General features: G+C 38.3%; 1 protein-coding gene and 1 long non-coding RNA gene across 2 annotated transcripts; one reads left to right on the forward strand and one right to left on the reverse strand.

Annotated features, from left to right (window-relative positions):
* Positions 1 to 19,166: 19,166 nt before the first annotated feature.
* LOC126369302 (uncharacterized) lies at positions 19,167 to 22,589 on the forward strand. The gene is made up of 3 exons (XR_007566681.1): positions 19,167 to 19,384; positions 19,575 to 19,726; positions 22,197 to 22,589. It is a non-coding gene; the product is annotated as an uncharacterized LOC126369302 (long non-coding RNA).
* LOC126369290 (uncharacterized) lies at positions 22,574 to 161,023 on the reverse strand. Its single transcript, XM_050013647.1, has 12 exons — positions 160,835 to 161,023; positions 59,504 to 59,609; positions 57,283 to 57,394; positions 51,605 to 51,771; positions 46,373 to 46,456; positions 38,834 to 38,932; positions 37,007 to 37,125; positions 28,162 to 28,317; positions 27,169 to 27,403; positions 26,550 to 26,762; positions 25,479 to 25,731; positions 22,574 to 24,723 (listed from the first exon to the last, which is right to left on the reverse strand). Exons 1-12 carry the CDS (start codon positions 160,911 to 160,913, stop codon positions 23,503 to 23,505), a joined length of 2,844 nt encoding a protein of 947 aa, XP_049869604.1. The 5' UTR covers positions 160,914 to 161,023; the 3' UTR covers positions 22,574 to 23,502.
* Positions 161,024 to 288,358: the final 127,335 nt, after the last annotated feature.

Genomic DNA, 288,358 nt, shown 5'->3' on the forward strand with positions numbered 1-288,358 from the left:
AAGGAGCAGCGTGGTAGAGTATGCTCCAATACTACGTATAGAACGGTAATTTTCCGCCCCGCACCAATTCATATTCGCCGACTTCACCCCCTCTGGGTCTTATTTTAGTCTTAAAAAAAAATGCATTTATTTCAGGTAAGCACCCATATTGTAAGATATAATTATGTCCCATATATTAAAATTAATAATAATAATAATGAAATAAAGTTAAAAATTATTAAAAAAAAACTTAAAATTAAAATCATATTTATTAAAATGAAAAATTAATTAATATTGATTTAAAAACAAATATAATAATAAAATCCATTTAGAACCTCCTTTCCGGCACTGGCACAGAAAGGTGTCTCTCACAGCAATGCCGAAGAAAAGGGCAGTCCAGTCTGGATGCAATCAACATCAGGACGCTGCTGGAGCTGGCCCGCACCCTTCGCAGTGGCGCGCGCGCGCATCGTCGCGTGAAAGCAAGCAGTTCTTGCGTCCACGAACATCCCCGAAGCACTGCAATGCCGGGGCATACCCAACAACATCCTGAAGCTATTGTTATACAGGACTCGGAGGTTGCTGTACCGCTTCTTAGCATAATCAGCCCACAGGCTGCACGTGTGGAAAGACGTACAGTAAGCTCTTAATAGAGTTACTTTCACCCCAGCTGAGCAATATGCAAACCTGCGGGCTATCATAGTAGCTCTGACCGACAGCGACCTCCTTTCCCTGTCGATGTCATCGTTATCTTTGAGGTCGGAGGTAACAATATGCCCAAGATATTTAAATCGAACTATCCTTTCCAGAGGGACACCATTCAAAAGAACGGAACCTTTCCACCCGCACCAAAAACCATCCATTGGCTTTTCTTTACATTATACTGCAGACCATGGCCACACGCGTATTCCTCACAAAGTTTGATCAACCTTCTCAAGCCACAGACCGAGGCACTCAGCAGCACCATGTCATCAGCATAACTTAAATGTCCGTAAGCCACTGGGAGAGCGCGGACTGTCTGCTTTTGTGAATATAAAATTTGATATTTAGTATGTTTTTATCCGCTTAGATTTACATACATACATAAACTTACGACTATTGTATAAAACAATGTATTTCCCACTGGTGTAAGCAGAAAATATGGAATTCCATTTGCTTCAATCCTGACACACTTCTCTTGCTTCCTCTTCATCAATCGTTTCACGCCCGCCAGTTCAGAGTCGATCATACTGAACCTTGTCTAAGGACATCTCCAATTTAGTCAATGTACGTCCTTCTAGGTCTTCCTCTGCCAGCCCTACCACCAACCTTCGCTTTATATACTGCTTTCGTAATACTATTATCACCGCTACACACACTACATCACACCCAACACACTACTAAACACACTACTAAACACACTATACTACACATACACCACTACACTACACTACTACACTACTAAACTACTACACGCTACTACTACTACTTATACTATTATTTTTATTATTATTATCTGCTCACTACAGCAATATACGTATGTTCTGGTCAAATTGATTCTTAAGGTAAATTAATAACTCACTGGTACACCACAGTAATCCGTATAAACAAACTTATCTTTATACCAGTACACATCCAATTAATGCAGCCAATTGCAATATACTGGAGTGGTAGGAATTATTGTGAGTAATTTTATCGCTCGTTTGTCAACCGCTTCATATCCTGACCACATAATTCTGGGAATCGATTCATTTTAACTGTGATGAACCGGCACACGAACATCGCACAGAAATCGAATACTGAATATTTTATGTTATGATACGACAATATTTACTCTACCACATTCCTAACAACACCATAAAACATCATAGAAGGAAAGAGAGGAAGGGGAAGACCGAGAACGTCGACGATAAAGAACGAAAAAGTAACGAAAAAACGTCAATTAAAAAAAAAAGAAAGGTAAAGGGAACGTCGTGTATATAAGGAAGTCAAAGAATTGACCCTTGCTTGATAGATAAAAATGGAGAATGCTATACCGACAAGAGCGTGGCTCTTAAATTGATGATGATCAAATTCCTAACAAGAAAATGAGCGACTTTGCAATCAGCGTTCCCCAAAAACACGATAGATGGCGTTTTTAAGTTTTTTCTTCGTTTAAACTTTTAATTTCATGGATAACAGATACGAGTATGCATCTTTTATCTTTGTTTTTGGATATAAATGATGATTTATAACACCAATTATTTATTATATACAAAAATAAGCAGTCCCCGACCAAACAGCCACAGGATTAGCAGAACGTAGTGGGTAGCTCATTGGGACGGGCTAACCTATAAAATGCTACTTAGGTTCTACTATGACGAACTTGTGACGTAGCGAGTAGGCGCCGCTACTTCAGAAGCGCACTCCTGATGCCGGGCAGCAGCGGTATCAGTACTGGTTGGAGGCCGAGGAAATGGATTCTGGTAGGGCTCTAGCTAGAACATCACCGATTGAGAAATTGGTCGGTGTACTGCGGAACGGAAGGCGATTGGGGCAACCACCGTTCTACACGCCCTAACTATGGAGTAATGTAGGCGATTACTCCACCGGCAAGAGCGCAGCTCTTAAATAAAGAGAGAGAGAGTATACATACATAAACATACATGAGAAGTTCACATCTATTTCTCGCAGGGCAGGTGAATACCACGGGATTCCACTTACTAAGATCTGTGACGCATTATTTATTTGTACTAACCACTGAACTAATATTCCGAGGACCATAAACAAAGGAGGGTGGATGGAGAAAATAACAATCAGACATTAACAGTTTGTCGACATAGACGGGAAATGAAGGGCGGACACGAAAAGGCTTTTACGAAAAGCTTAGAAGCGCGACAATGAAGCAATTCAGTAAATTATTTATTTATCTATATTCCTTCAATGCTGGATTTGAGCGAATAATAAAATGCGAGAGGGGGTCAGCCGATTATTTTGTCGGAAATGTATGTATAGGTAGGTGCAGACATGAGCAATATAATGGAATATGGAATTGATGTACCCACTTTATGACCCTGTCGCACTAACATTATTTGATATTTAATGAGACTTACAGTGCTATTTGTCAAAAATCATCATGGGACATGGTACGAAAGTGTATGCATATTGATGCTCGTGATCGTACATACTTGTACGTATAGTGGTGCAAATTCCTGTAGATACCATCTGATTATATTTTAAGAGCCTAAAGGGGGCAGATGGGAATAAACCTTATTTTCTTATCGATCGAAAAGGGAAGGGACGGACGATTGACAAATGTTAATAATAATTTTAAAAGGAAGGAGTCAATGAGTGGATAACTCGGGCAAATTAAATAGTGAAGTGGCATTTAAACAACTACATTTTGGTAGTGTGTCACCATAGTGTCCTATTGAGATAGGGCCCTACTCTCAGTCCAGCAGATTAAAAAAATATATTTTGTTTAAAATGATAATTGTCTTCGAATTTTGATGAAAAGAGATTAACTAAATGTAAAACCGACTTTATGAAATGAGTTCAAACAAAGATAAATGAAACAACAAACTCGAAAGTTTAATACAGAATGAAAAAAGAATTAAAGAACCAAATTGCGTTTAATTTCGTCGGAAAACTTGCTTTTGTAGAAACGGATGAAACAAATGGGAACAAAGCGAATGGACTCCCAGTATGTACACAAAAAAAGAAAGTATTAAAAAGTAGAAACTGCCGGATTGAACTTGCACGGGAATCGAACGCGGAGCCCGTTGGTGGAATACAAATCGACCGTTTCCAGAGCAAATTACCATGATGTAGAAGCGCTAGAAGCACAAGAACATAATCAAAAAAATCTGCTTAATTGTGTTCAGATTGTGTTAGCAGCTGCAAAATCGAATAACTTAACTAGATACGAAGGTAAGGTACTTTCAAGGATGCAGACTAATAGATATAATCAAAAAATCTGTATAATTGTGTTCAGATTTTGTTAGCAGCTGAAAAATCGAATACCTTAACCAGAGACGAAGGTAAGGTACTTTCTAGGTTGCAGACTAATACACATAATCAAAAAATCTGCTTAATTGTGTTCAGATGGCGTTAGCAGCTGAAAAATCAAATAACTTAACCAGAGACGAAGGTAAGGTACTTTCTAGGATGCAGACAACTAGACATAATCAAAAAATCTGCTTAATTGTGTTCGGATTGCGTTAGCAGCTGAAAAGTCAAATAACTTAACCAAAGCCCAAGGTAAGGTACTTTCAAGGATGCAGACAAAAAATCTGCTTAATTGCGTTCAGATTTTGTTAGCAACTGAAAAATTGAATAACTTTACCAGAGACGATGGTAAGGTACTTTCAAGGATGCTTCCAGAGTGCTTCGAGTGCTTACTCCGATATAAATGAAGTCCACGGAACTATGCGTGCGCATAGCTAGTCAACTACTTTATAAACTTCACAAAATAATATTGAAAATATGCATTACAATAACATAAATACACAACAAGAATGGACAAAATGTAAATTTTGTTACACATTTTGTTTATTAGGTATATTAATACTCATAGAGTTTTAATTTAAATTAAAGTAAAAAAAAGATAGCCTCGGTGGTGGTTATAGCGTTAGGCTCACGATCTGGAGGTCCACGCTCGATTTCAGATGAGGGAACGTTGTCAAAATCACTTCGTGTGACATACAAGCTTGAATCACCTGTTTCTCCGAAAAAAGTAAGATGATTCCGAGCTTCGAAAGGCACATTAAGCCGTAGGCCCAGGCTATTAGCCATAAAAAACAAAACAAAAAAAAAATGCCTCTTAATATCTTGCTTTTACAACTCAACACGAATATTTGCATATCTTGGTTGTCTGTTAACTGTCAAGAAACTCTCACCAGTAACCTTACATATCACTTCCATGGTCTACTGTGAACATGGAACAGCAGATTTTTGTTTAAAATTTTCGTTAGCGCAGCTTTTGTGGATTAAGTTTGTTTCGTTGCGCTCCGCCAGTTGCGGGGGCGGCAGGTTTTGTGTGAATTCAAACAATGGGAATATTTATGCTGGCTTTATCAATACATGCTTTCTTAATAAAACATTTAAATGTTATATGAGCCATGTCAGGGGCCTTCGGCAGCTCAAATAGTAATCCTGACACCAGGATGATAAGGTTATCATTCACGTCACAACATTTAAGACTTTTGTTCCTGACCTTGGTTGTTTATCATTTCTTTTATAAGTACATTTGTGGCTCTGGCCACCCCATCCCATTAGTTGCCTCCATGGTCCAGTGGTTGAGCGTTGTGCTAACGATCCGGAGGTCCCGGGTTCGAATCCCGGTGGGGACATATCACAAAAAATCGCTTTGTGATCCCTAGTTCGGTTAGGACGTTACATGCTGATCACCTGTATGCCCAAAAGTAAGATGATCCATGCCTCAGAAGGCACATTAAGCCTGGTCCCGGTTACTACTGATGTAAGTACGTAGTCGTTACATGAGCCATGTCAGGGACCTTTGGCGGCTCAATAGTAACCCTGACACCAGGGTTGATGAGGTTGGTTCTCCACCTCACAACCCACACGATAGAAGACTGTACCTGTGAGTCACACACAATAAATGATTTGAATCTTTGAATCTTTACAGTTGGAAAAACCATCAAATAAAAAGTACCTTATGCCTTTTAAAGTGGCGTAATTATGAAGTATTAATGGGTGAAAGTTAACCCTGATGGGATACTGACGAGTGATTGGCATGTCTGTAATGGGGGAAGTCGGAAAACTATGGGTTATTATCATTATTTACGTGATCTACACATAGTTATATGCGCAAGGGGAGAAAATTTCTTTGAAACATAACTTTCGGTACATACATTACAACTGTTATTATGATTAACAACCTCCATGTTCAGTGACTAGAGCATTAGGCTTACGATCTGGAGGTCCGGGTTCGATTCCGACGAGGACACGGTTGAAATCACTTTGTGAGACTGTCGTTTTTTTGGTAATGATTTTGCAGACTGGAAGCTAATTGTCCGAAAAGGAAAGATGATTTTGTGCTTCGGAGGGCACGTTAAGCCGCTGGTCCCGGCTTAAGCCGTAATAACAGCTCTACCAATTAGCAGTGGAGAAAAAAATAAACTTGTAACTATCAAGATTTTTTTTTAATTTAATTTCGTGTTTAGTAAAAAGTAACTGATTTTACTAGTTGGAATCTACCCTATTATTACCTACTTAAAGAAATCTAAGGATATATTTTCATAGACTTTACAATTTTTTTATTTTATTTTTATTTTTTGGCCTGGTTACAAAGACTTTTAGGCCATACATAAAGAATTGATTACATGATGCAATGCATTTACGAATACAGTTATTGTAACATGTATTAGGCAAACAACAATTAATTTAACAAATATCTCAATTTAAGGGATTACTGCAGACGAAAACACATGTGCTCAAGAGCTTTTTAATGCTGTTGGTGCAAGTGTTAACATTGTAGCGGAAAATGCGCATTGTAACGGCCTCCGTGGTCCAGTGGTTGAGCGTTGGACTCACGATTCGGAGGTCGCGGGTTCGAATCCGTGGGGACATATCACAAAAATCCCTTTGCGGTCCCAAGTTTGGTTAGAACATTACAGGCTGATCACCTGATTGTCCAAAAAGTAATATGATCCGTGCTCCGGAAGGCACGTGAAGCCGTTGGTTCGGTAACTACTTACTGATATAAGTGAATAGTCGTTACATGAGCCATGTCAGGAGCCTTTGGCGGTTCAATATTAACCCTGGCACCAGGGTTGGTAAGGTTAGGAATTCACCTCACAACCCACATGATAGGAAAAGAAGAAGCGGAAAATAAACTTTATTGCTCAGTTGTTCTGGATCAGCGAGATCTTTACATAAATAGTTGACACTTGTAATTTCTAATATGTGACTTTCGTGGCTACGTTCTCCAATGACAAAATAGATGGTGCTATACAGATTTGCCTTCGTTTAACCTTCTAATTTCATGGATAACAGACATAATTATGTCTTTGTCTTTGATTTGGGTTTAAATGATAACCCTTGTTAATACATACCAGCTCAGCACAACACATCTTTTATCCATTGCTATTAATACGAAGTGGTGTATTGTGTTAAGTTATTTGGAAAACATTCGTGATAGTGTTATTATATTTGAATATTCAATAAACAAAGTGTACCTATCTATTTTCATTTCTTGCCAAGAAACCGCTGTGGAAATCCAAAACAAAAAAACATCTATGAGAGGAATCAAGCTTCAAGTCTTCGAAAAGCAAGATGCATTCTTACGTATAGTATAAGTCATTATATGAAAATAATATTATCTTGTCATTTTAGAGCCGTAGTAGCCTAGCTGGTAGAACTCTTGACTCACTGTAGCTGCCGCTGGTTCTAATATCGCTGTCGGCCCATTAGAGTCAATTAATTCTTTCAAATATTCTTCCTCTCAGACAACGCCCTGAGCCGAGGTTCGCGCCCAACTGTGCACCCTCAGACCTGTTGTCTTAAATTTTGTACCGGGTGAGAGCCTTTAGTGTTCCCCATTTGTCCGGCCAAGTAGTTAATGCCTTCCGCGGCAAATTTACAATAAGTCACGTCAAAAAAAAGGCTGGTTCCAATCCCATAACGGGCCTAAACCAATGATTCTTGAATTTGTTTTTTAATTCATTAATTTACATTATGACTGGTAACATCTGGGTAATAATGTTACAATACCGCTTACCGCTTTCTCCTTGTACCACGGCCTCAAGAGACGTTCTCGTGCAAACTCGTTAATTAAAATTTGTAACACAATTAATTGCCGGAATCCTTTCTAACTCTTAATTAGTACGTATTAGCGCCTCTAAAATTAGAAGGATTATAGAAATCTCAGCAATTGAACCTAGGCAGACTTAGAAGGGAAAGGTTGCAGGAAAGATTATGTATGTTAGATTAGGTAGTAAGTATGTGAAGGGTTTCTTAGTAAGCTACTTATAGCAAGAGAAATGGTTGTAGTAAGTAAAATGATCTTGGCAAAAAGCCATACTAAGTTTCACGAAAAGTAAGCAAGCAATGAAATAAGTAGGTATAGATAAAGTTTATCTACGATAAGCTGTAAAAGTACAATCAGTTTCTTGCAAGGTATTCACTACGTATTCTTGAAGTTCAATGAATTTAAGACCAAGTTGAGATGCCTTTTGCTTAATAAGCGCTATTATACGATTGATGAATATTTGAATGATAAATAAACGATGCATGCGATTTACGTCTTCTTGTTATAACTTTTAAATTTTAGGCACTTTTAGTCGCTTACTTTTCTATTTTCTTGTAGTTTTTAATCAGTGCTGCTGACATCATGTAGCTATAATGAAATTAGGTAATATTTTTTGTCATTAATTTTATTCACATAGTGACGCTTTCGTGACTTTATTAACTTTATTTGATTGTTTTTATTGTTTATTTTTTTACTGTTCTCGTACATCCTATTTTAAATTGACTATGTTTGGCTACTGATATAAGTATTGTTATTATTTTTATGTATAATTTTCGACACAATGTAAAAATTGTTTAGAAATAAATAAACTTGAAACTTATTAATAAATTAACTGGTTGCACTTAAGCCTTCCTTGTTACATGTCGTTTCTGCAATAGACCAAAAACACCTACAAAAATATAATTTGTATAATTATGACAACTAACTGTTCATTCACCACTGTTTACAAATAATTCACTGGGCTCAGTGACTGAACTGCTTACCCCAGATTGTTCTCGATATTTGTTGATAAAAACATATTTGATCCCCCTAGAAATGTTTCCCTCTCAAAATTGTACATTGGCCAATAACCTGACAGAATTTAATTGACAAGACACGTCGAACCGGTTATATATCAGCGAGATGCCTATTTGATTTGACCGGGTTAATCATTCATGCATTTTAAAATGAACAACTGTCAATCGTCCATCCCTTTCCATTTCGGTGGGTAAGAAAATGACAGTTATAACTTGATATGAAATTAAAATAAAATATTAAAATAATAAATTATTATTTTTTTGACGAAGCCTGTGGTGGATTTAATGATGTATTTTATTAAACCATATGGATGTAATTATTCTTAATTATAACATTAAATTTGAATTGTATTTTGAAATGTAAATTGGATTTATTATAAATTATAATAATATAAAATTATAATAAAAGCTGTTTCTTTACACAATAGCAATTTTGCTTTTTAGATGAATTGCTTCGACGTGGCCTTTTTAGCTCCCAGTTTAAAACGAAAACTTATCTAGACTAAGCACTTTACGACAAAGAGCGTACCTATTTAGTGCTTTTTTTTCCGCAGTAAACAAAGCAAGCTTAGAATTATAGTCTGTGGAACAAAGTTGTAAGCTCTACTATGTCTTTTACATCGCTCGTAAAGCGTGCTAAACAACATTCGATACCTACTAACTTTTCGAATAAACATCTGCGCAACCATAGCGACCCTCCTCACGGCGGTACGAGTATAATTCATGCGATATTGAAACAAGTGATTTTGCATATAATGTCGATAACAACCTAGATATACCTATCTACTTTCCAAAAATTGTCAAATTTTGTCGTTACTTATGTGGTAGCCGGGACTATGGAATACCATTTGCTTCGATCTTTATATACTTCTCTTGCTTAAACGTGGCAATGTGTATGAAATTAATAGTATGTTATGACGTAAAACGTGTAAAATATCGCGTAAAATGTTTGTTACATGTGTAATCTAAAATCGCACATCCAGCTCCAGTGGCATGTAGCACGCATATCGCGTGCGATACGATAAATGGTCCAGCTCTATTGGCTACGCGATAAAAACACTAACTATTAACTATTTTTTTTTTAATTATTTGAGGAGGAGAAGAAGAGATCGACGGTGGAACGAGCTCACCCAGAAAGACTCATTTCTGCGTCATACGCGTTCGCACAAGCTACAGTACCTTGTAGAACGTACATCGCGCGCGACGCATTAAATGAGCCGATATAATTAGTTTATTTATAGCGTCGCCAATAGGTTTCGACCATTTATCACATTGCGCGCGTTATGTGTGCTACATGCTACTGAAGCTGGATGTGCGAACGCGTGAGTAGGTATTAAGGTAGCCAATAGGCTACGCGATAAATACACTAATTCTATTGGCTCGTTTATCGTAACGCACGCGTTACGCGAGTTTGTATGCTGCGGGTGCAGGATACGATATCTGACTGCGCCTTGAGGAAGGTCCGTTACATGACCAATGGCGATTGGCGGTTTGAAAATTGCTGGTTTTACGTGATGCTAAAAGTGTGATGCATGTTGAAAGCAACAACCAATGGGGTCGGCAGAGCCGCAAGTAATCAGGAGACAACTCGAAGCCACTTTCGATACGTACATTTTGTGGTAGAAAGGATTGAAGTTTTTTGGAGTAGACACAATTTGTAAGTCGACTTTACATTTGAAAATAACTTTATTTTGATTCTGGCTTGTTAGCGCTATTACAAAGTGTATTTTTTTTCTAAACCAATTTGAAAATAACTAATAAGAGTTTCCTTGAAAAAGACACGTCAATAAAATACATAGCACATAACATAAACACTAAACAGCCTATATACGTTCCACTGCTGGGCACAGGCGTCCCCTCAATCAACCGGAAGGGGGTATAGAGCATACTCCAACACGCTGCTCCTCTGCGAGTTAGTGGAGTTGTTTAATACCTGACCTATTCGAAATTGATCCTTTGAAGGGTTTATTCGAGAGTTTTACGAGTACTTAGCCCGGTGTTTGTATGGTTGAATATTCATGAGCGTCGACTTTTTAGCGCTGGCAATAAAGAAGAAAAGCGGATTAAGGATTTCACATTTAAAATAGGGACACTAACGGAGTAATTTCGTTATATCAATCGATTATATAGCCGGATTAAAATTATCTTTTTTTTAAGGTTTGTTATAGTATCCTTTACGAAGTTCTATAATAACCTAGTACAGGCTTGGTGTTGGCTTCGGGTTCATATCCCGGTATCACAAAAATCACTTCGTGATACCTAGTTTGGTTAGGACATTACAGGCTGATCACCTGATTGTCCGAAAGTAAGATGATCCGTGCTTCGGAAGACACGTTAAGCCGTTGGTCCCGGTTACTATTTACTGATGTAAGTGAGTAATCGTTACATGAGTCATGTCAGAGCCTGTGGCGGCTCAACTATAACCCTGACACCAGGTTTGATGAGGTTGGTATTCTACCTCACAACCCACACAATAAGAAGAAGAAGTTGGAAAGAAAACAGTTCTTAAGCTCCAGTGTACTTAATACTTTATTATTTTTAAAACAAAAAATATGTATGACGTGTGGTCTCTAAGACAAATGGGACCTAGCGAATGACCCGTGGTGGGGGCCGACGTCGATCAACTTGCGTAGGGCGTGGACCCATGTCTACGGTGCGGTGCCGTTTGCCGCGCAACGGTACGGCACCGCCGCCGGCGGATGGCGCGACACCGTGCCGCACCACGGCGTCGTGTACCGGCACTTACACGCTTAGCACGTATACCAAAATTAGTTTTGGCTTGTTATGCACCGCGAAAGACGTATCCTGCTCCTGTTGCTGTTAAGACGACAACGACTATGCAACTGACAACACAATAGTGAGCACGTCGGTACACGACGCCGTGGCGTGGCACGGAGTCGCGCCATCTGCCGGCGGCGGTGCCGTACCGTTGCACGGCAAACGGCGCCGCACCGTAGACATGGGTCCACGCCCGTATTGCCCGCGCGCCTCTCCTTAGGCCCCTCATCGTCCACGCTTGGACATCTAAAACCTATATTGGACAACCTGTATTGGAAGATCGTTTACAATTATTTCTATCATGAATAATCAATAATATCGTTAAAATTATTTATTTCTTGCACTTATTGTAAGTGTAGGACGGCACTCATTTAAGAGCTGTCAAACTAAAATTGGGTTAAGTTTGTGTGCACCCGAATGGGCACTAAGTAATGTATTTTATTTCATGTATTTTATTTCATTTTTATTAGTAATATTAATTTTATTTTATTTATTAGGACATTGACAATTTTAATTTAATTTTATTTGATTTTATATACTTAATTTAATTTAATTTATCTTTTTTTTTTTTTTTTTTTTTATTTATTTGGGATAACAAACAGTTACATATTATAATGTTACAAATTGTAATAGCTTAAAACAAAATTTATCTTAACATGCAACCAACTACATTATCCACAGCTTATGTATACAGTTTACATTTTTAGGATCTCGTTAAGATGCGTGCTGACAACTGTACCCACATTTACGCATAACTATACGCAGTTATGTATAACTATACGTAAATGTAGGCATATGACAATAGGTACAGTTTCTATTTAAGTATATAATATTGAAATATTGAAATAAATTTCCTAGGTGGATGGCGCCAGTGTTAGTAGACTCAACGTTATTTATGTAATTATAGGTTTTATTCTTGGGTGTGTCGAATTGATAAACTGAAACAAATCACTGTAACAATGCGCCATCCCTACAGTCCGGTTTTTTTCTTTAACCTAACAGAAATCTTAAGTACCTACTGATTATGCGATTGGCCGGTTAAACTGCTGCCGCTCATAGCACCAATTTTATTTAGTACTGAGGTTCTAAATGTAGGCGCAGGCAGTGAGAAAATGTCAATATCCTGGAAATGAACATTATAGGATGTCATGAGCGCGTTGAGCGGCGCGCGCCTACCAGCGTTTGTGCGACTGCTAATAGGCGCGAACACCGGGCGGGTTCGTAATGATCGCTGTCGAGCAGCTCGTGGTACGTTAAAACGCACCATGTTATGAATGTCGATACAATCTAACTTATGATTGCAGATCTTATAGAGCAGCATGGCTCCTAAAAGTAATCGACGGTTTTTTGTAGTGTGAAGTTTATATTTGATAAGCGATTGTACATATGATAAACGACCTATTTTGCATTTGTAAATCATAGATTTTAAAAATTTTCTTTGAACGTTTTCTATTATGTTACTATACTTATCGTAATATGGGTTCCAAATTTGACAGGCGTATTCTAATTGTGTTCTAATTAATGTCTTGAACAGATACAGAAAAGTGTGGGGCGATTCAAAGTATTTAGATGATCTCATTACAAAACCATACATACTGAAAGCTTTATTAACGATCTTTTGGATATGAACATCAAAGTGTAGTTTTGAATCCAGATGTATGCCCAGGTCCCGCAGTGAGCGTACGTTCTTCAGTTGAATGTTGTTTAATTTATAGTTAAATTGAATTTCCTTTCTTTTTTTTGTGAATCTAATAAAATTGCATTTTGAAATACTAAGATATAGCTTATTTTCGAGACAGTAATTATCAAGGCGGTCCAGATCGTCTTGTATTAGATGGCAATCGTGAATAGACGTGATTGGTCGGAATATTTTCAAGTCATCTGCATATAACAGAAAATTGGAATGATGAAAACATTGGCCAATATCATTAATGTAAACGACAAACAATAGCGGTCCCAGTATGGATCCCTGCGGGACGCCAGAGGTCACGAGAATCGCTTCGGATTTATGCCCTGAGATGACTATTCTTTGACTTCGCCCCGATATATAAGAAGCAAACCATCGCAGTAAGTTACCTTTGATTCCGTTAAATGCAATCTTATCAAGCAGCATTTTGTGGTCCACCTTATCGAAAGCCTTCTGAAAGTCAGTGTATACCGCGTCGATTTGTATGTTTCTATCCATATTTTTGAAAAGGTTTTCAACAAACAGTAGCAGATTAGTGCAGGTAGATCGGTTTTTAACAAATCCGTGCTGCTCTTTAATAATAATTTTGTGAACAATGGGGTAAATTTGGCGATGGACCAGTCTCTCAAAGAGCTTGGACAAGGCGGGTAAAATTGAAATTGGGCGATAGTTTGCAATATTCTCTTTAGTCCCGCTTTTGTAAATGGGCGTAACATTTGCTTGCTTCCATATGTCCGGGAATACCCCTTCAGACAAGCATTTATTGAAAATAATGAATAGGGGTTTGCAGATATGACTCGCAGTGTTCTTGAGAAACAATGCTGGAACACCATCAGACCCAGGAGCTTTTGTATGATCTATTTTTTTCAGTTCAGACTGTATTTCACTGTCGTGAATGCGCATTTGACTAATGATTATGTCATTATTACTGTGATCTTGTGGTGGACAGTAATTTTCAATGTCTAATGCGGATATCTCGTAAACCGATTTAAAGAACATTGCAAATAAATTACATATTTCTAATGGTGTTCCAGCATTCTTGTTCTCGTATACCATCTTGGTTGGGATACCCGGCTTGTCTCTGAGACCTGAAACGAATTTCCAGAAATATTTTACGTTTGACCTGATACTTGTTTCCAGTGAACGTTTGTATTTTACATACGCATTGTGACACTCGTCTTTAAATCGCTTTCTGTACATGGAAAAAATATGATAGTCACTTTCGTTGCCATAGATTTTCCATTTTATCCAAGCTTTGTTTTTGTTTTTAAATATATGAATTAATGACGGGGAAAACCAGGGTGGGAAATTAGTACCCTTACGCACTGTTGTTGGAACGTGGGATTTGATAATACTATATAGCTGCTCGTAAAATGTTGCAACAGCAGCTTCTGCTGGTAAATCATCTAAGAGTGTATTCCAGTCTATCTTTGCAAATGACTTATTAATATCTTCGTAATTTGCTTTGTGGAAATTGGGCTTTATTATTGTATGTTTTGCTATATAAGAAGTGGTTATTCCAAAAGGTACTGATACTAAGAGAGGAGGGTGTAGAGGGTCAACTTTTGTCAAGGGTACGTTAGACAGTGAAACACTACATTCCACATTAGACATTACTAGATCTAAGATTCTGTTTAAGTTGTTCTCTATATGGTTATATTGTGTAGCATCCAATAGCGCCAAAAAATTGCTTAATTCACATTCTATGTTAGATGTGCCGCCACATGTTAGACCGCGTTTACCTATCGGACTTGGAGTCCATTTTATATGTGGTAAATTAAAATTTATAATAAATTATTTATCTAATCTAATGTACTTATAACTTATGGATATTAATCTGAAATAAATATTTGAATTGAATTGAATTTAAATAAATTGTCCGGTTAGTTAGCTCGCCCCCTGTTTTATGGGACTTAAAAATAGCTGACTATACACCTCGAGTGTATAAACTATACACCTCTGTCCACCCTTTCAGGGATACAGGCGTGATGTATCACGCCCAGCAGTGGGCGTCGTACGGCTGTTAATGATGAACCGGGACCAACGGCTTAACTTGTCTTCCGAAGCACGGATCGTCTTACTTTCGGACAATCATCACAAAGTGATTTTTGTGACATATCCGCACCGGGATTCGAACCCAGGAGCTCCGGATAGTGGGCCCGACGCTCAGCCACTGGGCCACAGAGGTCATCTCTCTCTAGGCATATCTTTCGCTATGTATTCGTTACTAGAATCGTGTTCCGGATTCGCTCGTGCTATTCACTGGCAGCAGCTATTTTCGGATGTCCCGGATTAAAGTTAAGCCGCACTAATTGGCCTGGCTGGGTCGACGCTTGTCCGTGGCCGGGCATAAGTCAGATTTTGCAACTACCCACCATATTTGCAACTAAAAACAACCTCCCTTGTTCATATAGTTTGGTAAAACGTGTTCGATAAAGTAACTCAGTGGATTAATGTAACGTAGTGGTGTTGATTCCAGTACACACTATCTAATTGGGTCGTGTACGGTCACGAGCATTAATATGTATACACTTTGGTACCATGTCACATTAACTTTTTTGACAAATTGAACTGTAAGTCTCACTAAATGACAAATATGTTAGTGCGACAGAGTCCTAAAGTGGTACATTATAGGTACATTATATTGTATCCACGTAATGTACCCACTAGAGGAGCTCGGTGGCGCAGCGGTAAACGCGCTCGGTCTGCGATTGTTGAAGTTAAGCAACTTTCGCAAAGGCCGGTCATAGGATGGGTGACCACCAAAAAAAAAAGTTTTCATCTCGAGCTCCTCCGTGCTTCGGAAGGCACGTTAAGCCGTTGGTCCCGGTTGCATTAGCAGTCGTTAATAACCATCAATCCGCACTAGGCTCGCGTGATGGTTTAAGGCCCGATCTCCCTATCCCTCCATAGGGAAGGCCCGTGCCCCAGCAGTGGGGACGTTAATGGGCTGATTATGAATGTACCCACTCCTGTCCTCATTCTACTCTAGGTGTGGTCGGCACAATTATGTATTCTTCTTCCTTTCCAATTTCAAACACATCCTTTTTTCCACAATCCATCCAAAAAACACTTTGGAACTTTTCTGATGTAACTTTTCTCGTTATATGCCTAAGGTGCTAAGTTTCTGATGAATATTTAAAATATTGCGAGTTACAAATCCGAGTCGCCCTTGGCGGGTTTTTTATAAAAGTTCCATCTTGATCCATGAGAGATCTTTGTTGGAGAGTTTTTCAAACATTTCAAGGAACTAATTTCACCATTCACCGGCTGGCTTTCTAGGAAATTGAAAAAGTGAATATTTCTATTGAAATTCAGACAATGGGCTGCTGCATACGAATGCTTTTTTTCGTTTGGCTTTTTCCACCCGGCCTGGTTTTACTAGTGCTTAGTCAGACACGATTCACGCCCGACATGACATTCGGGGTGAGCAGAACTACATGTCACAAAACAACTCGCCACCCTCGGGATCAGAGAACGTACATTCTGGTGTTTATTTACTAAAAGTTTCCTAGTTAATTAATAACGATACCTACCACTTACGGAGCAGTGGTAGCCCAGTTGGTAGAACGCTTGCCTCTCACTTTGAAGTTGCAGGTTCGAATCCAGCACAGGCCTAAGCTTTGGAATTTGTTTTCGAATTCATGTTTGGATCATAAATGATTATCACGTGCTCAGCGGCGAAGGAAAACATCGTGAGGACACCCACAGAGGTATGTAACCTTACCCGTATTGAGCTGGTTTTCCCTTCGCGGGTTGGAAGGTCAGACAGGCAGTCGCTTCTGTCAAAACCGGACCTGTCAAGTCGTCAGGTTAGGTAAGCGGACCCTGTGAAAAAGGGGATAATGCTTACACTACATGATCCTAATAGCCGTGCCCATGACCTTGATGTATCAGGCAGGATGGATTGGCAAATGTAATTAAAAAAAAGAATAAGAATAAAAATAAAGGTTTTATCTATCTATCATCGGTGGAGTAAGGTGAATCAAGCTCCTTGCTCGCTCCTAGCACGTTTGTACAGTCATGAGCAATATAATGTACCCACTTTACCCACTAACATATTTGACCTTTAGTGAGACTTACAGTTCAATTTGTCAAAAAAGTTAATGTAACATGGTACCAAAGTGTATACATATTAATGCTCGTGACCGTACGGGGTAGAAAGTGTGCCTTCTATAATGTAGTATCACTATACATGATGTTAGTGCCATCGTAACGAATATTTAGGGGAATGATTCTGAGTTAATATCAAGTGGAATTTTGCGACGGAAAATGATTTTTATTGTATTTTTTTTATTATTTTCACTTCTATAGTTTTGTGATAGAAAATTCCACTTGATATTAACTCAGAGTAATGAGCTGAATCATCCCTCTCAGTATTCGTTACGATGTCACTTACACCCCGTAACAAATGCTGACGGGATAATTCAGACCATGATTCTGAGTTGATATTACGCGGAATTTCCTGTCAGAAATGTGATAAAAAAATGTGTTTTGTTTAATTTATTTTCAGATCTATACTTTTGCGACGGAAAATTCCACTTGATATCAACTCAGAATCATAGGGTTGTATTAATAAACTAATCTCAGCTTCAAGATCATGTCAATGTGACAGTTCCTATATAAAAAAACATAGACTTGAGCATGGTCTTGAGGGCAGTCTCAGCTGAGATTAGTTTATTAATACCACCCTTAGCCTGAATCATCTCTTAAAGTTTTCTTTACGGTTTCACTTACACTCTGTATGGCTTAGTGTTGTGGCTACAGCATTGGTTCCCGAGCTCTTGTTGCGATTTTGTTGAATTATTCAGAGTAAGACCTGAATACGTACCTGATACTCACTTAAACAAGGTTAAGTCCGGATAGGGCTCAGGGTCCCTTCTTATCTGCTGAGTCTTGTATTGAGAATATGCCTGCCATCCTACTGTCATAGTGATGTGATGTAAATGGGTTGGATAACGGCCTCTGTGGTCCAATGGTTGAGCGTCGGGCTCACGATACGGAGGTCCCAGGTTCGAATCTCGGTGGGGACACAAAAATCACTTTGTGATCTCTAGTTTGGTTAGGACATTACAGGCTGATCACCTGATTGATCAAAAGTAAGAAGGTACGTTAATCCGTTAGTCCCGGTTACTACTTACTGATCGTTACATGAGCCATGCCAGGGGCCTTTGGCGGCTCAATAATAACTCTGACACCAGGGTTGCTGAGGTTGGTAATCCACCTCACAACTCACACGGTAGAAGAAGATGTTGGATAGTTAGTTTTTATAAAAATAATAATAATGAAATTCCATTTTCAAAATGCAAACTCACGCCTATTTCTCACCGGAGTAAGCAGAGACTATGGAATTCCATTTGCTTCGACATTTTCAAGTGTCAGTTTTATTAAGAGCTAAGAGAAAGTAGGTATCTTTTCTTCGGGGATACAGGCTACGTTTATCTAGATCTCATAACTTTTTGTTTATTAATTATTAGGAGCGAAAGTATATTTAATATTGTATTTATTGTATCATCACAAATATACGACAGTTCAGTAAATCCAATTGGGGGCAATTCGGCGCACCTGTTTTGGGAAGCGTTCCAAAACAAAAATATGCTTTCAAACTAACAGACCAACTTTTATCTCCTAATACAAAACAAGCGTCCAAATTCGATAATGCTCGGCCATTTTTCACCGAGAGTAAGCTGTGCATAACATATAGCTTAAAGGTTCAAGCACACAAAATGGAAAGCGGCAAAACAGCGAGAAGATATATTGTGAAATTGCAATATTTGTGATGCAGTCCACGTACGATCGCTTTTCGCTTCTGTGTAAACAAACGTGTGTGTTTTCCCACATAAGCAGTGAAATACTTATAGCGTTATGACCGTATCGCGCGATATATCGTATCTGTATGATGGAGGCTTAACTTGGTTGCGCTCTGTAAATATCCCCGCACCTGGCCAGCGAGAATTTATCCGTTTTATTTATTCGTCGAAGCCAGACGTTCCAAGTTTGAACGGAATATTTCAATTTTTGAACAGAGAAATATGTTTGCGAAGGTATTATGGCGCCAACTTTAGATTTTCGAATTTTGAACTATTACAATACATGTGAGGTGAATTACATTTTGTATTTGACGACATAAGTTTACGTGCGTTTTTATCTAAAGCCTGACAAAACATGTTCTAGAAAAGATGGAAAATAATTAAGGTAAGTAAGTAAATATATTATTATTTTTAGAATATCAAGAATGTAGAGATAATTATGTTACTTGGGTTTGTTTTAATCATTCGTTGAGCGTATTTTTATAAATAGGCACTTATTTAATAATTGTATCGTTGCTAGACATTAAATACTATCTATAATTTTATGTGACGTGTTATTTTTTTTATTCAATTAGTTGCACAAAGACGCGGTTGGCGGTGAAGCGGCCAGCATTGTTTACATAACATAACATAAACAGGCTATATACGTCCCACTGCTGCGCACAGGCCTCCCCTCAATCAACCGGAGGGGGTATGGAGCATACTCCACCACGCTGCTCCACTGCGGGTAAGTGGTGTTTATACTTACAAGCAAGTAATCTTTTTGTGCCCAGCACACGAACACCGCCTCGTCGCGCGGTGCAAAATCCGCGTCGTGTTATAATAATATATGATAATCGTCCAAGAGTTATACTCAATATTCGAGTATACGACCACAGCAGACTAGTTTCCAACTACTCAAATCAGTTACTTTTTACTAAACGTCAAAACACAGAATTACTAAGTATTGTAATTAAAAGTGTGAAACAGCATAGTGTGACGTCATAGAAAAACGTGATAAAATGTCGGACTTAGGCCCTGCGCAGACGACAGACTATCCGTGACGCACTTTTTAGCCTGTGAAATTATAACCTATGCAATTATATGCAGTAACGCACACGACGCGCAAAAAGTCCGGCGCGTTACTGCATATAATTGCATAGGTTATATTTTCACAGACTAAAAAAGTGCGTCACAGATAGTCTGTCGTCTGCGCAGGGCCTAATTATTACGTTTTTCTTGATTAAAATTCATAAACAAGTTACATCAGGGTAATCAGGGTTGATGAGGCTGGTAATTCACTTCACAACCTACACGATAGAAGATGAAGAAAACAAGTTAAATAGAAAAGAAAATGTTTCTCGTTAGTTCTAGACCTGTCTTTATTTAGTAATCAGAATTTCGTAACTTATCTTGAACCTAGTACAGGGTAATGTACTTAATTATACTTTACCCTGACCTTTTCTTTGTGTAGGAAGGAAAATCAAAGAAAATATACAATAAGTAAAAGGCGGTTATTTTGTCCAAAATATATTTTTAACATTTCCAGTAGGTAACTAATAATACAATGATTGCTTTTACAAATATAATAATCGGAGGCTAAATCGTGTAACTTTAGTTTCTATCCCAAAGAATCACAAATACTTGAAAATGACAACTCCTGTCATTTTATTGTTTTAACCAATCACAGGACAGGATTTCTATAAAGATAGAAATCGAGTTACACGAATATGGTTTACGAATTGAATTAAACATTTTTAAAACAAAACTGTATGATAATAATGTGCTTTTATTAAAAAATCACTTTAATAAACGTTTATAATATTATAAAGTGCATAATAATAAAAATATACGATACAGTTTCGCTTAAATAAAGAATATTATAAACTCTATGATCAACACCATAAGCCCGAGTATTTAAATGACTCGAGCCATATCTGACTCGGCCAGTTCAACCATTTTCACGAAGGCTTTCATGATTTATTTCCAAACCGATACATGAAATATTTTACAAGGAATTCCTCAATGAATCATAAATACAGTTATTTTATGTTAAATTCCGAATGAATATTGCCCGCAGTTATTATCAGCATTTTACTAAACCATGGTATAATAAAATAGTTTCATGGCATATTAATTAATGTTATGTTTCTTTTGTGTGCTAAAGAGATTTGTATTGTATTTTAATAGGTTAAATTATACTTTACAACAGTAATTATCTGTCTTAAGATACCGATTATTATTGTCGTTGCGTGAAAGGAAAATTTTAAATTACGCTTTGTGGATCTAAAAAGGCCAAAAACAATATTGCTATTCGACTTTTGAAATGACAATATTGCTTCTTTAGATGACTAAATTGCTTTCGTGTGACCTTTTTAGTCCCTTAGCTACTTATATTTGACGTTGGAGTCCTAAGAATGATATCGACGAACCGTATGGTGATAGATTACCAACCTTTATAAGTAGATAGTCCAGTTAGTTGCACATTTGCAACGCAAGAGTTTAAGCATCTTTTAACGACATTTTTGGGACAATAAAGCATTTATGTATTTTTCTCATTCCCTGTTGATTATGGGTACAAAATTAAAACTTTGTTTTATTTTACCATGCCATGAATAAAAAATAATTTGAGCTTCAAAAAACAACGGGCCTGAAATACCAAATATTTGTCTTCAATATTAAAGTGACGAAGTTTCGAGCTGGTGTAAAAGTTGATGGTTACATTAAAATTGAGCGAAATTCGGGATATATCGTTTAAATGAAATTGCATTTTTCATCTACGTGCAGTGTTGAACAAATTACCAAGTTCTATAATATTAATTGACAGATTAAAAGCTTTCTAACAGAAAATTAAATAAATATAAGTAATTAATAATATTTATCATAAAAATATTATTTCAATTGGATGTTAGGCGGTGAATATTTTACGAGTATTTCCTTCCGTGTTTGAGAGACTGAGAATATATTAAATATTATACTTATTTTTAAAGCACAATTTTGAAATACCTAAGGGCAGTGATTGTTGAAATAATCTAGTAACTAACAGTGCGATATAAAATATTAAAATTACAGCGAATACATAAATTTAATTGAACTTCGTAAGCGACAAAAGAATTCTCGATTTTCCATGTATGTATGTATGTTAATTGAAAACATAATATGACAGTGTTTTATTATTTTTTTAAATTTGAATACATAATGTTTTCTTTTTATTGCAGTAAATGTGTCGCGTCAATGACCCCTCGGGCGTGGTCCACTCTAATCAGCGCTTATCGCTATCGGTCTACCAGGGTCAATTCTTTCATCATCATTAATTCTTTCAAATATAATTTTCGCAGACCGAAGAGCCGAAATTCGCGCCCAACTGGACATCACTCTGTCTTAAAATTTGTACCGTATACTCTCACCCAGTACAAATTTTGTTCTCCATTTGTCCGGCCAAGTAGTTGACGCTACTGCTGCATACGTGCAGAAAATATACAATGAGTCATGTCAAAAAATATATTTTAATGAATAAAAAAGAAGACGATTCATTTGTCGCAAACATACTCAGCTAAATATCCTCCTTACGTGCTTATTACCATAATAAAATATTGAATAACAAAACCTTACACCTTCATGTATTTTATTTACCGAACGCGCCTTAAACTAGTAACATCTTATAACTAGTCGTAATATTTACATTGTAACGAGACGTTTACGATGGCAGCAGTCAGTTAAATTGAAAAGCGTGCTCATAAAAATGTGCCAAGTTCCGTGGGCAACTCGTTTGAATATTTTATAGCGACTGTATATTGCTGCTGTCACTATCTTAATCTAAATCTTACTTCGTTTTAAGAACTTGGCTCATTTTACACTCGTACTTTTATGTGTTTTTGGTCTCGCAGACTAAAGTGGGATCGGGTTATCTACCCTTAACAAGTGTGATTCTATCTGCCTCTATTGCTATCTCTCTCTTCCTATCTACCCATACAGAGTAATCAACAACTCCGTACAACAAATCAACAAACACTCCTTATCTGGGATTACAAAGATTGACTCACCGTGTATTTTTGGGATTGTGATAAAAAATTACATCGTTACAGATACCTAAATGATAGTTACTTAATATTTGGCTACTATCACCTTGTCCTAGCCTATGATCGTTCCAAGCTTCCTTTATCGTTAGGTTACACAGGTTATATACAATAATTACAATACTATTGAGCGCCTTAATGTTACAACCCTCTGGAAGATTTCCATTAATACTTTTTGGTTTGTTGCGTTTAAACACTCCGAAGTGATAATGTCCGTTCACATTTTTAAACACTTTGTATTGCTTTAGGACTTGAGGTTTGATAGGAAAACACCCAAAAGCTGGATAACGAAGATTGAAGAGTCGCCTGATGGTTAAAAGTCAACAAGTGAGGGTTCTGGCGCTCAGTAGAGCGTCTGTCAATGTGGACTCCAGTCTAGAGGTAGATCCCTCGACAGAGATCGCGAGTAGGTAGAAGGCGGCGCGTGCGGCGCGCCGCGGGCCGCATGTCAGTAATCCAGGGATTCTTCGTCAGGAGACCTCTTGCGGCAGCACAGGCGCCACGCGGCGGCCAGCGCACAAACCCCTAAAAGAACCGCCAACCCAGCCCCTAAGGCAGGGGCTGTCCAGTCCCCACTCCCCACACTCCGCGCCCTAGCACACAACTCTGACGACTCATCGTTCAACTTTCCAATCGCCACCCCGTCCAAGGCGTCCAAGTAACCCAAACGACGTAAACTGTCCTCCGAGTATGCCTCCCTCGCTCTCTTTTCTTCGGTTGTCCAGAACTTTCTCTCGCCACTCGTCACATTCGGACAGTTTACCACTCCATTGCATATCAGTCTAGCAGGTATACAGAGTGCTTCTTCTCCTGGACAAATAAAGTCACAGCCGTGACCGGAATCTGAGGGATGTGAGCTGCCGTCGGTAAGACGTGACGTCATGAGAGTTCCATCAGAATTCTTAGGTAGATGATATAGTCCAGTCCAAGCTATTTTGAATGCGGCGCCAGCAGGCGAGGCACTGCCAATGAAGACAATCCTAATCGACCTTGTCTTTTCTTTTTCAATAATTAATGGATCGTCTAAAGACTCAAATCCAAGTTCTCCAGCAGATAGTATCGGCAGTTCACGAGCTAAAGACACATTTTCACCGCAGACAGAATAGTAAGGATCTATCCTCCCTGGCAAGTAGATTTGAATATTGCCATCATCACAGTGTCGCGACGCGAATTTGATGCTGTCGAAATGCAGCCATAAGTCTCTCTTCTCCTCGATTTCCAAATCCCAGATGCATTGAATTCTTTTGGGTGGTTCAGTGTAGCCTAGAGCTTCGAGATGTGGGTAGACGATTTCTCCATCCGAAGCTGCGGCCAAGACAGCGGGGCCACAGAGTGGTCCGTGGACGAACTCGTAGCGTGCTTCGAAAAGTGGAGATGGGTTCTTGAAGTATGATGCTGCTGCGTGAGCGTTGTCTACTATCAGTTGAAGATTCAACGTTTCTCCTGAAGACACTACCCTGTAGGGCTTTGCACGGGATACAGTATTGGCATGTTTAGCACAGAGACAGGAACCGAGGGATCTTTGAACCGCCAGGTGGAGAGGTAGCGGCGTGGTGCTGACCCCAATAGTAGTGTTAAATGGTTTTCCCGGTGATGGCTCCCAGATGATCAGTTTATCAGCTCTATCTTCATAGCAGTTTTGGCATGATACTGGTGTGTAAGGGTGTTCCTGTGAAAAAAGACGCCAGGTGAGATTTGGTTACTTATAAATTGTCTGAAAATCTATCTGTCGAATGTCTGGTATGTGTCGAGTGTTGAGTGTCTGGTAGCAGTACTACTATCAGTTAAGTAAGGTCTGAATAAACTATTAGACACCTACCAGCAAGAAGTAAAACAAGCTCTCTAATTATGTTAACTTATTCATATCCCTAGCTTTATCTCGTTTTTCACAGGGTCCTGACCTAACCTAACCTGAAGATTTGACAGGTCTGTATTTTTACAGAAGCGACTGCCTGTCTGACTTTCCAACCCACGAACGTAAATCCAGCTTAATACAGGTTATGTCACATACTTCCGAAAATGAATTTCTCGGGAATGTGGGTTTCCTCACGTCTTCACCGCTGCGCACGTGATAATCATTTATGATCCAAACATGAATTCGAAAAAAAATGATAATCATTGGTTTAGGCCTGTACTGGATTCGAACCTGCTACCTCAATGTGAGAGGCAAGCGTCCAGGTCAGAGGATCCAACTGGGCTACCACGGCTCCAGTTATGTTAATTTCTATGTTATGTTGTTGTTGTTTTGTTATGTTATGTTCTAATGTTAATTTATTGATGGTCTTAATCAATTTTGTAAAACAATTTGAAGTTTCCCTTTAATCCCTCTAAACCTAAACTTACTTGAACAAAGTTTAACTATTTAACGATTAAGAAGTTACTGGTTAAATAGTCGCAGTTCGAAGATCGGATTAATAAGCTCACCTTGAAATTGACACTTAAGATTGTCAGGATGACTCTGGCGTAAATCCTTTTATCGGTGACAAATCTGTAAAGGCAGTGGACATCTTCGCCGGGCGGAGCTTGTTTGTAGACCAGGGTATTGAGGGGAGACCTAAGTCGACCAGCTCTCTGTTTCCAGGAAGCGATAACTTCGTCACAAGCGGTGCCAGGGACGGGCTCTCCAAATCGCGTGTTGTTGAAGAAGTCATAATGCGCCCAGTAGTACAGTGATGACCTACGAGAGAAATTATAAAGGTTCAGGTGAGACCAATGTTTCAGCAAATATTAACTGGTTAACTTATTTATTTGAAAGGTGTACCATTGATTATAATTTACTCCAATTATTTTAACTATAGACGCCGATACGGCTTACCACCTATAACGTTACAGAAAGCTCGATGAGATGTGTGTACTTAGTTCTTCTTGCCAAGGAAGTTCCTCTAACTATCCGAATTGGGATAGTCGTCAGATTATATTATAGTATGTTAATTAACCGAAATTGTCATTGGTAGTCGATGAAGTTCAAAAGTACTAATAAATTGCATTAGCGAATTTATCTTTCACTTGATCGTAAATAACAGTGTCACAACTTAATAAGTAAAATGTTAGTTCTCTGGAGTAAATTGCGAGAATGCGGTTATGACCATTTCATGAAATGATCGAGCAAATCATAAAATGATCAATTTTAAGATCTGGCTACGACATATACATACATAAGATGCCGCCTATTTACTACAGTTTACTCCTTCAGTTCTTCAGTCCTTCAGTCTTGATCTGGCCTTTTTAACACATCACGGATCTGATCGCGATATGTACTCCTAGGCTTTTCACCACAGTTTTCATATCGGACTCCTTTCCCAAAACAGCTTTTCTTATCTAGCCTATTCGATCTCACTGCTGGGCAAAGGCCTCCCTTGATTTTTCCACTCCTCTCGACTTTGCGTGATCTCCGGCCCACTGAAGAGGGACAGGGCCGGATGCATCCGGAGCGATAGGCACGAGTCGTTACCCACTGGACACCCAGAACAGCTTATTAAAAAAAATTGAACTTACCCACTATAGCTGCCAGTTTTGCTCTCAAATCTGACAAACATGGCATTGCCAGTGGAGACAAAGTCGTGTTTCTCCATCGGTCTGCTGAAGGTGTCGCAGAAGGTCTTGATGATACGCGCATCGTCAGGTCTTGGAGCGTCGTAGAGTGTGAGAGACTCCCCACAGTCACCCGGCCAGGGCACTATAGGGGACTCGATTCGGTTGATTCGGAAACTGGGGGAGATAAGGTGTTTTATAATAGTGACAATCTATGTGTAATGATGGGACATAACCCAGTAAGCTACAGAGGTTTTCATACTCTTTTAGAAATTAATTTGAACAGCATTGATATCATCGATGTGTAGTACACTGAAAGTGAGTTGCCTGCTGTTAAATATGACGTAGCCGTTTTTCAATCAATCGGAAATACAGAGTTTTATAATTTATTCTGCAAAGAATAATTGAGTGAGTTTCATGGGAGGTCGCATTTTTTTAGGATTTTGGAACATTAGGTAAGGATAAATAAATTTATTTGAAATGGGTTCATATTCGAATTGAATTTAATGGCTACATTCTAAAACAATCTGCATGCACAAAGATCGTCTTGAGAATTTTTTTTTTATTGTTATAAAAATCTTACCTTGGAAAATACAGACGAACAACTTGTCCAGGGAATCCTTGCATCAAATAAGTGCAAGATGTATGCGGTGGGTACCAGTGGGCTACTGACAGGAATATGCCTTCAGTATCACCGGACTTCTTCAGAGATTCAGCTGTGAGGACCCAGTCGCAAGTGCCGACTCTGGACCCTGGAGCTTCCACGTGACCAGGCCAGTTTCCCACGTTGAAGTGGAAGCCAGTATTCAGAAGTGGACCTGGTAATATATGGTGACGGTGGCTCAATCTGGTAAATTGTCGCTCCTCTTTTTGAAGATTTTGGTCAACAATGAATAATCACCAGACCAGGAATTGGAATTGACGAGCGGTCTAAAAAGGCCGCATTGTAACAATTCATCTACAAAAGCATTATTGAAATTTGACATTGCGCATATACTTAAAAGTAGGTTAACTCCATAGATTTAAGGATTACCGCGATTGATAATATGACTTTGCGGCTTAGCAAGGGATCCATCTACGTACGTAGTGAATTAGTGAGTGGCTTAGTTGAGAATAAGCATATTATTATTATCATATTATCAACCGTGGTAGTCCTTAAATCTATGGAGTTTACCTACTTTTAAGTATATGCGCAATTCATGAGTGAACTAATTCTGGCTTATCTACATACACTATCTGTAAGAAGTGTATTGTAATAACTGGCCTAATATTAAGTAGATGATTTAGCATTGTGTTGCAAAGAGAGTTCATTAGTTCGAGATATTTAGTCTTCCTTTTTAGTGCCATCGCATTTTTTATTAACCTCGTAAGGTTTCCCACACACAATAGTTAAACAGTGGGTTTTGGATTTTAAAAGGCATCTGAGCCTTACGACCTTAATAGAGACAAAAGGAAGGGTCTGCAAGGTCAATATCGTCGGAATGGCAAAAATTTTGGCGCCCGGCACTTTCGCGCGTACCATTTTTACAACCTTAACCTAAGAGGAAAATGCCAACAAGGTTGGGATTCCACATACCTGCTGGGGAGCTCACGAATTCCACAAACAGGTCCTGCGATGTGCCGATAATTGAGTAGGGGAACTTGCCCATCCCGCAAAATGTGCCGATCACCGAAGCCGACTCGTCTTTCCCGTCGTAGATTCGTATGTAGTCGTAAGGGCAGTTTTCCGAACCTGACGACAAAAATGGTTTTTGAATGCTTTTGGTAAAGGTTAATGCAGATTTGTGTATCCTATTTGAGGCATCTAAAGCGTTCAAGTAGTTCAAGATAGTGGTCCTATCAGTCCTTAAGATCCGTGACGTAATTTTATACCGGTATGATGATGAAAGCGCAAGCTTGACCGCGTACTTACCCTTAACCTTTCCAAGTCCTGATTTATAGTGAAATTATGAACTTGTAAAAGACCTCAGACCTTGTTGTAGACCAAACAGGTGGAGGATTTATTGGCTTAAGAATCTAAGTGAGTGTTAAGGATTGAGCACTAAATCCATGTTTCGTGCGGCAGTGGATAAAGTAAAGATATCGGTGTAATGATCACTATCCTCTAGTAAGCCATGTTAGCCCAGTTGGTAGAACGCTTGGCTGTCACTTTGAAGTCGCAGGTTCGAATCCAGCACAGGCCTAAACCAATGATTGTCGAATTTGTTTTCGAATTCATGTTTGGATCATAAATGATTATCACGTGCTCAGCGGTGAAGGAAAACATCGTGAGGAAACCCACATTCCCGAGAAGTGTGTTTTCGGAGGTATGTGACCTAACCTGTATTAGGCTGGTTTTCCATTCGCGGGTCGGAAGGTCAGACAGGCAGTTGCTTCTGTAAAAAACCTAGTCAAATCTTCAGGTTAGATAAGCGGACCTTGTGAAAACGGGTTAATGCTAGGGGGATGATGATCGCTATCCTTTGGTAAGAGACGGCATCGAAAGTAGTTGTTAATATCAAGAGTGAACCCCTACCTAATTTTACACTCCCCCTCCCGTTATTAATAAACATCATCATCAGCCGTATGACGCCCACTGCTGGGCATAGGCCTCCCCCAAGGATCTCCACGACGATCGGTCCTGCGCTGCCCGCATCCAGCGGCTTCCCGCGACCTTCACCAGATCGTCGGTCCACCTTGTAGCGGGCCTACCCACTGAGCGTCGTCCGCGTCCGACACGTGGTCGCCACTCCAGAACCTTTCCGCCCCATCGGCCATCGGTTCTCCTCGCTATGTGTCCTGCCCACTGCCACTTCAGCTTTTAATAAACATATTCATTGTTATTTGTACCCGTTTATGTACTATAGATTTTCCATTAAATTTTAGTGGAATATTCAATTTAAATTAAGCCCTTTGTTCGGTGTTCGATTAAATTGAAACGAGCTATTGGTGATAATGTTTTAGGCGTAATACTCGTAGGTACCTGCTGTAATATTAACAGCAGATTGGATCTCCATCTATGCTGAACTCAAGTAAATATAGTTTTTTTTTGTTTAGTAACTGTAGATTTGTCGAGCCGTGGTAGCCCAGTTAGTAGAACGTTTGCCTCTAACTTTGAGGTCACAGGTTCGAATCCACCACAGGCCTAAACCAATGATTGTCGTATTTGTATTAAAATTCATGGTTGGACCATAAATTATTATCACGTGCTCAGCGACGAAGGAAAACATCGTAAGGAAACCCGCATTCCCGAGAAATGCATTTTCGGAGGTATGTGACCTAACCTGTATTGGGCTGGTTTTCCCTTCGCGGGTTGGAAGGTCAGACAGGCAGTCGCATTTGTAAAAAAAGCGGACCTGTCAAGTCTTTAGGTTTAGTAAGCGGACCCTGTGAAAAGCGAGATAATGCTAGGCGGATGATGATCTCTGTACATGTGTCGCATAAGTATGGCATGAACTACTTGGGCAGAATAGCGGAACTGTCTCATATATAAAAATACCAATACGATAATATCGCTTCTGACTATTGCAAGGACTATCGATACTACCTATCTACAGGGTGTTAGTGACATCGTAACGAAAACTTTGATGGGTGATATAGACCATGATTCTGAGTTAATATCAAGTGGAATTTTCCGTCGCAAAAGTTATTTACTTTAGTAACTGAAAATAATTTAAAAAAAAAAACATGAATTTTCCCACAAAAAAATTCCCCTTGATATGAACTCAGATTCATACGTACTTGTATACCTGTACGTACTTGTAAGGGGTATAATTAATGAATACGTTACGATCTCACTTACACCCCGTACTGAAAGGGATGATTCAGCTTATAATTCTGAGTTAATATCAAGTGGAATATTCCATCGCAAAAGTATAGAACTGAAAATAATTAAAAAGAAAAACAAAAAGAATCTTGAATTTTGCGACGGAAAACTCCACTTGATATTAACGAATCATGGTCTGAACAGCCTCCAGCCTACAGTTTAGGCAAGAACTATTAATATTATAGATACACAGAAATTGATGATTTTCAAAGCAAACAATCGATATTCAAACTATCGATAATTCGGCAACAGTAGTTGTAGAGATTCAAAAATCAAAAAGTGTGGGTGGAGCTTCACTAAATATTGATTGAGAAACTTTTGTTAATACCAAGTAGATACCTATTTTCCTCAATTTCCAATAAGGAAGGAAGGGAATACCAATCGCTTCTGTGGTAAAAATGAGGTATTTTTCTTAGTAGGAATTAAAAAAAAAAGCTTTTCGCTGAAAGCTAAAAGAACATTATTTCCCCTCTTCGTTTTATCGAGTGAACATTCCAGAAAACTTTTTTATACACTATTACCAAAAGTGAAACTGTTTTTCTGCCCTTTCGTTTCCCAGCGCATGACGTAGTGTGAAAATCACCTTGTAGCTCAGTAATAATTTTATATGGGAGTTGTCAAGCGATTATGCATGATGATTTTGTTTTGGTATACGTTTAAGTATAGAATTTTTTTCGACGACGTCCTGTGCCGAGGTTCGCGCCTAACTGAGCTCCCTCAGGCCTGTGGTCTTAAAATTTGTACCGGGGGAGGGCCCTCAGCGTTCCCCGTTTGTCTGGCCAAGTAGTTAAAACCGTATCCGGTAAATCCACAAGTCACGTCAAAAAAGTTAATAAACAGACGTACGGTCACGATCATTAATATGTATACACTTTGGTACCATGTCACATTAATTTTTTTGACAAATTGAACTGTAAGTCTCACTAAATGTCAAATATGTTAGTGCGACAGAGTCTTAAATTGGGTACATTATATTGCTCATGACTATACTGTACGAGTGTTGCCTCAGCTCCAAAAAGTTACAGAAAAAGGTGGTAAAGCTAGCTGAAGGGAAATTCCATTTATAATTTCAATAATATAATACATGGCAATTGGCGGTCTTAAACCATTACCAATATTACCATTACTTACATTAAAACGGTCTTTCAAATTCGCTTTGACAGATTTCTCAAAGTGGATTCTTAAATGGTTATTTTGCAAATTGAAATTACTGGCCCGCTTTTATACCTGAGTACCTAATCTTAGGATTATCACTTTACGCTCACGTAAGCTCTTCAATATAGAGATAATTGGTTCGCTCGTATTCTTGGAAGAGTGTATTATGTTGGGATCTTTATGTGTATTTACATAAGGTATTAAGCTTGCTAAGAAAATAAAATAAAGACATTCGTGCGTTGGATCTTATGTGTAACATAACGAATTAAATAACAATAGAATGTTCTACGCTGCTTCAGAAATCAGAATCATTTATTCAACATAATTATGATGGATAAAAAAAATGGACAGATGAGGGGAGGCCTTTGTCCAGCAGTGGGATCTTGTAGGCTAGGTTAGATTAGACTAGAAGTATCATGGAAAGGAAGGAGAAAGATCATCTTACTTTCGGACAAAGAGCCAGTAATGTCCTAACCAAACTAGAAACCACAAAGTTATTTTTGTGATATGTCCTCACCCGGAATCGAACCCGGGACCTCCGAATCGTGAGCCCAACGCTCAACCACTAGACCACGGATGTTGTCGGCTTTATTGACTCTACTTGTTAGATCGACGTGAAATGTAGTGAGTTGTATCGCCGGCTATTGTGGTCGAGCCAACTGTGTTCGTGAAAACTGTGTACCAACATACCAACGTAGTTAGAAGCCTGTGTTGTAAAAAAAGCAGTTCATCATCAGACAGGTGATCGGCCCACAATTTTAGAAAGGATACAAAGCATGTGATTTATAATTAAGTAAACAAAAAACCCAAAAAAATAACAAACAATAAACTATTATCAAAACTACCAAGTTGAACTACAGATGCAGTATGGATGAAAATTCCAATGAAATGCATAAAGCAACATAAGTATGAAGTGAAATTTGCCATAAATGTTTCCCCTTAGCTTCCCACAGCTAACATAACACACCTAATAAAATTTTACTACGAAATTCAAATTCCCCCACATTCATTCACATCCCCTCTGTAGGGTTACAAACCGTCTTCTTCTATCGAGTGGGTTGTGAGGGGGATTACCAACCCCATCAACCCTGGTATCAGAGTTACTATTGAGCCGTCAAAGGCCCCTGTCATGACCACCACCTGATTGGCTGATCACCTGATTGTGCGTAAGACGATCCGTGCTTCGGTAGGCACATTAAGCCGTTGGGCCCGGTTACTACTTACTGATGTAAGTACGTAGTCGTTACATGAGCAATTTACTTGATTTTCAATAATAAAATTTGCGTTCTTGGAATGTTGGAGATACCAACTTAATGGTAACACAGTGGTAACACTTACATCATCAAAGGGGTAGCAATGGCGGCTTGTTGTAGGATTGAGCATACGGTTTTCTTATACCATGCGATAACTTAAGAGATGACGCTTAACGCGTATAAGTGCAAGCTATAGCGCGCTCCCCCTTACTCTTTAGCGGCTTATGGCTTATTTAGAATTAAAGTAAGACCCAGAGGGGGTGAAGTCGGCTTCCGATACTAATTGGTGCGGGCGGAGAGTTGCCATTCTATACGCAGTATTATTCTACAGCCTCCGTGGGCAAGTGGTTAGGCTCACGATCTGGAGGTCCGGGTTCGATTCCCGATGGGGACATTGTCGAAATCACTTTGTGAGACTGTCCTTTGTTTGTTAAGGACTTTTCAGGGTTGAATCACTTGATTGTCCGAAAAAGTAAGATGATTCCGTGCTTCGGAGGGCACGTTAAGCCGTTGGTCCCGGCTATTAGCCGTAAAAACACCTCCATCAACCCGCAGTGGAGCAGCGTGGTGGAGTATGCTCCGTACCCCCTCCGATTGATTGAGGGGAGGCATGTGCCCAACAGTGGGACGTATATAAGCTGTTAATGTATGTATTACTCTATACTCCAAGTCCAGAAGAGAAGTTAATGTTTACTTGCAGTAACGAGGGTAAAGTAACTTTTGACAGTTGCTAAGAATTTAATATCGGGCGAACGTTCCAGAATGTTCCAGAGCCTTCCACGGCCTTCCAGATTTAACAACCATTATTGGGTTCGCGTTATTTACGATGCCATAAATTTTGCGCGCCTTATTCTACGGAATTGCGAAGTAAAAATTGTAATAGGCACTTGCAGAAGCCTATAATGCTGTGACGGAGAGTTATAATTTTTCCAGTGAATACGTTGTAAAGGCAGGGTATATTTCAATATCACAGTCACTAAACATTGTATTAAAAGAATAAACAATATACCCACACCTCAACGAGTTTTCTGTTAGACTAACGTGATAGGTGGAGAGCTGTATGGCCGTCTGTTATGGTCGAGGCAACTGTGTTAGTGAAAACTTCGCTAGAGAAATTTAAACTTCGCTTAAAGATTATATCGCAAAAGGACTAGATATCATTTCACCCAGAACTTGATCGCAAAATGATTACACAGACCTCATACCCGGACCTATCTTCTTCTACCATGTGGATTGCGAGGTGAATTACCAACCTCAACAACCCTAGTGTCAGGGTTATTATTGAGCCGCCAAAGCCCCTGCATGACTCATGTAGGGACTACGTTCTTACATCAGTAAGTAGTAACCGGGACCAACGGCTTAACCCGCCTTCCGAAGCACGGATCATCTTACTTACGGTCAGTCAGGTGATCACCCTGTAATGTCCTAACCAAACTACGGATGAGCCATAGAGGCGGCCAATCAGCTCGCGACTATAAACACTTTTTTATTAATTCTTTCAAATATTATCCTATCAGACGACGCCTTGAACCGAGGTGGGCACCCTAAGGCCTGTCTTAAATGTTGTAATTTGTCCGGCCAAGTAGTTAATGCCATTTACGGCAAATCTACAATAAGTCACGTCATAAACACAACTTGGGTCACGAAGGGATTTTTGTGATATGGTTCAACCGGGATTCGAACCCGGGACCTCCTGATTGTGAGCCTAACGCTCAACCATCGGATCACAGAGGCCGTTAGGGCTTATAAATACATAGAATAAGTCTTCGAATGATTCACTGTAGAGCCTAAAATATACGAATCATATACCTGAATATTTCATTCTTCGACTACAACACGTATGTAACTTTGTTATATTTGATTGAAGGAATCGCTTTGAAACTCAAGACATGTTCTGATGTAAAGCATTACTTGGAACTTTTGATCTGTCAGCCAAAGGAATTTTCTGTGAAAAGCTCAGCCAATTTTACATAGAATGAGATTTTATATATTGTTTATGCAGGGTGTTAGTGACATCGTAACGAAAAGAAGATGGATGATTCAGACCATGATTCTGAGTTGATAAATTTTACGTGATAAAAACTGAAAATAATTTATTATTTATAATTTTTCCGATAGGATTTTCCACTTGATATCAACTTAGAATCATGGTTTAAATCATCCCGCAAAAAATCAAAAATTCAAAATTTCCGTCAAAATCAAAATTTTCGTTACGATGGCACTAACACCCTGTATACTGTTATGTAATATTTTTTAATTTACAAAAATATAAACAAGTTTTAAATGAAAGAAATCTCTTTACTTATTCTTACTTAAACAAAAACTTATTTTGACCGTGGCCGCGATCGCAGCTTCATTACAGAATATTGTTCACAAAATACTATATCCCCTCTATCTCCTAACACCGTCTAACATTTTCCGCCATCTTGCTTTTAAAAAAAGAAGTAAACTGTGCAACATCACGCTTAGCCTCAAGGGGGCCATCGGTTGAGAGAATTTCGGGCCAACTTCGCACCATCCATCTTAAACCACAAGATCTGTCTCAACTTATTGCTTAGAGCAGCTGAAGTTTAAAAGGAATTTTTAGTCTGTCGGGAGACGAGGAAATTCAGTGCGTTAAATATTATTTAGGGAAGATTTTTAAGTTCCATGCGAGGTCTTTTACGTAACAACAACGTAATGAATTTATTATTTTTTTTATTTATTGTTCAGATAATCAACAGCTTATACAGTATACACAGTAGTGATAGAAAGCCAATTAAAGATTACCCCGGGTTACAAATGAAACGTGTAACTGTCACTTAGTTTACAATTATACATAGAAAACCTTCGATATATGTATCATCATCATCATCATCATTATATGTATATGGTGATCGAAGTAGGAAACCAACAAAAATTGGGAAAAATATGCCTGGTGTTGGTCGCCATTCCTCATGAACAATCACATAAGACATGAATGAACAATCCTGTTACTACTACTGCTCGTACATGCACAAACAGAAAATAAACTTCAATATACTTATAGAAGTATAACAATATCAGTTAAATCTACATATTTATATTATGTCCTTTAACAAACTGTTCGTCATTAAAAAATTAACGGCCCCTGTCGTTCCCGTGGTGCAGTGGTCGATCGACGGTCCAGTTTCGAAGCCCGGTAGAGACATGTCACAAAATTAACTTTGAGATCCCTAGTTTAATACCAGGTTTTAAATATAGGTCGTAGCAATATTATTATAATAATTTATTAGGCTATTTTCTTTAGTTTTCGTTTTGTGATATGGCGGTAATGTAAACAGGGTATTAGTGACATCGTAACAAAATCTTTAAGGGATGATTCTGACCATGATTCTGAGTTGATATCGAGTGAAATTTTCCATCGCAAAAGTATAGAAGAAAATATTTTGCGACGTAAAATTCCACTTGATATCAACTCAGAATCGTGGTCTGAATCATCAATCGAAGTTTCCTTACTGACACCGTAACCAGCACCATGTATGTAATCATAATCGTAATCATTTATTGCAAGTCACATTTTTTTTTTTACTTATTGTAGATTTGCCGCCGATGGCATTAACTACTTGGCCGGACAAATGGGGAGCGCTGAAGGCTCTCACCCGGTACAACGTTTAAGACAACAGGCCTGAGGGTGCCCAGTTGGGCGCGAACCTTGCAAGTCACAGTTTTACCACGTTTTACATAGGTGGTATACAAGATATGGTAGGTACATTGTGACGCCCCGCTGGGGCACAGCAACTTAAGCATAACATTTGTTTGTTATGTATGTATGCAATATTGGTGCTAATTCCTGTAAATACCATCTAATTTTATTTTAAGTTATATCTGTCATTTTCTTATCCTCCAAAAAGGAAAGGGACAGGTAATCGAAAAGCATAAAATTTATGGAACACACGTCAATTTTAAGCACAAATCTAAACCAACCGTCTAAAAATTTTACATCAGTCAATAACCCGACACAGTTAAGTAGACAGCACGTCAAACGGATGGAATACCAGCGACGTACCTTTTTGATTCGCCCGGGTCATTCAGTCATTTACTCAGTCTTCCTAAAATTAAGAGCTGTGAATCATCCGTCCCTTTCCTTTTCGACGGATATGAAATTGACGGATATAACTTAAAATAAAATTAGGCGGTGTCTGCAGGAATCGGGGCCAGTGTGTGTGTAAAAGGCACACCAATCTTACCTGAGGTGATGGGTCTCATGGGGCAGGTCATGATGTTTTCGCATCGTTGTCCATCTATGTTGAACTCTTCGTTTTCTATGTACAGCTTTATGTATGGCAGTCTTGTGTTCAGGTGATACCTGGGGGCAGAATACCGAGCATTAGAGTGGTTGGTGTCCGTTGACATTGACTCCTTCCGCGAGGTCGACGTGTGTTCAAAAAAAATCAAAAAATCAAAATTCAAAACTATTTATTTGCTCATAAAACATGGTACAATAAAGGTTTTACAATAAATGTGAGAATCTGATGTGTCAATCAAACAATCAATAATACTTTATTGCACAACGATATAATATACAAAGGACATAAACATACGGATAAAAACATAAGCACAATAGGCGGCGTTCCTCTTTTGTTAAAAACACATTGCACCGAAGCATCTCCAGTTGAGTTTAGCCAAGTATTGTGACAATGTATTAAGGGAGACAATAAAGCCGAAGCGTAGAGCCGTGGTAGCCCAGTTGGTCCGCTTGCCTCTCACTTTGAGGTCGCAAGTTCGAATACAGCACAGGCAACAATGATTTTCGAATTCATTTTTGGATCATAAATGATTTATCACGTGCTCAGCGGTGAAGGAAATCGTCGTCGGAAACCCACATTCCCGAGAAATTTTCGGAGGTATGTGACCTAACCTGTATTGGGCTGGTTTTCTCTTCGCCGGTTGGAAGGTCAGACAGACAGTCGCTTCTATAAAAAAAACTGGACCTGGCAAGTCTTCAGGTTAGGTAAGCGGACCCTGTGAAAAAACTGGATAATGCTAGGGAGATGAATAAAGCCGGAGCTTTCTAACTCTTAATGTGCCAGAGACAGGTCCGATTTTGATGTTTTTTTTCTTCAGAACCATCTTGAGATGGGTAAACAAATATTTCGATCACATAAAAAAAATTAAGATTTTTTTTATTCCAACGAAAAATGGATTGAAAGTACTTTTCTGGTTCTGTACAGAGAAGGCTTCCAATTAGTACCCCTAAACCGTTTTTTCGTCTGTCCGTTTGTCTGTCAAAAGGTCGCAAGTTCAACGTTTGAAAGGCTGTGTCTTAGATAGATAGATAAAAACATTTATTTGGTCTACAGACACACATGCATACAAAAAGAAAAAGATTAGATACAGACAACCAATCAACAGAGACGAAGCTCTGTATTAAACACGCCAGGTATGTATGTTTGCTGATGCAGCGCAAATCGGTCATAGCTCAGCGCAAGTTTTTGCTCTCACGAACAAAACGCTGATTTTCAGCTACAACACACTTTTTGAACATTTTGTTTTTTTTTTATATATATAAAAATACTGTCCTGTGACATTTTATTTTTATTTATGTTTTTGTACTTTTGAATAGTTATGTACCCGAGCAATGAGTATTACAGCGCCCTCTATATTTACTTTTGGGCACGAGTGGTGAGGAAAGTCCCTCATTCCATATAAAACTGAAAATAGGCTAGTTTCCAACTAGTCAAATCAGTAACTTTTTACTAAACGTCAAAACACGAAATTACTATGGAATTTGTATGAAAAAGCACACTGTGACGTCATAGAAAAACGTGATAAAATGTTAGACTTATTATTACGTTTTTCTTATTTAAAATTCAAAAATAAGTTAAATAGAAAAAAGAAAATGTTTTTCGTTAGTTTTAGATGAGTCTTTATTTAGTAAACAGAACATCATAAATTTATCTTGAACCTAGTACACGACCCAATTCCAGCAGCTCTTATTGTGCGGAAGAATTTTTGTCTACGCCACTGTGTCTTGTCTTGGCTTTGAGTTTTAAATCTATAATTTGAAGACATACCTGCAATGCAAGTTCCGTGGATACACTCCAGGGTAGGCAGCCGATTGTACGTAGCAGGTTTGTAGGCGACAGTCTCGGAACACACGCTCGCAATACGATCTGTCGACAAAACAAAAGCACACATAGAATTGGATATTGTATTGTTACAACAGCAATCGTGACCATAGAAAAGATTTGAACTTTTCCACAGAAACACAAACCATTACAATAATCGCCACATAATAACATTTGATGATCTTTGTTCTAATATAGGCATTGTTTCAGACGCCGTGTTAGAGTGAGACGGCGCCAGAGTGGGACGGAGCGAGGCAGCGCTACTAAAGCGAGACGGCACTACAATTAGAATAGTACAACGAATATTGGTAATGAACGCACATCCCGCTAGTTGCGGATGCAAAAATAGTACCTAAGCAAGGCGAACGCGTTTAAAAATCACAGTTGAAATTCGATAAAAGTTCTTTAAATTGAAATCGACCCCGATCCTGATCATACAGTCCACAGCATGTTCACGATGATACAATGGATATAAATAGCATGAATTGGTATTCCAAACATCTGCCCAGAGCAAAATTTAATCAATCGAAAAAAAAAAGAAAACAAACAAAATTTTCAACCTATCTATTAAGCATAGGAAGTCTATATACTTATACTAGAAACTTTTCTAGTTACCTATTACTCAGCGTAAATCAGACAAAAACAACAGACATAGAAAGTCGCGTTTCGATCTGATAATTAATCGCAAGAAACCACAGAAAAATATCCAAAAAAAACTCAAAGGCAATAAAGTTGCGTGTCTAAATAAAATAACTGCTTTAATAGATAAGCATATATATACATAAGTATAATATTTTAAGGGTCCACTTACACCCTCAGCAATTTCTCTAATCGCTGAAGTTGATTACCGGTATCGCAAGAACAAGAGACACATTGAAAGATACATTTTGATCCCCTATATGGGCAGAGTAAACTACCGAAAAATAGCCAACAATAACTCAAGGGAACACAATTGATACGTTCCCGATAAAAATACGGCTTAAACCCGTACGTTAAGTACGTATAATATTTTAAGGGCCCAGTCCCTGAGCAGACCAGTCCCTCAGCAGTTTCCCTAATCGCAGTAGTTGATTACTCAGCGTAAATCAGTAGTGCAATAACAGCCGCCGATTCGTCGATTTATTTCGCATTTCGGTCACGTCCTTACCGAAGTGCTACCCATTTTGTGCCCGAGTGTTGGGTAACCTTATTGGAGTGAGGTTACTCTTTCATGAGAAATGGCGGTATAGAAATGAGGGATCTCGTTTTAGGTAGTCTTGGTAAGTGAATATTGGGAGTCTTGGGCTTCATAAAATAGTTGATGCTGATATTTTTTGTTATAGTTTTGAAGGTCAAGTTCGAAAAGACTGAACCATGTTGCTTTTCTTATTCGGTTTACTTTTTTTTGACGTGACTTATTGTAGATTTGCTGCAGATGGCGTTAACTACTGGGGCGGACACACGGGGAGCGCTAAGGGCTGTCACTCAGTACAAAATTTAAGACAACAGGTCTGAGGGTGCCTAGTGGAGCGCGAATTTCGGCTCAGGTATTTGACATAATTAATCTGTCCTAGTTGGTCGAATGAGGGAAAACGTCGACCACGCACGCGTGGTTAGTATCGGAGACCGGTTGACTGAAGAGATTATAATGCTTAGGTTAGTTCCTTGCTTATTATTAACCTGACCAATGTAGGTATGCCTCAGATAGCACTAATCGTATGTCCGGCTTGACCGGATGTCCGACTGGGCTCTTGTTTAGCCAACATATTGACTACTTATCTAAAATATGGTAACATACACAAGTATTATTTCGACGAAGAAATATTTCTATATAGCATGCCTTCGAGTAACTTTGATGTTATGCACCTAAAAACTACTAAAAACTAAAAACCTTTCGATGCAGCGTTGCTCATGTTGCCATCGATAAGACTAAAACTGGGTCCAGATTATATAACCAGACTAGCTTTTGCCCGCGACTTCGTCCGCGTGGCGTGTTATAAAAGAGAGGTCTTTTTGTGTGTGGGAGTGCATATCAAATAAAAATGCAGTTTAGATTTTTTCATACAAATTCACATTCCCGCTAACTCCCATTTTTCAAAATACAGCCGTAACGAAACTTTATATTTACTAAGGTATTCATGCATGCTAGATTGAAAACATATATCTTACGCGGTTTCGTTTTTTCATACAATTTTTTTTTCCCGCTAACTCCCGTTTCCGTGGAAATTTTGCAATATCCTGTTGCAACTAAGCTTTAAGTTAACTAAGGTACCTGCATGCCAAATTTCAAGCGTCTTACTTAAGCGGTTTAGATTTTTCATACAAAAGGATTTTCCCGCTAGTTCCCGTTCCCGTGGGAATTCCAGGAATTCGTTTCTTAGTGCACCTCTACGGTACCTAAGCTACGTCCCTTCCAAATTTCAAGTGCCTACGTTTAGCCGTTTAGGCTGTGCGTTGATATGTCAGTCAGTCAGTTTCTCCTTTTATATATTTAGATTATAAACCCATCGTCTATATAAATTCTCATTTCTCTACGCGCTCCTTTCCAAGTTTCTTGGTCCATGACAAAAATTATGAGGACTATTTCGGCGCCATTTTGCGACACCGGAGTAAGCCTTTTATGTAATTGGCAGGTTCTCACTTGATTTATTTCGAACGTTTATGTGATGACTTCCCGACTACAGTTCGGGATATTGATTAGTCGGTCGTTAAGCGGGTTTAATCTTCTTCTGATAGCTTGTCATATCCTTTCAAGTTCGATTTGTTATCCTGGAGAATGGATTTATTACGAATCTGTTGGATCAACTCGATAAACTGTGACATATCTATATGTACGGTCACGAACATCAATATGCATACATTATGGTACCATGTCACATGTTTTTTTTTGACAAATTGCTGTGTAAGTTTCACTAAATGTCAAATATATTAGCGCGACAAATTCAAATTCAAAAATATCTTTATTCAATAGGTAACATAGTTACACTTTGAATCGTCAATTTTTACATAACGAACGTCTCATCCGCCTAAAACTACTGCAGCTTCTCACAACCTGTATAGCCGGGGAAAAGAAGCTGCAAGAAAAACCTCGGCACAGGGCCCTAGACGTTCTTTAAAAAAATAAAAATAAGCATAAAATATTGGTATACAATTGAGTAATTTAGCTGCCTAATATCAGTTCTCAGACAGTTAATCCCATGCATTCATATCTTCTAAATAATGACTAACTTTATAATAACCTTTTTTGTAAAGTTTTTGTTTTACTACTGTTTTAAAACAGTTGAAAGGCAAATTCTGAATGTCAATGGGAATCTTATTGTAAAAACGTATACATTTTGTAAATTAAAAGATTTTGTAATCTTATGTAATCGACTGACTTGTAAAGCCAGTCGATTACATAAGATTTTTATTCCGGGTATTAACAATGTGCCGATCGCTATTTTTTGCAAATAATCCTATATGTTTTTTTACATATATTAAGTTTTCCAAGATATATTGTGATGCCAAAGTTAAAATACTAATTTCTTTAAATTTATTTCTAAGTGACAGAGTCCTCAAGTGGGTACATTTATTGGTCATGGACTGTACCCTAATCTACAAATAAATGGTTTCTGTTTCTGCGTGGGAGTGTACACGTGTTTTGTTTATTTTTTACTGTCCAATATAGTAGATTGGAAAGTATTGGATCTATAATTGCCTACAAGACAGTTTTCTGATAAGTATTTTAAAAATTACAAACGCTTTTTTTACGCTTTTTTTTTTTAATTTACACCTCTTAAAATAATTTATGTACTTACTCAAAAAAGCATAATGTAATACAAAAAAATATAATTTAAATTTGAGCGAATACGGTTGGTCCCGGCTGCATTGGCAGTCGTTAATAACCACCAATCCGCACTGGGCCCGCGTGGTGGTTTAAGGCCCGATCTCCCTATCCATCCATAGGGAAAGCAGTGGGGATTTTAATGGGCTGGTGATGACGGTTGGTCACATGACGTTTTGCCCAGTGACGTCACTTTTTTTTTTGTTTTTGTTTTCCCCGAAGGGTAAGGCAAAGGGAACTATGCCCATACAGCCATGTCTGACGTATTTTTTTTCTTGATGATTAATGAAATGATGAAAGGTGATGATGATGAAACCTAAGCCCCCACCCTCGGAGTAGACTCCTACTCCGAACCCCAAACGAATTAACTCAAAAGTCCGCATAAACTTTTGAGTTTATGCGGACGCACTTTGTTTATTGAATACCCAATATAATAACACTCGCGAATGTCTTCCGACTAACTTAATGCGATCATTAACCACAAAACACCACTTCGTATTAATTATTTAGATTACTCAATGAAGAAAGCAACTGTCCCGTTCCCGTTTCCCGCCAAAAAGCCCCAGTGACGTCACATTTCAATAAACAAAGAATCTGTTAAACAGTATAACTTGAAACCTAAAAGATAGATTTTGTTATTTTTTGTCATATATATATATATATGAAATCACACAAAGCTCATCGTAATACACAGACAAAAAAATCGCAACCTTATTTCGTAAAAATAAAATATTAAAAAATGATCTTAATAAAAACACTATTGGATAATTATCGTTAAATGATATACTACCATGTCCGACATATTTCATATTTTATGGTTACAACTGTCAATTGCCGAATTTCCTAATTCAAATTGAAACTATTATTTTTATAAATGACTTGTTCAATACGACTTTTAAAAAGATTTGACTTGATTTATTGGTTTTTAATACGATTGATGGCATAAATGAAGAGAAGTGTGTCGAAGCAAATGGAATTCTACAGTTTCTGCTTACCCCGGTGGGAAATAGCCGTGAATTTACATATGTATGTACCTACTTGTTCATTAAATATTCAAATTAAGCAATACCCCCTCCGGTTGATTGAGGAGAGTCCTGTGCCCAGCAGTGGGACGTATATAGGCTGTTTATGTGGATGTATATTTTCATAAGTGGATATTTTGTACTGAGCACTTGACGCGTCCTTTCCGTCGGAACATTCTTAGTCGAAATAACAGCCCCTGGCAGCTAGAGTTGTCTTTCTAGTATTGTGCAGTGTAATAGGTATCGGTCACAGCTGTAAGGATATAGAAAAACTTCTGAAAAAAGTTTATTTTCCTTGATTATTACCAGTCTCCCTTGACGAGTGCACGTCAATTCACTATCAAGGACTTTTCAATTTCAAAAAAGGCAAAACGGATGTTCGTCAAAATGATCATAAGGTGGTGGTGGACGTCCTGAGATAAAAGGGCCTCGATCAGCAGAAGCAACCACATCTCACCATTCTTCTGTGACATATACCAACGTGATAGATGGTGAGGCGTATCGTATATATTTCTGCTGATGTCACATCATCATCAGCCCATCAACGTCCCCACTGTTGGGGCACGGGCCTTACCTATGGATGGATAGGGAGATCGGGCCTTAAACCATCACGCGGGCCCACTGCGGATTGATGGTTAATTACGACTGCTAATGCAGCCGGGACCAACGGCTTCACGTGTCTTCCGAAGCACGGAGGAGCTCGAGATGAAAACTTTTTTTTTGTGGTCACCCATCCTATGACCGGCCTTTGCGAAAGTTGCTTAACTTCAACAATCGCAGACCGAGCGCGTTTACCGCTGCGCCAACGAGCTCCTCTCAGATGCCATACCTAAAACGTTAAATATGTTTACATAAAAATACCCCAAAATAATCACTTTTCCCCGAGTATTACCTTCGATACTAAGTACGAGTAGCTGTCCTAGTAGTATCGCAACCAGCGACTCTACCTGCTACTGGATAGACATAGACAATACGGAATAGCTTTTCCATGCGATTGGCTTCAAAATGTTCATCACGTTCACTCTTTGAAGTCGGCGCAGCAATTTGAAGTCATTTGAATAAGTCCCGATCCCTTTACTGAGCTTCAGATCGTGTTATATTGAATCTCAAATACGGTAAATGCTGAATGTATTGAACAAGGGTTGATGAAGAACTTTACGCTTGAAAACTATCAAAAACATTAGTGTCGTAAAGAGATTAAATATCCTTTATTCAAACGTGATTGAACATTTAGCATATTCAAATTCAAAATTATAATATCTTTATTAAGTAAGTAACACAGTTTCACTTTGAATCGTCATTTTTTACATAACGAAAGTCTCATCCGCCTAAAAGTACTGCAGCTTCTCACAACCTGTACAGCCGGGGAAAAAAAGCTGCAAGAATTACCTCGGCACAGGGCTCTAAACGTTCTTAAAAAAAATATAATAGTTGTACAATTTAGTCATTTGGCTGCCTAGTATCAGCTCACTACTACCAGTTGAGGTAGTCAGAGGTACATTCATAGCAAGATGAACTAAGTGCCCACACTTCACCTAGCTTTCTATTAGACCAACGTGATAGGTGGTGAGCCGTATCGTCGAGTCCACTGCGTTCTTGTTCACGCGGGAATCAAAACAAAACAACAATAAAGTACTTAGTTCTGAAGCTGCCAATTTGCATTGGATTGCGCAAATGGTTATTTATTTATTTATAATACGATCGGTTATGATCAAGATCTGTCGTTATTTAATAAGCAATAAGAATTCATAATTTATCTTTGACCTAAGATACCCAATCACACCTACAATAATAATTAAGATATATTTTCATATATTACAATCCATAGGTGTTAGTAATTACAATCTTATTGTATTGTTAGTAAACATACAACATTTTGAAATACAATTAAAAATTCAGCTGCCACTACCACCTGTGTGCAACCGCATCAAATTCAAATTCAAAAATATCTTTATTCAGTAGGTAACATAGTTACACTTTGAATCGTCAATTTTTACATAACGAACGTCTCATCCGCCTAAAACTACTGCAGCTTCTCACAACCTGAAAAGAAGCTGCAAGAAAAACCTCGGCACAGGGCCCTAGACGTTCTTTAAAAAAATAAAAATAAACAAAATATTGATATACAATTGAGTAATTTAGCTGCCTTATATCAGTTCTCAGACAGTTAATCCCATGCATTCATATCTTCTAAATAATCACTAACTTTATAATAACCTTTTTTGGAAAGTTTTTGTTTAACTACTGTCTTAAAGCAGTTGAAAGGCAAATTCTGAATGTCAATGGGAATCTTATTGTAAAAACGTATACATTGCCCCTTAAAAGATTTAGTAATCTTATGTAATCGACTGACTTGTAACACCAACACACAAACATCCAACGCGCAAACATAGGCGCATCCCACCTGCAGACCAGCACACTCAGGATACTGTTCGAACTTCCACGCGCGTTCACGCGGATGCATTTTCTGTGTGTGTTAGACCGTGCTTGTTTTCTATACAAACGGAGATACTTACAAGCAACGGAAGAACACGCATCCACGCGCTACGCTGCATCATGCGGGGCAGTGTGAGAACCGCCTTACCTTGCGATTGGTGGAAGGGTCAGTGACCACCAATGGCATGTTTACAGTATGATCATGTTTATGTTATGTTTACTCACCCAGCCACAACTTCTCCTCTTCTGTTTGGATAAAGTTCTGGATGTTGACCGTATCGAAGATACACTTCGAACTGTTGCTCCGCTCTGAAAAGAAAATAAAAACATTGTTACTTATTTTTAATTTTTACAAAACTACTTTTACCCGGTTTTACCCTTTGAGCGGTGGGCAAGGATACACGACGGGTACATGCGTTGTGGTAGACCTCGAAAGAGATGGGGTGACGATTTGGATGCTTGCCGGTGGGACTGGCCGGAGTACGCACATGACCGCGAAAAAAGGAAAGAGGAAGGGGAGGCCTTTGCCCAGTAAGCTAGATTATATTAGACTTTTACCCGACTACAGTGAAGCAAAAAAGAGGGTTATGTGTTTAACCTCTGTGTATGTATATTATGTATGTGTGTATGCACGTCTTTTCCAGCCTAACTTCGAAACCACCTGTCACAATTTAACAAATGAGGCGTCATTAGAACCGTCTTATTGGTCCAGTGGTTATAGTCTATGTGACGTCACGCTGAAATCAATGTGGATCGAATCTTTTTTTGACGTGACTTATTGTAGATTTGCCGCAGATGGTATTAACTACTTGGCCGGACAAATGGGGGGCGCTCACCCGGTACAACGTTTAAGACAACAGGCCTGAGGGACCCTAGTTGGGCGCGAACCTCGGCTCAGGGCGTCGTCTGAGAGGAAAAATATTTGAAAGAATTAATAGACCCTAGTGGTAATACCATCATGATATTAACCCTTTCACGGACAGAGATCATGGGTCATTGATGGTTCATAATAGGTAAAATATGACCCCTTGGAATCGAAACGTCATTAGATGTTCTGTCCTTGAAAGTGTTAATTGGATATCTATACATCTTAGGACGTATCAGGGATGGCTGCAAGTTGCCTTCTAATTACTTTATTGAACATCATAAATGATAACATCAAAATAATAATTAATTAAAACTAAATATCAGCTTTCGAAACTTAATTAAATTAACTTGTTTCAGCGTACCAATATCATTGCTTACGTACGTTGGCCTGTAATTAGTACAATTTTGTATTATATGCAAATGTTTTGAACAGCCTCCGTGGTCTAGTGGTTAGAGCGTTAGGCTCACGATCTGGAGGTCCGGGGTGTGCGTCAAGCTAGCGGCCTCAAAAAAAAAATGGGCACGAAAAAATAATTTGACCATACCAAAAAATAGTACTCTTATTGAAAAAAATAGTACCTGTTGTAAAAAAATTAGTACCATCACGGTTCTGGATTTATAGCCATGTTTTATTGCACTTGCTAGCTTGACGGTGAGCGAAATTTGGCGAGAGTTAACGACAAGGTCTTTCGCTTTGATTTAAACGCCAAAAAATAGTACCGAAATAGTACTCACCCCCTGCAAAATACCGAAATGAGTACTTCAATGGTTCCAAAGTTATAAAGGCAGTTCTTTGATCCCGCTGGCTTGACGTTTTGAAAATACCTATGATCTGGGGAACGCTTGCATACTTCAGTATGTAACTAATGTCAATAAACTCGTATGAAATAGTACTTCCTACCATCATAATTTTGATCCGATTCTCTTTGTAGAAATATGTTAAAAAATCATCATAACCTGTGCCATACATTTGTTGTTGATACAGTCACGTAGACAATTACATAACCTCACAATTTATTCGTAAGTATTGCCATCGCCAGTATTGCCATTTTGGAGGTCTACCCTACCATTTCTTTGCACTTCCGAGTGTTGCTATTACAAAAAATTGCTATTGCATACACCCATATGCCATAATTTTAATAAAAAATGGCTGCATGGGTCTAGTTCTTATTGAAAACAATCTGTGATTTTAATACATCATAATACATTTTTAATCTGCTGTTTTATTTTATAATTTATACCTTCATGTTCAATTTGTTACGGATCAAAGTGTTTGTTAATAAACAATTTGCAGTATTTGTAGAATAACTCAAAGAGTTTCAACAATGATATTACTTTCATCTGACAACCCTGGCACTTCACCAATTTTTACCCAAAAATGGGGAAAAAATACTAAAATCTGACAACATTCTTCTTGAGCATGTGTAATAATTTTGTTCGCGACTGTACCTGTCTTGATAAATGTATGACATAGGTTATAATGACTTTTTGACATATTTCTACAAAGAGAATCAGGTCCAAATTATGATGGTAGGAAGTACTATTTCATACGAATTTATTGACATTAGTTACAAACTGAAGTATGCAAGCGTTCCCTAGATAATAGGTATTTTCAAAACGTCAAGCCAGCGGGATCAAAGAACTGCCTTTATAACTTTGGAACCATTGAAGTACTCATTTCGGTATTTTGCAGGGGGTGAGTACTATTTCGGTACTATTTTTTGGCGTTTAAATCAAAGCGAAAGACCTTGTCGTTAACTCTCGCCAAATTTCGCTCACCGTCAAGCTAGCAAGTGCAATAAAACATGGCTATAAATCCAGAACCGTGATGGTACTAATTTTTTTTACAACAGGTACTATTTTTTTCAATAAGAGTACTATATTTGGTATGGTCAAATTATTTTTTCGTGCCCATTTTTTTTTTGAGGCCGCTAGCTTGACGCACACGGTCCGGGTTCGATTCCCGGTGGGGACATTGTCGAAATCACTTTGTGAGACTGTCCTTTGTTTGGTAAGGACTTTTCAGGCTTGAATCACCTGATTGTCCGAAAAAGTAAGATGATTCCGTGCTTCGGAGGGCACGTTAAGCCGTTGGTCCCGGCTATTAGCCGTAAAAAAAAACACCTCCATCAACCCGCATTGGAGCAGCGTGGTGGAGTATGCTCCATACCCCCTCCGGTTGATTGAGGGGAGGCCTGTGCCCAGCAGTGGGACGTATATAGGCAGTTTATGTTATGTTATGACTATTAAATAAAGACAGATCTAAAACCAACAAAAAACGTTTACCATTTTCTATTAAACTTATTTATGAATTTTAATAATTTGAAGGTTGCGTTTAGGGTATACAGGGCGGAACTAGCTTTTTCCTGTTCATAATTGATTGTATGATTATTAATTACTTTTGCCTTGAAAAAATTTGGCTGTCAGTTCGCTTTTGAATACTTATGTTCTGTTCATGGGGTATTATGGGTGCGAATTTATGTATATTTTAATACTGTATAGCTCTGAGTTCAGTAAAGAAACTTTAATAATCATAATAATAAATAAAATTTCTCGAGGCCCTGGGTTCGAATCCCGGCGGGAACATATCACAAAAATCACTTTGTGATCCCTAGTTTGGTTAGGACGACATTACAATTGTCCGAAAGTAGGATGATCTGTGCTTCGGAAGGCGTTAAGCCGTTGGTCCCGGCTATTACTTACTGATGTAACTACGTAGTCGTTACATGCGCCACGTCAGGTGCCTTTGGCGGCTCAATAATAACCTTGACACCAGGGTTGTAAAGGTTGGTAATTTACCTCACAACCCACACGATAAGAACACAACACGACACACACACACACACATAAATAAAAAATAATAAAATAATTAAAAATAAATAATAATAATAATTAATAATTTTGTATTTGAATTTGATAAGAAGTCAGGTTAAGTCATAGGTATCTCCGAAAACATATTTTGTTAGGTACTATGATGGGTTTCTTTGCGATGTTTAGCGCCTGATAGTCCCTATAATAATGAGAACAATTTTGTATGCAAATGTTTTGTAAGTTTCGTTTAGGGCAGAACTAGTTTTTTCCTGTTCAGACTTGTTTGGATGATTAATTGCTTTTGCCTCGGTGCCGCGCCCTGGTGGCACGTTAACAGGCTGTGAGGCACAACCCTCATTAGAACTGTCTGCGGTTTGAAATGTTAAGGGTTTTTGAAGTTTACTGCAGTAGCTCCAGTGGTGGTTACTGGAGCATAGAATAAGGAAATATTACGCATAGAACGGCAACTCTCCGCTCCCCGCAAGTGTATGAGCTAGGTTTACCTCACCCCCCGTCGAACATAGACTTGAATCGTATGACGTCAGACGTCACACACACAGATGCGCGTGTACGACATAATTAATGTGTGGTGTCTGTGTAAAACGAGGTTGTTGAATGAAGTGTCCGGGTGTGACCGGAGTAAAGAGTGACAATGGAATCCCATTTTTGTTTCGATCCTGACATACTTCTCGTGCATGCCAGTTGAGTCAATTTGGTCAAAGACCGTCCTTCTAGGTCTTTCGCTGTCAGCCCTACCAACAACCTTCGCCTTATATGGGTACCACTTTCGTAATCATATTATCCTTCATACGCATATACATAGACTCAGTGAGACACAAAAAGTTAAAAGCTACACCGGATAGATTTTATCATCTTAGACCAGCTTTTATTTTTAGATTAGCATTTTATAATTTACCTTAGAAGCAGTCAACCTTGTTATTTTTAGTCATACGAGTATTTATTTATTTAGGTACACATACAGCAATACATATTAAACTTTTACAGACAACATAACTAAATTCATTCTAAATCTAAATTGTGGACAGAGGATCTCTTAAGGGTCGTGGGTAACAGCTGGATACGGCATCAGAAGATTGTACATTGCGGCCAGTCTTGGGGAAGACCCACGGAATAGAACTTTTTTCGATTCCGTGGAAAGACCTAAGCGCTATGTCCAGCAGTGGACGATTTCTGCTTGGTAATGATGATAAACTCTATAATATATCAACTATACGCAAAGAATGGTACTATGACTTTGGTTTTATATCAATTCCGTTTCTCATTTCATTCTATGAGTAATTAATTTCGTGCCCTCTGAAACGCTAGGGGGATATACAAATAAATCTCCCCTTATTCAAACGTGTCGCTTGCTCCTGACGTTTCCTGATAGGTTTATATTTTATCTCACGTGATTTGAATGTGAATAAAAAAAGTCCGTGAAAGTGTTAAGAAACAAAGCTTTTTTGCACTTTCACGGATATAACGTCTACAGGCGATCAAATACGACTACTTTAGTGCTTTAATCCAATCTCATCAGTCATCCCGTGATCATGGCACTTGCAACAGTGTCGAAATATCGGGACTCTCATATGCCTGATTTAAACGCGGTAAGAACCAGTTATTATGTGTTTTAATTACTTTAGTGCTTAAGTATGGCGTCAGATATCACCCACACAAATGCGCGTGTGTAATGTGTAGTCAATGTGTAGTGGGTGTCTGTGTAAAAGGAGGTGTTTTGTATGAAGTGTCTGGACACCCTGGGGTGAGCTATAGGTGTACCTGGAATCGAAGCTGAAGTATGTTTGGTCCGTGAAATTGTCAGCATGGAAGACGATCTTGACGAAGTTGGTCTCCGAGATGAAGGTCTGGGGCTGCTCGATCTCGCCGCAGAAGAGGCCCGGCTCCTTCCTATTGGACACGTCCGTTTTCGCGTTACCATCCACGATCTGTCAAGAAGAAGAACATCAAATCAAATCAAATCATTTATTGCAAGCATCATGGTACTTGGAATATCGGAAGATTCATAGCCCTGATTTGCCCTCATTCATTTAATGCTTACCGCTATCGCCCCACTAGGGTCGATTAATTCTTTAAAATAATTTCCCCACAGACTACGCTCTGAGCCGCAGTTCGCGTCCAACTGGGCACGCTCAATTCTATTGGCTTAAATTTTGTTTAGGGTGAAAGCCCTTCTTCTATCGTGTGGGTTGTGAAGTGGATTACGAACCTCATCAAACCTGATGTCAGGGTTATTATTAAGGCCCTGACATGGTTTATCACGACTATTTACTGACAGTAAGTAGTAAGCAGGACCAACGCCTTAACGGGCCCTCACCGCTGCCCATTTGTCTGGCCAAGTAGTTAATGCCATTTGTTGCAAATCTACAATGACTCACGTCAACATTTTAGCGCAGTAAGAATATGTTACTATGTATTAAACCACAAATAGTGTATAAATGGAGGTATACTGGAGGAGCTCCAACTTTCGCAACTTTCGCAAAGGCCGGTCATAGGATGGGTGACCACAAAAAAAAAGTTTTCATCTCGAGCTCCTCCGTGCTTCGGAAGGCACGTTAAGCCGTTGGTCCCGGCTGCATTACCAGTCGTTAATAACCATCAATCCGCACTGGGCCCGCGTGATTGTTTAACGCCCGATCTCTCTATCCATCCATAGGGAAGGCCCGTGCCCCAGCAGTGGGGACGTTGATGGGCTGTATAAATATCTGTACCATACGTAGAGATTTGTAATGAGGGACATTCCAGCTACGTTCCCCAAAAAAAAAAAATATAGATGGAGTTGTCCAGATTTAACGTGATAAAAGTAGTACTTATTCTTTATTCCACGTTGTCAGTCACAAAATGGTCCATCAGGTTAAAAAGCACACAATCAGTTTGTCCGTTTTTACGACACTCAGAAATATCATCACCATCATCATCAGCCCATTAACGTCCCCACTGCTGGGGCACGGGCCTTCCCTATGGATGGATAGGGAGATCGGGCCTTAAACCATCACGCTGGCCCAGTGCGGACTGATGGTTATTAACGACTGCTAATGCAGCCGGGACCAACGGCTTAACGTGCCTTCCGAAGCACGGAGGAGCTCGAGATGAAAACTTTTTTTGTGGTCACCCATCCTATGTCCGGCCTTTGCGAAAGTTGCTTAACTTCAACAATCGCAGACCGTACGCGTTTACCGCTGCGCCACCGAGCTCCTCGATCAGGAATATAAGCGGCTGAAAACGTCCTATTATGTTTCTTCACGTCACAGAAACGGTACTTAACAGATTTCAATTATCTACCTAAATATTAATTATAATGATTTTCCACAGATGAAACAGCTTTCATCAATTTCGCCAGTTATCAGATTCCTCTTTACGGAGAAATTCGAAATAACATTACGAGATAAGTACGAGTTTGGGCCTATAAATACGTCATTAACATTAATACCGATGCAATAATATTAATGTAAAAGTAGGTATTTTGGAGCAGTAATTAATTCGAGACTTTGAAATCAAAAGGCTCTGTACAACCAGATAGTCGAGTGTCAGCGGTGAGCGAACAGCGATAAACATTAGTATCGGTTGTCGGGTCAATGGCCGACCTCAACAGTGGTAACCACCCGTGACCTTGACGCATCTAGCCAGTGGGACAGATAGGTGTAAGCCTTTTAGTCGCTAAGGAGTAAAGGGAAGGGCGCGGACTATCTGTCTCGTTCGCACTTACGGGTTGTGTAAGTGCCAACGAGGTAGATTGACGGGAGAACTGTGCCCAGCAGTGGGACGTATATAGGCTGTTTATGTTATGTTATTTGTAGATTTGCCGCAGATGGCATTAACTACTTGGCCAGACAAATGGGGAGCGCTGAAGGCTTTCACCTGATACAACGTTTACGACAACAGGCCTGAGGGTGCCCAGTTGCTAACGCATCGGGCGCCACATTTGGGCAAAAATCAACCAAGACTGGTCCACCCTAGCCGCAAACTAACTTCATCGGGTTATGTGTATCTATAATGTATGTTATGTATGTGTCCGGGTGTGGTGTTAGATCTTCGCTGATTCGCTAGCATTTGAAAGTTTTGTACACCAAAATGTCTAGGCTCTTGAATAAATATTCATGTTGGATTTTGAATTGAAACCGGGGATGTTTTTCACTTGTTTTAATCTTGTAAGCAGTCGAATGATCTTATAATTACACAACTAAATTGGCTCTCACTTCAAAGCACTTAGGATTGTGGGTTTTTTTTTTTTCCAATTTCCCTCGGAGGTTAAAACCGCCCCCGAGGGGAGTTTATTGTGATTCTTAATAAAAAGGAACACAGAGTTTCCGGTTGCATGCCTTAAAATAATTAAACTTATCTAATTGTATAATGTTAGACCAGAAGCCGTCAAGGCCCTCGCTATGTAATGGGTTGTGGGTTTGCCGTACTGATTTGGAAGTAAATTTGTTATTAGGCGGTTGGTTTTGTTGTTAATTATGTGGTTAGCAGGTAGATAGTTGGGTTTGAGTGTCTAGCCAATTGTGTGTGTAATAGTGTTGGAATGTCAATCAGACTATTCAATTACGAGTAGAAGAAATAACTTGTAACATAAACAGCCTATAATATACGTCCCACTGCTGGGCACAGGCCTCCCCTCAATCAACTGGAGGGGGTACCACGCTGCTCCAATGCGGGTTGGTAGAGGTGTTTTTTTACGGCTTATGGCCGGGACCAGCGGCTTAACGTGCTTTCCGAAGCACGAAATCATCTTACTTTTTCGGACAATCAGGTGATTCTAGCCTGAAAAGTTCTTACTAAACAAAGGACATTCTCACAAAGTGATTTTGACAATGTCCCCATCGGGAATCGAACCCGGACCTCCAGATCGTGAGCCTAACGCTCTAACCACTAGACCATATCCATATCCCGATTGGAGTACTCAGAGGTATCCATCGCAAGATGAACTAAGTACTCAACCTCACTGAGCTTTCTGATAGAGGCAAGGTTATAAGTGGTGAGCCGTATCGCCACCTATAATGGTCGACGCAACTGTGTTAGTGAAATCTGCACCATTTGGTGCAAGTCCAGTGTTCAAACCGGCGCTCCTAAATGGCCTCCGTGGTTCTAAATGGTCTCCGTGGTCCAGTGGTTGTGCGTTGTGCTCACGATTCGGAGGTCCCGGGTCCGAATCCCGGTGGGGACAAATCACAAAAATCACTTTGTGATACCTAGTTTGGTTAGGACATTACAGGCTGATCACCTGATTGTACAAAAGTAAGATGATCTGTGCTTCGGAAGGCACGTTAAGCCGTTGGTCCTGGTTACTACTTACTGATGTAAATACGTAGTCGTTACATGAGTCATGTCAGAGGCCTATGGCGACTCAGTAATAACCCTGACACCAGGGTTGATGGGGTTGGTAATCCACCTCACAAACCACACGAAAGAAGAGAAGACCAGCGCTCCTCGTATAATACGAGTAAATAACACAATATAAATAAAAAAGTCAAAGCGACTCAGCCCTAGAAACTCCAGCAAACGAGTTACCAAGTTCTTTTCGCCGTCAAACTTCAAAAATTAATTACTAGAATTGGAAAAGCGTGAGGCAACTCAATTTCTACTTAGCTGTCGATTTTCACCATTCACCTCGCTGGAACTTTCTGTTTGTTTCGTTTCGCTGACCCTTTTGACTGAACAAAGACTGAGTTGCCAGATTAAAAATGGCAATTTTGCGCTTTAGGTCGAGTTTCTGTTTATTAAAGAATAAGTTTTATCCATTTATACCCGAGAATCAGTGAGAGAGTCAATTCAGTGTGGAAGATATGTGGAGGCTGGAGTGGAGCATGTTCTACGGCGCAAATTCGGAACTTATTCAGGATCCCACGCGGAGGGTCCCTGGCATTGACTCCAAACGAAAAATCTGGACCCGACTGAACCGGTGTAGGACCAACCATGGAAAGTCAAACCATCACCTACATAATTGGTGCTTAAAGGGGTCGCCACACTGTAAATGTGGTCACCCGGATCAAACTATATCTCACATAGTGAATGAGTGCCTTCTGCACCGGTTCCCAGGTGGCTATGCTGCATTGTGTGACGAATGCGGCAGAGACTTGGTTAGAGGAGCTTAAGCTGGATATATGATCCACGCAGGATATTTTATTTTTGTCTGCCATTATCATCATCATTATCAGCCCATTAACGTCCCCACTGCTGGGGCACGGGTCTTCCCTATGGATGGATAAGGAGAACGGGCCTTAAACCATCAAGCGGGCCCAGTGCGGATTGATGGTTATTAAGGACTGCTAATGCAGCCGGAACCAACGGCTTAACGTGCCTTCCGAAGCACGGAGGAGCTCGAGATGAAAACTTTTTTTTTTCTTTTGGGGTCACCTATTCTATGACCGGCCTTTGCGAAAGTTGCTTAACTTCAACAATCGCAGACCGAGCGCGTTTACCGCTGCGCCACCGAGCTCCTCTTGTCTGCCATACGCAATAATAATAATACCCGAGATAATGCCATTGCGCGGTTTTACTTCTACACAAAAATAGGGTTTATTTTTGCGACCCGGTATCACACATTCGTCGCACCAAACTATTTGTATACGTGGGAAAAAATAGTGTAGTTCACTTCGAGTGAGTTTTTTCTGTCTGTCGTCCTGAAGTCGCGTCAGGGATGGTTGCAAATTTCGACCGCCAGACAATTCCGCTCACGTTTTTTGCCTTTGCGAAAGTTCGAATTTCGCCTTGGACTCCAACCTCATCAACCCTGGTGTCAGGGTTATTATTGAGCCGCCAAAGGCCCCTGATATGGCTCATGTAACGACTACTTCCATCAGTAAGTAGTAACCGGGACCAACGGCTTAACGTGTCTTCCGAAGCACTGATCATCTTACTTTCGGACAATCAGGTCATCAGCCTGTAATGTCTTAATCAAACTAGGGATCAGAAAGTGAGTTTTGTGATATGTCCTCACCGGGATTCAAACCCGGGGCCTCCGGATCGTGATCCCAACGCTCAACCACTGGACCACGGAGGCCATTTGTAACGGGCAATAATAGGCTCACTACATGGAACTTAAACATAGCCTACCCCATGAAACAGGTATGACCATGTTACAGTTTTAGTGAACGTCAGGACATTGTAGACACATATCTTAATAAAATATATGCAGAAAGAGTGGTCGCATTTTGAGCTAAAATGTGCTAAGATCATAAAGATTTGTACCCAAAAGCTGATATGTCTCATATACCGGCCACGCGTACAATCTTTATGTATATATTTTATTAAAATTTGTGATACTACATAGACGGTCCTGACGTTCACTAGTTTTTTGCTGCGTTGGCAGCTTTGAGTGCCAAAAGATAGACAAAAAGACAAAAGCAACTCCTTATTTAAATCGGACTGGGAAAATCTACCTAGCTTGGGTACAGTGAAAGATTTGTGCGCAAAAAAATAGTATGAGGAGATAACTTTACCTGCATGTACCCTTTATGGCACGTAGTTCCATTGATTAGGGTTCCCACTTTGAACTTTTTGAATCGTATCCGCAGTATCCAATCCTTTGGCGACCCTCGGAACGCTCTAAACCTGCGAACAAAGTTATAACATAACATAAGCTCACGTTTATATCACAATTGGGATAGTCAGAGGTACATCCATCGCAAGATGAACTGAGTACCCACGCCGTACCGAGCTTTCTGTTAAGGTGGGTACTGACCGGTGTTGCGAGGCGTATTGTACCATTCGCAGCGAGCATTATATGTTACGTCATATGTTCAGGTTAAAGAAATCTTTATTCTCAAAAGAAATTTACATTTCACTTCATGAGAACTTATAAACCAACTTAATGTAAACAAAATATAAACGGTGAGCGTGCATGAGTTGTAATAGGCTACTTGACACTCAGTGAAACGATAACAACACCTTGAGTAATTTAAACAAACTTATTTCGTAATAAATAAGGCAAAAGAAAAATGGTATTTTTGGCAGCCACTTTGATGATGATGATGTTACGGCCTGCTTCTGTCAGGGAGCTCATAAAACACTGTTTCTGTGATAAAGTCATTTTTCATTTTCCTTCCACCGACTGCAATTGGAATACCATTGTATTTAAGTTTATAAATTACGTAATACAAACTGGATTTTTTTTTAAAGAGAAAGGAAAACATGAAGCAGTAGGACTAGGGCCCTGTGCTGGGAGGTTTTCTGGCCACGTCTTTCCCTCAGCGTTACAGATTCCGATGTGGTAGTTTTACAGCTAGTTACATAATATGTATTTTAATTTTTGACGTTCAAAAAGCGCTAAATTTGTAAGCCAATTTTGAAGAATAAATATTTTTGAATATAGTCATATGCTTAAAATCAGTGTTGATGCTCGCTACGAGCGCCATATTTCCCTGTACTGACAGCACGAACGCTCGCTGTGTAACACATTATATTACGCCTTGTTGGCGTCAGATCTGGCAACCCCCGTTGCCTAGGTATTGTTGATTATATGGCGCTTAGCAACGGGGGTGTAAGTTAGGTTTTTTACATTATTATAATTTTGTGATCTTTTACTCTTTATTATACATTAATTCTGAGTTGGTCATCTTTCATTTCGCTCGTTAATATCGAGATCTGACGCCAACACGCCTCGTAACACCAGTCAGAACCCACCTTTTGACCAATGTGATAGGTGATGAGTCGTATCGCCGTCTGTAATGGTCGAGCCAACTGTGTTAATGAAAACTGTACGTTACATAAATTAATAACTCATTGGTGCAAGTCCGGTACCTTAGTTCGAACCGGCGGCGCTCCACGTATGAGACGCAACCCAGCGAACCACAAGACCAAAGTGACTATACAGCAAGTGAAGAAAAACATCACGAAGAAACTCACATTCCCGAGAAATGCGTTTCTTAAAGTGCCTTTCGATGCATAAACCATCTTACTTAACCTAACCTAACCTAAATAGGCATCACGAAGTGACTTTTTTATGATATGTCCTCACCGGGACTCGAAACCGATACCTTTAGAGAGACCAACAATCTAATCTCTAGACAGCCGGATGAAATGTGCTAAATAGGTACCTTCGACTTCATAAACGAAAGAGGTTTTTAAAAAGGTGAACGCGCACTTGGACGCGTCGCAGGACACACGCGCGCCCCGAAGTCATCGCATTTTATAACCCCGATACCGACCCCGCCGGCATGGTCGACGATTTCCCTCAATCAACGCTTATCGCTATCGGCCCACTGGGGTCGATTAATTCTTTCAAATATTGAGCCGAGGTTCGCGCCCAAATGCACCCTCAGGCCTGTTGTCTTAAACTTTGTATCGGGTGAGAGCCTTCTACAATAAGTCTACAATAAGTCACGTCAATAAAACAAAAAAAGAAAAAAAGCATTTTATAAATATTTGTTTGTATCGCATGCAACGTCGCGGACCTATATGCGCCGCACGACCCGCATTTTGCCTGCCAATGTGATGGGTCAGCGCATGCGGTTTCTACGGTCTATGTGCGTGTTCACCTTAGGCATACCCCAGACACTTCATGCAGAGAGCGGAGAGTTGCCGTTGTGTGTTGTTGTGTTGTTGTTGTGTTGTTGTGTTGTTGTTGTTGTGTTGTTGTTGTGTTGATGTTGTGATGTTGTTGTGATGTTGTTGTTCTATACGTAGTCTTATTCCTTATTCTATGCCTTAGACGACACTTACCTATATGTACATGTGAGCGGTCTCCCGAAGTTCTCTGGAGTGACAGGAGGAGAGGACACGTCCTCATATATTTCCACCGTCTTATTGCAATGGTCCCGTTTTGAATCTGTGGACAAAGGTAACATGTATTTAATTCATTATGTCATTTTAGAATCACAAATCGGACGCCGTCTTCTTCTGCTTACTGTTAGATAGAACAGAATGAACACAAAACACTTCCTCTCTTCCCTTCAACGTTGCTGTGCCCTACAGGGCCTATGTTATAGTTCCTATACCCATTGTACGGTCACCTTTTTTTTTTTTTAAACAAACCTCACATTAACCTTTTTTGACAAATTAAACCGTCAGTCTTATTAAATGTCACTTATGATAGTGCGACAGGGTTCTCAAGTGGGTACATGATATTTCTCATGACTGTACTACATGGAATGCAATAAATAATTGGGAAATGAATGAGATCGACGGCTTTTTTCTTAATTTCCACTACGCCTCAATAAGTATTTACATGCTCGTTTCGGCCACTTAGGCCAAATTGTTGCTTATGCAAAGAAATAATAAGTATAGAACTCTGACTGTCCGCCCCGCATTATTTCGTATCGATTAAGTCCTCGATATAATTCGCGCCACGCGGTTGTCATGTATATTCATGTTGCGTCTTATTTTAATCTTCAATACTCATAAGGCGCTAAGGAGTAGGAAGGAAAGCGCGGACTGTGTCTTTCTCACAATTAGGCGGTACGGTAAAAAAGAGATTTTTTATGGATTATCCGGGTGTATTTATGTGACTGACTGTACAAATTCTCAGTAAGTACCAAAGTTCTCAAGAAACCAGCACTATCGCTATTTGTCACTTAGAAACTTCCATCCGCCACCCCATTTAAAACTAGAAACAGAATAACTCAAACAGTACCAACTTATAACTCATGTAATGTGTTGTAATAATTTCAGGCGATGCTGTCATGGCGTGGCGTCACGACATTGGCTAAGTTGCTGGTGTCACGACACCGCTGGAATGGCGGGAAGAAATATTTCTATAAGCCTTAAATTATTTATTTATTTATCTAAGACACACCATCGGTATACAGAATGTTTTTGACATCGTACCAAATACCGAGGGGGATGATTCAGACCATGATTCTGAGTTAATATCAAGTGGAATTTTCAGTCGCAAAATTCATGATTTTTTTTTAGTTTTTTAAATTATTTTCATTTCTATACTTTTGCGATGCAAAATTCCACTCGATATTAACTCAAAGTAATCAGCTGAATCATCCCTCTCAGTATTCGTTACGATGTCACTTACACCCCATACAAGTACATACAGGTAGCCATACAAGTAGGTATGGGTGTTAGTGACACCGTAACGAAAACTGAGCGGGATGGTTCAGACCATGATTCTGAGTTGATATCAAGAGGAATTTCCTGGCGGAAAATTATTTTTAAATTATTTTCTATTTCATAATTTTGCGACGGAAAATTCCTCTTGATATCATCTCAGAATCATGGTCTGAACCAACCCGCTCAGTATTCGTTACGGTGTCACTAACACTCTGTATATAATAAAAAAATACATACAAATAAAATGCAACGGACAATGACCGTATGTTATACCGTTACAATCGTGTATTATTTCGTGGTTCGTGCTCTTTAAACTTTGAAGCTTTGAGCATTTATAGTAAAGTAAATGACATTAGTCAACGGATGCTTACTACCTATTTATTTTGGTCAACGTATAGAATGGCAACTCTCGGCCCCCCACCAGCATCCAAGTGTGAGATCATCCCTGGTGTCAGGGTTACTATTGAGTCACCAAGCCCCTGACATGGCTCATGTAACGATTACTTACATCAGTAAGTAGTAACTTGGGCTTAAACTGCACTCAACATCTTACTTTCGGACAATCAGGTGATCAGCCTGTAATGTCCTAACCAAACTAGGGAGTACAAAGTGATTTTTGTGATATGTCCCCACCGGGAATCGAACCCGGGACCACCGGATCGTGAGTCGTGAGGTTGATATTTAATGAACAATCGAGATACGGCGGTGTTGCAGGCGTCAATTGGCGAAGGTAACTGCTTGCCATCGTGCGATGCATGTGGTCGTTTTCCCCTTATTTTACAAAAAGATGAGGGAAATAAAATATGCAGTGAGCTCCGGCACAGTTTATTGATTTTTTTAAATCTCACATACCGTATAAGTAGTGATGGGCAGGGAAAGAAAAAATTGGGTGGGAAAGAAAAAATATCGGGAAAATATGGGAAAATAAAATAAACACCCGAAAAATTCCCGAATCATGGGAAAATATTTTTTATTTAATTATTTTTAATCTTATTATTATTTGTATGTCGTTTCCATGTCTCGGGTCGGGTCTGTCATGAAGGACTTTTGGAAGGCGTGCGTGGGGCCGAAGCCAACACGTAGAGGCCCCTTAAGACAATTTACTCTAAATGTGTTGTGACACCAACCGGCGATTATCCCTGTATGCACTATGGGAGTGCACCCAAAGACAATCCCTGGTTCGTATAGGACTATTGTAGATTATGGGAACAAAAGGAACTGGGCTGTTGGGTTGGGGATTAGTGAACCTATATACTGGGGCTATGGGGGACTATGGCGCCTGCTCGACCAATGTTAATAACAGAGATACATTGGGCAGGCGGTGACTCGTCACTCACTGGTTGGGCCACCTATCTAGCCGACGCGACTGGACGGCAAGGCAGCAACATGGTTGTGAGCATCTCAGGGTGTCAAGAGGTGTACACCGCTTTCTGCGAGGCGGTTTACCCGCCTTACCAACTCGCGACTTATGCATCTTTCACTTCCACCCTGCGAGCGTATAGCTCTAACGCCCCACTCTGGCTGGCCAATGAAGTCAAGCCAGAGGTGAGAGTCCTGCGGCCCCCGCTAAGGTCCACTCCGGCCAGCCAGTACTGTCACCATCTTTGTTGCTCTTCTTTGGACTCTATCTAGTAGTGCAATGTCTTTCCGATAGTAAAGTCTCCATATTTGAAACCCATGTTCTAACAGCGGTTTGACGTAAGTAAGTTTTGTAAAGCCTAAGAAACAATTCCGTATCTATATGATAAAAAGCTTTTCTAATTATGTATAAGAGGGAGTTATCCTTCTTAATGATTCCAATAATGTGTTCGTCCCACTTTAGATTATGTGTTATCGTTATGCCAAGGTCCTTTTGTTTTTTAACACACTCGAGAGGTTTTGAGTCAATGGTGTAACTCAACGTGGGGTGGTTACTGCCAACATGCAACACAGTGCATTTGTCTACGTTTAATGTGATTAGCCAATCTCGGGTCCAAGCAATTACTCTATCAAGATCATCTTGGATTATATTATGGCTAATAAGTGGATTCCCTGTTATTTTCGTGTCATGTGCAAAGAGTGATATATCAGACATTATACCATGTTTAAGATCTGTAAGGTAGATACTGAATAAAATAGGTCCTAACACCGATCCCTGCGGCACACCGCTGAGGACTTTTCTGGGAACAGAGTATGATTCTCCGATGCGCACAGAGAATGTGCGATTTGACAGGAAGTCTTCAATCCACTTCACGACATTGCCTCTGATTCCAAAGGGCTCTAATTTAGCAATCAATGGTGTGACAGGAACTCGATCAAAAGCTTTTTCATAGTTCAAGTAAATAATATCTATAGGTATTCGTGCCTCCCAATTTCTTGCACAAAACCATGTTGCTCCTCGATGATGACATTCTCTCGTGCCAAAAGCATCCTATATATCCTATAATATGTAGATATCTTTGCATGGAATTATTAAAATCGAACATTCCATTCAAAATATATTACAAAGGAGATCATCGGCTTTCCATACTTTGGCCGGCCCAAATTTGAAAGTGCCGGTCAGAGAAAAAAATGTGTCAAACCTTTCGAGTAGATTGTTTTGAACATTTTTTACTATGATACCAGACGTGTATGACCATTAGTTTGGCTTTAATTGTATTTTAAAAATCTTCTATGACCAATATTTGGACTTTCAGTTTTGGTTAATATGTTAAAATGCCGGCCATCGAAAAAAATACGTCGAATCTGTCTAATAGTTGCTTTTCAATATTTTTTAATAACACCAAACATCTATGACCATTATTTTGACTTTTATTGGAATTTACGTTTTAGTTTAAATATGAAAAATGCCGACCAGCAAAAATATCATGTTGAGAGTATCGAGTAGATGTCTGTTAACATTTTTTTCTATAGCGCCAAACTTGTATGACCTTTTTTTAGATTTGCCGCAGATGGCATTAACTACTTGGCCGGACAAAAACTTGTATGACCATTAGTTTGGCTTTTAGTGTATTTTAAAAATCTTGATTTCTTATTTATTTTGTATGAAAATAAAGTGCTTTGGGTAAAAAATGCGGTACGGCGGATTACAAAGGACCTTTAGAACATTTAATAATCTGGCGCAAAACATTTTTGACCGTTTTCTTGACTTTTTATTCGTCTCTCTTTCCGTTTTGGTTCAAATGGGAAAATGTCAGCCAGCGAAACAAAATAAGTCAAATCTTTTGGTAAACGACTTGAACGACGTATTTTTACTATACTACCAAATGTCGACTTTGGCTTTTATTGGACTTTTAAAAAAAAACTTTTTTTATACATTTTAACAATGACAACAAGCAGATCTTTCCCAATGACTAGTTATTAGTCAGATAAATACTTTGTGTTTTTGTTTTGTGTGTTGTTAGGTGAACTTCTATATTAATACTATCTGATTTGAGATATGACGTTGGCTATAGTTTTTGCATTCGACTCAACGTTACAGCCTAAGTTTAGGTTGAATTATGGTATTGATTCACCTTGACTGTAAATGGTTACCATCCTCCAAAGATAAGCTTGCCATCTAGTGACGAAACTCGTATATTGGCATGACGTCTGTAGTATCTGTTAGGGAAAACAGGAGTCGGGTAGTTGTACTTTGCAAGTATGCCTATCACAATGTCCTGGTGCTACTCGGCCGATAACATAGTAGGTACCTCTATCACCCCACTGTTTATTCCTTGTATACACTTTTCTTTAAAAAAAGTAGTTTCTTAAGCGTGTATCACCATCAGGTAAGGTAGTGGTCAAACGCAAACCTATTTTTCAAAAGACGACCACCATATTACGCCTTTAGCAAGATAGTTCCATTATCCGTAGATAAAACTTTTTTTTGACTTTTGGAAAAGCGAATTAAGTTCAAAATATTGGTCATAGTCGTTTAATGCCATAGTAATAAACATTCTGACGATCCTTTAAATAACGCGCCTGTTATATTTTATTTTTATACAAAATGAATCAAAAATCAAGTTTTTTTTAAATCCAACAAAAGCCAAACTAATTAATGGTCATACACATTTTTGTCATAGTGAATAAATAATGTTTACAGGTATCTTCTCGATAGCTTTGACATGTGTTTTTTGCTGACCGGCACTTTTCACACAGAAACTATAACGTAAAGTCCAACAAAAGTCAAAATAATGGTCATAGACGTTTGGTGCCCTAATAATAAATGGTCAAATGGATAAGTTCTAACGGGATATACAAATATTGTTTCATGGCCGGCATTTCACATTTTCACCAAAAATGTATGAAAATTCAGTTTTTTTAATTCGAATAAAACCGAAAATATTGACCCTACAGCTTTGGTGCCATAGTAATAAATGCTCAGACGGATAAGTTCTAAGGATATATACCATTATTGTTACTTGGCCCGCACTTTACATTTTCACCAAAAATGTATGAAAAATACAGTTTTTTAAAATCGAATAAAACCGAAGACATTGACCCTACAGCTTTGGTGCCATAGTAATAAATGCTCATATGGATAAGATCTAACGGAATATAGCAAAATTATTTTTTGGCCGGCACTTTGACTTCTAGGCCGAAATCCGATGATCTCCTTTAAGTTTTTTAAGAGTTCATACGACACTACGACAGAAGATAAATTGGGCATAAGTAGGCATACCTTATATTTAAATGGTCTTTGTTGGAAATCCTTACTTTTAATACAAATATATGCGATAAAAAATATTTTCCCTTGAAATGGGAATTTTTCGGGTTTTTTCCTTCAGAATTGGGAAAATTCCCAAAACGCGGGAATTTTCCGGGTAAGAACCCAACACTACGTATAAGCTTTACGCCATTCCGGGAAAAAGTAACGACCATTATAGAATACTGTCGTAGAGCTGTGGTTGCCTTGTTGGTAGAACGCTTGCCTCTGACTTTGAGGTAGCTGGTTTGAATCCAGAAACAGGTACATAAAAATAGTTAGGCACAGGTATATAATAATATCAAACTAAAACTGGTACTCGTAATTCGAAAATCGAATTCCTGCAGCTGTTCAATACAACGTGCTACCTGTCCTTACGGATTCTTGAACTACCAACAGTTATCTCCGTGTAACACAATAATTCCTTTCTGGATTCGACAAAGACTTGCTAAAGGTAATCACAGTTTACAGCTTTGGATACATGTTCGGTTTGAACAGATAGCAATATTGCTTTTTTAGATGAATTGCTTCGTAGGGCCATTTTAACCCCCCTGCCCACTTTGATCGCGATAGGTGTTTTGCACGATTCGAATACGAAATTCGAAAAGACAGATCATAAGACATCACAATGTCGCGCACTACAAATCATAAGTCTCGTTATAAGAGCATTCTACTATCGAGTTAGCTGTGTATAACGTATGGCATTGCCCCGGGGACACAACTTGTGCCCACAATCCCTGGGCCCAAACTACTCGACGCCGGGCAAAAAACGGGAGAGTTTTTGTTGGTATTTTGTGCCCGAGACAGAGAGTTGTCAAAGGTTGACAACGACTGGTATTATAATTAATCTTCTTCTATTGTGTGGGTTGTGAGGTGGATAACCAACCCCATCAACCCTGGTGTCAGGGTTATTACTAAACCGCCAAAGGCCCCTGACGTGGCTCATGTAACGACTACATACTTACATCAGTAAGTAGTAACCGGGACCAACGGCTTAACGTGCCTTCCGAAGCACGGATCATCTTTTGGACAATCAGGTGATCAGCCTGTAATGTCCTAACCAAACTAGGGATCACAAAGTGATTATTGTGATATGTCCCCGCAGGGATGCCAACCCGCGGTCTGCGGATCGTGAGTCCAACGCTCAACCACTGGACCACGAAGGCCGTTAAGGATAAATTAATAATTCTTAGGTGCAAGTCCAGGGTTTGAACCAAGCGTTGGGTTCACGACCCGGAGGTGCTATAAATTCTCAATTCTCAATTATTTATTGCATTCCATGTAGTACAATGGGGTGTCACATAGGCATAGGAACTATAACATGGACCCTGTAGTGCACAGCAACGTTGAAGGGAAGAGAGGAAGTGTGTACTAAAATTAAAACTTATCATTTAAAAAGTCGTCTACAGTATAATAACTCTAAAACAAGTGACTGATGACTGATCTCTCCGACCGATTTCGGCCACGGCGATCACTTCGACTCCTAGTAGGCACGACGCTGATGCGCCCGAAGATAGCCTATCTTTACAGTGAACTCACTGTGCGCGGACAGTGAAGGCACGTGAGCACACCGTTTTGGTAATTATAATTAAAAGCGGCAGGGGGACGGGCCTTCAACTCATCACGTTTAGCGTCGAAGTCTGCCGTGCGCTGTTGCTCGAACTCGTGTACTCGCCTCATCACCAGCCTGCGCCATTCTGGGCGCTGTGCTGCCAAACCCTCCCATTGAGAAGGCTCAATGTTGCATCTTTTCATAACACGAAAACGAAAGGAGTAGTTGTAGATCGTTCCCGATCGTGTGTCGCAATGAGTATCAACACAGGGTCCAACTGGTGCGCAATATGTTGCACTGTACGTATCGCACTATGCGCACACACACTGTCGCCTCACTTTTTTGTACACGAATGAAGAGCGACTTTTAATGAACCGCTTCTGCGACGGTTTTTGTCTCGTGAAAAATGAGAAGTTTCGTTCGTTTAATGTTTTCGTAATATGCATAGTTGCACGGAATTTCATTTACCTCTTACGATCCTGACCCACCACTTTCGTTTCTTCTACGTTTCGTTTGAACCACATACGTGCATGTCCCATATGTGGGGCAATTTTATTCTTGCAATAGTGTTTATAATACATAAATTCCAATGTATGTATCGAAAAATAACATTTTACTTGAGAGGTTGATATCTAATTTTATGTTACACAGTGAGGTGTTAACCTGGCCTTTTTGAAAGACATCCATATTACGAATAGAATTCATGCGAACACAATTCAAGCGAGTACAATTCAAGCGAACACAATTCAAGCGAGCACAATTCAGAGCATCAATACATCGTACAGGAACGTGTTGTTTTATTTTCTCAAACGAGCGAGTACTTGGCGAAACGGTCGAATACATCCAACCCGAGGCCAGCGAAATAAGTTTACTTAAAAGCCACAAGAAACAGGGGACATTTACTTGGAGCATCTACTGACATTGTAGCCAAACTTTACCCATACAAGGACCTTATTTTTATACGAGAAACTCGGCTCCCAAGGCGCCAATAAAACTATAAGGAAACCGCAACTACCATGGTATATTTCTTCGCTTCGTAGATGCAGTGCTTAGGGGAGCGAGCGGTATTAGAAAATAGATACAGATGCGATAGTTGAAAGGAAGTAGGTAGAAAGTTATAACAATTTCCAATACATGTGTATGGGTATGGTTTAATGGACCACCCGATTACTCTAGCCATAGAGGCGGCCAACCAGCTCGCGACACCAAAAACGAATTGGTTCGGGGCGGACAGTTACCGTTCTATCTAATCTAGCTTACAAGATCCCACTGCTGGGCAAAGGCCTCCCCTTCCTCCTTCCATTTTTTGAGGTCCTGTGCGTACTCCGGCCAGTCCCTCCGGCAAGCGTCCAAGTCGTCACGCCATCTCTTTCGAGGTCTACCACGACGCCTGTACCCGTCATGAGGCACCCAATGCATAATGATCCGTGCCCGCTGCTCAGGGTGCATGCGACAAGCATATCCGGCCCAATCTCATTTGAGTCTGGTGGCTTTTCGTCCCACATCAGCGATTCCCGTTACCGTTTGTATTGGAGACTAGAGCCCTATCACTTAAAAGGGTTATCTAATCTGGTGTTGAAATAAAATGATCAGCGGACTGTAAAAACTGGTAATGATTGGTTCTAAGAGAATAATAGAAAAAAGGCGTTGTCAGCTGTTCCGCCGAGATCGTTGCAGTGTCATCGTAGCGGCGCGCAAACCTGTTACTGTAACCTTGTAAAGGCGCGCAGGCGCGTTGCGCTTCTAATGCCGATCGTAAGTCCTTTTAAATGTCACAACCACCGTTCTATACGTATTAATATTTATTCTATGCTCGTACTCTTTTCCTCTTAGTCTTCGCCGCAAGTTATAACCGAAATAAAAATATCTCCCAGTTCCGAACTTTCGTTTGTGGAAACGAGAAACTTATATCAAGCAACATTTATAGTTTTTACTTAGTTCTCCTTAGCTATGTACATTTATTTTCACCTCTGGGCTGCTAAAGTTTTCAGTCTCCAAACAAAAGGCGGATTTAGGTAGAAAACGTGACTTTTTTAGCTGTTTAAGCGAGATATTTTTTTGCGCATCTATGCATTTTTTGTTCTTTGCCTGCAGATAGCACGTCGGTAGTTTACACAAAATGTGTAGCTATTAGAAGTAACAGCCCGTAGTTTCAGTATTGGCAAATACTTTCTTTAGAAAATAAAATGTATTCAATTGTGCTTGCTATAGAGGGTGAATCCTGATAGCCCTGTTCTTAGAACGTGTGAATATCACGGGTTTGAATCCCGGCTCGGGCTGTAAACCGTCGAATATGATTTTGTGACTTTGAATTCATGTTGGGATGATAAATAATTGATATCACGTGGCAATTGAGCCGCCGCCACACTCAATACACGGGACTTAAACGTGGCTGGCGAGGAATCGGTATACGGCTTTGAGGGATGATTCAGACCATGATTCTGAGTTGATATCAAGTGGAATTTCCTGTCGGAAAATTCACGAAAATTTTAGTATTTTTTTTTTTATTATTTTCAGTCCCATACTTTTGCAACGGAAAATTCCACTTGATGTCAATTCAGAATCATAGTCTGAATCATCCCTCAAAGTTTTCGTTAAGATGTCACTAACACTCTGTGTATTAATATAAAGACCGCCTACCTCTTACATAATACAGGTGTGATAATATGTTATGTTGCTATTGAGAGACTTTAAAACGTATTCTTGTTTCATACTTTTCCCGTAGTCAGGTTTTAAATTTTAAACTTAAATTTTTATTTAGTATAGTCGTCGGCGTGCCTCTACTGAGCAAAGATCTGTTTCCTTTCATTCCCCTGTTCTTAGTATAATACACGATGTTCACAAAAAACTGAGTTAATGTCACCTTTCATACCTTCAACCTATCTCCACTTAAAAAATCTAGTCAATTCGTCGCTCCGTTTTGCCGTGAAAGACGGCCAAAGAAACAGTCGCATACATTCCCATTTATAATATTAGTATAGATAAGATACGATGTGATTGGACAAGTTTATGGATGTAGAAAGAATGAAAACAAAGTTGTAATTCTCAAGACGTTCAGTGATATGAGTCGTTGTGCTGATTTGCTAGCAACCATTTAGTGGTGATATCTCGTACAGTCATGAGCAATATCATGTACCCACTTTAGAACCCTGTCGCACTATCATATTTGACATTTAATGAGACTTACAGTTTAATTGGTAAAAAAAGTTAATGTGACATGGTTTCAGAGTGTATACATATACTCGTGACCGTACGTAGTGTAGTAATGACTTACCTATACAGGGTGTTACGGACATCATAACAAATTTTGGCTCATGAAACTGAGTTAATATCAAAAAAGATGAAATTAATTTCCTTAATCAAGAATTTTGAATTTTTGCCTTCGATTTTGGTTGCATACAAGACCACTAACCCGGCCCCAGGGGAGACAGAGTCACCTTCTCTGCCCTGCACTGGGGCAATTCCTGTTCCGCGCGTCCTTGCCGCGAGGGTGGGAGCCTCTTACTTCAGTAGGCCGGAGTGAGATGGTGGCTGAGTTCGGATAGGGACCCAGACCTACGTGGTATAACATAGAACCCCTGCCCAGCGATACGGGTAAAGAGCTCAACGGTTGCAGAGGCGGAGATGGGAGCCATCGGTACGGCAATGCAGGACGGAAGGGGCGTGTCACAGGTACACTGTAACCTGGAACCTGACAGAGGGCAGCAGTAACTGTCAGTACTATTCATAGGCGGAGGACAGGAGTCCTAATACGGCCTTGAAATAGACTACTCTGGGGTCATCCCACTCGCGTCAGACAGAGTACTGCGGGGCGGATGGCAAGAGGGAAACCACTGTCCTATTTTTCCCTAAACTAAAAATGGAGAATGCTACACCGAAAAGAGCGTGGCTCTTAATTGATGATGAGAATTTGCTAATAAAATTGTCCCCGTAATGTCTTCAGACCCACATATTCCTACGCTAAGAACCATTCAATGAAATCTACAGTTGAATAAGACATTTTATCAATGAATTCTAGAAATCTTATGAATACCAACCAGCGAGTAAATAGTGATTCAAAAGATATTTTATGAAAAGATAAAATTACGTTCAACATTTATTTAATCTGTTCAGTCTGAATTGAGTCAGTTTTCAGTCCGTAAAAGTTATACTTAAGGAGGTTAAAAAGGTCACATTAAAGCAATTCATCTAAAAACGCAATATTGATATTTGACATTATGTTGTCGCACTTAACTTTATTTGCTTTTTAGATAAATTGTTTCAATGTGGCCTTTTTAAACAACCATATACTTGGAAATATTTAAGATTTACATAGTTTACGTGGGTAATTCCCGAAATATATAACGATGTATATTATTTTAAGAGCTCTTTATTTTTTTTATTTGGCCCAAGAAGTGAATCTAATAGGTATATAACTCAGCAGGCAACTGCACGCGCGTGGATTGTCAAAGATTAGTTATGAAATTCTGATTACTAAATAAAGACAGATCTAAAGGTGACAAAAACATTTTCTTTTCTTCTGTTAAATTTATTTATGAATTTTAATTAAGAAAAGTGTAATAATAAGTGCGACATTCGGTCACGTTTTTTTATGAGACGTCTCAGGTTCGTTTTTCATAAAAATTTCGTGTTTTGACGTCGAGCCCGAATCTCCAGAACGTGAATCCAACGCTCTAACCACTAGACCATGAAGGCTGTTGAATGTGTGTGTTGCTGGCGGGACTTCTGCAATATGGTATTTATTCTCTGTGAGTTAGGCCTTTCCGCTTCCGCATCTGCTTACACAATTATACAAATTAGTTGGTTCAAATGGAAATTGATTGCTCAGCGGTGAAGGAAAACATCTTGAGGGTACCCATATACCCGAGAAGTACGTTTCAGAGGTATGTGACCTAATCTGTATTGGGCTGGTTTTCCCTTCGCGGGTTGGAAGGTCAGACCGGCGCTTCTGTAAAAAACCGGACCTGTCAAATCTTCAGGTTAGGTAAGCAGAACCTGTTAAAATGGGATAACACTAGGGAGATGATGAATAGGTGCAAATTGACACTAATCGCAGACAACCCTAAAATATATAAATGCTCACTTATAGACCAACAAGTACGTACATAAATATAAATTCAAGCCTGGTTTAACAATTACTTGGCGCTGAGACTGATTGCTTAATGTGCTCTCCGGAGCACAGAGTTGACTGGTTCGCGACTGGACAAATTGGATTCCGCTGGGGACCGCTTAATTTGGCTGTGGGTTAAGTTAGGGCAGAGTAGATTTTTCTTAGAGCAAAACAGGGGAAGTTTTAACATCATCAACCTTGTTCACAGAGTCTGCTTACCTAACGTGAAGATTTGACAGGTCCGGTTTTATACAGAAGCGACCTGTCTGACCATCCAATCCGCGAAGGGAAAACGAGCCCAATACAGGTTAGGCCACATAGGTACCTCCGAAAATGTATTTCTCGGGAATGTGGGTTTCCTCACGAGCATCATCAACCTTGGTGTTAGGGTTATTATTGGCATATTACCCTGACATGACTCACGTAACAACTACATACTTACTTGAGTAAATAGTAGCCGGAACCAAGGGAGGATGGATGTATGTTTGCTGCTCTTTCACGCAAAAAGCGCTGAACATACTTTGATAAAAAATTATTGAGAGTTTCATAAAAATGTTTTCCTTCACGTCTGAACGTGTAAGACAATTTATGATTCATACATGATTTTGAAAACAAATTCGAATATCATTGGTTTAGGTCTGTGGATCGAACCTGCGACCTTGCAGTGATAGTCAAGCGTTCTTACAAGTGGGCTACCAGGGCTCAGAAGCAAATTAACGATAGTAAGATATGAAAAAAAAATTTTTTATTAAAGTTAAATAAATTTATTAAAGTTTTTATTATTGTATGTCTTCATCTAGTCGTAGCGATCTTGAGCGATTGTTTCAATCATATAAGGGGGGTTATACTATGGCTCATCTGATAACTTGCCCCGCGAGAGGGGCTGATGAGTGCCACCGAGGATGCTGTTCGAGTGGCGGAATACTGGGCTGAAGAAATCTAATGCCATCGATACGACAAGAAGAAGAAGGGGGGTTTACCATTAAAATACCATTGTATTTAAGTTTATAAATTATGTAATACAAACTGGATTTAAAAAAAGAAAGGAAAACATGAAACAATAGGACTAGGGCCCTGTGCTGGGAGGTTTTCTGGCCACGTCTTTCCCTCAGCGTTACAGATTCCGATGTGGTAGTAGTTTTACAGCTAGTTACATAATATATTATGTAATTTTATTTTTTGACGTTCAAAAAGCGCGAACTTTGTAAGCTAATTTTGAAAAATAAATATTTATGAATTTTGAATTTATTTTAGAAATGTCAAATTCAATTACGTCATTGATTTTGTACAAACTTTTTAAATATCCGAAAACTGATCGATCATAAAAACGGCTGAAACAAATGGCTGTCGATGCATCATGTTGCCAGGAGCGGCCATCCATCAAGCGAATGGCGTCAGGTTGTAATATGTACGACCAAATAAGTGTCGTGTTTGCTACATTTTTAAAATACCCTGTGGTGTTGGTGAGTAACGAAAAAATCTCAGAACGTCTACTTAATTGTACTAATATTTCATCATATTCGCAGATTTTTACACGCCTATTTTCCATTGGGGTCTTCTTCTATCATGTGGGTTGTGAGGTTGATTACCAACCCATCCACCCTGGTATCAGGGTTACTATCGAGCCGCCAAAGGCCGCTGACATGGCTCATGTAACGACTACTTACTTACATCAGTAAGTAGAAACCGGGACCGACCGGTGCCTTCCGAAGCACGGATCATCTTACTTTCGGATAATCAGGTGATCAGCCTGTAATGTCCTAACCAAACTAGGGATCACAAAATATTTTGTTATGTCCCTACCGGGAATCGGTAAGTCACATCATCATCTCCCTAGCATCCCGTTTTTCACAGGGTCCGCTTACCTAACCTGAACATTTGACAGGTCCGGTTTTTTTACAGAAGCGATTGCCTGTCTGTCCTTCCAACCCGCGGCGGGAAAACCATCCCAATACAGGTTGAGTCTTATTCCAGACTTTCAGACAGAGAGCATTTCTCGGGAATGTGGGTTTCCTCACGATGTTTTCCTTCACCGCTGAGCACGTGATAATCATTACAATACGAGTAGGCAAGTCACGTCAAAAACAGAATGTCTAACTCTACAATTCTTTAACTTGACCCGTACAAGTACCTGGTTCGTATTTATATAATTGCGAGGCGCCTGTGAATATAAAGACACGGCGCGCGGACTGTGGCTACAGAATCTAATGAGATCCACTGAGACTGAGGTGCACTGGTTTTATACATACAGACACGCAAACATAGTACATAGGTACAGCCATGAGCAATATTATGTACCCACTTTAGGACTCTGTCGCACTTACATATTTGACATTTAGTGAGATAGTTCAATTTGTCAAAAAAGTTAATGTGACATGGTACCAAAATGTATACATATTAATGCTCGTGACCGTACTAGTACACGACCCAATTTACGTCTACATTCACGGTACACGGCTCCATACGGTACCTACGATACGATTCGATGACATAATCAAAGAAAACACAGCACACACAGTGACTGTGACATTGTATACAGGATGTTAGTGACATCGTAACGAATACTGAGGAGGATGATTCCGCTCATGATTCTAAGTTAATATCAAGTGCATTTTCCGTCATGTCATGTACTATTAAACAGAACGACCAGTTCAGTACAATAAGTGACTATATTACATTTTACAATAGTCTCAATGCGTGATAAAAATTGGACCAGTCAAAGCACATAAGCTAGTGTTGTAACGTTCATTAGCATAGCCAGTCGATATTAGGTCGATCGATTCTTTTCTACATAACCTACTTTCATAATATACGGTACTCACAATCGTTAATGTCAGCGCGGTACGAAACGAGCTTTCATGTGCGATCGTCAACGATCGTGACTGTCAAAGTAATTGTCAAAATGTCAATGTAAACAAACATCTCTGCAGTCCCGGCACACTATGAAGCGCGACGCGAGATAACATAAGGTCCTTGGTACACGCGACTACAGGAATATCTGCGATTTTTTCACGATGTCGCACTCGAAAAGCTTGTATTAATACAAAGTTAACTCTGAAATTTCACTTAGTGGCAAAATCTAAACGGTTAGAAATGTAATTCGGGCGCAATCAAAAGTAATTTAATCAGAAGGAATGAAACGTGGCCTACATTGTGAAATCATTTTTAAAAAGAAAAAATCAAATATTTTTTCTTTTCGCATGACAATTCGAAATTAACTTTGAAGCACAACGGCCAGTTCTTTATAAAATGTCTATTCACTTTAATTAATAACTGTCGGATTCAACAATGAATAGGCTTTTTGTTTCTTTTTACAAATAAATATTATTTAATTGGAATTCTGAAATCTGAATACGTAATGTATTGTTAATTACGCTTTCTACCGAGTAACATATTGGCATAATGGCAGGCATATAACACGTTCGGGTAATATTTATCTTTGTTTTTGTACCCATTACTTGGGGCTTACAAATCGACTGAAATTAAGCAAATTACCAGGTTTATTGCTTTGGGCTGGTACTAGTTTTCGTAATAGTTTTCTTTTTGTACGTGTGCAAGAAAACAATCGTTTTGCGTTAAAAATAATACGGAAAACTGTTGTTGTTGTTAGCACCCATAGGATAGCACGTTAACGGTTAAGTTCCTTTTTCAATATTCACATCACTAATTTAAGAACCACGCTTTTGTCGGTGTAGCATTCTCCATGCTACTTAAATATTAAAAAGTGTTATTTTTAATTTATTTACTAAATAAATTTTGAGAAACCAAAAGACTTTTTTTTCTGGGTTTTGCTTTCTAATTTATTTTATTTTTACTGGGTATTTTAGTAAGTCTTTTTCAAATTTACTTTAAAAAGTAATGTGTTAAATAAATCTTTGAAAGCGCGCCAATGGCCCTACCTATGTTCGGGTTGTCCATTCGCGCCACCCGTCCATAATATAAAAGATTTAGTTCGCATAATATTCATACTGGGCCGGTCCATTAACCCCGCTTTTGCTTAGCTAGGGTTGGTATCAATTACCAAGGTACTAGTAAAGTTAGGTATTTATTATTATTTAATTCATAAGGGACCAACAAGCAGCATGAATATTATGCGAACTAAATCTTTTTATTAAGTATCTACTTAAATAAAAACAATTGCAGATTTTCAATTTTCATCCACATGTTTTGTGTCATAAGAACGTAAAATAAAATGTAGGCACGTTAAGTTTTTTTTATTATTATTATAAACAATTGCAAAGTACATTATCATGTTTAGTACAGTACATAACAAACTTAAAAAGTTAGGTAGGAGGGTATTTCAAGTATTTTTAGTAAAATATATAGTTGGAATTATTTGATAGATCTACTATTTTGGTTTAAAGTGTTTGTATTTCAATAGAATTCGTACCTACATAAGGTAAATGAGACCACCTCTTATTATTATTCGTGACCTATTCATCTCTCTAACGTTATCCCGTTTTCACAGGGTCCGCTTAATTAACCTGAAGATTTAACAGGATGCGTTTCTTACAGAAGCGACTTGATATTTTCAAAAGTAACTATTTATTATTAAACTTGCATTATAAATAAAAGAAAAGATTAAATATAAATTTTATACATCATCTTTATAAAAAACAAAAATCTTGTAAGTACTTACTAAAAAATCGCGAAGCATTCCCTTGCCACCCCTATCGATGTCTCCCAAAATTGCTTTAATAAAACACGAAAATAAATTTCCTTTTTCGTTCCACGCTGAGAGTCTGCGGGCGATATTAATGTTAGATACTCCGTCCGCAGATAGTTCCTATTTTATAAATGGACGCACTCGTTAGGACTTTGAATAAAACTGTAGATTTATTGCATTTTTTCTCACTGGCAAAGAAATTTACTGACATCGCGCGCGGTCGGCCATGTTTTGGCGGGAAAGCGCGAGAACACCTATTATTTTTCCTTGTTTCAAACAGGAAATCATTTTTTAATTTCGAATAACGGTTTATGTTGTACGCTGTATTTACACACCACCAATTATTTTGCTATATTTAACGAAGTATAGACATTCAATGCCGAGTGCGGTTGCCAGTCTTTTAATTACTTCTAGCGCTATCCACCTGAGAAGGAAGCGTGAAATAAAAAAAACTAGTAATTCAATAGAAAAAAGAAGCAAGCAAATGATGTTCCGCACAATGATCGAGTACAAAAGTTTCAATTCAGCAGCGGTCTCCAATTAACAACCACTAGACGTTTCTTCCGTCGCCAAAGCTTTGTGTCGAGCAACGTCCTTCCTTTTGTAAGCACTTAGGGCTTCGCACAAATCTTGCTTTGTCGGAAAAACGCAATTCATCATTTTTTATTCGGCCACATTTTTCCGTATTTTTATAAAACGTGAAATTATTCATAAAAAAATATATATAGCTGTAAATTGCTGGCCACTGCTTACAAGGCCGTCAGAAAAAGAAACGTTTTTCTTTTAAATTATTTAAAATTTTGTTTCGTCTCTTATTTTATAATGGCCAGTATTTTGTAAAACTATTATTATACACTCTCAGTATTTTTAAGATATTAGATTAGGTATATATTTAAAAAAGTTTATAGAAATATTTTTGTCATTATTTGACATTGCAAACAAAGCCAGTGTGAATCAAGCCAGAACCGTTTTTCATTTGGGCATTCTTTTTCGTCTCTCGACTTATTAAGTCCGGTGCGGTTCCGTTATTGTTTCGCTCCTTATTCAATCTTGGGTCGGAGCCATTACATGATTTAGATTGAGAACGGAATGAAGAGATTTCTTGTCTTCCCTCCTTTCAACGAGGGTTATTGTTCGCCGCCATATAAAAGATAGTAATAATGGGGAAGCAACAGAAAAATAAATGGTATTTTTTCTGCTATTAATCTTTCTAAGGGGTGGTTTAATAAAGTTCGCAGAGTAGTTTGTGTTTATTGATTGGAACTTTGCAGGTAGGTGACGAAAATTGAGATTCATAAATTAGGTCGTTAACAACATTGCCTTAGAAATAATAATATTAAAATAGGTATTAAAAAGTATTTTAGTTTTTCATACAAAATGAAACGTTTTGTCATCATAGGTGCCTTGGTATAACCATGGTATTTAAAACCAGGTATGCTCAATCATATGAAAAGCCGCAATTGCTAGCCGTTTGATGACGTAAAATTGAATTGGTATCTAAGGAAAATGAACTACTACTGACTAATGACCTGACCTGACTTTTACTGACTAATGTATTTAATTATAAAAAATCATTAAAACTGTAAGTAAGTAAAACTTTTACTAAAAGTTATAACTTGCGTTGCAACGAAAATTAAAATCATTGGTCGAGGGCAATTTATTTTTTGCAAATGTCAGCGGAGCTAACCTTGAAATGTTAGCTGTCAGTTTTGAGCATACCTGGTTTTGTTATACCGTGCCTATTACCGAAAATGACAAGAAAAGAAAGAAATAAATTTTTTCTATTGGTAATTCGATTGTTTATGGTTAGTACTTTTACAGATTTTAGGTAAAATCTGGTGATTTAGATTTACCTACGGGCAAGTACCTTATATCGATTAAAGTTTCCATTTTTGGAGTAATCAAAATTAGATCCTTACAGTGTAAAATATTAATGGTTGTTCCTAACCTAACATTGAAGGAAAGTTAGCTTTTAATATTAATATAAAATACTGCGTAAAATAGAAATACCTATTCAGTATAATCTGTTATCCCAAGCGAAACAGAAAGCTCTCAATAAAGTAATCAATCGTACTCGCAGTTTTATAAAAAGCTTTTAACTTTTAATGTTTTGGGAAAAGAAATAATAATAAAATGACAAATAATTTTCAGATATAAAACTGAGCCTATTCCTATAAAGTTTTCCGTGATTATTTTAACTTTTTTTTATTTGAAATGAAATGAAATTTATTGTCATAAAATGTGGTAAGTATATCGATGGAAGTAAAGCTTATAGCGCTCAGCACATTTAGTCATGTTGTGACAGACAATAATAACTACTAAAAATATTACAAAAACACTTATCTATATAAAAAAAAGAAAGAAAAAAAAACCTATTTATACACTGAAAAACTCACTTATGCTATAAAACTGCTTCCCCTTTAACCACTTTTTGAGTTGGGATCTAAACTTTAGATGGGGTAGCTCTTTAATATAGGACGGAATGGCGTTATATTATGTTCTCACACACATAGAATGTTTATAATAAACTGTAGTTCTAGGAGTAAACTCCTGTCTTAGTTTATTTGGATTTCTAAGATTTAGCCCATGGATCTCCCCTGATGTCTTCAATATAATTTCGTTTCAAAAAGTGAACACTTTTCATAAAACAAAATACTGGCCAGTTTAAAAAAACTATTAAAATAATCTGAACATATTAAAAGAAAATAGCAGTTTTATATTGCGAAGGACAATAAGTAGTGGTCAGTATATTGTAAATCAGCAGCATTAATAAAAATATACATGTTTTTTTAATCTTTATTATTTTTATATTTAAATATATTTGAATTCCTGCAAGTTAATTAATGGAATATTTAAAAAAGCTGAGGTAACATTGTTTGTTGGTCGGGGGCACTCGGGGGAGTGCCCTTAATGCTCGCCAATTGTTCGAAATATTGTACTGACGTTTAGAAACGTTAACCGAAGTGTTGCTAAACGTCAGTGAGTGAGTGAGTGAGTGAGTGAGTGAGTGAGTAAGTGATGCAATCCTTTAGAAAATTACACATTACATGATTCATCATCATCAGTCCATTAACGTCCCCACTGCTGGGGCACGGGCCTTCCCTATGGATGGATAGGGAGATCGGGCCTTAAACCATCACGCGGGCCCAGTGCGGATTGATGGTTATTAACGACTGCTAATTCAGCCGGGACCAACGGCTTAACGTGCCTTCTGAAGCTTAAAAATTATATGATTATGGTGGTTATAATATAATATTGAAAGTATGCAACGCAATGTAACCCATTTTTACACCTAGAAACTTTAATTTTCTTACTGGTGTTCGCATAAAACGTGTTTCGTTTAACAGTTTACTGTCGTTTAGGCCCCCGGCTGTAAAATGGAAACGACGTCGTAACGACGTCCATAGAATTGTATAAATAACGATTCGAACACACCGGCTGTAGATATAACTTCATAGATTAACGATAACGACGACAACTGCTCCGGTTTTAACGATTTGTGTTTTTAAAGTTAATTGTTTTAAAGCGGAGTCGTAGCATAGCACCGGCGTAGCGCGTGAGTAGTTAATCGCGCGATACGAAAGCGGCATACTACGGCTACATTTGTGTTTATTTACATACACATACATACATAAACTCACGCCCGTAATCCCAAATGGGGTGGGCAGAGCCACAAGTAATCAAAGACAACTTGCAGCCACTGTTGATACGAAGTCCTAAGATGGATATGATGAACCATATGGTGATAAGGGATCAGCCTATCGCCCATAACATTTGTGTTTGTGTATTTTGTGTTTATTTTCTATTCGAAAATGTATTTCTATTTTAAATCGTAAATAAAAACGTACTTGTAAATATGTAAACATAACATCAAGCCTGTATCCCCAAAGGGGTAGGCAAAGGTGTATATTATATACAGCTACTCCTCGCCAGCTATGTTTAAGTCCAATGGGACTTAGTGAAGGCGTGATAAACCACGTGATATCAATTATCTATTGTTAGATAGAAAAGAATCGATCGACCTAATATCGACTGATACATCACTATGCTAAATTTAATGAACGTCAGAACACTAGCTTACGTACTTTGACAGATCTAATTCTTACCGAGCATAGAAACTATTGTGAAATGTTACCTATCAATATTAACATGTCTTCATGATTGATACGGCTGGACTACGAGGGTACCGAAGCCATGTTTGAAATACCTCATTGAATTACAAATGGCATACAATTAACAATAATTTAGCGCTTTATAATAAACGTTTCTTTCTTTCTTTCTTTCTAATTTCGTAAATGATTATGTAAGTCATTCGTACGAGTATGACCCTGCCCATTGACACATACTCATCACATACTCACACTTAGACACACACACACACACACGCACGCACACACACACACACACACACACACACACACACACACACACACACACACACACACACACACACACACACACACACACACACACACACACACACACACACACACACACGCACACTCACACACTGACACACACACACCCACCTTTCTTTATAACTAGGTATTTACTTTTTATCCTACTCTACTTTTGTTAACTGGAGTACTAAATATAGTGACAGAACACTATTAATTGTTGGCTACAGTATTTTTTAATCTGTTGGGAATAGGCGCTGCATGCTGAGATACAGGTTTTACCTAGTTCGGCTGCAGAGGCTTATGAAATTTACTTATAAATGTATTTTTAGCCTAAGATTTTTTTGTAATGCACTGTACCAAGTGTTTTTTATGGAAGTAAACGTTATTATTACTATTATTATACATATTAACATGTAATCATTACTTATATACCACTGAACTAGATGTTTTGTTTATTAGCATTTACCAAATTATATATTTTATTATTAAGTTTGAGAAACCGAGATGCAGTTCTCAACGGCAAGTGACAAACCAATAAAACAAATGGAGAACTTTGCACTTGGAAAGTGCAACAGAGGTGGAAACATACGGCGAGATATCAGTAGCGTGACCGCTTACACTTAGACATATAGACATTTCACATACATACATACATACATACATAAACTCACGCCTATTTCCCACCGGGGTAAGCAGAGACTATAGAATTCCATTTGCTTCGATTCTGACACACTTCTCTTGCTTCCTCCACATTCATCAATCGCTTCATACACGCACGCCGGTTCAGAGTAGATCGTATTGAACCTAACATTAGTATAGACATTTCAATCTTTTAAAAATGTTTTTTATGGCTACCCGGTATGAGCCTTTATATGTGGCCGCAATCTAAACCGATGAAGTTAGTTTGCGGCCAAGGTGGACATGTTTTTAACAAATTCATTGCCAGTGTTGTGACAGAGAGAGTCTCAAGGTCTTTGTGTTGGAGGAGGATGGAAAAATAAGTTGAACAGAAATGGTTACTAATGAGGAAATGCTACTAAGAGTACTTAAGGGAAAAGAGGAAAATATTGAGGACAGAAGAGGCAAGGTGATTGGACACTTAATAAGACACGAAGAATTTATTAATGTTATTACATTATTACATTATTATAGAAAACGTTCAGCTGCTTGTCTTCCCGGGCATGTCGTAAAAACCGACAGAGGGATTGTGTCCTCTAACATGATGGACTAATGTTGGGCGATTGGCTGATCCCTTATCACCATAAGGTTCATCATATCCAGCTTACGACATCGTATCAACAGTGGCTGCAAGTTGTCTTTGATTACTTGTGGCTCTGCCCACCCCATTAGGGATTACGGGCGTGAGTTTATGTATGTATGTATGTACATTATTAATATTTCTACATTAAAAATATTGTACACCTGAATAGATTAACTATAGAGGACGAGGTATACTATTAGCATAACACCTGATTTTGTTAACGTATACTTATACAATAAATGCCTTACATTTGATTTGATTTAAAACTGTGGCGGACCCAACTAGTTGGCCAGCTAGTTCCGCCCATATCCAACAGATGGCGCCACATTCAATAAGGCAGTCTTCAAGCAGTGGTGAAACGCGATATCGAAGTTTACACAGCAAGACGCATATATGCAATTTCTAACATAACACCGTTGGATACTATGCTCAGTCCGGTACCCCGAAAACATCCTTTCGCGGCAGCACATCCTGGCCGCCAAAAAACAATTACAGCGGAGTCGCACTATATATTTTCCCGAATGTTTTCGAAGTCAACAAGAGGAAGGTGTGAAGTGACACCAAGTTGGGAAGTTTCCCGCGTCTGACCCGAGTTACTGTCAGAACCACTTCGCCTATACTTAATGTCATTCCACCAGTTCAAAGTTATTAGGTTCGTTTGTATTTTAGTCCAGTCGCACGGTTAGATACAACGTACTCTAAGAATATTCTAGACTGCTTGTCACCTTATAATGAAAACCCTTTAAGCGTCTTTTAGAAAAATCACATTTGGAACTGATATTCTTTAGTAAAACCTTAATTCCGGGAAGAAATTCAAACCACAATTTTTACCCGGATTGAAACGTGTTTGTTGCCGTGAACGTCAGGACCGCCTATGTAGTAAATACATAATTATCTAATGAAATATATGCAGAAAATTGTACGAATTTTGGTACTGAAATATGTGCTAAGACCAAGAATATAGTACTAAAAGCTTTGACTTTGAGCGCTAAATGTTATGTCTCAAAACCGGCCATCCTGACATCATAACCGCCAGTGTATTTCTATATCTAGTGTATAGTATAATAGGCTAGTTTCCAACTAGTCAAATCAGTTACTTTTTACTAAATGTCAAAGCACGTAATTACTATGGAATTTGTATGAAAAAGCAACCTGTGATGACGTCATAAAAACGTGACAATATGTCGCACTTATTACTACACTTTCCTTTATTAAAATTCATAAATAAGTTAAATAGAACAGAGAAAACGTTTTTTATCACCTTTAAATCTGTCTTTATTTAGTGATCAGAATATCATCATTTAAGTATATTTACCCTAGGAAACTACCCAATTCTGAAACCTATGCACATACGGGTATTTTGCTAATCTACGCGGCCAAAAGTAGAATTTACAAACTGTAGATAATGTTGAATAGGACGACTACTTGAGCTAGGGCACAGTCCCGGGAACAATAACCCGTCCTTACCGGTCCGCTACCCGCACCAGTCGCGTCATACATTTAGTCGGAATTCGATTGTTCAACTTGTTGTTTGTGTCTGTTCTCGGCGCTCGTGCAAAAACATTAACTTTGAAGTTAAATATTAAATATATTGCGTAAACTTAAGAAGTGTTTGTGATGGATCCTGATGTAGCAGGTAATTATGCTGTATTTTAATAAGTTTTTTGTTATTTTCAACATTACAAAGCTATGATATAACAATTTGACAGTATCCACTTATTTGGGCGATTTTTCATTGTAAATATTTTATTTCGTCGTCTATTTGTTATACTATCAAGTTAGATCCTGCCATAATTCCTTATAAAAATGAAAGTTTGAAGATATGAGTAGTAAAAAATAAAAAATACTGCCGCGGATAAGCGCGGATACGTTTTGTTTTGATAATTTGAACTTATTTTGAGTAACGTACAAAAAAGTACTGTAATTCTTATAATTCTAAAAAAAAATGTCTCTTTGTTTTAGGTTCACGAGGTACCTCTGGAGTAAGAGTAAATACATATTTGATCGTGTGCAGAGCTATGATTTGCCTAATTTGGAAGAAAAACTCGATTCCCTCAGAAGCCATCTGTGTAGTGAAGATTACACAGAAGAACAAATTAAGACCCTGAAACGTAACTTTTTACACTTCAAATCACAAATTAAGCAAAGATGGCTAAAAGCACATAAGAAGGAGGACGTATTTCTCAAAATTAACCACTCGTGGCTTGAAGGAACGTTTGAGATACCCGCCATTTCACAAAATCGACCAGGACGGCCATCTAAGTTATTTAACGAATCGAGTGAAAGGACCAAGAGGAGGAAAACTGAAGAGATTCGGTCTGTTGTAGCACAAGATATTATCATTCATGCAGCTCAGGTTGAATTGAGGAAATCCGGAAAAAGAGATGCTTCCGTAATACTTAACGTTACATTGTCGACGTTTGTCGAAGCCGATCTAACTCGTCGACAATACGAAATAGTAAGACATACTAACAAGAAGTTCTTTCCTTGTTATACTCTGTTACAGAAAGCAAAACAAGAATGTTATCCGCCACCAGAATCATGCAGAGTAACGAGTACCTATGCTGAAACCGATTTACAACCTTTGGTTGACCATAGAGTTAGGCGTTTATCTATTTTCCTAGAAGATTCTAACAACATTAAAAGAACAAGAACGAGAGAGCTTAAAATTAATTTCAAAATGGGGATGTGACGGTTCACAGCAATCACAGTTCAAACAAAAGTTTGCAAATGATGTAGACTCTGATGCCAACATATATTTTATTGTATGAGAAGCTTTAAAAGAAGAAAAATGCAGTGTTTTTTGCAAGAAACTATCACGCTTCTCATGCCTGGGTCAATGTCGATTCTTCAGAGAGCGAGGAAGAAAACTAGTAATAAACTCAACAGATAAATCTTTTTTTACATAAAATTTACTTCTGTAAAATGTTATATAGTGAATATTTTATAATAAAACCTCCTTATAAATCACAAAAAATATTTTTTCTACTAAGTTATATCCTTTAGAAAAAAATAAGAACATAAAATAATTTTGGCCGCGTAGATTGTCAAAATACCCCTGTGTGCTATGCTAATCTTTAGTACGCATTTATATTTCAAAATGTACGCAACATCCAATAAGTCACGTCAAAAAAAGAAATACTGTCTTCTCTATTGGACTAAGCTAATAACGCTTAATATCAATGACTCCATTTAGGTTTTCAAAGTTTTAAAAGAAGCATCATTATTTATTCTTCAGTCTAGACTACGATTAAATGAATGAGTCTGGAATTTATGATCTGAAGTCTTAATTTAATCTTTATTAATATCATTAATGGATTCTAGTAATTTCGTGGCTTTCTTTGTACATATAAAATTTATTTAAATTTTCTAATGGGGATTGTAAAGAAGGGTCTCAACTTATTTAATTAACTTTTACGAGTATTAACATGAATGCTTTAGTACCATTTCGCATGAAAATGAAATTATAAGTAAAACCCGACTATTGAAAAATCACGCTCTAAAAAGGACAGGAATACTTAGATATATTTCTCTGAAATTCTTACGAATACTGATATTTAGAAAATAGTTGAGGTCGTATGCCGTGGTAAGCAAACTCTTTGGACAGATTAGCATACGACCACGGCTATTCTAAACATCTGAAATAAATTATTTGAATTTGAATTCCACCTTACAACCCACACAATAAGAAGAAGACTTATTCAGAAAGTGCAATAGTTCTGACAGCTGTCAAATAAAGAACAACAAAAAAGCTGTCTACATAAAAAAACTATATTGTGACGTAGTCCAGTAAAATTAAATTATCTGAAACCTAGGCAGGCAAAGGTCTGGTAAACATGTCTCAAACTTAGGCTGTTTTAGTATATTACTTTCCGAGTCAAGTTAATCAAGATACTTAACTCTACCTAATATAATTGAGTATGCACTGGTAGTAATTCGTTAGCACAAAACCGTGAAACCGAAAACATACGCTTATAATTTTAAATACAATTACGTTTGATAGCTGAGACGTTACTCATACTACAAACACGTTAAGGTACTCAGGTTCGCTTTTGCGGAACTAATGTGAATCAGCAACGCTGTCGAGTGTGTCATGAGCTTAATACGAGAGAATTTCTCCTCGACTAAACATGTGTTCTTCCACAGATTAAATAACTTACAAGATTGTTAAACGTAATCGCCTTTTAACTTAATTTTCGAACGTTTTCGGTCTTAGAACGCGGAGCAAGCTTAGAATTTTAAGAGTGAATGGCGTGTTTTGTAAAAGACTGGCAGCTTGTCGGAAAATGTTTTTTGTAACGCCGTTACATGAAAGAAAAGAAAATAGAAATGTTTTTTACGGTGAACATTGAAAAGGTGGCCAGAAATAAACGTTTGTTTTTTTATTGGCCTTTATTGAACATTTGCCACTTAAAATAATAGTGCCATACAATCTATTACAATTGTATTTCAATATTCGATACTACAAAATAATAAATTTAGGTACCTACCTAAATATACCTAAATATACCTATATTTAATTGACATACCATACACTATTTACAATACAATACAAAACTCTTTATTGCACTTAAAACAAATATGAAAAATACACTATTCTAATTAGATAGGCAACCTAATTGCTAAGGTAGCAATCTCTTCCAGGCAACCTTTAGGTATAGGAAATTAATTTAATAAAAACGTAGCGGGATAGACAGTACAAAATAAAAAGTTGATAAATATAAGTATACCTACACTATATTAAAAATAAATACATAGAAGGTATATCATACATCACCTCATTTTACATATTTACCTCATTTTTGAGTGAAAACTTATTTTTATCGCGGCAATAACTTATCGCGGTTAAGTTAAAGTTACCTGCACTCTACAGTTGAGAATTCTCTATAAAATTTACCGGAGAAAACTTAATCTAAAGAAAGTGCTGATTCATATTTTTCAACTTCACATCGACTCAATTTTCCTGAGAGCATTATACCAACTTATACTTATAATACTCCTCGGAAGTTAATAACTACGGAGTCTTTCAGTTTGGTAAGGTTTTATTTGAGATATACGTATCTTTGTCTTATATGTAGAGAAACCTACAGATGCGCCTCTTTATAAAATCACATTGGCATGCAACTTTTGTTACTCCACCGTCAGATGGGAATAATAAATTCAAATGAGTGAGAGAGAGATAGAAAAAAAGAGAGAGAGAGAGAGAAAGAGAGGGGTGTAATTTTTGTTAACAAAACCTCGCAATAGACAAGGTACGTAACTGAAAGAAATTGAAGTTCTGTTCACGAAATTCACGTCAGAATGTAATTATTGAAAAAAGCGCGTTATGTACGGCTATTTAGAGTATCAGGTAGAAATGTTAATAATTATTTATTAATAAACAGAACGACCAGTTTAGTACAGTTATTGATTATATTTAAATAAGATTACATGCTACAATCAATCGTCTTAATGCGCGGTAAGAATTACATCTCTCAAAGTACGTAACCCAGTGTTGTGACGTTCATTAGCATAGTGATGTATATCAGTCGATATTCGGTCGATCGATTCTTTCCTATGTAACAGTATATAGTTAAGCCTCAGTGTCTCAAGACGAAAGTCTTTGACCGGTGCGTGTTGCCAGTGATGACCTACGGCAGTGGAACGTTGTCGCTTACTATGGGTCTCGTGAGGAGGCTCGGTGTCGCTTAGCGGGCAATGGAGAGAGCTATGCTCGGTATTTCCCTGCTCGATCGAATCAGAAATGAGGAGATCCGCAGGAGAACTAAAGTCACCGACATAGCTCGGAGAATTGCAAAGCTGAAGTGGCAGTGGGCAGGAAACATAGCGAGGAGAATCGATGGCCGCTGGGGCGGAAAGGTTCTGGAGTGGCGACCACGTGTCGGACGACGCTCAGTGGGTAGGCCCGTTATAAGGTGGACCGACGATCTGGTGAAGGTCGCGGGAAGCCGCTGGATGCGGGTAGCGCAGGACCGATCGTTGTGGAAATCCTTGGGGAGGCCTATGCCCAGCAGTGGGCGTCATACGGCTGTTGATGATGATGATGATGATAGTTAAGAGCTTTTAAGACATTTCTATGTTTGATTGGATGTGAATAAAAATTTGGAACGCGTTCAACTGTGTTTATCTTCCCGGGCATATCTTAAAACCTACAGAGGCATTGGGTCATTTTTAACATGATGGGCCATTGTTGTTGATTCCAGTAAACATCATTTAATTTTATTTTAAGTTATACCCGTCTTTTTCTTATCCGCCCAAAAGGAAAGGGACGGGTAATCGACATGTGTAAAATTTATGGAACACACGTCAATTTTTAATGCAGAAATTTGAAAAGCCCTTCAGGAACCCAACAAAATTATGTTGACAACACACGTTAAACAGGTTGCATATATTATTATCAGCTAGATGCTTATTTTATTCGCCCGGATTATTCATTCATTCACTCATTCAATTTAAAATTAACTGTTGTCAATTCTCCCTTTCCTTTTCTATTTGGCGGATAAGAAAATGACGGGTATAACTTAAAATAACTTCCGGAGGTGTCTGCAGGAATCGTGGCCATTATATGGTCGGTGAGCTGATCGACCGTTACCATCATCCATATAGTACACAAACAGCCGGGCCACCCCTCAATCAACCGGAGGGGGTATGGAGCATACTCCACCACGCTGCTCCATTGCGGGTTGGTGGAGGTGATTTTACGGCTAATAGACGGGACCAACGGCTTAACGTGCCCGTGATTCAAGCCTGAAAAGTCCTTACCAAACAAAGGACAGTCTCACAAAGTGATTTCGACAATTTCCCCATCGGGAATCGAACCCGGACCTCCAGATCGTGAGCCTTACTAACCACTAGACCGCGGAGGCTGTTACGTGTCAGTTGTCACATATTATTTCGCCACCTGCCATATAGTATTTCGTATCAAAAGTGGCTAATTCGCCTTATAATTACTTGTAGTACTATTCATTCTATTAGGGGTTACATTCATAAATTCACGCAACTTTATGAATGTAACTTAATAGTATAATTTCATTATTACGTAGGTGCTACGAATAAATTAGCGTAGGTGGCATCTATTCTCCAAATGGCTACTTAACAGTTGTAACAATAAAATATGAAATATGTCGGATATGATAGTTTACGTTGTACCGGGTGAGAGCCTTCAGCGCTCCCCATTTGTCCGGCCAAGTAGTTAATGCCATCTGCGGCAAATCTACAATAAGTCACGTTAATAAAAAAATGTAGTTAATCATTTAACGGTAATTATACAATGTAATTGTTACTGGCAATAAATTTATTTTATTCTTATATTGTCGTATGCTTATATTTTCATTTTTATAGATGACATAATCTATATTGAACATCTGTGAAACCTAACGGCTCTATTAAGGTTCGATAGCTCCATACCCACGCTCATAAATAACGCAAACGATAATTTACTTTCCTTTAACGGAATTGAGTACGTTTTCCTCATTTTGGAGGATTCTTTCTCAAAATCTTTGCGGCTCCGATAATTGCCGTTTCTTTAGGTAAAAGCACTTTCTGTATTAAATACATACTATTAAGTAGAAGTCAATGAAAACGAAAAGGTGCAGGTCGTGGCGTATCAGGAGGATGAAGGATTTGGCGGGAAGAAGAGACGCGGCTCTTAAATAAAGAGAGAGAGAGAGAGAGAGAGAGAGAGAGAGCAGTAGAAGTCAAAATCTGCGGCGAAGTCAAGCTACAGCAAACATAGCAATGCGCCTGCGTCCCCACAGGGGTAGGCAGAGGTGTATAGTATGTACAGCCACTCCAGTAAGGAAAAAAGTTACGCTAATTCTAAAACCATTTCGAGATTTCGTCGTAATTAGCTTTACATAAACATACATAAACTGCCAATATACGTCCCGCTGCTGGGCATAGGCTTCCCCTCAAACAACCGGAGGGGGTATTATTTAATTTTAATACACAGCATACTCCATCACGCTAATTAGCTTTATTTCTCTATTTTTAGCTTTCAAATCAGACGGATGATGTTTATTTTAGCAATAATAGTGTATTTATTTGATTTTCATGTGCCCTCTAAAGGTAGTCTGTTTAACCAAGTTGTCTTTGCTCAATGCTGTTTATAATAAATATAATTTAATATAATCTGTGGTCATCACAAGTCATCGCTAGGGTGAGGTGCCCTACGAGTGTACGGTTAACAAACATAATGAAATAACTTCGATAATAATGTGAGTTACTTACTTACTATGTTTTTTAATATTATTTTTTTGACGTGACTTATTGTAGATTTGCCGCAGATGTCATTAACTACTTGGCCGGAAAAACCCCATCATGTTTATTAGAAGCTTAATACAAACTTAAAGAAATGAAAAAAATAACCAAATGTTATTTGTATATCTTATTGGGCCTAAGTATTCTTAGGCCCCTGAAATAAGTTTGGCAGCAAACTCGAAGAGAAACAGCCATCGATCACAGGTCGGAATATTTACAGATTAACCTTAAGGGATTAGCGATACACTTCCTTACTTATTGCTTGAGATTACGGCTAATATTCGCTTGGCTCCTAAGTCAGTGGTGCATGTGTAGATATCGGTATTCAATACATGTTAACAGGCTGGTGTTTTGTATTTTTAGTATTTCTGGCATCACTATATTTTTGCCTAGAATTTTATGCCGCTGAACTTTCTTGTATATCGAGTGAGAACCCTCAGCACAGCCCTCCGGCCAAGTAGTTAATGACATATGCAGCAAATCTAAGACCAAAAAATACCGCCCCCTCTCGTACCTGGTTCAAAGGTGCCCATTATACTGGCCGCGTTGCCGCGCACTATTGCTAAGGAAACCTGTTGAACCAGAAACGAGCTGGCGCGGTGGTCACTACCGCAGTCCCTCAAGCGCCTCCCCAACTCGCGAATAAAATCTTTGGCCGCCGAGCACCACACACCCGAAGTCTCGACGGCAAAAGGGACAAAATCGTGGGTCCGCGTTAAGTTCCCATATTTCGCCAGCTTTTGGCTAGCGGCCCACTCGGCAGCCGCGGTTGGAGTAGTACGGGGCAGGTGCGTTGCTGCAAACGTGCAAGCGCAGGTCGTGTCTCACAATAAAGCACGCCCCCTCTCCCAATCTAAAATTACTACTAACTGGAAACAAGTTCAAGAATAACTTAACGAAATGGCTTACGGACAAATGTTACTATAATTTGAAGGAATATTTTGAACATAAAAATAAATAAATTTTGTAATTTTTTAATAATAAGTATGTTTTCAATAATTTTTCTTTCAATGTACCATTTCATTATTTTTTATTTTCTTATGTATATTTGTACGCCTGCATGCAGGCCGAACACATCGCAACATTGTTATTTAAATTATTTTACCACCTTTTTTGTATTCTATGTGTTCTCGCAAATAAATTGATTTGATTTGATTTGATTAGTCACGTTAAAAAAATAACTCCCTTGCAGAGGGAAAGTTAAGAATATTATCATCATCAACTGTCAAAATTTTAAAACACAGTGGCGCCACCTTATGGGTGACAGACAGTTTTTATCCTTAATAGTAGCTTATACGGGGAGTCGTGTTGAGGTCCGATCGATCTCCTTATTGGGACATCGAGACGAACAAAGCGGAAATGAACCTCTGACGTGTTCGTATTTGTCCCTCTTATAGGGAATTAGAAACAGTAAACAAGTAGCAGATTGACTTAAGAAGGACGGAAATTACTCTATATATTGGAAGAAAGGTTCCCAAAGAAAAAGGAAAATCTTCGCTCGCTGTGAGCGCTGTGAGCAATATGGCCGCCATTAGGCTAGTTTCCAACTAGTCAAATCAGTCACTTTACTAAACGTCAAAACACGAAATTACTATGGAATTTGTATGAAAAAGCACACTGTGACGACACAGAAAAACGTGATAAAATGTCGGACTTTTTATTACGTTTTTCTTGAGTAAAATTCATAACTAAGTTAAATAGAAAAAATACAATATTTTTCGTTAGTTTTAGATCTGTCTTTATTTAGTAATCAGAATTTCATAATTTGTCTCGAACCTAGTACACGACTCATTTGCCATGTACTAGTTAAGTTACTTTTGTAAACATTTCATTTTATATTTGTGTAATATCATACTAATATTATAAACGGGAAAGTGTATGTGTGTGTCTGTCCGTTTGTCCGTCTTTCACGACAAAACGGAGTGACGACTATTTAGACTACGATTTTTTTAATTAAGATAGTTGGAGTGGAGGAGAGTAACATAGGCTAATTTTTGTCTCTATCTAACCCCCCACTTCTCTAAAAGAGGGGGGTGGAAGTTTTAGGGGTGGAGCAATCCGCAATTTTCAAGGTAGAAAGATAAAAATTGGAAGCGTACTAAAGCTGCTTTTCCATCAGAGCTGTGCGAGTAAATGGAGTTGGCTTAGGTTTCATCATATCCGGCCAAGTAGTTAATGCCATCTACGGCAAATCTACAATAAGTCATGTCAAAAAAAAAAGTTTCATCATTCATCGTCATCACCTTTCGTCATTTCATTAATCATCATCAAGAAAAAATATACATAACGGCATAGTTCCCTTTGCCTTGCCCTTCGGGGAAAATGAACTAAAAAAAGTATTTTAAAAGGATGTTTATCTTACCGTGTCCATCGTAATATTCTCTATCTATAGCCTCTTAACTAATTGCTAGTTACCTGTAACAAACGAAAACATTTATATTAAATATCATAATATATTACATGGGCATAAAATAAACAAAAAATGTCATTAATTTTAAGCTCAGCGTTCCCGCCATTTACGGCAAATCTACAATCAATCACGTCAAATAAAAAAAAAAAACACTTGATCAACAAATAAACAAGCGGTGAATACGTGTTTTATTATCTGACAGCCATAAATTAGTTTAATAGAATATATTTTCATTTTAAAAATAAAAAAATATATATACGTGATTTAAATAAAAGTACCTATTTGCTGCTTTGTTAAGGCTGTTTCAAATTAAACATAAAAAATACTCTACGCGTACCCGTTTTATGTCGTTGTATGACTCGACAATAAAAATGTGTTAACCCTATGGCAGGCGAAGTTACGTACGATAAGGTGCAAAAGTCCAATCAGCTTCTTGCAAAGTAATTAATTAGCTGGTTGCTCTTAAGTCTGCCTGGTTACATGTCATTTCTGTTATAGACCAAAAACACCTACAAAAACAAATTATATAATTCTGACAACTAATGGTTCATAATTTCACCACTGTTTACAAATAATTCGTTGAGCTCTGTGACTGCACTTTTGCTCTTTGATTTGAGATTCATTCACACGCCTCCCTCGTTACTCCTTCCACTGACCCAATGGGGGGAACATTACAATCTGGATCATCCGCTGCCTCTCGGATGCTGCTCATTGTCAGAATCACTTTGACAGCTGATATTGTGACATCAACTCGTATGTAATGTTACTGGAGTTTGGAGTAGGTAACAAAATGACAGTGGTTGAGTGGTGAGCCGTGGTAGCTCAGTTGGTAGAAAGCTTGTTCTCACTTTGAAGACGCAGGGCAATTTTCTCGATGTGACCTTGTCGCATCGGTCTGGGTGGCTTGGCTAATGTAATTAGCGCTTAAAGTAAACCCCATTAATCTTTATTCTACGCTAGCGGGCCGCTGCTGGTCTGTCCACTAAACATTTTCTTGTCATTTTCACAGGGTCCACTTGCCTAACCTGAAAATTTAACAGGTCCGGTTTTTTACAGAAGCGACTGCCTAACCTTCCAACCCGCGACGGGAAAACCAGCCCAATACGGGTTAGGTCACATACCTCCGACAATGCAATTCTCGGGAATATGGGTTCCTCACGATGTTTTCCTTCACTGCTGAGCACGTGATAATCATACTACGAGACTTATTCCACATGAAACGCGGTAAATGTTTACTTTAGAAATCGAGATATTCAATATTCAGTAGCAATATCAAAATTAAGTTATAAAAGCCGTGCCTACAAAAGCACTCACTGCTACAACGAAAGCGTATAATTATTTAAACTTAAATCCGTTTTATATTTCCTTTTTATTATTCTGAACCACATGGAAAACCGGGTATTTAATATACAACAAAACTACTTAAATACGGGCCCATTATTATGGCATATTAAAATATCGGGCGGCGTACCTAATAGCCCCGAGCTTTTACTGAATTAAGGTTGTTGTATAATGTAGTGTTCGAGAGAGTTCGAGATAATTATTGTTCATAGTGTTCATTATGCCTGTAAAGTCGCTATATTAGATTGTACTTTATTCAACTTATTTATTAATTTGAGCGGAGACGTGCGGGGAAGGCTAATTTTATCCGACGTAATCATTCTGATACTGGCGCCCACATGGGGCCTAAAGAGGCCACATTAAAAAAGCAACATTTTAAGCCAATAGAGCAACAAAATTCAAGGGAGTTTTCTTTGTCTCATGCTCACCGGTCTATAATATCTAGCTGTGCTCTTCAGGTATACCTCTTTATAAATTTCTGAAACATGTCATCCTTTATGTCCATAACCTTTCTATTCTCTTACCTTTCTAATAGGTAAGCGAAAATCTTTTGTTTCACACGGGATCAAATTCCAGTTCGGGTTCTCAACAGAAAGTGTAGCATTCTCCATGCGAGTTTTTAAGGAAAAATAGGGCAGTGGTTTCCCTCTTGCCTTCCGCCCTGCAGTACTCTGTCTGACGCGAGTGTGGTGGCGCCCTGAGTTGTCTATTTCAAAGCCGTACTTACTAGGACTCCTGTCCTCCGCCTCTGAATAGTACTGACAGTTACAGCTGCCCCGCAGCCGTGCACCCGTGCGTGCGCTGCTGCTAAACCACTGAATTTGACTTTATGAGTTTGAATTCATGTTTGGATCATAATTATATAATCTATGTTACGTGGTTTCCAGGGTTTGTACCTGGTTAATGGCAATAGGCTCGTCCTTCGTGGGTTTTAATCACAGCTGGCAACGAGTGGCAACGAGTGGTACATAGTACATATATAATATACCTGCACCTCGGTCTACAGACGTGATAAGATGATGCAGGCATGATGGTGTGTTATGTTATCAATCTTAAGACGCCGACACCGAAACTGTAAGGCTGTCCTAAAGATCTATGTCCTATGGACCTAAATTTGTCCACTAGAAAAGCGCGAATTTATGATATTTATTTTATATGCCATATTTTATCTAAAAGTGTTTTTGCATACGCCCATAAATAAAGCGATTTGACATATCCGACAGAACAATAAATTATATCTGTTCGTTTGTTTATGCTCACTTCAAATAAAAATTTATGATACAAAGGATTGTTGTGAACTATTGTTTGTTGTAAATACTATGTATAGGGCGCTAGAGACATCATAACATAACATAAAAAATAACGTACGTTTTTTTTTTCAATATAAGCCTTTTATTTTTATAAATATTCACTTATATAACATTATAAATAGTCTGCTTTCATTATACGTATATTAATATTTATTAGAGATTCGGAATGTTTTTTGGATCAAAGACTTGGCCAGATAATTCTTAACAAGATTTAGCGCCAACATGTTTAATTTCTACAACTTATTTAATTTCTTCTTTTCTTTTTTCTCTTTTTATTTTATTTCTGTTTTTTTTTTATATATTTTTTGGATTATATAATTATACATTTCTCTAATATTTGTAGCTACCTAGTAATACATTAGAATATATTAAATAATTACCAAGGGTTGGGGCCTGGTGACCTGTAGTACAAGGGAAATCCTTTTACAAGCACAGCTCCCTTAAAATACACTTGTATCACAATGTTAGCCAACTAAGAAATATTTTTGTTTTGTTTTGTGTTTTAAGTGGAGAAATAAACATTTTTATTATTATTATTATTATGTCTCATATTCTACGTATGTTTAATTGTACTAAAAATGATTGTACGTGTATTTCTCGTCGGAAATCCATACTAATACATATTATAAATGCGAAAGTGTATAATGTGTGTCTGCCTGTATGTTTGTCCGTCTTTCACTGCAAAACTGAGCGACGAATTCACGTGTTTTTTTTAAGTGGAGATAGTTGAAGAGATGGAGAGAGATAAAGGCTGCTTTTTGTTTCTTTCTAGCCCCCGACTACTCTAATGATCCATACAAACTTCATGGTATGGGGGCTATAAGTGACTCACAAAAAAACGAGCATCATTTGTTTTTGGAAATCTGCTCCCAACCCCTTCAGAGGGGTTGAAATTTTTATTTTCGCGGTATTAATGGTAGGAAGCTAAAAATTAGTATATTAGGACAGGGCGACGCCGAGGACAAAAGCTAGTGTTTAATGTAGTGAGTAGACCACGTAATCTTCCTTCTTGGGCAGATGTCAGTGTCTGAGAGAGATGTGCCTACCCCGTCAGGGATAAAGGCGTGATGCTATATTATGTTGTTCGATGACAAACTTTCATGTAAATAATCAGGTGCACTCAAGCTTTTAAAGTTAGGAGAGGAGCCCCTCAGTTTATAGGCGGAAACTTCGTAACTTACTTGGCGCTAGCAATATAGCCTTTATTTAATAGGTAAAGTGCTAAGAGCCTAGATACCTATTGCAATAAGGAAGCGAGTTAATTACATGTAATGAAAATTAACCTTTTTAATGATTTTTTAAGGGTGTTTTTGTGTTGTTGGAAAATAATATTTGGAGCGCCACTTGCATTGCTACTCTGAAAACATGATAAAATAGATATATAAATAGAAACGAGCATAAACAATTTCAATAGGGAAGACGGGTTCAAATTATCGAGCATGTAGAATCCAGTGGTAGGTATTGTAAAAAGCTTAAAACGGCCTAATTTGGTGACAAAACGTGAGGACATAGTGAGTGCGGTTTGTCGTAGTGAGTTTGGTGCGAGTTCAGATGGTTCCGGACATTCCGATATCAAATACATAAATAAGCGGCAAAGAAAGAGGATATATAGATATGTCTGCCCGTAGAAAATTATGGATCTACCTACTCCACTCCAATCTCATTGTAGTGTCGTAAGTCGAAATATCGGGAGTCTCATATCCCTGCTTTAAACGCGGTAAGAACCCGTTATTATGTGTTTTAATTATGATAAAATAGACACCATAGGTACCATCTTAAGGTGCTAGCATTCAATATCAATATTCTTATGCACTGTACACGCTGTCGGTCAATTTTCTGTTTTATATGGAATTATAATCTCTACAAAAGAACCGAGAGAGTCGATTATTGCTTTGTTGGATGCTATCCATTGACATTACGCGCCGAATTCTTCTGATGACGTCATCAGAATTTAAAAAAATTATAAAACAAAAATCATTCGCTAATCTGTTCTAATACTTAGTGATCATAATTCCTTCTAAAAATTAAATTTCTGGCGTGTACGATGCGGAAGAATTTTGGTGGATTTTCAGCTGTATGAGTTATTCCTGTAGGTCTACAAAAAATAGATTTACGATCGTAATATTCTAGTACCTATTTCCTATAAATAAATGGCCTCTTTTTCCGCCCTTCTAAACTTAAATGAAACCTAACGTAATATAAAAGATGAATACCCTACTAAATCTTGTAGTAAAGGAGATCATCGGCTCTCCATACTTTGGCCGGCCCAAATTTGAAAGTGCCGGCCAGAGAAAAAAAATGTGTCGAACCTTTCGAGTAGATTGCTCTGAACATTTTTTACTATGACACCAAACGTGTATAACCATTAGTTTGGCTTTAATTGGATTTTAAAAATCACGATTTTTCATACATTTTGTAAAAAAAAATATTATGTCCGTTGGGAAAAAAAGGGATACAGGCCTATTACAAAGGACCGTTAGAACATTTATTAGTATGGCGCCAAACTTCTATGACCATTATTTTGACTTTTATTGGACTTTCCGTTTTGGTTAATATGTTAAAATGCCGGCAATCGAAAAAAGTACGTCGAATCTGTCTAATAGTTGTTTCTCAATATTTTTTAATATAACACCAAACATTTATGACCATTATTTTGACTTTTATTGGAATTTACGTTTTAGTTCAAATGTGAAAAGTGCCGACCAGCAAAAATACCATGTAGAGAGTATCGAGTAGATGCCTATTAACATTTTTTTCTATAGCAACAAACGTGTACAATCATTAGTTTGGCTTTTAGTTTATTTTAAATATCTTGATTTCTTATTTATTTTGTTTAAAAATAAAGTGCTTTGGGCAAAAATTGCGGTACGGCGGATTACAAAGGACCTTTAGAACATTTAATAATCTGGCGCGAAACATTTTTGACCATTATTATGACTTTTATTCGTCTCTCTTTCCGTTTTGGTTCAAATGGGAAAATGTCAGCCAGCGATACAAAATAAGTCAAATCTTTTGGTAAATTACTTGAAACGTATTTTTTTTACTATATTACCAAATGTAGACTTTGGCGTTTTGACTTTTTAAAAAATCTTTTTTTATATACATTTTAACAATGACAACAAGCAGAGCTTTCCCAATGACTAGTTATTAGTCAGATAAATACTTTGTGTTATTGTTTTGTGTGTTGTTAGGTGAACTTCTATATTAATACTATCTGATTTTAGATACGACGTTGGCTGTAGTTTTTGCATTCGACTCGGCCGTTAACGTTACGGCCTAAGTTTAGGTTGAATTATGGTATTGATTCATCTTGATCGTAGATGTTTACCACCCTCCAAAGATAAGCTTGCCATCTAGTGACGAAACTCGTATTTTGGCATGACGTCTGAAGAAGCTGTTAGGGAAGACAGGAGTCGGGCAGTTATACTTTGCATGTATGCCGATCACAATATCCTGGTGCTACTCGGCTGATATAGCACAGTACCTCACATTTCTTAAAAAAAAATAAGCTTCTAAAGCGTGTATCACCATCAGGTGAGATAGTGGTCAAACGAAAACCTATTTTTGATTTATAAAAATGTGTCCAATGACGACCACGATATTACGCCTTTACCTGCATTATCGCCAGATAAAACTTTTTTCGCCAAAGTGTAGGTATCTATGAAAACTCCTGATTTTGGAGATATCTATTTGAGTTCTAAATAGTGGTCATAGACGTTTAATGTCATAGTAATAAACATTCTGACGATCCTTTAAATAACGCGCCTGTCATATTTTATTTTATAACAAAATAAATCAAAAATCGAGGTTTTAAAAATCCAACAACAGCCAAACTAATGGTCATACACGTTTATTGTCATAGTGAACAATGTTTACAGGTATCTTCTCGATAGTTTTGACATGTGTTTTTGCTGACCGGCACTTTTCACATAGAAACTAAAACGTAAAGTCCAATAAAAGCCAAAATAATGGTCATAGACGTTTGGTGCCATAATAATAAATGGTCAAATGGATAAGTTTTAACGGGATATACCAATATTGTTTCTTGGCCGGCACTTCACATTTTCACCAAAATGTATGAAAAATACAAGTTTTTTTTTAATTCGAATAAAACCGAAAATATTGACGCTACAGCTTTGGTGTCATAGTAATAAATGCTCAGACGGATAAGTTCTAAAGATATATACCATTTTTGTTAATTGGCCGGCACTTTACATTTTCACCAAAAATGTATGAAAAATACAGTTCTTTTAATTCGAATAAAACCGAAGATATTGACCCTACAGCTTTGGTGCCATAGTAATAAATACTCAGACGGATAAGATCTAACGGAATATAGCAAAATTATTTTTTGGCCGGCACTTTGACTTCTGGGCCGAAATCCGATGATCTCCTTTGCGAACTTCAGAATTTCTATTATAGGCAATGAGTACCTATACAGGGTGTTGGTGACATCGCAACGATAACTTTGATAGGTGATTCAGACCATGATTCTGAGATGATATCAAGCGATATATTCCGTCGCAATAGTTTGGAACGGAAAATAACATGCATAATATCAGCGTCGTGGTTCATGCCGCGACTTGTGCTGAGTGAGGCCCTTTTATCTCAGGACGTCCACCACCACTTTATGATCATTTCGACGAACATCCGTCTAGCTTTTTTTTGTACCTAATTGTTTTGTGTCAATTTTAAATGGTGTTATTGTCTTGTTTTCGTGTGTGGCGACCTTTTATAATAAACGATTACTATTCTATTCTAAATAATAAAAGAAACAAAAATGGTCTAGATGTTTCCGAGAGGAAATTCTACGTGTTATCAACTCAGAATCATGGTCTGAATTCATTAACTTCACTATTCGTTACGGTGTCACTAACACCCAAAGGTGCGAATCCCGGATTGGTAGATCCGGTTATCGAAACCAAAACCTCCGGAATCAAGAACCCAACGTTGTAACCGTTACCTCGAAGACCATAATATACTCTACAACCGTTGTGTGAAGAACTTTATAACTTTCATAATTTATGTGGCACTCCCCTTATAACAACATTTTAGAATTGGATTTTTAATAACATCGTATTTTCTTTCATATTAGAGTCTGGAGAATACCTACATTAATTTTTAGATTGTAACCTATTGTAATATTTGTTTTTGAAGGGAATACAAAGATAAAAGTAACATTTAGATAAGTACTTAAAAATAGTGCCGATTCTTACAAATATTCGGAATGCATTTTTTTTTATTCAAAGCAAATGGAATTTTATAGACTCTGCTTACCCCGGTGGGAAATAGGCGTGAGTTTATGTATGTATGAATGCTTTTTTTTATTTATTCGAGGCTTGAAGACTCCAGAATTATAAAGTTATGGGTATTATTTCGTTCAAATGTTTAGTTTTAAATTGAATTATAATTCTTATTTCAGAACAAAAATCGAAGATTTTTGTATTGATAACTTGACAAAATCGGATTTCAGTGAAATTACCTAGATACACTTAGGTAGGTATAGGTACTTCTTACGCAATACAATACAATACAGTACAAGAACCTGTATTGTATTGAATTCGATGCGCTTATTGCAAAAAAAAACAATTACTTTTTGTGACTTGTCCCCACCGGGATTCGAACCTGGGATCTCCGGATCGTGAGCACAACGCTCAACCACTGGACCATAGAGGCTATGCAGATGATGATCCGTTATTTCCATCGAGCTCCTGATCTGCACCACTAAACTGTATACAATCTTTCTTTTAATTTCCGTTTTTCGTGGAATAGCACCCACCATATTTTTCACGTTAGGAGCAAAAGTAATTATCTCAGCAGGTGGTACCTAGTTCATTTTACTTGCGTTGGAATAAACGGCTGAGTGCAAAAACGACTTGCACGAAGGATGTTTCGTAACTGGTTTCGTATTAAAAGGAGGGCCTATCTCACAGGGACACCATAGTCACACCCCGGACACTTCATACAAACAACCTCGTTTTACACAGACACTACACATTGACATTATCAGCACGCGCAACTGTGTGTGTAAGGACCTCCATGCTCCAGTGGTTAAGCGTTTGAGGTGTGAGATGCAATACCAACCCCATCAACCCTGGTGTCAGGGTTATTACTGAGCCGCCAAAGGCCCCTGACATGACTCATGTAACGACTACTTACATCAGTAAGTAGTAACCGGGACCAACGGCTTAACGTGCCTTCCGGATCATCTTATTTTTTGGACAATCAGGTGGTCAGCCTGTAAAGTCCTAACCAAACTAGGGATCACAAAGTGATTTTTGTGATTAGTCCCCACCGGGATTCAAACCCGGGAGCTCCGGATCGTAAGCCCAACTGCGTGGTGACAGACTAACAAATCCAAGAGTTGCTTAATGTTGTAATTTTGTGAGGTGTGATTGTGCGACTCTGCGTAGCTAAGGCAGGTTATGGGTTATAGTCGTTAGTGTATATACCTACATATTTATGTATTATACTGTTAGTCTATTAAACCCAGCCAAAGTATGCAGTTAGTTGCAAATTGCGAAACTTCTGTTACCAACACCAATAAACAGCCACAAATGAACCACAATCTCTTCATTACAACATTAAATGAACCTTAAATGAACTTTAAATTCAGTCCGTCATACATAACAACGAAACGTAACCGAGCCGAGTTAATAACGCCCAAATTAAAAATTGCATAATTAAAAAGTAGTTAAACGAAGTTAGTAACTTTATGGGGTAAAAATCCTGAAGTTGGAAGCACTTTGGCTAGCAGTTATCTTTTAAGGAATAATTTACATACCAGGGCTGGATTAAGAATGTAAACGGTGTCAAATATAATATACGATCCCGACGACCCGATTACTCTAGCCATAGAGGCGGCAAATCAGCTCGCGTCACACTTCCGAACCCCGATACCGATCCCGCCGGCGTGGTCGACGATTCCCCTCATTGAGCGCTTATCGCTATCGATCCACTAGGGTCGATTAATTCTTTCAAATATTCTTCCTCTTAGACGACGCCCTGAGCCGAGGTTCGCGCCCAACTGGGCACCCTCAGGCCTGTTGTCTTAGGGTGGTATTAATAAACTAATCTCAGCCTTCGAGACTTCCCTCAAGATCATGGTCAATGTCAATCAATCAATCAATAATACTTTATTGCACAACGACAAAGGACATAAACATACGAATAAAAACATAAGTACAATAGGCGGCCTTATTGCTAAATAGCAATTTCTGCCAGGCAACCTTAGGCTGAAAGAAATGTGACAGTTCTTATATAAAAACAGAGACTTGAGCATGGTTTTGGGGGGCAGTCTCAGCTGAGATTAGTTTATTAATACCACTCCTAAATTTTGTACTGGGTGAGAGCCTAGTAAATGAGGTGTCACTAGAAGCGTCTTGATTGGTTGTTATAATCGAATGTGTGACGTCACACTAATTTAAATATGGCGCCCTCTAGAGCATATAAACTTTCGCATGCAAACTCTTAGGACAGATTGGCATACGACCAGGGATATCTACAAAAAATTTGGAAGAATTTCAGAGACATAATTATAGTACTTGTCTTATCATTTTTAAAGTGAGATTTTTCAGTAGTCGAGGTTTAGTTTTGAAACTTATAACTCCTGGACAGCTGATAAATAAAGTAATTTTAACAATTAAACCAACTTCAAAATAACATTTTGTTGAATGCATAGTTACAATCGAAATTCTGAAGTCTTGGCTTTTTTACGATAAATTAAAGTACTTTACTTGCTCTATAACATGTTTTGGTAAAAAGGAACCTTTTTCCGTTCTATCTTATCAGCTTGGAAAGTTGTTAAATAAATTAGCGAAGGCAACGAAAAGCATTAACGTAATCGGCCAAATAAAGTTACTGATCGAATTTATATAGCGTGCGACACGAACTTGTCCACACTAACGAACAAATACGTATAAAACAAAGCCAAGTGTGAGTTTGACTCGCGTACTGAAGGTTCTGTTGCCATACCACTGGAGGCAGAAGAAACTGCTCCTCACGTCATCCTGGAATGCGTGGGATTTGCAGCATAACGGGCACGAATCCTGAGGAGCTCGGTGGCGCAGCGGTTAACGCGCTCGGCCTGCGATTGTTGAAGTAAAGCAACTTTCGCAAAGGCCGGTCATAGGATGGGTGACCACAATAAAAAAAAAGTTTTCATCTCGAGCTCCTCCGTGCTTCGGAAGACACGTTAAGCCGTTGGTCCCGGCTGCATTAGCAGTCGTTAATAACCGTACTGGGCCCGCGTGATGGTTTAAGGCTCGATCTCCCTATCCATCCATAGGGAAGGCCCGTGCCCCAGCAGTGGGGACGTTAATGGGCTGATGATGATGGGCACAAATCCTACAGCAAACAAGGTCGCTCCTCGAAGCCTGCGAACGCCCCAGGAGGCTTCTGGGCGCATAATGGGCGATCCATGAGTGTAAATGCGTAAAATAAAGCCCACTATCGTGCCACTGTATAATACGTACAGTCACTGTGGTAACGTGGTACATCGGCTTGCCTCTAAATCGTTGAGCGCCGGTTCAAACCCCGGTAAAGGACTTGCACCAACGAGTAATTAATTTATAGTAAGTGCAGTTTTCACTAAAACAGTTGGGTAGACCATTAAAGACGGCGATACGGCTCTCCACCCATCATGTTGGTCTAACAAAAAGGTCCCGGGTTCGAATCCCGGTGGGGACAAAAATCGATGCAGTTACTTTTCCATTTATCTCATTATGGTGATAATGGATTAGTCTCCTTTGGCTTTAACTACATGGCCGGACCAATGAGAAGCATTTAGGTGTCTTTTTGGTACATTTTCACTGTTGTTTAACTTGTAACTACGACTGTGGAATTGAGGAAGTCACTGATGTTACTTTTGGGGTTTTAGAGTGTGTAAAACTGGTTAGTGCAGTGAGAGGTACTCATAATGGTATAACTTGAATATGGCCTCTTTGGAGATTTCAGAGCAAATGGTATGCACTTACGTGAGAATGAGTTTACTATTATTATTCCAAAATATAACAAAGCTTCATGCCTGTGTCCCTGAAGGGGTAGGCAGAGGTGTATAGTATCCAAGGTATTAGTGATATCGTAACGAAAACTACCATCAAAACCATCGTAAAAGTATGGAACTAAATAAAAAATAAAAAACAGAGTTTTCATAAGTTTTCCGATGGGAAATTCCACTTGATATCAACTCAGAATCATGGTCTGAATCATCCCCCTGAGTATTCGGTACGATGTCACTAACACCCTGTATACACCCACTCCTATGTAAACTTCAATTTATAATCTCTCCTGCCGGGTCTGCATGACAACCGCGCCGCGCGCGGCTCGAATTATATCGAACGCTTGGATCAATAAACGATACAAATGCTATCTACGTAGATGGTCGTCAAACGGCTATTGGTAGGCCTCGATATAAATCTGGAGTGAACGATACTTACTTGAACTTGCAGCCACTCTTTTGGGCATAATGATGATGAACCGTATTTATTTAATCAGACTCAACTACTGCAACATACGTAGGAAGCAACATAGAAAACTCTTTAACGTTTCCTCATATTATAACACGTTATATAACCACCACAATTTTACTAGAAGAAAGAAGAAAAATGTGTCAAAAATTCAAGAGTAGCAAAACTTAAGACGTGCAAATAGTGTTGCCAGGTGTCTTAAATCCCAGAAGATGTCCGGATTTTCCCGGGAATGTTAAGTCCCGATTCCCTTCCTAATTCGTTTTTTTCTTTAAGAACGCTTATAGTCCTGTCCGTGGTTTTTCTTGCAGTTTCAGATGGATGTTCGTTATGTAAAAATTGACGATTTAAAGGTGAACTACTCCTCTCTCTCCTTGGCATTTACTATTCCCTTCTGATGGTGGGGTCTGCCTTCTTCGTCTTTGTCTTCCACTTCGGAAAGACTTCGGGTCTATCGGACGTGTCATTCTCGGAGACATTGCATGAACACAGGTCCTTTTTGACCACATCCGCCCATCTTGTTTTTGGTCGTCCTCTTGGTCTAAACCCTGGTATATTTAGATTGGCTGTAACATTACCCACGTAATCGGGAGGTCTTCTTTTTACTTTAATTATAATGATTATGGACAGAAGGCAAGAAAGAGGGAAACCACTGCCCTAATTTTCTCTAAAAAAACTTCCCTGAATAAACTTTTTTTTATTATTATTAAAAAGTAGCATGGAGAGAAATGCTATACCGACAAGAGCGTGGCTCTTAAATTAGTGATGATAAGGATTATGTTATTTTCAAGACAATACTAAACGAAAAATGATTTAAAAGAAATATAAAGAAATTTGCGTGACTGGGTTTATTAATAAAGATGATTTTCTTTAATCGTTCCGATTTAGAAGTTCCGCCTAATGTCCCGCTTTTTAAATCCTCGGTCCCGGTATTTGTCACATTGGACGTTACAACACTATTCGCACATGTTACAAACTTAAACCGACTTAAGTATGCGGAAAACTTGCATGTGGACACGTAATATTGGGACACTTACTTTTTATTACTATTTTAAAGAATGGAATGCGTATTCCATATTTTTATTCTTACCGCATAGTGGGTGGGTATACACATCTCTGCGGAATAGAGAGATGAAAAAAAAATAATAATATAATTCGAAAAATAACAATGTACATACCTACATACATAAACTCACACCTTTTTCTTTTTGGGAGTAAGCAGAGACTATGGAATTCTATTTGCTTCGATTCTGACACACTTCGCTTCTTTCACATTCATCAATCGTTTGAAACACGCACCTTGGTTCAGAGTAGATCGTACTGAACCTTTTCTAATGTACGTCTTTCTAGGTCTTCCGCTGCCAGCCCTACCACCAACTTTCGCTTTATATACTGCTTTCGTAATCTACGTTTCTCCTTCCTTGCTTATAAATAACATTGTAATATTAACCATAGAGTCATCCCGAGTATGATGCCCCTAACAACCGGCTAAGAATTTTGAATCATTTATGTCTTGATGGAATAATTATTTAAGCATTCGGTTGGTATTCTGGGTGTCTACAATGACCAATGACCACATTGACGCAATTAAATTGAAAGCAATATTTTACAATTTGAAATTTCATTAGAAAGAAGAAAGAAAGAAAAAATATGGAAAAGGATGTTATAGAGGAGACTGTATTATGAAAGTAAGTGCGCAAGGTAAAGAAGTGTCAAATAGCATTATTGCTTTTTTAGATGAATTGTTTCAATATGACCGTTTGAGATATTCTGGAGTCTAAGCCAAGTGCAAACGATTACAATGTCCCCATTGGGAATCCAACGGGACCTCCAAATCGTGAGCGCATCAAAAGCCTTTGTGGTGTAAAATACTGTCTTCCATAAAAGTTTAACAAACTATATGCATAAAATGAAACAAAAATATAAAGACAGGAGGAACTATAGAATGTCGCACGTGTTCCGCAAACAATTTCCAAGTTACAACTTAAAACCAACTTAAATATGCGCCTGAGTTGCATAACACATGCACTTGTACTCAAGACACGTAATATTAGAACACTCGCTTAGTTTTTATTACTTAGCAAGTTCAACTTAGAATTCCAAACTTAGTTTCATATTCTAAAAGTTTTCGTGAAACATTTTCAATTCGGTAGGAATTTTAAAAATTTTACCTTCCTAGTTCTGGATTGAATTCGTTTTCGAGCTTTATTTCAAGTTTATTTGGAAATTTCATTTTAGTTTTCAAGTGAATTGTATCGTTTGTTTGTCGTTAAAATGGAATGAAAGAATATAGTTTTCATGCTGATTTAGTGAGGCCCTTATATAAAGGACACCACCACCATCGTTGACCAGTTCATACACTCAATTCTGTATTTCTCGTGTAAGTTGTTTTTATTATGTGTTTTGATTGTAAGTTGTGTGTTACTCCGTGTTTTCTATTATATATTTGTTTTATATTTGTTACTGTGGTGTCCCTTTATAATAAACGTTTCTTTCTTTCTTTCTTTCTTACTCTATATAATACGGACCATCATGTCTGAAATAAATGATGTTTGATTTGATTTGATATTCACTTGTTTTCCTAACTCTATGACTAGGTAAATAAACACTATCCTATCTACTCATCCTGTACTCGGTTCAATATAAATTATGAAATTCTGATTGCTTACTAAATAAAGACAGATCTAAAACTAACGAATAACATTTCATTTTTTTTATTAAACTTATTTATTATTTTTAAACAAGAAAAACGTAATGATAAGTCCGACATTTTATCACGATTTTCTATGACGTCGCAGTGCACTTTTTCAAACGAATTTCATAGTAATTTCGTGTCTTGACTTTAGTAAAAAGTAACTAATTTGACTAGTTGGAAACTACCCTTTTGCTGGGTAGACTTTCTATCCTTCACAAACTTCTTGGTTGTTTAATATTTGCTTCACCAAGCTATATTAGAGCAACGTGATAGATGGATATTTTTTTTCGTCGAATGTCTCATCCCGCCAAAAACTACTGCAGCTCCTCACAACCTGTACAAGCATGAGCAATATAATGTACCCACTTTAGGACTCTGTCGCAACATATTTGACATTTAGTGAGAATTACAGTTCAATTTGTCATTAACTTTTAATGTGACATGGTACCAAAGTGTATACATAGTAATGTTCGTGACCGTACAGTGAAGGAAAATAGCTGCAAGAAAATCCTCGGCACAGGGGCCTTAGACGTTCTTGGCTGGCCAATATGGGTTCCCAGGTGATTAGACCCGCGTTTTTTTTTTTACAAAAATTCTGTTTAACCACTTACTGTCTTAAAACAGTTAAAAGGTAAATTCTGAATGTCAATGAGAGTCTCATTGTAAAAAAAATCACCAAGCAAACCTGTTTAATGCTTTCAAGTAAGAAGGACAGACTTAAATGTGACGGCGTATTTAAAAGGAACACCTTTTAAATACGCCGTCACATTTAAAGTCTGTCATGGAACATTTTAGCCGGAGTGGCGTGGCGTAACGTCTGGTTATTTGCATACGGCTAATGGATTGGCTTCTCAGCGTCAAACTTCTGAGGAAATTACGTAGCTTGAAATGTTTTCATAAAAACACCTGTACGGTTTCTTTGTTTGAAAAGTTGTTTATTTTTACCCGACTGCGCCGAAGCAAAAAGGAGGGTTGTGTGTTTGACAGCTATGTATGTATGTTTGTAAGTATGTATGTGTGTACGCACGTCTGTTCCAACCTAACGTCTAAACCACCTGCCAGAATTTAACAAATTAAAAATATTTTTTTTAACAAAAAAACAGACTTCAAAGGCAAAACTAAAAAGCAATAAATAAATTTACTTCGCGCAAAGTAATAAGTACGTATTTTCAATTAAGTAGTTAATTAATTTTATTAGTTTGAAGTCGATGCCAAATAAATGCTACAACAACCCTACTCCAATATTAAATTACTATGTACACACATCATCATCATCATCATCAGCCCATTAACGTCCCCACTGCTGGGGCACGGGCCTTCCCTATGGATGGATAGGGAGATCGGGACTTAAACCATCACGCGGGCCCAGTGCGGATTGATGGTTATTAACGACTCCTGATGCAGCCGGGACCAACGGCTTAACGTGCCTTCCGAAGCACGGAGGAGCTCGAGATGAAAACTTTTTTTTTGTGTGAACCCATCCTGTGACTGGCCTTTGCGAAAGTTGCTTAACTTCAACAATCGCAGATCGAGCGCGTTTACCGCTGCGCCACCGAGCTTCTCACTATGTACACACAATATTGTTCAATACCTATATCAAAGCAATTACAAAAAAAATGTAAAACAAAAAGTCACAAAACAATCAGTATTTGAAAAATATATAAATCGGTACCTCGTTGTAGCATTTACTTGGCACCGACTTCAAATTATAAAATTAATTAAGTAATTGAAAATACGTACTCATTACATTGTGCGAAGTAAATTGATTTATCAGGGTTCTTAAATTTTGACTGTTCCCCATAGTATTTGAATAAATAAACACATTGCTTTGGTAATACTTTTACACTATAATCCTTTGCGCAGCGTTTATCTAACGGAAAAATCATATTTTTACATTAATTCCCAAAAGATCGGAAGGAAGACATACATAAACTCGCGCCTATTTCCCACCGGGGTAAGCAGAGACTATAGAATTCAATTCGCTTCGATCCTGACACACGTCTCTTGCTTCCTGCACATTCATCAATCGCTTCATACACGCACGCCGGTTCAGAGTAGATCGTATTAAACCTTTTCTAAGGACATCTCCAATTTGGTCATCGTAAGTCCTTCTCGGTCTTCCTCTGCCAGCCCTACCATCAACTTTTGTTACAATCGGAAAGAAGAAAACTAAGAAAAACTTATTTTCAATCAAAATTGCCTTTTCCAAATGGCTGCTTTTCTTTTTCGTAACTCTTCCTTCAGACGGGATATACTCCACGTTGCTCCACATTTTATAGCAATTTATCACGAATTTTAGCTGGACAGTAAGGAGAACTGACAAAATTTAGAATCAACAGTGCTTCCGCCTGCATTTGAGTTTCTAGTTTTTACCCTCATTAATAAAAACCAACCTATTATTAGTAGCTGAATCGTGGTACGATATTTTTCACGAAACTAATTTGGGAAAACAAAGCCAATTTTTGTAAATATAGCTCGAATTAATTCAAACGGAAAATCGAGCACGCGACATCCATTTGCGACCAATATATTCCGCTTCCTAAAATAAGGCTAACCCAAAAAGCTCTTAAAAACCATCACCCGTCCCGAAAACAAATCAGAACGCCAATAAAACGTCACATTTCGGAAATCGAATTCCATTCGGTCAATTCCTTTTTTAAACGCGAACCCTTCTCGCGTGATTAACGCGCTCGTATCATTCACTGACAGCCGACATTAACCGTTCGTTTGAGCCCTATTTGTTTCGGTCGCCATTGCCATTTCGTTCCCATTCATTCGCGTTCCTCTTTCCTCTACACAGGCCTGTGTAGCTTAGGAATATTTTAAAGCGGGCGACTATGTGCTTACGAAACTAGGACGTTACGTTACGTACCGTTGAACATTAGCAGGTTTCAAAAACAAAAACTTCGCTTATAAATGTGTTTACTTTTTCTACGAACAACTTGCAAGCTTTGCGGAGGAAATAGGGGTGTAGAGTAGGTCAAACTAAATTGTAAAATGCTAATCAGATATAGAAGCAAGTGAATGACTAAACTCTTTTTTTTATTTTCGTTTTAGCTTTTTCTTTAATCTTTATTATTTTTTGAACTTTTGGAATTGCACTAGACATACTTAGTGCAAACCATTCGCGAGAAGGATATATATATTATTATACTTATATATATATTTTACCAATTTAATACTAATATAATAACTAGCTCTTAAAAACTGAAATGCCTTTACACATATGAAATGAAATTCTTCTCCATTTGTTACTATTACTACTGTTTTAGTTGAAATAAACGAGAACTTGCGTTGTCTAAACAGAAAAAACAGACAATTGTTGTCGGGGGAAGCAGGAGCGGTCCATTCACTCACTCATTCGTTCATTTAGTTGCGTCGTTAGCAGGCCGCACATTTTTTGTACACCGGCGCAAAATGTACGCGATTTTTTACAATTCTAACTTAATTCGTTTAAGAGAATGAATGTGTTTAGATAAATGTTCTGGGGTTAAAACGAGTGTTACGCTTTGTTTACACAAAATTATGTTATTATTTCGTTTGTTTTTTCGGATTTTCGAGTTAGAAGCTTTTTTGTTAATCTGTTTGATAAAAATGCTTTATGGAGTTGGACAGGCTTTTATGTGCTCGATGTAACTTGATACTTTATTAGCTTTTGTGATGATATTATTGTTAACTGTTTTGCTTTATTGTTTGTTCGCGGGATGAAATTTAACTTAGGCTAAGTAACTTAGGTGCTTATCTATCTTAGGTTTCATTTCAAGAAAAAATTTAAAAGTAATGACGCATTCAAACTTACTTGAAATACATTATTTTATCAATAAACTATAATAATAATAATATATCAATAATTGTATATCATACCACTATTTATTTTTGAACAATTATGTACCCGAGCAAAGAGAACATATCACGTTTAATCTGTACAATGCCATCTTTATGTTCTTTGGACGACGTGGCTTAGAAATACCGTCATTAGAGGATTAAACAAAGTGGAGATAGGTACATTCAGCAGTCGTCTAATAAAACTACTCAACCACCACAATGGACAATAAAAACAATACAATAAAGAGACAACAATAAAGACGAAAGTACTTCTAGTTGCAATAAAAACATTCAGTTAATATCGTTGGCAATTACTGGGGCCCCAGGATACCACGTTAGCTTTTATGGGGTGCAAAAAACTATGTAATTCTATCCCCTTAACTGCTGTTTGCCCTAGGGAAATAAATTTGAGTGCCTGGTACCCCTTTGATTCAATCATTTGAAAAATTGGTCAGCGGATTTTTTGATGAAGGTTATTTTTATTTTATGGGCAGTTATTCAGTTAGAAGCCGTGGTAGATCGGTTGATAGAACCAGCTAGCTTGGTTGCTAATTTGTGGGCTCTCTCTCATTATTAACAGCTGTACTCTTGTCGGTGGAGTAATCGCCATTCCTCTCTCTTTGTTGCTGTTGCAGTTTCCTCTCTTTCCTTATTTTTTTCTTCTGTGATGTTCTTTAGCAATGAATTGTGTCGAATCAGGTGGCCAATCATATTTCCTCTCCGGTTCTCTAAAGTCTCTATTATGGTTCTTTTGTCTGTCCTTTGTTTGGTAAGGACGTTGCAGGCTTGAATCATCTTGTCCGAAAAAGTAAGATGATCCCGTGATCTTCTTTTAAGCCGTAAAAACAGCTCCACCAACCCGCAGTGAAGCATGGTGGAGTATGCTCCATACGCTCTCCGGTTGATTGAGGGGAGGCCTGTGCCCAGCAGTGGGACGTATACAGGCTGTTTATGTTGTTTTAACCTCGCAAAAAAGTCGATATTTTACAATTGAAAAAAATTCGTTTTGTTTCAATTGTAACCTATTGTTTCTGAATTGGTTTACTTTTTTATGAGAGCCATAAATTCGCGCGATTCTTTTGTATCTAGTACATACACTACATGTGGCACTATTGAACATTGCATTTATATAACGGTTTTACTGACACGAGCGTGTGAAGTTTAGCAGGGATGCGTGGCAGAAGACTAATAAAAGCCAATAAATTATAACGGCCTCCCTGATCCAGTGGTTGAACGTCGGGCTCAAGATCCGGAGGTCTCGGGTTCGAATGCCATTGGGATCAAATCTTATACATTTTTCTTTGTCATTCATGCAAAGTTATAGTACATTACAGGCTGATCACCTGATTGTCCAAAAGTAAGATGATCTGTGCTTCAAAGGCACGTTAAGCCGTTGGTCCCGGTTATTACTTACTGATGTAAGTATAGTCGTTAAATGAGTAACAGGGGCCTATGGCGGCTCAATAATAACCCTGACACCAGGGTTGATGGGGTTGGTAATTCACCTCACAACCCACACGTTAGAAGAAGAAGAAGCAGAAAATGAACCTTATTGCTCAGTTGTTCTGAATCAGCAAGATCGTTACATAAATAGTTGATACTTGTAATTTCTAATAAGTGACTTTCTCAATAATAACCCTGACACCAGGGTTGATGGGATTGATAATTCACCTCAAGTAGATAGTAAGAAGTAAAAACGTCTTTTATTAATAATTGATAGTAATTTAGTGTAGAAAAAAATGCATTATACATGTTACCTACACGATAGATGAATTAATAAGACCCGTAAGTTATTAGAAAACAATTTCGCCAGCTCCTATAAACATTTTCGTCTAAAAATAGATCATGATGAACCATATCTTTAATAACTATGTTAGTAAACAAGTATATACAACAAACTAGATAATTGTCTGAAAAACTATGCACAACGGCAAGATAAATGATTACGGAACCCACACTATGCGAGGGCCGACACGCACATGTCCGGTTTTCAATTTAAAACTTTGCACTCTGTAAACACAAACACAACGTTCAAACACTCTTCTTCTCTTTCATACGTATTTAAGCAGCTATTTGCTAGAAAAGAACGGATGCATTAACCCGGTAGGTTTAACAGAAAATCGCTTGGGTGCCGAAACATTAAAGTTTCATGAGACGACAAGTATGTGAGTACATAGAGCCTTACTTATACAGTCTAAGGTGTAGGAGATAGATGTAGGTATTTTGAGGAAAATGAGAATTTTCCTTCAATTTTAACTCATGCTTACTTCCCACCGGGGTAAACAGCTTCGATCCTGACACACTTTTCTTGCTTCTTCCACATTCATAAATCGTTTCATACACGCACGCCGGTTCAGTGTACATCGTACTGAACCTTTTCTAAGGACATCTCAATTTGGTCAAATGTACGTCTTTCTATGTCTTCCCCTGCCAGCCCTACCACCAACCTTCGCTTTATATACCGTTCTCGTAATCCTATTATCCTTCATCCGCTCTACGTGTCAAACCAACTTAACATTCCCTTCTCAATCAATTTTAGTACCAATTTATTTATTTCAATTTTCTGTCAAACTGTCAAATCTTCAGGTTAAGTAAGCGAACCCAGGAGAGAAATACGTTTAATAAATATTTTACATTGCTATCATTTAGCTGCGATTTGAAAAGTCACTGTGGTCTTGTGGTTCACCGGCTTGTTTCTCAAACGGCGAGCGCCTCTTCGATCCCCGGTACCGGACTTCCACCAATGAGTTATTAATTTATCTTAAGTGCAGCTTTCACTGACACAGTTGGCCGATCCAATATGGACGGCGATACGGCTCATTACTTTTCACGTTGGTGTAACAGAAAGCTCGGCGAGGTGTGGATACTTAGTTCATCTCGCGATTGATGTATGACTACCCCATCATCACCAGCCCATTAATGTCCCCACTGCTGGGGCACGGGCCTTCCCTATGGATGGATAGGGAGATCGGGATTTAAACCATCACGCGGGCCCAGTGCGGATTGATGGTTATTAACGACTGCTAATGCAGCCGGGACCAACGGTTTAACGTGCCTTCCGAAGCACGGAGGAGCTCGAGATGAAAACTTTTGTTGCTTAACTTCAACAATCGCAGACCGAGCGCGTTTACCGCTGCGCCACCGAGTTTCAGATGACTACCCCAATTGGGATATATTGTGAGCTTATGATATGTTATGTCAACCGACTGTGTGTTTTTTTATGCTTCGAAATACTCCGTTTGTTCATAACTCAGACCATTTCCTCAACCTTGACCCTTTTATAACCTGTTTACACGGCCCTGCTACCATGCTAATGATGGCTTTACCCAAAATCAGTACTTTTACTGCTAGCTTTGTATAAACCTAATAAACCTTTTGAGTAATTTCAGAAAATACCCGTTTTAATGCACGAACATGAACAATTTCTGTGATAATAATCTTGTTATACAAAGTGTTGAGGTCATATCAGGGGGGTTTTAATATACGATCCCGACGACCCAATCACTCTAGCCATAGAGGCAGCCAATCAGCTCGCGACACCAAACACTTCAGGTCGCCGATACCGACCCCGCCGGCGTGGTCGACGATTTCCCTCATTCAGCGCTTATCGCTATCGACCCACTAGGGTCGATTAATTCTTTCAAATATTTTTCCTCTCAGACGACGCCCTGAGCCGAGGTTCGCGCCCAACTGGGCACCCTCAGGCCTGTTGTCTTAAACGTTGTACCGGGTGAGAGCCTTCAGCGCTCCCCATTTGTCCGGCCAAGTAGTTAATGCCATCTGCGGCAAATCTACAATAAGTCACGTCAAAAAAAAAAATTGGGGGTTTGGACCATAAGCCCACCGCGCGGGTCCAGTGCGTGTTGGTGGCTGGTCCAGTGAGCGCAGGACCGATCGTCGTGGAGATCCTTGGGGGAGGCCTATGCCCAGCAGTGGGCGTCGTACGGCTGATGATGATGATGACAAAGTGTTGACGTTTCATTCTGATAGCTTTTGTCTTAAAGTGCAATAGTTTTGTATTTGGATTTAATTTTCTTAATATAACAAACATAGGTAACATAAGTTCACGCGCTTTCTGTTAGGCCAACGTGATAGGCGGTGACCCTTATATAATGGTCGAGTCAGATGTGTTAGTGAAAACTGCACTTAAGATAAATTAATAACTCATTGGTGCAAGTCCAGTACCAGGGTTCAAACGGGGTGGCGCTCCCCAATTAAGAAGTAATCCAATATACTACAGGAGCGCATTGTGACTCTCTCGATTATTTTTTCTTAGTATGTACTTACTTAAACATCTCTGGTGCCTATTCATAATTTACATGTTATTAAGCATGAAAATATACATAAATAATAATTTATTATTATCGAGGGGCTCGGTGGCGCAGAGGTTAACGCGTTCGGTCTGCGATTGTTGAAGTAAAGCAACTTTCGCAAAGGCCGGTCATAGGATGGGTGACCACAAAAAAAAAAGTTTTCATCTCGAGCTCCTCCGTGCTTCGGAAGGCACGTTAAGCCGTTGGTCCCGGCTGCATTAGCAGTCGTTAATAACCATCAATCCGCACTGGGCCCGCGTGATGGTTTAAGGCCCGATCTCCCTATCCATCCATAGGGAAGGCCCGTGCCCCAGCAGTGGGGACGTTAATGGGCTGATGATGATGATGATGAATAATAATCTCCCAAGTCCCCCATAGCCCCAGTACCCGGTCCATTATCCCCAACCCAATAGCCCAGCTCCCTTTGTCCCCATAATCGGCAATAGTCCTACACGAACCGGGGATTGTCTTTGGGTGCACTCCCATAGTGCATACAGGGATAATCGCGGGTTGATGTCACATCACATTAAGAGTAAATTGTCTTAAGGGGCCTCTACGTGTTGGCTTCGGCCCCACGCCCGCCTTCCAAAAGTCCGGGACTCCATTGGCCCGAGATACGGAAATGACATACATAATATATATTTTTTTTAATAATTTATTTATTATTATTATTATTTATTTTTTTTATTTATTTATTTTTATTTATTTTTTTTTAAAACAAAATACATTATTAAACTACAAAAATCTGGATTTATTATTTATGTATATTTTAACCTCTCCGAAGAGGTAGGGGTGGCTCGGGCGGTAGCTAAGTGCTGTTATTAGTTTAGTGATAAGAATTTCCTAACAATGCGACATGTATTCAGAATGACTGCTTTTTGAAGCAGTGCGAGTATGGATGGATGTATGTTTAGAGTGTGAAGGCCTAAGTGGAGTTATTTCATTATTTTTGATTGTGAGCGCGAGATTTTATTTTATTATTTTTAAAAAGGACGTCTATGGCCCTTTGCCGAGGTTTTTCTTGCAGCTTCTTTTCCCCGTCTATATAGGTTGTGAGAAGCTGCAGTAGTTTTAGGTGGATGAGACGTTCATTATGTCAAAATTGACGATTCAAAGTGTAACTATATTACCCAGTAATTAAAAATATTTTTGAATTTTGAATTTGAATTCGAATTTTGAATCACTACAGGCAGAGCAAAAACTTTTATTACAAAGATCCTTTTTCAGCGTCGCTAACATATCTGTTATCTATCTTTTCTCTGTTTTATCAAGTCAAATATCAGCAAAAGGGGCTCTAACTACATCACTTTAATCCTAAACTGTAAGGTCAGGGCCAAGGAAGGGTCCGAATCACCTCTTAAAGCAACCCCTTTTAATGACTACTCAAGCATCAAATATAGGCCCAAGTACACACCTACTCGTTTTTCCGCAACTAAGTAAGAAAAGTACCCCATATAGGATCACTCTCATGGTTAACTATCAAGCCTGATATTTTTATGACGCTTTTTTATGTAGACTTCAATTTTTGAATTCGAATTTCGAATTACGTTCACTCATATCACTCAATTATAAAAAAATATTGTAGATAAAAGGAAAACAGGTATTTTGAAATTGATAAATAATAATAAAGATTTATTTTCAGACATTACAATCCATAGGTGTTAGTAACTACAATCATATTCTATTGTTAGTAACATGCAACATTTTAAAATAAGTACAATTAAAAAATTCAGCTGCCACTACCACCTGTATGTAACCGCATCCAACGCGCAAACAGGCGCATACCACCTGCCGACCAGCACATTCAGGATACTATTCGAACTCGTGCGCATTCGATTTAGCATTGAGGCGCATCTGTTCCTTATTATTGCGAAGCAGTTTATTTTGCAAACATTAGACAGGCGCTACAAAATCGCGGAAGTCCAAACAGTATCCTAAAAGTATAAATAAAAGGATCTCAAAAACACGCCATGTACCTAATCATTAGAGTTTAAACACAAAATTTGTCTTTTCTAATATAAAAATAAATATTACGTAGGTACAGAACTCGAACCCTCTGTGCTTGGATCTCAATTGCACTTGGCCGGCAAGACTTCAGAAATGAAGGCTTCTTTACCTTTCCTCGACGTTTTCCTTTGTAGTCGTCATAAATAATTACATCATCGAGGCAATTTCGGAGCTTTTTATTTTTTTATTTGACGAGTTCTTTTTGAATGACAGGAAAATTATGAAGGAAAATACCGGATCGTTTTCTAGTGATTAATTGGGTTTAATGCAAGAATTGGCGACGGCATTATTTTATTGAAATTCTTCAAAAAATACCTTTTTCCGTGTAAAGTACCAACATAATAACTTCATGCGAAAAGTTTTTGTTTACCTAGTTCTTTGTTTAAATTCCTAGAAGTGTTTGATGAAATTCGTCGAATTAATTAAAATTCTTAATTAAGCTAATGAAATTGGATCTTCTGTGGGAGTGAGCGTAAAGAAAACATACATACTTATATAAGACTACGCCTATTTCCAATTGGGGTAGGCAGATACCATGGAAACTGGAAAAAAATCCTCAAAGAAAATCGTATAATGAGTTCAAATGTTTATAACATACCAAATACGGCGTTAGTTAAGCCGTTAGTCCTAAAAGTATAACTTCTTCACCATCCGCAGTGGAGAAGCATGGTGGAGTATGCTCCATGTACCCTCCGGTTGATAGAGGGGAGGCTTGTGCCCAGCAGTGGGACGTATGCAGGCAGTTTATGTTCTTACTCCACTACGCTGCTCCACTGCGGGTTGGTGGATCAGGATTGAGCGAGTGTATTATTCATCAACCATACCCAATATTACATAGATCTGGAATTATCAATTAATTTCATTTAAATCGGTGCAGCGGTTCATGCGTGAAAAGGTAACAGAGTTACTTTTTCATGTATAATATTAGTAAGGATTTGGCACTCGCAATCCAAAGCACTGAAACTCAAATATGTGACTTTACATTTGGTAATACGACCAAAAAATAATTGGAAGTGAACCGGGCCAGACGCGATATTTTTTTTCCATCTGACAGCTCCTCGTTAAAACTACTCTGACAATTTAATTTCTAGATTGGCTAGGTTCCAAAAAGTTGATGCCTTTTACAGTGCTAAAAGCACATTTTAGTGCTCTCTGCCTTCGAAGGATATGATCTTTCTGCGCTTACGCTGGAAGCTGGGAGTAAGAAATGTAGCATAAAAAAGCACATAGCATTTATAAGTAAGTATATTTAGTCTCCACGACGAGACCCGATAGTCTCTGTAACTTGGGGGAGGCCTATGCCCAGCAGTGGGCGTCATACGGCTGATGATGATATTTAGTCTTGTTAAAATAAATAGAGCCTCGATTACTTTAGCATAAACGGATAAAATGTATCCTCCCGTGATCAAAACTAACGATATCTTATATATGAAATATTATATAAATTATATATAGAGGGATATAATATGTAACAGAAAGGAATAACAGGAGCGCCGCGCCCCGGACCTCCGCCCACTTTTCGACCGATATCGCCGCCGCCGCCGCCGCCGCCGCCGCATGGGCGCTTGTCAATCAATTCGTCGTACTATACATAAAGTCAAGAAATCAAGTGTGTATTATTTAGAGCATTTTGCCAAACATTCTATACTTGCAGCCTGTGGATTGACTATACTCAGAGGGCCTACAGCGCGCTACGTGTTCAATATAACAATGCTTTTAGAGCCTTGTTGGGATTGCCACGTTACTGCAGCGCGTCGGGAATGTTTGCGGAAGCAAAAATAGATGACTTTTACGCCATCATGCGTAAGCGAGCAGCATCCTTGATGGCGCGGGTGCGGGGCAGCTCCAACAGTCTGTTGGCGGCAGTGGCGGGGAGTGTGGATAATCCTGTCTTACGCCACTGGACAAAAATGCATGGGGCAACATATGCTGTAAATTGTAAATAGAATAGATACTAAGTTTCCTGCTAACATAGTTTTTAAGTTTTTTGTCACTAACACGATATGGATTTTGGTCTGAAATAAAAGTTATCATTATTATTGTATGTCTTTTTCATATCTCGGGCCTATGGAGGCCCGGACTTTTGGAAGGCGTGCGTGGGGCCGAAGCCAACACGTAGAGGCCCCTTAAGACAGTTTAATCTAAATGTGGTGTGACACCAACCGGCGATTATTATTATTATTATTATAAAGTAATAGTCTCTGTAACTTTTTAACTGGCGAGAGCCTTCAGCGCTCCCCATTTGTCCGGCCAAGTAGTTAATGCCACCTGCGGCAAATCAACAATAAGTCAATGTAACAACAAAAAAAAATAACTTTTTAAATACAGTTTTTTTTTAATTTGGTAACTTTCTCTACACACAGTCTACCCTATTCATATTGGTCCTTCGAGCCTTCAAACTGTTTAGGCTACAGGAAGTTACAAAGAAACAGACATACATAATAAACCCGAAACACATACCCTCCTCAGCATTCGGGTAAAAAACGCTGAATTACCAATTAGGCGACCAAACAGACTGACCTAGAGATAAAAAAAATACCTAATAACAAAAACATCTCAATTATTTTGCTCCGACCCGTCCGAAGCATTGTGGTGTAAAAATTGATAGCTTTCTATTCAACGAGAGGAACATCATAATACAGATTGATGAAAAATGATGTTGTGACAGCGCAGGTATAATGCTGCACGCTTGATCGCAGCGGGAGGCGGGGCAGGGCGCCATTGGTATATATGTCGTGGCCAGATCTTAGAATTTTAAACATTTCATGATGTGCTCGATCATTTCATGAAATGGTCATATTTCATGAAATAGAATATCACTCATTGGCCACATCATGATGTAGTTGAGCCAGATCAATAAACACAAAACGTTTATCGATATGAGCAACTAAATGCATGATTACTTCATGATATGGCCAAACGTTGGCAATCATATCGTAAAATTAGTAACATTATCCACCGGTAGTGGCGCTGGTGTCAATTATATTTAAAATTGGATTGATTGATCAATTAACCGCCTACATTAACGATATGACCAAACGTTGACGTTTCAACGGTATGGTCAACTAAAGTTGGCTATTTCATGAAATATGACCATTTCATGAAATGGTCGAACGCATCACGAAATGATCAATTCTACGATTTGGCCACGATATTTTTTTTTTTTTTTTTTTTATTATTGAATACAACGAAAAATTAACAAAACAATAAAATAACACCGCTAAACCCCTCACGGGTTTGTCTCGGCGCTATAATCCGCCTACAATTACTTAGTGCAATAACATAATTATAAAACAATAAATAGAAAATATATATATATATATATTATTTAAAACAAAAAAAGACCGAAACGGTATAATAATACATATTAACAGCGGAGGCATACACAAACTATAATGTTTTCGAAAACTTTACCTACGTATTGTTTACAACAGCTATATATAATAACATCACTCGATCCCTTGTGTCCACGAGTCCACGAGTGGAGCTATGATACAACTTACTGGATAAAATACCGTGAGCTAAATCACAGCGGGCGGCAGGCTACTTTCCAACCAGTCAAATCAATTACTTTTCACTAAACGTCAAAACACGAAATTACTACGGAATTTGTACGATAGCACACTATGACGTCATAGAAAAACATGATAAAATGTCGGCTTAATAATACGTTTTTCTTCATTAATATCACAAACAAATTAAATAGAAAAAAAAAAATGTGTGAAAAAAGAAAATGTCTTCGACAGTTTTAGACCTGTCTTTAGGTATTTTGAAAGAGAACTTCATCATTTATCTTTGCTCGCGATATATTCTGTTGCGTGGAAGCGATGTCGGCCAGCAGTTTTTTTTTAGAATAGAATAGATTAGAAAAAGTTTATTATAAAAGGACGCCACACACAAAAAAAGACAACAACATCATATCATTTTTTTTTTGACGTGACTTATTTTAGATTTGCGGCAGATGGCATTAACTACTTGGCCGGACAAATGGGGAGCGCTGAAGGCTCTCACCCGGTACGGCCAGCAGTAGTAACATGCGCAATGTAATAAAATTATCGATTGATTACATTTTTTTTTATTCCCTAACATGCGTGCCATGTGAATTAGTTCGTATTTTGACAGAACGACATGACTTATTTGGGTTCACATGTTAGCACCAAACGGCAAAACGACATAATTATATTGAAAATTTACTCCAACGCGCGCGTGTGTGTTACTGCAATACCTCGCGTCTAAGTCGCATATCGCTATATTCGCTCCAGATGTAAACAGTTTTGTTAGATCTTCGCACCCCCATCGCTTCAAAGGGTTGCGTAGGCGACTGAGCCACCGTTGTGAAATGGACTGTGCTGTGAAGTGCTGTGTGCTCTGAATCCCCGGGGATATCGTCGTTCGCTGGCGGTTTCATCGTAAGGTAAGGCGTGCACATCCTTTATTTCCTGTCCATTTTACAGCGTGAGACACTTATTTACAATAGAATCTTACAAATTCTTAACTATCGAAGGCAAACATAAAGTTCAGCCGCTGGCGCGACCATATATCGTCAGACTCGGAAAAATGGCCGTGACAATATTTTATCACGTTGCGCATTTAAGCCCTATAGATGACGTCTAATTAGTCGTATCTCTCGCTCTATGAGCATGGTAAGGCAACCATAGTCACGCCACCAACAAAATATATGCAGTTCTGTAAGCCCTCGCGTTTATTATATGCCTTAAGCCCTATAGTAGGACATTAAGTTACCAGCCCTCGCAGCCTCACTTAGGTGATAACTGCATACATTTTGTTGGTGGCGCCACTCTTAGCAGCACGCATGCGTGTTTCAATGTCACTGTCCAGTGTACTCGTAGCATCATATTTAAAAAGAAGAAAGAAAGAAAAAATATCATTCAATTCAAAAGCGATTTTGAAAGAGATCAAAATCGCTACAGTGAACACAGCGTAATGAAAAACAAATAAATTCACAAAATCGCCACCTCTAACGACGGTGTTGACGTTCAAAACGGTAAAGAATATGAAGAATAATTAGACAACGAAAATTGTTATTAAAATGGGTCACGATTTGATGCTTTGTTGGTCTTTCGCAATTAATTTTCGTCAGAGTATTTTAGAAGAAATTATATTACGCGCCAAAGACGACTCAGCGTCATAGTCTAGTGGTTAGAGCGTTACGAACATGATCTGGAGATCCATGTTCGATTCCCGATGGGGAGATTGTCGAAATCACTTTGTGAGAATGTCCTTTGTTTGTTAAGGATTCTTCCACCCTTGAATCACCTGATTGTCTGTAAAAGTAAGATGATTCCGTGCTTCGGAGGGCACGTTAAGCCGTTGGTCCTGGTTATTAGCCGTAAAAAATCCTCCACCAACCCGCAGTGGAGTAGCGTGGTATAGTATGCTCAATACCCCCTCCGATTGAGGCTGTTTATGATTTATGATTTCCCATCGGTATTCGAACTTGGGACCTTCGGGTCGTGAGCCCAACGCTCAACCACAATTATGACTTGAACGGAGCCATAAATCTCAGAACTTCTCTGTTACTTCATCTGCGGCCCGTCCCAATGAAGGTTGTAATAAAACCACGGACTCTGTTCTGGACGAATCACGGCCATGATCACGATCCACCGTTAATTCCGCACACAAAGCGAATTAGAGAGGCTTGGGCATTGTTAAGGATAGGCCCGTCTTATACGGAGCTATTTAAAAATTACTAAACTACTTTGTAATTACAATTACAAACTGTACCTCGCATACAACGCTACTTAAAATGCAAAGTCAACAACACATACATACAGCACAACACAACACATAAAACACAAAAACACACAACAACACTTGTGCAAAACACAACACAACACAACAACAACACAACACAACAAACACTTGCAACACTTTTTTTGTTTGGTACTTGTTGTTGTTATACATACAAGATGTTAGTGACACCGAATGTAAAATGGGATGATTCAGCTCATGATTATGAGTCAATATCAAGTGGAATTTGCCGTCGCTGTTTATGTTATGTTATTTTTGAGAAACGAAAAAAACAAATAAGTAAAAAATTTAAATGTGATGAAGATATAGAAAGGAGAGTGAGATTGGGTAATTCAGTGAATGGGGCAATGCATGCAGTTGTTAGTAGCCAATGTATCTCGCAAGATGCGAGGATGGCTGTTCACAATGCAGCGCTTGTCCCTACGCTGAAGTACGGTAGTGAATGTTGGGTATGGCAGAAGAAGCATGAAAGTAGGATCAATGCCGTAGAAATGAGGTCTTTGCGTAGCATCTGCGGTGTAAAGTTGAGTGATAGAGTGAGAAACAGTGTGATAAGACAGAGATGTGGTGTAAAAGACGATATAGTGACTAGGATTGAGAAGGGAATGTTAGGTTGGTTTGGACACGTTGAGCGGATGAAGGATAATAGAATTGCGGGAGCGGTATATAAAGCGAAGGTTGATGGTAGGGCTGGCAGAGAAAGACCGAGAAGGACTTACGATGATCAAATTGGAGATGTCCTTAGAAAAGGTTCAATACGATCTACTCTGAACCGGCGTGCGTGTATGAAGCGATTGATGAATGTGGAGGAAGCAAGAGAAGTGTGTCAGGATCGAAGCAAATGGAATTCTATAGTCTATGCTTACCCCGGTGGGAAATAGGCGTGAGTTTATGTATGTATGTAAAAAATGTGATCTTCTTCTATCGTGTGGGTTGTGAGGTGAATCACCAACCTCATCAACCCTGGTGTCAGGGTTATTATTGAGCCGCCCAAGGCCCCTGACTGAATTTGAATTGCTCCGTGTGAGACGGGGCTTAGTTCCCACAACCCTCCCTTCCAGGTGCGATTAGAGGGTGTAACAAAATTTGGTTAGGATTTTTATTTGCAATTCGGTTTGGTTAATTTTTAATTGACTTCCAGGTTGCCGTCGTGTTTATGGTTAACTTTTATGTGTTTGGAGGTTTGGTGTTGATAATGGATTAGGTTGATGATACCTAAAAAAAAAAGAAAACTAAAAAAAAAGTAGAAAAGTATAGGTATACTTTTTATGTTTTTTATATTTGCAGCTGTTGCGTTGGATAATTGAAAACAGTGGTTTTGACTGTGCCTTTCCACAATGAGCACAATTGTTTTGGAAATTAGCTAACTTAGATGGAAACGTTGAATTTTTTTCTACCAATAAATCATCTTCCTAGCGTTATCCAATTTCCACAGGGTCCGCTTACCTAACCTAAAGATTTGACTTGTCAGGTTTACAGAAGCGACTGCTTGTCTGACCTTGGAAGGTCAGACTAGACCGAAGGGAAAACTATGCTTCGAACCTGCGACCTCAAAGTGAGAGTCTAGTGCTGTTCCTACTGAGCTGCCACGGTTCTAACTTTAAATTTTTCTACATTATGCTTAGTAACTATGGTAGCGCTGCTGTATGCAATTGCATAAAGGATATTTTACCTGGTCACGCAACCAATTTTCTGCCTGAACTCGAATCTCAAAATATTCTACACTGTAATGCCGAAACCATGGAGTCCTAGTGAGAAAGAGCCCTAACTTCAAAACACAAGTACATCAAATTCTGATCTGAGACATATACTTATTTTTTAAGAATATACAAGGTGTTAGTGATATCGTAACAAAAACCTTGAAGGATGATTTAGACCATGATTCTGAATTGATATCAAGTGGAATCTTTCGTCGCAAAATTCGACGGAAAATTCCACTTGATATTAACTCAGAATCATGTTCTGAATCATCCCCCTCAGTATTCGTTACGACGTCTATTATCTATTATTTTCTTACCTAGTGAATATGGATTGTAGAATAGTTTCACTTGAAGTAGAGACATCTGTCTGCGTAGATAGCATACGCTTCATCTAATAGTCAAAACCCTCGATATGTTTCGCGTTACCGTGCGCGGCGCGGTTCCTGTGCCTATGCATCTATCAAAAAGAAGTGAAATCCTAACAAAAACCTTTTCTTTGGCATCAGTGTCAGTTTAATGACGATACATAGAGCGAAAAAATTTCGCACGGACAAGAGGAGGACCGGGCTTGACAGGAGCTGCGGGCTCAAGTCCCGTCCGATGTATTCGATTTTAAATTCTCTTTGAACATGTTTTTCTTGCGATAACTATTGCAACAGAAACAGTTTTCAACAAAGAGTTGAGAATAACACCGAATTTCCATCTACTACTGGAACTGAAATATCAATATCACTCAGCTAATGAAATGTAAATAGTGTACGCATTGAAATAATATCTCGGCCAGCAGTCGGTATAAATCATCACACGTTCGGACTAACTAGGGGGGTTCTCATGCATTATTCGAGGGGCTATCGAGCTGGTTGGACTGCTGCCAAACGGTCCAAAGCTGGACATACTCGATATTAGCTTTTTGCAATAGACTGCATGGAAAAATGAGGGGAGTCTGCTATTGATATTGTAACAGATGGAGGGTTTTCGAAAGAGAAGCGCGGTGAAAAAAAAAGGTAAGCTCGGTGGGAGTTGGTTCATTTTGAAATGAATGTACATGGACTACACCAATTGGGCTATAGTCGTGAGCTTATGTTACGTTATATACTTATGTTATGTTGGTATCGTGGAGTCGTGTAGTTAGGGACGGCACTGAAAAGTATCGGCGCCCGAAGGACGTTATATCTTGTCGCTATATATGATCTTGACGACTCGATTTCTCAGGCCATAACCTCTTAACGCCGAGATTTCCAGACACAATAGTTAAACAATGGGTTTTGGATTTTAAAAGAACATTCGGTCTTACGACTATAAAGGTGGTCAATCAGCTCGCGACAACAAACACTTCCTGATACCGATACCGACCCCGCTAGCGTGGTCGATTCCGTGACCCAGCGCTTATCCCTAGAGGCCCACTATGGTCGATTAATTCTTTCAAATATAATCCTCTCAGATGGCACCATGAACCGAGGTTTGCGTCCAACTCTCGTCCAGCTCCCTATTTGTCTGGCCAAGTAGTTAATGCCATTTGTGGACAATCTACAATAAGCGTTAAAAAAAAGATTAAAATTATCGACGTTGTTGCCTCACTAAAGAGCTTTCTCGTCAAAACATGGCAACCATTCAAATCGCACACTTTCTGTGATTAAAACTCAGCCTCAAAATTCAGAGAACTAAATTTCAGCCTCGTTTACATAACAATTTGCGCCATCACACCAAAATAAACTGGAGGCCAAATTGTCGGCATTACCGACACGTAATCACTAGATTAGCCGCGGATCGTGATTCTGAACCCAATAGTTACAGTCAAGCATATCAATTTCACGGGTCACATGGCAGACCTGCCTCATTACCGGGGTAAGATTACCCTCGTATATAACTGGGTATGTATTACCCGGGTAATATAACCCGGGTATGTCACCACGGGATAGTGGTGGAACCGCATGTCCAATTTCAGGCTTCCGATCCGATAACCAAACAAAAAGGATTCCGCGAATTGGCTCGTTGGCGTACCGCGAAATTTTACGTCACAATTCCATTCGATGCGGGGCGTTTCCGTGGGGGATTGAGAAATGTTGATGATAGTACCTGTCGGGTTTTTGCCCTGACAATATTGTTGGATATATTCATTTTTGTACGAGATGTATTTATTTGTTTGATATATTTATTTAAGATTTATGATACGGGTGTGTTGCAAGAGAAAGGCGATCAGAACCAGGATGTTTTAAAGAAAGGTCTGGTCAAGAGTATTTTAAACTAGCCAGCATGCATGAAGATGAGATTGGAAGAAGCGAAAATGGTGTATCAGGATCGTAATAAGTAGAATTCCGGGGTCTCAGCTTACCCCAACGGGAAATAGGCGCGATTTTATGTAAGTATGTGTATTTATTTGTAATTGTAGAGACTGCTGATATTAAGACACGAAAGTGAGTTTGGAAGTGCCTGTATACGAAATATACAAGGGCCTCTGTTGCGTTGGGCTTACGATACAGGAGTTCCGGATTTGAATCCCGTTGAAGACATACACAAAAATCATTTTGCTATCCCTAGTTTGGTTAGGATGTTGCAATGCGACGATGCTTTTTGTTAGTTTTAGATCTGTCTTTATTTACTTAAAGGCACTTCCGAGACCTTTCAGACTGGGCCATTTTATAATAACGCCCGGGCGTGGTTGTTTAAAATAAAACTGTAGATCACTCGATAATCACTGTATAATTCATAATCAGAAGCTACTACTTAACAATTAGGTAAATCAAGCGTGATTCAATCGGATTACAATAGCGGGACAAAGTGATCCGTCGTCGTCAACCGTTTTTTCGTCCGTTCGCAACAGCAACACGAACTGAACCGCACTCGTTGACAGTGACGTTTCACTAGAGTGTTTCCACTCTTGTCCATAATTAGTTGCGGAAATAAAAGATATTCTTAAATTAAACTAGATGGCGCTAGCGATGCGCCGTCATACTAATCAGAATTTCATTATTTATCTTGAACATAGTACCTACACGACCCAATAATAATCTCTATTACAGATTTATCATTTGTTAATTTGAGTTTGGATGCCATCCATTGACATTTTGCGCCGAATTCTTCTGATGACGTCCTTTTGACAAGAGAATTCGGTCTAGAACATTTCTTATTACGATAAAAGCACTACAGAGGGAGATATGAACTCATCTCATCTCCATGATAAAACAAATCGCGGTATTGAGATATTCTGCAACGATAAGTTGGCTTTTGCCATGAGCAAACTTTGAATATGGAACTTATCAATGAACATCAGACGTGCTCATACCATCCTTAGTATCGTTGTGGAAATCTTTATAATATATTATACGGATAAATTCGAAAGCACTTTTTAGTCCACTACGGTGAAGAGAGACGGAAGATTTTATCAATGAAGAGTCAGGATAGTACAGAATAGGTGCTTTTAATTTTTTTTCAATACTTACTTATATTATATGGATAAATTCGAATGCACTTTTTAGCCCACTACGGCGATGTAAGTATGTAGTCGTTACATGAGGCATGTCAGGAGCCTTTGGCGGCTTAGTAATAACCCTGACACCAGCGATAATGAGGTTGGTATTCCACCTCACAACCCACACGATAGAAGAAGAAGCCCACTACGGCGAACAGACACGGAAGATTTAGTTAAAAAAGAGTCGACATAGTACCGAGTAGGCGGTTTTTGATTTTGTTTAAGTGTATAACAGCCTCCATGGTATGGTTAGAGCGTTGGGCTTACGTTCTGGAGGTCCGGCTTCGATTTCCAATAGCATTGTCCAAAATCACTTTATGTGTGTCTGAGTCCTTTGTCTGACTAAGTAATTTCCGGCTGAATCTCTTGATTGTCCTGATAAATAAAATTATTGCGTGTTGCCAAAGACCCGGTCTACTAGTCTAAACACCTCCACCAATCTGTAGTAAAGCAGCGTGGTGGAGTATTTTTCATACCTCTCCGGTTGCTTGAAGAAAGGCTTGTGCCTAGCAGTGGATCGTTTAGAGGCTATTTATGTATATGTTTTAATTATAACGAGTATTATTGGTGTGTGGAGAGACATTATGAAAAAAAAGCAATATACTTACACTACTATTAAGGTGTAGATTTAAGTAAGTTTATAAACAAACATACCTCGATCGCCGATAGATCGCCTTGGTTGTCTAAGATGATAACAATTCTTTGGAAGCTTACCTGAAAAGAGAAATAATTCATTATTATAACTGCAAACACAAAGATCTGAGAACGGAACCTAAGTGGAGAAGCTAAAACTTTCAACAGGAAATATGTCTTTGTTTTCGAATTCATGTTTCGATCATAAATGATTATCACGTGCTCACCGGTAAAGGAAGACATTGTGAGGAAACCCACATTCCCGAGAAATGCATTTTCGGAGATATGTGACCTAACCTGTATTGGGCTGGTTTTCCCTTCGCGGGTTAGAAGATCAGACAGGCAGTTGTAAGAAAACGGACCTGTCAAATCTTCAGGTTAGGTAAGCGGACCCTGTGAAAATTGGATAATGCTAGGGAGATGAATGATCGTTTTGTGCATATTACGGTCTCACCAACTATGCTCTCGCGGCATCTCTCTATAATACAACTCTGTGGTACCCAGTCAGCGTGGCTGTATAAAAGGTTCTCCTTTTATCACAATTTTGTAATACGAATTCGTACCAAACGAAATATGGAGTCAGAACTCATAATACTGGCGAGTATATTGACTGCCCGGGGACTCATGGATACTGATGTGCGTTCCCGAGAATATTCCCAGTTTGGCAACATTCCCGGAAGTAAAACGGTATTCCCGGCTATCGATTTCCGTGTGGTTTCTGTCCTGTGTTAAATGAAATGTAATGTACGAGTCTGTCTGTGTCTGTGGTGTCCGGAAGTAATAAATGTTTCTTTCTTTCCTTAAAAAGGCGTAAAAATTATGTAAACAGAGCTTTTAGGCAGATAAACGGTTTACGCGGCTTCCATAGTCCAGTGGTTGAAGCGTTGTGCTCACGATCTGGAGGTCCCGGGTTCGAATCCACCGGGATTCAAATCACAAGAATCACTTTGTGATCCCTAGTTTGGTTAGGACATTACAGGCTGATTACCTGATTGTCCAAAAATAAGAGGATCCGTGATTCGGAAGGCGTGTTAGGCCGTTGGTCCCGGCTATTACTTACTAATGTACGTATAAGTACTTAGTCGTTACATGAGCCATGTCAGGGGCCTATGGCGGCTCAGTAATAACCCTGACATCAGGGTTGATGGGGTTGATAATCCACCTCACAATCCACACGATACAAGAGGAGGCAGATAAGACCTAAGTACAAGAAAGTAAAATTTGAAAAAGAAAAGCAGCCAGTGTCTAAAGCAGCAGAACAACGCGGGGTGCGGGGTGTGGGTTGCTGTGTTTGTGTGTGTGTGTGTGTGTGTGTGTGTGTGTGTGTGTGTGTGTGGGTTCATATTGGTTTTCACAAGTTGGTTTTTTCCATTTGCTCAGAGCTTCATAATAGACTGTTTCATTTTCCCGTTTAAGCCTCGCATTTTGAGGATTTCACGACGAAGTTGCGTTGTGTTTCCAGATTGTAAACTCACACTATTTAATTTAGTATATACTGTGTAGTTTTACGGGCAAGTTGCGATCGTTTTTCACATTATTTAATTTTCGTTAATGTTCGCAGAGGCTAACGTTCCTGACTAGTTTACACTCAGGAGCAGAGTGGCAGAATTTCGCGAGCGCATACGTCTTTCCACTACGATGAACATAACAACTTGTCATTCTTTATGTGAGGTTAGTTTGACTGCTTTAGATAATAAAACTTACTGCTGTTTGTAAGACGAACGAATTGAGGAGACTGGTGGTTTAACGGTATCAGTGGTTTACCTAACAATGTAATACTTTAATGATAATTATAAATAAATAAATAAAATAAAAAACTATAAAGCTGTTTTTTTTTATATTGGCCAAGTATGTTGGATCACCTATGCCTGATGATAAACATAGAGAAGCCCTAATTGCGTATATATATAAGTTAAATAAAAGAATTATTAAGAAAGAGATAGCGACAAAATGATGATTTCTGAAGTAAGGAAGAAAATCTAGAAAAAGGTACAAAATGGGTCATATCTCCTAAACCGTAAATAATAGCTGAACATACATGGGGGTGTTTCTGGTAGCTAATGAGTCCCTCTATCTATTTTTTCATTTTAATCGTGAACTTCTGGGCCACCTTGTATGAACAGAATTCTGAGGCACTGGATTTGAGTGCACCAGGACGTGAACAAAAAATTAAGTTTTAAATGTTTGTATTGTCCCGTTATAGAATTTTAAATTCACTTTGTGTGTTGTGTGTGTTCAAAATTCAAATTCAAAATTCTTTACTAGTCAGAAACTATTTACAGAAATAAAGGTGATTTGGAGTCTCCTTTTAAGCGTCTGTGGCAGGAGACTCCGCTCTTCCATAAAAGCAAGTTGTACACAAATATGCTAATATGTTTATGGTGTGTGTGTGTGTGTGTGTGTGTGTAATTTCCCAATTACTTTTACTCTGTTTGTGATGTCCTTTTCGTGTAACTTGTACTTTTAAAACAAAATAAGGGCCACTAACATATTTTGATATAACGTGAAAACTTATAATTCATCATCGTGTAAGTGACAACGTAACGAAAACTTTGAGGGATGATACAGACCACTAATTGAATTATATCACGTAGAATTTTCCATCGCAAAAGTATGGAAATGAAAGTAATTAAAAGAAACGTAATTTTTTACACATCGAACGTCTCATCCACGTTAAACTACTGCAGCTTTTCACAACCTGTACAGCCCTACTAGTTAATCTTCGGGTTAGGTAAGCGGACCCCGTGAAAAACGGGATAACACTAGGGAGATGGTGATCAAAAGTGGCTGAAAGTTGTGTTGTAACAAACAAGCGACCCCAACTTCAGGTCGCTCCCGTCAGGCGCGGTGGACATGCCCTGGCAGCGCTCCAACGGTGTCGAGTTCAACTGTAATCATAACTTACAGCCCACAAGCTACATTGTTTTCATAACCTACACCTATATATAATTATATCATAGCCTTATAATGGAAACTACATCTGTTTGAAAAAACAAACAAACATTTTGATGTAATTTTCTTCACATCTTCATCACCATCAGCCCATTAACGTCCCCACTGCTGGAGCACGGGCCTTCCCTATGGATGGATATGATGATCGGGCCTTAAATATCACGCGGGCCCAGTGCGGATTGATGGTTATTAACGACTGCTAATGCATTCGGGACCAACGGCTTAACGTGCCTTCCGAAGCACGGAGGATCTCGAGATGAAAACTTTTTTTTGTGGTCACCCATCCTACGACCGGCCTTCACATCTTAAAAATCAAAATAAGATACAATGTGTCAAATAATAATAAAAAATAAAAATACAAAATAAACACAGAAAATACCTTAACTAAACATTGTAGCTGTAGCAGGGATCCCTATCCCGATTTTCTTCAATAAAACCTGGATTTTGAGTATTCTTAACGACAATGTAAGCTGTTTATGTTTTGCCTTGGTCTGGACGTCTTTCAAATTCAATTCAATTTAAAAAATATCTTCATTCGTAAGTAACATAGTTACACTTTGAATCGTCATTTTTACTTAAAGAACGTCTCATCCGCCTAAAACTACTGCAGCTTCTCACAACCACAACAGCCGGGGAAAAGAAGCTGCAAGAAAAATCTCGTCACAGGGCCCTACACTTTAAAAAAGTTCTTTAGTACTTAACATAATATAGTTCAAAGCTTTTTAGGGCCTCAATAATTTTGCGAGACAGACCGTATTGCAGTTAAATATCTCAGTAACCGGGAACAACAACGGATCATCTTACTTTCCGACAATCTGGTGATCAGCCAGTAATGTCCTAACCAAACTAGGGACCACAAAGTATTTTTTGTGATATGTCCCCACTGGGCATCGAACCCAGGACATCCGAATCGTGAGCCAAACGTTCAACCACTGGACCACAGAGGTCGTCATCATGTCTGTGAAATTGAACATGTCTATAAATTCAATTAGGTAATTACATTGATGTATATTATATTATGTTACTACAGGATAGAAAGCCTCCTCCTAAGAAGAAGACCTCCAGATTATGTGGGTAACGTTACAGCCAATCTAAACATACCAGGGCTTAGACCAAGAGGACGACCAAAACCAAGATGGGCGGATGTGGCCAAAAAGGACCTGTGTATGTGCAATGTCTCCGAGAACGACACGTCCGATAGAGCGAAGTGGAAGAGAAGTACGAAGAAGGCAAACTCCACCATCAGATGGGGATAATAAATGCCAAAGAGAGAGAGAGAGAGAGAGAGAGAGAGAGAGAGAGAGAGGATAGAAAGCCTCCTGCCATAATGATAAGGGTAGAAACCTACATTGCTATTTTCTCATCTTAATGCCATTGCTGGGCACAGGGCTTCTCATAATCAACCGGAGGGGGTATGGAGCACACTCCTCTGTGGGTTAGTGGAGGTGTTTGAGCTAGCTGCCCAGGAACAACGGCTTAAATAAAAAAGTTTACCGTTTTTTTTAAACCTCTTAAAAAGGTTAAAGCAGTAAAAAGCCGTTACTGGTGTCTATAAATCTCGACTTTAGCCTCCTAAAGCCGAGATTTCCAGACACAACAGTTAAACAATGGAGTTTGGATTTTGAATGGACAGTCGGCCTTACGACTTTAATAGAAAATAGCTTATGTAAATCTGTAATTAAAATAATGATAGGTATAATGCTGAGTGTAACCGAGAACCCTTCCCAAGGGATACGGGTGAAGACCTCAATGGTTGCAGAGGCGGAGATTGAAGACGTCGGTATGGCAATGCAGGACGGAAAAGGCGAGTCATAGGGACTGTAACCTGGAACCTGAGAGAGGGCAGCAGTAACTGTCTACTATTCAGAGGTGGAGGACAGGAATCCTAGTACGGTTTTAACATTATACTACTCTGGGTACGTTAAACAGAGCAGTGTTCTATTTATCCCTAAAAAAGTTGATCTCCCTAGCATTATCCCGTTTTTCACGGGGTCCGATTACCTAATCTGAAGATTTGACAGATCCGGTTTTGTACAGTAGCGACTGCTTGTCTGACCTTCCAACTCGCAAAGTAAAAACCAGCCCAATACAAGTTACGTCACATACCTCCGAAAATTTCTCGGTAATGTGTGTTTCCTCACAATATTTCCCTTCAGCGCTGAGCGCGTGATAATGATTTATGACCCAAACATGAATTCGAAAACAAATAGGACAATTAGTTTAGGCCTGTGCTGGATTCGAATCTGCGACCTCAAAGTTAGAGGCAAGCGTTATACCAACTGGGCTATCACGGCTCAAAAAAAGAACATGGAGAATGCTCAAGCGCGTTGATGATAATGCAGTGCTGTACCTGACTTCACCTAAAATCACTGGGAAGAACAATCTAGCTAGAGACCTTACACGTTATAAACTTAATTTATTAATCACCCAATGTTTCCCACGTTTACCCGAACCTGCACTAAGCATTTCGCTACACTTGTGTACAGGTTACGTAATTTAAACTTCACAAAAGATCGATGAACTAAATTTCCCCTTATAGTCTGAGAGCTGAGAACATAAAGTGGGTCGCCTTATAATTCCCTGCTCCAAAACTTGCGCTATGTTTCTGGCATAGTGCCAACGGGCCAAATTAGGGCGGTACACTAGACTAGGTAAATTGATAACGTGGTCCTACCTTATCAATTTGGTTGGCTATTACTGAACTGGAGACGTTTGCTTATGGTGTAGTGTGCGCGTATCGCTTTGATTATGATACAGTTTTGTTTGCACTGTTCAAGTTGAAGCTTGTAGAGGAGTGTCAAGATAGAAAGATACAGAGAACACCGTGAGTTAATTTAAAGTGGAATTTTCCTTCGCAAAATTATAGGGTAGCCATTAGGGAATGCAATTCCGACTAGAGATAGCTAATTCAAGATCCCGCGGGATTGGAAACATCATTCCCGCGAGATCTCGAAATTTCAAAGATTGTTAAGATGGCTTTAATTGGAAAGTTAGGATGGCTGAAACGATGAAAACTGCTTTTTGTGATAATGAGGTTAAAATTAAAACAAAATATTTTTAAAAGGTTACAAAAACCTTTATTTTTCAATATTACTAAGTAAATAATTTAATTTTCCTTTGGTAATCAGCATAATCAAAACAAAAATTATAACTCAAGGAGATTCGCCCAATCCCGTCAATCTCGAATGGGATGTCGTCATGTTATGCTTCGGGATCGGTCCCGAAAAATTTGATTGCAATCCCTAGTAGCCATACGGGTACGTATGGGTGTGAGTGACACCGTAACGAAACCTTTGGTGAATTATTATATTATATTCAGATTCAGACCATGATTTTTCGTTCATAGCAAGTGGATTTTTTTTAGTTATGTTGGTACCATTATTATGTTTATTGCACCATCCCGCGCTCCAATGCATAAACTTCTTTCACCCTAAGGTTGCCTGGCAGAAATTGCTGTTTATCAATAAGGCCGCCTATTGTGATTATTTTTATTCGTATGTTTTATTTGTACATGTCGTTGTGCAATAAAGTATTATTGATTGCTTGATTGATTGAATTTCCTATCGGAAAAGTCAAGTTTTCTTTACATTGTTTTCAGTTCCACTTGATATCAACTTAGATTGTCTGCATCATCCCTCAAAGTATTATTGATTGATTGAATTTTCTATTGGAAAAGTCGAAGTTTTCTTTACATTATTTTCAGTTCCACTTGATATCAACTTAGATTCATTGTCGGCATCATCCCTCAGAGTTTTCGTCACTATGTAAACCGTCCACTCTTGGCATAATTTCGTTCCCATTTCTTACCTTTACCACACCTTGTGTCTGTAACTCTACCCTGCAAATGTTGTTGGCAATATATCACTATGACAACAGAAATACAACGTCCATTACAACGTATCCTCTACTGCTTAAGGACAATGCTTGAGGCAGCTTGGTTTATTCATTTATCAAAGTAAGCTGTGATGCAGAAATCGTCTGTCATTTGTAAAGGCAAAGAACTGTGAAAGAAATAAAACATATAAGAGTTTAAAAAGTAAAACCCGACTACGGAAAACTGACGCTCTAAAAGGTATGAAACAAGAAAATAGGTGGCTTATAAACTTACATTTTTGTTTATATTATTTTGGGGTCCTTTTTAAAAAAATACGATACAATACAAATACACTTTATTGCACCAAAATAAAAAGAAATACTTACCAAAAAAGAAATACATGCTTCTGATACGTATTTTATGTAAGATTTGGAGATAAAACCTATCCGGAACATGTTTGAGCAGTCATGTTACTAATTCAACGTAATTATTGAGCAAATTAAAAAAAAAACTCGCAAGTAAGGGTAGTAATATGCACAAATTTGAAATGTGCAAATTAAGCCCTTTCGTTTGATACCCAACACTCTGCCTTACAAAAAAAAACTATTTTTTAGTTTAAATAGTACATACATACTGTTAGATAGAAATCATCGAACGGCCTAATATTGACTGATACATCACTATGACGATGTGTTGTGACGTTCATTAGGAACGTAACAACACTGACTTCTGTGCTTTGACAGATCTAATTCATACCATGCATTGAAGCGATTGTAAAATGTGAAATATGATCATTAACTGAGTTCAGTTAATGATTAATCAGATCTTCAGATCGTAAGCTCAACGTTCTTACCATAGAGGCTGCTAAAAAATAATGTTAAAGCATAATGGTGTATATAAGTATCTCTCATCATCTTAAAACGTCGCATTTTTTTTATTATTGTTTAATTGGTAAGTACAATTTTATTTCTTACAATATTAACCCGCCAAACTGTTACGTTTGATGGCGAGATGCGCTTATCTAATAAACATAAATTTCTACTCACCTAGATAAATAAAAAACCATAACAATCAAGGTAACTTACAATATATAAGGTCCAAGAAACCCATCGCTCAGCTTAGATGCCATTCTACATAGTTCAAACATCAAGAACGTTAGGTACTATATTAGAGAAGTTCTCCGCTAAGTAGTGTGTCCCTTAGCCTTGACTTTAAAATTCCTACACTTAATTTAGGATCCTCTCTTAACAATTTTATTTCGTTAAATATTTTCGGCACCATGTATTCACAATGCACAGAACAGCTTACCTATAATTTATTGATAACCCTAACAGATGGCATAGAGCATAAAACAATAAAACACACAGACGGGACACTCGGCACAATACCGTCATTGTCCGATTTGTTTGCGGTCGCAAGGTGGGGGACCTTTCATCCTGAACTCCAGAGAGCAATGCACTGCTATTGTCGACACTACTGATAAATTGTTTGTGGCAATTTCATAGACTAACAACTCAGACTGTACACTTTGTGAAGGCTATTACGTCGTTGTGTCTCGAGAGCTCGGATTTGTCATTGACAAATAATAACGGGTATTTCTTTTTGACGTCTTATGTCATCTTATTGTGCGAAAAAGTAAGATAATTCCGTGCTTCGGAGGGCACGTTAAGCCGTTGGTCCCGGCTATTAGCCGTAAAAACACCTCCACCAACCCGCATTGGAGCAGCGTGGTGGAGTATGCTCCATACCCCCTCCGGTTGATTGAGGGGAGGCCTGTGCCCAGCATTGGGACGTATATAGGCTGTTTACGTACGTGTCATCTTATGTTATCCTATACATTTTATCACTGTCGATTTTCAAAATCGATTGAAATTGGCATACTCCTAGCACACCCCGGAAACTTCATACAAAAAACCTCGTTTTACATCGACACCACACATTAACGTTATCGTACACTCGCATCTATGTGTGTGACGTCTGACGCCATACGATTCAAGTCTAAACTGTGATCGAGGGGGGGTGAGGTAAACCTAGCTCAGACGCTGGTGGGGAGCGGAGAGTTACCATTCTATACGTAGTCTTATTCTTTGCCTCTAGTGTCAGAGTTGGATACTTTCCTAGGTTAAAGATAAATTATGAAATTCCGATTACTATTTAAATTTATTTGAACATGACGCACGTGCACATAGATGTTAATTCACTGATGTTGGATTAATTTAAAATTCATTTAATTATCATTTTTTAAATTTAAAAACATATCTAAAGGTGACAAAAATATTTTATTTTTTTTCTCATTAGCCTACTCATGAATTTAAATAAAGAGAAACGTAATAATAAGTGCGACATTTTGTCACGTTTTTTTATGATGTCATCATCACCATCATCAGCCCATTAACGTCCCCACTGCTGGGGCACGGGCCTTCCCTATGGATGGATAGGGAGATCGGGCCTTAAACCACCACGTGGGCCCAGTGCGGATTGGTGGTTATTAACGACTGCTAATGCAGCCGGGACCAACGGCTTAACGTGCCTTCCGAAGCACGGAGGAGCTCGAGATGAAAACTTTTTTTTTGTACTCACCCATCCTATGACCGGCCTTTGCGAAAGTTGCTTAACTTCAACAATCGCAGACCGAGCGCGTTTACCGCTGCGCCACCGAGCTCCTCAGGTTGCTTTTGCATAAAAAATCCATAGTAATTTCGTGTTTTGACGTTTAGTAAAATGTAACTGATTTGACTAGTTAGTAGCTACCCTGTTCTTGTTGAGCCGCCAATGGCTTCTGGCAGTTCTCATGTAATCACTACGTACTTATTTACGTAACCACACGCTACGACTATTTGCATCGATACTGGTGCAAATCCAGCATCGGTACAAATACAAAACGTTACATACACACGCTTCTAAAAATAGCGATACGAACTTGATGTACAGTCATGAGCAATATAATGTACCCACTTTAGGACTGTCGCACTAACATATTTGACACTTAGTGACACTTACAGTTCGATTTGTCAAAAAAGCTAATGTGACATGGTACCAAAGTGTGTTAATGCTCGTGACCGTAGTAGCGATAACTAATGGCGACTGTATCACGCGTATTCCTTCCCCCTCTACCTTCGCGTCCATTATTTTATTAGATTCAAAATCATTTATTCAACGTTAATTATCATGGATAAACTCGTTGACAGCAATATGGCTCACCACATTATTACGTTGGTCTAACAGAAAGCTCGGTGGAGCTCGGTGGCGCAGCGGTAAACGCGCTCGGTCTGCGATTGTTGAAGTTAAGCAACTTTCGCAAAGGCCGGTCATAGGATGGGTGGCCACAAAAAAAAAGATTTCATATCGAGCTCCTCCGTGCTTCGGAAGGCACGTTAAGCCGTTGGTCCCGGCTGCATCAGCAATCGTTAATAACCATCAATCCGTACTGGGCCCGCGTGATGGTTTAAGGCCCGATCTCCCTATCCATCCATAGGGAAGGCCCGTGCCCCAGCAGTGGGGACGTTAATGGGCTGATGATGATGATGATGAACAGAAAGCTCGGTGACGCGTGGATAATATAAACTTGTTGAAGTTAAATTTTAAATAAGATTTGCATAACATTATGAAGTATCCAGTCTATAACAACATTCTATGTTTCTCTTCTGTATCTATTCTGTACAGTAGGGGTCTAAACACTGGGAACAATTTATCAATTGTGCTCATGGCTCTCAGGGGACAGACGCGACAGTTCTTGGCTGTCACCTCGTACGACCGCAGACCAACTGGACTTCTTATAGGTTAACGATAACTTCACTGGGACTAGACATTGTATAGGTACATACATACATCAAGACAGCCTACAGCCACTCCTGGTATTCATTTTGAGATTACGAAGCTTATGCTGGATACGAATCGATTCTGACGTTCTCTCCGACAGTCATTTGTATTCCGTCGTTGATGGAGGTGTTTTTGTTGGTGGAGATCAAATGCCTTACGTGCCCTTCAAACTTAACAAAGTGATTTCAACAATGTCCCCATCGGGAACCGAACCCGGACCTCTAGATCGTGAGCTTAACGCTCTAACCAATACGGAGGCTGTACCCAGAAATGTAGGTAAGAATGTAGGTAAGTAGGTATATAAACAACAACATAACCTACTGCCCCCTATAAAAGTTAAACTTTAAATAACAGCCTTTGTTCAACCAAAAAGCTTTCCCGAAATAATCTTCAGAACGTCGATTTAGCCGAAGTAAAAACTCCGGCAAGCAAGACTACACAATAAAATGACTGTACATTTTCTTCTAGTATAAAAATCCTAGCAAACAAAGGGAAATTTTGTAGGAATTCGGCCACGTCATCTCGGTTTGGCTTGAAAAACACGAATGGAGAATATTTTTATCATCATTTGGCAACCATTATCGCTTTGTGTCAAAGGAAACTAATTAATCAGTTTTATAATGCCGCTTATAAATATATTCTTATCATTTATTTTATAAATATTTGTATGTTTTCTGTTCGTGTGCAATAAAGTATATTTGATTTTGATTTGATTTTTCATATGGTATTTTTAAATATAATATTACATCACGATAATTTATTTACCTCTTCTATCATGTGGGTTGTTTGAGTTGAAGTACTAAAGAAGATAGAAGAGAAGATTTAATTACCTACTAAGTACCAAAAATGTATGTATCTCATTTCTAGATACTAAATGAAGGGGCTAGTCACATGGACTGTAACCTGGAACCCGACAGAGGGCCGTAGTAACTGTCAGTATTATTCATTGGCCAGGAGTCCTAGTACGACTTTGAAATAGACTACTCTAGGCGCCATCCCACTGGCGTCAGACAGAGTACTGCGGGGCGGAAGGCAAGAGGGAAACCACTGCACTATTTTTCCCTAAAAAAGTAGCATGGGGAATGCTACACCGAGAAGACCGTGGCTCTCATAATGATATCACTAGACACAAAAATACTAAACATTCATCATCATCAGCCCATTAATGTCCCCACTGCTGGGGCATGGGCCTTCCCTATGGATGGATAGGGAGATCGGGCCTTAAACCATCACGCGGGCCCAGTGCGGATTGATGGTTATTAACGACTGCTAATGCAGCCGGGACCAACGGCTTAACTTGCCTTCCGAAGCACGGAGGAGCTCGAGATGAAAACTTTTTTTTTTGGTGGTCACCCATCCTACGACCGGCCTTTGCGAAAGTTGTTTAACTTCAACAATCGCAGACCGAGCGCGTTTACCGCTGCGCCACCGACCTCATCGATCCTTATTATTATTATGACTTTGGTTTGTTTTTCATTTTGTTTCTGTTTATTGATTTCCGTGTGGTTTCTGTCCTGTGTTGAATGTAATGTACCTGTCTGTCTGTGTCTGTGGTGTCCGGGAGTAATAAATGTTTCTTTTTTTCTTCTTTAAAAGGTATGTTCAATTCCGTAACACTACTTTGGGTAAAAATAACGTTTCCATAAAGTTATCGTGCTTCAGTTATAAATTATTGCCCGCCTATTTTGCTTTTGGTTGACATTAAAAGTCCACGAGAGGGGTTTGGGGGAAAATGGCCAACGGTTTAGCGTGTGGCACGTTTTGCCGCGTTGCCGAGGGAGCGGGCAAAGAGTAACAAATTGCAGAGGGTTCTAAAAGGAAAAGAACTCATTTCAAGAAGTTCTTTATTCAAAAGTTTTTTTCAAGATCTTCATAATTGTTTTAAACTTTATTGATTATAATAAGTTTAAAATGTACTTGGTACATTTTCTACATAGCGTAACGTAAGTGTGGTTTTAAAAATCATATTATTCTGATGTGATTTTTCAAAATTGACACACAAACAGACGCGCTAGTTTAAATAAAGGTGTGGTCTCAATTTATTTCCGAATTGCAATTAATTCAAATAAATCGAGGTCTTGTCGCAAAAAACATATTAGGTAGAAGTGATTTATCAAAAATGTGCTTACGTGCTTTTCACAACGCCGATATGCGCTTACAGCACATTGTAGTTTTTGCTACTTGATAAATATTTAGATAATAATAATAAAACTGTCAAACAGTATAACTTGAAACCACCCAGATAGTTTTTGTTTATTTTGTGATATGTGATGTCACACGAAGCTCAATCATGGCTGCCCGTGTTTCCGATCCTGTATTACACAGATGAAATATGGCATTCTTAGTTTGTAAAAATAAAATATTCTTAATAAAAATAGTCTTAATAAAAAAACTAGCGGATAATTATCGTTGAATGATAAACTACCACATCCGACATATTTCATATTTTATTGCTACAACTGTCAAGTAGCCTATTAATCCTACTAAAGTAAAAAAAAATGGATATGATATTTATACAGAGCGTCCAGTTTTCAAGAAACATTTTATTCTTTGACCGCCCGGATTCCAGTCACGGATTTTCTCAGGGCAAGGGCGCGTGAAAAATATAACTGCACGACAGATAAACAGAGCTCTTGATTTGTTCCTGACGGCACAAGATGGATGCCTTCAATGATTCGTTGCGAAATGGACGCGTATAACTTCCACAGATTGATCAAGATTGTTCGGTCGGCTATTAGTCGATTGAAGCAACTTCTTCTTCTTCTGTCGTGTGGTTTAAGACGTGAATTACCAACCTTATTAACCCTGGTGTCAGAGTCATTATTGAGCCGTCAAAGGCCCCTGAAATGGCTCATGTAACGACTACTAACTAACATCAGTACAAAGTAACCGAGATCAACGGCTTAACGTGCCTTCCGAAGCACGGAACCATCTTAACATCTTACCTTCGGATAATTAGGTGATTATCCTGTAATGTCCTAACCAAACTAGGGATTACAAAATGATTAATGTGATATGTCTCCACCTAGATCCGCACTGGCCCGCGTGGTGGTTTAAGGCCCGATCTCCCTATCCATCCATAGGGAAGGCCCGTGCCCCAGCAGTGGGGACGTTAATGGGCTGGTGATGATGGTGATGATGAATCACGAATTTTAGCTGGACAGTATGGAGAACTTTTAAAATTTAGGAACACTTAACAGTGCTGCCGCCTATATTTGAGCTTCTAGTATTTAAATAGAATTTGGTGAAGCAAATATTAAAGAAGAATTTTGTGAAGGAGAGAAAGTACCCAGCAATAGGCTAGTTGCCAACTAGTCAAATCAGTTACTTTTTACTAAACGTCAAACACGAAATTACTATGGAATTTACATGATAAATCACATTGTGACGTCATAGGAAAACGTGATATAATGTCGGACTTATTATTACGTATTTCTTGAATAAAATTTATAAATAAGTTAAATAGAAAAAAGGAAAATGTTTTCCATTAGTTTTAGATCTGTCTTTATTTAGTTATATTCGAATTTCATTATTTATCTTAAGCCGTTGGTCCCGGTTACAGAGTTCTCTGGCACAGACGTGTAAGGAGACCCGACCCCAGCTAAACTGGGAAGAGGGGTGGACAAAGAAGAGTCTTTATTGCACCAAAATAAAAGAAAATAGTTACAAAAGACACTTTACGATGATGTGTCTCTCTGAGGTACAGTTCATATCAGTACACTGTTCATGTCACCGTAAAATGACATTTGATTATTCAATTAAAATCCTATTCCCAGGTTCAATCAGGCGATGCGGCTTGAATCATGTTTGATCATGCACTCATTATGTATGCAGACAAATCTAACCAAACGGAAATTGATGATGATTTGATTAATTATTGCGTTTCGGTGAGATATTGTATGAATTACTGTGATGAATTTCTGATCAAACGCCGTGGTTCAGTGGTTGAGCGTTGGGCTCACGATCCGGAGGTCCCAGGTTCGAATCCCGGTGGGGACATATCACAAATGAATACTTTGTGGTCCCTAGTTTGGTTAGTACATTACAGGCTGATCACCTGATTGTCCGAGAGTAAGATGATCCGTTTTGCTATGACGTCACAGTGTGTTTTTTCAAACAAATTCCATATTAATTTCGCGTTTTGACGTTTAGTAAAAAGTAACTGATTTGACTAGTTGGACACTAGTCTATTATATGAATAGGTTATCATTGTATAGTTATGAATAGGTGTTCTACATGTATATATCGTCGCGTTATAGTGAAAACCAGGTAAGCACCATTTTGAACAATCACATTCCTGATTTGATTTTAATTAACAAATCCATGAAATAGACACGCTAGTTTAAATTCTCAATTTTTACCCGTATTGAAATAAATTAAAAGAAATTGACGATTTTTTGATGACAATCACACTAGAATATCATCATCATTATCTTCCTAGCATGATCCCGTTTTTCACAGGGTCCGCTTACCTAACCTGAAGATTTGACAGGTCCGGTTTTTTACAGACGCGACTGCCTGTCTGACTTTCCAACCCGCAAAGGGAAAACCAGCTCAATACAGGACACACTAAAACACACACGCACACACTACACACACATATACATGCACTACACTGTACACACTACACTGCACACACTTCACTGCACACACTACACACATACTACACTAGAATATGTTTTTTGACGATATATGAATAAACTCATAAAAAACCATTTGAGCTAAGAACGAGTACCTCCTTTAAAACATAAGAAAGTCAATAACGTATTCATTCAACGTATAATGCTGGTAGACGAATTTAACAGTGTTCAGCGCAGCAGATTGGCGAATTGATCAAAAAGTAAATATCTCGATGATCCCCCTAACTGCGCTAATCGGCATAATGCCCCTCAGTCAGGCCCCCTGAGATTTGAGGGGACTGCAGAACGAGGGGCCGATAGAGGGGCCACGCGGCAGTTGTATGTAATAATATGACGGATGGAGGATTCAATTTGTTGAAGATTAAAAATATTATTGCGTGTCTCAGAAATACGAACGTCATCGACAAAATTTTAAAAATCAAGTTAACTTCCAAATATCGTTTCGTCTCTCTCTTACGATCAGTTTATGAAAAAGATAACTTTATTAAGTACAACAATTCTCCCTAGCGTTATCCCGTTTTCGCATGGTCCGTTTATATTTTGTCTGACCTCCCAACCTGCGAAGGGAAAACCAGTCCAACACAGGTTAGGTCATATACCTCCAAAACGCATTTCTCGAGTATGTGGGTTTCCTCACGATGTGTCCTTTACCCTCACGTGATAATCATTTATGATCCAAACATGAATTCGAAAAACGATTTCAAAAATCATTAGTTCAGGCCTTTTTTTTGTGTGTTTTACTGGTTTTCCTGTGACATGGAGGTCACAGATGTTTTTCAGTTTAACATTGATATAGAAGGCTTTTTTTAGGTTCAGGCCTATGCTGGATTCGAACCTGCGACCTTACAGTGAGAGTCAAGCGTTCTTCCAACTGGGCTACCACGGCTGGATAAAACAGAGTAATGTATATAACTATAAATTATTATGAACGGTCATGATGTAGCCAATAAAGTATAGCTATTTGTTCCTTATACGTAGTTGTTATTTAATAAGAAACTTGATGAACGGTACACACGTCAAAACTGCCATCATAACTGCTATCCTATGCCGCTAGTTTATATTTAGATTGCCTATTGCAAGGTACACTGCTGAGCAAATACCTCGCTTCCTCGTCTCACACATCCCTGCCCTGCGTTATCCTACCACGAGTTCTAGAAGGCGTCTAGCTCGTCTGGTAGTTTTAAAATTACACTAAAAATATATTAAGTTTATGTCTGCCAGCACCACTGTCACACCAGACGCGTTGTACGCAGCGACCGTAGCACGTTGAGGGCAAGCCAATATAAAATTGCAGTCACGTGCTCACGTCCCTCAGGAAATGGCGCCTACATTCAGTATAGCGGCGTGCCTTATGTCAGATTTTGACGTCATTCTGCTGGGCTAATGTGGGGGAATATACCTCTTTACATACATCAGAGGGTGTTTGTCTCGCTGGCGATCTGGACAAAGTACTTAGTTAATGCCATATGCGGCCTCCGTGGTCCAGTGGTTGAGCTTTGGCGATCCGTAGGTCTCGAGTACGAATCCCGGTGGGGACGTAATTATCACAAAAATCGCTTTCTGATCCTTAGTTTAAGGAGGACATTGCAAGTTGAGGCCGTTATCGTTGTTGTTGCTATTGTTGTCATTGTCGTTGGTTGTTGTTGCGTGTGTTGTTGTTGTGTGTATTGTTGTGTGTTGTTCTTGTGTGTGTTGTGTTGTTGTTGTGTCGCCGTGGTGTCGTTGACTGCGACATCACTTGAATAGCTTAGCTATAGGTGCTTTCTCCAGTTGTTTTTTAAGACCTGATTTACTGTAGGTTTACCGCAAATTGAATTAGGTGCTTGGCCGGACAAATAGAGAGCGCTGAGGGCTCTCACCCGGTACAAAATTTAAAACAACAGGACTGAGGGTTCCGAGTTGGGGCGAAGCTCGGCTCAGGGCGTCGTCTGAGAGGAATATATTTTAAATTGTTATAGCGATAAAGCTGAATGACAGAAATCGTCGACCTTGCCGGCAGGGTCGATATCGGGGCCCTGAAGTGTTTGTTTTGTTGCCTCTATAGCTAGAGTAATGCGGTCGTCAGGATCGTATGTTACACCCTTCGTTCTCGTCTAGCACACTAAATATAGCGCGACGCGACGCATTGCATTGTGTGTGTATGTGAGTGTGTGTGAGAGAGAATTATGTGTGGGAATGAGAAAGCTTGTGTGAGTTTGAGTGATGTACAAGTTAAATTGCTACGTGAAACGAGCACGCCGCAGCGTCTTGCTAATTCTGTATAATTGCTCACAACAATTCCGCACTTTACATGTTCCGAACTACAAGATATTAACTAGTTGAGAACATCTTAAGTCTCTCTGTCTATAACTACATCTAGACTATGGCTATGTCTTTATCTTCACACTAGTAGATAATCTACCATTAACTAGAATTAAAGTAGGTTATATAGAGGCACATTGTAGGATTGTTACAGACCTCTACGTAATATAAGAAAGATCTTATTGAAAGACAAGGTTCTTTCTATTAGCATAAAACTAATGCTATTCTCATCTGAGCACCCTTGGGCCTGTTGTCTTAAATTTTGTAGGGTGAGAGTCCTCAGCGCTCCCCATATGTCTACCCAAGTAGTTGATGCCGTTTGCGGCAAACCAATAAGTCATGTAAAAAAAATAAAAATTGGGCCAGCCTTAATAGGGCGATGTGGTGGCGCGACCAGCGAGAGAATATTCCTGATTAGGTTGCTAGCAACAAATTGGTTGCGCAACCAACGACAAGAAAAAACGGCGCAAGAAATAGGGTATTTGACTGGGTCAAAGATAAATTATAAAATGTTAACCCAGAAATAGAAGAAACGACTAAAATTGTCAAATATCAATCACATTTTAATTATCGACTTATTTTCGAATTTTATTGATGAATTAAGTAACAATGAGTACGACGTTTGACCGTCACAGTGATAACGTCACAGTACAGTATTTCCATACAAACTCAACAGAAAATTTTCGTTTTGACGTTACATAAAAAGTATGTCATTTGACTAGGTTGTCAAGTAGCCTATTCGCAACCAAATTACTTAGGTAAGATCGGTATGCAGTGTGCGAATCGAGGTAAACCCGGAGAAAAGTGCAGCGGTGTACTTTTCAAAGGGCTATTATAACACGCCACGGTCACGCCGTCAACTTAAAATCATTAAGATGTTTGGCAAGCCGATCCCTTGGGAGGAGCAAGTCAAATATCTCGGCGTAGTCTTAGATAGACGTCTTACTTTCAAGGCCCATATCAAACGTGTGCGCGATCGCGCCGCGTTTGTAATGGGCCGTCTTCACTGTCTTCTTAACAAGCGAAGTAAATTGTCCCTTAGGAATAAGGTGAAAATCTACACGACTTGCATCCGTCCGATCATGACCTATGCAGGGGTAGTTTTCGCTCATGCGAGTCCCTCTCAAATCCACCGTCTACAGGTAATACAAAATCGTTTCATGCGGAAAGCCACGGGAGCTCCGTGGTTCCTTCGCAATGAAAATCTGCACATTGACCTAGGTCTGCCAACCATTGCCCAATGGCTCAAATTAGCTTCCAAACGTTTTTTCGATTCTGCTCCGCACCACCCAAATCCCCTGGTAGTTGCGGCTTCCGAATACATCCCGCTTAGGGACGGTACTGAAAAGTATCGGCGTCCGAAGGACGTAATATACGATCCCGACGACCCGATTACTCTAGCCATAGAGGCAGCCAATCAGCTCGCGACACCAAACACTTCAGGTCCCCGATACCGACCCCGCCGGCGTGGTCGACGATTTCCCTCATTCAGCGCTTACCGCTATCGACCCACTAGGGTCGATTAATTCTATCAAATATTTTTCCTCTCAGACGACGCCCTGAGCCGAGGTTCGCGCCCAACTGGGCACCCTCAGGCCTGTTGTCTTAAACGTTGTACCGGGTGAGAGCCTTCAGCGCTCCCCATTTGTCCGGCCAAGTAGTTAATGCCATCTGCGGCAAATCTACAATAAGTCACGTCAAAAAAAAAAAAAAAAAAAAAGGTATGCAGTGTGCAAGTCTATGTATCCCGGTATCCCACACACCATGTGTATCTATGTGTCAGTATGTGTCAGTGTGTGTGTGTGTATCTAAGTGTCAGTGTGTGTATAGTCACGCTCCCCGTATCTGGGCAAAGCTACAGTTCATCAACAAGACAACCTGTAGTCAGGCTTCATATTCGTCCTAAGATCGTCAAAGGTTTATCAGGCTATCGCTATAGAATATAAAATAATTCTACATATAGAACGATAATTCTCCGCCCCGCACCTATTCGTATCGGGCACCCACCTCACCCCCTCTGGGTCTTACTTTAGTCTTAAATGCTCGTAACCCGCTGGTGTAAAGGGGAGAGCGCGCGAACTATGTCTCGCTCGCACTTGCGCGTTTAGCCAGGTTTCCACTGACGCGGAGATGGGCGGAGAAGAGCGGAGATGTGCGGATTTGACCAATCACAGCTTTCGAGGGAGCGAAAAACGAAGACGCTCTGTCACTCTGTCCCTCACGGTGATTGGTCGATTTCTGCACATCTCCGCTCCTCTCCGTGCAGTTTCGCGTCAATGGAATGTCAAATGTATGTATGTATGTAATAGCTGTACTTTGTTTCGTATGATTAAAATATGTATTATAAAGTCACTTCTATTATTCCACATTCTCAATTATGCAAAGCCGTCTTAGCAAATGTTATTATACCAATTTACATACTGTGCCTGGTGATGTCAAATGTTAGAAGGTAAATAAAAAAAACATACGTCGCTTGAAAATGTACGGAAACGCCGCGGTTCCTACGCAGATTCACAATGCATAAACAGCCTTAAAAGAAATACATGAATGATAAACCAACGCAACATATTAAGCTCACGAGTATATCCGAATTGGGGTAGTCAGAGTTACATTCAACTCGATCAAAACTCAAGAAAAACTCAAGAGAAAGTTGAAGAGTTTTTTGTTAGATCAACATGATAGGTGGTGAGCCGTATCGCCGTCTATAATGGATGAGCCAATTGTGTTAGTGAAAACTGCACTTAAGACAGATAAAAACAAAACCTAACCTAACCACCTCTCTCTTAACCTTTGGTTAAGATAAATGATGAATGAACCATGAGGTGATAAAAAATACTATTTTTAAAAACAATAGGATTTCTGTGCGTTCCTCGCGCCGTTTAGAAACACAAATCCCGACCGTGTGTTTCCCCAGATTGGTGGAACGTTAGTGTACGTAGATAGGCGAATGGGATAGAATACAACACATTTGGCGGAATTATTTCGGGCAATGTGAAATACCATGTTAGGTGTGTAGATTTTGTGAGGGAATCCTATTGCTAATGCGTTGAGACGGGAATAGCAATGCTGCACCAGCGGTATTATTTATTTCGCGTACGTTTGTGAGAGTATGTTTGGTACAAGCTCGAATTTTAAATTTGGAATGCAAATTAGTCATGTCAAAAATGACAAGGCTAATAATATTATTTTGTTTTCAAAATGTTTATTAATTTAAAGAATAGTTTCTTAAAATAATAGAGTTTATTTAAGGAATAATTTAATAAACATTAAAGATCAGTTTTTATGTTTTTGTAAATATATTTCTACAATTCATTTCCATTTTATTATTCAAACTACCTCAGATATTTTTTATTAAATAAAATAAAATAATTTTCTTTTTCGTAAGCGGTTTGATAAGAGAAACACTTATACAATATTAGTTTCATTTTTCTTTAACAACCTCTGTGGTTTAGCGGTTAGAGCGTTAGGCTCACGATCTCGAGGTCCGGGTTCGATTCCCGATGGGGACATTATTGAAATCATTTTGTGAGACTGTCCTTTGTTTGGCAAGGACTGTGCAGGCTTGCATCACCTGATTGTCCGAAAAAGGTCCCGGCTATTAGCCTCTACCAACCCGCAGCGGAGCAGCGTGGTGTAGTATGCTCCATACCCCTCCGGTTAATTGAGGGTAGGCCTGTGCCCAGCAGTGGGACGTAAATAGGCTGTTTATGTACGTTTTTGTGTTATTTTTTCTTTATAACACCATGTTGATCATGTAACATACAGACATACACGCATGCCGATAATATTGGTTCCGATTTGGTTCCGCTTGCACTTATCAGCAAATACAGAACTAGTAGTAAATTTGAATGTAATAGCAGTAGAACCAAACTACGTACAGTCATGAGCAATATAATGTACCCACTTTAGGACTCTGTCGTACTAACGTATTTGACATTTAGTGAGACTTACAGTTCAATTTGTCAAAAAAGTTAATGTGACATGGTACCAAAGTGTATACATATTAATGCGCGTGACCGTACAGAGGCAAGAAATATTGAAAACACCGCACCATTGTTTTTGTTGAATCCATAACGTTGGAAATAATATGGATTTAAATACTTTCAAAATAGGTATTAATATGCAGATAAACTGCTGCGCTATGTATTTAGCCTTATGATACCATGGTGACCATCAATTTGAATTCAAATTCAAAATCATCTTTATTTAGTAGGTAACATAGATACACTTTGAATCGTCATTTTTGACGTCAAACAAATTAATGCAGTTGTGTATAGAAGGTAATTGAGTAGTGTACTGGGTTCAAGGTAAATTATTAAATTCTCATTACTAAATAAAGACAAATCTAAAATAAACGAAAAACATTTTCTTTTTTCTTTTTAAACTATTAAGTAATGAATTTTAATCAAGAAAAACGTAATAATATGTCCTGAAATTTTATGTCGTCAATGTGTGCTTTTTATACATATTCCATAGTAATTTCATGTTTTGACGTTTAGTAAAAAGTAACTGATTTGACTAGTTGTAAACTAGACTAATTGGTTACTGGCAACAGAAGCGTGAATATTTTCCTTTTGGTGGCGCCACCGTCGTGTCTTAGTGAGATATATGGTAACTAAAATAGGCAGTCACAAATAATAGCGAACATTATACAACTTAATTAACTACCTTAAACAAAAAATATTATACCTATTATGTATGGCAGTAACTGTCAGTACTATTCAGAGGCGGAAGGCTGGAGTCCTAGAAAGTGACTGCTCTGGGCGCCATCCCACTCGCGTCAGAGTACTGCGGGGCGGAAGGCAAGAGGGAAACCACTACCCTATTTTTCCCTAAAAAGTAGCATGGAGAATGCTACACCGACAAGAGCGTGGCATTTAAATTAGTGATGATGATTATGTATGACAATTAATCCATGAGATGTACAGATCATCCACCTTATACAGGGTGTCTCCTAGTTCTGACACACTTAGTTAATTGCAGTGGACATTAATCATTGAAACACAATTATTGTTCTAAGCCAACTAGTCATAGTTCTACATATACAGGGTGTTAGTGACATCGTAACGAAAACTTTAAGGGATGATACAGGCCATGATTTAGAGTCGACATCAAGTGGAATTTTCCGTCGCAAATTTCATGTTTTTTTTTTATCATCCCTCTGCATCTTTCCTTAGAGCGGTCATCAACAAGTAGAGGCGACACACACTTGGCGAAACTTTGGCAGGAACGGGTACGGTCACGAGCATTAATTATACACTTTGGTACCATGTCACATTAACTTTTTTGTCAAATTGAACTGTAAGTCTCACTAAATGTCAAATATGTTAGTGCGACAGAGTCTTAAAGTCGGTACATTATATTGCTCATGACTGTACACCTCCCAAACCATTTTGTTTCGCCGTCCGGGAGACCTCCACCAGGTCTTGATTTTCCTTGGCTTACTTGGAAGTCTCTAAATATACTTCGGATTCAGGTGGGCGGAAGTAAGGACAATTTGTTCAGGTGGGGTTTCTCGGAGGGCTCGGACTTAACCTTCAAGCGGGCGCGCGTAGTCGAATCGACCGCGCTTAGTACATTTTCGTTAATACAAAATAAATGATAATTAATAATTAATTGTTAATTTATTATTATTATTACCTATTACATTTATTTGTCACTTTTAGTAGCCTGTCGCTATGTCATTGGGAGTAAAACAAAGAATAAACCGTGGCTCGGGGCGCTCCCACCACTCCACAGATCGCTTTAGTTTTAGACAGATGCGGTGGAAATCCAAGCACTTTTCGGATTATTATACATAGCGGGATCCTTGAAGACATCACACGCCAATTTTAATTAGGTTACTAATTGTTTTTTTTTTAGTTTTTTTAGTAATAATTTTTAGTAGTAATTAATTAATTTTAATTACTTTTTTTGACAAATTATACTTTAAGGACAATGATAATATATGTAAGTACAAATAAATAAATAATTATCGAATAATTAGTGCTTTATTTCATTTATACATCCCAAACGTCTTTTCGGTTACGCGCGCCCACTTCCGCTACAAAAGACCACGCGCCCGCTTGAGAGAGAGAGAGAGAGAAAATGTTTATTCAACAAATTGTGACACATTACATTGAAGGTAAAAGTGCAAGTGCGGCACTGTTCCTCAAACGATGGAACATCCTACATCGTGTCCTGCGTGCCCGAACACCTGCACGCAGGAGGATCTGATGAGCGCTGCAGAGAGTTCCATACGTGTTGCTAAGTTTTGGGCCGATACTATTTAGTTTCCCATAGACACGATAAGAAGAGAAGAGAAGATCATCCCTCTTAGTATTCGTTACGATGTCACTAACACCTTGTATATGACAGATCATCCTTCCTATACATCCCTTCTTCTGCAAGTTCTGACATATATACGTTATCTTAGTTAATTGCAATAGACATTAATCATTCAAACACAATTATTGTTCTAAGTCAACTAGTCACGGTTCTACCTATATAATTATACGTAAGTACGTATAAAATGATATAGTTCATGCTTTTGTGTAGATCTGAGAGCGAGTATGAAAATTCATAAGTGCCCATTTTACGATTTGCAATTCAATTCATAATAGGAACATTTTTTTTTTATTTTTTATTTTTTTATTTATTTGATAAACTGAGTAGGTATACAGTTTTGACGCATAGCATCGCTAAACCAGGAATGGTTTGTCTCGATGCTAGGTTTCCTGTCATCAATCAATTAACAAAAACATTATATACATCAAGAACAATTAAAGTACAGAACATAATAAAATAAAAATAATGATTCATCAAATGTGGCCCCATTAGCCCCCCTGATGGGAGAAATAGGCAATTTTAATCCTCAATAGGCTAATTGACAACCTAGTCAAACTCATTTGACTAGGTTGTCAAGTAGCCTATTGAGGATTAAAAGTATCTCAATACTTTTTACGAAAGGACAAAACGAAAGTTTTCTTTGGGATTTGTATGGAAATACTGTTTTGTGACGTCATCAATAAAAGCGGTCAAACGTCGCAGTCATTGTTACTTAATTCATAAATAAAATTCGAAAATAATTTGAAAAGTAGAATAAGATTGATTTTGGTCCATCTTAGACAGGCTTCTATTTCTAAATTGGCATTTTATAATTTATCATTGACCCTATTTATTTTATTTATTTATTTATTTATTGAGGATATCCAACAGCTTATTAATTAACTAAGAATAATTACAGTAAGTACAATGTTTGTTCGCCAATCACAGGATACCACAAATAAAACAAATTGTAGAACAGAGGGGTCAAAATCTATCAAATACCATATTGAAATAAATTCGTTGTAAGTATGCTAATGTCTGGTGATAGGCACTAAGTTACACTAATAGGGAAGCAATAAATAAATAATTTTATTTCAGGCATGTAACTCATATTTACATTGGCAATTATAAAATTAAAATTCAAAATTTAAAATTCAAAAATCAATAAAACAAAATAGTAAAATTAAATTAAGTTGTAATGATTGAGTACCTACCATTTCGACTTAAAATACGCCAAGTGCCCAGCCGTTCTTACGCTCACCTTTTATTTATTTATTTTTAAAAAGGTATACCAACAGTTTTATTATATAATAAAATATTAAATAAAATAAAAGTTACATCTGGAATTGGACTTTTACATAAGCCAATTATAGGTGCACACAACATTTGCAGTGTACTACGTAATCGTTTAGGTAAAAACGAGTTTGGGATACGAACCCATGTCCACAGATCTGGATTTATATAACTCCTGAAGTTTTTATGCTTATAAATCAGCATAAAAACTTCAAAGCAAGAAGCCTGTGTAGCCATTTCAAAATAAAAAATCACTACATAGTATAAAATAAAGTCGCTTTTTCTGTCCCTATATCCCGCTTGCACGCTTGTATGTACGCTTAAATCTTTAAAACTACGCAATGGATTTTGATGCGGTTTTTTTTAATAGATAGAGTGGTTTAAGAGGAAGGTTTATATGTATAATAACATCCATTAAATAGTGGAGAAATACTGTTATTTTTGAGGTTTTTAATGTGATGTCGTAAATAATTTCATTTTTTCCTCAGCATTGCACCTGAGCGAAGCCCGGGCGGGTGGCTAGTAAATAAATAAAGAAAATAGTGCAGGGTACGACGTGCTGTGTAAACATTCATCAGCCGTGCCCGTTACCGGTGTAGTGCTTAAAGTAATTTATCATTCTGCACCGCAAAGTCTTAATGCCTTAACGCTTTTACCTACAGCATGCACGTAGCGAAGTCAAAAGGATATTTTTAGGTCCGTAACTCACCGATGTATACAGCTAAGTACTTAATGCCATTTGCAGCAAATACAAATTCGTCACGTCAAAAAGGGAATTTTCTTTTTGAGTTTCAGTTCTATGTATGGACTACCCCCAAAATTTACAGTTTTTTTTTTTCAAATTTTGTGTGAAAATGTTAATGCGGTTCACAGAATACATCTACTAACCAAGTTTAAATAGTATAGCTCTTATAGTTTCGGAAAAAAGTGTCTGTGACATACGGACCGACCGACAGACGGACGGGCAGACAGACATGACGAATCCATAAGGATTTCGTTTTCGCCATTTAATTTTGGCTACGGAGACCTAAAAAAAAACACCGACCGGCGGCGACGGTTATCAAGCAATACCCTCTTCCCCGCACCAATACAAATCGGGCGCCGAGCTAGTTTCACCTCATCATCACCAGCCCATTAACGTCCCCACTGCTGGGGCACGGGCCTTCCCTATGGATGGATAGGGAGATCGGACCTTAAACCATCACGCGGGCCCAGTGCGGATTGATGGTTATTAACGACTGCTAATGCAGCCGGGACCAACGGCTTAACGTGCCTTCCGAAGCACGGAGGAGCTCAAGATGAAACCTTTTTTTTGTGGTCACCCATCCTATGACCGGCCTTTGCGAAAGTTGCTTAACTTTAACAATCGCAGACCGAGCGCGTTTACCGCTGCGCCACCGAGCTCCTCCTCACCCCTCACCCCTCACCCCCTCTTTTTCCTGTTATTAAGCGCGTTCTCGTACAAAGATCGCATACTTTCAACATAAGCTTTAAGCAACTTAGCTCTTGACAACATATATGTTTTTTGACGTGACTTATTGTAGATTTGCCGCAGATGGCATTAAATACTTGGCCGGACAAATGGGGAGCGCTGAAGGCTCTCACCCGGTACAACGTTTAAGACAACAGGCCTGAGGGTGCCCAGTTGGGCGCGAACCTCGGCTCAGGGCGTCGTCTGAGAGGAAAAATATTTGAAAGAATTAATCGACCCTAGGGGGTCGATAGCGATAAGCGCTGAATGAGGGAAATCGTCGACCACGCCGGCGGGGTCGGTATCGGGGTCCTGAAGTGTTTGGTGACGCGAGCTGATTGGCTGCCTCTATGGCTAGAGTAATCGGGTCGTCGGTGGATCTTGACAACAAAAACCACATGTTGTAATAGTATAATATTTGATTTTGGAAACTTTGAGAGGCGAGCTACTTTACCCTAATAAAGTGTATTAGGTAACATAGTGATTAAGTGTGGCATATATAAAACAGCCACAGTACGTAATATTAATTTAAATAAAGAATTATACGTACAGTAAAGTCATGAGCAATATAATGTACCCACTTTACGACTCTGTCGCACTAACATATTTGACATTTAGTGAGACTTACAGTTCAATTTGTCAAAAAACTTAATGTGACATGGTACCAAAGTGTATACATATTGATGCTCGTGACCGTACGCGAGAGGAGCTGATGAATGCCACCGAATATGCTGTCCAGGCATATGCTGACAGCCTCCGTGGTCTAGTGGTTAGAGCGTTAGGCTCACGATCTGGAGGTCCGGGTTCAATTCCCGATGGGGACATTGTCGAAATCACTTTGTGAGACTGTCCTTTGTTTGGTAAGGACTTTTCAGGCTTGAATCACCTGATTGTCCGAAAAAGTAAGATGATTCCGTGCTTCGGAGGGCACGTTAAGCCGTTGGTCCCGGCTATTAGCCGTAAAAACACCTCCACCAACCCGCAGTGGAGCAGCGTGGTGGAGTATGCTCCATACCCCCTCCGGTTGATTGAGGGGAGGCCTGTGCCCAGCAGTGGGACGTATATAGGCAGTTTATGTTATGTTATGCTGTCCAGGTGGCAAAATACTGGGATGAAAAAATCTTAATGCCGTCGAAACAAGAAGAAGGGTCTTCAATAAAGTTTCTTACAATATTTAAAGTCCCGACTCAATGTGCGTTGGTTATATCTTCCACTATAATGATAGCAAAGCAACAATAAAAGACAAAGGATACTTCCGTAATATAAACATCCTGACATCAATTGTGTCAACAGAGTTGCAGTTTGTCCTGCAGGACAATGCAAGTTCCTCATTGTTACATTGTGATAGAGTTGACTTTTCTAAGCGCCACTTCAGTTGCTCTTTTCATCCGCTTGGTTTTGTAAACTTTGTTGAGACTTCTTTAACATACATACGTAAACTCTCGCCCGTAATCCTTAATGGGGTGGGCAGAGCCACAAGTAATCAAAGACAACATGCAGCCACTGTTGATACGAAGTCTTAAGATTAATATGATGAACTTTATGGTGACAAGGGATCAGCCTATCGCTCATAACTATAGTCAATCATGTTAAAAACAGTGATGTGTAGTTCACGAGAATATAAAAACCACTCCCACCCACTCCCACCCACTAACACCCACTCCCACCCACTCCCACTCCTACTCCCATTATCCCACTCTCACTACACGCACGCCGGTTCAGAGAAGATCGTATTAAACCTTTTCTAAGGACATCTCCAATTTGTTCAATGTAAGTCCTTCTAGGTCTTCCTTTGCCAGCCCTACCATCAAATTTCGGTTTTTATGCCGCTTTTGCAATTCTATTATCCTTTATATCCGCTCTACGTGTCCAAACCAACCTAACATTCCCTAACATTCCCTTCTCAGTCTTAGTCACTATATCGTCTTTTACACCACATCTCTGTCTTCTCTATCACTCAACTTAAAAATTTTGTTTTATTCTAAAAGTTTAGTACATACTTAGTTTTTCCGGCCAATCCAAAATGCAAATTCAAATATTCAAAAATATTTATTTTTCAAAATTGGCTTACAAATTTAGTTAGCGCTTTTTGAACGTCATAAAATTAAATTACATACTATGTACCTAGCTGTAAAACTACTACCACATCGGAATCTGTAACGCTGAGGGAAAGACGTGGCCAGAAAACCTCCCAGCACAGGGCCCTAGTCCTACTTTCATGTTTTCCTTTCTTTTTTTTAAATCCAGTTTGTATTACGTAATTTATAGACTTAAATACAATAGTATTCCAATTACAATCGGTGGTAAGAAAGTGAAAAATAAAGAGTTTATGTGACTTTGTGTGTATGTGTGTGTATTCAAAGTCAAAATCCTAGCTAAGCTGAATAACGGTTGAATATCAAACGCTATGACTCTGCTAGGAGACGATTACAAGTGTTCAGCAAACGCCATTACTGCTGCGACGTGCTTTGAGTGTTCTACCCCATATTACATTTAGCTGGCTTAATTCACGGTGTGATTCCTCACATGATGGGCAGAGAAAATAATACAGAACAGTTAGGGTGCTACCAGACCAATCGATCGATCATCGATCGACGGCATCGATCATCGTCGATCGAAGTTGATCGACTGGTCTGGTAACTTTAATTGATCGACAGATACTGTTCGATTAAGCAATCGATCGATTGCCGGGCGATGACAATAATCGATCCGTCGGTCTGGTAGAAACTATCGATGCCGTCGATCGATGATCGATCGATTGGTCTGGTAGCACCCTTACAATACATAACGGCCTCCGTGGTCCAGTGGTTTGAGCGTTGGGCTCACGAACCGGAGAAGGAGAGATCCCGGGTTCAAATCCCGGTGGGGACATATCACAAAAATCACTTTGTGATCCCTAGTTTCGTTAGGACATTACAGGCTGATCACTTGATTGTCCGAAAGTGAGATGATACGTGCTTCGGAAGGCATTAAGCTGTTGATCCCGGTTACTACTTACTGATGTAAGTAAGTAGTCGTTATATCTTTGGCGGCTCAATGGTATACCTGATACCAGGGTTGATGGGGTTGGTAATCCACCTCATAACCCATACGATAGTAGTAGTAGATAAAGCATAATAAATAACAATATAAATAAAATAAATAACGTGCTTACACTGAAAAAAACACACTATCGCCTTTTTGAAAAAAAAAAGACATACATAAACAACCTAACATAAGCTATATCCCAATTGGGGTAGTCAGAGGTACGTCGATCGCAAGATGAACTAAGTACCCACACCTCACCGAGCTTTCTGTTAGACCAACGTGATAGGTAGAGCCGTATCGCCGTCTACAGCGGTCGAGTCAACTATGTTGGTGGAAACTGCACGTAAGTTAAATCACATTTTAATATTATGATCTTCAATTAAATCGGAATTTATTTCAATTAATTTCCGCATAAAAATTAAAACTACAAATACTACATTTTTTACCTGCATTAAAAAGTCTGTTGTGAGGGCTTATGCAAAGCGACGATTTATATGTGTGTGTTTGAAGATTGAGCAAGAAAAAATGACACACTATAGTTTGAATGGGTTAAGGTCGGGTGTATTTTTTAATGCACCTTATTCTCCTTGCCTTAAAATTAAAAATAGACAGTAGTCTGATCTTTGACCAAAACACAAACTCGTCGATAAAAGTAAAAAAAAACTAACCCTGTACTCTGACCACGTTTTAAGCAGAAACCTTTTATCGCAGGATAAAAAAAAAAAACAGGCATAAATCTTGTTTTTTTTTAATCTATAAATTTAAAGCTTCTGGGGAAAACATTTGTCAGAATCGAGAATTTTTTTTTTTTTTCTACACCTGTTTAACTTCTCGAATTTACCCGGGTTAACCTTAATGTACGTTATTGAGTTCGATTAACAGACAAAGACAGAGAGACATTTTTAATGTCAAACTTAGGTACTTAAACTTTAAAGAAAATTACAAATGAAACTGATTAATTATTAAATTATTTTTTGAATAAAAAGATAGTACTAATTCATTATATTAAATAAATAATTACTATCTGTCCTTTCATTAACTAATAAACTGAGTAGTTTTAGGAATCATCTCATTAATATAGATTTCAAATGAAACGTTCATCATTTATAATTTAATGACTTAAGTATTATTATAATTAATTATAAATGTCTTTCCATTGCCTTCCATTTGTAATTAAAATAATTTGATTCGCAAGTTCGAGAAATGCGATACAATTTTCCTTATGATATGAGAGTAACAATAAAACAAAGAAACGATTCACAACTTAAATTAAATTAAACTTCTTTTTTTATTTCTTTGTTGAATTGAAAGTAAAAAAAGATTTTGACAACTTACAAAAAATTATAAAAAGGAGTCACGCTTATTTAAACACACGTGACTTTCAATAAAATAATTTGGCACTAGATCCATAGCCACTGGCCATGAGAGTTACCCCTTCCTTTGTTCTTAGCCATAACCAATATGAATATCGAGCCATCCATGCGGAAACTAAATTATTTATTAATAATACTGACCTATTTTAGCCGGGTTTCCAACCACTGCACACGCGAAGCAAAGCAATAGTAGCCACGACCACTGCATTTTGTCACACATAGTTTGTCACAAATCACAAAATTTATTTTGAGCAATACAATTTTGCCACAATGTGTTTTCACATTTCGCGTTCCCGATGTATTGCTACGCGCTGCGGCGTAGCTCGTAGACGTCCGGCCGCGGCTACGGCGCCCAGACAACTGAGGCTTGCTACGGCTACACTCGCAGTTTCGTATTATTGATTCTTTTAAATGTTATTTTTGGCGATTTTACACGTTACTTTATGAGCGTGTCATTGGTGCATGTTTTTTGTTATTTTACTCCTTCTGTTGTTACTTTTAAATTTTAATATTTTTCATACAACACTGGCGGTAGCTTTAAATATTTTAATAAAGTTATACACCGTTATAAAGAGATTTCTCGAGTGTTGAAAACCTCGTTCTTGTGAAATATTTTCATAAAAGTATTATACCCAACCTATAAAAAATGCTTAAAATATAGCAACATCCAACATCTAATCCTCAGCAAATTACGGCTATAATTCTATAATCTTTTCTTTTACGAAGAGTATTAAATTCTTTTACGTATTTCGCTTTGGGGAGAATACTTGTGTAATTCAAAAGTATATAACGGGTACTGGACAAGAGAAGAGTGGGGACGGAAGTACAATGCAATAAAGTAGCAATGATAATAATAAAAAAATATGTGACAGACGCACACATGAAAGTGCAAACTGCACATTAAGTGTGAAACGTGCACGATTTCCAACAATACGGCTTTATTCAATTTACAAGTTTGATTAGGACATTACAGGCTGATCACCCGATTGTCCGATAATAAGATGATCCGTACTTTGGAAGGCACGTTAAGCCGTTGGTCCCGGTTACTACTTACTGATGTAAGTGAGTAATCGTCACATGAGCCATGTCAGGGGCCTTTGGTGGTTCATTAATAACCCGGACACTAGGGTTGATCAGGTTGGTAATCCAATCTCACGCGATAGAGGATCCAAGTTACACACGATTATAACAATCGACAGTGATAATAATTGTATGGGTTCGACACAAGGTGGTCAAGGGCCTTTAAAAGACATACCTAAAATAGTAAGTAATCCACATAAAGCGCTTCGCATCGTCCTTCATTATGCGCATTGCTAGGGTGTGGAATTGTCTGCCGTCTTCTGTATTTCCGAATTTATTTATTTATTATTTATTTATTTATTTATTCAATTCACAATATAAGCTTACAGCTAACGCCAAAGCACTTATATGTTAGTCAAAAAGGATGCATTAAATTTTACATTTTACATTAACATAGGTAGGTACTTATTACATTTACATTTTACATTTTAATACTGCTTTCGATCCTTAATTTATCATTAAGGAACAAGACAGTAAATTTCCGAAACACAGATGCACTATTTTGAAATATGTTGGCATGCGACTGGTGCGCGAACATTTCATTCAATAAGGAAACAGCTCTTGTTGTAGGAGCGTTTGCAGCACTACATGTACGAGCGCGGATCGGCGCGAGAATCGGCGGAGCACGCCGTGGCGGTGCAGTGCTGCGCGATTTGCTAGGTAGGGGGTTGGGACAAACAGATTCATTCGAGACGCTGCTGTCGGATTGTTTACCTTGCCGCTTATAACGGCATGATAATGCATTATCGTCAGCAGCTTGCGCCTCAATAATATAACATATAACCCGGGTGCTTTCAAGGCTGGCCTTGAAAGCACCCGGGTTATATGCATTCATAGTGAACAGGCACCTTCTGGGCGAACTCCATCTTAGGCCTCGTTAATGCCTTCGGGCAAAGGTAAGAAAAAACATAAGCTCACAACTATATCCCACTTGGGGTAGTCAGAGTATCCAGCGCATGTTGAACCCGCACCTCACCGAGATTTCTGTTAGACCAACGTAATAGGCGGTCTTGGTGAGAACTAACTAACTTATAAATTAATAACTCACTGGTGCAAGGCGCTCCCAGATTGAGACGCAAGCCGGTGTACCAGAAGACAAAAGTGGTGGTAACTAGTAAGTAATCCGACATCATAATATTATCTGATACTTAGTAGGTCATCCCATCACTAGCATCTCCTCAACAGGGATGTTCAAATATTTCTCCATGTAAACACAAATGACAAGGGTAAGCAAATGTTTAACATTTATCATTTTCTTTCTTCCTTACGAAAATAATGGAATTTCTTACTGGTTTAATATAGATAGGCTAATAAATAAATACACGGTGTTAGCGACATCGTAACGAATACAGAAGGGGATGATTCAGAGTTAATATCAAAATTCAAGTTATTTTGTGTTTCCTATAATTATTTTCAATTCTGAACTATTTCAATATTTCAACAAGGTAGCCATACGAGTAGGTATGGGTGTTAGTGACACCGCGACGCCGTAACAAATGCTGAGGGGGATGATTCAGACCATGATTCTGAGTTGATATCAATTGGAATTTTCTGTCGGAAAACTCATAAAAATGTTGGTGTTTCTTATAATTATTTTCATTTTCATACTTTTGCGACGGCAAATTCCGCTTGATATCAACTCAGAATCATAGTCTGAATCATCCCTAAAAGTTTTCGTTACGATGTCACTTAACAGCATTGTTGTGTAGCTGTTGTGTTGTTACAGTGGTGTCCCTTTATAATAAACGTTTCTTTCTTTGAATAAATAAATACATTTATTTCCAAAGAAATAACTGTTACAATGAAGTTTACAATGTTTGTACTTAAAATACAAGGATGTGCTTCGCTGTCCCCTAAATTAGGGGTGGTATTAATAAACTAATCTACTAATCTAGCTGACTTCGAGACTGTCCTCAAGATTATGTCAATGTGACAGTTCTCATATAAAATAGAGACTTGAGCATGATCTGGAGAGCAGTCTCAGCTGAGATTCATTTATTAATACCACCCTAGGGTAAAAACCTGTATGTTAGGGGTCAGTAAGTCTGGAAAAGCGCTGGAGTAATGTACAGACCAGAGTTATGATAATCCATATGCGCAGTGGAAAACAGTAAATACAAAAATAAAAAGTGTGTGTCTGTGTGCGCGTGCGTGTGTGTGCATGTGTGTGTGTTGGGTGTAAGTGCACGTGCGTGTGAGCGTTACTGTGTGTGTTTGTGTGTATGTGTATGAGGGTGTATGTATAAGAGTGTGATGCAATTGACAACAATCGCCTAGCTCTACGATTGAAAGAATCTTGGGTTCGGATGTAAAAAATCCACTACAGATTACTGACATTTACACCAAAAGGGCAGTTTCTCACACTAACATACCTAGTAGTAGGCTCAGTTGTTCAGAACAATTTTTTCTGTGTCTTTATAGTTTAAATTTAAAGGCCAACTTTTTTTTTGTCCTCAACGATTGCAGAGGCGAAGATGGGAGCCATCGGTTCGGCAATGCAGGACGGAAGGGGCAAGTCACAGGGACTGTAACCTGGAACCTGACAGAGGGCAGCAGTAACTGTCAGTACTATTCAGAGGCGGAGGATAGAAGTTCTAGTATAGCTTTGTAATAAATAGACTACTCTGGGCGTCATCCCACTTGCGTCAGACAGCGTACTGCGGGGCGGAAGGCAAGAGGGAAACCACTGCCCTATTTTTCCCTACAAAAGCTCGTAAATTGATGATGATGAGCCAACTTTTTAAATGAATGAATGGATGGATGTATGAATGAATAAATAAATAACGTTTGAAACTTGGCTTAGTCCCCAGGTAACGTTAAAGGTAAGGCCTAGTTTCCGTAGTTAGTACTTTGGTCACGTAAGGCAGAAGCTGTAAAACTTTTTAGGCGACAAAACTAAAAACTTTATTAGCATAGCCTTGCTACGGCTAGTCTTCAATTGGTAACAAATTAGACAAGATGAAAAATGTAATAACGTCTGTTACTTGGCCTTTTTAAAGCCGGTCGTCCGTTCTATTTTTAAAAAGCTGTTAATAGGTATACAGTTGATTTTAGTAAAGTGTTGCTATGGCGGATACCGCAGCAAGTAAAATTATAATACATAATATATTAATAAATGTTTAGTTATTATACTTAAGCATGTCAAATCCCTTACTTTAGCTGTACACCACCATTATATTCAATAGTGTATCATTTATTAATCTGTGGTTAACGGTGCTAGTGACACAACTATTATTTCCTGTTAATCAATTCTATTATTTAAGTTTTTATTGTGAACACTGTTTGTTGACCCTAATAATAAAATAATAAAAAAAACATAAACTGCCTATATACGTCCCACTGGTGGGCACAGGCGTCTCCTCAATCAACCGCACGGGGTATGGAGTATACTCCACCACGCTATACGACTAGTAGCCGGGACCAACCATCTTACTTTTTCGAACAATCAGGTGAGTCAAGTCTGAAATGACCTTACCAAACAAAGGACAGTCTCATTAAGTGATTTAAAAGTGCAAGTGTAAAATATGGTAAGTACCATAGGTACATAAAATGGCGCGGATCATTCGGAAATGCAATTATTTCATCAAACAAAAAATGCTGTACGTAGCGTGATTATAATTGCGTTTTGAACTGTACAAACGTATGACAGACGCGAAGTAGACTACTTTTTTTGACGTGACTTATTGTATATTTGCCGCAGATGGCATTAACTACTTGGCCGGGCAAATGTGGAGCGCTGAAGGCTCCCACGGATGTAAGTAGTAACCATCAACTCTGACACCAGGGTTGGTGGGGTTGGTAATTCACCTCACAACCCACACGATAGAAGAAGTTGAACTACTGGGACCTTCCCAATAGACTTACTGGATTGTGAGACTTCACTTTTCATATCAGAATGTGATTTTTCAAAAAGGCGCTTACATGGTTATCACTATAAGGTGGCGACATACATTAGTATCTGTTCCATACATTGTTCGGATCACGAACAAAATGTAAAAATGTCTATGATTTTGGTTACTATAAAAAAGTTATTGTCATAGACAAAGATAATTATAGACTTCCTTCTTAGCATAAAAACTGGATGCATAATTACCTAATATTTTCTTGTGTTAAAAAAATATTTTAAAAATACAAAAAAACACGGTGATTTATAAAATATTAATAATAACAATAAAAGTGTAAAATGTGTAAATGTGTGAAAACAATAAACATTTTAAATCTTACTTTATGTGGTCATTTTATTTTATTTTTTATTTTTATTTGTATGTTTAATTAATGTAATTGTAATGTACGTATATTAGTAGATATTTTGTTTATTTATAAAATTGTATTTATTTGTGTTTTTACAATAATTTAATTATTAATTCAATTTAATTATAATACCAGCAAACTAATCAACCCACGCGACATCTAGTCAACATTTAAAACTAGAACGCCACACAAATGAATCGAAAAGTTCTGATAGTTTCCTCCCTAACTCATTTTATGTGACTTATGGGAACTACTTATGAATCTCATAAGGCCGGCTAATACATTTACTTTACTTATTACAGACTTCCCTTTGATCTACCCACGCCGAACGTGATATTAACTTCGCTTTTAGATAGTAAGGAAAATGCCTTTTAAGACTGTTAACGTTATATAGTGTGTAGTGGTTGGAATGTGTGGTTTTCATTTCCAAGATTGGAAACTTACAAGGAATTTTAATTAAGTAAGTCAAGTCACGACCTTCACGATCATTCACGACCAGGTCACGGCGAAGAGTTTATCATCATCTTATAGTGGAAACCCTCTGTTGAGGGTTATTGAGGACTGAAGAGGCAAGGTGATTGGACACTTAATAAGACACGACGAATTTATTAAAAACATCATAGAAGGGAAGCTACAAGGAAAGAGAGGAATGGAAGACCAAGAAGAGCTTACATGGAACAGATTAAAGAGAAGGTGAACGTCGTCTCTTATAAGGAAGTGAAGGAATATATATATGAAAACATTATGTATGTACGTAAAAACTTATCTCTCCTTCCGAGAAACTGTGAAAGGCATACTTACAATACAAGAAATAAACATAAAATTGCTATTCAAAATTCTAGATTAAGTAAATTAAATTCATCTTTTTTGGGGTTATGTATACGTTTCTACAATAAAATACCAGATAATATTTTAAATTTGTCAGAAAATAAATTTAAAGCTCACGTGAAGCTTACTTTAAGTAAAAAAGCTTATTATAAGATTAATGACTACCTAAATGATAAAAATGTCTGGTATTGAATGTGTTCCTCTAGTTATTAAATAACTTGTAATGTATATCCTCATTGGTTTTTAAAAGATGTGTTGCTGTTGCAGTTTCTTGTCATATCTTCTCCTCAGCCATAACACCTTACGAAATGACGTAAATTCAAAAATGTTACATTGACCTTCAACAAGTTTATCCATGATAATTACGTTGAATAAATGATTCTGATTTCTGATTTCTGGAATTGGTCTTTGATAGAGAATAATAGAGAATGCTACACCGACAAGAGCGTGGCTCTTAAATTAGTGTTGATAGTGAAAACCACGGAAGAACCTTTGTTTATTTATTTGTTTTGCCAACATGACATCGTGTAACAATGTGTGTAACGATGTAATTAACATAATACAAATGCTGTATTCATCCCCAAGTGTAGTTTATGACCACGTGTCGGACGACGCTCAGTGGGTAGGCCCGCTACAAGGTGGACCGACGATCTGGTGAAGGTCGCTGGAAGCCGCTGGATGCGGGCAGCGCAGGACCGATCGTCGTGGAGATCCTTGGGGGAGGTATATGCCCAGCAGTGGGCGTCGTACGGCTGATGATGATGATGAAATGCTGTAATATGACTGTCTGATGTCCAAAATAAAATACGGAAGGTCAAATTGTAGAAATGAAAAAACAATTAGTAGTAGCATTATACAAAACCGGAAAGCACCTTGAAAAAAAAGATGACTAGTAGAAATCCTTTAGCAGACCGTTCCTAAAATGGTGGCTTATTCGTATCTACCCTCTGTTGCCAATGATTGGTGCAAATATTGACACTGCGTATTTCTTTCACCGGCCATTCACACTTAGGGTGAAAAAATAATTTAATGAAAAAAGATTTGGATTTTATACTGAGCAGTTAGAGTTTATTTTACTTTTTCGGAATCAGGTGATTCAAGCCTGCTATGTCCTATCCAAACAAAGGATTGTCTTGTAAAGTGATTTTTGATAATGGAACGCAAAAAGAATGTTGCGTGTATCCGAACACGCCAGGCGACGGCAGGTGCGGCGCGAGCATTGGCAGATAGTTGGCCAAACTCAAACCAACAATCAAACAATCTACTACTAACGACACTATCTACTACTATTACTTACTAGCAGCTGCAATTGCAATATTACTTACTGCAGCTTCTTTTTCCCGGCTATACAGCTTGTGAGAAGCTGCAGTAGTTTTAGGCGGATGAGACGTTTGTTATGTAAAAAATGACGATTCAAAGTATAACTGTGTTACCTATTGAAAAAATATATTTTTGAATTTGAATTTGAACTACTAGTGTTGAAACTGTCGATAGCCTATCGATGCTAATCGACTTCTTTCAACTATAGATAGCGGTCTATCGACAGGCAACACTACTCAACTCAATTATATTTTTGACTTTTAAATATAGTGCCTGTAAACAATCCTCTTTTTAATTTATCCCCGAGTGTAATTTATGGTCCTAAACAGTCCTCATCGGAATCAAAAACTAAATCAGAATCAAAATCAAAAACAATTCCATCTTTTCAAATTCAGAACGTAGTATCTAATAATTCCACGATAGTAATAGGCAAGCCCATAAAATATGCTGCGGGCGTCTGACGTCAGGCGCAAGACGTTTTAAAATAGAAAATTCCAACGCGTAATCTTCTGGAATTTTCAATTCTATCGCACTCTCAGGTACAAGCTAGTGTACTTATAGGTATAGAAATATCGTTCAATAGCTGGAAATGTTAGAAAACTTTACTCCCGAGTCGGATAAAGGGTGTCTATACCTTTGTACATATTGGACCGTGTACAGTCATGAGCGATATAATCTACCCACTTTAGGACTCTGTCGCACTAACATATTTGACATTTAGTGAGACTTACAGTTCAATTTGTCAAAAATAATAAGTTTTTTTTTTTAATTATTGAATACAACGAAAAATTAACAAAAAAGAATAAAATAACACCGCTAAACCCCTCACGGGTTTGTCTCGGCACTATAATCCGCTTACAATTACTTAGTGCAATAACATATAAAAAATAATAATAAAATAAATAGAAAAAATATTATTAAAAACAAAAAAGACCGAAACGGTATAATAATAAATAAATATTAAAATCGGAGGCATACACAAACTACAATGTTTGCGAAAACTTTACCTACGTACGTACGTATTGTTTACAACAGCCAGCGACCGCACGGCGACCGATCGAAGCAGATAACAAGACCGGTTAGCTAATATACCGCTATTTTATCTAATAATAATAAGTCCGCTATTTTATCACGTTTTTCTATGACGTCACAGTGTGATTTTTCATACAAATACCAAAGGAATTTCATGTTTTGACGTTTAGTAAAAAGTAACTGATTTGACTAGTTGGAAACTAGCCTATTGTGATCAGTGCGGAAGCATAATTATCATATCCCTAGCGATATTCCGTTTTAATAGAGTCTGCATACCTAACATGATAATCATTTATGATCCAGTATTTTTTATAAAAGCTGCGAGAGTCAATCAGTATAGAAGCTTAGAGTAAACACTGGTTACGCAACGAATTTGTTGTCAGCAACGGAATTCTGGATTATTTTCAGCTGCAGACGCAACCATTGTGTTTTAAAAACCATCACCAATTTAAGAGGTACGCTCTTGTCCGTGTAGCATTATCCTTGCAACTTTTTGGGGACAAATAGGGCAGTGGTTTCAACAGCTGCAGAGTCTAACTTGAATTCACCAGGTTCGCTGACGAATTCACCAGGGGCGATGGGGTCGTCGTTTGCCTACGCTTTTATTATTATTATTACTACCGGCGTAACGCTCAATTCCGCGCAATGCGGTCTCTATAAATGTGGCTTTAATATTTTCAGCCTTTCAACGTAAGAAAATATAATTTGACAGCTCTTTGACAGCAATTTCAGAAACAATCCACGTTATTGACATTTCGATTGACGTGAATTTCTTGCTTCTCAAATCAGTAGGCGTTTCACTAGTGTTGTCGATTTATCGATAGTTCGTCTATCGATAGTCGATTTTAAAAATACTCAATCTATCGGAATAATAGGTACATTTTTTTATCGCGTGGCTTATTATCGGTTTGTCGCGGATGGCATTAACTGCTTAGTTGGATGAAATAAATTAATATTACAATTAAATACTTAAATATGCGGTAACTTTATGCATAGTATGTCAACAGTAGCTGTAATATCATGTAAATGAAGTAGCAATATCTTCCAGGCAACGTTTAACGTTTACTTTAATTAGTTATCAGCACTAATTTAAGAGCCACGCTCTTGTCGGTGTAGCATCCTCCATGGTACTTTCATCTTTGCTTTTTTTTAAATTAGTTATAACTGACATGATTTCCTCTTTCCGACATTCAAAAGGGAAATAAGTTGATAAGGTCCCGACCCTATCCTTGGATCTCCGAAATATTAAACTCTGATCACTTACGAGATTGGGTAATAAAATTACAATTCACAAAATATAGTGCGGGTAGAACTGAATTTTATTGAGGATTAGTGCTGTCGATCCGTAATACGTAAACTGTAATTGTCAAAAGTCGACTATTTTCAAAGAGCTCTCCATATATCGTTTTTTGATTTTATCAATAGTGTTGATATGTGACCTAACCTATATTGGGCTGGTTTTCCCTTCGCGGGATGGGAGTTCAGACAGGCAGTGGTGTCTGTAAAAACCGGACCTGTCAAATCTTCAGGTTAGGTAAGCGGACCCCTGTGAAAAACGGGATAATGCTAGGGAGATGATGATGATGACATACAATATCATCATCATCAGCCGTACGACGCCCACTGCTGGGCTTAGGCCTACCCCAAGGATTTCCACGACGATCGGTCCTGCGCTGCCCGCATCCAGCGGCTTCCCGCGACCTTCACCAGAACATACAATATATAAATAGATAAAGCACATAAAATCCGCTTCCGTGGTCTAGTGGTTAGAGCATTAGGCTCACGATCTGGAGGTCTGGGTTCGATTTCCGATGGGGACATTGTCGAAATCACTTTGTGAGACTGTCCTTTGTTTGGTAAGGACTTTTCAGGCTTATTCAAGCCTGAAAAGTGACAACCTGACTGTCCGAAAAAGTAAGATGATTCCGTGCTTCGGAGAGCTCGTTAAGCCGTTGGTTTCGGCTAAAAGCCGTAAAAACACCTCCACGAACCCGCAATGGAGCAGCGTGGTGGAGTATGCTCCATACCCCCTTGATTGAGGGGAGGCCTGTGCCCAGCAGTGAGACGTAAATAGGCAGTTTATGTTATGTTATGTTATATAATAAAAAACATAAATCCGATATTGCCGAAATATGTATCTTGTCCACATCCCTATCGCGTATTAGCATATAGCGTTTTTATACCATGATCGGGTTTACGGTTCGATTCCCGACCCGACATAGTGATCCCGAGGGGAGTTACACGGATAACATGATATGTTAAGAAGATATCGAAATAGGTACGTATCCTCTATTTTTAGGTTATTGAATCCCGGAATTCAAATAGGCTTCACGTACTGTATACTGAATAAAAAAATATTTTTTCAAATCGGATTGGCTGTCTTCGAGTAATCGTTCACAAAAATCACAAAGATCTGTCTTGCTTGTTACAACGTCGAGCTTTTTGATTCAGGATTTGTCAATTTTCGTGTGAAGTTTTTCGGCACCTGTGCTGTCTCGACAAATTGTTTAGTTTTTCGTAAATATAACTTTATTTAAGTTTAAATTGTCTCTAAAGTGATAGCAATGTTGTGCTGTGTGTGAGAGGATTTGTATATTCAAAAGCTTATTTTTTGTAATAACATACATAAAAAAAGATCCTAACGAATTGAGAACCTCGTCACAAAACAAAAAACAACTTGTGACAAAAATTAGAAAAAAATTAAAATTGATTATTTTGGATCAAAACAAACATCCATAATCATCAAAAAAAAAGTGTATTATGAAACTATTGTTAGCAATAGGTAATTATGCAAAAAAAAATCTTCTGTCGTGTCGATGACAAGTCGATCAAAGTAATTTATAATTTTTCAGCCCAAAATGCTACCACGGCAATAGCACGAGCAGAACTACTCATCAAATCCTCCTGCGCGCAGGTTTCAGGGCACAGTGGACATGCGATTAGGTAGGCCATGGTCCGCGAAGGTGCTCCATACTCACACTGAAGGTCCTCATGTGTGAAACTTCACCTGAACCCGTTTTCTTTGCTCCGATCGACTTGACCAAATATGAAAGATATAGGTAGATGTCACTTACAAACAACTCCAGCCAAGTAAGTGAATACCATCCAAGTGAAACCTACAAAAAAATCACATTAAAAAACTATTCTAAAATACTATTGTGAGTCAAAATAGCCGTGACTGTACCTTCAGTAGGTGTAAATGACATATTCCAGGGAAAGCAAAAAAAAAAAACACAAAAAAATGTTAAAAAAAACAGAGACATCGTCGTAAATCGATCTTGGTCCTATTCCAATCTTAGATTTTGTGGTTTATTAACCTTTAACATTCAAGCAAGTTTAGTAGTAAAAAATATCAGAATGCTTTTTTATATTTAATGTAAAGTTTTTATAGCTTTCTTTAATCTGTAAGATCTTTGCCTCGACTATAGCGCAGCGGAGTTGCAGCGGAGAGCGAAATCATTGACGGGAATGGAGCAGTGAGATTTACGTGTATCTACGTATTCATTTGTTTGAAACCGTTACCTATGATAGTGAGCGAACTCTTATTTAGTTATTTAAATGTGGATAAAAACTAGAAGCTCAAATGTAAAAAACAATACTCAAAAATCAACAAAATAAAATCGTAAAATGACAAAAAAATCTGGAAAAAAATGTATTGCTAAAAAGTAACAGATTTTATTTTTGCTAATTTTATTTTTATGTGCAGCCCGCTTTCGTCTATATTGCTGCAAACTAATATGATAAAAAAAAATTGTGTAAAAAAATTTTAGGTGGCTACCTAAAAGTTTAGACTCGAATTAAGTTTATTATTTCATTTGCAAACGCTTACAATGCTCGCCACAAATGGCGATTGATGACAGAGATTACGTTCATACCTTTTATTTATTATTTCAGTTTATAAAGGCAACACTTAAATTGTTACAAAATGTTAAGCACTCCTGCTTATCTGAAGGTCAGGAGGGATTTACTGTTATGTTTCTTTCGTCCTTTTGACCAGACGGAATAAGTGAACAGTTTTTTTTAAAGTACGTCTAGGGCCCTTTGCCGAGGTTTCTTCAATTCAAATTCAAATTCAAAAATATCTTTATTCAGGAAATGCTATTCCGTAGGCACGCCTCTTTCCTCAATTTGCCATATTTTGGACAGCGAGTAATTTTTTTTTCTTTTCTTTTTCAACAAAAAATAATGGTATATTTATACATACATACACACACACACACAAGAGTATCTACCTATAATTTTATGTGATTGTCTTTTGATTTTATTGTTTTTTTACCTAAAGCTGCTGTATATTTCTATTTAAATGTCCTCTAGCCCTCGTTGACAATTACTTCCGCACAATATCCCATGAAGAGGAAATGACTGAAAACCAGCGCTGGATAGCGCCATAGCATGGTTCCATCACAGCACAAGCTGAGCCATTTCCTTTTGCCCGTATTCGTAATATTCTTAATTACCTAGTTCTTATAGCAAATGTAAATTGTTACTGGCAATAAATTTATTTTATGCTTATTCTTATTCTTATATTTTCTTATTCTCTAATATCTTCGAAATATTCCTTTCATTGCAAGTCGACTTAAAAAGCATATTCTCTAGAGACTTCTCTGTATTGAATTTATACTTATAGATGAATATTCTTTATACCGAGTTTCACTACGAGAAGGGTCGATAAAACACTTCAAAGAAAATAATAAACCCTCGAATGCCCGACGGAAATCCGTTTCCATAATAAGTTGAAGGGAAAGTCTATTTTATAGCTATTGACGAACGGTTCTCAAAGATTTTACACAAATGACTCAAAACCACGGGTGAGAGCCTTCAGCGCTCCCCATTTGTCCGGCCAAGTAGTTAAGTAATGCCATCTGCGGCAAATCACTACATAGTATAAAACAAAGTCGTTTTTTCTATCCCTATATCTATGTACGCTTAAATCTTTAAAACTACGCAACGGATTTTGATGCGGTTTTTTTTTTAATAGATAGAGTGATTTAAGAGGAAGGTTTATATGTATAATAACATCCATTATATACTGGAGAAATACTGTTATTTTTGAGGTTTTTAATGTGACGTCTTAAATAATTTAATTTTTTCCTCAGCTCAGCATTGCACCCGAGCGAAGCCGGGCGGGTCGCTAGTCTACAATAAGTCCAAAAAAAAACTAGAAACCAATTTTGTTTGTTTATAAACTTTTATATGTTGTTTGTTTGTTTTATACGTTTATATGTTGGTTTAGAAACATTAGTTTCCCTTATTTTTTTTTTGAATAGGTACAATTAACCATAATTTTTGGAAACCTGTAATCGGCTATTCTGACTTTTATTGTTTTTTTTTTTATTGGTTGATTCTTTACACTCTTCTTCTATCTTTTTTGTTGTTTGTTTTTGTTTGTTGGAGTACCAACTTCATCAACCCTGGCGTCAGGGTTACTCTTCTTCTTCTTTGCGAGTCGATGGCGATCGAAGCTAAATTTTTGCTGACCAATAATTGGCCACGCTTACGGCATTGTCAGTGGCTTCGTACAGGTCTTCAATAGTGCAGGTGTTAGGGCTCTTAGGACAGCACAAAAGGTGAGCCATAGTTTGTGGTGATACTCCACACTCGCAATAATCGCAACCATCAACCAGGTATCCCCACCTGCAGAGATGGGGATGCAGCGGCCAACCTGTGTCCGGAGCCTATTTAAAGACTTCCATGTGGGCCACGCTAGATTACTTCCAGGCGGAAGACTCTCCGATGGCGCGATAAAAGGGGTGGGAGAACACTTCCGCCGCCAAAGATTTAAGCGGGCTTGGCTAGGTTCGGAATCCAATGGAGCCACCTCTTTAAGGAAGCTGTGACGACTTTTAAGCCTTTGAGGCACCGAAATGTCACCATGCATCGGTAGGCGGCTGTCCTTTATCATTTTTGTCCGTTCTACAGCGCCAGCAACCTCCCGTCGGATTTCAGGGGGTGCTATTCCGGCAAGAGGGTACAGCATATTACTATTGAGCCGCCAAAGACCCCTGACATGGCTCACGTAACGACTACTTATTTACATCAGTAAGTAGTAACCGGGACCAACGGCTTAATGTGCCGAAGCACGGATCATCTTACTTTCGGACAATCAGGTGGTCAGGCTGTAATGTCCTAACCAAACTAGGGATTATTTTTTTTACATTGTAAGATTTCTTGCCTCTTGTCGTTCAATTCGTGGTCAATTTACAGAAAATTCGTGATAGCCCTGTTCAGAGAAAATGTGACTTAAACCGTAAGTCTACCACTCTGCATAAGCATTCTGTCAAATTTTCAGAATGACAACTTTCCGCATACAAATAAATTGCTCATGTTATTAACCCTGACACCAGGGTTGATAGGGTTGGTAATGCACCTCACAATCCACATGATAGAAGAAGAGGTTATTTTAGGACTGCACCAGCTGTGGAAATCACTATAGGGAGTTATTTCGGAACATATTATAACATATTTGAAAGTTTGAAGACCACTGCTCTAGATTCAAGGCAAAGATTGCCGGCCGATCGCTTTGATCTCACATCCACGTACACTTATAAAATTTGGGTACCCTGGTATGGAGATATATTGATTACCATCAAAATGCTATAGATTCATCTTAAAATATATTTTTGAACATAATATCCCATAATAGCCCTATCCAACATAGATTCTGTAGACAGATCCGTGCTTTCCGAAGCACGGATCTTCTTACTTATGGACAATCAGGTGATCAGCCTGCAATTTCCTAACCAAACTAGGGATCACAAAGAGATTTTTGTGATTTGCCCCACCGGGATTCGAACCCGGGACCTCTGGATCGTGAGCACAACGCTCGACTGGACCACGGAGGCCGTTATATTCAGTCAGTCAAAGGGACATGGAGCGACCATCACCAGAAGACCGCCTACGTGCAGCTGCCAACTAAGGTTCGGACACACCATATCCTCCCCCCACCATCAGCTCACCGTCGCCGTAGGTCTTACGCTCGAAAACCAAATAAACATGCAGGAGTCATCTGCGCGTGAGTGTATTATAGTGAACAAGTAGTTGCGCTGGTACAAGTCCACTCTCTCCTCCTCAACCTCCCAGTGCCGATGGACCGGACAGCCGGTACGACCGGCAGGAGGCAGAGGCCGCAGGAGAGTACGAGTAGGTACTACAAATCACACGAGAAGGCAACCAGCAACTAGACCGTAATTTCCTAAGAAATATCTGTATAGAAAACATATGGCTGCCTACCAGCTGAAACACTCACTGTGGTTGGTACTCCACCACACACAACCCACACGATAGAAGAAGAAGCTGAAACACCCACTAACCTTATTCCAATTAAAATAAAAAAGTACTAAATAGAAAAACGCGACAAACATACAGAAGCTATAACTCATCAGCTTTTGGACGAGGGCCAGGGCCAAGGAAACTTCAGATACATGAAGCTAAAGTATAACTGGACGGAACATGAGAAGACAAAACATTTCCATCTTTAGTGGCTGGTGGACGGAGTACCGCGGAGTAGGTCGCGGGAAGCCGCTGGATGCGGGCAGCGCAGGACCGATCGTCGTGGAGATCCTTGGGGGAGGCCTATGCCCAGCAGTGGGCGTCATACGGCTGATGATGATGGACGGAGTACATCATCATATTTTTTTTTATTTACAGGGTCTGCTGAAGATTTGATAGGTCCGGTTTTTTACAGAAGCGACTGCCTGTCTGATCTTCCAACCCGCGAAGGGAAAACCAGCCCAATACAGGTTAGGTCACATACCTCCGTAAATGTACTTCTCGGGAATGTGGGTTTATGATCCAAACATGAATTCGAAAACAAATTCGACAATCATTGGTTTAGGCCTGTGCTGGATTCGAACCTGCGACCTCAAAGTGAGAGGCTAGCGTTCTGCCAACTGGGCTACCACGGCTCCATTGACGTCACGGAGTACATCAAGATAAATACCAACCTCCTCTTGAAGATGCAGCCGCTGGAGCCGCGTCACAACACAAACTTCAATGCTTTTGTGGTGTACGTTCGAATTGAAAATTAATTTAAAAAAAAAAACTAAAAATAAAACATAAAAATAATTTTGCGACGGATAATTCCACTCGATATCAACTCACATGATCGGTCTGCGATTGTTGAAGTTAAGCAACTTTCGCAAAGGCCGGTCATAGGATGGGTGACCACAAAAAAAAGTTTTCATCTCGAGCTCCTCCGTGCTTCGGAAGGCACGTTAAGCCGTTGGTCCCGGCTATTAGCCGTAAAAACACCTCCACCAACCCGCAGTGGAGCATTGGCCTGAATCATTCCTCAAAGTTTTCGTTACGATGTCACTAACACCCTAACCCTAACACCCATTTCTATGGGTATTTGTTACCTGATTATTATATTATTGCGTATGGCAGACAAAATAAAATATCCTACGTGCATCATATATCCAGCTTAAGCTTCCCTAACCAAGTCACCTATCTGACACCTGATATAAATAAATTAGTGAAATAATTTTGTGATATTGATAGTGTTACATCCATTTCACTAATTTCACGTTCACAACGAACGAAATGTAAATTCAATACTCAAACCCACTTGCCAATACTCCTCGGCATTATTTAAATTCAGTAGAACCGTTGAAGAGCTCGTATCACTTTGAAAATACTAAATTGCTCTGGAAGATTCCTCGTTCTTCAATATTCCTGTTTACTCCTGAATGGTTTTACGAGCTGTGATATTAATTTTCATGTGAATATCCTCACAGACAGCTCTAAAATAAGCGAAGCGAAGCAAGCGGTATATAAAGCGAAGGTTGATGGTAGGGCTGACAGAGGAAGACCTAGGAGTACGTCATCATCAGTCTATTAACGTCCCCACTGCTGGGGCACGGGCCTTCCCTATGGATGGCTAATGCAGCCGCGACCAACGGCTTAATGTGCCTTCCGAAGCACGGAGGAGCTCGAGATGAAAACTTTTTTTTTGTGGTCACCCATCCTATGACCGGCCTTTGCGAAAGTTGCTTAATTTCAACAATCGCAGCTCCTGGAGGAGGACGTATTTTGACCGAATTGGAGATGTCATTAGAAAAAGTTTAGTACGATCTACTCTGAACCGGCGTGCGTGTATGAAACCATTGATGAATGTCGAGGAAGCAAGACACACTCAAAATCGAATCGGTGGGAAATAGGCGTGAGTTTATGTATGTATGTAGTTTTAAAACCTCAATCTCTGCCTAATCCAGTTAGATATTGTCATAGGCTTTTGTACGTATGTTATTTTTTATGTAAGGTGTGTCATTTGTTGACTTGAGGTAGTTACAGGAGTTGGTTGTCATTGTAACTGTATCTCACTTCAGATGTCATAAAAAAAAACAGTATGTAACTTTTTTAATCCACCGAGCACATAGGCACGTACGCAGAAATGTTTTGACAGAACATTTTCTTTCAAGCAGTCTCAGTGACAATATGAATGTGTCGTAATGAACCACTGCATATGAAACGCCGTCCATGTAGTTATAGCCTAAAGACAACAGTAGGTAAATTTTCGTGTCTTTATTCTGGACTACACTGAGTAAACTGAGGAAAAAAACGAATTCACGTGGCTGGTTGTCACTCCAGGTATTTCGTAAAAGACGTATTAAGTACTTTATAAATTCAGAATCAAAATCATTTATTCAACATTATTGTCATGGGTAAACTTGTTAAACTTATATGAACGTAATTTAGCAAGGTGTTATGGCTGAGGAGAAAGAATGTCAAGAAACTGCAACAGCAACTCATCTTTGACCTACTGTTCTCGTTATACTACGTCACAGATGAGAAGACACAATTCTTCACGTAATATACCGGATTAACTGCGCTTCATAATGTTGAAGTCATGAGACGCGACTTCACATCTTACGGCGGCGTGGAGATGAAACAGTGTATCTCAAATTTTGACTCACACTCAATTATTCATATTTTTTTTATAATAATAATAATTCCGTGAAAAATAATAATAATAAGGCCGCCTATTGTGCTTTTTTTTATTCGTATGTTTATGTCATGTGTATTATGTGCAAAAAAGTATTAATTGATTCATTGAGATTGAAGAGACAAAGTGAAAATGTTGTGTTAGGATCGTAGAAAGTGGAATACCGTGGTCGCAGCCAACCCCAATGGGTAATAGACGCGATTTTATGTACAGTCATGAGCAATATAATGTACCCACTTTAGGACTCTGTCGCACTAACATATTTGACATTTAGTGAGACTTACAGTTCAATTTGTCAAAAAAGTTAATGTGACATGGTACCAAAGTGTATACATATTAATGCTCGTGACCGTATGTGTAAAAAGCATTAGCGCAAACGTTAGCGTTTCTTTTCCATCACCCCGAACACCAACAAACAACAGTCGCCGTAACTCAAAAATCCCTCTCGCGCACTTACTTCGTAGCCCACCCGGGCAGGATAATGTAATATCGCTTATGTTGCTACGTGCTACATAAAGGCATTTTTATATTCCAACCGAGCGAATGTAAAACCGTTTTACTGGGATGGTAAAATTTTATGGCGAGCGTGCTTTGGATTGAGTTAGAACTGAATAATCTGCTGTTGAGAACTTCGCACTGATAGATTTGTTTGATCGAACTAGCGACGGGCATATTTGTAAAAAACTATAAAAAAATGTTTAGATATAATAACATATTAGATATTTATGTCACTGGGATCCTGTAGTACACTGGCCGGCTTGGACCGGACTTGCACCAATGAGTTATTAATTTATGTTAAGTGCAGTTTTCACTAACACAGTTGACTCGACCATTATATATGGCGATACCGCTCATCACCTATCACGTTGGTCCAACAGAAAGCTCAGTGTACCTACTTAGTTAATCTCTCAACCTATTACCAATATACGACCAAATATAATTTATTATTATTATTATTTCAGGTGAAATTTAGCGCTCTGTTGACCCTGGGTCTTCAGAATGTTACGACATCACTAATTTAAGAGCCACGCTCTTGTCGGTATAGCATAGTCCATGCTACTTTTTTAGGGAAAAATAGAGCAGTGGTTTCCCTGTTGCCTTCCGCGTGCAGTACTCTGTCTGACGAGAGTGGATGGCGCCCAGAGTAGTCTATTTTAACGCCGTACTAGGACTCCTGTCCTCGCCTCTGAATAGTACTGACAGTTACTGTTGCCTTCTGTCAGGTTCCAGGTTATAGTCCCTGTGACTCGCCTTTTCCATCCTGCTTTGCCGTACCGATGTCTCGCATCTCTGCCTTTGTAACCGGTGAGGTCTTCACCCATATCCCTGGACAAGGGTTCTATGTTATACCCCGTAGGTTTGGTTCCCTATCCGATCTCAGCCATCATCTTAGTCAGCCCTACTGAAGTAAGAGGCGCCCACCCCTGCGGCAAGGATGTGCCGAACAGGAATTGCCCCAGTGGAGGGCAGAGAAGATGACTCTGTCCCTAATGGGGTCGGGTTAATGGTCTTGTATGAAACCAAAGCCAATGTGTTACGCTGAGCTGAAAACACTATTTGAAAGAAAGAAAGAAACAAACATTTATTATAAAGGGACACCACAGTAACAAATATAAAACAAAAAACAAATATTTATAATTATATTGCCCTTAAATTTAAGTTTGTTTTGATATGTTTTGAAATGTGTTTTTACTGATAAATAAACACTTTATCTATCTTTCAAAATAAATAATGCTTTTCCATCTTAAGACTCCCAAAGTTCAAGTCTTTTGACTTCTCCCTCTTTTTGTCTCAAAGCTATTGAGGCAAGAATTTATCTAAGTAGGTAAGTATATAACGATGTTTCCAAACAATTTGACCTTATTAAATACAGTAATAAGATCCCGCTAACCTTGTTTGCAGTAATGAAAGGTACGAGAATCTCCGACAAAGGGTCAATAAAGAAAGTTCCGCACGCTAACTTCACAGGACATTGAGTTTGTTTCCCACTAGCATAGAATATACAATAGCTAGCAGTTACACAACTACAAAATTTTGATTCACGCAAATGTTCTTTCACGCTGAAGGCTGTCCGGCTGTGGAACTCTCTACCTGAGACTGTCAGGAGAACTCCTTCTCTGGACTCTTTCAGGGCAAGAGTGAAGGCGCTTTTCCTGCAGGCATAGCTTGGAAGTATTTTTCTTATTCTCCTTATATGTATTATATTGTATAGGCTATTTGTATGTATGTGTGTGTATGCATATATTTTTATTTACAGTATTTTTTTGTTATGTTGGTATCATTGTATTTTTATAAGGTTGCCTGGCAGAAATTGCTGTTTAGCAATAAGGCCGCCTATTGTGGTTACTTTTATTCGTATGTATATGTACTTTGTATATGTCGTTGTGCAATAAAGTATTATTGATTGAACATTTATTGTTTATATGAATTAAGAAAGCTGCATTTAAGCGAAGTTTGTTGGTAGGGATGGCAGTGGAATATCTAGAAGGACGCACATTGACCTAACTGGAAATGCCCTTAGAAAAGATCTACTCTCAACAGGCGTGCATGTATGAATATCTAATATGGAGGAAGCAAGAAAAAAGTGTCAGGATTGAATCAAAAGGAATTCCATAATCTCTGCTTACCCCAGTGGGAAATGTCCGTTAGTTTATGTATGAATAATTCTGTAAGTATATTTGTCCTGGTCATCACCATTCGCTGGATAGCGCAGAAATATATTCCCTGGTGAGCTGTTTACTTCACTTGCTGCATGATTCTTTTAGTTGTTAAAAAAAATATAATTATATCCGTCCTTTTTAATTTGGCTCACATTCGTAACGATTACATATCTACTAATAAGAGTAGCCGCGACCGACTGCTTCTTGTGTCATTCAAAACACAGATCGTCTCACTTTTGGGCAATCGGGTGGTTGGCCTACAATGTCCTAACCAAAGTAAAGATTACATAGTAACTTTTGTGATTTTTCCCCCACCGATAATCGAACGCTCGACCTCCGGATCATGATCGCAACCCTCATCCATTGGACCGCCGAAGCTGTTGTCTGTCATTTTAATAAGCTATGGCACTGGTTAATCAGGTTTATATTCCGACACGCGCAACAATAAGTCAAACCAGGGCGCGGCGGTAATCGCATCAGCGAGCGAGGCTACTTCCGGCGCGACAAACGCCATGTTTGATTTATCACGTCACTTCCGGCTTTCACTGTCTATTGGCTGCACGATAAAAGTGCTTTTGCCACGTAACAATGTTGCTTTGAACGGAATGGGAAATGGCTGAAACATCAGTTTTACGTCGTCACAGAGGTAAAACCACGTCTGGGAATTTTGTGGTGTTCTATTTTGATTTGGTTTTGGATAGTGCTAATTTCGGAAATATGTATGCCTGTGTAAAGAATAATTTTTATGATTATGTGCTGGACATATTTTTTAATTAATTTTAGGTAAGGAAAAAACCATTAATAGAGGGCATTAAGGCTCACCGCCTATCACGTTGATCTAACAGAAAGCTCGGTGAGGTGTGGGTACTGAGTTCTTAGTTTATTGTTCGATGGATTTCTCTGACTACCCTTATTTGGGATATAGTCGTGAGCTTTATATTGGCAGCTGAGCGCGTATCTATTTTATCTTGTCCATCATAAATGAACAAAAGCCAATACTAAAGAAATTAACACTTTAATTCTAACACTAACGGTTAATAACCATACTGCAAACAATTTAATCAGCCAGTTAACAGCCGTTAAACCAAATGAGTTTAAAATTAAACGGTGAGGTTCATTAAAAGCTTTTAGAGCTGAAACAAATAAACTGCCTCACGGACCGTGTCCAATTTTTTAATTAAAACATCCTCATCGCCACCTCTTGGCTGCTATTCTGAAACTATGCGATCTTGCGTTACATTTTTTATTCCTTTATCATCATCACTAATTTAAGAGCCACGGTCTTGTCGGTGTAGCATTCTCCTAACTCTCCATGATACTTTTTAAGGGAAAAATAAGGCAGTGGTTTCCCTCTTGCCTTCCCGCAGTACTCTGTCTGACGCAAGTGGGATGGCGCCCACTGCTGCTGGTGGTGGATGGATGGTGGGATGGTGGTGGAGGATTCTTTCGTAACGGATGATTGTTTTTTTTTTTCATTTACATCCCCGAGAAATGCATTTTTGAAGGTATGTGACCTAACCTGTATTGGGCTGGTTTCTCCTTCGCGGGTTCGAAGGTCAGACAGACAGTCGCTTCTTTAAAAAACCGGACCTGTCATATTATCCGGTCCGGACCTGTGAAAAACAGGATAACGCTAGGAGGATGATGATGATTGTTTTTTTTTCATACCAGTATGTAAAGGAACATAGTGTAAGTTATTCTTAGAATCTATTATGGTTATTGCATTATAGTCGATACATGATACATGCCAGGGGCCTATGGCGGATCGATAACCCTGACACCAGCGGGGTTGCTCAAGTTAGTCATCTACCCCACAACCCTCACGATAAAAAAAGAAAATTGGTTATTGTTTTGTTTATTTAACCCATTGTCGAGTAAAGTTTTATCCTTCTTCTCACCTAATTATAAATAATGTTGATTAAAACGGAGAAAAATTATGAGATTAAACGAACTTACCTGTAAGTGAAGTTCTATCTCAATTATACGAAGCTCCTTGTTCGAGAGGTTTTAAACAGTGTAGTCTACGTCTTATGCTCCAGCATCGTCACAATTTTCAAAGCTCATATCCAAAGCTAAAAAAAAAAGTTAGTTTCCCGCTTCCTGAACGCAGCTGTCAACTAATGTCATTATGTTTAAAGCATGTTTCATGGACAACTCCATCACCTGTGGAAGCTTTAGGGCGGGATATTAAAATTGAAGGGAGGGAGTCCTCTCGAACAAGGAGCTTCGTATAATTGAGATAGAACTTCACTTACAGGTAAGTTCGTTTAATCTCATAATTATACTCGCTCCTTGTTCGAGAGGTTTTAAACAGTGTAGATGTTCAAAGTTTAGTTGGGAATGAAACATTTAAATTGAAACGAGTACCAATAATATGATTATTCATTAATGAATAAAGTACATTGTTATCACGAAAGCTAATTAAGCTGCCCATGACTTTAATCCCAATAAAGGCAGTGAGAGGCACAGCCGTCGCCTGATAAACTCAGCGCGGCGTTCCACCAAACGTTTTGATATTATCATGTAAAAAACAATAAGAATAATAACTGTTCGCTAAACAAGTTTCACCAGTTCTCAAGAATGGAATCGATATTATGTATGTTATATAATATATGGTTATACTATACTGTACTAGAATAGATACATAGTTCTAAATTTTGAGCAAGTACATTAAATACCTATTTCACATTACTATCAATTTCACAACAAAAGAACTACACAAGAACAAATTTCTGAATGAGCTCAACATCAAGATTGGCTATAAGAGCCTCACAGGGACCTCACCATAGAGCACATTTCCGAAGCTCTTGAACAACAACGATAGTTATAGTCGAAAGGACTGTGAGACTTCATCATATAGTATAACACTCATTTTTCATTGGCATACCAAGGGCTACAATAATTATCTGTTTACATACATAAAAGAAGAAGAAATACATAAAGAAGAACGGGTAATGACGAGGGCACCCAGACACAAGATTGATTGTAACATCCTGTGCTAAGTTGGCAATTGACTGATTGAATTGATTGATTGTTGTCGACATTGAGTAGTTAAATGAATCCTAAGACAACATGTCAAATTGATTAGAGAAAATACAAATATAAGTGCAAGTAAGAATTTCGATACATTTATTCAAATGACCTTTTTCATTAAAATATTCAGAACCACTGAACTAAACTTTCCTCTTTATTATAAGATATTGTTAAATGAGGCTGAAAGTATAAAGAGGGGAAGTGCATTTACATTATGTACTTGTGTGATAATTATCTTCGTAATAATTAAGATTTTGTTTTTATTAAAATAGATTACCTGAGCCCAAGTTATTGTGTATTACCTAATATCGACCATATGGGCTTGGTAATAATATTTAGTATATTTTTTTTTTGTGGTAATAATAAATATAACTTGTTGTGGATTTTTTTCCTATTCCTCTATGCAACCTTTCACCCACCAATCAGATGATAGAACAACGTACACACAACACATTCACACGTAACATTGTTTACGCAGCTATCTCTTTAGTGTAATAATTATTGAATTTGTTTTTAGGACAGTAATAGTGACGTCCTATTATTTACTGGAAAAAATAAATAAATGAATAAAACATATTTTACCCTTAGGTGTGCAGTTACATATAAGGATAACATTAATTTATTAATTATCGGTCGTGTAGGTATATTATCATCGTTCGTAAAAATCATCCTTTCCTTTAACCTAACTTAACATGATCCTGTTGTTTGCACAGGGATTCACTTCTCGTACCCATCCTGAAGATTTAATATGTCAGGTTATTTAGTGAAGGGACCTGCCTGATTTACGTTACAACACTAACCGAAAAATAAGATAAACATATATTTATCATGAAAATATTATTGTTACTTCTCCACTGCAGTTTGGTTCCGATTGATTAAGTGGAGGGACATTATTGTTGTAATTTTTATATTAATTGTAAACTGTGTTTTGGGCTGATCAGCAACAACATAATAAATCTACAACAACATAATTTAGAGAAAACGCTAATGGTGATGTAAGTTATATGTTACTAATGAACTATTTTTCCTTCCTTTTCACCTATGAGTTAATAATAAAAAGGGCAACTATTCTATCTAACCGAACTAGGTATCAATATTTTACAATTTCGAATGTAATACTTGAAGGAAATTTTCATTGAAGTTATAATATTATCAGGTAGGTACCCCAATTTATACTGAGATTAGTATTGTTATTCCTGATTAACAAAGACAGGATTTGAATCCCATGTCTTAATGATAATGCTAAAACTTTTAGTGATAGACATTCGGAATTAATTTTACCAGAATTTTGAAAAATATATTTGCTTGTGCAAATTTTCCCATTATAACTTTATAGGGAATTCTTCCTCCTCATGAGGTACTATTCTTAAACGGCCTTGCTGCCTGGGCCACTGTTGATACTAATGGCTGTGAGACTGCTAATACATCTGGTTGTAGCTCTGCTACTACTGCTGGCTGTAGGGCTGCTGGTACTGCTGGTTATAGCACTGCTGATCATGACTGGTTGCATCACTGCTTTTATTGCTGGCTGTGGGGCGGCCTGCTGATACTGTTCCTTGTGGGCTTTCTGTTCATGCTGTTGGCTGTGGGGCTGCCTGCTGATACTGTTGTCTCTGTTCCACAGATCCTGTTGCTATCTCGTTTACTCACTCTTCGGGCAATGTTATTCATTATTATTTATGTGCTATTTGAATTTTATGATGTTGGTTGAAAAAATTTAATAGCAGTATTCTCTAACCATGTCTTGTGTACAGTTATCTCTTTTGAAAGTAATCTCTGACATTACATACTTTGATTTCTAGCACAGTTGAGGTTGATTAATAGAACAGAGGCTTTTAGGTTTTGAATTGTCGGTTATTTCTTCAGAATTTGTACTCTCATTATTTTATAATAATCAATTTGACATAATAGTCTATTGTTTCTCAGCATTAGTCTAATCTTGAGTTTCAACATGGGTAGGTAAGCCCCGACAATTCAATGGTTTATCTTCGATTCCTCAAGTGACAAACCAAACATGGAAATAAAAGTATAAAAAATAGTTGGTCTATGTTCTAGCTATCTACTAGCGTTTAGCAAAAGGCGATACTTGTAGTGGTAGCTTTATGTTATTTGAGTTGATACCATCAAGTCCATTGTCTATCCTCTAAGTGATAGCTCTAGGTATGGAAATGAGAAATAGGTATATAGCGCTTGCTAATGCCGACCATAATCGTGGTAGCTCTTATATTAATAGGGTTCATACCATAAAGTCCATTGTCTATCCTCTAAGTGATAGCTCTAAGTATGGAAATGAGAAATAGGTATGTAGCGCTTGCCAATGCCGACCATAATCGTGGTAGCTCTTATGTTAATATGGTTCATACCATCAAGTCCATTGTCTATCCTCTAAGTGATAGCTCTAAGTATGGAAATGAGAAATAGGTATGTTAGCGCTTGTCAATGGCGACTTTCTTAGTGGTAGCTCTTACATTCATTGTGTTGATACCTTCGAGTCCATTGTCTATCCTCTAAGTGATAGCTCTAGGCATGGAAATGATAAATAGGTATATTAGCGCTTGGCAATGGCGACCTTCCTGGTGGTAGATCTTTTGTTAATTAGGTTGATACCATCAAGTCCATTGTCTATCCTCTAAGTGATAGCTCTAAGTATGGAAATGAGAAATAGGTATGTTAGCGCTTGTCAGTGGCGACCTTCCTAGTGGTAGCTCTTATGTTCATTGCATTGATACCTTCAAGTCTATTGTCTATCCTCTAAGTGATAGCTCTAGGTATGGAAATAACAAATAGGTATATTATCGCTTATCAATGGCGACCTTCCTAATGGTAGCTCTTATGTGCATTGTGCCTTTAAGTCCATTGTCTATCCTCTAAGTGATAGCTCTAGGTATGGAAATGTAAAATAGGTATATTAGCGCTTAGCAATGGCAAACTTCCTAGTGATAGCTTTTATGTACATTAAGTTGGTACCATCAAGTCCCCTGTCCATCCGCTAAATGATAGCTCTAGGTATTAAAATAAGGCATAGGTATATTTGCGCTTTGCAACAGTCTTAGTGGTTGATTTTTATGTTAATAGGGTTGATACATCAAGTCCATTGTCTATCCTCTATTGTGATAGCTCTAAAGGGAAACAAATAGTCTGTCTATTCTCTAGTCAGACAGTTCACTACTAGTGCTTAACTAGGTGACTCTCCAAGTGGTGTTCTCTTGTTGGTTAGGTAGGTACCAATAATCATCACCCATACGTTGGAAGCTTGAATTATAATAAGATTAGAGTAATTTGGAAGAAATTGCTTACTATAATAAGGCTATCTTTTGCCTGTACTCTCTTAACACTCTTTCTGTTTTTATTGTTAGGGTATATTATCATCATCTTATATTGTAAGTATCATTCGGAGAAGATAACATTATTAACACCACTTAACAGAGACTGTGAGAAGGGATTATGTACTGTTATAATATATATAATATCATTTTTAAGTATGGTTATCTTGTAGTAAACCAATTATAATCCTCTAAATGTTTTAAGTGTTATCTTGAATAAGTTATGTATCTTGTCTACCAATGGTGTAGATGACCTCTGTGATATTGAGTACACAGTAGTCTGTGTCATAGGTACTTCTTGATGAACAGGGTAAACATGAAGTGCTTCTGTCATCTAATTATCTGAACTTGTCAAATTATTTCCGAGTTAATTATTTACTTTTCTATGCCATTCTGCGGTTATATTTCACTGGTTCTCTTTGTTTTATAATAAAACTGCTCATTTCATTCGCTGATAGTAAGTTATCAACCGCAACATAAGCCAAGAACACAATTACAAAAAGAAACAAAAAATTTTTTTTTTTTTTTTTTGACAGATGAAAATAAAAACGCGGCAATCAGGGACTGAAGACAAGGCTTAGGCCTATTTTGATCGTGATTTTCGAATATTAAATTACTAAAGTCAAGACTGTATAGTCCTCAGATCTTTGCCTGCCTTATATAAGGCGAATTTAAACAACATCAACATCGGAATAAAGTATAACTTTTAAATCACTGTTATAACACGAACACGATACAATTTTAATATTATTATTATTTCTGTTAATAAAACTAGTTACTTTTATTAGTAATAAGTACCAACTTAAGTTACTTCTTCGAATGTTAGGATTATAAAATTATAACCTCAAAAAAAAGTAATTTGTTTTCGACAATAAAAGGAATTAAATTGAATTGATCATAATTATATCTTCTCTTGTTTTAGTAGATGGATAATGTTAAGACTTACCAGTATAATCCACGTTTTGTTTTATCAAAAAGAACTTACGCTCGTCGTCATCCACATTTTTTCTTTGGTACTGTTTCTAGCTTTTTTAGAGAAAAAAGCACTTGATTATGTAAGTAACAGATTTTTCGCACTATATCAATCATGTTTTTGTATTAAATATTAGTTTTCAATTAGTTTATTTACGGAGGCGAAGTGACGCGCCGGTGCACAAAAACCGTAATGACATTAGTTGACAGCTGCGTTCAGGAAGCGGGAAACTAACTTTTTTTTTTAGCTTTGGATATGAGCTTTGAAAATTGTGACGATGCTGGAGCATAAGACGTAGACTACACTGTTTAAAACCTCTCGAACAAGGAGCGAGTATAATAAACAATTTATTTTAAAAATACCCGTCGAAAATATTTTTGTAAAACAAGCAGGCAACTTAAATCGGATGTAAAATATATTTTTTTACTTTTTCTTTGACAAACTTTCCCGAAGATCTTTATTTTTGACAAACTTTCCCGTTGTTTTTTTTCGTATTTGTCCCTTTGTGCAGCTAAATTGAAGTGGCAGAAATGATAGACGACCCCATTGTGGACATGTGATTCGGAACAACATTATTGTTGGTTTTTTAAACCGTAATATATAAGAATTATATCGTATTTTTCTACGACAAAAAAAGTACTATTTTATTTGAATGATTGTTAGTTTCGTTTTTATATTGCAATGATGTACGAAATTAAAATTAAATTCTTGCTTTGGTCACTCAAAAAAATAAAATCAAATAAATCAATTAGTCAAATAATTAATTTAATAAATAAAAAATAATATAAATAATTAATTAATTAATAAGTAATAAGTAAGTAGTATTAGTAATTAATTAATTATTTAATTAATTAGTTAATTTTATTTTTAATTATTTTAATTAAATATAGTAATAATGATAATATTTTGAATTTATCAGAAAATTAATTTAAAATAATATTAGTCAAACCAATTACTTTTTACGAAACGTCAAAACACGAAATTACTGTGGAATTTGTATGAAAAACCAACCTGTGACGTCATAAAAAAACGTGTCAAAATGACGCAATTATAATAAACATCATTCTTTATTAAAATTCATAAAAAAGTTAAATAGAAAAAAAGAATATGTTTTTTGTCACATTTACATTTGTCTTTATTTAGTACTTAATCACAATGTCATAATTTATCTTTGACCTAGGAACTTACCCAATAACATAATCAGGTTGATTGAAGGTAGCCCAGTGCTTATGTATGTCGTATTTGAAATCTGAGTCAGTTGTTAAAGTGTCTGATAATTATTCTGGGACTTACCCAGCAGATAGCGTCCTGATATTAGACACTTAACAGGTTGATTGGATACCAGAGCTCGCGTCATCCAAAACGCTTACCTCTATCATAATAAAATCAAACATAACACATTGTTTTTTTTACGATTCTTACGGATAAATTTTAATTTAACTCTCCATAAAGGTTGCATGATTTTATCTGTGGTAAACTGTTTTGTTGTTAAGCTACTTACGTATATATGTACTTATTTAAATCTGTTATAAAACACAACTGTTTTCCAAAAAAATAAAATTAAAATAAATACATGAATAACGTAACCTCACGATTTAACTTCCAGTTGGGCTAGTCAGAGGTACATCAATCGCACGATGAACTGAATACTCATGCTTCATCGAACTTTCTGTTAGACCAAAGTGGTAGGCGATAAGCCGTATTGCTATCTATAAAGGTCCAAACCAACTTCGTTTATGTTTGCACTGGAAGCAATAAAATTAAACCTGCAAGCTAATTGATATTAAAACATACGAACACTTCGAAAGTTCTGCGCAAATTGGCCATCAAACAGCCATGAAAGTTGTATCGGCCAACTTCACCTCTTCACTGCATCGAGTATTAAAGTTCGATTGCGAACAATTAGCGAACATCAAATGACTTTGTTAATACACCCCTTTTGCGCAGTATGCGAGGTAACCATGCGTTGTAATTATTTTTAAAGTTTTTTAGTATTGTTTCTATGTTTACACTTATATTTGTAATAGGATAACTGGCTTGGAGTCAGTTTCTGTCAGTTTTAGACCTTTTCATATAGTTTCCAATGTGTAGCCTGAACGCCAAATAGGCGAATAAATAACTGTAACTGATTTTACTTTCCTATTCTTTATTATTACTTTCTATATTCCTAAGAAGGCTCGCTCCCTATTACATGGGACATAAACATTGTTAGCGAGGTCGGGTGTATACCTTTGTCTACCTATTTGGGGATACAGGCGTGATGCTATGGTAAATATTTTTGTTATATCTAAGAAACTTATCTCTAATTCAACGTTTAATGGCTCGCGACAGACAGCCTGTCCACATAGACAATGTGTCACAATTTGTTGAATAAACATTTTCTCTCTCTCTCTCTCTCTCATAGCCTCATTTTAGAGGGTAAACTATAAATAAAGATTTACATAACTATTTAATTATACATAACATAGATAATAGTATATAAATAAATAGCCTTTATACGTCTTCCTGCCATGCACAGGCCTCCCCTCAATCAACCGGATAGGATATGGAGCACACTTCGATCGATTAATCCTTCAATATTCTTCCTCTCAGACGACCGAGGATTCTTCCTTCGCGCCCAACTGGGCACCCTCAGGCCTGTTGTCTTAAACGTTGTACCGGGTGTACCGGCCTTCAGCGCTCCCCATTTGTCCATCCAAGTAGTTAATGCCATCTGCGGCAAATCTACAACAAGTCACGTCAAAAAGAAAAAAAAAGAGGAGCACACTTCACCACGCTGCTCCACTGTGGGTTGGTGAGATATTTAAAATGTAAATACCCTTAAATACTACACTTTTTTATACTCCAATAAATGTAGCACGATAAGTTAGACAGCTGTCAGAACAATGCATTTTTCTGATATGTCTCTTACGCACTAAGCTATGCTACCTATACTGGGTGTTAGTGACATCGTAACGATGAAATCATGGTCTGAATCGCCTATCAACGTGTTCGTTACGATGTCACTAATATATAATTGAGATATACAGGTATATCTGTCCTATTTTCGGATGAACTAGTTCTATATTTAAAAAGTGTGCATATGAGATTTTGAAATATCCAACACTATTTTAGTTTACATGGTCACACTACTGTGCGACATTTTAATTGAATCACAGGCGCCGCAAGCGCCTTTTGGATGTTATGTTTGTGGAGCACCTCATGTAGCCTTCCAATTAATATGTATATAACTTACCTAACATAAAAGGACGCCTGTATTCAAGAAGGGGTAGGCAGACGTGTATAGTATATACACCCCTCGCCAGCTAAGTTTAACTCCCATATAATAGGGGTAGTATATGTTGTTTGTGGATAAAACGATTTTTCCACACTGTTTTTACGTGGAGCACCTTTTTCGTGCTGGAGATGTGAAAAATACTAAGTCAAGCAAAACCAGCGAGAAACTTGGTGTAAACAAATACATAATCATTATCATCTCCCTAGCATTGTCCCGTTTTTCACAGGGTCCGCTTATCTAACCTAATTTGACAGGTTTGGTTTTTTACAGAAGGGAAACCCGGCCCAATGTAGGTTAGGTCACGTACCTCCGAAAATACATGTCTCGGGAATATCGGTTCCTTACGATGTTTTCCTTTACCTCTTAGCTAAACAAATTGATAATAAACCTGCCAATAATTAAAAAAATAGAATAAAAATTCCGAACTGAATGAAAGAATTTACTTAATTTTAGAAAAAAAAAGCAAGCTAAGTAAGTAAACAGGATGTTAGTGACATCGTAACGGAAACTTTGAAAGAAGATTCAGGCGATGATTCTCAGTTGATATCGAGTGTAATTTTGTAGTACTTATAGAATTAAGAATAATTTAAAAAATAATTTAATTGTACAAAATTTATTTTATTTTGAGTTCTGTTTATTTGTTTTATTTTTATTTTAATTTTATTTGTTTTGTTTCATATTTTTCTAATATTTTTGTTATGTAACTGGTTTGTTTATGGTGTAAATATTTTTTTTATAACATTTAAAAAAAGAACATGAATTTTGCGACGGAAAATTCCACTTGATATTAACTTAGAATCATGAGCTGAATCATCCCCCTTAGTATTAGTTACTATATTACTAAAACCTATATATGGTGGTACGGAATCTGCAGGCGCGTGATTCCGATTGAAGCGCTCAAGTATTATTTTCTTGAAAAGCTTGCATGTAGCATATTTACTGCGTAAATATAAAAGAAATACACGTTTTAATATTGATCCCAGTATTTCCTACACCCTTGGGCTACTCGTAGTATGACACTATCAATGTTGTCAAACAACCCTTGTCAACCCTTATAAATAACTTCGGAATATATTGCATCGGATTTCTATGTGTTAAAATATAAAATTGCCTATGATATGTTTGTTTTATCCTAAGACAACAAGGATTTTAACTCACATACTTACATACGTAAACTCACGCCTATTTCCCACCGGGGCAAGCAGAGAGTGGAATTCCATTTGCTTCGATCCTGACACACTTTCTCTTGTTCCATCCACTTTCATCCATCGTTTTAACCTGTTTTATTATAAATGATTTTTGTTTTTATAGTACTTAGAGAAACTCACAACAAGAAATTTTAAATAAAGTAAAATAAAAAAATAAAAATAATTTTAACGTAAATAAATAAATCGAAACGAAACCGAAATAAGTCAAATTTAAGTCGTATCAACGGTGGCTGCTCCGCGCGAGCTCCTGAACGCGTCCAACTGCATTAACATAGGTATTTGACGTTTAGAGAGATTTATTAGCAGTTTAATTTATCGAAAAAGAAAGTGAAATAGTACTAAATTGTTTACCATAATAATACTTGTAGCCGAGTTCAATGTATTAACTGCCTTCCATGCACCTTATATTTCGGACAATCAGATTCCTAAGCGAAGTTGGAAAATATTGCGAAAAGCGACATCTTTTTGATGTGGCTTCGCCTCAGCTGGCGGTAAGTACTTGGTCGGACAAATGGAGAACGCTGAAGGCTCTCACCGCAGCTGAGGAAAGTGATCACTTGATTTATTCGGCGTTTCTCGTAATCGTTTGTGACTAAGGCCCCAATCAAAAGCACAATCTCACAAAGTAAATTCGATAATGCCCCTATTGGACCTGAACCCCAGATCGTTTGCCAAAAGCTCAACCCACTGAATTACCCAGGCTGTTTACATTGGGTAGCATGGAATCACGTGTCTACAAGTACTGCGTACGAGTATTTTTGTAAGAACAAAAACAGATGCTTAGGAAAATATTTTCGTCGTTTTATTCAACATGGAACGCTCGTGTATTTACGTTGGCTGTTTATTTAACACACGTATATACTCGTCTTTTAATAGGGTGATCAAATAGCACGTGCCTCTACGTCTCGAGTGTTTTCAATAAAGTATCAGGTTTCTGTAGTGAGTGGGTCAAGTGAAAAGAAAATTTCTGGAAAACTATCAAAGTTCCCTGTTCCCTGCAAAATTACACTTTGGACACTTCATACAATCAACCTCGTTTTACACAGACACTACACATTGACATTACCGTACTCGCGCATCTGTGTGTGTGACGTCTGACACAATTCGATTCAATTCTAAAGTATGTTCGAGGGGGGGTGGGGGGGTGGATGAGCTAAACCTAGCTCAGACGCTTGTGGGGAGTGTGTGTATTATTATATGCGTAATGCTATGTTATGTCATAGAATAAGGAATAATACTACGTGTAGAACTCTTCGCTCCGCACCAATTTGTATCTGTCACCGACCTCACCCCCTTTGGGTCTTACTTTGGTCTTGAAGGGTCGTGAGCCAGTTTAAGGAGCAAAGGGAAACGCGGACTATTTGTCTTGCTCACACTTACGCGTTAGGCAGCATATGGTAAGTATGAGATTTTTATATGGAGTGTCAGGCGTGTGCTTTAGTCTACATGGCCGTAAACCGCTAAGGAGTAAAACAGAGCGCGCGAACCGACTGTCTCACTTGCACTTACGCGTTAGACAGCATATTTATTTATTTATTTTTGGGAGGATTTGGCGGGAACAAGAGAGGAATGGCCATTACTCCACCGACAAGAGCACAGCTCTTAAATAAAGAGAGAGAATATTTGGGAGACCAACAGCTCTTAACAACTATAGCAAAAATATCATACTTAATAACTAAGCCAACCCTCATCAACCCACCACCCACAACCCACATGATAGAAGAAGAAGAAGACTAAGCCAACAGCAAACAGGTTCCACCTTTATAAAACAGAATAAAAAATATTAAAACTTAAAACTTTAGCGCAAAGACAAGGACTCAGGACATGCACAGATGCCTAAGACAGTACAAAGAAAAACGCTGAGTCAAACAATAAAAATAACGCTACTGTCTTAATATTGAAAACTATATCACTATACTTAATTATAACAAAGTGAATCTACACTAACGATGACAAAATAATTGAATAAATGTATGGTAAGGTTGAGATTTTTGTATGGATTTTCCAGGTGTATGACAAAAGAAACGCTGTTCTTTTTTATTTCAGGCCGCCATCTGTCCGGTACACAAAATGTCCAAAAGTTTCATACCCTCATCATCCGCCCAGTCACTGTCATTTACGATTATAATCCCTACCTGCGGTGGACGCAAAAAGAAACCCCAGAAAATAATATATATCGTCACTAGAAAGGCAAAATTACGTAAGCGCCAAAAGGCCATTTCGAGAAAAAGCCGTTTAAAGTTTCATTTTTTCGTTTTTTTATCATAACTTTTTACCCAATTATCCGATTTAGATGATGTCAATGTAAGGTTACATTGTTTTTTAATTTTCTATGTCCAGGAATACATATCATAACAGTTGGATTGCTATTTTAGGATATAGTGGCGCTTACGTAAAAATGACTTCAGTTTACAGTAAAGCAAATTTACTTAACCGCCATCTGGTTAAAATATTATTTGGAAGCAAAATTACTTACTGCTCTTACGACAATGCATACGAGAAGGACAATATTTCTTTAAATATAATAATACTGTAATGTTAGCGGAGTAAAAGTTACTGTAACGACTTTTACATATCTGCTTTCATTATGTGAAAATTGCCTAAAAAGTGATCGATTGATTATGTCAGTTCACCAAAGATTCTTTAAAGTAAGTTTTTGTAATATCTTACATGGGTAAAAAGACGTAAGAGACAAATAATTATTCTTAATACCTCCTTAAATTACTTATTACTTCAATTGATTTATAAAATAGCTATTAAAATACTGAAGTGCCAGAAATAAAGTTACATAAAATATAAGTAATAGCGTACAAACCGTTATCTGTATGTAAAAGTTTCTTATTAACACTTTCAAGGACAGAACGTATACGGACGTTCCGATTCCAAGGTGTCATACTACCTATTATGAACCACCAATGACCCATGGTCTCTGTCTGTGAAAGGGTTAAACGGTTTTATTTAGCTACTCGTAAACCCGTACGGTATTTATTTGTATCAAAATTAGAAATTGCAATTTAAGTACCTTCCTGTTGTCAGATTGATCTGAAATTTGGTACACACCTTTAATTCCGATGTCAATACAATATAATAAAATCAATAACATTATAAATCTAAGATGGCCGCCGGTACAAAATGGGGATAACATATTTTTCCACAACCCCCTCAATATGGGTATCAAATGAAAGAGCTACACAAGTAGAATACTGTGATTATGTCAAAATTTAAAATCCAAAATGGCCGCCGTTCCAAAATAGCGGACTAGGTACATAATATTTTTCCACAACCCCCTCAATATGGGTATCAAATGATAGGACTACACTAGTAGAATACTGTCATTATGTCAAAATTTCAAATCCAAGATGGACGATATTACAAAATGGCTGAAAGAAGGATGTTGCCCTTAATTTTGTCATTGGCATCCACCGTCCATAAAATGCAGGGCAGCACAGTCGACCATGCAGTAGTATATTTGGGCTCAAAATTGTTTGAATTAGGACAAGCATACGTGGCTCTAAGTCGAGTCAAGTCTCTGGAAGGGTCAAGTCTTTTTAACTCCTCAATAATTTCTAATTCCTCAATAATTCCTCTTTTTGTTTTTTACACTTTTCTTAAGTTTAATACACTTTTCCATTCGCTCGAACCAGGTATTATAACATTTATTCCACTCCAAAGTAGAGGTGTTCATAATGGTTGACTTGAAAGCGTTGGCCGCTTCTTCACCGCACTGGAACCTTTGACCGCGAAGAGTTTTTTATTTTTATTTTAGAAAATGTAAAGAAATCATTGGAGCTTAGGTCAGGACTGTATGGAGGATGGTCAAGGATTTCTACGTTTTCCTGCTTCAAATAATCGTTTGACGAGCGGTGTGTGAGCTTGCGTTGTCATGGTGCAGCATCCTGCACCCCTGCGCATCATCATAGGTCGCTTTGGGTTAGATTTTCGAAGTTCGGCGATGACTTGTGGTAAACAAATTGTGGTATACCAATCCGCATTAACCGTCCTACAATCTTCAAGTGCAATTGTCGCAACATGACCGATTTTCTCCACGAAGGTAGCCACCATCTTCTTTGAAGTGCTTCGAGAGCGAACAACTTTAGTCGGCTTTGACTCGTTTTGAAGACCCAAACTGTGGATTGTTGTTTGGAATCAGGATACGTCACCACTGATGATGTCGTACACGTGATTTGACTCTCCTCGGTTGAACCTCTGAAGAGTTTTCTTACACCATCTTACGCGGGCCGCCTTATGATCGTCAGAAAATGCGGGATGCAACGGCCAAGTGCCTCATTCAATATCATTTGAATGGTTGTCCCTGAAATGCCTAATAACCTCTATCTCTCGGTATGTCCCATGACGATTTTTGAGAATTAGTTGTCTCACAGCAACGATATTATCTTCAGTGAAGGCGGATGTCCACCCTCGAATTCTAAATACCAGCGTTCGATGGTCCGCAGACATGGCAGTTCATCGTGGCATAGACATTTTAACTCTTTGAAACACTGAAGTCGCGGTAGGCCTCTTCGAAAGTTATAGAAAATTTTCCTTTGTAAGATTCATTTTCGGAGGTAACCTGACAGATTCAAACCAACGCTGTGGCTAAACAATTGCATTAATCCTAATGTTTTCAACTGTTTTGATATTAGAAATTCCAACAAATTTGAATTTTTAGTTCTCAATTCAAAATTGGCCCTAAATATGCAAACGACAGAACTTAAAAAGTATAACAAAGTCGCTTTTTCTGTCCCTATATCCTTATGTACGCTTAAATCTTTAACATTACGCAATGGATTTTGATGCAGTTTTCTTTAATATATAGAGTGATTCAAGAGGAAAGTTTATATATATAATAATAACATCCAATAAATAGTGGAGAAATACTGTTATATTTTAAAATTTTAAGGTGATGTCGTAAATAATTTCCTTTTTCCTCAGCATTGCACCCGAGCGAAGCCGGGCGGGTCGCTAATAAATTATAAAATCAATTCTAAAATAGTTTTACTTTTAGATCTATTGTTAAAAAAATGGGAAACTTACTGCTAGCCCACAAACTTGCTTAATAACAGCATAAAAATGCGAAGTCAAATTTACGTACACGCCTTATTTATTCTAAATACTGTAAGTTAAAATTACTTATTCGCCATTCACTGCATAAACATGCTAAGACATTTTTTCTTATACGCCTTACTTATTTTAAAAGCTGTAAATAAAAATGACTTATACATAATTTAATTTTTATTTTCAGTAGTCCAAAATTACTAATAAAATGATACTTTTCAAACTATAGAATGCCAAATTTACTTAAAGTTAATATGTAGTTATTATATAGGAACACAATATTACTTATACACCAGTCACGAAAAAAACACCAAAATCTTGTCGTTTAAGAAACAGAAACTGAAAAAAATCAACTTTTTTTAAATTTACGTAAGCGCCAAAAAAGTGCTCGTATCGCAATGCTACCTAGACAGATCGACGCAGAATGAAACGCTGATTCCGAATATATAAAAAACCCAAAATACCTATTTTGGCGCTTACGTAATTTTGCCTTTCCAGTGACGATATTATTGTCTTTCACGTTATTTGAGGATAACATACCTGGTAATAATACTTTATATACGTATGTCTACTCTATTGTATTTTGTTCTGTGTACTGTGTAGGTTGGTATTTTTAGAATGTATCAAGGTTTTCATTTGTTTCTGCTTAGTTGAACTGGGAGTAATGAAAAATGAACCGTGTTATTACAAAAAGAATAAATAATACCAGATTTAATAAATATCAAATACAGGGTGTTAGTGACATCGTAGCGAATACTAAGGGGGATGATTCAGACCATGTTTCTGAGTTAATAACAAGTGATGTTTTTTTTAGTTTTTTTAAATTATTTTTAATACTAAGTATACTTTTGCGGTGGAAAAATCCACTTGATATTAACTCAGAATAATGAGCTGAATCATCCCTCTCAGTATTCGTTACGATGTAACTAACACCCCGTACAAGTACATATAGGTAGCCATACAAGTAGGTATGGGTGTTTGTGACACCGTAACTAATACTGAGGGGGATGATTCCTTGAATGAAAATTGATGAAAATTTTTGTGTTTAAATACGCCGACAAAATACGAGTGACCGACGATTCTAACGGACACTATAATTTCATACCTGGAAATATTTTTAGTCTTCGTTTTATAATAAGGCGGATAATATTTTAATTTAGCTGCTTATCGTCCCGGACACGCTAAGATGTTACTCCATTACTATCACAGCTCTCCCTAAAGTGAAAGTGGTATGAAATTAAAAAAAATACCAAGAAACCAACAATTTAATTCACAGTAATAAATACATAACATTTTTTTTTTATTAAACAGGAAGCTCCTGACCCAAAGAAAACAATATAATAACACCATTTAAAGGTTCCAAATGTCACGATGTGACACGTTTCGTAACCGTTCCGTTGCGATTTGCGACGTCTAAAGGCGCGCACTTACACGACTCTGCACACACCCGACTAATAAAATATCATTCAAATATGGACTATAAGTTGCCTTGCTATATATTTTATAATGACAACATAAATTTGCAGACAACACGGTGACAGTATTCTTTTCACTATCAGACTGCTCGATAGTTGACCGCCAGGAGTCGTTTGAAAGGACGGTGGTGAAGCAGAGTCGTGAAATTTGGCTATGAGCTTTTACACTGATTATAAAATTTAACAGTCTAATCTGTTACTTTAAGCATCAATTGCACACAAAAGCTATTTCGAGAGCGCGGCGGATGCGGGAATTTGTGTGAACGCGTGTTTCGCATCATTGACCATAACATCTGGACAGGTGATGGAATGACATACCATAAAGCGCTCTCGGTAACATCTAGCAAAGATCAGTCAGGTAACGTTTTTTTATTAAAAAAATGTGAATGAAACTTAAACCATAATTAGTTAACCAGAAACAAGTTACCAGCAAACAGCACGGCTTGTACTTATAACAACTTAAGTTCTAATAGTATTGTTAATGGTGACCTTCCTGTCATCAAATTTGATGACGACATCTGACTCGTCGGTGTAGATAGGCCCTTTGACTCTCGTTGTTCGGACCACGAACACAACAGGAGGTCCTGAAGGGAATCCGGGAGACATTTTTGCCTCTGTATCTGGAGGGAAAATAAATAAATAATTATTGAGGAGCAACAGGCTAGCCTCTGAATAGTACTGATAGTTACTGCTGCCCTCTGTCGGGGAGGACAGGAGTCCTAGAATGGCTTTGTAATAGACTACTCTGGGCGCCATCCCACTTGCGTGAGACAGAGTACTGCGGGGCGGAAGGCGAGAGGGAAACCACTGCCCTATTTTTCCCTAAAAAGTAGCATGGAAAATGCAGCACCGACAAGAGCGTGGCTCTTGAATTGATGATGAATAGACTAGCATGGTATGGGAATGTAATGAGGAAAGATGAAGAATGAGAAGGAAAGAGAAGGATGACAAGGAAAGAGATGAGTATGAACGTGGATGGATTGTCTGAAGAATGATATGTGTGAAAGGTGAGTACTGATATTACGGCTGCCATGATACATGGAAGAGGAATATATATGGTGTAACGACCCCACTTAGAGTGGAATAAGGCGGGAGGTTGATCTGGAATGAAAATAAGAAATGGAAGTCATGAATTTATTCATTCGGTGTCCAGCAGACAAAGACCTTATTGAAAGTTATCTTGTAAGAGAAAGAATGGAAGAATGGAGTATGCCTTAGCGTGCAAAGGTGATCACAAATATCAATGTCAGGGCCTGACTGACAAGGTTATGTCGATAAAAAGTGTTTCGAAGTGGTTGATAGCGAGACAATATTAATAATATGGGATATGGGAGGAACAGCGACAAACAAATTGGCTGCGTAACCAGATGACGCACCCTCTGCATAATTTTTGATGTTGTGTTTTAGTGAGATCGGGCCCTAGGAAGATATAATTGGATGCATCGTTTGCAACTTACCTTTAATCTCGCCGACGATGTGTCGCATTGATGTACCTGATTGAAAGTATGGGTTGCCGTCGATATCTGAAAATGTAGGGAATTATGAGACAAATTGACGTACTCGTCAGTCTGTCGCATTGACACATAATGTAGAAATCGTGAGGATGAAAGGTTTCTAGAAATTAAGAAGCTAGATTACAAATATATAATCAAGAAATCGAATGTGGGTTTGAATTTTAAATTTGAATTCGATTTTGATTTCGTTGCTTACACGGCGTGGCAGTTACAAGACAGACAGCATAATATTATTATTATTGCACTTATTCAGCCATAATTTCAAGGTTTTTATTAAGTCTAGAAACGGCCTCCGTGTTCCAGTGGTTGAGCGTTGTGTTCACGATCCGGAGGTCCCGGATTCAAATTCCAATGGGAAAAATCACAAAAAATACTTAGTGATCCTTAGTTTGATTAGAATATTACAGGCTGATCACCTGATTGTCCAAAAAGTAAGATAATCCGTGCTTCGGAAGTTACATGAGTCACGTCAGATGCCTTTGGTGGCTCAATTATAACAATGACACCAGGGTTGATGACTTTGGTAATCCACCTCACAACCCACACGATTGAAGCAGATTAATTCTGGAGGCATAATTGTATAACGCCATTGAGTTGAATTACACGATGGTTATAATAAAAATGACCTATTATTGCTCGTACCTTTACATAAATATTTTATGTTCTGCATTAAATCTAATTTATACTGGAACAACAGAATTAAGGTACGACAATTAACGAAAAGTGTGTAAAATGCAATTATTATATTTATTATTGACTGATTGCTTCTGAATCAGGCAAGGCAAATGATAGTTTGTGTGTGTGTAAGATAAACATAAAATACGCTCATCGCAAAATGAACTGAGAACCCACGCGTCATCGAGATTTCTGTTAAACCAACGTGATAGGTATGTACACACGTACTTAGGTGCTTACGTGATAGGCAAATTCATAGTTTATAATTATTACTTATGTAAAAAAACCTCTTCTATACAATTAATGGGATGATGAGCTTACATAGAACAGATTAAAGAGAAGGTGAACGTCGTGTCTTATAAAGAAGCGAAAGAATTAGCCTTTGATAGACAAGAATGGAGAATGCTAAACCGACAAGAGCGTGGCTCTTAAATTAGCGATGAAAAGAAACCTACCAAGTTTATGTAATCCATCTTTTCCAAAGCTATCTTCATCGAAATTCCTCCTCATCTTAAAAGCGTATCCAGACAATGGATGCGTCAAGTAAGGAATTTCTAAAGGTGTGTTTCCCTTTCTGCGAGTTTTTAACGTTTCTTTTAAGGTTGTGTGCTGTCGATCAGGCTTCAATGTGATTTTAGTACTACCTGAAAAATAAAATGATTAACAGTCAGTTGCAGAAACGCTCTTTAAATTTTAAAGGCATCTTTTAATACTAATGAACCCTTAAACTGATGCACGAAACAATAAAAAAACTCTATTTTTATCTAAATAAACGTCAAAATATATTAGGTAAACGGATATAAAGAACATAAACAGCCTATACATAGTGTTAGTGACATCGTAACGAAAACTTTGGGGGATGATTAAGACCATGATTCTAAGTTGATATCAAATAGAATTTCCTGTCGCAAAAGTATGGAATAAAAAATAATTTTAAAAAATATCATTAATTTTCCGACAGGAAATTCCATTTGATATCAACTCAGAATTATGATCTGAATCATCCCTTAAAGTTTTCGTCACGATGCCACTAACACACACGTGTACCTACCCGTATGGCTACCTGTAAGAATTTGTTAATGGTGTAAGTGACATCGTATCGAATAGTGAGGAAATGAATTTATTCATGATTCTGAGTTTATATGAAGTGGAATTTTCCATCGTAAAAGTATACAATAGAAAATAATAAAACAAAAAACAAAAAGCAACATGAATTTTGCGACGGAAATTTGACTTGATATTAACTCGGAATCATGAGCTGAATTATCCTCCTCAGTAATCGTTACGATGTCACTAACACCTGTATATGTCGAGAAGAGACGAAGCGAAGATCAGGTACTAAAGATGAATTTAAAATATTGACGGTCATATACCTTGTTCTATAATATCTCCTACAAAAACCATACTAAAAACAGCTGAAAAAATAATAGTAATGATTACTAGAATCAAATTGAAATAAGTATAGTAAAATCTGAGCTTTACGAGAAATGAACTAGATTTGAAAATCCATATCAGGGGTTTGTGTCAAAAGTGGCTTCATGAAGCCTTCTTACATGTGGCTCAGTCTACCCCATTCGAAATAACAGGCGTGAGTTTATTTGTTTATATACCTGTGAAGGGGAAGACCAAGAAGAGTTTACATGGAATAAACTAAAGTGAAGGCGAACGTCGTGTCTTATAAAGAAGTCAAAGAATCGGCTTTTGATAAACATGATTGAAGAATGAGCGTGACTCTTAAGTTAATGATCCACTCGTAACATAAAGTTATGACTAATATCCCAATCGGGGTAGTTAAAGGTACATCCATTGCAAGATGAACTAAGTACCCACACATCACCGAGCTTTGTGTTACATCAACGAGATAAGTGGTGAGCCGTATTGCCGTCTATAAAGATCCAGAGCTGTGTTGGTAAAACCTGCACGGCACATAAATTAATGATGATGATGAAGAATAAGAAGATACAATGCCAATTGCCAATATGCCAAAGGCCAATTTTTGGGATTTTCGAGGCAAGAGTGAATATGCACTATTTGAGTTTGCGTGCTCCACCCTTAAACCACATCGCTGCTTAAGACCAGGACGGTCACATGAACTTTTGGCGCTGAGGGTATGCTGCCGCCACAGGATGTATACGGGGTACCAAACAAAGCATAGTACTCCGCTAGCCACAAGTTGGTAAAGTGACTAGGGATCGTCGATCTAATGGTGTTATGTTGGTGTTCAGTTGTATATATGCATCACGCTGTGTAAACTTCGATAGCGCGTTTCAGGACTGCATTATTGAATAGTGGCGCCATCTGTTGCATGTCGGTGGAACTACCTGGTCAACTAGTTGGGTCTGCCACACACTCAAATCTTTTATTAAAAAAAAAAAAACAATAAACTTACTTTCTGTTGTTGTCGCATTCTTCTTCCTGAATTTCTTTCTGAATGAGCTCGTACCGTGTAATCTCGCGTCGAGAACGCGTGGTTCTGGTGACATTGGCACTGGTAGTGCCCCTACCGTATTTTTTTTCAGTGTATCCCAGGTTGTAGTGAGGCCTTGCTAAAGAAAATATATTCTATATTTAAATTTTGATCATTTTTAATGAGGGTTTATTGATGGTGGTGATGATGATGATAGAATAGAATAGTGTTAGCGGCATCCCCTACTCATATGGCAACACCGACGACCGAAGCTATATAAGGACGCTCCAACCAACACTTGCCCTCTTTTTTATTCTTTCGTTCGAAGCGCGCGCTCTTAAGATTACGTTCATTTCTTTTGTAAATTATAATTTTGTAAAATATATCCGATTTGTTTTGTGCCGTGTTTTGTGTCGTTTTTTTTTAAATAAATTTGTTTCCACCTCTAAAATCAGAAGTGGGATTCGGAGGCCGTTATAGCCGACAAATGCCATTCCTGGTTTCTTCATAATGTCAAGTAGGAAACGAGTAGCACCGCGAGAGCGCGCGGCTTCGCCTCATCCAAATGTAGGTAGCCTGGCGGCCACTATGGACGCGTTTCTCAACCGCCTGGCCACGTTGGAGCAGCGCGCCAGCACTCCCGCGAGCGAGGCGCCTGGCCTTGCGATAACGCAGGCGGGACATGTGGGTGGAGAAACCGCGCCGCTTGCGCAGACACGTGGTCGCGCGCTGGCCCCGGTTCCCGAGACGAGCATGCCGCCGCCTCTGTCGGGTGACGGCCGCACCGCCAGCCCTGCCAGCTCCGCTACATCGGTCGCAGCTACACCGAGCGCAACGGAGCGCCTGATCGAGGCCCTGAGATCCATCCAACCGGTGAGATCTAACCATTATTATATATCTGATTTCGATCCTACTGTTCATGATGTCAATGCATGGTGTGACGAGATAGATCGTGCCTGTTCACAAAACCAGTGGGACGACAGGGAGTGCCTAGCCCGTGTGGGGTTATCCCTAAAGGGCGAAGCACGCCTCTGGCTACGTGAATGGACGAGTGATGACCGTACTTGGTCGAATATCTTGGCAGAACGATTTCCAATGGTCAGGTTAGGCCGAGCATGCAAAAAATTGACGCACTTGTCAAATCTCCGACCCCGGAAACCTGCTCTGCCTTCTTTGATTGTAAGCATTATCTATCTGCATGTTTATTCCCCTATAGGTGCCCTTTCGGTAGCTGAATTGTTTAACTTGTCTTAAGTTTTCTTGTGGTACGCTTTGTCCAGCAGTCACCAAACCATTCGATATGTCCAGTACTGAGTTAAGCGATATAATTTACACATGTAAGTCCTGGAAGTCTATGGCAAAAGGCATTGTAGCACCGTGTAAGGCCTTGGTAGGCATCGGTTGCGATATGAATCCCGTGTAAGGCCTTGGTAGGCATCGGTTGCGATATGAATCCCGTGTAAGGCCTTGGTAGGCATCGGTTGCGATATGAATCCCGTGTAAGGCCTTGGTAGGCATCGGTTGCGATATGAATCCCGTGTAAGGCCTTGGTAGGCATCGGTTGCGATATGAATCTCGTGTAAGGCCTTGTGTGGCATCGAGACTGTAGGCAGGACCTCGCATGTATATAACGTGCGAAGTTACAGATTGTGTGAGGCTTCGTGTAACGTACCTACCTTCTTACAACAGCTCACAGCGATTAGCCAAATAACAAGACTTGTATAACGCTTGAAATAGAATTAACGTGTGGCTATTCTCCCCAGGTGTAGAAGACCCGATTGTGGAGGCAGTGCCAGAGCTACGACAAGAGCCACAGCCGGGACCAAGCCGCTGTGCGCCACACCCAGGCCATAGGCCAGCCGAGGAGAGCAGCGAGGACGCAGCTCCGTCAGGAGAGGCCGTGTTAGCGGCATCCCCTACTCATATGGCAACACCGACGACCGAAGCTATATAAGGACGCTCCAACCAACACTTGCCCTCTTTTTTATTCTTTCGTTCGAAGCGCGCGCTCTTAAGATTACGTTCATTTCTTTTGTAAATTATAATTTTGTAAAATATATCCGATTTGTTTTGTGCCGTGTTTTGTGTCGTTTTTTTTTAAATAAATTTGTTTCCACCTCTAAAAATAGTTTATTTGCCAGAAAACAGTAAGTACAATAAGATGTTGTTACAATTTTATGTCCAGTGCTTTCAGCTTACACGTAAGCATGCAAAAATAAAATCGTCGCTAATATTATTATAAAAAAAAAAATTACAATAATAACAATGATAATACAATTAAAATTAAATAAAATTAAAAACGTTTAAGTCCAAATTTGAAATTTAAAAATTCATTTACAATATAGATACGTAGATAATTATTAATATTGGACTACTGTTATGGGCGATAGGCTCCCTTCACCCCCCCTTCCCTTCCCACCATATCGCCCCCTTATCCCCTTATCGATCCCTTATCACCATATCGTAAGCTTCATCATATCCCGCTTCCAGTGGTTGCAAGTCTTTGATTACTTGTGGCTCTGCCCATTATATATTACAGGCCTGACTTTATGTATGTATGTAATTATTGGTATCACGTAGTTTCCGGGATTTGTGCCCGGGTAATGGTAATAAGGCTTGCCCCCTATTACTGGGACTTAAACTAGTAATATACACCTCAGTCATGTTATATTATTATGTTATGTTTCAATGAGGATATCCGTAGAAAAGTTTTAGAACGATCCGCTTTGAACCGGCGTGCGTGTATGAAACGATTGGTGAATTTAGAGAAACCAAGAGAAGCGTCAGTGAATTGCTTTATCTCTGCTTACTCCTGTAGGAAAGAGGCGCGATTTTATGTATTTAAACTGCAAAATAACTTACCGTAGTTTCGTTTTCTGTCCCAAAATATTTCATCTGTGAGCAAAGGGGTTTGTTTTTCTTTAGACTAGTAAACCTATCATATTGGTAAACCTAACCTAACCTATTCCCAACCAGAGAAGAGTGGAAGAAGGGAAGAGAGGATTTTGCCCTGCAGTGGGACATTGAGGGCTATTAATAATGTAGATAAACTTGGCTTAAGGGGCCTCTACGTGTTGGCTTCGGCCCCACGCACGCCTTCCAAAAGCCCGGGCCTCCATAGGCCCGAGATATGAAAAAGACATACAAATAATAATAATAATAAACCTAACATACACAACATAATAAAATTCTGACACGGTCATTTTATCGATTCCTACGATATAATTATGTCGTTTTGTCGATTAGTGCTAATGTGAACCCATGTGAGCCATGTAGTTCTGTCAAAATACGAACAAAATCACGTGCCACGCATGTTAGGGAAAAACAAACTTATCGATTTATTTTATCACATTGCGTTAGCACTGCTGAATTATTGTAGGTTTCCTCAGATGGCATTATCTACTTGGCCGGACAAATGGGGAAAGAGTTAGTGACAAGAGGCCAGTTGGGCACGAACCTCGACTCGGGGATGTCGTCTAAGAGAATTGTTTTTGAAAGAATAATTGCGATATGTTCTAAATGAGGAAACAGGTTAGTAAGACGTTCATAAATGAGTGATTGAGTGAAGTAAATATTAAAAAAAAATCATCAAAAAAATTAAACAAAAAAAAAGTTACTCACAAGTGCCAGTGTGGCATTGTTTGTTCCAAAATATTTTTCCTGGAAACGGGTAATTAGTAGACAATTTAAAAAAAAACAAGATACATAAAAAAAAAAACAGACGAAGTTTAGTCAAGTTATTTGACAACAGGATGATAATAGTTATTGTTATAGTCACTGTGGTCCTGTGGTTCACCGGTTTGCTTCCCAAGCAGAGAGTTCTGGTCCAAACGCCAGCACCGGACTTGCACCATCATCACCAGCCCATTAACGTCCCCACTGCTGAGGCACGGGCCTTCCCTATGGATGGATAGGGAGATCGGGCCTTAAACCACCACGCGGGCCCAGTGCGGATTGGTTATTAATGACTGCTAATGCAGCCGGGACCAACGACTTAACGTGCCTTCCGAAGCACAGAGGAGCTCAAGATGATACGTTTTTTTTGTGGTCACCCATCCTATAACTGGGCTTTGCGAAAGTTGCTTAACTTCAACAATCGCAGACCGAGCGCGTTTACCGCTGCGCCACCGAGCTCCTCAATTGCAGTTTTTAATTAACACAGTTGACTCGACCATTATAGACGGCGATACGGTCTACCTATCATATTGGTCTAACAGAATGCTCGGTGACTTGTGGTTACTCATCTTATGTTTGATGTACGTCTGACTTCTCCAATTGGGATATATAGTCATGACCTTATATTATGTTGTTATAATTAAAGCACATAATAACGGGTTCTTACCGCGTTTAAATGGGGATATGAGACTCCCAGACTTAAACGCGGTAAAAACCCGTTATGATGTGCTTTAATTATGATAATAACCGCGTAAACTTAAAACAATTATGTTATGTTATGACAATTACATTCAAGACATGTAAAGCGGCTGTAGCCAAGTTGCATATATTTACCAAAAACGTCAGTCACATCGAAGGTGACAGTCATGACAATCTTAAACATTTTTATCACTGTCACTGTTACTTTTCGAAATCGTTTGCAACTTGGCTACTCCCAATAATCCCCTCACTCTCCCAACCCCACATTTAAAGCCGTGGCGTCATTGCGCTGGCCAGTGACAGATAAAGCTTTAAACCCAGCACCCAAAACATCAAGATATCAAATGTGTTTGAGCAACAACTCACCCAGAACGTGGACGGTAGTTTATTGAAAAACTCTATCAAATTACTGGCCACTCCACCCACACTAAATTGCACTAAAAATATGTATAGGATCACTTTATCGACGTACATAGTTTACATATTGCCGCTGTGTACAATGCAAAGGTCAAGTTACTACTGAACTGATGAGTATTTCACTGTGTCTGGGAATATTATTATGATGAATATTTCCCTTCAAGAACAATAGACAATGATTTTCCCGCAAACATAAGACTTGTGGGAGTGAGACCTATATATTATGAATGATTGACTTAAAAAAGGAAGTCATGCTCGTACGGTCACGAGCATTAATATGTATACACTTTGGTACAATGTCACATTAACTTTTTTGACAAATTGAACTGTAAGTCTCACTAAATGTCAAATATGTTAGTGCGACAGAGTCCTAAAGTGGGTACATTATATTTCTCATGACTGTACACCGCTAAGATGTCGAGAACGATTGGGTTCGAATTGTATACGCTTTTACGACACTTAGAATTTGATTTACCTTTGAACAGTTTTAAGACAGTGATTAAACGGAAACTTTGTAAAAAGGCTAGTAATTATTTAGAATTATTTATGCATGGATTAACTGTTTGGGAACTAATATTATCCAGCTAAAGGACCATGACCGTAACTGTATGAGACCGGTCCCCCCTTCCAATAGATAATTTATTGTACTTATTTCATTTTGATTTCATTAGTATTTTTAGATAAAGATTACCAATTAGTTATAATTCCAAATTCCATGGGGTTTAGAAATAAAATATAAAAATGGTTTGTCGAAAATCAAATTTGGTTGAAACAATGTTGTACCAGGCTGTACCCAAAATCGTAATTTTGAATATGAATCATTTTTTCTTATATAAAATATTTAAAAATTAAAAAGCCCCCGATCGAAATACTCAATTATTATGACAAAAGGTTAAAGTGCTAAACCCTATAAAAAGCAAAAAATAACTTGTTCCACATATGCTTGCAAGCAAACTGAGCGTGTAACATTCCTATCACACTTAACAAACGACCTAATGACCTTGAAGACCTGAGCCGATTTCAACATAGCTAAGAACACTCTCGACTGATATACCTATCAAACAAAAAAATCCGCACTAAAATCGGATCATCCGTTTAGGAGCTACGATGCCACAGACAGACACATACACATTTACACAGACACGTCAAACTTATAACACCCCGTCGTTTTTGCGTCGCGGGTTAAAAAATACCGATAGGTTTAGCCACGCTAAACAAAAGAATTTGGTAATAGTTCGCTAAAGGAAAATTATGTCTATTACCACCATTATATTCAGGACGTTGTTAAGAAAAGTTCTGCAGTCCAAAAGGTCTACATGAATTGACATGAATTTAATTCAATTCAATGCAAACACACTTGATCAATTAAACAACATTACATTGTGTTGAAAATTATTGATATTAAAAACATCACAAAGATACAATGTCAATGTCGTGAATGACAATCGTAGGTACATATATCGTAGGTACATACATGCATAAACTCACGTCTTTTTGATATCAGCCCCTCACATGCAATTCACATTGAAATTTATGTATATAGACACACTATGGCAAGAATGTGCCCCACATATGGGACATGCACGTATGAGTTTCAAATTTATCACCTCATATGTGATTCATTCACAGTAAACGTGTTCCGTGCTTCGGAAGGCACGTTAAGCCGTTGGTCCCGGTTACTACTTACTGATGTAAGTAAGTAGTCGTTACATGAGCCATGTCAGGGGCCTGTGGCGGCTCAATAATAACCCTGACACCAGGGTTGATGAGGTTGGTAATTCACCACACAACCCACACGACAGAAAAAGAAGAACGTGTTAAAAAAACTAAAATGCACAAATTATTTTCCGCCACTACTGTCTGTAGTTTTTAAACATACTGCACTGATCTTATGCAAATATATCAAAAATCTGGTTATAGGTCAAAATACAAGAATAGGTGCGCACTCTATGAAACCCGCGACACTACAGCATTCGTTGAATTTTATTTTATTCTTTAATATACAACTTACTACATCGACTCATATCGATTTTATTGTTATACAAAACTATGTGTTATATTACTTTTTTCAGTAAGTACCTATCAAGTTATCGGAATAATACTAACGTTTTATCGCTTCTATTCTGGGCTGGGATGGACAAAAAGTGCGTTCAGCTGCTTATCAACTGCTTACGGCCTCCATGGTTCAGTGGTTGAGCGTTGTGCTCACAATCCGGAGGTCCCGGGTTCGAATACCGGCCAGTACCCACTATAATACAGGGTGTTAGTGACATCGTAACGAAAACTTTGAAGGATGGTTAAGACTACGATTCTGAGTTGTTATCAAGTGGAATTTTCCGTCGCAAATGACGGACCTGAAAATAATTTTAAAATCTTTTTTGAATTTTTTCACAAGAAAATTCACTTGATATCAACTCAGAATCGTGGTCCGAATCATCCCCCTCAGTATTTGTTACAATGCACTAATCACGATGCGATCTACTTGTATGTACTTGTACAGGGTGTAAGTGACATCGTAACAAATACTGAGGGGGATGATTCAACTCATTATTCTGAGTTAATATCAAGTGGAATTTTCCGTCATCGTGGTCTGAATCATCCCTCAAAGTTTTTGTTACGATGTCTAACACCCTGAATTTCCTAGTATAATATTATATTTCCTAGTAGTAGAATGTTACGGTACCTACTTCAACTGACAAACAGTACAACAATAGTATTATTACTGATCTCTGTTCCTGTTTTCAAAACATTAAGATAAGGAATCTAGACAAAGTGTCTCGCTCTATTGTTCTTGACATGGTTTTTAAACATAAGACAATTTGCAGCCATTTTTGATAAGAAGATTCTATGATGTAATCAAGAATTTTTCGACATGACTTAACTTGGTCGGACAAATGGAGGACGCTGAGGGATCTCACCCGGTACAAATTTTAAGATAACATCCGTGAGGATGTTATTAAATAGAATGACCATCCTCAGGGCCCAGTTGGGGGAGAACAGGCCTAAGGGTGGCCAGTTGGAATTGGGAAGGAAATTCCCAGTAGTTTAACTGGTAAGACTACTCCGTAAGACTACTCGGTAAAGGACAGACAAGTAAAACACCTGAATGAGATAAAGCAATTTTAATATAATTATAAAATTTATATTTAAATTACATGCATTTTCGACTAGTCGTACATAAAGGATTCTACTTGTAGCATACCAGTTTTAACTAGCTTGGTTATAGCACAGAAGAAGAATTTCCAAATATACTTAATAAGAAAATAAAAAAATACACTTTCCTGCTCATGGACATAAAACCTCAAAGATATTATAGACCGAAGTGACCTTTGGGCTAGCCCAAAATTCACACTAAAACATTTTTTCTGCCACTTTTTGGAGAAGTGCGGTAACGAATACTAATATGTATACACTTTGATACCACGTCACATTAGATTTTTTGACAAATGAAACTGTAAGTCTCATTAAATGACAAATATGGTAGTGCGACAGGGTTCTAAATTAGGTACATGATATTGCTTATGACTGTACAATGTACATCATATATCTACTCACTACACATTCCTAAGAAAAACTCGACGTCTCCAAAAATGCACACCAAAACAAAACACGAACGGATTGATCATATACTGCAGAGAACGCATGCGCATGGTAACTCCTGTCTATAATTTTCTGAGTATAAAACATTAATTACATTACATTAAAATAATAAACATCTATAACGAGAAAATATAAATCGAAAAAAGATCTGAGTCGGACGGGGCTCTAGTCAAGCCGGGACGAGCGTGTTAACCATTACACCACTGGGTCATGCGAAATTCTTTCGATCTATGTATCGTTATTAACACGTTCAATGCCACACGGCCCACAGGTAGGCCAAGATAGAATACTCATTCATCTAACTTTCTTCTAACAGTTTTACGTGAAATCGTTGAATTTGTAGCCTGTAAATCGTGTTTAAATCGAAACCCTCTTTTGGTTCACCGGTGACCACACGTGTCCCCCATTGCTTGAATGAAACAACCAACGTTTTTGCGTTTCGTTGAACGTGTTAAGACACCATCTAACTAGAAAAAAAAAGAATATCGGATGCACAGAAGGAGAACCCGTTGGTGTTAACACGCGTCTCGGCTTGACAAGAGCTGTGACTTCAAGGCCCGTCAGACCCGATTTTTCGATTTATATTTTCTCGTTATAGATGATCTCTTCGAGATTTTCCTCAAGCACAAATAAGTGCTATAAAAACAAAAATAATTTAATAAAAAAAACATACGGCCATGGCATAAGGTACATAATTAAACAAAGATAAATAGCTAGAATGATGAGGATATTACGTGCCTGATTTGATAAAGTAATGAATATTAATCATAATAAAATTAATCTGTTACACAAAGACGCGGCACAGCGAGTCTCACGAGCAACGGATGTTTGTATTGAATATGAAATTAATTGGTGTATCAACGCATGTTTTCCAATTCTAACATAACAAAAAAAAAAATCCGATTCGGAACCTTAGGCTGGACACTCCGTACAATAATCAAGTTTTTACCGTTTGCCGGTCTCAACTAAGACTAAGGTACTAATTACAGATGTTGTTACTGGTCACGGTGCCTTCAACAAACATCACACATGCATGGAGGCGGAGGAGACACCGGCTCATGTTCTACTGGAGTGTGGAGGACTCGCCAACTACCGGGCCAGGCACCTGAGTCTGCCTGCACCTGGGGCCTGACGGGGTGCCTCCCTGAGGTGATCAGCACCGTCAAAGGACTGTTAGACTTCCTTGAGGAATTAGGTTGGTTGGAGTAATCCAGCCTTTTCAGGTATCACGCAACCAATACCAATACCGTTTGCCGCCTAACCCCGTGCATGCGCGCGAAAGAGACAGTCTGCTCTGCGCGTTTTCCCTTACTCCTTAACGGCTTAAGGCTTAAATAGACTAAAATGGGCCCAGTTGGATACTTTCCTATTTCAAAGATAAATTATGAAATTCTATTTACTAAATAAAGGCAGATCTAAAGGTGACAATAAACGTTTTCTTTTTTACTATTTAACTTATTTATACATTTTAATAAAAGAAAGGGTTGGTGAGGTTGGTAATCAACCTCACAACCCACACGATAACAAGAAGAAGAATAAAGAAAAATGTAATAATATGTGCGACATGTTGTCACGTATATTAAAATGTAACTGATTTGACAAGTTGGAAACTACCCAATTGAGTGGGGTAAATCAAGCTCGCATCAAGCTCGAATTGGTGCGGGGCGGAGAATGTCTCTTCGGTGCGGAGTGTTATTGTTTATTCTATATGTTTATTATAAATATGCATCAAGCTTCATTACATGGCTACTCACTTAAACTAATATATTTGCGTAAGAGGGCTGTAATTATTAAATAAGTATTACAACTTCTTTCGTTCTAGCTTTTCTCTCAGGGTTGAATGTAGTCTCTCTCTGTGTTACAGGCTTATAGTAAATAGGTATAGTGCCTCCGTACATATATTTTAATATATGAGCGAATGCTGTTGTTCCTGAAAACAGTGTTTATTGAATAAAATTAATAAATAAACGCACACTCATTCAACCATAAGTATAACGTCATGTAACGAAAACCACTGAACCGCCTTTTAAAAAGCTACACTCTGCAAATTTCGATTTTCTTCAAGAAAACTTCTATTTCATAATAATTTGCTTTCAAGTTGAAATTGAGACCAATAATTTTAAGCCAGTTTAAAACTAGCTTTTTTATTGCTTGGTTTTGTTAACAAAAACTACATCCGTACGTGTTAATTTTTTTTTTAATTCGACGCTTCCGTGGTTTTCACTATAGGGTTTTCTGTCACTGTTCCATTATTAACTAAAAATTCGATTAAAAATTTAAAAGTTACATTAGGTACCTAGCATGGTGTAGGTTTGTTTCAGATGGCATTAACTACTTGGCCGAATAAATATATGGGGAGCCCTGAGGGCTCTCAACAAGTACAAAAAACGACAAGACGTCGACGACTCAGGGCGTCGTCTGAGAGGGTTACATATCCCAACGAACCGATTACACTAGCCATAGACGCGGCCATCAGCTCGCGACAACAAACATTTCAAAACCCTGGTACCGATCTCGCCGGTGTGGTCGACGATTTCCCTCATTCAGGGCTTATCGCTTTCGATCCGCTAGGGTCGATTAATTCTTTCAAATATTATCCCCTAGGAGGACGCCCTGAGCCGAGGTTCGCGTCCGACTGGGCACCCTCAGGCCTGTTATCTGAAATTTTTAACCGGGTGATAGCCCTCAGCGCTCTGGTTAAAACCATTTGCGGCAAATCTACAACAAGTCAGGTCAAAAAAAGAGAGGGTTATATTTACGACCCTAGTGGTCCTATTGCGATAAGCGCCGAGTGGAGTCGATATCGAGGTCCTGAAGTGTTTGTTGTAGATGGCAAGAGTAATCACGGCGCCTATATTTTGAATAAGTGCTTAGTGTAGTTCTAATCAAGTTTAGAAAAAAATTCCGTGTGAAGTTTTTAATTTTCGTAACACACTCTATCGCTAGTTCTAAAGTTAAAGTTCGCATTTACTCTTTTTAATTTTCGGTTTTACAATCAAACAAACACCATTTAATTCCAAATCTCTGTCTATCCGTCCCTTCTAAGGGATGTTTCATATTTTGCGCACACCCTTTAAAAAAATAATCGTCTTTCCTAGCAATATACTTACCTTTAGGTATTTTATGTATCTCAGCAAACTGTGGTCTTTGGTTATTGTTCCAATCGTTGACTGATTCGTATGTCGGTTCAAGGAGCACTGGAATTCTAACCTTACTCCTTAGGGACAGAGTCGTTTCTTCAGTGGGGTATTGAATCAACGTCGACCTCATATAGTATGGCTTTTGACCTGTGGAATTAAGGTCATAATTCTTTTTTTCTATTTTCAAGACCTCATGGAGTGAAATATTTGGAGTTTTCAAACTCGGATCGAATTACCAAAAAAAAACAAAACTTTTTTTCGAGCTAATCTAGCTAATATGTCAAGCTATCAATCTCCGTTAGTATTTGATTTCTGAAGTTAATTATATGTGCGTTATTTTATTTTATTAAACTATACATATTTATAGAACATTTCAAATTTGTTATTAGCTTTACGTGCGGTTTGCTTGTTATTTATAGTATATTAAATATACCATAAACTCACATAACGGTAAGTGAATATGTGGCCAAAGGTTGTACACGCGTATCTAGTACTGAAATACTTACGCTTGTTTTGTGGAAAAGTACCTTAGTAATTCAAATTCAAATTATTTATTTCAGATTAATATCAATCAATCAATCAATAATACTTTATTGCACAAGAACATAATATATAAAGGACATAAACATACGAATAAAACATAAGCACAATAGGCGGCCTTATTGCTAAACAGCAATAAGATCGCTCGATCGATAATAATGATATTATTATAAAATAAAAAATCTAGCATTATTAATCAGTCATTATTATTATTATTTAAATTAATGTACGTATATTATGTACATTAGATTAGATTCAATTATTAAAATTAAAATTAAATTATAAAATCAAATAAAATTAAAATTATCATTATCCTAATAAATAAAATAAAATTAATATTATAAATAAAAATGAAATAAAATACATGAAATAAAAAACTAGTAATAGATGAAATCTTTGTGCAAAATGTCTGTTGTCTAGTCCCTTTAGCAATTTTGGCTTGTGTTAAAAAAGGTAATATACTTACATAATTATATTTTAGTTAAGTAAGTAATTTATACCTGACAGAGGGCAGCAGTAACCGTCATTACTATTCAGAGGCGGAGGACAGGAGTCCTAGTACGGCTTTGAAATAGACTACTCTGGGTATAAGTAGTAACCGGGACTAACGACAAAGGATAAATAACCAACCATAATCAAAAGAAAATAAATTACCATCTAACTCTTTCTCCAATTTCCTCTTCTCCGCAGAATTTGGGATTAGTTCGTTGCCCGTTTTATATGATGACTTGATGAAAGGTATCGGCAACTTGGCTTCATTGGCGTGGGGACGTCGTCTTATGGGCTTCTCGAACTTGCTTGTCGATAACAGTGTCGTGGTCTCCAAAGCTTTTACTGATGTAGTAGACGTATTAGTAGTAGGCTGCATGAAACCCGGTTTAAATGCCTTGCGTCCTAAAAAGTGGAGAAATCATGTAAGTATCAAGAAGATTTTTGATATTTTTATATCAAAAGACCATGCTCAAAGAGAACCCAGAAGTGTACCTAATGTAAATTGATTAACCTGAATATAGTGCCAATTAGTGAGTCATAATGTTATTAAACTGTCTCAGTAACACTGATTGAATCTACGCGGTTTAAACTCATTATAATACGTCAATTCAAATTCAAAAAATATCTTTATTCAGTAGGTAATAAAGGAACATCTTATTCACCTAAAATTACTACAGTTTCTCATAACCCGTATATCCGGGGATATGAAGCTGCAAAACAACCTCGGCACAGGGCCCTAGACGTTGTTTAAATATATTTTTATACAATTTAGTAATTTGGCTGACTAATATGAATTCCCAGACAATTAATCCCACGCGTTTATATTATATTCTAAATTGATAGTGGTAATGCGTCCATAACGTCCATAAATTTCATGTATATTTTTTTTTACATAACTTCACGGATCACAAAGTGTTACTTTATTTAATTTCGTAACTTATAATTAATTCATCGATTGGCAACAACTGATCTGTCGTGATCCAACAAAATCAATTTTAAGTTTTTGGCACCCTGAGCTACGAAGCATTCAAAAGACTTCAAAAACCAGTATTCATTTAAAGATGATCTGAGCTTGTTACAAAACGAACTTGTTAGGTCCAATTGTTTACAATTCAATGGAAAACGCTTTATTGCGCATAAACTACGAATTGAGTGTTTTTCCCTCATTCAGTGCTTACCGCTATCGACCCAATAGAGTCGATTAACTCTTTCAAAATAGAATTCTCTCAGATGACGTGTGACGCCCTGAGCTGAGGTCGCGCCTAACTGGGCAGCCTGAGGCCTGTTGTCTTAAATTTTGTACCGGGTTAGAACCCTCAGTTCCAGTTGATCCTAAATGCGGCAAAACTACATACTATAAGCTAGGTACCTAACGTAGCCTTTTTATTTACGTAACAAAAATGGTCTAGTATATACTCACTTCCGATAGACCCTAGCCGTCTTGCTTTCACAGGTTCTCTGATCACGTCCAGTAAGTTCCTCCAAGCGGACTGGAAAAAAAAATGTATTAAACACACCAGAAACTCACATTGTATTGAAGGTACCCAAATATTTCGGACACCGATAAAATCAGCAACCGTAACTAGGCAACGAATGAAGTTTTTCTTAATATCCGTCGTACCTTTGCTGGTTTCAAATGTATTTTACTTTTTCAAACTACAGTTCATTCTAGAAGTAGTACAGTGGAACTCGTTTTCTCGCTTTGAAAGTTTCCTCAATAAAACGAAGTCCAGATGAAAGTTTGCGAATCCACGTAAAGTATACAACTTGTGAACATTTCCCAAAGTTCATATATACTTACAGAAGTAAAATTCTGTTTATGAATTTACTTGGAGTTTCTATGGAGAGTTTAGTTTAAATGTTGAATGTATCAGTTTCTGGAAGGAGTTAGAAAAGTGGATGGAATTATACTTAATACGAATACAAAAATCTCAAGTACAGTTTTCACTAGTACAGTTGTCTCAACCGTTATAGACGTCTATACGGTTCACCACCTATCACGTTGGTCCAACAGAAAGCTTAGTGATGTATGAGTATTTTTTGTTTCATCTTGCGGTACCCCAATTGGTATTACTTAGCTCATGAGCTTATGTTATGTGTTATGCTGAATTTATTTATTTATTTATTCAATCTTACAGCTATCATTACAGGTTATACCTAATGCGACAGTGAATCGTATGTCTAACTAATAATCATCATAAATAGAAAAATCACAGATAGATAAGTAGATTAGAGAGGAATGGCGATTACTCCACCGACAAGAGCGCATCTCTTAAATAGAGAGAGAGAGAGAGATATATATATATATCATAGGCGTTATACGTTTGTTTCAGACGATTCATGACTAAGTATCATTGTTGCAGGGTCATTTTATGGAACAAACGTCAAATTTAAGTAGAAAAAAACCCCTTCCAAAATTTTCAAGTTGACAGCCCACGCCAACCGGGTTGCATATGCGCGAGATGCCTATTTTATTCGCCCGGGTTATTCATTTATTTTAAAATTGACAGTTGTCATCTGTCCCTTTCCTTTTCGGCGGATAAAAAAATGACAGGTATAATTTAAAATAAAAATTAGTATATATCTACTGGAATCGGGGCCAGTGTCCTTGTGAATTCCCTCTCAGAGCAGTGGAATACTTCGATCTCTGCCAATATATTGTGATTGCATAATGCGCGCGTGAACGGCGTGTATGCGAGCAAGTTAGTGCGAGAGCTTGGAACTGCCAGCAAGCTCGGCCGCCGCCGCCGCCACACATACCTATCAGGCGCGCACAGCCCTACTAACAACAACACTTCCGGGTTGGGCATCGTTCCCCGCACGATTGCACCAGTTAGATCTGTCCAAAAGACGGGTATGTGATTCTGGGGCGGGAGACGCCGACCGACCCACTACCCGCATAAGTCCGCTCACCTCCCAGATGCTTCGCGGACGTCGAGAAGACAATTACAACATAGAATAGCAACTCTCCGCTCCCCACCAGTGGCTGAGCTACGTTTAACTCATTCCCTCCCCCCCACCTCTATGTATGTCTATACACAATTCAATTGACATTCAATTTTTCATTGACATTGTTACTTTGTTTTTGTTATTTGAATTATTATAAATTGCTATAAATTTTATGCTATTAATTATTTTTGTATAATGTAGAATTGTTATGTTCTTGTCATGAAATTTTTAAATATGTTAAGTATGGATGATGTATAATGTCGAACACAATGTAAAAAAAATGTTAACGATTACATAAATAAATAAATAAATAAATACACATTGACATTATCGTACAGATGCGCGTGTCCGATGAAGTATGAAGTGATGTATGAAGTGTCCAGGGTTTCCCCAACTAAGGCTTGGTTTGTAGATATATTATTAGGACTTGGATGAAGACGAAGCCTGGATACTAACTCTATCAGCAAGCATGATCAGTGTTACTCGTACTTACCCCAATTTGATCGGGAATATTTTGGAAAAATTCGCCAATTGACAACGGCTCCGGTTCGCCACACACTGCATCCCATATACACAGCACAAGTAAAGATAGAAAAATCTTCATTTTTCACATCAATATTTCAAAAGTTTTCACTCTGACAATGCGCGCACGCCGACGCAGGAGCACAATGACTAAAGAACGCACTCTTAACTTTCTAAGTAAATATTTAGTATTTGGAATAGGCTGTATAGGACAGCGCTTATCATAATAATAATACTCATAACTTGGATTAATAGTTCAGTACCGGTTTAATGTACAGTCGGCGATAAAAAAAAATACTATTAAGTATCTAATTCAGGTCTGTAATCCCTTAGGGCCCTATCTCACTAGGACACCATTGGTGACGCAACTGCGGTCGCACCATAATATATGACACCAGTAGAGCTAACATGCGCTACGTGATAAATTTGTCACGGTCATTTTATCGATTCTGACGATATAATTATGTCGTTTTGTCGATTGGTCGCAATACGTCATAAGTCATGTCGTTCTGTGAAAATACGAATAAAATCAAGTACCACACACGTTAGGGGAAAAAAAACAAACTTATCGATATGGACAAAATTTATCGAATCGGTCGATAATTATATCACGTTGCGCATGTCTGTTCCATACATTTTGTAGGAGGCTTGACCGTGACGTTGCCACCATGGTCTTCTTCAATCGTGTGGGTTGTGAGCTGGATTACCAACCCCATCAACCTTGGAGTCAGGGTTATTATTGTAGTATAGTATCATCTTTCGGACAATCAGATGATCAGCCCGTAATGTTCTAACCAAACCAGCGATCACAAAGTTATTTTTATGATATGTTCCCACCGGGATTTGAACCCGGGGCATTACATTTAAGGTCATTATATATATAAGCTCTAAACGGAAGAACTTTTGTGATGACAATGATGAGACTAAGTTGTGACTTATGTGTCAGGTTCGTATTTAGAACGTTATTAGTATTGTAATCTTCATAAAATAAATAATAAGTACCGAAATATACAGTTTCGAAATATCGGGAGTCTCATATCCCTATTTTGAACGCGGTAAGAAGCCGTTATTATGTGTTTTAATTATGATAATAACCGCGTAAACTTAAAACAACCTATATGTAGCCTTTTAAGACTTGAATGACTGCATTGTTTGCCTTTGCCTCGGAATACATTCACGATGTGGCACTCATCGATGCCCTAAAACGCGCTAACGAAGTTTGCACAGCGCAACGTATATATACAACATCCAACTTGACACCGTTGGATCGTCGATCCCTAGTCACACACTTGCAACTTGCGACTAGCGAGATACTGAGTATGTTTTGTTCGTTAAGTACAATATGGTGCAAAAGTCCAGTCAGTTTCTTGCAAAGTGACATAACATTTAGAGTAAATTAAAGGGCCTCTATGTGTTGGCTTCGGCCCCACGCACGCCTTTCAAAAGTCCGGGACTCCATTGGCCCGAGATATGGAAACGATATAATAATAATTCATTATTAAATGCATTTAGCCCAATAAAATACAACACAGAAAACGATTACTTAATCCTGTAGTTGAACATTAGGCTAACGATCCGGAGGTCCCGAATTTGAATCCCGGTGAGAAATATAACAAAAATCGAGACAAAATGTCGCACTACACAGCCTACACAGCTTCTCAATAAATGTTTCTTGTTTCTTGTTGTTTCTTGTTTCACTTATAATTATTACATTTTTCTTTATTAAAATTCATAAATAAGTTACGTAAAAAAAAAACGTTTTTTGTCAGCTTTAATCAACCTTTATGTAGTAATCAGAATTTCATAATTTATCTGTGACCTACGAAACTACCCAATTCTAAATAAAATAGAGCAATCGCCACCAATTTTTCTAACCAACTATACACTTTACAATAAACGATGACCTATGAAAACATTACAGACTTATTATTATAAAATATCCCAATGATATCATTTGAGGTAGAAAAGTGTTTATATAATGATCATTGTTAATTATGTTACTGTTATAGTTTCGCCCAATTACCTTCCGGTCCATTCAAATATTCAGTGTTTTGCCCGGAAGCATAGAATAAGGTTTATATTAATATATTCATATACTATATTATCTAGAAGAAGGTACATTGCCACAATTGGAGATGTCCTTTGAAAAGGTTTAGTACGATCTACTCTGAACCAGTGTGCATCTACGAAACAATTGATGAATTTGGAGAAAGCAAGAAAAGATTGTCAAGATCGAAGCATAGGGAATCCTTTAGTCTCTGCTTACCCAGGTGGGAAATTGAGTTGGAGTTTATACATATATAAACTGACGCCAATTTCTCACCTGGATATCATACATAGATAAATAATCCCACTTCTGATATGTAGTATAAATACGGAAGAACAGTAATCATACTTATTCATTCTGGTATCAAGAAAATAACACTTAACTTAGTAAACACGTCCGATGTCGACAAGGTCCCCAACGCAAGAGAGCGTGTATCAATCCGTCCGATTTGACAACCCCATTCTTGTGTTGCCATTTATAGAAAAATGTCTTATAACTGTCAACGAACTATTCAGCCTAACACTCCTAATGTGTTATTTATGTATGTATATACAGGTCCTCTGCTCCTCGCCAAGTATGTTTAATTCCCATGTAATAGCGAGCCTAATACCATTAACCACGTGATATCATTTATCTATCTTCACAGTGGCTGAGAGCCCGCGCCGAAATTGGAACCCGTGACTCTACGAAGTCATGCGTTTTTCGAACGAGGCTATCACGAGTTCAATACATTTTCAGCACGGGTCTAAACCAATAATTAACCAATAATTTAAGTGGGTTCTTAGTTCTTTTAGCGATGGATGTACATCTGACTACCCCAATTGAGATCATCATCATCATCTCCCCAGCATTATTTTGTTTTTTTATTTCTCGGGATCCGCTTACCTAACCTAAAGATTTGACATGTCCGGTTCTTTACAGAAGCGACTGCATGACTGATCTTCCAACCCACGAAGGGAAAACAAGCCCAATACAGGTTAGGTCACATGCCTCCGAAAATGCATTTCAAAGGAATGTGGGTTTCCTCACGATGTTTTCCTTCACCGCTGAGCACGTGATAATCATTTATGATCCAAACATGAATTCTAAAATAACCGGAACCCCAACTACTCCAATTGAGATATACTCGTGATTTTATGTTATGTTACTTTGATAATTATAAAACGTGTCCATTAAAACCAACAGTGGCGCTCAATACCCCAGAGTGACTGTCAGGCAGCGGCACGGAGCCCCGACGTGTCACCTTCCAGCACTTGTCCTTTACTTGCTGACTCATCGGCAAGGGACACAGAGGGAGAAACTTATTTGTATAAAATTGGGCTAAAACTGGTTATAATTTTCTTTGGAATGCATTGATATAGAAGCTTGATTTTTATACGGCTTCAAGACACCGCAGACATTAGTATCACATGTTAAATTCAACTTGATACCTCCACGCGTTTCTGAGAAAAAGGTCTTGACAGACGGACGGACGGACGGACGAACGGACGGACGGACGGACGGACGGACGGACGGACGGACGGATGGACGGATGGACGGACGGACGGACGGACGGACGGACGGACAGACGGACGGACAAGAGAGTGATTGTTTTTCCTTTTGAAGTTTGGAACCCTAAAAAGCCGGTTAAGTGCGAGTTCGACACGCGCATCGAGAGTTCCGATGCTATATTAGATGTCAATTTCAACTTGTTAACGCGGACAGACTCAACAAAGTAATCCCATAAAGTTTCCGTTGTTCCTTTTGAGGTTCGGAACCATTTAAAAAAAAAACTGGTTCGCAACCATGGTGTCCTAAATCCCTTCATCTTGTTCGACAGTTTATAGGTTGGTAACTTAAAGGTTTTTTATAATAAAATTCATGCGCCTACGCTTCATTACAACATTATCATCTAATTATAGACAGTATAATGATTATTTCTTGCTCACAAAGTTAATAAGAATATTTTTGCAACCTTTTTCAAAAATCAATAGGCATTTTGCAAAAGGCACTATGAAAAACACTTTACAAAAACAATTGTAGAACACACAAACATAACTTCTATACACACAAAACATTGACACAAAAGCGATTTGTGAATCTATCTAGTTTGGTAAGTATGGTGTGAGTAAATTAAAAGAATTGAATCGAGGAATTGGTTTTGTGGGGTTTTTATTATGCAAAGAATTTTGTTTCTTCATGAAAAATAAACATATAATTACTTTAGTTACTTATACAGGGTGTTAGTGTCATCGTAAAAAAAACTTTGAGGGATGATTCAGGCAATAATTCTGAGTTGATATCAAGTGGAATTTTTCGTCGCAAAATTCATTTAGACTCAACTTATCAGTACTCGTTACGATGTCACTAACACCCTGTGTAGCAAATAAACCAAATACACCTACGTATGTATATTTTATTGTCTTTGTAACCGGTTTCTCTTTGTATCCTCAACCTAATAAAAGTCGCTGTTAATAGCAAGGGAGGTGACTCTTACTTTTAGAGTGCTCTTCGGAAAGAAAGGGAGGTTTTTAAAGGAATGAAAAGTAACAACGTCTATGCTTAGTCACACTTATTTTTCAACAACCCTCTCTGACAAAGGGGCGCTGCTACAATGAAATTTTATTTATGTACCCTCTTGTTTGAGATTTTACGCCCTTTGCGGTTTCCTATGTTGTTTTTTGAAAAATGTTTTATCATTTCCAAACTTGTTTTTCTTTTTTTGACATGACTCATAGTAGAACGGAAAACGTGGGCCAGTGGCTGAGCACCCCGATACCGACCCATTTCCCTCAATCAGCGCTTATCGCTATCAACCCGCTAGGGTCGATTAATTCTTTCAAATATTTTTCCTCTCAGACGACGCCCTGAGCCGATGTTTGCGCCCAACTGGGCACCCTCAGGCCTGCTGTCTTCGTTGTACTAGGTGAGAGCCTTCAGCGCTCCCCATTTGTCCCGCCAAGTTAATTAATGCCATCTGCGGCAAATCTACAATAAGTCACGTCAAAAAAGTGGCTGAGCGTTGGGCTTATGATTCTGTCTTTGTGGTTTGGACATTACAGGCTGATAATTATGAAGGTACCTAATTAAGGTACTTATTATAGCTAGTATAAAGCTCGTTATAAATGTCTCTAATAATCGTTGCTTTGTTCACAACTACAGACTCTACTATTACAATATTTCTAGCTTCAAAGTCAATAATCAACAACCACAGACAAAAGCCCCAAAAAGATATAGACGTACCGATCGATCCGAATAAAAATAACCGGTTCCATCCGATATAACACCCGGTAATTACCGGATATAATTGCAGCAGTGTCTGGCGAAGTTCTGACAGCGACAGAGGAAGGCTCTTACATCGTTGAATATTTTATGCGACGTCGACTTGTTCGGTTTGATAAGCGGCCGACGGGTGTGCCCGGGTATGCCCGGGTGTTCAGGTGTGCGGGTGTGTGCGGATATTCATGGATATTTACGGATAGAGGCGTGCTAACGGTATTTAGGGATAGAGCTGTCTATATGTGGTGGCTCATACCACTACAGATTAATAAAGAGATGGTCTTTACCATGGTTATTGTTTTCAAAATCGTGTTTGGATCATAAAATGATTGTAACGTGCTCAAAGGTGAAAGAAAATATCGTGAGTTAACGCACATTCCCGATAAATGCGCTTCGGAGTAATGTGACATAACCTGTATTGGGCTGGTTGGAAGGTCAGACAAGCAGTCGCTTCTGTGAAAAATCGGACCCGTCAAATCTTCAGGTGTACGACCTCGGTGGTCCGGTAGTTGAGCGTTGGGCTTACGATCCGGAGGTCCCGGATTCGAATCCCGGTGGGGACATATCACAAAAATCACTCTGTAATCCCTAGTTTAGTTAGGATAATATTACAGGCTGATCACCTGATTGTCCAAAAAGTAAGATGATCCGTGCTTCGAAAGGCACGTGAAGCCGTTAGTCCCGGTTACTACTTACTGATGTAAGTAAGTAGTCGTTACTGAGCCATATCAGGGGTCTTTGATGGCTCAATAATAACCCTGACACCTGGGTTGATGAGGTTGGTAATTCACTTCACAACCCATACGACAGAAGAATCTTTAGGTTAGAAGAGTCCACTCTGTGAAAAAACAAGATAATGCTAAGGAAAGGATGGCCTGAATCATACTTCTGTACATCCTAAGTCTAAAATAAGTCACGTTAATATTCATATTCATATTAATTAACTAAAAATAATTAATTAATTAAAAAACTTTGAACGAACCCGTCTTGAAGATCTTGACGCCAAACGCCAGATCCGAAAAACTCGACCCAAGCCCTCCTACCACTACACTTATAACTCAAATGGGACTCTCTATTGTGCTTCTTGCAACAGGATTTTAAAAACTAAATTTGGTTTGGCTAGTCACGCCCGCGCCCATGCAAGAGCCCAGGCTAACACTAGCTAAGCGTGTCGCCGTCGACGGATACGTCTGGGAGGACATCATCATCAATTTGTTTCGTAATAGTTATATTTCATGTCATATGAAAGATATAATAATACAATAATGGTACTTAAATACTAAGTGGTAAATAAAGTTAAAAATTCTTCAAAGCTATAAAAAGTGTGTTGGAGTAGCCAGCATTTAAGCATATTTTTGAAACATTTCAGTGATGTTTTAAAAAAGTCATGTTTCACTCCCAGACTCAATTAGGTCATTTCGTATAGTCCCGAAAATAAATCGTTCACAATTTTAGTCCGTTCCCGAATTTTCTCATTAACTGAGAGAAAGAGAGGGTCAGTCAGGGGTGGATTCAGTTTAGGCCTTATTTGAGTAAACTTTAATATAATTAGTAGTCACAGTATAAAATTATGGTAGAGCATTATAATTATAATTAACGGCCTCCGGGGTCCAGTGGTCAAGCGTTGGGTACACGATCCAGAGGTCCCGGGTTTGAATCCCGGTGCTGATATATCACAAAAATCACTTTGTGAGCCCTGGTTTGATTGTCCTCAGTTTGAGTGACCTGATTGTCCGAAAGGATCGTAATTCGAAAGGCAAATTAAGCCGTTGGTTTCGGTTACGTTACATGAGCCATACCAGGGGACTTTTATAATAAATTATTTATTTTCTATTATATATATGTCGGCGTTAGTTATGAATTAAGAAGAGAAATTGATCAAATCGGAAAATAAAATGAAGTTACATCACTTCCGTTATGAAGTTGCAACGCTCCGACGAAAGGTGGCGTACGGCCAGAGCTGCGTGAAGTCGAGGGAGTCACTACAGAGTCGTCGTGTCGAGCGGACGTGCACTGCCGTTCTAGTCGGGCAGTCTACCGCGAACCTTCGTCGTGAACGGACGTGTGGAATAATTACGATCGGAACGTGGAGTGCTATAGTCGCTCACCTATAACTTGTAGGGACGTTAAGAAAGTGTGATCGGAAAAGAGCACCTAGCAAGTACGTTCACATGGCCCGATGATTCGGTCCGAATGTTGGAACCATGGGTGGTGGAGGGCCCCTTCGCGCTAACGTCCTTATGCGCGCTAGATAACGAGAGACTGTGTAACCGTTACGAATACTGTGACGTTGCCGTGAGTGTGTACCTTATGCTGTGACTTTATTTAATCGTGATACAAAAACTATGTGGAAGTAAATAAAATGATTGTGATACTGATGACGGCCATTATTGTCTTCTAACGCCCACTCTTCTAACGCCCATCCCTTCTGACATCACACCACTGTTACGACATCAGAAGCGGGATTAGTGAACTTGGATGAAGACAATGTGATGCGACGTTCACTACAAGACAATGTAAGTTTGGATTATCACAATCAGAAGAAGATTATGATGACTATCACGTTCGTGTGATCACGTGATGAAGATGTAGTCTACAGCCATGCCTGAATTTGGAGATGGACCTGAATTTGAAGTGACCTGGACCTTGTTAATGATCGACATCACTACATGCCGTAAGATATGATGGCGTGAACATCACAATATTTCCATACTGTGTGCAGTCGTGTTTGAAAATTATGGTACCTCAACTTGAAAACTGTTATTACGGTGAGTCGTTTTCATACTGGAACCTTATTGTTATTGACTTCATTGGTATGTGAATTTTCGTTTCTAATAATGAGAAAATTGCCTTTTTTAAAACCAAATTGCCGAGACATATTGTGTCAATCCGTGTCAATCATACCGCGTTTTCCAATCTGTTTTCATCATCGTCAAATCTTTGTATTTTGGTCTAAAAATATTTTGAATTGGTGTAGACACGCTTAACCTGCGTGGTTAAAGTTGTATTTTCTCACTTCAAACAAAAAGAAAATTAATCATGAAATGATAATAATTAACTCTAGTTAAATCACGTGTTTTGTTATCTACCGTCATTCATCAAATCTTTTTAAACCGATTGAAAGAAAGTCATGTGAATACGATAATACAGTGAATTCTTTTGTTTCATGTCAAAACTTTGCACGTGGTTCGGCAACTGGTGGATTGCAAGCGGCAATCCAAGTGGCGCGGGCTGAGCTGTAGCCGTGTAAAGTGACGACATCATGGCAGCACGTTGTATACCAGCCGGACTTACTGCGCTGGTGCTGTTGACGACCTAAACCATGTCACAAGACCAGTGGTTGATCTTTTATTGGAAATTCTTATAAGTCCTGGTGAGTCGTATCTGTTTTACCTGATTTGAAATATGGGAAGTTGTAATAAGATACAAACGAACTTAGTGCAGAAAGTTCTCTTTTACTTTAGTTAAATTGGAAATTGTAATGAAGTGAAGTAAACATTGCGAAGTAAAATTATTTGGATCATGATTAAATGAAATAGGCTTAGAAAATGCCCGAAACAGATTAAATCATTAGTGAGAAAATTGGAGCAAAACATTCTAAATGATGTTCATACCAAATCAGTAATTGTGTAAGTGCGGTAATATTTCCTCAAGGTGTTGGTCGCTACATTGTGACTTTATGACTTGTGTGTGTGAGAGCAGGGTGCTCTGTCGTTTTGTGGTCGTGGACCATGGTGGCCATCCCGGGAGGGGATGTTGTGACTCATGACTGTTTTGTAGCGTAACCGAAGTTTGGGGAGGAATATTACAGCCTGTTGTGCTTTGCAGTAGATGTGTAATGTTGGTTGATTTAATTGAGCAATGAAAGCTATGATTGACCTGTTTCGGAGCAACTCTGATAGGAAGCTGCGCACTTGTAGTGTTCGGGGCTGCAGCCACTTTTGTGCTGCTCGTCTTAGAAACTACAGGTATGCGGTCGAAGCCCGGATTTCATGTTGACTTTGTATTTGGCCATGACATTGTACCTGAATCTAAGTCATGTTGAACTTCGGTAGAATTAGTCAAACGAATTAGAAATTAGTGATGTAGAAGAAATTGTGTAACCCATTGACCTGTTTCGGAGCAACTCTGGTAGGGAGCTGCGCACTTGTAGTGTTCGGGGCTGCAGCCACTTTTGTGCTGCTCGTCTTAGAAACTACAGGTATGCGGTCGAGGCCAGGATGTCATGTTGACTTTGTATTTGGTCATGACATTGTACCTGAATCTAAGTCAAGTTGACCTCCGGTAGAATTAGTCGAACTGCACAAATTAGAAATTAGTGATATAAAAGAAATTGTGTAACGCATAGACCACTATTCTACCAACTAAAATGTAAAGTTTGTGTGCTAGCTGTGTTGAGATATCGTCACTTGGTGTAAGTGGCATGAGTTGCTACCGCTCGATTTAGGTGGTAGTGACGCCTGGTTGTGAGATATCGTCACTCAGTAGAGTGGCATGAGTTGCTACCGCTCGATTTAGGTGGTAGTGACGCCTGGTTTTGAGATATCGTCGCTCAGTAGAGTGGCATGAGTTACTATCGCTCGTTTAGGTGATAGTAACGACAGACGTGTAAAGAGTAATTGGATTTTCAAGTTTGGTTGTTTATAGTGTGTGAATACTGGTCAATGGTCCGTTTACCGTGTCGGAGTAGTTGATTTATCATGATGTAATGTGAACTCGTGTAGAGTCACGAGTAGAGCTCATGTAGAGTCACAAGTAGAGCTCATGTAGAGTCACAAGTAGAGCTCATGTAGAGTCACAAGTAGAGCTCATGTAGAGTCACAAGTAGAGCTCATGTAGAGTCACAAGTAGAGCTCATGTAGAGTCACAAGTAGAGCTCATGTAGAGTCACAAGTAGAGCTCATGTAGAGTCACAAGTAGAGCTCATGTAGAGTCACAAGTAGAGCTCATGTAGAGTCACAAATAGAGCTCATGTAGAGTCACAAATAGAGCTCGGACGAGTCCTTTATAGAGTCTCATGTCAGGTCAGGAATGACCGAGCGAACTTGGATACTGTGCTGTGGTATATTGTTTCAGATTAACACACGAGGACGTGTGTCACGCAGGATGGCCGTGTCGGCGTTAGTTATGAATTAAGAAGAGAAATTGATCAAATCGGAAAATAAAATGAAGTTACATCACTTCCGTTATGAAGTTGCAACGCTCCGACGAAAGGTGGCGTACGGCCAGAGCTGCGTGAAGTCGAGGGAGTCACTACAGAGTCGTCGTGTCGAGCGGACGTGCACTGCCGTTCTAGTCGGGCAGTCTACCGCGAACCTTCGTCGTGAACGGACGTGTGGAATAATTACGATCGGAACGTGGAGTGCTATAGTCGCTCACCTATAACTTGTAGGGACGTTAAGAAAGTGTGATCGGAAAAGAGCACCTAGCAAGTACGTTCACATGGCCCGATGATTCGGTCCGAATGTTGGAACCATGGGTGGTGGAGGGCCCCTTCGCGCTAACGTCCTTATGCGCGCTAGATAACGAGAGACTGTGTAACCGTTACGAATACTGTGACGTTGCCGTGAGTGTGTACCTTATGCTGTGACTTTATTTAATCGTGATACAAAAACTATGTGGAAGTAAATAAAATGATTGTGATACTGATGACGGCCATTATTGTCTTCTAACGCCCACTCTTCTAACGCCCATCCCTTCTGACATCACACCACTGTTACGACATATATTTTTTTTTATTGTTAAATTGGTAAGTACAATTTTATTTCTTACAATATTAACCCGCCAAACTGTTACGTTTGATGGCGAGATGCGCTTATCTAATAAACATAAATTTCTACTCACCTAGATAAATAATAAAATAGAAAAACCATAAAAATCAAGGTAACTTACAATATATAAGGTCCAAGAAACCCATCGCTCAGCTTAGATGCCATTCTACATAGTTCGAACATAACCCAACAAGAACGTTAGGTACTAAATTAGAGAAGTTATGATAATTCGTGTTGTGATACTTATCAATCCAACGCTTGTATGAGTTCTCCATGTGAGAACGGTTTTATTGTACCCAAATTATCACAAGAAACAACAAATTGAAGACAAACATTGAGGAAAACAAAATACAAGGCCCAAAGCCCCCTAAATCGGGCCCTGTCGACACGAGACAGGCAGAGAGGCATGTCAAAGACACCTGCCCCTGATTTATTTGTTTGAAAGAATTTGTTTTGATGGAAAACGAGGGATCTGCAAACACCTCTGGCGCAAGATTCTGTACGGATAAACCGATGGCTTGAGATTTGGCTCCTCGTGGTGTGGTGGGTAATTTATGTTTTTATTGAAAAACACGCAAAGGAACGACAACAGATCTACATTGTTTTAAGTTTATGCGGTTATTATCATAATTAAAACACAAAAACAACAACAGTGCAACAGTGTCGAAATATCGGGAGCCTCATATCCCTGATTTAATCGCGGTAAGAACCCGTTATTATGTATTTTAATTATGGCAACAGATCTGACAGATGTGAAAATTTGTTATATAAATCTCTCTCTCTCTCTCTCTATTTAAGAGCTGCGCTCTTGTCGGTGGAGTAACCGCCATTCCTCTCTTCTTCCCGCTAAAACCTTCACCTCCCGATACGACACGACCTGCACCTTCTCTTTTATTTGTTTCATAAATGTTATCCTAGGTCTACCCCTTCCTCTCTTCCCTTCAATTTTTCCTTCTATAATGTTATATAAATAACGTCGTTAAAATTTGATTCCTAAACGTAATGAATAAAACCGTCGCCATATAGAAAAAAACTACTTAAGCGGCTTTTGGAAATCACTTTCGACTGTAATTTTTATAAACAAAACTTCGCAACAGGCAAGTTGCAATCCAAGTAGGTACTTAAAAAAATCAATTTTTATCCGGAATGAAATCAATTGAAATAAATCCAGGTTTCTTTGAAGAAAATCACATAAGAATGTGTTTCTTTTTTCAAAAATGCGCTTATATTTTTTTTCTTAAATACAGGCTCGCGTTTGACCACAATCTCACCTGGGGCCTGTTTTATAAAACTTACAATTGTAAATTACAATGACAATTTGGTGTTCGTTACGTAGCTAATATAAAACTGCAAAATATTCGTGATCACACACTTCGCAATGTACATCAAATTGTCATTGTAATTTACAATTGTAAGTTTTATTAAACAGGCTCCTGACGGTAAGTGACGATGTGGTCTAAGGATCATGCTTACGAAGCAAGTATTTAGTTAGATAATTAAATATTATTACAATAAGGCACCTAGTGTCCCCTTTTTTATATTGCCGTGCCCTTGCAGGGCGTCACATGTACCTTTTTACTATGTTCCACCTTAATTTATGTTTGTGTACATGCAATAAATTAATATGAATATTCACTCTTATTTCATCAAATATTTTATTATTTCAATTATTATTATTTAAAATATTTTATTTCATATTTTATATCATTTTATTGTATAATTTTATTTTATTGTATCTTTTATTTTTGTATATGTGTTTTTTATGCCTGAAATAAATGACTTATTATTATTATAACGAGTTGGAAAAACAGACGACAGCAGACAGTTCCAGTTAGTATGTTGTTTTCACTTTAACGCGATATACGTCCCATTTCAAGGCATAGGCACTGGCCTTAATCAACTGGAGGGAATATGGAGCATACTCCACAAAGCTGCTCCACTGTAGGTTAACGGACATTTATTAACATGTATAAATAAGTAGGTATAATGAAAAAACTGCGTCATCACGGTATGGAGTACTAGGGGGTGAGGGGAGTTGCAAGCGATAAATTCTCGTTTGACATTATCGCCTGACTCGCTAAGGGCCCAATGAGGGTGGGTTCTTATTGAATTTCTACGTCGTTTGCTTATTTATAAAACACATCTAAATAATTATATAAAAGGAGAAACTGACTGACTGACATATTATATCAACGCACATCCTAAACGGCTAAACGTAGGCACTTGAAATTTGGAAGGGACGTAGCTTAGGTACTGTAGAGATGCACTAAGAAAGGAATTCCCGGAATTCCCACGGGAACGGGAATTAGCGGGAAAATCCTTTTGTATGAAAAATCTAAACCACTTAAGATAGACGCTTGAAATTTGGCATGCAGGTACCTTAGTTAACTTAAAGCTTAGTTGCAGCAGAATATTGCAAAATTCCGACGGGAACGGGAGTAAGCGGGAAAAAACATTTGTATGAAAAAATCGAAACCGCGTAAGATATATGTTTTCAATCTAGCATGCATGCATACCTTAGTAAATATAAAGTTTAGTTACGGCTGTATTTTGAAAAATGGTGTCTGCGCGCACCTCATGTTAGTGTTCTCAAGAACCGCGGGAAAAAAAATTAATGAAAAAATCTAAACTGCATAAGTTAGATGCTTGAAATTTTATATGCACTCCCACACACACAAAGATCTCTCTTTTATAACACGCCACGCGGACGAAGTCGCGGGCAAAAGCTAATTAGGTATATATGTACAGTCACGAGCATTAATATGTTTACACTTTGGTACCATGTCACATTAACTTTTTTGACAAATTGAACTGTAAGTCTCATTAAATGTCAAATACGTTAGTGCGACAGAGTCCTAAAGTGGGTACATTGTATTGCTTATGACTGTATATCGGAACAAATTGCAGTGACTGAAGCCACTATGGTGATACGGTACTCTGACTTGCTTCTCAAACGGGAAGCGAAGGTTCGAACTCCGGTACCGGATTTGCACCAATAAGTTATTAATTTATCTTAAGTGCAGTTTTCACTAACACAGTTGCCTCGACCATCATAGACGGCGATACGGCTCACCCCTATCACGTTAGTCTAACAGAAAGCTCGGTAAGGTGTGGGTAGTTTGTACATCTTGGAAAATGCTCAAGTAAAAAGATCATTTTTGATAAAATACTAACCCCATTCATTATATTACTGTTAAAATAGTTTACTTCTGACATATATATTCATTCAAACACAATCTAACCCAACAAACACGCTTACACACGCGCACACACACACACACACACACACACACACACACACACACACACACACACACACACACACACACACACACACACACACACACACACACGACACACACACACACACACACACACACACACACACGACACACACACACACACACATTCAAGAGTACCTACTTATAATTTTAATTGATTGTCTTTTTATCGTTTCTTTTTTCTACCTACAGCTACTGTATAATTCTATTTAATATCCTCTAGCCCTCGTTGACAGTTACTTCCGCACAATATCTCAGGAAGAGGAAATGACTGAAAACCAGCGCTGGATGGCGCCATAACATGGCTCCATGGCAGCACAAGCTGAGCCATTTCCTTTTGCCCGTATTCGCAATATTCATAATTACTTAGTTTATATAGCAAATGTAAATTGTTACTGGCAATAAATTCCCTCATTTGTCCGGCCAAGTAGTTAATGCCATCTGCGGCAAATCTACAATAAGACACGTCAAAAAAAAAAAACTTATTCTTATCTTGCAATGTTTGTACCTCTGACTACGCCAATTGGGACATGGTCGTGAGCTTATGTTGTAATCTCCGTGTGTTGTACGGATTCAGAACTTAATTGATGTAAGTTAGAAGTCGTTACATGAGCCATGTCAGGGGCCTTTGGCGGCTCAATAGTAACCCTAACAACAGGGCTGATGGGGCCGGTAATCCACCTTACAAGCTACACGATAGAAAGAAGAGGAAGAAGCATTTAATTCCTGTTTCGTGCGACTGTGCATGTTATATATAATATTACTGTTACCTACAAATTGAATACAGCCAGTCACATTGCCCAACTCAAACTACAATACAATACGACACAAATATACTATATTGCACCGAAATAAAAAAAAAATGTTACAAAAGAGACTTAGCTAGCTACATGACACATGGCGGACTTATCGCCTAAAGCGATTTCTTCTAGACAATCATAAAGAAATATGTAAAAATTAAAAGATTCCGGGTGCAAACTAAGTACAACTTACCAATAAATACATACACAATAATAAATAAATAATACGTATACATCCATAAATACATACTCGTAAGTACATACAATTAACACCAAGCGACTACCAACTACCAAGGTGTCTTATTAATTATTTTTTTTCAAACAGTCTATAAAGTGAAGATCGCCAACCTCCTTTAGAAGACGGCACCAAAAGCAGAAGTAGAGATAGTAGATAGGCATAATACTTTATACGTAATGTATTAAACATGAGTTGGTATCACATGGATCAGTCATTAGCAGCGATCGACGTACTAACGCGCAATCGGGCTTGATCAGTGATACCTAAGGATATTCTGATGTGTGCGGCCATGAAAACAGCAAGTGGTAAATAAATATTCCGCAGACATCACGTCAGACATCATCACTAATTTAAAAGCCACGCTCTTGTCCATGCTACTTTATGGGGGAAAATAAAGCAGTGGTTTCCCTCTTGCCTTCCGCCCCGCAATACTATGTCTGACGCGAGTGGGATAGCGCCTAGAGTAGTCTATTTCAAAGACGTACCAGGACTCCTATCCTCCGTCTCTGAATAGTACTGACAGTTACTGCTGCCCTCTGTTATCCATATCCTCGGTCGAGGTTACAATCCACGTGACTCGCCTCTTCCGTCCTGCATTGCCGTACCGATGGCTCCCATCTCCGCCTCTGCAACCGTTGAGGTCTTCACCTGTATCCCTGGGCAAGGGTTCTACGTTATACCCCGTAGGTCTGGGTCTCCATCCGAACTCAGCCACCATCTCATTATGGTCTACTGAAGTAATAAGAGTCCCACACCCGCGGCAAGGAAGCGCCGAACAGTTATTGCCCCAATGGAGGGCAGAGAAGATGACTGTCCCCCCTGGGGTCGGGTTAATGGTCTTTTAACGTCAGACAGCTAAGTGGAAAGAAGGGGCGTGAAAAGCTGACCCTACCATCATGTGGGCATTACACAACGTGGAGAGAGAGACAGGGCTTCAGAAAACCTAGCAGCAAACCAGTTTGAGTTTAGCGACGCTAAGCGTCAATGCTGTGATGCTGCAAAAACTAGGCGTAAGGAGACCCGCATCATGGTCGACCCCGCCAGTTTCGTAACCACACGTGGCTGTCAATCAGTCAGCTTACGTAATCCGTTTATCTGCAACGTTCGCGTCAGGAGGCAGCGAAGGATCGTATCTGCACATGTCCGATTGCTTTACTTCACTAATACCTTGTGCTGCTACCAGTATGCCTTGTCAGGTCTGGCAGATAGTGCCGCTTTGATTTACTAAAGATATCAAAAGGTCTCTGTGGCCCTGTGGTTCACCGGCTTGTTTTGGAGCGCCTTCTTCTTCTATCTAAGTACAGTTTTTGCTAAGACAGTGGCCTCAAGTATTATAGACGGTGAGCACCACCCTATCACGTTGGTCCAACACTCGGTAGCTTATGCTTTCAGAGAGGTAAACCCGTCATAGTTCCTCTCCCAAAGGTTGTCTGGGAGAAACTGGTACCTTAGCAATAAGGCTGCTCACACTAAGGCAAGCTCACGATCTGGAGGTCCGGGTTTGATTCCCGATAGGGACATTGTCCAAAATCACTTTGTGAGGCTTTCCTTTGTTCAGCTAGGATATTACACGCTGAATCAACTGGTTGTCCGATAAAGAAAGATGATTCCGTGCTTTGAAGTTAAGCCGTTGGTTTCTACCAACCCACAGTGGAGCAGCGTGGTGGTATGCTCCATAACCCCTCCGGTTGATGAAGGGGAGGCCTGTGCCCAGCAGTACGTTTATAGGCTGTTGTATTTTTAGGTTATATTTTCGTATATTCCTTTTGTATTATAAGAATATGTATTGTAAAGCAGGGTATGACGTGTAGATACTACTTACTGATGTAAGTACGTAGTCGTTACATGAGTCATATCAGTGACCCTTGGTGACTCAAATATAGCCCTGACACCAGAGTTACCCACATGATAGAAAAACTCTACCACTCTATCACTCCAGTGCAGGTTTATGGAGTAAAGTATGATGAGGTAAATAATATTTGAATAACTATATGATCAATTCCTAACCTCATAATAATGGGCTGGTTTTCCTTCGCTGGTTGGAAGGGTGGACAGGCAGTCGTTTCTGTAAAAAACTGATCAGCTATCAAATCTTCAGGTTAGGTAAGCGGACCCCATGAAAGCGGAATAACGCTAGGGAGGACTGTACCTATTGTAACCTTAATTATCTTATACTAATTTGCATCTAATGTATATGATTGGTTATTTGCAAATAATTGAATTGAGGATAACATCTATTCAGTGCTATAAAGGCGTTAATCATAGTTAATTACATCTAACGTAACCAAGCCATTGTGTTCGAATACTTAATAAATCCAGGTACAATGCGAACCAGTTCGCTGACACCGATCAATATTCAATTCAATTCAATTCAATTCAAATTATTTATTTTCAGACACAGGTCCATAGATGTTAGTAACAATGCAAACTTAAAGCTAGGGTTAGTATAAAACAGAGCAAATGAAAACTTAAGAGAGGTGGAGCTTCACCCATCGGCGCAGCAATGGGGAGTCCCACTTATCAGCAAACACACTCAGAATGGTGTTGGTAGCGCCGCGGAGCCGCGACAGCAAGGAGGCGCTGCGCTTCCGCATAATGGCATAGAAGTCGTCAATGCGCGCCTCCGCAAACATGCCCGACGCACTGCAGCGCCACGGTCGCCCCAACAGCACTCTGAGCGCGTTATTGTACTGGACGCGCAGGTCGCTGTATGCCCGTTGCGTAAAGTTAACCCACAGACCACACGTGTAGAATGACTGACAGTAAGCTTTGAAAAGCGTTACCTTCACCGGTGTAGTGCAACGTACGAATCTGCGAGCCAACATGTTACTTCGGACAGCCAGCGACCTACGCTCCCTTTCAATGTCCAACTTGTCTATTAGGTCCTCAGTGACCCAGTGGCCCAAATATTTAAATTTATCTACCCTGTTTAACGGTGTACCATAGAGTGTGATTACAGGTAACTCTGTGTAGGTATGTGAACCAGACTTAAACACCATAAACTCACTCTTACGGACGTTATATTTGAGTCCATGAGCCCCCACAAAGGATTCACATATTGACAGCCAAAAAGCTCCAATCGAAGGACTCAGCAGCACCATATCATCAGCATAACTTAAATTGTTGACACAGACGCCGTCAACAAAGCATCCGATATTAGTGCCGCTGAGCTCCTCGACCAGCTTATTCATGTACAGGTTAAACAAACGGGGCGAGCTCAACCCTCCCTGCCTCACCCCGCAGTTTAACCTGTACACATCAGAGTGCGAACCGGCCCACCCTACGCTATTCCTTTGACTACCATACCAGTATTTAAACAATGATGTGATCTCATCAGGTAGCGCAGTTTCATTTTGCAGTTTATGCCACAACATGTCATAATTGACCAGATCGAACGCCTTCGTCAGGTCCAAAAAACAGGCGAAGACTGGCGTTTTACGGCCCGTGTAATACTGAACAATCTGCTTGAGAGCTAAAATAGCACTTTCCGTAGAGAGCCCAGGCCTGAAGCCAAATTGGGCATCGTGCAAAGTAAGATCTTGAGCTAACCGCTTATCAAGCAGACTGTCCAGAACCTTAGCTATAATAGTAGCCAGAGAGATTGGCCTGTAATTGGACATGTCGGTGGCGTCTCCAGTTTTATTCTTAATAACAGGTGTTACCATTGTGTACATTAAATCGTGTGGCAAGTATCCATGGCTGATACACAGACTGAAAAACATTGACAAAATACGTGGCAAATGTAACCCCGCGTGTCTCAAATGCTCAACACTGAGGCCGTCATGACCTGGGGATTTCCCGCCAGACATCCTTTTAATAGCAAAAGACACGTCTTTGGCAGAAAATCTTACAGTGAGATTCCCCGAACCGGTGGCTCTCGTGCCAGTCAAGTGAGACCCGCCTGGAAGAAGTGATTCGACCTTGAAATAATGCATAAATGCGTTGGCAATTTCAGTTGGTTCATGCGCACCCGCCACGCTCACAGGGAGACTCGACCTTGGATTCAATTTATTTGTCAGTTTCCAAAATTTTCCAAAATTCTTTTCCGAATGACTATTTGCTATCAAATCCATTTTTATTTGAAGTTCGTTATCTTGACAGTATTTTAGCTTTAATTTAAATTGTTTCCTAGTTTCACACATTTTATTGTATGTATAACCACTGGTAGGCTTTCCATTCAACAACCACATTTGATAACAAAGTCGAGCCTCACCATGAGCCGCACGGACGTGTTTATTCCAGCCAGTTATGTATCTATTTTTCGAACGCACTTTAGAGTTACCAATAAAGCTACGTTCCGCCCCTTCTTTCAAAATACAGATCACACTATGATACATTCTGTCTAATATTTTGTAATGATCCTTATTCAAACACAAACCAAAGGCACAGTTACACAACTCCGAAGGAAAATCAATTAACTTTAATTTAGTATTACAATATTCCCAATATTCATTTATTTGTTTATTATTACGCTCCCCCCATTTTACTTTAATATTACAACTTGACGCAGGTAATGAAGTTTTAGGTTTAATTAAATTTATATCACATTCTATTAACAAAGGAATGTGATCTGATGTATAAACACCGTACAAAACAGATGCATTAAGTACTAAACTACGCGCTGCCTTAGTCACTATGCAGTGATCCAGCCATGTGAGTGCACCATTCGCGGAGCTTGTAAACGTGTGCGTATCCGCCGGTAATAACTCCAAGTCAACACACGACCAACATTGTTCAGCACATAACGCTAATAGCTCAGTGCCAAACCGCTTACCGGGATGCGCGTTGAAATCACCCAATACGAAAACAGTCTCCACATTGCAGCTCTCAACTATTGCTGTAATTTCTCCTAGGCACTCAGTAAACTGTACAAGATTTTTTGTTGAATTAGTAGGCATATACACGGAAAAAATAATCATAGAACGGTCACTATGCTTTAATTTAATAGCCACAAGTCTGTCACTCTTACACGGTACCACAGAAACTGTAGGAAATTGTAGTTTATTCCATAGTAAGGCAACACCACCATATGGTCTACCTATCAGTGTATGCTCAGATATATCGACTGCTGATTTGCCCGTGAATGCATAATTATCATGGATTGTACCTAGATACGGTAACTCGTGTGACAAAAGCCAAGTTTCCTGCAGTGCAATGACGTCAGCGACACGGCACAAGTCCCGAACGTTATCAGCTGATCGCACTATGTTCTTACAATTAAAAGTAACGAAAGACATCTTTTTTACGTTACTATCCATTATGATTTATTTATATCTACATTCGCGACCGTAGGTTTTAGTTTGTCGGCACTCTTTTTAAAGAATATAAAACGCCGGAAAATAATACCTTCGGGCCATAAATTATCATTTAAATATAAGGGTAACTTGTGCTTTGATACAAACAACTTGAAAGCATTGTACGATCTTTCTGATTTCATATTTATTCTTTCTAATATAACTACTTCCCTAGTCTTACTTTCTATATAATCACGTATGTCTTTCTCAGTAGTTTCTTTATTAACATTTGAAATAAAAAGTGGAATTTTCACATCAGCCGCCTTGAAGTTCCTGGATGGGCTTGTTGCCGCTTTTCCTGTTTGTCCCGAAAAACGATTCCTGCTCTTTTTCTGTATTAAAGTCCATCCATCATCACAGTTATCATCTCTCTGCTTTCCATTGATCACAACTTCTGCTATTGTTCTACTCAGCTGACCGGTTTGTTGATAGTCCTGTTGCCTACTGATCTTGCTATCCTGTTCTAACAAAGTGGAATTCATTGGCGCAAGTGCAACGCGGCATTCACTCGTCCTGCTCGGTCGTGGATTGTTTTCATTACTAGTGCGACTGAGCGAACGATATATAGGTGGCTCATACACACTATCAGTGCTTTGTTCGGTACAGGTATTCGCATCAGGATCCCGCGATGTCATATGTGGCACCAATGCAGGTGCGGACGGGGGGGCCGTAGCTGTGACGGTACACGATTCGGTCGATTCGTGCGGTAATCCAAACGGTCCACTGTCTAAGACATACCCTCCTCTTTTAAAGTTAACATTTGTACTAAACACCGGCAAAATTGGTTTATCTGTATTACGCCCACTACATTCGATCTTCAACTCAGCTAACTGCTCTTTCGTAGCATATTTTGTTTTTATATCCATAATTTCAGCACGCATTACCAACATATCTTTCAATAATTTCGTGATGTCGACATGGTCGAAACAAATCGGTGGTAATTTGTGCAGGTCAAATGCCACAAAGATTGGGATCTGTTCAGGGTCTGTAGTTTTGAAAACACTTATAATATCTTCTAAGTCTTTCTGCTTCTTATCTTTTCGCCTCGATATCAGTTTTTTGGCAGTTTTCGTTGAAACAAATAATAACTTTTTAGCCTCATCAATATCTTCTTCAGAAAAATGTGACGCACATATTTGCACTAAGCCTTCATTGTCCATCACATCATGTTTATTGCGAATAAACGCTAACACCTCCGAGATAACTACATTGCAGTTAGCACACTTGATCTTATCGACCGACATTTCGCGTAAGTATGCGACCGCTACAGAGCGCGTGCGACTCGCGACTCAATATATAACTCAGACTACATTATGCGTTTCAGATATCAACGTAATAAATTAGTGTGAATGATCGCTGTTGACAAGCATGCAAAACCGTGATCGTTTGTTTCAATAAAGTTGAAACGTGGTTGAAACGTTTCGATGGCATAAATGAACCAGTAGTTAGTGTTGTAAATACTACATAACTGGAATAATTTACATAATCATCATCACCTTCCTAACATTATCCCGTTCTTCACAGGGTTCGCTTACCTAATCAAAAGATTTGATAGGTCCGATTTTTAACAGAAGCGACTGCCTGTCTGACCTTCCAACCCGGGAAGGGAAAACCAACCCAATACAGGTTAGGTCACATTTTTCCGAAAATTAATTGTGGGTTTCCTTGCGATGTTTTCCTTCACAGCTGAGTACGTGATAATCATTTATGATCCAAACGTGAATTTCAAAACAAATTTGACAATCATTGTAACAGAATTCACGGAGAGCTGTGGGTACTTAGTTCATCTTGCGGTATAGACCTCTGAGTATCCGAATACCAACATGCAACCTTATAACCATTTATACATGACAGTAAATGTTGGGTTAGGTAAGGTTAGGTTTCGATTTTAGATGATGACATTTGAGGCCTTCCTTTATTTAGTTGCATTGCAGGCTTCAATCATCTGAGCGAAGAAAGGCTTGAATCTTCTGAAAAAGTAAGATGATTTTATGTTCCGGAAGGCACGTTAAGCTGTTGGTTGGAACTCCTCCAACAGACTCCAGTAACTCCAGCGGAGCAGCGTGGTATAGTCTGCTTCATGACACCTCTGGTTGATTGAGGTGAGACCTGGGGGTTTAAAAAGGGCACATCGAAGCAATTTATCTAACAAAGCAATATTGCAATTTCACATTTGCGCATATAAAAGTAAGTGCGCAATGCAAACAAATGTCATATAGCAATATTGCTTTTTTAGATGATGTGGTCATTTTAACCACCCTGTACCCAGCATATTTCATGTTATGTAATGTGTTGTATTTGATTACTTGTGGCTCTGCCCATCCCATTAGGGACTACAGACTTGCGTTTATATGTATGTTATGTGATGTACTAGTGAATAAACATTTACTACATAAGTAGAGACCCTTCGATCCCAGGTGGGATTTTACTAAACCACAAAGCTTCAAGTTGATTTAGGACACGCACACAAAACTAACACTTCGAATGTATACCAACATCAACCCAAATAACGTTACGACAACAATTTATGAATATTTCGATAAGTCTAACAGGTTCCCCCAAAATTTGGGGATTAAAGGCTTATTCTCGGCACCTATTGATTTGGGGGCACACAACGTAAATTTCCCAACGTATTTATGTTAGCCGGTCAAAATGACCTCGATTCCTGCAGACACCTTATTTTATTTTAAGTATACCAGTCATTTGTGTATAAACCAGTGTAGAAAATAAATACATAAGAATAATTAGGCAGATATACAAACATAGTACCGCTAAAGTGCAACTCGAAACAATCGGAGAGGAATTCGAAATACAGAAGGGCGTACGACAGGGAGACCCGCTTTCGCCAAAGCTATTTACAGCAGTATTGGAAAACATATTTAGGAAAATGGTTTGGGATGGCTTTGGCATAAGCATAAATGGGAAGAACTTGAACCACCTTAGATTCGCCGACGATCTTGTTTTGTTTGCATCAGATTCAACATCACTCCAAATTATGTTGCAGCAACTAGCATACGAAAGCAGGAAAGCCGGACTATCAATGAATGCCAGTAAAACCAAAGTAATGACGAATATTACCAAGGAAAGAATATTAGTGGAAGAAAATGAAATAGAATACGTAGATGAATATATAAAGAATAAGAATAAGAATAAGAATAAAATAAATTTATTGCCAGTAACAATTTACATTTGCTATATAAACTAAGTACTTAATTATGAATATTGCGAATACGGGCAAAAGGAAATGGCTCAGCTTGTGCTGCCATGGAGCCATGTTATGGCGCCATCCAGCGCTGGTTTTCAGTCATTTCCTCTTCCTGAGATATTGTGCGGAAGTAATTGTCAACGAGGGCTAGAGGATATTAAATAGAATTATACAGTAGCTTTAGGTAGAAAAAATAAACAATAAAAAGACAATCAATTAAAATTATAAGTAGGTACTCTTGAGTGTGTGTGTGTGTGTATGTGTATGCGTGCGAGTGTGTGTGTGTGTGTGTGTGTGTGTGTGTGCGCGCGTGTTTAAGCGTGTTTGTTGGGTTAGATTGTGTTTGAATGAATATATATGTCAGAAGTAAACTATTTTAACAGTAATATAATGAATGGGGTTAGTATTTTATCAAAAATGATCTTTTAACTTGAGCATTTTCCAGTAGGAATGTTTCAATTTTTCTGCAGTTAATTGTTTTTTTAGTAAAGCTGATTTATATTTAGTTTTAAAACAATTTATGCTCATTTGATTCCTCATTGGAGGGGGGAGATCATTCCAGATTTTTGCTGCATTAAATTTGAAACATCCCGTGTAGCGTGCGGATTTGTGTTTTGCGGTTTTAATGAGATTTTGTGAGACAGAACGAAGGTTTCTACGATTAATGTCTTTCACCCAAGTAATTTTTTCAAATAGATATTCCGGTTTCTTATTCCAGATGACTTTTTGCACTGTACAAGCATAATGAAGTTCCATTCTAGAGCTCATGTTAAGAATACCTTTTTTATTTAAGAATGGAGTTATATATTCCCTTTTTGGTACACTTAGAGAGAAGCGAATGCAAGCATTTTGTACTCGCTGTATGGCTCTTTCCAAGCCAGAGTTAAGTCTAGGCCCAAATACAGTACTGCAATAATTGAAAGGAGAAAGTACAAGAAGGTCAGTTAAAAGCAGACGGAGCTCCTCTTTAATATATGGTCTAATTTTATATAAGGTTTTGAGTTTATAAAAGGCGTTCCGAATCTTCCTATTAACATGGTCAGTATATTTTTGTTCCCCATCCAAAAACAAACCTAAATTACGTGCAGTTGTCACTTGCTTAACTTCGATATCATTAATTTTTATTTTTTCGTCGCATTCCATAACTTTATCGATTTGACATTTCGTTTCCAGAACTATCATTTGCGATTTATCAGGGTTTAGGGCAAGTGAATTTTGTTGCGACCAAGTGTATATGTTGTCAAGATCTCTGTTTATCAAAGTTACAGCTTGACGTGTATTTTTCCCTTCAAATGAGTAATATATTTGTGTATCATCAGCATATAAATGATAATTACAGGTCTCTAAGTTAAAAGGTAGATCAGAAGTAAAAATCGTAAAAAGAACCGGACTTAATAAAGAGCCTTGTGGCACCCCACGTTGTATGGTCTTGAGTGTGGAATACTTCACTTCTCCATCTTTTCCCTCTGTGGCTACCATTTGCTCTCTGTCTGTAAGGAAAGATTCAAACCATTGACATGTATTTATTGAAAATCCGTAGTATTCCAGTTTGGCTAATAGCTTTTTAGGATCAAGACAGTCAAATGCACGTGAGTAATCAAGAAGTATCAAGATACTACTTAACCCCTCATCTGAAGCTTTAGTTATATCGTCTGTTATATGGAGAAGTGCAGTTTCCGTGCCATGCCCACGGCGGAACCCAGATTGAAATTTAGGTATTATTTTACTATTATCCAGATATTTAAGAACCTGAGCTAGTACAACTTTCTCTAAAACTTTAGACAATACAGGCAGAATTGAAATTGGGCGTAGGTCTTTAAAGCCTTCCACCGTGTTTTTCTTTGGAATTGGTTTAACAAGTGCACGCTTCCAAGAGGACGGGAACACTTTAGTTTCAATAGACTTATTCACTATAGCTGTTATAGTAGGAAGAGTTACATCTAGCGTTAGTTTAATCATGTCAATGTTTATCGAATCATGTCCCACTGCTTTTGTTTTAATATTGTTTATGATATTCCTTACTTCTGATTCTGTTGTATATTTAAGTTCAAATGTACCTGAGTGTTCAAATTGCGTTTTTATCATAGTACTATTTCCTATATTTTGTTGTTTACATACCGGTAAGTCTAGAAAATATTCATGTATTTTATCAGGATTGTTTAAATTATCAGGAATCGAGATTTTACATGGATCATCAAATAGAGTGGTATTCCTAATATTTTTCCATAGCAAACTTGTATTCTTTAAGTTGTTATTTATAAAATTATTAAAATAAGCTTTCCTTTCCCGTTCTGTGGTTGCCGTTACGAGATTTCTAAGGCTGCGATAGTAATTCTTCGAGCTATCTGTTTTAGTTTTTTGAGCTTTTTTTAAGGCATCATCACGAAGACTCATCATAAATTTTAATAGGTCGGTAATCCACGGTTTGGGTCTATCTTTTATTTTTATATTTTTAATTGGCGCGTGTTTTTCAAACAACATTAAGGTATAGTAATCAAAAATGTTAACCATTTCATTAACATCTTCTAAACTGTGTATCGATTGCCAAGGAATTGAACCAAGGTCTGATGTTAATTCGTCCAAGTTAATAGTGCGTAGAGATCGAAAGGACTTGATTCGTTTAAAAAATTTAGGTTTTTTGATGTCAAAATCTACTAGAATCATTGCGTGATCACTCAGAGACCTATTGTGTATAACTTTAATATCTCTACAAAGTGACGCACTGTCAGTAATTACTACATCAATAAGCGTTGCTGATTTATCAGTTATTCTAGTAGGTTCATTAACTAACTGTTCTAAACTATGCTGGTGGCAGAAAGTAAGTAGTTCTTTCGCTCGTGACGATTCTAGCTTGGTAAGATCCATATTAAGATCGCCTACAAAACAAGTATAGTTGCAGCGTGCCATAGAACTTATCGATTCGCTGAGGGAGTCCAAAGCGTCTCCTGTGCTAACCCTTTCCGTTCTATAGGCGGTGCCAAATGCTAGAGTAGCTCCTGGCAGTTGAACTTGGAGCCAAAGCTGTTCAAGGTTGGAAGGTGGATGCTGTAGGATACGAGTAGATATTCCCTGCGCAACATAGAACCCGACACCACCACCCCGCCTTTTTCGGGCCTTTTGTATAAGCCGGTAACCCTGCAAAGCTGGTGCGAGATTCTCTTCGCCTTCTTGGAGCCACGTCTCATTGATAGCTAGTATATCAGGTTTGTAATTATCAATAGTCACCGCGAGCTCGTCCTGTCCAGTGTTTAATGATTGTGCGTTTAATAACCCTAATCTCAAACATTTTCTACTAGTGTTAGCCATTTATGGTTGTTGATATGTAAATAATGACGTAAGAAAACGTATTGAAGTAATAATATGTAAGTGTGTATGAAGATGTGTATGAGGGTGTGTATAGGTGTGTGCATGTATGTGTGATTAGGGTGTATAGTGATGGTGTGTATACAAGAGTACTCTTACTAATACTAAAAAAGCAATTAAAATAAATGAAAATTGAAATGAAAGTTAAGTTAAACAGTTCAATGAAACTAAACCAAATATCACTATAACATTTGAGATCAAATTTCAAGCTTCCCAAAAACCTTTTGTAGGTCAGAATCAGTACGCAATCGGTATCGCTCTTTTCCATTCTCCTGGCGAACAAATATTTTTCCTTCACGCGTCCATACATATTTGAATTTATTCTCTGCCGCTAGCTTCCTTGCCTTTTGGAATAAAATGCGATTGTGCTTGGTAAGTCGCTCATTGATATAAAAGGTGACAGCGGGACCGGGTAGATTTAGACCTTCAGTAGTAAGATTGCGCTTCACACGTGCAACCTTCAGTATAGCGTCTCTTGGAGCACGACGCGCCAGTCGCACGGCAAGCGGTCGCGGGCGGGCAGGCGTACCATCTTGCAGTGCTGGTCTCGGTACAGCGGGTCCAGCCCGCTCCACGCTGACGATGTCCCTTTCATCAAGGTCAACTCCAATCTTCTTCGCGATAATAAGAACTAGGTGAACGCAGTTCTCGTTTCTTGTTTCTGGACAGCCAGCTATTTCTAAATCATTACACAGAAGAGCTTGGTCGCGTTCGGAAATTTCAGCTTGAAGATGTGATATAGTACTCTCAATTGCCGTAATGTTTATGGGGATGTCTTCGTTCTCCTTGTTTTCTAGTCGGTCGACTTTGGCTTCCAGTTCTTGAATACGACTATTTTGCTCTTGTATAGTATTATTGAGTGTAGAAATAGTTTGATTTAAAGTTTCCGTTTGGTTTCGAATCAGCTCCATCATGAATAGTTTTAGCTCGGCGACAATAGCATTGTCTATATGTCCGACATCAATCAAATTTTTCGTAGCAGTGCTGGCAGGCTTGTTCATGACAGGGACTGGTTGTATGTTTTTTGACCGGTAAGTAATGTTGCTATCGCCATCTTCATACACACTTTCCGTCATTACTGGTGGTACGGAGCTACTTTTCTTCAGACATCCTTGGCATTTCCAATTATCTTTCCGTTCCATCAAGCTGAAGAGTTTATAGCTTATACTTGCACAATCCAAGTCATATTTATCTGCGCAGACCGAGCATTGAACAAATTGTTTCTTTGGTAACTGATTTTTGCACCCAGTGCATACTTCATATTTATTTTTATCGGAGTTCGACATGTTGACCAAGCTTTATTTTACTGCCCTCTATTGTCCAGTTATTTGCAACTGTAAGTACCGGTATTTCACACTAGGGTGCGCAGGAAATATTATTTGTTACTGAATTTTAATTTTTCCACTCAACAACAGATGGCGCTGTTAGTCAAATATTATATTCGGTATTTATAATTCAGTAATATTTTAGGTTATTATCAGACACTTGCTATTTCTAAGTCAAAATGTAAAGGTACTCAGTCTAATAAGATAGATATCGAAAGAATATTGATGTAAATAGTAGTTTCTTGATCAGATTCAAAGAAATATTCAAATTATTCCAGTCAACAAACCACATTAATAATTTCACTTTTTACACTGTTATTTGAGGAGAAACTTCACACCTCCACTTTCAGAGCAAGTTTGTGACACTATAAATGTAACTTCAACGAAATAACTGTACAATTAACACTTTAAACAATTTTTAACAATATTTTGTTGTCGCTCGCTGTTTGTTTACGCTCAGTAGCGCCCTCTAGATTTAAGCGTACATATATATTTGGGTCACTTAATAACAGTTAAAGATCAACACTCGAGAGAAATAGAGAGAAGAATTACGAATACTTGGAAACGTTACTGGTCGCTTAAAGAAGTTATGAAAAACAAGTCAATACCAATAATAGAAAAGAGCAAATTGTATAATACATGTATCCTGCCCTGCCTCACATATGGATGTCAAACGTGGCCATCCACAACGAAAAATATAAAAAAGTTAAGAGTGTGCCAGCGCAGTATGGAACGGAGTATGTTGAATATAAGACTAAGTGACAAATGTCGAGCTGAAAAAATCAGGAAAACTACCAAAGTTGAAGATGTAATTGTAAAAACTAGAGAGTTGAAATGGAGATGGACAGGACATATGATGAGAACAAGGAGGGACAAATGGAATAGGGATATAACGGAATGGTATCCCAGGAACGGAAAGAGACAACGGGGAAGACCAACTAAAAGATGGGAGGACGACCTTCCCAGGATCTGGAGGAGACTGGCAAAAGATCGAGACATATGGAGGGAGCTAGAGGAGGCCTATGTCATGAGGCAACCTGACTGTTAGGGATGCTGATTTAAGTATATAAATATTAATATAAAACTTACTAACAAATTTTTAAACGTAATAAAATCTACTACTAACTACTTTGTAACTTTTGAAGTCAGCGAATAAAGGCTATTTTCATTTTCATTTCATTTTCATACCAGTCATTTTCTTATTTACCGAAAAGGAAAGGGACGGTTGATTGACAAGTGTTAATTTTAAAATAAAGGAATAAAATTGGCATAGGCTTCTATCGTGAATTAAAATTTATGCACACTCGCAAGGCTAGCCAGCACACATCTCTGCTACACAGTAGGTACGCGTTTCCGCGCAGCTTCGGCCGATTCACCCGAGTGGAAAAATATCTCTTCTCGCACAGCACACAACACACTTCACACATCTGCGCTTTGGTGGAGTCCCGGTCTACGAGATTTTGACTATAAAGCAACGACCTAAATAAGAAAGGTCTTTTTCGTGTGGGTTGTGAGGTGGTTTACCAACCCCATCAACCCTGGTGTCAGGGTTATTATTGAGCCGCCATAGGCCCCTGACATGACTCGTGTAACGACTACGTAGTTACATCAGTAAGTAGTAACCGGAACCAACAGCTTTATTAGAAAATCAGGTGATCAGCCTGTAATTTCCTAACCAAACTAGGGATCACAAAGCGATTTTTGTGATATTTCCCCACCGCGATTCGAACCCGGTACCTCCGGATCGTGAGCACAACGCTCAACCACTGGATCACGGAGTTCATACTCGTTACTTAGCCATAAATCTCATTTTCTTAATCAGCATAAACTCTCAAACTAATAGGAGGTCAAGATCCAGACTAAAACCTAACTCTTGGCAAACTTGCCAATATAATCTCTCACTCCTTTTAGTAAAGTCGATTTCTTGCAATGCATTCGTTTTGTCACTGTCAAATCACTGTCTCCGCCCCGCGCCCCTTTCAATTTGTCAATGGCAACGATATTAACATGTTATTTTGGGTAACTGGACTCGCAGCATACATCATGGAATCATAATTAAGAATTTGAGAGCTATTTGCTATTGAACTACTCAAATCGCTGAGAATAATAATGGGTTCTACTTTTAAATAAATAAATGAGAAACAACAGTCCACTGAATCGATTGACCGGTTGAACGATTGGGTGAACGGGAAAGACCTGTTTTTTTATGTGACTTATTGTAGATTTGCTGCAGATGGCATTAACTACTTGGCCAGAAAAGAAGGGCTGGCTGTAGTTCATTTCGCTAATGTGTCGACACACGAGGCAGAAGGTAGAGGAACGGGGAATGCATCCAGTATACGCCTTTGGCGGCGAGGAAGTGCTGCCGCCGAAGAATGTTTTCGGGGTACCGAACAGAGCATAGTACCCCGCTAGCTACAAGTTGGTAGTGTGACTAGGGATCAACGATCGAAACGGGAAAGACCCTTTCCTATTTGTAGAATGACAAACGAGACAAAATAGTCTCATTGGATCAACTGATCGGTCGAACGGGAAACACCAAAATATCACCTCATATTTTCTTCTCCAGTACACAATCTCTATGGTCACCAGCGTCACAAATTGTCCTATGGACTGTACAAGGAAACGCTCTCGAACCAAGACCTGTATTTATTGGTTCTATTTATGCCACGACAGTTACATTAATCTTTCGGCAACTTTGTTTCAAAATAGAGGGTACAATTTAATTAATTTTCCGCTGAAGGTTAAATTGGTATTAGAAAAGGCAAGCGTCTTACAGAACTCTCTCGAACTTACTTTTATAACAAGTATAGACACTAGCATAGAATAAAAAATAATACTGCGTATAGAACGACAATTCTTCGCTCCCCACCAGCGTCTGGGCTACGTTTACCTCACCCCCCTTTAGTTTAAACACCAACATAGTTTAAACTTAAGGCTCTAGACAGACGGCCCGCATTTCAAGTGCAATCCAACCGCAAATTGCAGTTCAGGTGCAGTTTGAATGCAGTTGACACGACTGCAATAGAACTGCAAACCAAATGTGCAGCACGACTGAACGCCGTCTGCAATTGAACTGCAATCGGACTGCCCCTTTGGTTTGCAGTTCTATTGCAGTCGTGTCAACTGCATTCAAACAGCATCGGAACTGCAATTTGGCAGTCGGATTTCAGTTGAAATGCGGTCCGTCTGTCTAGAGCCTAAATCGTATGGTGTTAAACGTCACACACACAGATGCGCGTGTACGATACAGTCAATGTGTAGTGTCTGTGTAAAATGAGGTTGTTTGTATGATGAGTCCGGGGTGTGGCACGGGGTGTATTTTTTTTTGGCTTAGGCTAAAGCGTAAGCTTAACTGGAGATGGACAGGACACTTGACGAGAAGGAATCAGATGGGCTAAGGCGGTTACGGAATGGTAGCCAAGGGATGGTATACGATACCAAAGTAGACTAGCAACTCGATAGTCGGATGACATTGTGAGGTCTGCCGGAAAGCAGTGGATGATTCTTGCACATAACCGGAAAAGAAGGCCGTGAAAGAGAATAGGCAGTCAGTGGATGCAGACTCAGTAGATAGATAGACACTAGCAAATTCCGCCGGTTTATCTTGTGTTCTTCTACCCCGGACTTCTCTTCTAGACTGCAAATAGGTACCAAAAGATAAACCGAATGCTTTACAGAGTGAGTCATGTACAGTCACGAGCATTAATATGTATACACTTTGGTACCATGTCACATTAACTTTTTTAATAAATTGAACTGTAAGTCTCACTAAATGTCAAATATGTTAGTGCGACAGACTCCTAAAGTGGGTACATTATCTTGCTCATGACTATACGCGACTTACATCGCAATGTAATATGAAATAAGCGATAAACAACAGTGTTACTACAAAGCCCGTAAATAAAAATGTATGACAATTTTAAACTGTAAAACACTTGCACGTTTATATTTAGTGGGGTATAAAATAAATCCCCACGTTTGCTACGCTGCGGAGGTGTAAAGCCCGTTGCACACGGACAACCAAGAATGTTTTATTCAACCAGCAAACATGGCTTCTGTTGTCTTAATGTCCTTAACCAATCATAGCAATAGGTTGACAACCTAGTCAAATGAGATTCTTTTTACGATACGTCATAATGAAAGTTTTCTTTGAAGTTCGTATGGAAATCACCTGTGACGTCATCGATAAAAACGGTCGAACGTCGTACTCATTCAAATTCAAATTCAAATCATTTATTGTGACACAGGTACAGTGGGTAGATATTATAAAGATAATAATAAGATAATGAAATTCGGTGAGACAAGAAGTTTATAATTTTAATTTTAAAAAACATTGTTGCTTAATTCATAATTAAAATCCGAAAATAATAAGTGGAAATGTAAAATGAAATTTATTTTTGATCAATTTAGACTGGCTTATATTTTTAAATTAGCATTTTACAATTTATCTTTGACCCGGTCAAATGCCCTATGTATTCCAAATACAAACAAATTAGAATTTCCATGTTCATCAATTATCAGATTTATCGTGTATCATAATTTTGAATTTAGAACTCAGTACTTTATTGTTGTTTTGATCACGCGGAAATCGAAACAAAACAAAAGTACATAGTTCTAAATTCAAATTCTGACACAATACATCTGATACACGTTAAAGATGGACGTGAAAATTATTTTAATGCCACTTATAATGGAAAATTTCACTGAGAATCATGAACTGAATCTATTCTATTTTCTTTGTTTTTGGCTGATGAACTGAATCATCCCCCTCAGTATTCAGAACGGTGTCAGTGACACCCTGTATTATGTATGACACTGTCAGCAACGTCGCAACACTATTCACTACCCAACAACAGCAGTATCAAGTTTATAACATGAAAATGCTTTCAATGCTCATCGATATTTGCCTACCATCATCTACTATTATACCTTCCCTTTGTTTATTTAATTTGCCTAAAGCAATGAGAAACTTTCCAGAGTACGTTCTCTAAATTAAATATAGAAGGCGCTGTACAGAGAGTTGCCTCACACAGGGTATCCTAGTTTAGGCTCCAGCCTCTACAAATATTATTAATGTTCATGTTATAAAATGATTCTAAATTAGAATAAGAACAATGTTATTTGTAGAGGAAATAAATATTTTACTTACTTACTACTGTTTTAAGTTTACGCGGTTATTATCATAATTAAAGCACATAATAACGGGTTCAGTCATCCCGGGATCATGGCACTTGCAACAGTGTCGAAATATCGGGAGTCTCATATCCCCATTTAAACGCGGTAAGAACCCGTTATTATGTGCTTTAATTACTTACTACTTAACCTTCTAATTTCAAAGATGTGCATCTTTTTTCTTCATCTTCTTTCACCCTAAGGTTGCCTGGCAGAAAATGCTCTTTAGCAATAAGGCCGCCTATTGTGCTTATGTTTTATTCGTATGTTTATGTCCGTTGTATATGTTGTTATGCAATAAAGTATTATTGATTGATTGATCGATCTTTTATCTTTGTTTTTGGGTATAAATGATGGCCCATGTTGTCAAACCCAGGCACAACACATCTTCCACCCATTACTATTAAGATCAAAATAAAGAGAAGGAGTATAGGTAGCAAATCTAAACCATACATTGTCCAAATATCAAGCAATAATATTTTTTATATATAATTATGCTTTTGTCATTATACCAACTTAATTATAATTTTGAAGTAAGTTGTCGTTACATGAGCCATGTCAGGGGCCTTTGGCGGCTCATTAGTAACCCTGTCACCAAGGTTGATGAGATACTCCACCTCACAACCCACACGATATAAGAGGATAATTTTGAATAGATATATACCTAAGAAATGAGAAAATAGGTTATTATCACGCTAAATGTGTACAATGCCATCTATTATGTGTTTGGGGAACGTTCTCTTCAATCGTATGGCGTCAGACGTCACACACACATACGCGCGTGTACGATCGCGTCAATGTATATTCATATATTCAAAGTGTTTTTTTATCTTTTAATTTAGGTTCTGCTTATCATACAGAAAAGAAAAGAAAGAAAAGAAAAAGGTTATTTATTTCAACAAAAAGGTACAATCATTGCCAAGTGTAGCGGCCTTCTGTTAAGTGAACAACACCTGTGTTAGAAGACCGCGCTCTTCAATATCGTTTACTAATGGTACCAATACAAAAGCTTAAAGAAATAAGTAACTTATGATTAATAATAAAAATATATTTGTATTTTTTATATATTTTTTTTTACAGTCCACCTGTTATGATTAATTTAAGAACTTAAATAACATTCTTGGTGGGTGAAATGTTGAATAAGTACTATAATGTCATTTTATTTAGTTCTGATAATCGGTCAATAAATGTCGATATCAAGGCTTCTCTATTCTAGTAACAAATACTTATAGATTGTTAATTTGCGGACAGAAGTCCATGCCGATGTATGTTTTTTTAGGGAATTTCCCGTTGGTTTAATTTAAAAGTTGGAATAATTACTGATCTAAACTTGTTGTACTCTGCATACGAAGCAACCTCACGAATGCAAGTTGGAAACCTATAAACTAAATGAAATTTCCAATTTATGATTTACCAATTTTCTGTTCCATAGATAAATGTCGGCGTCCTCTCGTAAAAATGTCGTAAAATAAATGAAATTCAATTTTTATGTGCGATTCTTAATGTTTGTTCTGCCTTTGCTATCGATGACCGCAGCAAAAATGCACGCCTCATTTATATTAGTTTTAGGTATGTACTTTTCTATTTCAATACGTAAGTCACGCCTGTAAACTATCGGGGTGGACAGAGAATTTGATACAGACTCACTGATATTGGACTATTGGAGACCTAAGATGTGATAAAGTACAGCGTACCAGTACCAGCCTATCGTCCAGACGTGTACCTAAACCAAGCAATCTCCGGAACAAAAATCTTATTCTTACCATGTGCTGCCTCATGCGAGAGCGAAACAGACAACCGCACGTTCCCCCTTTACTCCTTAACAGCTCACAGTCGTTTACTGAGGAGGTGAGGTAAATCTGGCTCGGCGCCCGATAATAGTTGGTGCGGGGGAAGAATTCTATACGCAGTGTTTTTCTTAATTCCGTGCCATGAGTTAGACAGGTTGCAGCATCTCAGTCAGATTCTACAACATTTACATTCATTTATTTATTCAGAGAAGCATCTATTGTAACATGTCTACATCTATATCTTGAGCTACCCCGAAATAGATTACTAGCATGAGTCTGTTGTGACCTATTTGTCTACTTTAATACGTGTTTTTCATAACAGCGTTAGCTGTCACATCAAGCGCACGAGACTTACCAAGCGGCTCACCCAAGATTCTGGTCTACGAGGTATCTGAAAAAAAAGGCGAAGATCCTAAAATTAACCTTATAAAAGTGACAGACATGAATTCTCTAGACAATAAAGACGACAAAGATGATGACGAAGAATTAGCAGTACAAGCTTACAGAAGCGACAATAATGATGAGAGAATAAGAATCGAACGACAAAACTTGATTAATAAAGTGAAATCCTTGATCAACCGCTTAGATCAGCTTGATGATAAGGAATCAGATCTTGGTGGGGACTTTACTTTGCAATCACGAAATGAATTCAATGATGGTATTCCAATACAGCGTGCCAAATCATTTCAAGACCTAGTGGATGATGTTGCAAATCCACAAGGTGGCAATTCTAAGTCGATTCAGTCACTTCTCGATGTAGCTTTAGAACCACCTCCAAATAAGGTTCAGCCAAAAAAACCCTCATTCCTTAAAAGCATTATGCTGGCCAATAACCGAGAAAAAACAGGTCAATCCGATTATTTTGTATCACAACGGTTGAAAGGAAGCCAGCCTCAAAAATCCAAGTCAGGTTTGGTCTTACTTGAAGATTTATTAGATTCTCAAAAGCGTGCAAAATCTGGACAAGCCACACTTGATGATATTCTGTCCTCTCAATCCCAAAAACGCGGCCAATATCTACTTGATGACCTGTTATATTCTCAACAACAGCAACGTGTGAAATCTAGTTCGTCCCTGGTTGATGATCTGATAGCTGCGTCACAACAACAGGCAAAATCCCGTCAATCTCTACTTGATGATTTGTTATATAATACAAAACAAAGTAGTAAATCAAGTGGCAAATCGCCGAAGTATGTCCTGTAAGTATTTGTACATTTTATATTCAGCATTTTTATCAATCGAAAAGCGGTTCCCTCGTTGGAACTGGTGTAAAATTTTACTCCTAACATATAAGTTTACAAGTAAATCTGTAATTCTAATACTACAATATATTCCACAGACTCTATCCCTCAGGGCAGGTGGCAAATAATAATGCTAACTTCTTGCGTTCTTCTGATTATGATGGTAATTAGAATTTTGACTACTTTTCCGCACCTATTTCTTTCCTTTGTTTGTAATTAACAACCAGAGGATGTATGTCTTGTTCAACATGTTAAGTGTCTGTATGAGGATAGGGTGGTAATCTGCCACCTGTCACATTTATAGTGACGAGCACATTGACATCGACATTGGCGAGGCCATAGACATGCTACTACAGGACTGTCAACAGCCATGGTGCGACGCGGAACCTGGAAAGATGTCGCTTTTCTTCCAGCTCGATATAGAGATATAGACGGCATTCGTTTATCCGCGATAAAGAAAGATGGCGGTGTGGCAAGATTTGTCTTACATTAGGGGGGTAGATTCACAGCATTAGGGGGGTTCGACTAAATTATATTTGTTCTCTCGTTCTGACAATGTATTATATTTAACGTACGTTCATCAAAGACTCATTAGAATGCGGTGAAACAACCCTTTACTTAAATACCACGGTTAACAGCGTTTTTTGAAGGATTCGATTTTTTTATTTGTTCTGCAAATTGGGTTGCATGTAACTATTATTTTAATAAGTTCTTTCTTTTTAGCATTGGTGGACGAAAGGACTCTTCCGCCGCCTCCTAAAGTCATATATGCTCATGATGATGAGTATGATCATTATTAAGAAGATTGTTTTTGGAAACAATAAAGTTATTATTTTATTTTTTAATTTCTATTACTCTGTGGAAAGATGTGCTGGATGCCTTTTAACTGAAATGGCAGGACTGCGTTCAAGATATAGATGCATTGCCCAGCAGTGGGACCCAAAGTAGGCTATTTAAAAAAAAAATGTCTTGCTTAATCTACATCAATAGTATCTTTACACACACCGGTTTAGTGTAGGCCCTACCAAAGCTTTTCAAAGACGTCCCTGATTGGTACACTTTTATCTGAGACTAGTAATGTACGTAAAAAAGATAAAAGTATTTAAATAGATTTGTGTACCTAAATAAAATTACACAGTCAATATTATTTAATACCATCTCTGTTTGGGATACGGACAGGGAAACAACAGTCAATTAGTTATTTCAACAAAGGTAGCAGGTACCAAATAAAAGGGAGATGTCGGCAACAATGCAACTGGTAGGGTGTCCATGCATATCGAGTAGATTATTTTTATTCTTTATACCTTAAACCAGGGTTTTTCCAAACTGTGGATCGCGATTTACGGGGGGGGGGAACGAATATGGTGTGGGCTCTGCCACACTCCAACCGACCGAACCAATGGCTGGTAACAAACTTTATTTAAAAAGACCTTTATTCAAATTGGTTCCGGTTAAATTTCCTAGAAGTATTAGACAAGTTGTAAGCCACACAACTTTGGGAATCACTGCCTTAGACACTTTTAATCCGGGCCGATTTCTCAATCGATTTTGATTTTAAAATGAACTGTTGTCAAACGTCCTTCCTTTTCATTTTCGGCGGATAAAAAAGGACAGGTATAACTTAAAAATAAAATTAGTAGGTGTCTGAAAAAAAACAGGGTCATTTCAATTATTTACAACATCACTTAACATGAAAGATAAGGAAATATCTAAGACCTGTCTTTATATATTTTTTTTTAGACGTGACTTATTCGATGTGGCCATTTTAACCTCCCTGATACCATTCGGTGAAGAAAGTATTTGTCCGGCCAAGTAGTAAATGTCATCTGCGGCAAATCTACAATAAGTCACGTTAAAAAAAAGAATATGGTCGATTAATTCTTACAAATATAGGTAATCCTCCCAGACGACGCCCTGAGCCGAGGTCCGCCTCCAACCGGGCACCCTGAGGCCTGTTGTCTTAAATTTTGTACCGGATGAGAGTCCTCAGCGCTTCCCGTTTGTCCGGCGAAGTAGTTAATGCTTGCGGTAAATCTACAATAAGTCACGTCAAAAAAAAACTGTCGATTGTCATGTCGTTTGCAATTTGTAATTTGTTTGTTGTGTCCATGTAATTCCAAACGTGTGGCTATGTTGTCCCGCCTCGGGATCACGGCCCGCTTATTCAATTAGCGGGACGCGTGATTCGCGGGATTGTGACGTCACAGGGAGTAATTTGCTCAGGAACAGTCAGGTGGACAGTGGGCGATATTGTAATGTATTATTATGCCCATAATATACAGATTTTTATGGATAATAGGTTTTTGTTAGGTTTATGTACTGAAACTGACATCTTTTTGGATGTAATTTGAAATATTATTGTAATCCCCTTAGACGACGCGCTGAAGCCTGTTGTCTTAAATTTTGTACCGGGTAAGAGCCCTCTGCATTCCACATTTGTCTGGCCAAGTAGTGCCATATACAGAAAATCTACATAAGGTCAGTTGTAAGGATGTAATTTGAGACATCGAATATTCGAAGTACATAATTGACTCCATCCAATATTCACGATATGAGAAATCTTAGGCCCATATGTCACTAGGACACCAAGGTTGCTCTACCAGCGGGAAATTATTCGTTATTCGGTTGCAGGCAAAAACTTGGTTGCGCAACCAGGAGAGGTACTCTTTATACATTTTGTTGTATGAACTTGTATGGTGTCTTCGTGAGGTAGGGCTCGGTAAGATTACTTATTTTGTCTAGCGAAAAATTTTATAATTCATGTAGCAACATAAACTATAATTATAAAAAAAAAACTATAGTATAGTTATCTATAGTAGGTGGTAAGTGTGTAGGCGGTAAGTAGGTAGGTGGTAAGTAGGTAGGTGGGTGGTAGGTAGGTGGTATGGTAGGTGTAGTAGATAACCTAAGGTAGGTTGATAGGTTGGACAGGCTGTAGACAGATTGAAGGGACGTTGCCCAGCAGTGGGACGTATATATGCTGTTTATGTTATAAGTATAATTATAAATTTTATATCTTAAGCTAGTCCATTTAGCATAATAATAAATAAATAAAACAGATATTATATTTCAGTTGGTAGAACTCTTGTAGAGCCTTTTAACTTTTAACCCTTCTGATCTCTTGTAGCTCTGTTATTGGCTTCTAACTCTTTTATTTATTTATTTAAAAGACGACCACAACAGTTAACAATCATAATAGAGGATAACATTTAATAGAAAGAAAGAAAGAAACGTTTATTATAAAGGGACACCACGAAATATATAATATAAAACACGGAGTAACACATAACTTACAATCAAACACATAATAAAAAATAAAAAGACAACATACACGAGAAATACAAATAATTGAGTGTATGGACTGGTCAACGATGGTGGTGGTGTCCTTTATAAAAGGGCCTCACTCAGCATAAGGTATTATACCAGATTGTAAAACCAGTAAAGTGTCGTGCACCATGAACGAGGTCTGCAAAATCAAGGAGAACTTTTTTTTTGACGTGACTTATTGTAGGTTTGCCGCAGATGGCATTAACTACTTGGCTGGACAAATGGGGAGCGCTGAAGGCTCTCACCCGGTACAACGTTTAAGACAACAAGCCTGAGGGTGCCCAGTTGGGCGCGAACCTCGGCTCAGGGCATTGTCTGAGAGGAAAAATATTTGAAAGAATTAATCGACCCTAGTCGGTCAAAGTCAAAGTCAAAGTATTTATTGCACACCATATGGTAAACAGTTGTTAGAAATATTATAGTATCACATATGGACCCGGGAGGGTATAGCAAAAACAAACAAAAATATCAAGAAATGTACATTAGGCCAGAAATACAAAAATAATAATAAGTAATAATAATAACAAGTACTTAACATTAAACAAACTTAATCTAAAAATAACTATGAAAATCTTAAAAACTATTAATATCAATAAAATCTACATCACTTACTGTCTATTTGTCATGTAAGAAAAACTCTCGATAGCGATAAGCGCTGAATGAGGGATCAAGGAGAACTAAGCTCGAAATAGATCAAATAACCTTCGTGTTCTATTAACATCAAATTGCGGACTTGATAAAAATACACCCCTATAAACTCGTTTCCTCGCGTGAGATACGAAATAAAACGACAATAAAGAGAGAGTCGGACCATCGGGATTGTGTCCCGGGTCACGTATTGTATCCGATTTCATTACCGGGACTAACGAACTGGAATCCTAGAACAAACTGGCATTGATTTTACAATCCCGGGAAGCTCTTGCTCGGTTTATAGGTGTAAACGAACGTAAATAGTGTCGGGAAGATAATATTGAGTGCGATCTTGCTGTTGAGAAATATAATATTTCATCATTCCCTTTGCATTATCCCGTTTTTGACAGTGTCCGCTTACCTAACCTGAAGATTTGACAGGTCCGGTTTATCACAGAAGCGACTGCCTGTCTGACCTTCTAACCCGCGAACTGAAAACCAGCCCAATACAGGCTAGGTCATATACCTCCGAAAATTGTAGTACATATCTCGGTAACATTACCGAAACCCACATGGGTTTCCTCGCGATGTCCCATATCGCCCATAGAATAATAATAACCCATTATATTAGAAAAATACAATCCTCTGTCATGCCAAACATGCCAAATAAACAGCTCAATGCATTTTTTTATCGCTCCCAGTCCGGCAAAGAACACAGAAGTGTTGATTCCAGTACCTACTCACCATCTAATTTTAAGTTATACCTGTCATTTTCGTACCCGCCGAAACAGAAAGGGACAGGTAATCGACAGGCAAAACATTTATGGAACACACGTCAATTTTATGCGGAAATTTAAAAAAAGCCGTTCCAGTTTTTTTATTTGCCAATAACCAGACAGGCTTAAATTGTCAGTACACGTCAAACGGGTTGCATATCAGCGAGATTCTTCATTCATTCATTCACTCATTCATTTTAAAATTAACTCTTGTCAATCTCCGACACTTTCCTTTTCGACTGATAAGAAAATGTCGCGTTTAACTTAAAATAAAATTATGAGGTGTCTGAAGGAATCGGGGCCATTCTTTGACCAGTCCACTACAGGCGACGTTGACTTAATTACAGCTCAGATCCACACGTCTAGTGGAATTAAGTCACAAACCAACTGTCAAATTAAATATGGGCGACGACTATGCTGAAATAGATATGGAGGGACCTAACGAACTGAAATGCCAATGACGGGCCACTAAATGAGAAGTCCATCTCGTGTGGGTTTGGGAGACCAATAGCTAACCTCATCAACCCTGGTATCAGTGTTAATATAGTTTGTGGAGCCGCCAAAGGCCTCAAGCAAAGGTATTTAAATGTTACATTAGGCCCAGGTTCGAATCTCAGTGGGAACATATCACAAAAATCACTTTAACGTGATCTCTGGATTGTCCAAAAGTACTCGTAAGTATTCCGTACTTGGGAAGGCACTAGTTTGGTTAGGATATTACAGACTGTCCGAACTCCATTGTCCGAAAGTAAGATAATTCGTGCTTGGGAAGCACTTGTTCCTACTTACTAATATATAAGTTCGTAGTCAGGACAATTTACCGGCTCAATAATGACACAGACACCAGGGTTGCTAACGGTGGTCATCCACTTCACAACCCACACGATGATAGTAAATGGTGCTCAGACCTAGTTCTTTACCAAGTTACCGAAGTCCAAATGCAGGACTTTCCAGGGTACGTTCTCCAAGACATTCAACGTCATAATTACCTGTTTTCTCATTACTTGGGTATATAATTATATAAAAATACAATGACAGAAGCTTAAGTATATAAAACTAATTGTTGATTGATATTTGGATCACATTATGTATAGAATTATGTTGCTACTTATACTGCTTCACTTTATTTTGATCAGGATAATAATGGGTGGAAGAAGTAATTGTGCCCGGGTGTAATAAAAAGGATCATCATTTATACCCAAAAACAAAGATAAAACATGCATAATGGTGCTAATTCCTGTAAATACCATCTAATTTTATTTTAAGTTATATCTGTCATTTTCTTATCCGCCGAAAAGGAAAGGGACGGGTAATCGACAGACATAAAATTTATGGAACACATGTCAATTTTAAGCACAAATGTAAACCAACCGTCTAAAAAAATTACATCAGTCAATAACCCGACACAGTTAAGTAGACAGCACGTCAAACGGATTGCATACCAGCGACGTACCTTTTTGATTTGCCCGGGTTATTCATTCATTTACTCATTCTTCCTAAAATTAAGAGCTATGAATCATCCGTCCCTTTCCTTTTCGACGGATATGAAAATGACGGATATAACTTAAAATAAAATTAGGCGGTGTCTGCAGGAATCGGGGCCATTATGTCTGTTACTCTTATCCGTGCAATTAGAAGGTTAAACGAGGGAATATCTTTATAGCGCCATCAGCGCTGCGCCTCCATGTTGCGCCGCACGCGCGACAGCCCCAACACCATACTGCGCGCGCTGGCGGACCGGTGGGACTCACGGTTGCTGGCCCGATGGATACGACTGCACGCAGTCAAACAAATATAGTCTGCCGCCATCGGGGGTCCAACCGGCCTCGATTACTTAACATAACATAAACTGCCTATATACGTCCCACTGCTGGGCACAGGCCTCCCCTCAATCAACCGGAGGGGGTATGGAGCATACTCCACCACGCTGCTCCACTGCGGGTTGGTGGAGGTATTTTTACGGCTAATAGCCGGGACCAACGGCTTAACGTGCCTTCCGAAGCTCGATTACTTATTTGTTACTAATACTAGATTTAAGTTTGTAATGTTACTAACAAATGTGGATGTTTTTTTTATAAGTCCGAAATAAACTTTTATTATTATTATTATTGTATGTCTTTTTCATATCTCGGGCCTATGTATTATATTGTTTTTGAGGAAAGAAACCTGGAAAGTTCCTCAGTGGCGTTTCGTCAGCGTCTAATGGACTGTTTTTGTAGCACTCGCGTACTTTCCAGCCCCATATTCCACCCTTCCAACGCAACCGGACCCCGTATCAATTAGACCGGACTCAGTAAATAAACCGGGTCCTGAATCAGCTTTGTTACCCGGTTTTTATGCCGTCTATTGTTTTATTTATCTTATTGTGACCCGGGTCCTTCTTTTTATTCTAAAAACGATCCCGGTAATGAAATTTGTGCATTATCAATGTCAACTTACTGGATTGTTTCAGCACAAAAGATTCTTTGTGTTATTTGTTTTGTAAGCAATCTTTGTTTGTAAAGTTATTTATGGTTGTAAAGATAATATTTGAATAGGCAACGAATTTGTTAGCAGAGTTGTCTTTGATTACTTGTGGCTCTGCCCACCCCATTTGGGATTACGGGCGTGAGTTTATGTATGTGTGTATGTATGTTTGTTAGCAGAGAGTTTTGGTTTTCCTCGAAGGGCAAGACAAAGGGAACTATGCCCATACAGATGATTAATGAAATGATGAAAGGTGATGACGATCAATGATGAAACCTGCTCAGCTTAGGTTCCCTACTCTCGGAGCAGACTCCTACTCCGAACCCCAAACGAATTATCTCAAAAGTCTGCATAAACTTTCGAGTTCACGAAGCGAAAATAGATAGGTACACTTTGTTTATTGAATATTCCGATATAATAACACTATCGCGAATGTTTTCCGACTAACTTAATGCGATCATTAACCACAAAACACCACTTCGTATTAATTATTTAGATTATTCAGTGAAGAAAGCAACTGTTCCGTTTTCGTTCCCGCCAAAAAGCCATGACATTACCAAAGAGTTAGGTAGTCGCTGTTTTCTTTTTTTTATTACCCCGGGAAGACAATCAGTTGAACGTGTATAGGTATGTTTTTTATTCGCTCTCAGAACTACATAGAAGCAATTCGTAATTGTGTGAGGATGTGTGTGTGTGTGTGTGTGTAATCAGTCTACAGCAAAATGCCCTGCAGTAAACTGTACTGCAACAATTTATCAGCTATTTCGCGCCGCGCCATAATTGAGCCGCACACACAGCTGATTTATCAAAGAAAGCCAGTGCTCTATAATGCAATGTTTACAGCCGGTAATACTTCACTGACAAAGTGTACAAGCACTCATAGCTACTTTCCTGCACACAACGCTACATCAATACCCTTACTATACATACACATTTAGCCTAGTGACGTCACATTTCAATAAACAAAGGAACGTGCTTTAACTGTATAATTTGAAACCTGACAGAGAGTTTTTCTTTATTTTGTAATATTTGACGTCACACGAAGAATCATGGCCGCTTATGTTTCGGGTAAATAGTCGTATTCTTATTTTATAAAATACAATAAGTATTTAAAAGTGAACTTTGTCACGTTTATTTTATCGATTCTGACGATATAATTATGTCGTTTTGTCGATTGGTGCTAATATGTGAACCCAAATAAGTCATGTCGTTCTGTCAATATGAACACCTACTAAACATGAATACAAGCATTATTATACTATATTGTAAGTATTCTAAGCATTGAAATAACTTGTACGCGAAACTTAGTTGTCCGATACAAAAACGCCTGTAGGCGCTGCGAAGTAGTTCAGAACAACCGGATGTTGTCGGAACCGGAAGTCAAGACGGTATCGCCGGCGAAGTTTGGAAGGCTATTCGATTAACGCGAAAATTGATTTATGTTTTTAATTACCGGATAAAGTTGCTTAAGTAGTACTGTACATTATTACTGTACATTGAAGCATGTTTGAATGATAGAGCGATAAATAGTGGGATAAGAGAGAGATGTAAATTGTTTTAAGTTTACGCGGTTATTATCATAATTAAAACACATAATAACGGGTTCTAATCGCGTTTGAAATAGGGATATGCGACTCCCGATATTTCGACACTGTTGCAAGTGCCATGATCACGGGATGACTGATGAGATTGGAGGATCATCCCGTGATCATGGCACTTGCAACAGTGTCGAAATATCGGGAGTCTCATATCCCTATTTCAAACGCGGTAAGAACCCGTTATTATGTGTTGACTAAGATTGAGAAGGGAATGTTATGTTGGTTTGGACACGTAGAACAGATTGAAGGATAATAGGATTACGAAAGCAGTATATAAATACTAATTGTTTGATAGTAAGTACTAATGTTCTGGCAACACGAATGGAGCCGCATGTCTCTCACTTTGAGGTCGCAGGTTCGAATCCAGCACAGGCCTAAACCAATGATCGTCGAATTTGTTTTCGAATTCCTGTTTGGATCATAAATTATTATCACGTGCTCAACGGTGAAGGAAAAAATCGTGAAAAAACCCACATTCCCGAGAAATGCACTTTCGAAGGTATGTGACCTAACCTGTGCGCTCGATGTCCCTTCGCGGGTTGGATGGTCAGACAGGCAGTTGCTTCTGCAAAAAACCGGACCTGTCAAATCTTCAGGTTAGGTAAGCGGACCCTGTGAAAATCGGATGTTCTGACAACACCAATGAAACAAAAGACGATAGCAAGTAGCAACTGAGCAATTCCATTTCAAGAAATTCTAAATATAATAATCAGAGATCGCAAGGAAACTATTGTCGTGAAAGATATTATAATATATTAGGTATAATCAGTTGTGGAGTTGAGTGCAGTATTATCCCGCCCCGCCCGGTTAATTGTCAATAGATGAAGGTCCAAGCGATAAGTATAAAGCGATTTATGCCGTTTCAGCATCAAGTATAAGAAAGTTAACAACGCAATAATTCATGGGATGCTCACAAAAAGGAATATTTCAAAGGTTTTGAGTTTTGACATGTTAATATAACAATATTGCTGCCAGAATTATAAGCCGCATTTTTATTTTCTGGCCGTGTCTGTGTGTGTCTCGATGTGTCTGTGTGTGTCTTGATGTGTCTGTTTGTGTCTGTGATAATTACTTTATTATTAACCATAGCTACAACAGAGTCAACACAAGTAGATTTACCTTAGTAAACTTTACTTAATTTTATTAAAAACTAATAAATAATAATTAATTCGTTATTGGTTTTTAATTTTAAGTTAAGTAAACCCACTCGTGTTGACTATGTTGTAGTGCCATTAAAGTTCCTGTTTGTACTTTCCTCTACTTTTAAGACCTCTGTTAAAACATCAGGAATGCAATAAATATCTTATTATTAAATAATTTAATCACCTCTAAGTAAGTTATGTAATTTATATCACGCCGAATATTATTTTCTTCTTTCTTTCCTTTTTTTTATTTTTCATGCCTGTCTTCATTTCAATTCAAATTATAATTATTTCGTATGGCAAAAACAAAATAACATCAAAGCAATTCATCTAAAAAAGTAATATTGCAATTTGACATTTGCGCATATAACAGTAAGTCATCATCATCTCTCTAGCGATATCTCGTTTTTCACAAGGATCGCTTACCTAACCTGAAAATTTGACAGAACCGACTTTTTACAGAAGCAACTGCCTGTCTGACCTTCCAACTCGCGAAGAGAAAACCGGCCCAATACAGGTTAGGTCACATACCTCCAAAAATACATTGCTCAGCAATATGGGTTTCCTTGCGTTAAAAAAATAAAAATAAGATTTCATATAAAAATAAGTACGCAATGCAAAAAAAAATGTCAAAGAGCAATATTGTTTTTTAGACGCCTGGTATTATTAGACGATTCTCACACTGCCCCGCATGATGCAGCGTAGCGCGTGGATGCGTGTTCTTCCGTTGCTTGTAAGTATCTCCGTTTGTATAGAAAACACGCACAGTCTAACACACAGAAAATGCATCCGATCCGAGGGTACGCTGCATCATGCGGGGCAGTGTGAGAATCGCCTTAACCTCTCATCTGCCGAGATACCAGACACAATAGATTTTACATTGTGTCTGGTCGAGATCCGCGTTCCGGCAGATGAGAGGTTAACCCCCGACGCAAACACGACGGGGTGTTATAATTTTTAGTTTTGTAAAGGCGGTGAGCTTATTAATCGCACCAAATTCTTCGACGGAAGATAGCGAAACTAGGACACCAGGAATTGCTTTTGAGAGTCCTTGGTTCATTTCCGATATACAAAAGGGGTTGCTTTGTTTGCCACGCAAACAGCTCTATCATCGATTAATACTGATAGTATATGAAATATGATACCAGTCTTAATAGCCTATATCGATTAACCGATATTGTGTTGATGTTTTTTTTGTGTAAAAGACGACATAGTGACTAAGATTGGGAAGGGAATGTTAAGTTGGTTTGGACACGAAGAGCGTTTGAACGATAGGATTACAAAAACAGTATATAAGCGGAGGTTGATGGCAGGGAAGACCTAGAAGAACGTACATTGGAGACCAAAAATCCCAATTGAACCAAATTGGAGATGTCCTCAGAAAATGTTCAGTACGATCTACTCTGAACCGGCGTGCGTGTATGAAACTATTGATGAATGTGGAGGAAGCAAGAGACGTGATACAGGTGACAGGATGAATACGTTTTTACAATAAGATTCCCATTGACATTCAGAATTTGCCTTTCAACTGTTTTAAGAGAGTATTAAAGAGAAACTTTGCAAATTGCTATGGTTATGATTAGGTTAGTGATTATTTAGAAGATATATTTTTAACGATACAATTGTATAACGATATGCTGTTTCTTTTTTAAAGAACGTCTAGGGCCCTGTGCCGGGGTTTTTCTTGAAGCTTCTTTTCCCCGGCTATACAGGTTGTGAGAAGCTGCAGTAGTTTTAGGCGGATGAGACGTTAGTTTTGTAAAAATTGACGATTCAATTACCTACTGAATAAAGATATTTTTGAATTTGAATTTGAATTGAATAGACAATGAAAGATTGAGTGATGGAGTGTGAATGAGTTAGAGAGTTAAACGAAGTCAACGTTACAGTGCCATCTAATGTTTTTTTGGAGAACGTGACCTGGATAATCGCTCATTAACTGACACGTGTAACGTTGTTTACATTTAGCCACCTGATTAAACATTGAACACAATACAAATGTTACGATATGTTATGTAGATAATTGGACACAAAAGAAAACCGTCGCATAATGAAATAAGAATTATTATAAGATACGTAATATTTAAATATTATAATATTCTAATTACTTAACACTTTTCGTCACTAACTAATAGGCTATTCGCCGTCTCGCGTTTCACCGATCGGCGAGTTTAAATCAGTGTTACCCTCTGGGTAAATTTTCACTGAACCCTGGTCTTTTTTGGTGAACTGCGGCACCCACATACCTTTATGTTTTCTTACTTAATATTAATGTGTGTATATTTTAATGTTGTTTTGTATGTGTATCGAAGGTTTTACCTAAATAAACTTTTTATTATTATTGTTTATTATTATTACTTGACAACCTAGTCAAATGAAGATATTTTTGACGAAACGTCAAAACGAAAGTTTTCTTTGGAGTTTGTATGGAAATCCTGTCCTGTGACGTCATCAATAAAAGCGGTCAAATGTCGTACTCATTGTTACTTAATTCATAAATAAATTTGAAAATAAGTTGAAATGTAGAATGAGATTGATTTTTGATCATCAAAGACTGCCTTCTATTTCTAGTTTAGCAGTTTTATAATTTATCTTTGACGCAATCAAATACCCAATTACAGGACTATCCTGAATAATAATATAGAAATAGTAAATCTTATTGCTAATTAAACTTATTTATCTATTTCTGTCCTTCCTAATTAATTTTTATATGTTAACAATTTTATCTTTGTATATTAACAACTCGCGCCCGTAATCTCTAATCGGGTAGGCAGAACCACAAGTAATCTTAGACAACTTGCAGCCACTGTTGATACAAAATCCCAAGATGGATATGATGAATTAATTTATATAATAAAACTCTTCATTGTACAGTCATGAGCAATATAATGTACCCACTTTAGGACTCTGTCGCACTAACATATTTGACATTTAGTGAGACTTACAGTTCAATTTGTCAAAAAAAGTTAATGTGACGTGGTACCAAAGTGTATACATATTTTAATGCTCGTGACATTAATATAATTAACAATGACAATAAAATAGGTACAAAAGGTGGGCTTATCTCTAAAAGAGATCTCTTCCAGTATACCCCGTATAATGTGAGGTCACTTAAAGCTGGAAGGTACAAAGCTTAAGCTTAGGCTTTTTGGTGATGAGCACGGAATAGAAGAAAGAGGTCGGAAAGGCCACGTGAGCCTGAAACGCGCGCCATACAATTATGAGCAAATTGTTCATACTTCCACTTTGCACTTCATTCATTCGCAAACTTTATCCACGGAGCTCCGCCATAGTATATTAAAGATCTTGTGCATTATAACCTGGAAGGCAAAAACTCAAATTTAATATCGACTATCATTCTCTGGGCGCCATCCCACTTGCGTCAGACAGAGTACTGCGGGGCGGAAGGCAAGAGGGAAACCACTGCTATTAAAACCCTATTTTTCCCTAAAAAGTAGCATGGAAAATGCTGCACCGACAAGAGCGTGGCTCATAATTTGATGATGATGATCATGCAAGGAGGTCCCTCCTTATCACAGTAAAGCAAAAAAACCTTAATATGATAGGCTTTTTACCAAAAAAATACTTTTGCATGCAGTGCAGCATCTTATGAACAGTAATGATAAAGTTTGAGAAGCAGTAGCGCTATCGTATTTATCTGTTTGCAGGAGTAGTAGTAAAAGAGAGTGGGGTTGAACCGGACCTTTCCATCTTCTTTCTTCAGCTCCGTGGTGACAAGGGATCAGCCTATTCGCCCATAAACAATTCCCTGAAATCGATTCGCCAAAATAAAACAAAACGTCATCAACTCGAAACTTATCTCCAGCCCATTACTCTCAATATTCTATATCCTCGCGTCATCGCCAAGATTCGAACCATAAACTTAACTATCTTCCTAACAAGCACAGACAGCAGCGAGACAGATGGCTGCTAGTTCCAGAGAGTGTCCCATCTTTCTTTTAAAATGGGCCCAATCTCACCGATACTGCCTACGATCACGCATGACCACTGTAGGGATGTGCCTTCACTGGAATAGGTAGGTAACTATTACTATATTATGATAATGTCATGATTTTATTCAAATCAAACATATTTTGTAACACTTGTCCAGTTATCAGTTATTAATCTATGCTCTAACAATTGTATTTAGTTATTATTCTGCGGTATTTAGTCTATGATTAACAGTGGCGCTGAGGAGCTCAGTGGCGCAGCGGTAAACGCGCTCGGTCTGCGATTGTTCAAGTTAAGCAACTTTCGCAAAGGCCGGCCATAGGATGGGTGACCACCAAAAAAAAAAAAGTTTTCGTCTCGAGCTCCTCCGTGCTTCGGAAGGCACGTTAAGCCGTTGGTCCCGGTTGCATTAGCAGTCGTTAATAACCACCAATCCGCACTGGGCACGCGTAATGGTTTAGGGCCCGATCTCCCTATCCATCCATAGGGAAGGCCTGTGCCCCAGCAGCGGGGACGTTAATGGGCTGGTGATGATACGTACTTTACTGTTTTTCTTAAGAAATGAAACCTCTTCATGTCAAACTAAACATTTTCCTATAACTACTTTCATACATACACACATAAACTCACGCCTATTTCCCAACGGAGTAAACAGATACTATGGAATTCCGTTTGCTTCTACTGACACACTTCTCTTGCTTCCTCCACATTCATCAATCGTTTCATAGACGCACGCCGGTTCAGATCAGATCGTGCTGAAATTTATTTAAATACGTCTCCAATCTGGTCAATGTACGTCCTTCTGGAGTCCTATAAATACTTATTACGTCGAACTACGAATTTTAGTAGTTACTTATTTAAAACTTGCACTAAAGTAATAGCTAGTATTAACAGCGATATATCGGGTAATATAAAAGTATTTCTGATAGCGTCCAGTACACAATATCGCTATGAATCTACGAGCGTTACTCTGACAATACTCAACCTTGCGCCCTTTAACTAAAACTCTGTTTCTTCTAGAGGGCGTAAATTAGAAAAAAAAACCTATTTTCTCTTATTCTAGAACCGAATCGTCCTCCGCGGGTGTTCCCTGATGTTATCAATCCATACCCGCATCACCGTTTATTTATGTTTGGCCAACGTTTTTCGAAAATGAAATAGATAGGAAGGGTTCCCCTCTGACTGAAATACTTTGAAGGGGAGACAGAGTAACAAACTTGCTTTGAGATAAACACGCGTGATAAGGAGGATGTTTGCGACGATTGGAAAGTGAAAAGTAAACTTTACACAGGTATTTTGAGATGCAAATGTGTGTTACTTTGTAAAATGGAATGGGAGAGGAAAGAAGCTCGTTTGGAGATTGCTTTTACTTAGTATTTGTACTTACTCCTTTCTTCCATAGTATATTACGAAGTAGTTTTAATATTGATATTTATTTACGTTATAATAATTGAGATGTCCTTCGAAAAGGTTTAGTATGATGTACTCTGAATCGGCGTGCGTGTATGAAACGATTGATGAATGTGGAGGAAGCAAGATTTTTTTTTTGACGTGACTTATTGTAGATTTGCCGCAGATGTCATTAACTACTTGGCCGGACAAATGGGGAGCGCTGAAGGCTCTCACCCGGAAGGAGGAAGCAAGAGAAGTGTATCAGGATCGAAGCAAATGGAATTCCATAGTCTCTGCTTATCCCGGTGGTAAATAGGCGTGAGTGTTTGTATGTAGAAAGAATGGATGATGGATGATGTTTTAAAAATCTTTGTAGATATGTTTTGTTTGTGTAAAAGTAGACTTAGGAAAGTAGCCACTCATATTCCGAACGAGAAATTCCCTTAAATAATTCCCCACCAGTACCTACTTAATACCTATTCAAACTCGGGCTATATTAGCAACTAGCAATTTTCAAGACTCCCAAACATTCGCCTTTGACGAGTGCGAACTATCAATTTACAAGGCAAAGTTGTCCGTCGCAAGTCGTCCGCAAAGTGTACTCGTTACGTTCAAACGGTTTACGCTTCACTTTGATGGCGTTTGACGTATAGCAATATATGGCGACCAATAAACCGCCATTTTGGTATACGGCCGAAGCACCATTTGACAAAAATATCAAAATGTGCACCCAGCGGGGACATATCGGAAAAATGACTTTGTGAACCCTGGTTTTGGTTAGAACATTGCCGGCTGATCACCCGATTGCACCCGAAGGCACGTTAAGCCGTCATTCGCCTCAATTACAACTTACTAATGTAAATTGTAAGTACGTAGTCGTTACGTGAGTCATGTCAGGGGCCTTTGGTGGCTCAATAGTAACCCTGACACCAGTGTTGATGGGGTTTGTCGTCCACCTCACAATCCACACGATAGAAGAAGATTGGCTGTTCTAATGGTTTTCTAATTTTGCTTTTGCTTAATATGTAGCTTCTAATAATAATTATTATTATTATTAGCCTATATGATCCCACTGCTGAGCAAAGGCCTCCCCCATATTTTTCCAAGTATCCCGGTTCTGTGCGAGCTCTATCCAGTCTTTTCGATAACCGTCGAGATCATCGCGCCATCGTTTCCGGGGTCTACCACGTCTACGGTGTCCGTCCTGTGGTACCCATTGCGTGATGATCTTTGCCCATCGTTCCGGATGCATGCGGCACACGTGTCCAGCCCAGTCCCACTTTAGCCTGGCGGTCTTCCTGCCAACATCAGCTATACCGGTTTTTGAGCGCAGCACAGTGTTTTTAACTCGATCAATTCGTTTTACACCTAGTATGCTGCGCTCCATTGCTCTTTGACAAACCCCGACCTTGGCCTTTTGAGCCTCAGTAAGCGACCACGTTTGGGCACCGTAAATAAGGATTGGCAGGATGCACACGTCGATAAGTTTGCGTTTCAGTGAAAGAGGAAGATCCCCTTTCAGGAGATGTTTCATCGACCAGAAGCTCTTCCAGGCATTATCTATACGGCGCTCGATTTCTCGTTCTTGCCTGCTCTGGAAGGAGACTATCTGGCCCAAGTAGATGTACTCATCAACGTATTCTATCTCCTGCCCATCGACCAATACCTTACGTTTTGTGCCGTTGGTCATTAGCTTGGTTTTGGCTCGGTTCATACTGAGTCCAATCTCAAGGCTTGCTGTGCTCAGGTCTTGGAGCATGCCCTCGAGCTTAGTTGCCGTGTCGGCAAAGAGGACTATGTCATCGGCAAAGCGGAGATTAGTTAATCTACCTTCGCCGATGACTACTCCTTCCGTCTGCCATGAGACGGCCAACTTTTTTTCTCGGCTTCTAATAATAAGCAATAAAAAGTACATTTAAATAGGAAGTTGTCAATGGCTTCGGGTGAGAGACTTCAGCGCTCCCCATTTGTCCGGCCAAGTAGTTAATGCCATCTGCGGCAAATCTACAATAAATTACGTCAAAAAAAAAGAAAAAAAAATAGACCCAGAGGAAACCTGAAGAAAATAGGAAGGGTTTATAATATTTTTTATTGTCTGTAGGTTCTTTATTAGACCTTTAATTTAATAGACCTTATTAGCAAAAAGGTGTAGAGCTCATTTAGCTTAGTTTATCTATGACAAAAAGTATAAGTATTTCGATCACCGAATGGTGTAGCTACACTTAAGCCATCTGAAGATAAATATATAGCGAGGGGCCCTTAAGCTAAGGATAAAACGGGAAGAGAGAAAGTTAACAATAAAAGTTATGAAGTTCCAATCGCATTCGCTATTTTCGCTCGTTCGATACTGCTGGCTCGAAACAGGCCCCTGGGCACACCATAAAGATTTTTCGTCTCACGTTGTAGTAAATTGATGCCATTCGCGAAGACAAATGTGGACTAGCAAAAACCTCACTTATTGGATCCCAAATCTCTGATCTGCGATAGCTTCGTGATCGATTTACGTAAGTGGATGTCTGGATGACTTTACAACACTTTGGAGATTCTTTTCGATATGCTAAAATTCTTTACGAGATACTCAGCAGTAAAGTTTGTATTTGCAAAATCTTTCCTCTCTTTATGTCTGACATTCATTGTGTGAGGAGATGTCTTAGTGCGATGAGCTGATATGCTTATTTTATGTCTCTTTTTACGAGTATTTTAAGCGTTTTCTCAGTTTTAACTGTCTATAAAGACATTTTTTATGGAAGTGAAAATAATCTTATACTTATAATGGCCCTGATTCCTGCAGACACCGCCTAATTTTATTTTAAGTTATATTCGTCATTTTCATATCCATCGAAAAGGAAAGGGACGGATGATTCACAGCTCTTAATTTTAGGAAGAATGAGTAAATGAATGAATAACCCGGGCGAATCAAAAGGTACGTCGCTGGTATGCAAACCGTTTGACGTGCTGTGTACTTAACTGTGTCGGGTTATTGACGGATGTAAAACTTTTAGACGGTTGGTTTAGATTTGTGCTTAAAATTGACGTGTGTTCCATAAATTTTATGCTTGTCGATTACCCGTCCCTTTCCTTTTCGGCGGATAAGAAAATGACAGATATAACTTAAAATAAAATTAGTTGGTATTTACAGGAATTAGCACCAATGTCGTAGTGACTTCTTAAAGAAGCAAGTCTAATATCATTTATTTTTGTCTTCATTCCTCGAAAATTCTGATATTAAATAGGGAATGTTAAAAATAAAAACATGAGAACTATTCTTCTTCTTTGTAAGTCGATGGCGATCGATACTAAGGGTGGTATTAATAACCTAATCTCAGCTGAGGCTGCCCTCAAGACCATGCTGAAGTCCCTGTTTTTATGTAATGTCGACTGTCACATTGACATGATCTTGAGGGCAGTCTCAAAGCTGAGATTAGTTTATTAATACCACCCTTTAGAGCTCGAGATGAAAACTTTTTTTTTGTGGTCACCCATCCCACGACTGACCTTTGCGAAAGTTGCTTAACTTCAACAATCGCAGACCGAGCGCGTTTACCGCTGCGCCACTGAGCTCCTGGGTGGCCAATTATTGGGGACTATTTATAATGGACTAATGTTAATGAAACTAAATTTTATGTATGACGACGATATGACGATTTTTGTTAGTTTCTTTAACAGTCCTAATTTTTAGATTATTATGCATACTAAGGCTTATTGAGGAGCTCGGTGGCGCAGCGGTAAACGCGCTCGGTTTGCGATTGTTGAAGTAAAGCAACTTTCGCAGAGGCTCCTCCGTGCTTCGGAAGGCACGTTAAGCCGTTGGTCCCGGCTGCATTAGCAGTCGTTAATAACTACCAATCCGCACTGGGCCCGCGTGGTGGTTTAAGGCCCGATCTCCCTATCCATCCATAGGGAAGGCCCGTGCCCCAGCAGTGGGGACGTTAATGGGCTGATGATGATGACTAAGGCTTATAATTTGTGTTACAGAAACACTTGTAGTTTGGTTTTCTATAACTTTCTTCTTAATATTTAACATAACCTATCATCACGCCTGTATCTCCGAAAGGGTTGGCAGACGTGTATATAGCATATGGATACACCCACTTCTATAATAATAGGTCGAGCCTATTGTCATTAGCAATTAACCGGACACAAATTCTGGATTCTAAGTGATATCAATAATCTATGATCGAAACATAAATTCGAACTCATGAAGTCAAATTTAGTGGATTAAGTCTGAGCCGATATTCGAACCCGTGACACTATGGTGCAAGTCACGCGTTCTCAAAACAGGTTACCTATCTTAAGTTCGAAATTTTTCTGCCGAATTTCATTAAACAGAAAGCTTTTCGACTATTTTCGTTTCGGTTTTTTTCACTTCGCCGAAATCACATTTGCCTGAGCTTCGTTTGATTTAAATTTCGGAAAAGTGACCGGTTACCTACCCATTCATTGTAAGAATCTCTAAGTATTTCTTTTAAGAAAACCCAAGTAGCAACCGATTGTCTTAAAAGAGAATTGTAGATATCTTGAAGGCAAGTAGACTAAATCAAGCCCTTGTCTTGGATAAGTCTTATATGTCTCCAAGATATCCCTCAAGATATCTTGAAGACACAGTTTAGTAAAAGTGGGCACATACTTTAACTCTTATACAAGACAGACTTAAGACAACGCTAAGTCAGACTTAAACCCTACTTTAGACAATGTTCTTGCGTATTCTAAACTTAGAATTCTTGTAGTATCACTTAATACCAAGAATGTATACTTGAAGATATCTACAATACTTAGTTAAGACTATAGGATTGAATTGCACTGAGTCAATTGTAACTTAACGAAGTAAAACTTCAGGTCATACTTAAAACGATTTTTACTTCACGCGTCTTTATTTTAGAATATAATGGCGAACATTTACATTAACACAAGAAATGAAGTCTGTAAGAAAATGGCGACTAAAATACTAGTTGTTATTTTAACAAAAGGTTATTCCGCCGTTTCACATACAGGAAATTATAAACGCATGATTGTTTCTCGTGTAAAATCGATAGAAAGTGTTAAAAAACAGAAGGGCCTTGAATATACCAGAAAAATAATAATAAAATTTGTATTGATTATTCAGCAAATAAAAAAAATGGTGACATATGGTACAGATAAATTCATTTTCTATTAATATGTGACAGCTGAACGCAGTAATTGTTACTACAACAGAAATATTATATTAATTTACTTCAGTTTTTGACGATAATATTGTCAAAAAAAATTACTTGTTTTCGTCCCGTAAGTGCAAAATGGCGTTAAGTAATATTTTTCTAAATGAAGTAAGACTTTAGAAACAATTGATTTCGTAAGAATCAGTTTAGAAAAGTAAAGTCAAGTTGCACTTCATCAAGTACTAGTTAAGATAAATTTTACTTCAATTGTCTAGGAGTATACCCACTTAAGACAAAAAGTATTTAGTGAATTCCTACTTAAAACTCTTATATCTAAAGTTATCCTCTATTTTGATTTAGTGAAGTATTGTCGTAAAATCATGTTTGTTTATTTTGTGCCAGAATTAGCTATGTAACAAGTAACAATTAAAATCGAACGAGCTTTTAAAACGTATGGAAAGTATGTTTGTTTAAGAGGTAAGTTTTTCGACTCGTGGAAGATAAACAATATTGTTATGCTAAGTTCTTACTTGGATAGGAATGTGATTTACTTAATTGTTTAATATTTATCAGAAATGGAACTAACAAACATAAACTCAATTTGCTAATGAGTCTCCGCGCATACATTCTCATAGGTTACCTACATGGTTCGCTGACGCAAAGTAGGTACGATCACCGCGCTTCTAATTGCCAACGGAAACAATGTGATTATTGTAAAAATTTACGAGTGTCCGTTGAATATTGTATATACGAAGAACCCTTGCAATTTGATTAACGTCGTGTGTGTGCGCGGTAGTTTCTAATCCCACCAAAAACATTATTGTTAATAAAGGCGGCCAATTTCCCGATGACTTTTATCAAGCTAAAAACATATTGGAATCGAATCTAATGCTCACTTTAAATGCATTTAACCATACACAAAACTTAAAATATATTTATGATTGTGAATAAAGCTTAGTTAAAAATAGGTACATTTTTAAAATTATTAAAAGAAATAATGAAATGAAAGAAGAAAGAAAAGTATCTAGACACGCGGTAGCGTGTCAAGCCAAGTTCAAGAAATAGAACTGGCGAGCCGCACCGTGTGTAATATTACACGAACCATCTGGAGCCACTTTTGACCCCCTCATAAATCAAAAACTATATCACATAAACGTATCAAATTTGGCTCATATATTGAGACTTGCAACATACATATGTGTTCTAAAGTTCATAAGCTTATCTCAAACGGTTATTTAGATATTAATATCCAAAAATCCTCACTTTTATCATTGACTGACTGACCTATAGATCAAAACTCTAACCCAGTTGCAGATGACCTAGAAAGTTAAAATTTGGTATGCAGATAGGTAATTAAATGAATACAAAGGAAAAAAAACTAGCAACTTTTAAATAATTAGATTTTATTATGAACGCTTAACATAAATACCTAATTAGTGCCTGTACCTAACTATAGATGTAAGAATCAGTAAGTAATCAAAACTCATGACAGCCGGTCTTTTTGTGGTAGGTATGTAGATTAACTTAACATAACATATCACGCCTATATATCGGGGTAGGCAGAGCACTAAGTGATCATGGAACCACTTGATGCCACATTCGACAAGTACTATGAGGGTAGGTAAGCAAGTTGGAACATGTGTTTAGCGGTGATAGGTTGTCAGCTTTTCGCCCATGATACAACACAACTCTCATCCATTTTACTGGCATATTTTTTTTTTAACTTAACGTGAATCTTAAACAAGTTTAATAGGTATTCAAATGTTTTATTTTTATAAAGTCGACTTTTAGTTTTGAATTTGTCCTTTTAAAAGGACCCACGCGTTACGAGGATGTACTTACCTACAAAAAGTAATGATATCCAATCAAAAACATAAATGTGAAATGAGAGCCAAGTTCAATATTATCGTTAGCAAAGTTTTTTAGTTACAAACAAACTCAATTTGCTAACGAGTCACCGCGCATACATTCTCATAGGTACATGGTTCGCTGACGCAAAGTTGGTACGATCACCGCGCTTCTAATTGCCAACGGATACAATGTGATTTTTGTAAAAATTAACGAGTATCCGTTGAATATTGTATACACGAAGAACCCTTGCAATTTGACTAACGACGTGCGTGTGCACGGTAGTTTCTAATTCCACCAAAAACATTATTGTTAAAAATGGCGACCAAGTTCCCGATGACTTTATCAAGCTAAAAAAATATTGGAAGCGAATCTAATGCCCACTTTAAATGCATTTTACCATATACAAAACTTAAAATAGATATGTTTATGATTGTCAATAAACTTTGTTAAAAATAGGTACATTTTTAAAATTATTAAAAGAAAGAATGAAAGAAGAAAGAAAAGTATTTATTTATTATTAGACTAATAGGTACCTACTTTTAAATTTGAACTTAGCAGGTTTTTAATATAAAACTCGATTTTTCATGGTGTAGTGTTGCCGTGCGCTTAGACTAGGTTAGACTAGTTTAATCATTTTTGAGATTTGTGCGAGACGTAGGTACCTGGGCCGCCACACGCTGGTTCGGAATTGAAAAACAGGAACTTACGATTTTTTTGACAAAATTGAATGATTGTGTTATACTAATCGATAGAAAAAATTGATAGCAATGAAGAAGATATCGCATTGCTAACAAAAACAGTAGGATGTGCATTATCACAGGTTAATTTTCTGTATTTAATTTTCTGCATTCGAAAACCACCAGATCTTTTTATTTTTTGAACTTCGTCCATCTTTCTGCTTGCTTCTATTTCGATTTTATCGTCCAGTGAATAGACTTTTCTTATGTTTTACTTATTGTAGTCAAAAACGAATAAAACAGTCTTGTATAAGAGCAACAAATAATCTTAACTAATCTAATCTCAAAGCTTAGTATTAAAATTGCCTTAAGTATATCTAGGCAATTCATTTTTTACTTTACAAGACTAAACTGATACTTCAGTAAATCAATTTAGTATTAAGTGAGCCTTCAAATAATCTGAGTAAAGTAAAAATATACTTTTAGACTTAACAGTAGGCTGAGATAAGACTAAATAGTTTTGAGAATACTTAACTTGGTTTTGTGTATTCTAAATTATCTAAAGTAGGATTTGTTGAAAACTATATAGTATTAAAGAAGGAAAAGAATTTATGAAGTCCTAATAAGTCCTATTTGATTTGGATAAATCTCACTTTAGCTAAAGTTTAGACATATATGACTTAATCACAATTCTTGTTTGCTACTTGGGAAGGTAGCACCTCTATGCAAAACCACTTCGCGCCGTGTTCACACAAACGACGCGAGGTTACCCAATGATTTACCAGAACACTAGCGGCTAAATTTATCATGTTGGCAGACTTTACAGCGCTCTCTTTACAAATGGCGAGTCTTTTTATTGTCTCCTTTAAAAATGAGCTTGCCTTGTGTGCAAGACAAAGAACGAGATACACATACAAACTTCTAAGCAGAGTGCTTGAAACGTGTTCCATTATATCTTCTTATATATATATATATATATATATATATATATATATATATATATATATATATATATGTGTGTATTTTATTTATATATCTATATATAAATAAAATATATTGGTATATATATATATATACAACGGAAAATTCCACTTGATTTTAATTCGAATCATGGTCTGAATCATCCCCCTCAGTATTCGTTACGATGTCAATAACACCCAGTATATGCATATAAAGTCGCTACTCTAATAATTTTTAATTGTTGTTTTCTATTTGTTTTGTAATGAATCCCGAAATCCTGGGATTAGAAAAAGAAGAAAGATGAAAGAAAAAGAAGAAAATGGACCGGGATCGCATCTTCTACGCAGAAAACTTTTGTATTGAACGAAAATTCCTAATGTACTCGTTTTTTTCTCGCAAAAATACCAACAGTTTTGATTGAAAAATCCGTACGAACATTTGAATTGACTAAACGTACTTCCAACTGAACTGAGGTACTTCTGCTTTATGCATCATTACTTAAACCAAGGACTATAAACTAAATCCTCTACACACATTTTTCTCGCCAGAGCTCGTAATATCTAAATATGCTCGAGTTGACGCAGTACCCGGGTTTGTTCGAGGTAATCGTTTGGAAACCTACCGACTGCCTCTTCACAGCTATGCCGGAATATGCCAGTATATGTCGGAATATGCCGGCATATTCGAAAGACGTATTGAGGTTGTGCTGAATTTATGTTTACAGTACTGTGCATTTCTTTTACCGAGTCAGTATTTTCGGTTTTCTATCTTACATCATTATTTTCAAGTATTTTCCTGGTTGGTGAATAATAAGTCTGGTAGAAAGAGACGGCGCTACGAAGATAGTATAAGTATTTCAAAGAGAATAATCACTACATTTAAGACTATTTATCTAAGGTTCAGACTGTGAACCTTATTGGTGAATATTATTATGATTTGACATACATACAATCATAAGATCACGCCAATTTCCCGTCCGGGTAGGCAGAGAACACAGAATTCCACTAACTACGATCCTGACACACGACTTTCGCTTCTTCCACACTCATCAAAGACTAATGATTATTGATGATTCGAATAAAGAACGAATTCCAAAATGTAGCCAGCTAACTACTCAATCCTACTCAACCTCATTGATTTACATTCTCTACCGAACATTCTGCCTTAAAGATAGATGGATAAAATACTTTTTTGAGCATAATGGACGCGATACAGACATAAGGACAACATATATGTATAGGTAGAAAGGCACAACATGCGGTTTTATTTTGGGTATGTGTGTGTGTGTGTGTACTCAGCGGTGAAGGAAAACATCGTGAGGAAACCCACATTCCCGAGAAATGCATTTTCGGAGGTATATGACTGGTTTTCCCTTCACGGGTTGGAAGGTCAGACAAGCAGTCGCTTCTGTAAAAACCGGACCTGTCAAATCTTCAGGTTAGGTAAGCGGACCCTGTGAAAAACGGGATATGCTAGGGAGATGATGACGGAATAAAAATACTAAAACAAAATTCCTCTTTTATTTATTTTCTTTGATAACTTAGGATAAATTATCTCATTTCGTCATATTACAATTTCCGCTCCAATTTCGCTGCGATATAAATTACGTCAGAGAATTTACGAGTGTGTCTTGTTGATTTTAATATTGAGGGTAGCATAGCATCATGAAAGGAAAGAGATACGGTCCCTTGAGGGCTCTCGACCCTTGGCTAAAGTTTCGGCTTCCGTACAGAGGAAATTTAAAACGAGAGACCCAACTCGAACGCAAAATCGGCTGTTTCTAAAGTGTCAACAACTACGCACGAGCTTCCTAATGGAACAGTATTCGGTGTTATGGAAAAGGAATTTCTATTTTGACAGAGCCGTCAAAGTCACAATATGTTTGGATGAATGAGGAACTTGCCAGATAGATGGTGTTGTTTAGTTTAGGAAGTTGTATTGTTATACAGCCTTCTTCTTTTGTTTTTGTGTCCGTCCGACAGGCAAAGGGAACATAGCCCATACAGCCAGTAAAACATAGCCTGAAGATTAATCATAGTAAACGTGCGACCTCTGATTATTATACTTAGAATTTCTTGAAATGGAATCGCTCAGTTGCTACTTGCTATCGTTTTTTGTTTCATTGGTGTTGCCAGAATATCATCTCTCTAGCATTATCCCGATTTTCACAGGGTCCGCTTACCTAACCTGAAGATTTGACAGGTCCGGTCTTTTACAGAAGCGACTGCCTGTCTGACCTTCGAACACTTCGAAAACCGGCCCAATACAGGTTAGATCACATACCTTCGAAAATGCATTTCTCGGGAATGTGGGTTTCCTCACAACACGCATAATAAATTCAACACTAAAACAAAATAGTCACAACATAGCTACAACTCATCACATTTTAACTATATAAGGGAGTTGTACAATTTCCTTTGGAGGTTCGTTTCCTGAAACCTCCTGAAATAAGGCGCGGGTGCGGAAGGCTTTACTGCTGCTAAGCTGAAACGGTGTCAGCGTGAGGCTCCGAAGCATATTGACTTCGTGAACGCGACTTTGCTTCAGTGTAAAATGTTGCTGTAACGTTGTATTTTTTGGAAGTTGTAGAAACGTCTAAAAAAAGAACTTGTTTTTTTTTAATGTTGTATTAATGTTGCTGGTATTTAGTTGTCCACAAGTTGTTTTTTTTTTTTTTCGGAAAAAAAAAATTTTTCCTCTTTTTATATCACGTCGGCTGTGAAGACAACGACCAATCTTATGACCTTAAATGCAAGGTTTCTATTGAGTCGCCAAAGGCCTCTGATACAGTTTTTTACTACATGACTACATACTTAAAAGTGAGCAGACATGACTACCGCTTACTATACAGGGTGTTAGTGAAATAAACATAAGCATTGTCTTGTTATGTGATAAATAACCTGGACCTTCCACATACTACATATTTCAACACAAAACACTTTTTTGCACATATTACAATTTTAGAGGTAAAAGAAACGGCCTTATCGTCAAATATTCATTTTTTTCCAAACAACCTTAGTCTGAAATGAATATAATTATTATAGGAAGTATCAGGCGCCGACCTAACTGCTTTTAGGTCTTACTTTAGTCCTAAGAGGCCATAAACCGCTAAAGAGTGAGAGGGAGCGCGTCTACTGTCTGTCCCGCTCGCACTTACGCGTTATGTGGCACACGATAAGAATGAGATATTCTAAACATACCAGGGCTTAGACCAAGAGGACGATCAAAAACAAGATGGACGGATGTGGTCAAAAAGGCAGCCCCCACCATCAGATGGGAATAATAAATGCCAAGGAGAGAGAGAGAGAGAGAGGTAGGAATAAGATATTTGTATGGAGTTCCAGGAGTGTGTTAACCTAATTAGATATTGGTGCTGATTCTAGTACACACTATCTAAGTGTACTTTAAGTTATACCTGGCATTTTCTTATCCGCATAAAAGGAAAGGGACGGATAATCGACAGCCATACAATTTATGGAACACGTCAATTTTAGGCAGAAAATTTAAAATTCCAAATGTTTTTATTGGCCAATAACCCGACAGGATTTAGTTGACAGGACACGTCAAACGCATTGCATATGAGCGAATTAACAGTTGTCAATCATCCATCCCTTTCCTTTTGACGAGTATATAAAAAAAAACTTAAAATAAAATAGGAGGTGTCTGCTGGAATCGGGGCCATTTCCCCATTAAAACTCAAGCCTCACCCCAAGACGGTCACTTTTCAAAGTTCCCGATTCGCCATAAATCTGCAACGCGGTACGTATGTATTCTTCTATAAGATTTATTAGTCCAAGGCGACCGCCTCTGAATTTCAATCCGCCTTAGTGCCTCTGATTAAATTTTTCACTGTAAAATAAGAACATTTTCCTCGCTACCAGGTAGATAAAAATAAGTATTTCACTACACCAACTTATCAACGGAGTTAATAAAAGGAACTACTTAGTGTTATAGAAATAAAATTTTATCACGGTCATTTTATAGATAGATAGATAGATAAAATACTTATACAAATAAAAAAAAACCTAAATACTTATAGATTTTGAGAAAGAACTATTTATTGACATAGAGGGCCAAATGGAGGCCATGTAATCACAGGATTATAAACGCCCACAATATACATTCTAAAACACCTGCTTATGGTCGCACACCGATCGCAAGTAGGAAAAAAAACGAAAAAAAAAAACAAAAAAAATATATAATTAAAACACATAATAACGGGTTCTTACCGCGTTTAAATCAGGGATATGAACCCGTTATGATGTGTTTTAATTATGATATAACCGCGTAAACTTAAAACAATGTAAAAAAAATATTATAGATTTTGACGATATACGTTTTGTCTCTTCCTTTTTGAACAACAGCGAAAGACTTTTCCAACTCGTTATAATCTAGGAGTCTTCAAGGCTAGAGAGAATAGGCATTTGCTAGATAAGCGTGATCCACCCTAGACCACATATATATTATAGCCCTCCTTGTCGGAACCGACAACGGCGATCTCAGTCTCTTACAGCCAAGGTCAACTGCGCGTGAATGTATTTTAGGTGCTTAAGTGAAGCCCGGATCCTGAAGACGAGAGGGTGGATATGTGGCTGCGCAATCACTTATGCACCTAGACCACTTCGTTACATCATCTGGTGAGATTGTGTTCAAACGCGAGCCTATGTTAATAAAAAAAAGTGAGACGTTCGTCACGAAAAAATTGACGAATCAAAGTGTTTTAGTATATTTATTCACTCTTATCATTATAGAATTTTTCAAATTAAGAACACAAAAATTCACCTTATTCTGTTCTTTAATAGTAATTATACATAAACAGCTTATACAGGGTGTTAGTGACATCGTAACGAATACTCAGAGGGATGATTCAGACCATGATTCTGAGTTAATATCAAGTGGAATTTTCCGTCGCAAAATTCATGTTATTTTTTTAGTTTTTTAAAATTATTTTCAATTCTATAGTTTTGCGATGGAAAATTCCACTTGATATTAACTCAGAATAATCAGCTGAATCATCCCTCTCAGTATTCGTTACGATGTCACTTACACCCCATACAAGTACATACAGTAGCCATACAAGTAGATATGGGTGTTAGTGACACTGTAACGAATACTGAAGGGGATGATTCAGACCATGATTCTGAGTCGATATCAAGTGGAATTTCCTGTCGGAGAAGTCATGAAAATTTTAGAGCTTATTTAAATTATTTTCCGTTCCATACTTTTGCGACGGAAAATTCCACTTGATATCAACTCAGAATCATGGCCTGAATCATTCCTCAAAGTTTTCGTTACGATGTCACTAACACCCTGTATACGTTCCACTGCTGGGCACAGGCCTCTCCTCAATCAACCGGAGGGGGTATGAAGTACACTCCACCACGCTGCTCCAATGCGGGTTGGTGGAGATGTTTTTACGGCTAATAGCCGGGACCAATGGCTTAATGTGCCCTCCGAAGCACGGAATTATCTTACTTTTTCGGACAATCAGGTGATTCAAGCTTGAAAAGTCCTTATCAAACAAAGGACAGTCTCTTAAAGTGATTTCCACAATGTCCCCATCGGGAATCGAACACGGACCTCCAGATCGTGGACCTAACGCTCTAACCACTAGACCACGGAGGCTGTTATACTCTAGGTACAACCCAAAATAAAAATGTATAGTTATCATTTATATTCAGCCGAATTATTTCAATTATAGAAATTCGGATTTCGAATTAAATTATTCGAACAACGTTTTTAAATATGCTGATTTCTTTGTTATCGTGGCCACAAAAAAATACAATTTTCTTTTCTCTTGAATTTGGTACGGGGAACGTGACTTACAATTTCATTATTAAAAAATATCTTGTGCTTTTGAATATTTCAGCCAAAAAAAAGTACTTAGACGAAATAAAAGAGAGCAGAATTCCCTTCAGGTAAGCAGGTACCGTGAATTATTAACCTTATTGCCTTAGCATCCAGCTCACTTTTAAATGAAACACTCAAATACCTAAGGTTAATAAACATGTATATACTATATCTATACTAGTTATGTTAATATTATAAAATCTGTCTGTTTGTTACATTTTTACGCTTAAACCGCTGAACCGATTAAGATGAAATTTGATATTGAGATAGAGATCTAGGGGAGAATATAGGGTACTTTTTATCCCGATAGTCACCTTATAAGGGGTTGAAAAGGGGATGGAAAAACGTGTCTATGTGAAAGGAGACGCGGGCGAAAAGTATGGATATTATAAATGCTAAAGTAACTCCGTTTGTTTATTACTTTTTTATTAAAATAGTGGCCTCCGGGTATCACGATAAGTAATTCCATGTTCCACGATAAGTAAAGCCCTAATTCAGACAGTAATTGAAAGTCTTCCCCGGTAAGTAGGTGCCCTAGGTCGTTTATTTCTGCGTTAAACCTTGACAACTACGCAATGTCTTGATGATAGACAGTTTTTTCTTTTCTAAATAGTATCAACATAGTACCAAAGGGGTAAGCAGCATATACTTTAGGTGTAAAGTATTTTCTCGCCATATATAGTAAACTAGCTTTTGCCAGCGACTTCGTCCGCGTGGCGTGTTATAAAATAGAGATCTTTGTGTGTGTGGGAGTGCATGTCAAATTTCAAGCATCTAACTTTTTGATACAACATATTTTTCCCGCTAACTCCCATTTTTCAAAATACAGCCATAACTAAACTTTATATTATTTACTAAGGTGTGCATACCTACATGCTAGATTGAGAACTACTCGTATCTTACGCGGTTTAGATTTTTTCATACAAATGTATTTTCCTGCTAACTCCCGTTTCCGTGGGAATTTTGCAATATCCTGTTGCAACTAAGCTTTAAGTTTACTAAGGTACCTGCATGCCAAATTTCAAGCGTCTAAC

This window comes from Pectinophora gossypiella, chromosome 8, assembly GCF_024362695.1.
Source record: "Pectinophora gossypiella chromosome 8, ilPecGoss1.1, whole genome shotgun sequence".
Lineage (NCBI taxonomy): Eukaryota > Metazoa > Arthropoda > Insecta > Lepidoptera > Gelechiidae > Pectinophora > Pectinophora gossypiella.

Bases quoted from the DNA above. Each gene is read 5' to 3' on its own strand.
- LOC126369290 (XM_050013647.1), bottom strand. From the start codon at position 160,913: ATGTGTGACAAAATGCAGTGGTCGTGGCTACTATTGCTTTGCTTCGCG. The intron at 57,395-59,503 runs GTAAGTGTCGTC...CTTTGTTCGCAG, and splicing joins CCGCTCACATGTACATATAG to GTTTAGAGCGTTCCGAGGGT. The intron at 51,772-57,282 runs GTAAAGTTATCT...TCTTCTTGACAG, and splicing joins GCCATAAAGGGTACATGCAG to ATCGTGGATGGTAACGCGAA.